General features: G+C 39.2%; 23 protein-coding genes and 3 long non-coding RNA genes across 50 annotated transcripts in view; 10 read left to right on the forward strand and 16 right to left on the reverse strand.

Annotated features, from left to right (window-relative positions):
- Positions 1-814: 814 nt before the first annotated feature.
- LOC101158301 (homeobox protein Hox-A13b) lies at positions 815-4708 on the forward strand. The gene is made up of 2 exons (XM_004077827.4): positions 815-2104; positions 2206-4708. The coding sequence occupies exons 1-2, from the start codon at positions 1471-1473 to the stop codon at positions 2439-2441; spliced, it is 870 nt and encodes a 289-aa protein (XP_004077875.1). The 5' UTR covers positions 815-1470; the 3' UTR covers positions 2442-4708.
- A 1455-nt stretch (positions 4709-6163) lies between these two features.
- LOC101158794 (homeobox protein Hox-A11b) lies at positions 6164-14253 on the forward strand. Of its 3 annotated transcripts, XM_023964363.1 has the most exons (4): positions 6164-6986; positions 7705-9450; positions 12218-12307; positions 13628-13738. In XM_023964363.1, the coding sequence occupies exons 1-2, from the start codon at positions 6416-6418 to the stop codon at positions 7932-7934; spliced, it is 801 nt and encodes a 266-aa protein (XP_023820131.1). In that variant the 5' UTR covers positions 6164-6415; the 3' UTR covers positions 7935-9450; positions 12218-12307; positions 13628-13738. The 3 variants fall into 3 exon arrangements, with proteins under 3 accessions (XP_023820131.1, XP_004077876.1, XP_004077877.1); XM_004077828.4 differs by lacking the exon at positions 12218-12307 and having other exon boundaries at positions 13628-13715; XM_004077829.3 differs by lacking the exons at positions 6164-6986; positions 7705-9450; positions 12218-12307 and adding an exon at positions 12316-13086 and having other exon boundaries at positions 13628-14253.
- Positions 14254-15491: 1238 nt separating this feature from the next.
- hoxa9b (protein) lies at positions 15492-16885 on the forward strand. Its single transcript, NM_001104665.1, is given in 2 exon segments — positions 15492-16115; positions 16319-16885. Coding segments are annotated over 2 exon segments (744 nt in total). The 5' UTR covers positions 15492-15622; the 3' UTR covers positions 16570-16885.
- A 1816-nt stretch (positions 16886-18701) lies between these two features.
- Positions 18702-19975, reverse strand: LOC105355921. Its single transcript, XR_910235.3, has 2 exons — positions 19677-19975; positions 18702-19283 (listed from the first exon to the last, which is right to left on the reverse strand). It is a non-coding gene; the product is annotated as an uncharacterized LOC105355921 (long non-coding RNA).
- A 636-nt stretch (positions 19976-20611) lies between these two features.
- Positions 20612-22423, forward strand: LOC101159040 (homeobox protein Hox-A2b). Its single transcript, XM_004077830.3, is given in 3 exon segments — positions 20612-20998; positions 21001-21090; positions 21538-22423. Coding segments are annotated over 3 exon segments (1032 nt in total). The 5' UTR covers positions 20612-20724; the 3' UTR covers positions 22206-22423.
- Positions 22424-26688: 4265 nt separating this feature from the next.
- skap2 (src kinase associated phosphoprotein 2) lies at positions 26689-34777 on the forward strand. Its single transcript, XM_004077831.3, has 12 exons — positions 26689-27326; positions 27578-27683; positions 27767-27792; positions 27965-28063; positions 28724-28804; positions 29053-29136; positions 29239-29363; positions 29555-29618; positions 29757-29873; positions 29961-30038; positions 30880-30992; positions 34413-34777. The coding sequence occupies exons 1-12, from the start codon at positions 27287-27289 to the stop codon at positions 34503-34505; spliced, it is 1026 nt and encodes a 341-aa protein (XP_004077879.1). The 5' UTR covers positions 26689-27286; the 3' UTR covers positions 34506-34777.
- A 6991-nt stretch (positions 34778-41768) lies between these two features.
- snx10 (sorting nexin 10) lies at positions 41769-43620 on the reverse strand. Of its 2 annotated transcripts, XM_004077833.3 has the most exons (6): positions 43495-43618; positions 43122-43208; positions 42939-43039; positions 42766-42867; positions 42386-42595; positions 41769-42260 (listed from the first exon to the last, which is right to left on the reverse strand). In XM_004077833.3, the coding sequence occupies exons 1-6, from the start codon at positions 43525-43527 to the stop codon at positions 42131-42133; spliced, it is 663 nt and encodes a 220-aa protein (XP_004077881.1). In that variant the 5' UTR covers positions 43528-43618; the 3' UTR covers positions 41769-42130. The 2 variants fall into 2 exon arrangements, with proteins under 2 accessions (XP_004077881.1, XP_020565787.1); XM_020710128.1 differs by lacking the exon at positions 42766-42867 and having other exon boundaries at positions 43495-43620.
- A 173-nt stretch (positions 43621-43793) lies between these two features.
- Positions 43794-50693, reverse strand: LOC101159942 (chromobox protein homolog 3). Of its 2 annotated transcripts, XM_023964275.1 has the most exons (5): positions 50480-50693; positions 50033-50176; positions 49794-49953; positions 45538-45695; positions 43794-44765 (listed from the first exon to the last, which is right to left on the reverse strand). In XM_023964275.1, exons 2-5 carry the CDS (start codon positions 50173-50175, stop codon positions 44645-44647), a joined length of 582 nt encoding a protein of 193 aa, XP_023820043.1. In that variant the 5' UTR covers position 50176; positions 50480-50693; the 3' UTR covers positions 43794-44644. The 2 variants fall into 2 exon arrangements, with proteins under 2 accessions (XP_023820043.1, XP_023820044.1); XM_023964276.1 differs by lacking the exon at positions 50480-50693 and having other exon boundaries at positions 50033-50469.
- Positions 50694-58428: 7735 nt separating this feature from the next.
- Positions 58429-74454, reverse strand: LOC101159849 (dual 3',5'-cyclic-AMP and -GMP phosphodiesterase 11A-like). The gene is made up of 20 exons (XM_020710130.2): positions 73479-74454; positions 72882-73040; positions 71901-71990; positions 71569-71709; positions 71391-71455; positions 71078-71198; positions 70863-70938; positions 70726-70793; positions 70550-70642; positions 69882-69932; positions 69595-69741; positions 69406-69513; positions 68847-68956; positions 68681-68771; positions 66010-66110; positions 65758-65835; positions 65604-65667; positions 64667-64741; positions 63739-63822; positions 58429-63636 (listed from the first exon to the last, which is right to left on the reverse strand). Exons 1-20 carry the CDS (start codon positions 74253-74255, stop codon positions 63310-63312), a joined length of 2826 nt encoding a protein of 941 aa, XP_020565789.1. The 5' UTR covers positions 74256-74454; the 3' UTR covers positions 58429-63309.
- A 1983-nt stretch (positions 74455-76437) lies between these two features.
- c16h7orf31 (chromosome 16 C7orf31 homolog) lies at positions 76438-80937 on the forward strand. The gene is made up of 8 exons (XM_023964538.1): positions 76438-77414; positions 77491-77562; positions 77651-77680; positions 77785-77975; positions 78450-78529; positions 78617-78785; positions 78897-78985; positions 79079-80937. The coding sequence occupies exons 2-8, from the start codon at positions 77495-77497 to the stop codon at positions 79829-79831; spliced, it is 1380 nt and encodes a 459-aa protein (XP_023820306.1). The 5' UTR covers positions 76438-77414; positions 77491-77494; the 3' UTR covers positions 79832-80937.
- A 1092-nt stretch (positions 80938-82029) lies between these two features.
- On the forward strand, positions 82030-110528 carry osbpl3 (oxysterol binding protein like 3). The gene is made up of 24 exons (XM_011485174.2): positions 82030-82155; positions 82423-82473; positions 91941-92107; positions 95843-95959; positions 96562-96615; positions 96862-96975; positions 97179-97340; positions 97486-97609; positions 99112-99215; positions 99384-99476; positions 99552-99711; positions 101821-101951; positions 102502-102603; positions 103555-103686; positions 103960-104053; positions 104123-104364; positions 105808-105945; positions 106080-106143; positions 106217-106295; positions 106622-106766; positions 107610-107754; positions 107832-107958; positions 108729-108851; positions 109700-110528. Exons 3-24 carry the CDS (start codon positions 92012-92014, stop codon positions 109794-109796), a joined length of 2643 nt encoding a protein of 880 aa, XP_011483476.1. The 5' UTR covers positions 82030-82155; positions 82423-82473; positions 91941-92011; the 3' UTR covers positions 109797-110528.
- A 2043-nt stretch (positions 110529-112571) lies between these two features.
- Positions 112572-116988, forward strand: gsdme (gasdermin E). Of its 2 annotated transcripts, none has more exons than XM_004078087.4 (10): positions 112572-112739; positions 113922-114129; positions 114221-114416; positions 114666-114840; positions 115029-115149; positions 115263-115343; positions 115727-115854; positions 115930-116089; positions 116173-116246; positions 116331-116988. In XM_004078087.4, exons 1-10 carry the CDS (start codon positions 112611-112613, stop codon positions 116556-116558), a joined length of 1500 nt encoding a protein of 499 aa, XP_004078135.2. In that variant the 5' UTR covers positions 112572-112610; the 3' UTR covers positions 116559-116988. The 2 variants fall into 2 exon arrangements, with proteins under 2 accessions (XP_004078135.2, XP_020565794.1); XM_020710135.2 differs by having other exon boundaries at positions 112699-112762.
- A 53-nt stretch (positions 116989-117041) lies between these two features.
- LOC101160191 (MAGUK p55 subfamily member 6) lies at positions 117042-126216 on the reverse strand. Of its 7 annotated transcripts, none has more exons than XM_020710132.2 (14): positions 125976-126172; positions 124772-124845; positions 124257-124373; positions 123944-124062; positions 123296-123448; positions 122889-123038; positions 122471-122698; positions 119630-119761; positions 119454-119556; positions 119295-119366; positions 119040-119201; positions 118772-118974; positions 118573-118701; positions 117042-117985 (listed from the first exon to the last, which is right to left on the reverse strand). In XM_020710132.2, exons 3-14 carry the CDS (start codon positions 124285-124287, stop codon positions 117809-117811), a joined length of 1659 nt encoding a protein of 552 aa, XP_020565791.1. In that variant the 5' UTR covers positions 124288-124373; positions 124772-124845; positions 125976-126172; the 3' UTR covers positions 117042-117808. The 7 variants fall into 7 exon arrangements, with proteins under 7 accessions (XP_020565791.1, XP_020565792.1, XP_020565793.1 ...); XM_020710133.2 differs by having other exon boundaries at positions 125972-126172; XM_020710134.2 differs by lacking the exon at positions 124772-124845.
- A 2268-nt stretch (positions 126217-128484) lies between these two features.
- LOC101160582 (peptide YY-like) lies at positions 128485-129958 on the reverse strand. The gene is made up of 4 exons (XM_020710138.2): positions 129892-129958; positions 129562-129744; positions 129383-129472; positions 128485-128612 (listed from the first exon to the last, which is right to left on the reverse strand). The coding sequence occupies exons 2-4, from the start codon at positions 129723-129725 to the stop codon at positions 128588-128590; spliced, it is 279 nt and encodes a 92-aa protein (XP_020565797.1). The 5' UTR covers positions 129726-129744; positions 129892-129958; the 3' UTR covers positions 128485-128587.
- Positions 129959-134588: 4630 nt separating this feature from the next.
- Positions 134589-139143, reverse strand: malsu1 (mitochondrial assembly of ribosomal large subunit 1). The gene is made up of 4 exons (XM_020710137.1): positions 138787-139143; positions 135307-135482; positions 135140-135221; positions 134589-135042 (listed from the first exon to the last, which is right to left on the reverse strand). The coding sequence occupies exons 1-4, from the start codon at positions 139049-139051 to the stop codon at positions 134888-134890; spliced, it is 678 nt and encodes a 225-aa protein (XP_020565796.1). The 5' UTR covers positions 139052-139143; the 3' UTR covers positions 134589-134887.
- Positions 139144-139268: 125 nt separating this feature from the next.
- Positions 139269-143396, reverse strand: LOC101160838 (sphingomyelin phosphodiesterase 5). The gene is made up of 8 exons (XM_020710136.2): positions 143197-143396; positions 141016-142150; positions 140709-140784; positions 140466-140606; positions 140274-140363; positions 140120-140183; positions 139887-140046; positions 139269-139803 (listed from the first exon to the last, which is right to left on the reverse strand). Exons 2-8 carry the CDS (start codon positions 142102-142104, stop codon positions 139696-139698), a joined length of 1728 nt encoding a protein of 575 aa, XP_020565795.1. The 5' UTR covers positions 142105-142150; positions 143197-143396; the 3' UTR covers positions 139269-139695.
- Positions 143397-144233: 837 nt separating this feature from the next.
- On the reverse strand, positions 144234-146142 carry LOC110016650 (speriolin-like protein). Its single transcript, XM_020710139.2, has 4 exons — positions 145922-146142; positions 144992-145198; positions 144783-144907; positions 144234-144635 (listed from the first exon to the last, which is right to left on the reverse strand). Exons 1-4 carry the CDS (start codon positions 146076-146078, stop codon positions 144312-144314), a joined length of 813 nt encoding a protein of 270 aa, XP_020565798.1. The 5' UTR covers positions 146079-146142; the 3' UTR covers positions 144234-144311.
- Positions 146143-146536: 394 nt separating this feature from the next.
- On the reverse strand, positions 146537-150565 carry LOC101161330 (protein lifeguard 1). Its single transcript, XM_004077840.4, has 7 exons — positions 150405-150565; positions 148700-148990; positions 148516-148619; positions 147940-148140; positions 147646-147774; positions 147417-147560; positions 146537-147083 (listed from the first exon to the last, which is right to left on the reverse strand). Exons 2-7 carry the CDS (start codon positions 148986-148988, stop codon positions 146931-146933), a joined length of 1020 nt encoding a protein of 339 aa, XP_004077888.3. The 5' UTR covers positions 148989-148990; positions 150405-150565; the 3' UTR covers positions 146537-146930.
- A 5755-nt stretch (positions 150566-156320) lies between these two features.
- On the reverse strand, positions 156321-161303 carry LOC101161576 (RNA-binding protein 24). 3 transcript variants are annotated; one of them, XM_023964239.1, is made up of 6 exons: positions 161169-161303; positions 160864-161071; positions 160489-160612; positions 160325-160379; positions 160185-160208; positions 156321-157778 (listed from the first exon to the last, which is right to left on the reverse strand). In XM_023964239.1, the coding sequence occupies exons 2-6, from the start codon at positions 161032-161034 to the stop codon at positions 157415-157417; spliced, it is 738 nt and encodes a 245-aa protein (XP_023820007.1). In that variant the 5' UTR covers positions 161035-161071; positions 161169-161303; the 3' UTR covers positions 156321-157414. The 3 variants fall into 3 exon arrangements, with proteins under 3 accessions (XP_023820007.1, XP_023820008.1, XP_023820009.1); XM_023964240.1 differs by lacking the exon at positions 160185-160208 and having other exon boundaries at positions 161169-161298; XM_023964241.1 differs by lacking the exons at positions 160185-160208; positions 161169-161303 and having other exon boundaries at positions 160864-161162.
- A 2093-nt stretch (positions 161304-163396) lies between these two features.
- On the reverse strand, positions 163397-200632 carry kif13a (kinesin family member 13A). 7 transcript variants are annotated; one of them, XM_020710143.2, is made up of 40 exons: positions 200004-200632; positions 199724-199817; positions 187959-187971; positions 186243-186303; positions 185549-185641; positions 184080-184260; positions 182402-182489; positions 181736-181870; positions 181539-181651; positions 181336-181447; positions 181034-181246; positions 180854-180964; positions 180640-180774; positions 179585-179715; positions 179283-179369; positions 179030-179205; positions 178715-178940; positions 178401-178563; positions 178134-178277; positions 177914-178063; positions 175708-175872; positions 175450-175623; positions 175216-175367; positions 175015-175147; positions 174783-174929; positions 174505-174537; positions 173240-173339; positions 173035-173161; positions 172908-172963; positions 172709-172833; positions 170134-170310; positions 169934-170026; positions 169701-169853; positions 169081-169158; positions 168941-168991; positions 168612-168699; positions 168383-168534; positions 167223-167363; positions 164953-166066; positions 163397-164762 (listed from the first exon to the last, which is right to left on the reverse strand). In XM_020710143.2, exons 1-40 carry the CDS (start codon positions 200056-200058, stop codon positions 164629-164631), a joined length of 5874 nt encoding a protein of 1957 aa, XP_020565802.1. In that variant the 5' UTR covers positions 200059-200632; the 3' UTR covers positions 163397-164628. The 7 variants fall into 7 exon arrangements, with proteins under 7 accessions (XP_020565802.1, XP_011483484.1, XP_011483486.1 ...); XM_011485182.3 differs by having other exon boundaries at positions 167223-167366; XM_011485184.3 differs by having other exon boundaries at positions 167223-167366; positions 169090-169158; positions 200004-200631.
- On the forward strand, positions 173063-173821 carry LOC110016651. Of its 2 annotated transcripts, XR_002291966.1 has the most exons (3): positions 173063-173174; positions 173277-173367; positions 173529-173821. It is a non-coding gene; the product is annotated as an uncharacterized LOC110016651 (long non-coding RNA). The 2 variants fall into 2 exon arrangements; XR_002875012.1 differs by having other exon boundaries at positions 173277-173821.
- On the forward strand, positions 186310-187957 carry LOC110016652. The gene is made up of 2 exons (XR_002291967.2): positions 186310-187183; positions 187682-187957. It is a non-coding gene; the product is annotated as an uncharacterized LOC110016652 (long non-coding RNA).
- Positions 200633-201686: 1054 nt separating the features above from the next.
- Positions 201687-203542, reverse strand: nhlrc1 (NHL repeat containing E3 ubiquitin protein ligase 1). Its single transcript, XM_004078090.4, has one exon. It carries the CDS (start codon positions 203348-203350, stop codon positions 202142-202144), a length of 1209 nt encoding a protein of 402 aa, XP_004078138.1. The 5' UTR covers positions 203351-203542; the 3' UTR covers positions 201687-202141.
- Positions 203543-204029: 487 nt separating this feature from the next.
- On the reverse strand, positions 204030-212168 carry LOC101161577 (phosphatidylserine synthase 1). Its single transcript, XM_023964655.1, has 13 exons — positions 211771-212168; positions 211229-211320; positions 210694-210738; positions 210479-210603; positions 210231-210389; positions 209978-210129; positions 209504-209645; positions 208131-208243; positions 207962-208027; positions 207768-207867; positions 207512-207580; positions 205509-205575; positions 204030-205441 (listed from the first exon to the last, which is right to left on the reverse strand). Exons 1-13 carry the CDS (start codon positions 211950-211952, stop codon positions 205347-205349), a joined length of 1407 nt encoding a protein of 468 aa, XP_023820423.1. The 5' UTR covers positions 211953-212168; the 3' UTR covers positions 204030-205346.
- Positions 212169-226481: 14313 nt separating this feature from the next.
- Positions 226482-259076, reverse strand: LOC101162067 (pleckstrin homology domain-containing family G member 4B). Of its 4 annotated transcripts, none has more exons than XM_011485190.3 (24): positions 258728-259076; positions 244994-245191; positions 242460-243693; positions 239163-239354; positions 238950-239073; positions 238571-238664; positions 238032-238118; positions 237027-237143; positions 236680-236778; positions 236327-236469; positions 236112-236250; positions 235918-236040; positions 235670-235834; positions 233971-234845; positions 233644-233893; positions 233169-233258; positions 232830-233054; positions 232467-232637; positions 232186-232363; positions 230087-230203; positions 229682-229963; positions 229150-229379; positions 228226-228287; positions 226482-226776 (listed from the first exon to the last, which is right to left on the reverse strand). In XM_011485190.3, the coding sequence occupies exons 3-23, from the start codon at positions 243475-243477 to the stop codon at positions 228243-228245; spliced, it is 4764 nt and encodes a 1587-aa protein (XP_011483492.1). In that variant the 5' UTR covers positions 243478-243693; positions 244994-245191; positions 258728-259076; the 3' UTR covers positions 226482-226776; positions 228226-228242. The 4 variants fall into 4 exon arrangements, with proteins under 4 accessions (XP_011483492.1, XP_011483490.1, XP_011483491.1 ...); XM_011485188.3 differs by lacking the exon at positions 258728-259076 and adding an exon at positions 248388-249986; XM_011485189.3 differs by lacking the exons at positions 228226-228287; positions 258728-259076 and adding an exon at positions 248388-249984.
- A 2545-nt stretch (positions 259077-261621) lies between these two features.
- The window catches only part of nkd2 (naked cuticle homolog 2), a 27554-nt gene continuing 8603 nt past the window's right edge, over positions 261622-280572 (reverse strand). The window contains exons 4-10 of one of the 2 annotated variants that reach the window (XM_011485194.2): positions 268125-268185; positions 267736-267863; positions 266790-266885; positions 266487-266628; positions 264326-264383; positions 263126-263250; positions 261622-262938 (exon numbers count right to left, since the gene is read on the reverse strand). In XM_011485194.2, coding sequence (XP_011483496.1) covers positions 262313-262938; positions 263126-263250; positions 264326-264383; positions 266487-266628; positions 266790-266885; positions 267736-267863; positions 268125-268185 — 1236 coding nt within the window. In that variant the 3' untranslated portion in view covers positions 261622-262312. Of the gene's footprint in view, positions 262939-263125; positions 263254-264325; positions 264384-266486; positions 266629-266789; positions 266886-267735; positions 267864-268124; positions 268186-280572 lie in introns of both variants that reach the window. The other variant, XM_011485193.2, reaches the window with a different exon arrangement.

Raw genomic sequence — 280572 nt, forward strand, 5'->3', positions numbered from 1 at the left:
ACACTCTCAAATAATTGTACTTCCTGATCGATTATTTTGTGAGATTGGTTCAAAAGCCTTATGCACCTACACTGACTCAGATCATTTCTGTGTGTTCTTTTTAAATTTTAAAATCAAGAAAAAACATATTTTCGGCCATTAATCCCAAAGCAGCGATTAAAAACAGACGTTGAGCGAATTTACTTAAAGGAAAAATGTTTTTTTGTGCTCCAGGCTTCTGTACATTCTTCAGCGCGAGCTCTGAACTTCAGCCATAAACATTTACGGCCTCAAAAAGTGGGAAAATTCTTAGCTATTAAAACGGTTATTAATTTATTTATTTTCAAATCTTCATATTTATTGGCGCACATTTCTCATCTGTGTCAATTTAAAGCTGGGATTTGATGCGCAAAAACGAGTTTTAAATATAAGATGTGTCGGTGTTTGACTATTTATTGAAATCCTGGTTTGTGTGCGTTCCCCACACCTCAGGCCTGGTACCATGTCCGCTGTGTTAACTGTAGAGAAAAAAAAATCATTTCATTTTAATGCTTGTGGTCTCCTGCACTGTAAAATCTGCGGCTTTGAGCTCCACTACAACCTCTTGATTTTTTTTTCTGAGAAAAACATGTAACTTCAGGGCATCATTGTGCTTTTCTGGAGTTGTTCTTTTTATGTCATTTATTGACTTCTGATCAGAGAAGAACAAAATCACAACTTTACGCATAAACCGACAAAAAGCAGCACATCTTGTGCTTGTAACCTCATCTAACGCTGCTTTCTTGATGCCTTTTTTTCTTTTTTTTTGGGGGGGGGGGGGGGTGACGGCAACTTTCAACTTGACCTTGGCCTCCAGCCGCGTCTCCAACCAGCCGAGGAAGAGATGTTTGGTGCTCACATCGATTTCTTCTTCTCATTTAGCTTGTTATAAAGTCAGTTGTGTAGAGCATCTTACCTGCAAACCCATAACAATTTGACTGTCTAAAAACTGGGTTTTGTAGCTAAAAGTTATGATAAAAAATGTAGAAATTATTTGGAAATAGAAATAATGTGTCAAAATGTTCCAAATAATTTCACATATGACATTCCGTTTTTAAACATTAAGATGAAAGAGTCTGCGCCCTCAATATTAGGTCTGAACGACTGATGAAAAAATATTAATTCTTTACACATTTAAATTTTTTTTCCTTCATAAAATTTCCCATTAACAAAATTTTGATTTCTTCCACAATTCTACATACTTTCACACCTAAAGGGCACAATAATGAATTCTAAGGAGTGTGCGGTGTCCTGTCTTCTCCAACATTTTGCCTCATCTGCATTATCCTCTAGACGTGTAAGGTCTTCTTTGCATATCACGTGTTTGCTCTTGTCCAATAAACTCGCGTTCCTCGTGCACCCAGGCGAGCTGCTATCGGTACTCTGCCTGAGTCCCTGTCTCCGCTCAGTTGATGGGATTTTGAAAGGGTTGGTCGTCTCAATGGGCATGCTATGACCGCCTCATTGCTCCTCCACTCGCGCTGGATTGACCCGGTGATGTTCCTCTACGACAGCGCTTTGGATGAGAGAAACAAGAACATGGAGGGGTTCACTGGAGGCAACTTTTCTGCGAATCAGTGCAGGAATCTGTTAGCGCACCCAACCTCCCTGGCTCCCAGCACCACCTACACGGCGAATGAGGTGCCAGTCTCTGGCATGGCGGAGCCTGGCAAACAATGCAGCCCCTGTTCTGCCACTCAGAGTTCATCCAATGCGTCCTTGCCATATGGATATTTTGGCAGCAGTTATTATCCGTGCAGGATGTCCCACGGCGGCGTCAAAGCGTGCGCGCAGCCCTCTGGTTTCGGGGATAAATACGTGGACTCATCCGTCTCTGGTGAGGAGTTCTCGGCTCGAGCGAAGGAATTTGCCTTCTACCAGGGTTATTCCTCGGGTCCATACCAGCCCAGCTACCTGGATGTGCCAGTGGTCCCTGCTCTGACTGCCCCCTCTGAGCCGAGACACGAGTCCCTGCTGCCCATGGAGCCCTACCAGTCGTGGGCCATCACCAACGGCTGGAATGGGCAAGTTTACTGCGCCAAGGAGCAACAGCAGTCAAATCCTTTGTGGAAATCCTCTTTACAAGGTATTTTATTGATCCTTTTTTTAATCAATAAGAAAATAAAAATATGTGTTTGATTAATTCATCTGCTTTAAATGTAATGTTGGATGCTTTTTCCCCCACAGACACTTTAAGTGGCGAAAGCGCAGTGCGCCGCGGGAGAAAGAAACGTGTGCCATACACCAAGGTGCAGCTGAAAGAACTTGAAAGAGAATATGCCTCCAATAAGTTCATCACCAAGGACAAAAGGAGGAGGATATCCGCGCAGACAAACCTCACGGAGCGACAAGTGACAATCTGGTTTCAGAATCGGCGCGTAAAGGAGAAAAAAATCGTCAATAAATTCAAGAGTTCCAGTTAGCTCTGGATACACTAACAAGAAGTGAAAGGCGGACATGGATGTACTTTCATCCAAAAACTATGGTATAATTTATTACATTATGGACAGCTTTCATGTCGCCTGAGTGGCTCTGTTTGAACTAAACATTTCCCATCTCACGTTTTAATTGGAACCAGTCGATGCGGGCTGTTGACAGAAGATCGGAAATGGCCAGGAATTTAAGGTGGTTCCACAGGCCGGGGATGCTTTGATACTAGGAGAAGACTGCTTCTCAAAGCGGGACACTCATTTCAGCTTTGGTTTTTCCCCCCTCCTTTAAATCCAATTTAAAATGTAAAGTGTATAATAATTTATTCCACACTTTCTTGGCTTAAGGCGCGCGCCATGAACCAAAAGCTACGGTCTTTTGACACAAAATGAAGACATCAGACCATGAAATGTTTAATGAATTAAACTTTTAATTCAAAGGAAAAAAGAAAATATTTATTTAGGCTGTATTTCACATCAAAATAAATACACTTCAACCGTAAAATGGGAGTTTACGCAAAGACTGAGCTTTAAAAGTTCAACTATCACAAAAAAAGCACTTACTTACTGCTCTTAGATAAATAATAATAACTCGCATGTCAACTGACTGTTAACTAATAGGAAAATAATGGAATATTTTAAAAGCATTTATTCATGTACATACTAATACTGAAGCCATCTATCCTCTGTTATGATAATATAAGCCAACGTTTTGACAATAAATGATTGAGATATGCAGTGTGTTTTTGTCAAATTTATTTATTAATTTGTTCACCTCAAATTGGTTTATTATAAGGTATAAAAATAAACGAATAAAAATAATGATGTGATACTTATATTTCATTTTATTGTTCTGTATGATGTGATAACGTGTGTGGGCCTACGGGGCCCTTACACAGGAGAACGATCTGGTCACTTTCTAAGTTCTGTCGCCATCTAGTGGTATAGCTGCGTAAGCACAGGATATGACAAAGATGAAAAAGAAAAATAATTTAGAAAGAATTTTATTTTATCGTTGTATTGCGTGTTTTAAATACATATTTTTATTACCAAATTTTTTAAAACTACTTTTACTATTGTTTTTTCTTTGTTATTGTTTACATGCCAGTATACACTGGCTGATTGATACACTGGGGGGGGGGGTGTTCTGGAATATGAAATATAGGATATAAAATTCTTAGATTGATATTAAGTGGTTTTGAAATATATGTAATACTTAAATGTTTTGGATGCTATCTTTTTGTTAAATTTGTCTAGGTTTGAAACTAAAGGGTCACTTTTTCTGAAAGAAAAAAACACTTTTTTTTTCCTTTTGAGAATAACAAATGTTAGCGTAATTATAATTTTTCCCATTGGCATTTATTAAATAAACTTGGTTTGCAATGGTCATTTTACAAACCAAATGATAAGTGTTATTTTCTTGATGTTATGGTTAGGCCTTCCTCTCAAAAAGCATTAAAAACTGAAGATTCAGATTGGAGTAACCCTTTCTCGGCATCTCAGCATCTCAGCATCAAAGCAGTCACACTGTGTGTGCGAGGGGGTTGTGTATTATCCCAAAACGAAGAAAAATAAACAAATAGTAATAAAAAAATAAATGAAAAACAATTTGCTATAACGAGCAAAACCAGCAAATTGGATCGACAACTGACTAAAATACCAAAACTAGAGGTGGGCTATACTGTTGATGATTACTGACTGAAAAACAAAGTTTAGTGATTTAGAATGCAGACTTCCATGGAGGTTAAAATTTTCTTTGAGTTCTTCATTGAACCATCTCTTTTTTTCTGTGTCATTACGCCCCCTACAGTCACACATGCTGAACAGATATTCAAACATTATTATGGAAATAAAATAAAATGCGCGCATAAAAAGGAGGGATTTTGAATAACAGTGTCTTATGATAATAAAAAAACACAAATAATAATATTAACACATTGTTTGCATTTGCAATACATATAAAATAAAAGACAGTAAAAATAAAGTTCTCATTTGTTGCAAAAACCAACACTCATTTACTCAAATATTCAGAAAAATGAATAGTATTAATATTATCTAAAATATAAGACTTGTTTATTTTTGTTTTGTTACAGTTTAAAAATCTTTTTGCCTGGCATTTCACTTACTTTCAATTAAATAAATCAACCATCGCAACAGTTTTTGTTCTTCTTTTTTTCTCATAATCACTTTAAATCCAAATAAATGTTGCTCTGCAGTGCAGGTGGTTCGGGCTCATTTGGATTTTTACCGTTTGGGCAAAACAAAAAAAAAGTCAAATGTGAGTTCAGTTCAATTTAGAACAAAGATCAAAATATCCCACAACATCAGAAATGTCCTAGTTAAATTATTAGAAAAGCTCTCTTTGCAAAAAATCTTCTGGACGACAAGAGGCCTGCGTGCTGGAAACCAGGGCACTTTCTTAATGATTGAACTCATCCTCCTCATTTTGGGGCCTGAGGGGGAGAAACATTCCGGTTTACCGCCAGCAAACAATTTCATATTTTACTTTTATGAGTTTACTCTAAAAAGTCTCCATGGAATGAAATAATATGATAATATGGTGCAAATATTTGCAAGAGGTAGTCCCTCTTTCTTTTTATAACATTACCTAAAATGTATTTGCAGGTTTGAAATAAGTTAAACACTTATTATTATTTGGGGGTTCAGGGATTTTTGTGTGGAACCTCATCAATGTGTAGTTTAATTAGGTGTTAAACGACAACACGTGTCAGTCGTTTGTGTCTGTAAACAGAAAAAGCATCAACAAAGCGTTTTTAGATTAAATGTTTAAAGTTTTTCATGCTTTCAGTTAGTCTTGCTTTTTAAAAACCCGTAAAATTATTTTTAAAATGTGAGTAAATTTGATTATGTTTCTTAATCATCGATATAAATCCCACTTTTAGCCGTGCTGTGGTGTACTGGAGGATGCGCTCCTCTTCTCGTTAACGCAGCTAAACTGGATCTGATGCATCGTTTGAGCTCAGACTTCATGTTCTTTTTATATTTCGTGACATAAATATTACTCAACAAAGGAAAACTATAAGAAGAGTCTACAGGCTTATACAAGAGATAAGAAAAAACAGTCTGGGGCCCCTTTTCCAATTTATTTATAGCTCATGAACGTCTCCTCTGCTCTATTCTGCCCAAGTAAATGTCAGCTGATTGTCTTAATGTTTGCGCTCTTTTCCCTTTTTATAAAACGGAAGGGCATGAATTAAACGCTAATTAGCTTTGTTAATATGGTCAAAGTGGAGCTTCCTGGTCCAAAGGACAACAAAGCCCTCTTGTTCATTGTCTTTTTCTTCATGAACACTTAGCCACATGTGACCTTTCACCAACTCACACCAACAAACCCACGAGTCCCATATCTGGGTCAGTGAAACGGAAAGATTTCACTGCTCCGCTGGTGTTTACGCGCGCGCTTTTCTCCAGATTCCAGATTCAAAAGCTTCTCTGACGCACATTTATAAGTCTAACCCCATTTTTATAGTGTGGTTAAAAAGCAAACTCCTGCTTTAATTGTATTTGGAATTATGTAAGGTTAAAGTTAAGGAGGAAGTTTGCAAACAAATGAAAAAACAGTGGCAGTATTTGGGTAAAATTAGATTACTTTAGTAGTTTTCCTTTTTAATTCACATCAACTTTAAATCTAATAATAGAAAGCATATAAAAATAGACAAGAAGTCCCCTTTAAGTACCACATGTGAACTTGTTTTTCCTTTTTTAAGTGTAACAAAATAGCATATAGGTCGATTCTCTAAAAGTCTCGCAGCGTCTTCACGTGGAGACGTAGGCTATCTGTCATAATGTGCCAGTGGTCACATGGCTTTGGCCCTCAGCGATGGATTCCCACGTCACCTTGTACGTCTAAGGATTTCTGCTCCAGCAGTCAGCGTCAAAGTGGCTGAAGCGCAGCGGTGCGCAGGAACAATGCGCGGATTATCCTAGGACGTTTCCGAGCGCAGAGTATGGATTTGGATGACCGGATTTCGGGCTCCAGTATGTATTTACCGAGCTGCACTTACTACGTGTCCGGAGCAGACTTCCCGGGTCTCCCTCATTACTTAAGCCAGAGCCAGTCCTCTCACCCCGTCACTTACTCGTACCAGTCTTCTGCGCTCCCTCAGATCCCGTCCGTGAGAGATGTCGCTTTCAGAGATTATGGCATTGATGCTTCGAGTAAATGGCACCACAGCAGGGGGAGTCTGTCACATTGCTACGCTGAGGACATGCACAGGGACAGCTGGGCGTGCACACGGGGAGGAGAGGTCCCGGTGAAGGGCGGCTCGGGGCACTCCAGCTCCTCCAGCGCCACTTCTGCTCTCGGCGGGGGCAGCGTTGGGCGGAACGGGGTCCTGCCTCAAGCCTTCGACCAGTTCTTCGACCCGGCCTACGGGAGCGCGGAGGGAAGCGTCCCAGAGGCGGACAGACACTCAAGAACGAGCCCCGCTCCGGCTCACGCAGGCTCGGACTCCGCGGAGAGCTGCAGCCCCAAGTCTTCCTCCGGGAACAGCGAGGAGAAACAGACCAGCAGCGGCAGTGAGTGCTATGACGCGAGGAGGAAACAAATAACGCGCTCCTCTTAAAAGCCTTTTATATGCACTTTTATAAGCACATCAGCTTTATAGAGGGCCTGCAGATTTACCCCGCAGAAAAGAAACTCCAAGATCACGTGCTTGGGGTTGAAATTGGTAGTGAAGTCTAGTGCTTGCTATCAAGTTTTTAAAGTATTTTCCCCAAAAAGATTTAACGTGAAGAGTTGAAGAATTGCACTGTGAACAAGTGTAGGACTATTTGTTAATATATATACATATATGGTGTTTGTTTGTTTTTTACTTACATGAACTCTCAGAAAAGTTTTAAATTAAGGCACTGTTTAGAATTTGTTAAACTCATTCCATATCCACAGCTAGAAGGCGTTATTCGTGACAAAGAAACCAGAAACAGCTTTAAATGTTAGGTCAAAACCACCGCCTTACTGTGTCATTTCTGTCAGTGTGTGAAATTTTCACTGATTTTCGTGCGCTTTTCGGAACTTCTTTCAATAACTCTTGAAGCCAAACGCACCATGAGTCTCAATCTTTGTTTACAAGTTTTGCTCCTGCAGGCCCAAGATGAGGCAGACATTTGAACTCTAAACAGCCATGCAGTGTGACCAAAGCCTCCGAGCAGGAACTGACTGAGGATTTGGTTTCTCAAGACGCACGGTGCCAACACCCGCGTGAACTTTGCCTTTCTACTTTTTGTTCTCCTCCAGGTGTTCCGAGGACTCGCAAGAAGAGGTGTCCGTACTCCAAGTATCAGATCAGGGAGCTGGAGAGGGAGTTCTTCTTCAGTGTCTACATCAACAAGGAAAAGCGCATGCAGCTATCCAGGATGCTCAATCTGACAGACCGCCAGGTCAAAATTTGGTTCCAAAATAGGAGGATGAAGGAGAAGAAACTGAACAGAGATCGTATACAATACTACACAAACCCTCTGCTATAAAAACTGGACACAGACTGCTGCTGCACCCCCACTACCCCAACCCCCATACAGACAGACTAAACATCTGTGTCATAAAGTGGACCATATTTTTTGTCTTTTGAAAATATTTTTCTTCTCGTCTCTATTATTATTATTATTATTATTATTATTATTATTATTATTATTGTGATTTTTGTTTAAGTGATTACACTTAAAAATACATCAAATTTGGATTCTTTTAACCTGAATACAAACACTTCTTATTAATTTTTTTTTAAATAATTAAACTTTATCTTCTACTGTTCTCCAACCGCGCAGGTTCTGTTTTGCATTTCTAAATCTTCGCACTGAACCTCAATTCACACACGCTTGCACTTCCTTTACTGACCAGGAAATCCTGAAATTTAGCATCTTTACGCGCTTTTCTTCTTTTTGGTTTTATTGGTTAATGCAGTTACATATAACTCAAAATGGCTTGGTGAGAATAGCATTTATCCTCGAACACTGTCTGCGCATTAAAATTTTAAATTGAAGATTATATGTTACAAAAACGCATTTTAAGGAGGACAAAACATCACCCAAATGAATCAAAAGATTGGGCTCAAATAAAATAGAAAGAAAAACTCAAAAATGTATATAGTAACGTGTGTCGTATTTCATGATGCATGGATTCCGTATTTTTGAGCTTTTTGGCCCCCTTTGTGTGGAAATCAGACCTGCAGCAGTTAATATTTGATATCCATGACAAAAGGCCCCCTTCATTTGTTGGGGGCAGAAAGTGGCAAGGCTGATTTTGATCTGAAATGTTGGTTTATAAACCAGAAAGGATCTCTTTCTTGATTCGCATGAAAAATCCAAACACTTGCATTTGTGCGTATAAGAAAAGTAATCATACATTAAAATTTTGGATTGTTGAAGTAAAATTATTTAATTTAGTCAAAATGGAGTTTGAATTATGACTTCTCTTATTTGAGTATTTCTTAAAGCGAAAGTACTTTTGTTAATGGCACTATATAACTTTCTCACCACCCGTATAACCTCAAACGCTTTATGTTTCCTAGAGGCTTTACACTGACCACCAGACCCCCGAAAACAGCCTGAATGGCCTGTCATAAGATAATAAGGGTCCTGGTGTCTTCCTTACACGGAGCATCCTGCCAGGCTCCCAGGAATTCCACTTTGATTGCTGCACATCCTCCCAGTTGCTTCAGTGACTTGGCCATAAAAGGCGGATTCGTCTGGAGCATTTGCAGTGCGGTGCAATAAAGCGTCTGAGACCAAGGTTATTAACTGTGACTCGGGGGGGGGGGGATGAAAACAACGGCTGGGAGCAGTGAAACGCGCGGACACGGACTTCTCCGTGCTCACTTGTTTCTGCGTCCTGCAGAAGTGGGAAGATCTGGGTTGTGTTGCCATGCTGGGCCGCAGTGTTCGTCCACTGGATGGCGCTCCTTAGATCAATGTCATTGCCGTGAATTGTGATATAAAAGAAGTTTGATGCGAGAATCAAACTTTCAGGAAAGAGGATTTCTTTAAGGTAGGAAGAAACAGAGATGTCATCTGTGAATTGTGTTTGCGTTACCCTAAAGAGTGCTGAAATGCATCCGATGGCCAGAAGCCCTTCTTAAAGAAAAACATGTTTGATTTGGGAAGACCCTCAGAAAAAATATTAACTAGAGCACATATGGAGTTTCGGGGGGGGACATGACTTAAAAGAATTATTCGTTTAGTTTTCAAAAAAAATGTGTGTGCAAAATAAATCCAAGGTATAGGTCGATTTACCCTGGGGGGGGTTATAATTTATATTTATTTCATCTCTGTCTGTTTTCTTGAATTGGATGTTATGTGAGCTATAAAAAGAGGGGGAAGAAACAACGAAAACAAGAAGTGTTTTACATTTTTCACATTTTCACACTCTTAAACAAATACTCAATAATTTCGTCTTAACATGAGGATATATGTTGAATTTATTTTCTAAGGTTTCATTAAAAAAAATAATCCAGTGAAAACGTCACAGTTTGTGTGAAATTTAAGGCTTGTATGATAGAAGGACAGAGGGGCTCTGCACTCAAACAGATCCTCTGCGCGCATGGCGACTGCGCATAATCTGTGGCTCTGATTTCCAGACTTTATGGGTCCAGACTTTGAGGGATATAAACGTGACTGATCTTGGATTTCAGTTTGAACCCTCTCAGGGGTCTTTTTGGTTGCCCTAAATCTAGTTCTGAGGCATCAACCTCAGCCATGGATTGTTTTGAGTGTGAATTAAAGGCAGAAACAATATTTCCTGAAGTCTTTAAAGGGAGCTTAGCATTATTGTCTATGAAAACGACAATAATGTTTGTTATTACTTTAAGGTTTAGACATCCATTTAAGTAACAGAAGGGGTGGCTACAGATTTTTATTTTCTAAAATAAATTGTTGGATAGCGTTTTATTTATTTATTTGTTTACGGATAACATAATTGTTGATTTGTTTTGAATTAAAAACTCAGCAAAAATGACAAAACATTAATGGTAACAATGGTACAAAACGGTTAATTCTCCCACAGGAGGGCCATAAAAAAAATAATCCTAATTTTGTATACTCCAAACGAAAAAAAACATCTTATCTTTTTTTGTAATACAGAAAAAGCTGTTTCATATTATTTCCAATAAAATGTGGATAAAGTAAATATTAATTATTAAATGCAGCTAATTTTCTTAGTTTTTTTTTTCTGACCTTTTAAATAAAGCCTTTGTATGGAACACAATAATGATCGCTATATAAGATTAATAAATGCATACATTAATTTACAACTGATAATGAAAAAGGAACAGTGAAAAAGTGAATCTTGAACGGAATTTTGATAAATTCATTGATGATAATTTGTTCTTATTTTAGTGGGAAATTATTTTAGCTTCTAAAAATAATTTTCTAGCCCCTCTTACAGAACATTTTTGTACCTGCAGAGGCTGCTTATGTGACAGTCCTGACAAATGCACGATGAATGCGTTCAGCTATTCAGTAACTCTTCTGCAACAAGTATTTCGAGATTTCAAGGTTTCTTCGGAGTGACGAATTTTTTATGACGCACTCTGTCGTTTGATGTCAATGTTGTCACTGTGGAAGGTATGGGTTGTTGTTGTTTTTTGTCCACTGGGAGTGAAAGCAGCAACACTGAGTGAGAGTTGCTGAAGCCAATTTTACAGAGAAGAGACAAGTTTCGAATCATCACTGTGATTCTGAAGTGTGGTGAAGTCTATTTGTGAGAATGCAGTTAAAAAGTTAACATTTTGGAAAGAATCATGGGCAGATGTTTTACTAGTTTAGTGGAAACGGAACAGTTTTGGTACGAATTTATGGATCCAACCAAAAACACTTGGCTTACTTAAAGAAACAAAGACAAACAAGTGGATGTAAAGAGAACAGTAATTTTTGCTTGTGCCACAAAAGAAATGGTTTGCGACATTTTTTACGAGGAGATCACTGGGGGTTTAATTTTCACTGTGGTTAATTCTGATTATGGGGTCCTGTGACAATAAAAAAAATATCAAACATGAGCTTGATCTCAAGAGGATATATAAGTCAACATCATGGTCAGTATTGGGTATGACACTCACAGAGCTTTGGCCTCTATTTTCTGTAAAGTAAAAACAAAACTATACATATATAGGCATCAGGAAACTGAGAAGATATTGTTCGACAGAACAAGTTAAGAAGAAAATAAAAGAAAACTAACAAGATATTAAATAATTGGTTGATTCTAGAAAATAAAAACCAAATGATTTATTGTTTTTAGTATTATATTTTAAGCTTGAAGTCATGATCCAAACGGCTTTCCATACTTTTGTTTAAAATAAAAACATATTTCATGGCATTGTGAATGCCACCTTTGCACCCACAACATGTGCGCCATGCTCAGTCAAGCTCCACACTAACTTTACATGACTTACAAGTTGAAGCAGGGTTCACACAGTTATGGGACAAATGATGAAGAAGAAGGAGCTCAGTAAGCAAAGGCTATAAAGATCAGCTGGGCAACACAGGAAAGCTTAAAACTCTTCCCACACCCCTCCAAGCAAGAAAAAAGTGAACTCGGTGGATATTCCCTGCATCCTCTGGTTTTACAGAGCTGTAAAACTGACTGGTAAAGAAGTGTATTGAGTAAAAAAATTTCAGCTATGGCATTTGTCAAGCATGCTTTTGCGGTGACATCCACTGCTCCGGGCTGACAGGCTCCTAGTTTGAACATCTTGGGATGTTTTTTTCTTTTCTTTTCTAAAACTCCTCTTTCTCATCGAGCTTTTCTCTTTGCTGTGAAGCAAAATGTGTGACACTGTGGAGCTGGCTGTTCGGACGGGGAGGAGTCAGTCTCCTGCTGTTTTAATTGGCTGCAGACTTCAGTGAGAAGCGTGAGTATCAGTAATTATCCGGCAATGTTTTGCTCAAGAAATGTCAGCCAGATAGGGAAATTTTCATCCGCAGGCAAATTATAGCAGGACGATGTCATGTTCCAGCAACCAGGCAGGAAATTCTTTTTTCGTGGACTCTTTAATCAATTTGAGAGGCGACAGCGGTTCGTGTTACCAAAGTAACAGCCTCTACTTGCCGGACTACTCTTACGGACTTCCCGGAGGCTCTTGTTTCCCGGTCATCGATAAGCGTAACGAGCCGACGAGCCAGAGCATGGTCCCGTGTTCTCCTCCTTACGCGCAGGGGGTGGAACCGTGGCTGGAAACGCCGAGAGCCTGCCGGGTGGAGCAGCCCAGCGCGCAGCATTTATGTTCATTCTCTCAGAACATAAAAGAAGAGAGCGCGTGCTGCCTCAACGAGTCGGAAAAATGTCCAAAAGGAGCGACTTTGGACGACATTTCTTATTCCGGCGGATCATGCCATGTCGGCGGCAGCACCGTGCCAGTTCCCGGCTACTTCCGTTTGTCTCAGACATACATGTCATCGAGGCTCTACCACGAAAACATGAACCACTTCACGGTGCAGCGACCTGCCCCCATTGACTGCCAACAGCCGCAGGCTGTGTGCGCGGAACCAGAGCGCAGGGAAAGCCACGAGGAGGCGCCGGCGTCGTGCGCCCCAGCCAGGGAGGAGGACAGCCGCCTCTCCTCGGAAAGGTCATCCTCCCCAGAACCTACCGAGACGTGTAACGCAGAGAGTCCAGACAAGCAAGAAAAAGGTGACGAGCCTTGCAGCCAAAATCACCAGCCTTGAAGGACCAATCCGTCTGGGTGGCAAAAATGGCCTACTGTAAAACAAACAACAAGGGAGCATATACTCCTAGTTAAAAAATACCCATAATTTAAGCAATCAGAGCTCAAAATCAGTGTGTGTTTTGTCAATTAGTGTCTCTTTAAAAAGAAGCCACACATAACTAGGCAAAGCGAGTGTTGTTAATTTGACCTTTTGGACATTTCATTTGTTTCAACCCTCATCAAAGGCTCCAGGCCTCGCTTTAATTTCTTTGGACTTTACTTGAGGCTATTGTGAAATGATCAAATGAGTGTAAATAAGACTGCATTAAAGAAAAAAATAAAAAATAAATAGCTGTCAGACAAAGATTTAAACATTTGGGGGGGACTTGTCATTTGCTGGAAAATGTGTCTAATTTGGAAACGACCTAGATTTCTAACAAAATAATAAGAAAAATATGGTGTTCATATGTGCTATGAAGATGTGCGCATTGTCCTCCTTCAATAACCTGGTCTGTGTCCTTCCAGGAGGTGGAAGAACTGAAGTCGCTGCCAACTGGCTCACAGCAAAGAGCGGCAGAAAGAAGCGCTGCCCTTACACCAAGCACCAGACTCTGGAGCTGGAGAAGGAGTTTCTCTTCAACATGTACTTGACAAGGGAGCGCCGTTTGGAGATCAGCCGCAGCGTGCACCTCACTGACAGGCAAGTCAAAATCTGGTTCCAAAACAGGAGGATGAAGCTGAAAAAAATGAGCCGGGAGAACAGGATCCGAGAGCTCTCCAACGACTTTAGTTTCTCGTGAGACTCATGCGCACGGGAGAACAGGTTTTCCGTTCGCAGCCATGTGCAGAACCCCCACCCATGTGAGAAGATATGGAACGTTTCCTGCTAACTTATTGATTGTTCTCATTCTGACTTTTTGTTTTCGTGTCTGATGTTTATTTACCCTCTCACCAACGCGATCTATTTCAAAAGACGCAGTGACTGTCTGAGAGCTCCTGTGTATCTTCAGTCTGAGTGAATCTGTAGAAATTGCATGCTGGATGCCTTACGGGGATACCTGTGCTTAAATGTGGTGCTTCATGTAAGAAGTCATGGTGAATTTTTGCACATTTTGCTGGTCAAATGAATAAAAACCACCCCTATAAAACCACAAACGTCTCATGTGGCTCACAAAGACGCACGCTGGCGGCGCTTCAATCTCAGACCTGGCGCGGCTCCAGACGGAAATACCTTTGTACTTTGTGTGCAGTAAATATTACTGCAGCTGTTTTTTGGTTTTCTACCTCTTGATAAGTTGAGTGAAATGAAACTTAGTCTCTGTTCTATGCAGTTAACGTATTATTCTAAACATTGGGTGAAAGCTTGTGGATTTTTCCATTTTATTTGTTAGTTTTGTATAAATTTGTGCTTTTATGATGGGAGTGACCGCTCTTACACTTTTTTAAATTTCAATTTATAAATTTAGCCACTTATGTATTTATTTATGTATTTTTGTTTTCTTTGTCTGGTTTCTGTTTGTTTTTTTTAAATGTATTTTTCTGGTCAAATTGAAGCAATTTTTTAGTTTTGTGCAATTACGCATTTCTGCAACAGAGCCTATAACAGTGTAAAATATTAGATTAAAGTTAGAATAGGAGGAGATGACAGACAAGGCCTCGGTTATGATCATTGCAGTGCGCCATGTAGTTGCCTCGAAAATTCCAAGTTAGTCTGTCCGCGGCAGAAAAGAAACAAAAGGGGATGCAAGGGCTTAACTTTATTGGGTATATTTAGCTTAGACAGCTCTAGGTTGTAACCTTAAGAAAAACTCCCCAATTGCCCGTGATAAAAGGCGAGCGTTATAAAGCAGCCAAACAACTCCACCGCTCTTTCCGCTTCAGATTGCAGACACGCCAAAGCTGAGCGCATCTTTGAAAGTGTCCCCTAGGTGTTACAAAATAAACTGACCATTTAATCACATGTTAACGCCTTTTGATTAAAGGTTGTTTCAGCTTTTAAAAAACACAACTTTTCCCCCAAGACAGATTTTTTTTTAATGATCAAGCTTTTGTTTACTGCAAATCATTTTTCTAGTTTGGACGCGTTTTCGCATTAGAAATCACTGATAATTTTGCAATTGCACGACTTAACGTATTACCGTTACTCTGTTGGCCTAAAATAAAATAAAAGCACCTGCCAGAAATCATGTTTATTGCTTATAAAAGAAGATATTTGCCAATAAAAGCGCAGGGATTTGCTATTAAAATATGGTGAGGAAAATGGTGGCCATTTAGCTGAGCAGCAAAGGCTGATTTATTATTTATTGTTCAGTCCCACGGTCACGTGTTTGGGGCGCCCTATCCAGCATTGGACAAGGTTCAGCTTTCTGGGCGCATGAGCATGTAGGGTGCACAAAAAGCGACACCTTACCATGCAATGAATCCGTTTTTGCGCAAAAGTGCAAAGCTGTAAAACGCATTTTTGGACGTTTGCATTTGCAATTATTTTATACTCAAATATTATTTTGACCTTTTTTTGCAATGTCGACGATGGGGAGAAGCTATTATGTAGATGCACGGATTCTTCCTGAGCAGGAAGACATGGCACCGATGTTCTCCTCAGCTTCAGGGGTGGAGCAAACGGCGGTCACTGAATATGGCGGACAGGAGTCGTGTCTTTTGCAAGCAAAATCCTCTATTTTTGGCGGATCTTGGAGCGCCATTTCAGCCCACCCTGGAAGCGCAATCACTCCGACCTATTATGCAAGTGGTGACAGTGATGGCATGTTTACGCGTTCGTGGGCTCTGGATCCAGTCTCTGCGTCTCTGTGTTTGACGGGATTACCCTCGACAGCCGTGCATTATGAGATCAAACCTGAGCCCGTTGCAGGCAGTGCAGAATGCATGACTTTGGAGACGCACACTCCTCTTCTGGTTGACATTGAAAACGGAGCGTCTTTTGTGGATATCGAGTCCTCCACCTCCTCTAAAGTTCCAGAAGAAAACCAGACAGAAGGAGAAAACAAGAAGACAAGTAAGAAATGTTGCTGTAAAAAATATAATGCCTTGTTTAATAATTAAAAAAATCATTTTTTTCCAAATAAATTTGATTTTCCTAAGGATTTTTAAACAAAATTGTTTTTTGCAGGATCCCTTACTAAGAAAATCTATACTAGGAAATGTTTTGCTGGTGTTTTGTAGTCTCATGTCTTGGTGCATAAACTGTCTCGTTCTCAGGCCATTTCCCAGATAACCCGTCGTCCAGTTGGCTGCAAGCGAAGCCCACCAGGAAAAAACGATGTCCATACACAAAGCATCAAATCCTGGAACTGGAAAAGGAGTTTCTGTTCAACATGTACCTCCCGCGTGACCGCAGATATGAAGTAGCCAGACTTCTGAATTTGACTGAGAGGCAGGTGAAGATATGGTTCCAAAACCGCAGAATGAAGATGAAGAAGGAAAACAAGGACCGTCGGAGAGACAGTTAGCGCTCATAGCCGGGTGGGTGGGTGGTGTTGGTTGGGATGGGGGGTACAGCTTGTTCCTTGTGTTGTTATTGTTGTGCTTTAAATAAATGCTGGAGGATTTATTCCCTTTGTTTAATGTTTGTGAGATCACGACTTTAACTGTACTTGTTGCACATGATTAAATCTGTTTGCATGTAATGTTCTCCTTGAATGTTCTGTGGCTACCTATGTTTTCATGGTTTACGTTAATATTTTAGCAGAATTTAGAGTTTTCTAACTAAATTGATGTGTTCTGTGTAAAACACGTCTACATACCTCATACCTCGCCAGCTCTCTGAAACCTTTACGCACGTTCCGCAGTGAGAGTTTTCCATAATTTGGAGAGAGAAACATAAGTAAAAGATTCCAACATGTTTAAAAAAATGTGTGTTTCCCATCATTTAAATGATGCCAATGGTTTATAATTCTAAATCTTTATTTTTATTTCAATTTTAGTATGGTGAAGTAAAATAATTGAGATAATGCAAAGTAAATCATTTGATGCATTTCATTTTGTTTGAGCTGACTGCTGCCAACGATTTGTTTTATTTAGCTTGCTGTAATAAATATTTTAATACAAAATATGTAAGCAATTTATGACGACAGTTGTTATTGACAGAGTGATGAAAATGTCTGTCTGAAATTAATGAGATTTTGTTCATACAATTCCTGACCCGTCTGAAACAGACAGATTTGTCAAGTTGTTTCCAATAAATTAAGATAGTTTGTGAGGATTTTTTTTAAAAATACGTTTTAGTTGGGTTAGGTTTAAAATGTAGTGATGTATTGAAGATAAACTCAGAACAAATAAGAAAGAAACATCAGATTTTACATACATTTTTGGTCATTTTGATTTAGTTTCTGTTTTTGCATCACAGACTGTTCATCATGACCAAAACTGTTTAGAACGTGTAAAAGATGGCACAGCTTTGTGGAGGCTGCAGGGGCAGCATTTCTGATTGGGCTGCGTGAACAGACAGATGCGTGATGCAGCAACAGCGAAGAAGCGCACGCATGCGCACGCGAGCACGTATAAGGGTGCAGGACACAGCAGGGGTCAACAATAGGTCTGCCTCTAAAGATTTAATTACTTTACGAACGTCTAACAACAATCAGACAGCAGAAACATCCATTTATTTTATTTGCAGCAGATTTCCACTAAATGTTTCAGGAATTCATTAAATGAACTTTGACCTAGAAATATTATATTTATTTAGAAACAAACAAATAAAATGGCTTAACAAAACACTGAGAACTACATAAGCTAAAGATAAAGTTTAATTCTTAATAAGACAGAGAAGCAGTTTTTTAAATGAAGTTGCTGTTGCACCTGACGGCCAGCAGGAGGAGCCAGCGGCTTACATGATGGTGGGTGGTGCGTCAAAACACCAAAACCACTCCCACAAACACCTTTGGTTGTAGTTTGCTTGTCATGTGATTTTTAACTAAATTTATAAATTTAAAAAGAGCTATAAATAAAATTTATTGAAATCGTCAAAGAGGCCAAACTAACGGAGGTAAATCCACGGTAAAAGGTTATCTTTTAATAACAAAAAATAATTCGATTTATTTATTCCTTTTTTCTAAAATAGCTATTGTAATTTGTAAAAAAGTAAAACGAAAAAACTACTCTCTTATTTGTGACTTAATTTGGGATCTTCTCTGCACCATAGATATACAAGGAAAATCTTAAAGGAAACAGAGAACTGAAAGTTGTTTCGAGACCCTTTATGACCCCAATGCATCACAGTGCGTGACATTAGAAGTGAGGGGGAACTCCCCCCCCCCTCCCTCAACACACACACACACCTTCATGCTGGAGAAGTTCATGGAAGGAAAGTCGAAAGTCATTTTGTCTGTACACGGCCAAAGCGAACAACTACACTGTTCTTTTGGAAGTCGCGCTCTCAAATCCAGTTTTCTTTCAACTGGCATTACATGAAACACTAGATGTCTTTAGGCTATCGTAAATTCAGTCTGGTAATATTTGCTGCCTGATTTTGCACTCCATTTGCTATTGAAAAATTTTTTGTTCACTAAACAAAAAATAAAACGTTACAATAGTTAAATAATCAAAAATGTTTGTTCAAATAAAGAATGAACGTTAGACTTCCTTGTGGTGTAATTACATTGTTTTATTTCAAAAAGACATAATGGCATACTAGCAGTTTTATTGAAAGAAAAGATGCGTAAAAAAGTACAGAAAATGTTCATTGTTCCAGAATTTTCAATTATATCCAGAAAACCTCACAAACGTGAAGACATACACATATTTTGGGATCCCTGACTTTTATTTTAGATTTTTAGTCACCAGATTTGTGCATCCCACATAGAAAAACAATAACATAACAAACAAAAAATACAGAAAGCATCAAATAAATACAAACGTGTGATACTTTATAATGGTTAAAAATATTCAAAAATTAAAAAAAATGGATCTAGCACAGATTGGCACATTTTAGTGACATGTAATAGAAACGAATGGTGCATTTTTCCCTTTAATGTTTAAAAAAACTTACAAACACACCAAATAAATGGTATGCTGATGCATTGCAACTTAAATAAACATCCTTATATTTTTGAGAAACACTTGGCCTGGCCTCGCATTTTGGCCCACTTGTCTCCCAGACGTCTCCCTTCGTTTGGGAACAGACGAAGAACGCGCCCGACCCCGTCCTCCTGTCAGCATTCACATCCTAAGGAAGACCATAAGGCCGTGAGGAGCAGAAGATCAGCATTCGAGAGCAGCAAAAGTCTCAGTTTACAAAAAATATTTCAGAAAAAGGCTTTCCTTCTATAATACATAATTTACATTTTTAATATAATTAAAAAAAACTGGAATCAGAATTTTGGAGAACATTTAAAACAGACTTGTCATTGTAGAAACAACAAAATCTCACAATTAATTTTGAATTTATTTGCAGATGTAGAACGCAAAAGACTAGTCTCAGAATGCATCCTTTCAATTTATAAATAAGCAAATATTTTTTTTCTTCAAACATAAACCTAAGCTATTTTGAAAGAAACAATACTTCGGTGTGAAATAAAAGACAGCGAAATATTAAATAGATGTGCCAACACCCACTCACCCCAGCAAATAATTGATCCCACGGAAAATCTGTTTGTTCTTTTGTGCACCAACAAAGTCCAGCTCCTTCATTCCATTCACTCCTGTTTGCACCAGGATAAAATCTCCTCTCAAGCTTTGAATCTAAATGATAAATGTTTGTGTTAAAGGCGTTAAAGGCTGAGAGAAATCCTGAGGTTTTCTTCGCTCCGCACCGAGGGCATCCTCTTCCTGCACATATGATCTAAGCAAGTGTATGTGGTTTAAATGTTCTCTAAGGGCAAAGAGCTGTCAGAGCTCTTGGCTGGAAAGATTGATCACACAGAATACCAGGAATCTTTTGTTCAGAGCCCGGGCAATAAACAGCTCTCAGATCCCCTCCTTTTCCTGCAGCTTTTTGCAGGAACGGCGAATGATTTTACGCACGGTGGCCCGCAGGTATCTCGTGGAGGAAAGCAGATTACATGCAGAGGGAGATATAGAGTGTAAATTGATGTAAATGCAGTTAAGATTATTAACTCTACGAGAATAAGAGACGGATGGACTTCTTTTATAATCTAAGGCTTTATATGGGCACAAAACGTGTAATGAAGTGGACCTGAGTGTTTCTGTTGGAGGAGGTGTGGACAGGTGTGATCTCTCCTTTCCTTAGCAAACAGTCAGGATAAACATGAGCGCTGCTGTGGCTGCATTAGGTCACAATGGAATAAAAAAAAAATCAATCCACGTGTTCTGCGTCAAGAGCGCCAGCTCCTTGGATGCATAAGAGGAAAATATGAAACTAAAGCAAATCATGTTTTGATGCCCCCGACTCCTGTTTCAAAAATAACTAACATCTGCCCCAGACAGAGGCAAGAACACCTCCCCCTTCCCCAGATCTTCTCCATCAATCAGGACATTCATTGGGCAGATATCATGTGACGAGCAGCAGGGTCTAATTCCAACCATGCCCCCGTGAAAGCAAAAGTATATGGCTTATATGTCTTTACACAACTGTAGCCGGTGACATAGTTTGCACATAATCTAAAATTGGTTTTAGGAGCTTCTAACTAGTGGTTCTCCAGGAGGAGATGGATTACGAATTTGGCCGAGAAAGTGGTTTTATCAACAGCCAGCCGTCGCTCGCTGAGTGCCTGACATCTTTGACCAATCCCGCTGGTGATGCTTTTCAAAGTTCGTCAATCAAGAGTTCGCCGCGCTCGTTGCCGACACTGCAGACGGTCTCCGGCTTGGACACGAGTGTCCCCCCGCGCCAAGACCGCTCTACGCCGGCTCTGAGAGGCTGCAGCCCGCTGCAGACTGCGTCTATACTCGCAGAGTACCCGTGGATGAATGAGAAGAAAAGCACCAGAGGGGCCGGGCTGCTGCTGCTCCTGCTTCCCCTGTTGATGCTGCGCCGACGACTGACTCCCCGCCACACTACTTTCCCCCCCAAGGCAAGACATGATTAATAACCTCCATGCAAAGAGCTGCGGGATGTTGGAGAATTGCTCTCCACAAAGAGCCGCATCTGTGCTACGAGGGCGTTCCAACAGGCTGCTGCAGGATGTTTGATTTAAGCTTGCTTAATCTCATCAAGTAACGCGCCGGCGTGTGATGCAGTGTTAGAGTGTTAGTATTTGACAGTAATAGAGAGTGATAGATTTTCTTACACAGGCCAACAGCTGGCACGTTCATTAATCTTCCCCTCCGTTCTGTCCTGTCCGCGCGCACACCCATCATATCCAGGCTGGGGCCCGTAAATCTCTCCAGTCTTTGCGCTTGTTTGTCACAAGTTTCAACCCATGCAATTTGTTTTGGCACTCATCCATCTATTTTGTGTTTTTTTCATCACCCTTTTAAGATTGTAAAAAAATCCCCAAAGCCTTTTTTTATGTGTTCAGGTTCTCCGGAGGAGCCAGAGAGCACTGACGACGGCGCGTCCAAGAGACTGAGGACAGCGTACACCAACAACCAACTTCTCGAGCTGGAGAAGGAATTTCATTTCAACAAGTATCTTTGCAGACCCAGGCGAGTGGAGATTGCGGCGCTTTTGGATTTATCAGAGAAGCAGGTGAAGGTGTGGTTCCAGAACAGGCGAATGAAGCACAAAAGGCAGAGTCACTGCAAGGAGAACTGGGACGGTGAGAGGAAATACGCGTGCGTAAAGGACGCGCCGGGGATCGACTTCCAGCAGGCTGCGGACAGCAGCATGGCGGCCCAGAGGGAGAGGTGTTCCGACCAACACACACCGACTTCACCCCACAACAACAACGCAAATAGAAGGGGGAACCAAGCTGCCTCCCTGATGAGCAGCAATGAGAAACATCTGAAACATTTTCCAAACCCAACACCCACTGCTCCCGCCTGCGCATCAACAATGGGCCCAGACAATGATGACTCCTCCAGCCTGGACGGGTCCTTGCAGACATTCCAACCTATCTCCTCGTCTTCCTCTTTCTCACCGAGTTTGTCGGAGTCAGCCCAGAGTCCCCTTCATTTGCCCTCCGAGAGTTTCAACTTTTTCACGGAAACATTCACAGCAATGGACCAGCAAAACCTGATTTACTGAAAGACACTTCTCAGTTTGCTGTTGCGTTTTTGCGTGCTCGGTTTTTAGAGTTATGTTTGCAGAAAAATAATCACATTTCACGAGGTAAGTTTAAGTTAAATAAGCTTTCACTGAAGCATCATTGGTTCTTGTAGGTCTTAAAACGTCCTCACATTTGTATTTTTTTTAGAAAACAAAGCAAAATAATTCTATTGAAATAAAGCTTTACGACAAGTGAATAAGCTGGTTTCATTTGTGTTTATCATGCTAAAGAGCTTTTGCTAAATTCTGAACAATGACTCGGCTTTGGACTTAATTCCTAAATCTTCCATATCTCCAGGATAAATATAGAGTCCAAAATGTCATTAATAAAACAATTAAGGATCCATTTAACCCTCACAAGTATTCTCAATATCTTGACTTTTCCTTTCTGTTATAAAGACGTATTGTAATGAAGAGCAAACAAAGACACTTTTGTCTGATTGACAACCAAAATCACAATGTTGGGTTGACTTTCCTTATATTTTACCATGGAATTTCAACAACAGCAACAACAAAAAACCAAAACATTTAGATAATAAATGTCCTTTTGGGTTCGAAACATAAAATTAAACAATAGTTTTTATTTGAAATTCACTGTCATGTATGGTGGATGTATGCAATAGGATTTAAAAATGTAAGGAATATAATACAGAATTTCCCTTAAAACTCATTCTTTTATCCTGTAAGAATATCAACAACTCAATACAGCATAGTCCAATAATGATAACAGCTAAATGACCAAAATCCTAATGTTAAAACTATGAAATGATTCCAAGGCTGCCTTCCTTAAACACACATTTCTTTCAGAAAAAGGGACATTTTATTCTGTCTGTTTTTGCATCAACAGCATCTAAGAAAACATCACAAACTTAAACCTATAGACATTACAAAGTACATTTTCACCTTTGTTTGTTTTAAAGTTAGAAGGAAGGTAAGTTTAATGGATATAAATATAGAGGCTCAGTACCCCTCAAGAATGGCTTGTGCCCTTCACTATTTTAAAAACTCCCATACTGAGGAAGTAAAGACAAAAACACTGGAAGGGAAGCAAATTCATAACTTTAGGAAGTTTATTTCCTGTTTGTCTACAGTAATGCGAGTGTTCTCTGTCTGCACGAAGATCCAGTCAATTTGCATTTTAAAAAAAAAATTCCAGAGCTGTCTGCTCTGGCCCCACGCAGAAATCCGGACTTCAGTTGGCTTTTACATTATGCCTTTGCCTACAAAACTAAAACGATAAACGGTGCTTGTTCACAATTTCTCTGCCTTTAATTGTGCATGTTCAGAAGAATCTATAATACTGCATTGGTACTATGGAGCTTGATGGAATATTTCCAAAATATTTTTTATACCAATTTAGCATGATAAAATGATGGATATTCAGCAGATATCACCTTTGAAATGTATTTGTATTAAATATGGTCCTGATTATGAATTTCCTGAATTTTTATTCTGGTGTACCCTCTTTTTAATTTTTTAACCAACTGATTGAATCAACTTTTAGTTTAACTGTTTTTTTTTTGTTACTACTAAGGATTTTTTTTTAATTGAACCAGCTCTTCATGACTTGTTGCTTGGTCCCCGCCTGGGATGCTGCATTTGGCTGGCTATGCAGCTATTCTCAGAGAGCGAGGTTCCAATTATTATTAGCGTTTCCAACAATAAACATTTTGTTTTCGTGCTCTGCCTATTTCCTATTTCTCATCGTCTTCACCCATCAGTTGGGGGTGGGAGGTGTGAAAGGGGTGGGGGGTTGTGTGGGGATGGGGCTCTTTTAATTTTCGTGGTTGTTATTTTGATTTTATGTTCTTCTTTTTATATTATTTATTTTCTTTTGTGTTAATGTAAATCACTTTGTATTGTGCTTTCATAGGAAAAGTGCCATATAAATTAAGTTTGATTTGATTTGACTTAGAACTGACACAAAATAGGTAGTTTTGCTTTCAATAATTTAATCAGAGTTACAAAATATAGCATATAAATAAAAAATAATAATCCAGTTTATTCCATATGAATCATCAAACAACGTCTCCAGACTGAAATGGTCTGCAGGCTCAGTACTGCTCATTATTGCATGTCCTGCAGGAACTCTTTTCTGCCTGCAAACTAAAGTAGCTCCCCAGAAACATGAGAAACAGCAAAAAGTCACTGTGATTACTGCAGCAGGATGGTGGCACAATGCTTAAGCAATAAAACCAACTGTGAATGAGGTGATGAATTACTCCTTCAACAGAAAGCGGTTCAAAGTGATGCTAATTGTACATTAGCCTAATTGAAAACAAAGCTAGAGCAGTAGAAGCCTTGTAGAAGAAGCAGGAACTTGTTGGAATCACTCAATACTCTATATATTAGGAACACGCTGTCAGAAATAAAAAAGTGTTTACAAGATTAACAGATCAGTAACTTTGCTTTAGGCTGCTGGGCATTTGTTTTGTCCACAGTTTTCCACACAGATGATTGTTCCCATGCATTAATTAGACATTTCTGTGTGCAGTTAAGTGGATTGAAACCCTGCAATGATTTGAGAGAGGGGAAGAAACCAATCAAATTCAGTTTTATGACAGGCAGATATATGAAGCTTTATGTGGAAGCAGATCTCCCTTTCAATGTGCTGAGAGGGGTCAGAGGTCAAGCTGGCTCTCCTCTTTTCTTAAAACACCAGGACCAGGTCATGGGAGGTTGGGGTTGAAATAACCGCATGGATCATAAAAGAGTGACTCTGCAAAGACACTACTTCCAGTAAAATGACTGAGCAGAATATCAGTCAAGGAGAACACGAGAGAGATCTTGTTCTTTAAAGTCCCACTCCGATCATCTTTTGTGAAAGCGTTCCAATAGTCTTTTAATTGTGGTTATCCCATTTTAAGTCAAAATCGAAAAACTTGTGTTGCTCTCAGACATAATTTCTGCAGAGCAGCAGTGATTCATTGGAAATTTGGCTCTGAGATGTGGGCGGAACTTTTGGCCTGGAGTAAGCCTACCTCCATTTCCCATCATCCATTTGTTTACACTATCTCCCAAAAAAAATAGCAAGCAATACTGGAGCTATCCATCCGTATAGTTTTGAGCCAGATACCAGCTCAGACGAGGAAAACAAAGATGTACATGATCTAGTCGTACAAGTGCACATCTGTCAAACTCAGGTAATTATAATTGGCCCATGAGATCATATCAAATGTGATTTAGAGATGGCCGTAATACTCCAAATTCCCACAATGCATTGCTAGTATGTTGGCACGCAGTCGAAACCGGTAAGCGCTCCTTTTTTCTGTTAACAGTCATTGACAGCCATGCTCCAGTCACATCGGACAAATTACTTTCAACCTCCACAAAAATAGCCAAACAAAAGTTGGACAACAGGAGCTTTTAAGACAGAGGGGAGGCAGATTATCGGTTCACGAATATGAATGACAGACCTGTTTATCTTGTGTGTGGAGCTAACGTGGCTGTAACGAAAGAATATAACGCAAGAAGACACTGTGTGAAAAGGTTGAACATTACGTATCAGTTGCAGTTTATTTTTCAAGGAATATTGAGTTTGGCCCATGACTTTACTTCACTGCTTAATTTTAGCCCACTGTGAATTGGAGGGACCTTGTGACTTATAAGTCCTAGGTTACATCTACAATCCCTTTCCAACTGCATTTTTTATCTGCAATTTTGGTTTGCAATAATTTGACTAAAGAAATACTCATTCATCATTTAAGCCGTTTTTTCCCTTCCGGGGTCACAGGGCTGCTGGAGCTTATCCCGACCACTTGCGGGTGAAGGCAGGGTACACCCTGGACATGTTGCCAGTCTGTCGCAAGGCTACAATCACACACCCATACACACTCACAGGCACACCTAGGGACCATTTAGAGCAACCAATTGACCAATGAAGCATGTTTTTGGACAGTAGGAGGAAGCCGGTGACCCCAGAGAAGACCCACACATGCACAGGGAGAACATGCAAGCTCCACACAGAAAGTTCCTCCATTGATGTTCTGTTTCAGGTCCCCCAGCTGGGGGCCTTCTGGCTGTGCGGCAAGAACGCTAACCATTGCGCACCATGCAGCCCAGAAATACTCAGAATTGCAATTTTAAGCTTAATTATCTTCACACATGTGCTCCATTTTGATAAAAATGCCACAAGATGTTAAAAACACACAAAAAAACATTTTTAATAAAGTGGGTCTTGAAATATTTATTGTCTTCAGAGGTTTGTGAAGCATCTCAGATGTTGTGTCTTGTCTTTCTTGGAGTGAATATTTCTGTGGAAAGCCTTTGACTGCAGGACCATGAAGCACCTACAGCTAAACTAAACCCGATACACCTCACCTAATTCATTTCAAAAACAGACAGAGCAGATCAAAGGCTCCTTTTTATTTTTTTACCTGGATTGGATACCCCTTGTCAGATGGTGGCTAATGACTGCCTGACATATTTATAAATAATGTGTCAAAAGACTGATTCCCATCAAATGCACCAGATTTTAGGCACATTTAAACGTTGTTTGTCTGACATGATCAGTCATAATTGATGTGCAGCAAAGCTCCTTCTAGCTCGAAATGTGTTTTAACAGTGATAGAGCTGGTTCGGAGTGACCATGTGACTCTTTTGAAATAATATTTTAATGATCCTCATCAGATTTATAACGTTGACACACTCATAAAGCTCAGAGAGAGCATGCATCATTGCTAAAGCAGAGAAGAGATTTTAAAGAACACTGTAATGTACGTTAAACAGCGCGCGTCAAGAAATATCGTCTGGAATTAATCAAAAGTATGATCATCGCTTTAAAATTGGACACTATTATGCCGTTAGGGCTCGGTTAAAGTCAGATCCCTGTCGTCGGTGCCTTTCACGGAAAGATAACGAGCAAATAAACGTCAGGATTCTGAGTGGCCGCCAGCGTGGGAAGTATTTTGGTTCCGCAGAGGAACTGTGGTCACTGACAAACAAGCAGCCGCGCTGACTTCCGCGTCCTCGAGCCCGAGCTGCTTCCGTGAAAGGCTTTTTTTGTTCTCTTCCTGACGGTCCATCCATCGCCTCGGGCCCTGAACTCCTTTACTCTGAAGATGAGGACGATCCCTGAGGAGCTGGCAGCGCTCATTTCTGGTAACGCATCCATTACGCGCAACTGTCTTTTGCGCCCTTCTGTGTTCTGTTGCTCTTGAATCGATCTGTAAGCTACAGTTTTTGTTTTTAATTTTAAAAGAGGAAGTTTGTTTACCATGGCGTCGCTTTGCATGCGATCCATACATGTTGCTCACACCTGCTGGTCGTCATTCAATAAGAAACGTGGCGTCTATTAGACAGAAATCTGCTGCTTTGGCGCAACTGTTAATGTTTAACCTCTTTTTGCTTAGATTTGGAACATTTCCTCTGCAAAGGCTTAAAAGGAGAACTTCTGAGCAGGAAGACCAAAGAAAAGAGGGAGGCCTTCATAAAAAGAATCAAAGAGGTCAAACAAGGGTATGGTGCACCAAACATTTCCTGATTTTATTGTAAAAAGAATTTCCCAAATATTCATTTAACCCCCATTTGCTGTCTTAAAGCTTCCCACAAGATTTCAAGGACAAGGGTGAGTGTTGGCCTCTCCTTTTTCCCCTTATGGTATTATTTATTATGATCTCAAGTGAAGAAATAGGTCATGTTTATGTATAAGTAACATAAAAAGGCTTAGTATCCTCTTTCTTTTCTATAGTTCCTTATTTTACAGTTTAAAATAATCATTTTGCACTTTTTTTGAGCAGGTTCGGCTGACACAGATGAGGATGAGGAAGCAGACAGCAACAACGATGGAGGATCGCTGCAGTCTGAGCGCACAGACAAGGAAGAGGAGCCTTACGATGGTACCACACCTTCACCCCTCCCTCTCCTCCTCACAAGTGCTGGATTGAAATTAGGAAAGGTCTTTGAGTAAACGCACCAGTCTGTGTGCACTTCCAGGAGAAAGTGACTTTGAGTGGCACAATGAGGGAGACATTCCAACTGTAACTTGGCAACATACTTGGGAACCAATTTAGAGGGGTGCAACTGTTACCCCTGGACCTCCTCCACCCCTCCCCCTAGACAGTTCGAGCACAATTTATTGCTCTCAGCCGAAAGTCTGAGGAAAGAAAAGCGCAGCTAAAGCTGGAAAATGTTGTCATACACCACTTTAAGCCAATCTAATGTGTGATTCTGTATTTACTTTTTGAATTAAGGTAAGAGAGAAATCCTCATGAAAGGGTGATTAGGAGAGCAGAGTTTATGAGCTGTGAGCAGCTGCTAGTTTCACAGCTGCTCTTCGACTCGGCGTTTGCACATTTGCATTAAAGTTGCAGGCTTCCATGAAAACCTCGACTTTTGAGAGGTAAAAAAAATAATAGTAGTGCTTCTGTATCCTCTGTAATCACCACAAATGTCAATTTGGATTTTGAAACGAATAATATTCAAAATATATTTAAATTTTTCCAAAAACCATAGATTATTGATTCCATATGATTAGAATTTTTGTACTTTCTTTGCAGGAGTTCAGCAGTCTCCACCTGTGGCAGTCCAGGACCTGAAATCTGTTTTCAAGCAAGGGTGTCTTGAGAAACGGAGGAAAGGTTAGTCTCTGGTTACATCTTGAAAGGGCTTTGTGAGGTCTTGTGTTGTTGAATTTCCGGTTGTTGTTCCCTTTTTCAGCTAATAAATGACACGCCAAAAATACAACCACTAATTCAAAATCTTTCTGAATTGTTTACATTATATTTTTCAAAAACATATTCATATTTTATTTCATATGTTCGTTTTTTTTTCTTAAACTTCCCATTTCATATGAAACTTGTTCTCAAAAATGTTTTTTCTTCTTCAGATCACAGTTTTTTTGGCCCCGAGTGGCAGAAGAGATGGTGTGCTCTAAGCCAAAACATTTTCTACTATTATGGCAGCGAGAAAGGTTTACTTTTGTTTCATAATTCCTCATTCCGCAAGCTTTGACTCTTGTTTCTATAGATGCAGAATCTGAAGCATTCCTGATGACATTATTTTCTATGAGCAGACAAGCAGCAGAAGGGCGAGTTCAACATCGAAGGGTATTCTGTCCAATTGAACAATACTTTACGGAAGGACTCAAAGAAGGACTGCTGCTTTGAGATTTCTGCTCCAGACAAGCGAGTTTATCAGGTAAACTCCTTTTTTGTGTGTCTTTTTTTAGCTACAGTGAGAAGTTTATTACCAGAAAATATTTACACCTTTTACTTGTCAATTTTTTTACTTTAATTTCTATATGCGGAAATGTAATATAGATAATGTTCATGATTATATGAAAAAAAAAATCAAATGACTGCACTTTTTATTTTTCTGTTTCCTTGCAGTTTTGTGCATCGTCTGTGCAGGAGGCAAAGGAATGGGTGAAAAAGATCAACTTCGTTTTGAGAAGTAGGAACCATTTCCATTTGTTTGAATTGAAACTTTGAAGTTTTCCAAACTGTTCAACTATGATGTGACGGTGAAAAAGGATTGTATGTTTTCTTTATGCTCAGATTAAAATTATATCTATATTTTTCCTTTTTCCAGGCATGACCGGTGAAATCCCAGAGGAAGAGGAGGAAGATGAAGAAGAGTCAAATGAATATTATGATGATGTTGGGGTTGATGCAGCTATTGATGAAGATCTCTATGAAGAACTCCCAGGTTTGGCCGCCCTGCTTCCATCCATATATACTGTACCTAACTATTTATAGGCTACTTATTTGCATTCATGTTGTTGTGTGTCCTCAGAGGAAAAGATAACCCCTCTGCCAAAGCCTCCTCCTAAGGTGGAGGTGTCAAACAAAGCCCCTCGTCCTCCTGCTCCAGGTACACAGTGCTTCTGCTTAAAGCCCAAGTGACATTTGTTATGTCGATAGATGATTATGTTGAATACCATAAAGATAACGGGAAGAAAACCTTCTTGACATTTTGAGTCACTTTTAATAACATTATTTGAAAAAAAAAACAAGCAATAATCCTTCATGACAAGTGTAGATTATTTCACATAAAATACTAAAAAAAGCCTCCATAGAGGACAGTTTTTATTTTGGATTTAAAGTATGTGGCGACAGAATAGCTAATGAGACAAACAGGAAGAACAGCAGAATGAATTGAAGGTCTGAATGCACGAGCAGCTGTGTTGATGTTCATGAGATCAGAAAGGTAAGTTGGAGCAAGGCTGGGAGTGATGGCAGTCGGAGGAGGTCGTGGACAGTGGGAATAATGGAACAGGTGGAGACTTTTCTGAGCAAAATGAATCATTTAAGGCCACATTAAGAAGAGGTATCCTGTAGAGGGAAATGCCGTTTGACTACTGAAATAACCCCAGCTGTTCAACTTCCTTTTACTGCAAGTATATGTCACAATCTGGTGGCTATTTCTGTCTATGTGGTTAGTATGCTACCAGTCTAGGTTTAGATGATGAAGAAGCTAGAATGTTTTTTTTTTCCCTTGAAATGTCTTCTCAACTTATTAGTGTTTCCTGCTTCTAAATTATGCAGTGAGAAAACATGTGAAGAACATGTTGCTTTTATAATGAAACTGTGGTGAAGCCACTGCTCAATACACAACCTCCTGCTGCACACACTACTCTGACTGACAGCAGGACTCTCACCTTAAAAGTTTCTGTGGAACCGTGATTCCCTGTGCTGCTTTTCTCCACCCATAGTTGATAAGAGCACCAACTACCAGAACTACTACCAAGGGTTGTGGGACTGTGACGGAGACCAGGCGGACGAGCTGTCCTTCAAGCGTGGAGAAACCATCTACATCTTGAGCAAGGTAAGTTCAGGAGAATCCTGGTTTTCATAAGAAAATATTCTTCTTCTCCATGGTCACAGTTTTATTTTCCAATCCTTGAGATCTGGTGGCCTTTTTTCGAAATCAAGAGTAAAAGTCCGATTCCAGAGACGTTTAGTACATTGATAATGAAAGGTTAAAGTAAAGACAAATTTAAGTATCTGTACATTGTTTTTGTTATTCAGAGTTGAACCAGAATGAGTACAAACATGATTAATGCAAAAGCCTGACAAAATCTGCAGATCTGCAGGTATGGACCACCTGAACTGAGGGTCTCTTAGGACCTGTCTGTTTAGATGTGTTATTGGCTGCAGCTGGCCCGCTGCCTAAAGTTGACAGCTGATGCCTAAAAGGAAACTGGGCTGGGTTTGTTCTCTGGCATTCTGAGGGGAATTAGCTGTGTCACAACGGAAACTGTTTTAGTGCTGTTGGCAGGGTCGGCTTAGCTGGCACACAGCACCATTCCATCACTTCCATCTGGAGTGTTTCAGCACTCATCGCCGCTGCCATGCCAGGCGCTGAGCAGCCCCTAGCCCTAGTCTTTTTCACCTTGCCAAATAGGAAAGTGTGTTCTTGGGAAATCCAAAGTTGGCACGCAGAGAAGGTGAGGACACGTGGAGAGACGCACATTTTCTGAGGGATGTCAACTGAGAAAGCCAGCGAATCAGTGGGGATGCTCTGCATCTCGGCTATGATCAAACAGAACTCCTTTTGTTTTTATCCGGGTCATGGGAGCACCAAATTCACTTTTTTGCTGTGCCACATTTTACAACTATTGGCTCCTAAAATAAGTGGAATTACATACCTTTACAGATGCGTGTCAAAACCTGTGGTTTTGTCTCGGCAAAAAGGTGAGAAATGCATTCCATTTGGACACGCTGGATTTACTGCCTGCTTCAGTTTCTATGGAGCATTCAGTCATCTGACACTGTTTACTGCACACTTTCCTTTTAAAACTCAAGCCTGCCATCTAGCGGCAGCAGATGGTATAGGGATTTCTTTGTTCACAAATTTTCTGCAGGCCACAATTAAATCTTGTTTCCCCTGTTTAAGAGCACTATAAGTAGGTATTGTCGGTTAATCATTAGAAAGACGTCAGCTTTTTCAAGATTTTTTTTGCATCACTTTCCAAGTTTAAAAAATAATCTAGTTTAAAGGCTGTTATTTGTTTCAGGTTTCCCTATTGTTGATATTGTTTTATTTTTCCAGTCTCAATCCCTTGATGCCTGAATTTATTTCCAGCTATGAAAAATATGTTTTTCCCTCCAAGTACATGCTAAATTAAGGTAATTTTGGAGCATATTTGTATCAATAGGTTAATGGTCTTTCTACACTTGTGGGTATAAATGCATGCAGGCCTATCAACACACTCAACAAATGCCTGTTTATTGCTCCTTGTTGCATGGAAAAGGACCAAGAATCAAGTTGCCCTTTCACTCAGACTGGGGCTGCCATTAGCTTAAACCTTGGTGTTGGGGGTTGTGGCCTGCTGGGAGGGCAATGACCATAAAACCTGTCTGGACTCCTGCAGCCATCTGCAGCTGAAGGCATAACCTTCCCTCCTCCACTGTTCTCCTTTCCGCCTCCTCCTCATTCCCTCCCCCATTCCAAAGCCCAGAGAAAAGGTGTGGTGTTACAGCTGTAAGACCCCCCACTAAGACCAGGGTTCTGCTTATGAGGCTTGACCGAGTGGAGGGGAGGAGGGGGGGCATGTGTTCAGGACATGCTGTACAGACCATCGACCCCTCCGACACACGAGTCCAACCCACATTTTTTAAGCAGGAAGTTAGTCAACATTTGAGAGGTTAAAGATACAAGATGAAGGACTGCAGCGGCGTTTTATCTGTAGGTTGATGGTAATCTGCAACGTTGGCGGGTGCGTCCATGCGGGTGCATAGCACTCAGACAATGGATTGTGGTTTTGAAAGTCTCCAGAGAGATTTTGCACATATGCATGCAGGGTAATGTCAGTTATATGAAAAACCAGCTGCAAAATTTACCTGTTATGCAATAAAATTGATGCTGTGATTGTTGTTTTAACTTAATGTAATGATCGTAGTCTGTAATTTTTAAAGAATTCAGTGTGGTGGTTTGATCTTTCTGACAGAGCAGTTATATCTTTACAAGACACACAAACCTCTTTATCTGTCATGTCATCAATTGCCTGTCATTGCAAGCTTGTGTTTCTCCAGAGTTGAGTCATGAACAAACCCTGCTGTGAAGCTGGACTCTTGTCCAGAAAGAAACAGGGAGTGAAAGCAGTTACTTGTCTCAGATTTTTTTTCACCTTGTCCATTTCCAGTTTTGGCATCCTATTTGGAGGGATTAAGTGTCAAACAGCAGATTTTTGTTTTGCATGGTTTGCACATTGATGGTTTTTTCATGCTGAGTTTTTTTTAAACTGTTATGAGATGATAATGAACTTAAAACTGACAGAATGTTTGAAAAAAAAAATGAAGCTACTAAAACTATACAAGTACATTTTCTGGTGCAGCACAACCACAGATTACAATGCAAGTTGTTAACAATAAAACCTCCTAAATGGCATGTGAAGACATCAATTCTTTGCCAGTATTTGCTTTCAAAATTGCTGTCTTTAGTTGCGAAACACATTTTTGCACTAGCAGCCTTTGCAAACCTGGAAAGTATTGGGCCTTTTTAAACCATTTCAGCTTTCAGTTGCGTTCTCCCGGGTCTCTGTCTCTGCTTTGTGACACATTTAATGTGTGGCGCAATAAAAGCAGAATGTAGATTTATGCAAGAAGAGAATGTTTGTTTCTACATGTGGTTTGGGAAGTTCAACGTTCAGTGGTGTGTTCAGTTTCTATTCACAAAAATTCCTCTTTGGTCGAGGAGCTGACCAGACCATTATACTATCCCAATAAAATTACTTATATATTATAATTTGTGATTTAAGAATATAAATGAAGAGAAGGAAATTCTACTGATTATAAACAATTTGTGGAAAAATACTGCAGAGAACATTGAACATCTCAATCTAGTGCGCTCAAACAAAAGATTAATGCTGTTTTAGCAGAAAGGGCATAAAAAAGGGAAAAATGGAGATATAAAATGAATGCAATGATTTAAAAACCATCTTAAGTAACTGGAAAGTATTATGGTCTAAAGTAATTGATCAAGACCAAAATATGAAAACAAAACAAAAGATTCTGATATAATCAAGTGACCCAAAGTTGATGGAGTTTTGAGAAAAGTATACATATTTATTATTAATAGACCAAAGACAGCAGCAAAGCCAAGAAAGAATGTAGCTGAAAGTTTGATTTTTATTTTGCTTTTTTGTCCCAAGAGTCCCACTATTCTTTTCCTTGTTGTTCACATTCTTGTTGAAAAGTTTTTGCAGTGGAAAGCCCAGACTGATTATTCTTTGTGTGTTTCCAGGAGTACAGCAACTTTGGCTGGTGGGTCGGAGAGAAAAATGGAGCAATAGGGATTGTTCCCAAAGACTACCTGTTGGAGCTGTATGTCCTGTAATAACAGCTGTTTGAGCAATCGCTTTATTCCACTAACTTTGTGAACTTAAAGTAGTTTAAGTTGCTACTGAAATTATTTTCTTTTTATTCTGCTTTCTGATCTACTTTATAAGAACACATTAGAGGTTAGATTAAAAACCTTTTCCATTGTCTATTCAGAACAGTTTCCTTCTTGTATTTAAGTTTCTACTTAATACTTTGTAGATGTTTTTTGCAATAATTTCATGTTCTGCATTTGGCAAAATAAATAAATAAAAAATGTACACAAACGGGCCTCAGAGCATTTATTATTTTAATTACAGTTCGTGCCACAAGATGGCAATAGATCCCCTAAAACGCCATTCCTCACTTCTTGCTTGAAGACCAAAATCAACATAGCAACTGACAGGAAAAAATAAAACCCCTGTGCACTAATGTTTCCAGTATGTAAAACATGTCTGTGAAATTTAAAAATGTCTTGTTTGTTTTTTTAACTGAAAGCTGAGTTTATTTCCTCTATTCTGCACTTTTGTTCCAGACTTCAAAAGGAAGATGATCCTTAAGAGACTCTGCTGGGCAGAGAATCAAAGCATGGCAGATGGAAGCTTGTGTTTGCAGGCCCGACTGCAATGACCGAGGTGCACTAATAAGACAGCCACCCACACACATGGAAGTGGTGCTTATCACCCTCTGAGGGGCAGTTTGACAGCAGGCGTGGTGGCATTAGCCGAGCATGTCCCCTCAGAGGTTATATACATACTGTACATGATGTTTTCTTCTGTCTTTGACATCCAGAAGTTGGAGGACAGCTTTTCATTTCTGTGTTTGCCCAAATCTGACACAAAACCCGAAACCACTGTCAAAGCTTATCAAGGTCGGGGGAGAGATTTTACTTTAAAGAAATGTATCAACAATTTTTTTGTTCTCACTCCTGTCTTGGCGCTTTGTTCCTGGTGAGTGATGTGTTGTATCCTCTGTCCTTTGGGTGACATTCAAAGCCATCATAAATCCCAGTCTTTATGGCGAGGTGATAAAGCTTCCTTACTAATTGGAGGTGTAATGAATTACTATAATTACTTATTGAATATACTACATCGGGCACATAGAGGAATTGTTTGAGGGGATCAGCTCTTAATGTGAAATTTTGTCACAGTAATGACAAATGACATCAAGACAATGTTTGCAGTCAGATCATCCGGAATATGAACCATGGGCTGTGGATTTTAATAGATAAACACTAATATTTCTTTACTGCTGACAAGGTGCTCCTCCCCCCCAAGAACTGTCCATTTTATATTGGCAAAAGGGTCAAGTTGTCTAAGACAAGCAAGGCTAAATGCTGCCTCTTATTTTTATGTGCCAATAAAGGATTTCCTTAATGGATGTTAACTTCACCCACCCCCCCTCCCCCATCTCCTGTTAGACTTGGACAGCCATATCTCCTGACTATACAGGTGCTTTTATTGCAATTTAACATCAAGATATAATGTTTTGAAGATAAATGCCACGCTGTTGTGAATCTTGTGAGCACTAAATTCTGGTAATGATCCCAAAATAGCACAAATTAATACTTTGAATCGTAAAGACACACTTTGGCCTGCCAAATACTTATAAATTGAGCTGCTAGGCAGCAATAAATTAATCTGGATTTGCTGAGGAAGTTGATGGAAATGTAAAACGGTGTTTCCCTGCAGGAAGAGTGACTTTTGGAACAATGAGCTTGAAGTGGACGTAAATCATTTCCACTTCCAATTGTTTAAAAAGAGGTGCTTTTACAAACTTTCCAACTGCCAATCTTGACTTTTAGTCACGTTGACTCTTGTCATGGTCACTTTTTTGAACTCTAAATGCTTTTAATGCTAACCATCAGCTTGTTCTCCTGCCCTTTAACAGGTCTCTTAGTGGTGGGTCAGAGAACAGCTTCATACACAGTTTTTGTCAGAGATATATCTGCCTTATTAATGTGATATCTCAGGGCATTTTGCAGCAAATGTATTACTCTTTGACAGGCACTATGTCAGAATTCCATTAGACAACTCCCCCTCCTCCTTCTTCGGTATAAATCTTCAAATCTGAAATGGACACTTCTTAAATGTGAGCCACTTTTAATTGAGGTCAGTTCCTTTTAACATAACTCACACCATTCGAGGTATTAAGATTTCTGCTTCAGGGTTATGACGCGAGTTGAGAGCAGATATTTTGTCTGTGAAATGAGAGTTATCGCTTCACCACATGTTTTGTGACTGTGCTTTTCTGCCATTTGATGTGGAGAAATTAATGCTAATAAAGTTGTTTTCTTGTGTTTGTGCAAATATCAATTTTTGGTGTTTCGTCAGTAGGTGCAGCTATGGGGTGACAGATGTAAACCTGTGGGCATAACTTTGGTGTCGGAAATTCCGTTTTTGCTGCCCAAAAGAGAGATCAACACAGATAAAGCTTTTGTTTCTACAAATAGGGTTTTGCCCCCCCCCAATATGTGTCACGGTTGCAAACAGGATTCATATTTCTGGGCGTGAGAGTGACAGTTCAGACTGTCAGTGTAGAGCTATGTGCTGAGATGTCACTCAATATAAATCAAGCTTATCAAAGTGACAGGTGTTTGTCCACCTGCTATGAACTTCTCCCGTGCTTCACTCTTGCCCCATTCCTTCCGATTATTTACAAGGTTGCAGACTTGGTAATCTGCCTGTTTACTCAATGTGGTGGCTCGAACATCAGGTCTGTGATCCACAGCTGATTTACACTACTGGTTAGTGAGGAGAGTCACGACCCTGCATGGCTTGAGGGGGGAAAGCTTGCACTCTGCAGCAGTCAAAGGTGCATGCTAAGATCTAGCTGTAACGATAGACCCCCTTAACCTTCACACCCAAGTATACTGCAGCTGCCTGCCAATCCTGTGTAAATTCCCCTCTCTGCCTCTCTTCTCCTCCGTGTTGGACGGTCCCGGCTCCAAAGAGCCCAAGTTGAGGTTCAGGTCCCATCTCAATGTCACCTTCTTTAAATAGTGACACAGCCCCCCGACAGAGGCTTGACTTACAAGAGCTTTCTGAACTTGCCAAGTCACTGGCTAACAGATTGTTGCCATCACTCCCATTTAGTGTCAGCTCTGGTGTGTGTCCAAGAAGTGGCCCTGCCAAGTTAGTCGTTTAATTTAGTGTCCACATGGAGTTGCTCTTTTGTACACACTGATTAAATCCTAGCATGTTGCAGAGGACACAGTGAAAGGAGTATCTGGATATTGGCGCAGAGTATTACTATTTTAAGTGTACAAAAAATATAAACGTTTTTCTAAAAGGTAAACACAAATAAATCACACTTTGTAGGTCTTTGCTGAAAAGTTGCCACATGGAAGCATTTTTAAGACGAGCACAAGACTTTATTGAAGTGATAATACAGCATAATTATTTCTAACAATAGTTTATTTTTAGAAAAGTGAAGCACAGGAAGAACAACCAGAGGAACAACCATCTATTTTATATATACAATACTCTGGAAAACAGCAACAGAGATAGAGAACCTGAGGCCTATGTGCATCAAAACCTAAAAGATTCAAAGCCTAGAAGCAGATGGAAACAATTTTAACTGTTTGACAGTTTGGGTGGGGGTAAACATCATAACCTCACAAAAACAAACATTTATTTTAATGAATGCTGGGGGAGTGGTTTAGTGTGGATCTTCAAAAAGTTTTTGTTTTTTTATGAAAAAGTCAATTATTTTCTGGGAGGTATAGTCGCTTTATACTCTGATCTATCTAGATCACTTATATCCCTACAATTGGAACATGCATTAAGTATTGCAAATTTTGAATATCTAACTAGTAAGATGAAGAAGTTTTTATTATGTTGTTAATTAACATGTAAAATTAAGCTAATTTTTGCAGTTGGATGATTAACGCCATCCATGGCTCTACGCAGATAATGAGATGATGGCATGTGTCCCGAAAAGACAAACCGAGCCAGTCAACGAATCTACTGCACAATAAGGAGAATTTAGGCTCATCATAAAAGATTTCTCCTTCGCTCTTATTTCACTTGGACACTTTTATGTTTTTTTTATTTTCTACCTCATTGCAGCCGTGAGCTGCCTGTTGATTTACACACACTGGCAGTGAAGCTCAGAGGCCTCTGGAGATGTTGCCCTCTACCTCTTCATCTTTCCCCTCTCTTTATTTCTTAGCCCTCCCTTTTCTTCTCTGTGCCACCACTGGTAGCATCTCCATTCTGCGTCTGACCATAGAGCTCCCCTTTTACTCGTTCTTTATCCATAACAAGACGTTAGTCAGAGGGGACTTGAACCTGTGACACATAGATAGAACAATGTTCTCCTCTGCTGGGACCCATATTCATTTAATGCTGAGAATATATACATGTAACTATACATGGTTTAAGATATGTTTACATTGAGTATTAACACAGTTAAAAGAATGTTTAATGCAGTGTGAGATCCAACACAAACATCTCGCTGACTGCAGTTATTTGTAAATGCAGAGATTCAAGTCCTTAGCTTTTTTAAGACTGTTGAGGGAAATTCAAATTATACTGGGATTTCTATCAATATTTTCTGCTTATTTTTGGTGGAACATGCCAGAGGATTCATTACACTTAACATCATGTCATGCTGAAGAAGTGATCTCAGCTTCAGTTTCCCCCCCTCCGGCTTTCAGAGCAGTGAAGTGACGGCGATCAGCGCTGGAGGATTTGCTACTGTGATCATGCCAGTTCCCTGTAATCGCTATTACTGCACACCAAAAGGGCTTGAGAACAGAATGTACAGTTCAGCATAGCTGGAGACAGGTTAGGCTGCTGGGTTTGATGAATGACTGAAAGTCTCTATTTCCGCTCATTTGCATTTGTGACATTTTAAAGACAAAGAAAAATGTTTCAGCCTTGAGGATAATTAAGAGAAAGGCCCCCCTTCTCACCATTAAAAAAAAAAAGATTACTTGGATGTCTTACAGCAGCTTTGGTTTTTTAGACAGAAGGGCTAAGGTTTGTGCAGTTTTTATGGCTCAAGTGAAATCACCAGTGTTGAAATGAATTACAAGAAATCGGAAACATTTTTAATTAACACTCATTTGAGTCTCACAGTCCATCTCCTTCAGTGAATAGGGCAGTTTCTTATTATTTCAGACAGAGAAACAGTGTCACCACTGTTGTGCAACAGTAAATCTCTGCTGTTGCTGTGCAATTCTGGCATTTTCTCCTTTAGGTCCATCGAATGCTGCAACAGAGAGGTTTTTCTGATATCGACTCATTCTGGCTTATCTGAGCTGCAGCTACAACGATTCAATATCTCAGATGGTGCTGAGCTGCTTCTGCTACTAATGGATTCTGTATAATGTGGCACTTAAAATGCATAAGCAGTGCCTGATTTATCTGTAATTTGCCTACACTGAAGCATATCTCACTCAATCCTTGCATTTGTTTCATTCTTGTTTTTGGCTCAGGCTCCTCAAAAGGAATCTTAATTGGGATTTTATGAAACAAGTTTGAAATTCTCACTGTAAATGACAATAAAACTAACTTTTGTTTTCTGTATTTAAGAAATAAATTAAAAAATGATCATGAGGATGATAATGAATCTAATAACGAATTTAATTGAGATTTTATTCTTTATTTTCTAAAAGAGAATATTAGCTCTTATTTTATGTGTTTAACAACAGCTATGACTAATCTTTTGTCATATTGAAGTCAAACATTTTTAAACTGTCATTTTACTTTTTACTTTTCCCTTTTTCGTGACCTTTTTCCAACAACTGACAAAAGAAAACCTGTATAAATCAAAATGGCTAAAACCTCAGTGCTGGCAATGCACCGCAGCTATTAAACCAGGTTTACAGATTAAAGAAGTTTTTCAAGGAACTGATTAAAACATTAAAGGTCTAAACGCTTTCATTCAATCAAAAGAAAAACTTACACAAATTTCTTGGGAAACTCTTCAACACTCCCCTTACTAATCCTTAAATCATTTCCAGCTGTAGTCTTTCTGTTTTTTTTTAATATGGTAATCCTTAGTTAGTAAAAGCGTCCTGGTGATTAGTGGTGGACATGGTGTCAGTGATTGTTGTGGTTTTTCTGTGAAGAGGCCATAATTGTGTCTCTGTGTGTGTATTTGCTGCATCATGAACAGTAAAAAAAAAAAAAAAAGGAAGTATAGCATTGTTCTTTTTGGTGATCACTACAGTTCTGTTACATTTACAAGAATAAACTGGAAAAAAAATCCCTTCTGAGTTGCAGTGGCCACCTATATGAATCCCGTGTACCAAACTTTTAATCAATGCCTGATGTTCCGTGAAAAGGGACTCTGATCGTTGCTGAAATGTTCCATCGAAGCACATAGCTGATGAGTCAGAATGACTTGCATGACAGCCTTTATGGAAAGTGGAACCAAGTGTCAGCAAAAAAAAAAGCCCCAGTTTAGATAAGCCTTGGACTGTAAAAAACTGTAGATTTAAAGGCACTTACTGAAAATTTTCCCTCAAAATGATGAAAATAATTATTTAATTTTCTGTAAAAACAAATTGATCTAAACACCTGAAAGATAAGCCTGCATGAGCGAGATTTTTTAACTAAGAAGATATAACTCATCTTTTATGTGCATAGACTTTTAGAGCTGTATTGAATGTTTTCTGAATAAAATGTGCCGCAGACGGCATAGCATCATTGCAGGCGTTGGGGAAAGCATTACAAGGGGGTGACATAAACATGGTCAGGCTATCATTTGCATATGTAAATGAACATGTACACCCACACATTTCAGGAAATATGGGCCACCTCCACTTTAGGTTTGCAGGCTTTCTACTTCCCAGCTGCTCCCCCTCAGATCTGATGCAGCATCACACCTCTGCTCAGTGTAACATAAATCCTTTGTCTTCTCCTGTCCTGAATTTCTAATGAGCCTCTCAGCTGCTGCAGAGAGAAAAGGCGAATCTAATTAGCTGTGCAGATGTGTTAGCCTTCCCTCATTCTGTTTAGTGGTTATTAATTTTGTGCGAACACTGAGGTGGCATTTATATCGCCTTCAAATAGAGAAAATACTGGAAGGAACAACTGTAAGCGAGGGAGATGGATGAAAAGGAGAGTTTGTCAGCACTGATGGCAGATTGGGGAGTAATGGAGCTGGTCTGTCAGACAGAAGCGAGTCCGTTGGGAATCTACAGGATCTTAGCACCCACACACCTGAAAGGGTGGGAGGGCTAAAGAGATCCTATTGTGCGTCTAAGCACTGCAGCAGATGACTGACCTGCACTTTATTTAGAAGAAGAACAACAAAAAAAGGATCATTCATCGCTTGAGATCTTATATTTGTATTTAGAAGTATCACAACATGAACAGAAACGTTTCAATATTTCTTTAAGGTTTTTGGTAATGAAGAAATTACAGAGAGGTGGAGTTTCAGAAAGGGCATGTTTGTGTGAAATTGTGGCAATACTGCCACCTTCAGGCAAATATATCCAGACAAACCGTCTGCACAGCAGTCACACAAACATTTAAATTATACCACATCCTGAATTTACAAGTAATCACAATTTAAGCCAAAAAATGTAGAATAGCTGTTTTTAAAACACAAACCCAGAAACTGGACAGAATAAAAAGTGGAAAGGCTCCTCTTGCATTTAAGTAGTTTCATGAAAACAACAACACTTTTTTAAAGGTAAGCATCGGAGTGCCTTGTCCTTGTCCTATAGCTGGAGTCCAGGAGATCAAGTGAACCCGTGCTTCTTACTTTGTTTACTGCCAGATCCCTTATCTTTTCCTCTGAATCTCTGCTCTCTGAGCTGAAAGAAAACAGTTTGTACAAAAAAAGATTGAATATTTGAACACGAAACTCTTTTGTCAATAAAAAAAAATGTTGTCACCAAAAAAGAAAATCCCTTTATACTTAAAATCCCAGCTTTCTTACCTATCTGAGTCTGACTCACAGGACCTGCTGATCTCTTTGGGCAGGTCGTCTTCTGAGTGGAATCTCCTCAGGCCACTGCGCTGGACGGCCTGTGCCACAGAGAAGTTGGTCCTTCCTGCTGCACAGGCTTCTATCATGGACACGCTGAGGTCTGACTGCAGGAAAAGGTGCAGGCAGCTGTCAGACAGCAGCAGGCGGCTCTGAAGGACCCTGAGGAATAAGAGACAAAAATGGGTCTCAGTTGGCACAAAATGGAAGCAGAAATAGTACCGTACTTGTGGAATGTGGAACATCCAAATCCTTGTACATAGATAGTAGTTGGGTTGTTGTGTGGTACTTTAAAGTTAAGAAATGCATTGATCTGTGAGCTTTTTTCTTACTGTTCCAAAAACGTTTGGAGTCCTTTCATTCGCTCAGTGATCTGCTGGGCGCTATTTAGACTGAAAAAAGGATTTTTGGGAGGTAGCTCTGGTAACTTGACCCTTAAAGGGGGGGAAAAAGGTTTTAATAAAGGTTTAAGGTTATCACACAAAGTTACGGTTAAGGTACTTACATCAGGAGAGCATTTTCCTGAAGTTTTTGTCTCAGCCACACAAACTCACTGTACCTCCTTCTCACTCTTGAGGTTTTCTTGGTGAGGAACACACTGTCAGTCTAAAATACAGAAGTTAACTCACACATGACGGAAAAAAATCAGAGATGTTGATACAATCTGTCACTCTCTCGGCATACTTACATGTAAACAAATTTCATAGTCTATGTAGGCATGCCAGAAATCATTCTTTTGTATCCGCGGGTCTCGCACCCAGACACTGATGGCCTGCTGCATGGAGAAGGCAGGAACACACAAAACTGAAAGAACTGGTTTGGTAGAAAGGGGAAGGATTTTATTTGTCAGGAGAGGAACTGTGACGGAACAAAAAGGGATGGGAAAATCCACCAGAATAGCTGTTATTACTCAAGTCCCAAATTTTCCTGCATGTGCCACCTCCTAAAGAATTGTCTGAAGGACACAAGCAAAACACCAAACCCCACCAAAAAAAAAATCTGTATTAAAAACATTCAGATCAATCCAGTTTTATTTACATAACACAGTTGTCTTGACATACCTGATTCACAGTGCTGCCAGATCCTCTTCTCATAATCCACAACTTTTACAGACTGTATGTCAAACAAATGCTGCACTCAGCACTGTGCAAACGCCTTTTCAATATCACATTTACTAACTGGGGACAAAGGTTTCAAAATAAAGTCACAAGACTGCGACAAGGTTCCTCCCTCACAGCTATCCAAATAACCTAGAAAACATGTAGTGCATACATTTTAAAATAAATCCACATCTTTTTTAAGTTTTACTGTTTTTTGTGTGATCAAAATAAAAATAATAAAAAAAAAGACAGGAAAAAAATAGTCACAAAAGGTTTCCTTTATTCAGACTTCACAGAGCCATGGTCAACAATAACAGTAGTTCAGTTGCAGGTGTGTTCAAGGTTTAAGGTTGGTGGGAAATGTCAACGTCAGGACAGTGTCATCAGGATGAAAGCATCAAGTAAGTGGAGCTGCATAAATACAGTTTGAGTTCATTCCCTGTAGTCTCAGAGCTAAAGTGCTAAAAGAAAAGATTCAGTTTTAAAGCATTTAAATCTAAACATGTCTTTAAAAGTGAAAATAAATTTGACTTCCTTCTGGGCTAACACCCACAATTCTGAATCATGTTTTTGATCCAATTTTGTTTTTTAATACAAGAAAAAATAAACATGTTGTAGTTTGCTGGTGAAAATTATGTAACGTTTCTCCTGGGTCATCTTTTCACAAACGCTGCACCACCAACAATCTAAAATCTAAATAAAAACCTCACCGATAACAGGTACAGACTGGAAAGGGCTCACAACACAACTAGGACAGTAGAGCAGCCCTCTCACATACAGGTTTTCTTTCTAAGATAGGTAAAAATTACAACATTGTCAAAACAAAAACACATCCACAGTGATCAAGTCTGCTACATAACATACAGGGAAAGCTGCGACAGGTTAGTTTGCCTTCGGATGTGAAGCTCTGCACCTAAGTTAGCTCCAGTCTCCGTCAACGTCCTCAAAGGCAACATCACCAGGATGAAGGCGCTTCGCGTCCCTTCCTGTGGACAATCTCACAACCGCCACAGTCTGAAAGGATGAGAATTGACGCCTCTGATGCTCGGCGAGCAGAGGACACTTGATGGAGGCGGAATTGGGCTTTGGGGATCTGCTCTCCTCCGTGCTTTCACTGCTCCTCGTCTCCACAGTGCCACGTCAGCTTCTGCTCGTAGAAGTCGATGACAACCTGGGGACATCTGGTGCTGGCCTCACGGGCCGGCAGCAGGGCAACATCCTCTGAGTTCTTCCTGTGAGGAGAAATCCCAGCAGAAGACCAAGAAATTAAACAGAGTGCTGAAATAACTATTTTAAAAAAACGTAACTTCAGTTACACAAATTTGTCAATATTCTGTCATAAAGACTAGATCAATAGATCTATCAATTATACGAATGATTAGAACTTACTAGGTGGTTTAGTCTCATAATAAAAATTATTTTTCCTTTTCTTGTTTAAATTACAGTCTAGTTCTTCAACAGCTTTTAATAGTATGGTTTCACACAGTGAAACTCTGAATGCACACATGCTGAAGGTTATCCTGTCTTAAAGTCCAAATATACTTTGCATTACTATAAATAAACACTGTGTCTAAAAGGAGCTCTGGGAATCAGTCATTGTGACATTCTTTACTTTAAAAAGAACATAAAAACAAAGATATTTTTTCTAAAAACTCAAAAAAAAAAGTATTTTGGAAAAGTACAGCAGATAAATCAACTTTCTTTTAACAACATGAAGTCTGGTTCTGGACCATCAGGGGGCCAAAAATGTCCTCCATTTTTATTAAAAACCACTTTGCTGAAAGTCAAAATGATCTTTTTCAAAGTTTAGATAGACCAAACCCACAATTTCCCAGTCTTTATCTGAAATACAGAACATCATTTTTTAAAGAAATGAGAAAAAGAAAGAAAGTGCAGTTCTCTGCAGTGTCTGAAAGCAAAACTGCAGATGTTTGTGACACTGAGACCACAAACATTTAGCTGTGGTATTTTGTGGGCAGCAGTAAGAGGAAGCAGAGCAGTTACCATTTGACTAGAAACATGAGCTCCCCCTTTCTGTCTGTGGAGCCGATGATGCATTCGGGCTCGAGGTAATTGCTGAGGTCGGTGGGAGCGTCTGACTGTTCATCATCTGACTGCAGGACATAGCCGTCACCATGAGAGGCTGAAGCGAGCTCACTGAACTGGAGTAAGAAAAAAAAAGAAAACATTGTTTTAGTTGACTGTGCTTAAACAGTAAACACTAATTTCACTTTAGGAGCATCACAAAACCAACCAAATACACAACATCTGTACTACCAAGTCAAATGATCGAAGCTCTTAACCTTTCTTCAACAGAACCTACCATGCATAAAAACAAATTAAAGCGTTTTATGCAATTACAGTCAGGTTTTTGTGTCCGTATTCATTGTGTGTGGGGTCATGGGGTGTATGTGTGTGTGTGTGTTGGGGGGGGAGTTTAATTCGGTTTGCTGCCTTCATTTTTTATTTTATTTATTTCTGGCTGCTCGTGGCACGAAAAGCACTTTTTTTTAATAAATAAAGTTTGATTTGATGTAGAAACTGAATACACAATAATTATTTAATCAACAAACAGAAAAAAGAATCAAAATAGAACAAAAACTGAACCGCTGTGATGCACTTGGCTGTTTTTACATTATAGTAAAATAAACCCACAGGGGTGCCCAAAACCAGGGGCCTGTTGCACAAAAGTAGAATTAAGACATCCGGGATAAATGACTGAGCTGAGCTCAATGAATCCAAAACATGTGCGTCCAGGCTTAATTGGTTGCACAAAGACCAAGCCAGGATGAGCAGACACGGATTCATCAAGCCAGGTGTAACCAATCCTGGATAGGTGCGCGCTCACGGCTCACTCAAACAGACCCCGCCACAGATCACAGATAAACTGATTTACCATGGCAACTAGAGCCGTGTACTTTTCCCTGCCGGAAGCACAAATCCTCATGGAGGCATACGAGGAGGTTAAAGATATAATTAAGAAGCAGTGATGAAAGTCAGGCAAGGAAAAAATCCCTGAACTTTTCTTTGAGCGATATGGCGGGCACAGAGCGAAATTTTGGAAAAATACGTGGTCTTAGATGCATTCTGGCAGCTAGTTATTCACTTCTTTATCAAGAAACTAAGACTAATTGGAGCATCATGATTTGTCATTCAAACCCCTAGTTTGACTCTCCATTAAGGACTTGCTGGTCCTAAAAAAGAATTTGGAAAATTGCTCAAAGTAACACAATCCTACAATCTACGCTTTTCCTTAAAGCTGCAAAACATACAATTGCTAAAATATAGTAACATCAAAGCCCCAAATGGCAAAAAGAACACCAGTAACTATGATATTCTATGAAAATACCTCAGTTATTTATACATTATTTCTGCTTTAGAAATGACTGATGTACAACATCCACTTGCACTGTTTTCTCAAACTATAATTACATCAAAATATGGGATCTGCTTTAAACTATAATTCTATAACATAATACATCAATTCTTTAACACCAATACTAAGTAATCTGGGAAATATCAAAACAAACATACAAACTAAACTAAACATTGTAAACATTATTTTTTAAGGGAGTGCGGGTCCAAACCATCAAATACTTATAATTAATGTTAACTATACTGAACTAAATCATGGTAATTAGGAAATACAAATAAATTAGATAGAGAAATGTATTCAAAATAAAAACTGAAACTCAAAACTAAAATTGAAATTATTTCAAAATGTGGTTTTGAGATTATTTTACACAAAAAAGTATTTGACCTACACTACCTTAAAATCTTTTTTTTTTTTCCAGCCAAGACCACTTCAATTTGTTTTTTATCGTCTTCTCACAACTGAGGTCGTGACCACGCTCAATAATGACGATGCCTGCCATTATTTTAACACAAATTTGATCGCAAACTCTTCAGATGTGTTTGTGAAAGTTTAGCGTGGGTCCGCCAGTTTTGGTCTCTAGGGAAGCAAGTCACGCTGACCACGTGGTGCAGACAGAGCCAATCAGACCCGTCGACGCATCCGAAAGCAACTAAAACGTCCCGTCATTGGTCAATTAGGCCGGGAAGACGAGAAATGGCCACGACCATAGAGGAAGCGATCTGCGGAGAAATATAGAAAATAAAGCTAAAATTAGCTGATTTCAGACCATTTTCTAATCCGGAAAGCGATTTGTCCGTAGAGATCAGGTCTTTATTTCCCGGAAAGTACGTTCGGTTTGCTCAAAAACCCGGATTTCCGGGAATTCCCGGAAGACTTTCATCACTGAAGAAGAAAGGCAACACCGCCACAGTGATAAAGCACACTCAAAAAGAATTTGAATTAAATTTCCAGCCAATTAAGTTTACGAAAATGTAACTTGTCATTTCAACCAGAAAATTTTATGTTTGTAAATCTTAAGTGAATGAATCATGTCGATCGTACATAAAAATAATCCATTTAAAAGTTACTAATTTCAATCATGTTGATCCAATATGATACCGTTAAATTGGATACATTAGTTATCGCAAAGAATTGTGGGATTCCATTTTCTTTGTCTATCTGGGCAGATTGGGGTCTAAGTGTGAGTTTTTGTCCATGGGATTTATTGTCTAGCTGTTTTACTCTGTTTTAACTAGTGATTTAAACTGTTATGGTTATTTTTTTTCTGCACCATGAGTTAGAGTGTGGGAGAGGATGATGACCAAACCCCTTGTGCGGTAAACTGTTCATGTAACTTAAAACAGAATTTGCATTATTTGAACTCCTGTCCTGTGATGTGGGACATTACTGTGTATTTCATGTCTTTGATGTGAAAATTAAAAGACCCATTGGAAAACATTATCAATGTCAGATGTATAAATAACATTAAAGCAAAAAATTAAGTTATATCATCATAAATTGTGTTAGGAAGTCATACAAATTTAATTTGAATACATTTAATTTAATGAGGTGTGACCAATTGAAGTGATTCAATTTAGTTGGATCAACTTTTATCTTTTTAGAGTGAGCAACAATATTAATTTAAAGTTGGGTCCAACTGCAGTATTTAGATTGAATCAACTTAAATTTATTAGTTTGAACCTAAGTACATTGAGTAGGACCAATATGATTCATTTTTGTTCAAGTAACCCTGTCTAATCATGTGGAAATCCTTTCCATAATTTTCTTATGTTCATTCAAAGTGAACCTGTTTTGAGTGTAGTTTACCTGCTTTAATTTGTCCTTATTCAATAAAGGAACATAATGTTACACATTGTGTTTTAAATGGAATGTGTTTTATTCTATATGACAGAGTACTAGGGCCCCACTAAGGAAAAAAGGATAAAGTCATAAATTTATGAGGCTGGTTCTTTCTGCAGAAAAGCAACATATTCTTTTTACAGTTTTGATAGTGATGAAAATGTGATACTTCATATTCTGGCACATCAGCATGTCTTCGTTTATGAAACCATACTGAGGTACAATTTCACGAAATGCCCCACATCTGTCATTTTAACAACTGTCCTCCTTTAAAACAACTGGTTACAATATTGTGACTTGTCTTTTTTTCCCTTTGTGGCCCTAATATTCTATTATTTTACATATAGCCTTATAGTCTATGGGAAACTGTAAATTATCTAATGATAGCAACATCATCTAAAACTCATTATTTATCCAAAATGATTGAAATTAATGATCACAAACGTTTAAATAATGACAGCGGGTCTAGTTATATGTGATAACAATGTATAGTGAGCAATGAAATAACTATTGGTTTCCATTTGTGGCGACTGCTGACTGACATTAGGGATGAGATTAAATAGATCCTGGAATTTAGCCTGGTCTGGAGCAGGCTAGCTCCACAGAATAAATCTCCATGGTAATTTATACCATAACATATCCTCCTGCCCCCTATCCAGCTTTAGTGCAACCGGATTGGGGATCAATTGAGCCAGGATCACCAAGATATCCTGGCTTAATCCCTTATCCTACTTTTGTGCAACAGGCCCCAGGCCTTGTGGGCCGGTGTCCTACATGTTTTCTAACCAACCTGCCATTAAAGCTCCTAATTGGCTAAACACACCTGATCCAGGTAATCACCAGCCTATAAGGCAGGATTTCTGGAAAACTAGCAGGAGGCCGGCCCTCCAGGCCTGGAAATGGGCACCCATGAAGGTAGATTCCATTAACAACAAATTATTTATATTATGGAATTCGTCCTGGTGTGGTATCAAGTGGTACACTTATGCATTATTTTAAACTTAAAAGCCTAAGCCATTCCACCAGCACATTTGTCTCCACTCACAATCTCCGTCTCCTGCTCGGTCATTTCTTCTTTAGGAACCAGCGTCTGTTCACTCTGCTCCTCTTCGTTCTCCTCTGGGAAAGCCGGAGCGTTCCTCAGGAACTCCTCGATGAGTTCAGGACAGTCCAGGTTGTCTTCAGGCTCCCACGTGTTTTCAGCACTGTGATCACATAAAAAAAAAAAACATTAGGCCACATTAAAGTTGCGGGACTATTGGGATTGGGAAAGATCTCACTCACTCGGTGAAACCCTTCCACTTCAGGAAGTACTCTACTCTCCCGTTAAAGACTCTACGGCGGATTATCTTCTCAACCACGAACTCTTGAACAACTGCGGTAGTCTCCTCCGTCTTCCTCTGTTTGGCCGTCTGCTTCTTTCTCATTCTATCGATATACAATATGTTTTTTTTAAGAATAAAGAAAAATATGACCGGTATCGAGAGAAAGTTAACTTTTCTGGGATCCCTTTGGGACCTAAAGACACAGACAGGCTTTCATTCGGCAGCTCTGTTTGTCCTCGTGCTCCAACTACTGTCTCATTCAAAACAGCTTTGATTTGGTTCAGCTCGGGAATATAACATGTACATATATGTGTTAAGTTTAGAAGGTACAATGAAGGACTCCAGTAACTAAGCTGAAAACACGAAGCGAAGAAGAACACGACAATTTTGAGCAATGTGAACGTACGCTGTCGGTGTTGACTAAATGTCGGCGGCAGTCTGTCGCGAGGCGGCTCTGCGTTGGTCCGCAGACTACACGCACACAGCGCCGACGACGCTGCTTGGTGCGCAAATGTGCCGCTCGGCGTGTTTAAATGAGCAAAACAACTTTTCATGAATGACTTCAAAACAAAGATGGCCGTTTGGTGCTCGGAGGAAGTGGTTGCCAAGGGAAAAGGTCACGACAGAAAAACCGGGAGGAGAAATGGGGGACGACAACTCAAGCGACCAATCAGAGAGAAGCACGCGCGGTCCTGACCAATTACGGAGGTCCGGGGATGCACAACTAACCCGCCCCACTTTACATGTATTTACATTACTTATTATTTATTTAAAAATCAAGAGAGAAGTCTCTCTTTTCTAAACAGAAAATTAAAAAAAGTGTTAAATTATTATCCTATAAGTTTTGTTATTTGAAGTCTCTTAGTCATTATTCATGTTAGGGGAAATTGGGATATCCCTAAGGATTTGTTGTTTTTTATATGACAGCATTGACATAAAAACTAATAAACGTTAATATAGTCTGTTATAATAATACTATTCTAAAATAAATTAACTGAAGTGCTGTTAATAAGTCACACGACTTGGCTGTGTGGATTGTCAATCCCATTTTTACTTTTGAAAAAGTGGGAACACAAAAAGCAAAATTTGGTCAGTGTAGGGCAGGCCATGCTATAAAAATATATAGAGATTTTACTTTGGGGGGAGGGGGTACAGATAAAAAAGCAGAAACCCAAGACCTGTGGTTAAAAAAATAACTAAACAAAAAAATCCTAATAAATGCAAATATAATACAGTGTTTGGTCTATGGCATGTCACAGCAGACTTATTTCAGTTATTAAAAATCAAATTGATTAATTTAACATAAAGTAATGAAGTGAGTGACCTGAAGGAAAAGAAAACATATTTGTCTTTCATTTTAATGCTAAAATGCATTATAATACAATATTTGATTAATAACATTTTATGTGGTTGGTCTGTTATACACACATTACTATACATGTAATTAGCAAATAATAATACATTAACAAACACTACTTTGTTAGAGCAAAAAGTAATATCCTATCTGTTTTAGCACTGCGTTGTGTTAATTTGTTATCCTTCCTGTAGCCACTCAGGGCATCACTGTCAAGATCACAGCATAAAAAGCATTTTTGTGGTTTGGCAGTTTGATTAAGACATAAAGTATTCTCAAAGCATCTGACGGGTAAAACAGCCGCCATTTGACAGAATCATCACTTGGGGGCGCTGTCTACTCAGACCAAAAAGGCCAATACTGCTGCTGCTGCTCCTCCAACACATGAGAGTTTATGCTGGATAGCTTCCAGCAAAAGGCAGTAAAACAAAAGCTTTTACCATGAAGTAGACTTGCACAAAACTGGCTCTGATGCACAAATGATAATGTTTTCCCTTGAAGGCTGAGTACTTGTGCAACGGCTAAACCTGCAGAGGAGCAAAACAGGGCCTTCATCCTTCAGTTTGTCAAAAAAAAAAAAAAAATCACCAATAGCAATGATGATGATCAATGTCTCTGAGGGAAGTAGGTTCTATGTATTTTGCAAATCAAATCCATATAAAATTAAATTTGTGCTTGGAATCTTTCCCATTGACTTTTATATTTGTATCATTGGACACATTTGAAGCTGCTTCTTCTGTTTTCTGGCCTTTAATCTGTAGTTTCTCTCACCAAAGTTAACTTTTAGTGAACAATATTTGCTGCTCCTTAAAAAAAGACCTAATGAACGTGAACTTCATTCATGTGTATAAACATATTTGTTTTTTAATGATGCTGTTGTTGTTAAACAGTTTAATATAAGTTGTTACTTGCTAACATAATTCTTCTTTGGACATTCTACTTTCTGAATTCTTTACAATTCTTGGTCCCCGTGTGTATTTTTGGGGGGGGTTGTATGCTTGTGACCTGTCCCAAAAACCTTTTTGCCCCTCCCTCTGAACGGCTTTATATTATCAGTTGCCATAGTAACCAAACAGTAATCATTGGGTAGTTAAGTATATTTTAGAAATTCCGGTATTCAGTGTTGGAAAAAGCCTGAGTAAATGAAAAATTGCTATTAGCTTATGTTGCTAAAATTTTCCAACAGGTCAGACAGCGGAGGTCAAATTCACGTGTCACCTTGATTGACAGGTGAGTGACATCAGGAACAAACAACTCCCATCCCTTAAGGGTTTGGTGCAGCATCAAACAGGAGAAAGACTGCCTTTGAATTTCACAGGCTACACATTCATCTTTCACCTTGTGTTTTTCTTCCAACCTGTCTGTTCCTCTTACTTTGTTTTATTTCAAGGGAGCTTTGTTGAGCTGATGTGAGTTAAAGGGTGACTAAGCATGTAGACTATGAAAAAGAATGATCAATGGCTGTAAACATTTCCATGGAAACACATTGAGAACTTGAAGAAATGAATAGAAAAATACAGTATATCACGTTGTCAAAAGAAACTTTGGTAAAAAAAAACACAGATCTTTTTAGATTATCTTAAAGTTGAAAAGTTCACTGATTCCTGTTTGTTTCACAAGAAAATAACCTTAAATTTCTCATCATGTGATTCTGTTTGGATTTGTTTCAATGACATTCATCCCTTTTGCCGTCAGTCCTTTGCACTGTCTCGAGTTTTGTAGTTCAATTGTCCATCAGGGAACTTGGACCTTCCTTTCCAGGCAAATAAAATATCTGATTTAAATAAGAATTGAAAAGTTTTATAAATCCAACATATTTGGACTTCGAATGTAAAACTAAAAAACTAAAACAAAGGCCAGATTGCCACGAGTGCAGCTGAGCCTGATCTGATTCCTGGGTGGTAGATCTATCAGTAGACATTTCCCCTCTCATTTCTATTATGCAGCTGTTGAGTGTCTGTTTTCATCAAGAGCTGCCACACTAACCCAGGAATTCAGGTTGTTGACCTTTAACTCCATCTAGGCTTTAAAGCTGTTTTTTTTAACTTATGGTTCCTCCATCCCCTTTCTGTCAGGAGAAAAGTTGACTGTCTCTAATCAGGCTTCACTGATCTTGATGCAAATGAAGTCCATGTATATTATTTGCTCTTTGGGTTCTGCATGATTCATGGATTCCTGAAAAATGCTGACCTGTCAACTATGTGCCGATTACACAGGATATTTCAGTGGCTGATGGAATTTGTTTCAACTCAATTTTTGCTGAAGAAGGTTTTAGAAAGATAGAAGAAAATGTAAAAATGTTTGTCAGAAATAAAAGTTTTTTCTTTTTTTCTTTTTACTTTAGTTGTGAGCAAACAAAATAAAATAGAGATGAGGACATAGATGTTTAGTGGAGGTATTCACACTGACTTCTTCGCAGCTGTCACAGCCTGTTTTCTGAGATCAGTTGACAAGTTTTCGCTTTTGTTACTTTTAAACAAAAGCTATAAAGGTTACATAACCTGCTGAATAGAGAAAAAAGGCTTAAATCTATAGGGTAATCTCATTGAAAGTGCATGTTGTGTCAGTTTTGTCCACATGGCAGATTTTTTTGCTGAAGCTCTCACCAGTCGGGAAGTCAAGCAGGGAGCAGAGGACAGCTTGGATTTTCTGCCCTGCTCTCACATGGGGCTTGTTAGGGCCAAACATCAGGGCTCCAGCTTTTATCCACAGAGCTGACAGCAAAAAAACAAAAGTTGCCTCATTTCAAGATGTTGAGAGCGTGCAGTGATTGAGTGGTATGGCGTCAATGTGAGCTTCTCAGTTTCGCCTATATCTTTAGGGCTGGGTTTAGTCACTGAATGTAATGTAAAAAGTAAATATTCATGCAAACAGGATATTCAAATTTTCCAAAATAAACTTCGTCGATCAAACTTAAAGAAAAGTTAAAAGCCTTTCTGGAATAAACTAGCTTTCTCTACTCACCTCTACCTAAATAGGAATCTAACTCTGACACAAGTCTGCCAGGAAAAGTAATTGATGCTCCCTTGAATGACAAATGTAAGGATCACAATAACCCAGCAGAGCCATGTTTCCAAGAGACCTCAACCATAAAGGCAGAGGCTGCACCAGAGTTTTTTACCCGCACATCTCACCTTGACCTGCAGAAATGAGCAAATCCCCACAGAAAATAGAAACATTTTTTGCAAGTTCAGGCTAAATATAAATTCTTGGAGTCTAAATATTACATCTTCGACAAAGGCAATACGAGAAAAGTCAAACACTTAAGTTTCTGAATAGAAAATATTTGACTATGCTAAACATAAAATCTCTTTCTAGTTAGAACAACTTTGCTATAGCAACTTTGCAATTAAAATATTAATTTTGTCTGGGTAGCTGAGGTGAAAGGCTACCACGCAGGAATCCAGGGTTCGATTCCCGGAGGGGAATGAACAATGGTACTGGGCACAATTCCCATATTAATGGCGAGCAATTAACATCACCCAGTGAGGGTCCTTGGGCAAGACTCTTAACGCTGCTGCCTCCGGAGCGCGGTTCGGCTGCAGCTCACCGCTCCCCCAGGGGATGGGTCGAATGCTTTTTGTTTTCATGTCTTAGTTTGAATAATGAATAGTCTTTTTAATAGATAGAAATGAAATAGACAGATTTTGATTTTTTAAAAAAAGAAAGCTTTAAGTTAGTATCCCATCTGAGACAAATGGAAATGACGCCATGATGGTAAACTAGTAAAACTGACAAAATAATTTTCTCAGGCCATCAGGTCCGTCAAATTTTAGCTCAGGATAGATTTCATTGACTCAAGCAGAAGATGAAGGTAAAATAAATACAGTTAACACTTCTTGTTTTTTAAAGTCTGTAAATCTGACAACTCATTTTTCTGCAGTCCTAAACTTCACCACTTGGTGTCGCTGTCTTCATATCAGATTCCTCCATCCATGGTAACGGCCGCAGAGAAAAAAAAACCGGGCCATTCAATTAGGGGTAGCCTACGTTTCACGTCAAGCAAAAGCTCAAAATATCAATATTATTTATTTATTCAAATACAACAACTAAATGTTTTTATAGTATACACATTTAATGTGCTAAATTAATTAATTGGCAAGCTTAAGCTCAAACAAATTTTAAAAATGTTTTAATGATTGAGAACAATTTCTCAGTTACAACGATGACCTGAGTTTGTTGGTGTTGTAGAAAATGGCGGTGATGAGAACCCTTCCAGTCGACAAATCAACAGGATCACACGGAAAGAGCATTGAAGCAACATCAAGCAAGTTCGTCACCATCCCAAAGCTCTTAGATCAAAGATTTTTATATTCTTTTTGGCAAATTCAAGACTGTGGATTTTTATCACCTTTGCATCACATTTTTAAATTAATGCAACGCAGTCTGAAATGCAGTGTTGGATCTAACTGAGAGCATGAGACACAAATCTTTAAACCTTTTTAATTAGTTTAGTTTGACGTGTAACTCAAGTTCCCCAACCGGGACTTCCACTTACTTTGTCCAGTTGCTGAGAGCTCTGGCCTCTGTTTTCTGCCTAAAAGACAATGATAACTTAAAAATAAGTTAATACCCCTGGTTAATCATTGTTTGTACTATTCAGACTCAGAAAAAATGACACAAAAACTAGTTACAAAGGTTCTCATGTAGTTACACACTTGCTTTATCCACAAAAAAGTTTTTTTATATTCAATGTGTTTCAATATTAGCACTTCTCTGGCGCTTGCTCAGCATTGACAAATTCTTTGTGGGTGTGTGATTTTATAATCAAGTTCTATATTGATCCCGTGTTTTAGATAAAAGCCTACGTCTACAAATATAGTTGATCATAAAAGTGTGAAAAAATAAAGTTGTTTAAAAATGTGAAGGATTCAGCTTCTACTGATCATTTGTAACATTGATTTACTATTGCACTCTTCCACCTCATCTTGAAGCTGTTTTGCATCTGCTTGAAGAGAAGCTAGAAGCTGACTGGCAGAGGTCCGGCTCAGGCGGAGTTTTGGACTCAATGGAAGGGAGCTAGTTTTGATCCTGAGTGAAGCAGCCGTCCATCCATCACCCCATCAGAGCTGACAGCCATTCAGCAAAACCGGTGAAACTCCTGCCAACAATCAAAGGGCCTTTCACTGACAGAATGCAGCTCTGGTCTGTCACTAGAGAAGGGCGTTCCCATGTGTCAGCAGGACAGGTTGCCACCTCCGACTTTTTCTTCTTTTGGCTTTCACTTTGTATTTGATCAAATTCACATGACTGAGGAAGACCACGTGATTTAGCTTTCCTTGCATTCAATATATTTTACTTGAAAGTAGCTTAATAAATAGGTTTATTTGAAATAAATTCAGGCTTGATTTACATAATCAATGGAGCTTCTGTTTTAGTAAACTGTAGCAATGCAGTGTTGGAAACATTGAGATACTTTGGAATTTTTAAACAACATTTCTGCCCCATCTATCAGCATTCAGGAGAGCCAAACAAATAAAAAGTACATGCTCTGAAAATAATTCAATAAAATTAAAGTGTTACTTGAGTCAGTTTTTAATCATATAGTTGATCGAATTTCCTCGGTGTCTAAAATCACTATTTTCATCCTGCTCAGCTTCTTTCTGTTGCTTTTTTTAGAAAAATTGGATGACTTGACAGGAAAAAATTCTAATAAATACTTTCAATCTGGACAAATTCTCAGTAAACAATTTAGTGAAGGAGTCTATAAAAAATGTAATTTAATTGTCTATTTTCATGAAGAAGCTTGTAAAGTTAGAAAGATATGAAACAGATAAATCAGCAGTTTGTTGCTGACAAAATGTCTCCCTGATTGACAGAATAGTGTTTTTTTGTGCTTACATAGAAATGAATTTGATTGTGTTTTTCATTGCACATTTAATGCATGATTTACAAATATGTATCAGAATTATAAATAACTATGTAAAAAAAAACAAATTGTACCCATAAATAAAATAGTCAAGAAATATTAAAAAAAATTATGTCAAGTTTTGTTTATAGATTTGAATGGAATAACCAGAAAATAGCTTGTTGTGTTTGTCTATTTTTTTTCTTTGCAAATTCACACACCCTCCTGCAAATTGTGATCAATAAATAAACTCACACACATTTTTTCTCTTCACTTCCAGCACGTTCTGGTCCGGCTGAATCTTTTAACAACTTGTAATACACAGAACAGCTATTGAGATGCCTGCATGAATCAATTATTCATTTCAGTTTCATAGCACTGAGGATGCTTTGATTGTGAACGGCAAAGAAAGACGCCTGTGTGCTTCATGGCAAGCAGAACGAGTGGACATGTATCCACTGAATCTGTAACTGCTTTGAAATAAAATACTTTCTTTTTTGGACTCGATCCAAAACTGCCTCTCAAAAGGAAATATCTGACTTTTTTTTGTCCGCAATGTAGTTCTATTTTGAGCTGGGTAGTTGAGAGCAGACAACAAAATATATTTTAAAAAATTTGGATCGCAGTATGTTTCTTTTTCTTTTTTTCTTTTTTAACAACAGCCTTTAGTCAAGAGCTGCTCAGTGAATATTTGGCTGGTTTGAAAGTTAAACACCAAAGTTCATCTTGATGGCTCATCTCAACAGTCAGCCATTTGCATCTGTTCAAAATCAGAGCACAAAAAAAAAATCCTCAAAGGCTTCAAGGTGGCCATGACTGCTCTTCACATGTCCACAGTAAAACATGCGGAAAAAATCTGTCTCTCATTTTTAGTACATTTTCTGCTAAATCTTGGCTCCACCTGTGACCCTGTGATGGTTGATTCCCCCATCACTGAAGCTATGATTAAAACCCTCTGCTGCTCTGGTTTCTTTGTACGACTTCCATGCTTTAATCTCCTAAAGTATGCGCAGTAGTCCAAAGAACAGACATTTTGATCCACAGTGAACACTCGTCTGGCCAATCTTCAGCTCATCAGGCCACATTGAAGGGATAAAGTCTGCAATACTCAATGACAGTTGGTCAGAACACGATCAAAGGCAGACAGTGCTCATAATTTTCAAAAGCTTGACGCCAGGATTTTGTATTTTATTACTGACCAAAAGCACAAAATGTTACAGTACATGAAGGGTTTCAGCGTGGAGTTATAGGCCACTGAATACATCAATCTTTGAACTTTAAAGATTCAGAGAGACTGTGGAAACTCAAAAAAATGAAGAAAAAACATTTGCAGATTTTTTCAGCTTCATGCTTGATTTAAATTATTTTTCAAAGCCCACATGTTGTGACAAAAGATCATAAATGACAGCAAAAATAAGCTATTGAAATAAAACCAGATGGCTTAATATTTGAAAGTAAATCAATATTTTTGCATTGGGCAATAATATATCTGATAGAAGAGACTTTTCATGCCTGTAAAATCACTTGTTATGATATGAGAAAAAAACCAAAATGCTGTAAAAAATGAAAAAAAGGAAACAGAAAGGTGTTTGTGCAAAATGTTCTGTTGGCCTCTTTCAAACTTTACTAAAGTGTCCCTGAATGCATCATTGTTGGAGCTGTCAGGCTTTTATGTTAGTGTAATTGGTTTTAAAGCTCAGAATAGCGCTCCCGTGGTGCATTATGAAAAATAAACCTTTCAAGACACGAACAAAGCTGTTTGTTGAACATTAGCATCCTGACTGATTAGGGCATAAATATTTATAGTGAATGGAACGATATTACAATCGCAGAACAATCTCGTTTCTAAAAATGGAAGCAGGACATTTCATCCACAGTCACAAAGGGGCAGCAAAGAGCAATCTCATTACGGTAAATGTGTTTACCCGTTCTGCTTTTAAACTTTTCCTAGTATGTCATTCTGAGAGGTCATTACAGGTTGTTTCCATTTTCAGCCTGAGAAAAAATACTAATATCTGGGTTGTTGAATATTAGGAAACATCTCTTCAGATTGCTTTATCACACATTCTCTGCAGGTTTTATGAGGGTACACATAAAGTACAGTATGTAAAAAGGAACAGGAATGAAAGGTACTGGGGTTTTTTTTGTATGGAGGAAGATTTTTTTTTTTTAAACTAGGAAAAACAACAGAGAAGGGGTAAAGAGAAGGCGAGAGAGAGATCAAAGACTGCAGCAGAGCCAGGCCCCATTTCAGAAATAAAGTTGGAAGGCTCTCCCTCCTCTCTCCATCCGGTTCTCCCCCTGATCATCGACCCAGAGGAGAATATACTCAGTCCGTGTTGAATTATAGATTAAGGCCCGGTTCTGACTATGGCTTGGCAGCAGAGTGTGCATCAAGCTGTTCTGAGTTTCTCACATTTCTGCTGCTACTATTGCCTCACCTCGTTGCCTTGTTAAAATCAACATCAAACGCTCTCCACAGATGAATAAAAGGTTATAAAAGAGACTGCATGAATATGTAAAGAATCTCCCATGAATATGTTCTCTGTCAGACAGGATCTGTGTAACGCTGCTTCACAAGGGGTTAACCTGCAGCTCAACTTGACAGGTTTAAACATGAAAATTCAAAGGTGTCTACAAATAGCAACTGAGTGTTTTCAACAATAAAAATGTAATTGTGACATGGAGTATTAACTTTAATAACAATGCAAGTAATCAATTCAGAGAGATGTAAATTAAACAAAGCAATCTAAATAAGTAACAAATTTAAATATGGATGTATTTTTATATCAGGTACTTTTACTTAATAATTGAAAATGCCTTTTTTTAACAGAAAAAAAAACTTGTTTTTAAGAAGTGGAATTTATCAGGATGGTTTACCACCAGCCAAACCAAGTAATTTCAGAAACTGGGCCAAACACACCTCATAGCTGATGGAAAACCCTGGGCAAGGCCATTCAAAGGTTGAAGGTTCAGCAGCAATTTGTTCAGCAAAACAGCAGGAATACTATTTTAGATCAAATCTAAACTAATTGAGGTTTTTGTTGTGACACTTTTATTGGATTTAAAAGAAACTGATTTACTGGTGCAATCGACCATCCAGGAGTTACCTGGTAAAATGGCCTGGTTCTAGTTTAGTTTTCAATTCACACATAGATCAAGCAGCTGCTCTCCGGGTTTCACATATTCATGAGGTAATAAGGTTTAAATGTGAGCATTCAAAGACATTTCCATTGCATGTCAATCTGGTCCTGTAACCAAAATAATACATGTCAAGTTTTCAGTCTGTGTTCCTTTTTTTTAAATTCCAAATTGTTATAAGAAGCAAATTTAAAAATATTAAACATATTTTAAAACATATATCTGTTATTTCAAAAACCTCTAGTCTCCATAGAGAATCAAATATATATACATTCTGATTCGTGAAAAACATTTTAAAGGCTTGAGTTTCAAGTCTTTTTCACATTTTTTTCACACCCATCCTTAGTTATTTTGGCTAGTCACTATTTGCAGAATGCAGGAAAGCACATAGTTGTGAGTTGTAGCATGAGCATGAACAAAAGGCAGAGATGTGGTAGTAATTTCTGCATGAACCAAAACATTTAAGCTCTCCTTTTCCCATCAAAGCACTAAAGACTCTGTTCAATTAAGCACAGTGAACTTAGCCCACTTAGTAATAAAAATGCAAAGAATAAAAACTAGCAACGTAACAAAATTTACATCTACTTTAAAAAATACATCTAGAAATAATGCTGGATAATAGAACAAACAATAAAGGTACAAGTTAACACATTAATACGAGAACATTTCTTGCTTTCTACAGAAATAACTTCCATCATAAATAAATAAAAATGAAAATAAAATGCCAGGAAGTGAAGTGGAAATAAACTTTCTCCCCTCCCCATCCTTGGAGTTTGTTATTTACTGTAATATCTAATTATTATTGGTATGATTATTAGTTAAAGGATGACTTTTGCACTATTTAAAAACAGGCCAAATTTTTTTAAATCCGGCACCTAGTGGCTACCAAAAATTCAGAGGTCATTTTGTGCTCTTTTTATGTTTATTATCACATTATGCTTTAACATTGGGTTTAATTTTTGTGATAGTTATATGTGACCAATAACAGATGCTGTGTCAGTTGATGTCCCTCCCTCTTTTAGATCCATGGTGTTGTTGTGCATGGTCTAAATTGGTGGTTAAATGTTTTACAGCTATCACAAAATCACACTCACAAAAATGTGAATTTGAAAGTTAAGTCGCTGCATTTTACAGATTAGAAACTCACGCAAGTATTTACATTGATCCCACTGTAAGGATGTTTCCGATACAACTATTTCCAAGGGGGGGAGCGTACCAACCATTTTGGATGGTAAATCTTCTAAGAAATATCCTCATAGGAATGCTTCTTGGGCATTTTGAGCTTTGAATCAAACTCTTATCCCAACAACCAGAGAGAATTTTACTCACTGAATGCTGGAAAAAACCAAGCCCTGCTATGAACAGCTATACTGCCCCTTTACCCTTATTGGCTAATTCCAGTCTAGGTGTGACATCAGTGGTTCTACAATCTCCCGGGTCTGACTCTATCGATCAGATCTGGGGGGTTCTGTGGTAGTGTACTCCATGAACTTGGGTGGTGGGTTGTCGGCACTGTTTGTCTTGTCATCTTGTTTTTAAATTTTATTGTATTTTATGCACAGCACTTTGAGTGACATATGTTGTTGTAAAAGTGCTATATAAATAAAGGTTGATTTGATTTACAAATCTTCCAATGAACACAGGAAAAATCACAATTTCAACCTGTAACCCAAATAACCGGTTGAAAAAAAAGATGCAACGTTCTTCTAAAAATAAAGGGTGAATTGTTTTTTTTTTTACAATAAACCCTAAATTTCATGTTAAATACCATTCTGGCAAGAATTTAACTGACAAATATGACAAAAGGTCTCCTGTAAGGCACACAGTCTGGTCTCTTTTAGAAGTCCACTAGATGGGGAACGTCTTAACATTTAAGAATCTTAACATTACCTTTTTCATACAAAAAATCACAAAACTGGTAGAGGCAGTTTCCTAGGTTTATGGAAAATAATGAATTTGTAGTCCTGCTAAAGTCTCTCAATGAAAACATTCATTCTGACTGTCTGGACAACATTTCAATAACAAATTCAAACACAAAAACAATCAAATAAGCATTCCTGTTGCTGCATGCAAATCAAATCTCCTAGGGCACTTAAAGGCATCAAGGTCGCTAGAGTCAACAACAATCTTCAACAATCGACATGCAGTTCCAACACAGCCAGCGTGCAACAACAGACATGGAAACCTATACAACATCTGCGTACAACAAAGAACAGCCTATGAAGACACAGTCATATTACTAGCTTATACACTGTGGCTTAAACGGCTGTGTGCACTTCAAAGACATACTGAGCGACAAAATAAATTCCTTTTCTCCTTTCAGGAGTTGCCTAGCAATAACCTCAGCAGATGTATGTGGGACATTGGCAAAAGAGCATCTGAGACTGAAGTGAACACTACAGGCACGCTAGCTTCAAAAGTTTGGGTAAAATGGCTTTTACAAAATCTATTAAATATTACACTGTATTTTTAAATACTTTTTTCTGCAAAACTGACTTAGGTACATCACTGATAATAAGGCAAATTGTACATGCATTACAAAGAACCAATTACGCAACAGTAAATCATCAAAACCTGGGGGGGCATGCAGCTTAAATAAATCTGAGAACACAGATTACCTGTTACATTCAAGAACCCAATCTACATTCATTGAGGCAGCTGATGAGATGTCACAGTGAGTCTTTTGTGCTTTGCAAAGGCATTCCAATGGACAAACTAGACTAACACCCGTCTCTCTTTGGTTTGAACAGTTTTTTATGTCAAGGATGAATCGTTTTTTGGTTATATTCAAACAGAGACACCGCACCTCAAAAATAGACGAGTGGAAAAATACCTTCAGAAGCAGTAAGCTCAGCAGATGAAGCCAAGCTTCATATTTCATGTAAAGAATGATTTACTTTTTTCCTTGTGATGCTTTGCTGCGAACTACTTTATCATCAGATGACTCTTTGTTTGCTCTGCACCCTCGATCATCAGTGCAGTCAAACTTTGAACCCATTATGTTGTTTTTCACCGGCCTATCTTTTTCTGGGCGCTCCAGACTTTCACTGGTCTTAGCATCATCACTGGGCTCAGTATTCTGGCCTGGTTCGGGAAACAGACTGGACACTGAGGCTCTGTGGGTCCGCTCACGGGACAAACAGAGTTCCTGCCACTTCTCTCGGTTTGCCTCTATCCCATCCAACATTGGCTGTAGCTTCCTGTTGAGCTTTAGCAGTGCCTGGGGGAACCACATGAGAGTACAGACTGATTCCGCATTCCCAAAGGATGCTTTTTTAATCATGCTATTTTCTGAAATTTGTTATGATCATGAGGTATCTACCTGGTAAAGGGGTTTACAGATCCCATCAATCCATTCCAGCTGTAAGGCAGGCAGTTCATCCTTGCGATTACGGTCAAAGATGGCCTAGAGAAAAAAAAATCTTCAGTCATTCAATCCATCTGATGTACATAGCACACATGATAGAACAATTTAATACTGACTATGTTCAAGTTACTTATATAATTCCGTTTTAATTAAAAAAATGTCAAAACCTTACTTTAAGGACCTCTCTGATCGTCTTTTGGTCTCTTGTAAAAGTGTTCCCAGTGTTTTTTTTAATATGATTATGCTGTTTTTAGCCAAAATCAAAACACCTGTGTCGTTTACTAAGACAGAGTTTCTGCAGAGCGGCCGTAGCTCATGTAGAACAACCCCCCCCCCCCCTCCCCGTTACAGAGAGCTCTCTGTTTGCATGCTTTTCTGCTAACTTGCAGCCTTTGACACCCCCAACCCGGTGCAACAAAAACGGCGAGCAATAGTGGTGCTATCCAGCAGTACAGTTTTGAATCGGACAAGAAAAACCAAGACGTCCATGAATTTAGTTGTCTACAAGCCCGCGCATTGTGAAGACGCAGAGGAGGGAGCTTGTGGCCAGCTGAGCGTATTTTCTGTCACAAATACAATCTTTTTGAAACTGGTGGTTTTTCTGCGCCTGCATTTACACCAATTTGAATAAAAAAATATTCTGAAATGCAACTTTAAGCTTAATTTTCTTAATACATGACTTCCATCATGAGAAAAATTGCCATAAGAACATGTTAAAAACACAATTCTTATCTGAGTGGGTTTTTAAATGAAACCCTATGTGTACAATAGTAATCCAAACAAGAAATCTCAACAACCAAAAAGTGGTTTAGGATCATATATTTTGTCCAGGAACACCTTTAGATTAAAATATTCCAGAAAAAATGTGACGCGTTTTACTTACTGCTGGTGTTAATTTAAGCTCAGACCTCTCTCTGTCTCCTTGCTCAAAGAATTCACTTGTCACCAGCTCTGCAACCTGGGCACATCACATCCATGGAAAAAAAATGAACTTTTTAAAGTAAAAACCAGCAACCATGTTGCTCAAAGGGCTTTTCTAAATTTGGTCACTTTGTGTCGAATTTTTGTTTTTAGAACAGCAAGATATATAATCAGAAAGTGCTAAAAGAAAGAGGGGACACAAGATAAAATGACATTTCAATAAAAGAAAACTGAGAATCTTTACAGATAAACTTTTGTCCATTTTTTATGCCACAACACAATTCTCCGTGCAGCACAGACAGGGTTCATTTTTTTATGTTTGTACTGTTCCTTTTCTTCTGATTTGTAAAATGTTTACACCATTCCAACTAGTGTTTTCGTCTTTCTTGTGTGGTGGTGGTGGTGTTTTGTCAGTGTTAACAAGGCAGCACAAAGTGGGGCAGTAAGCTTCTTTAAGCTTTGCAAATAAATCCAACACGTCTCTGACTAAGAATAAGTAGATTGGAAAACTAAGTGGATTAGAAAACTAGCTGGGATTTACACAGTGACTTCCCAAACAACTGCCTTAATTGAGGTTTATTTAGAAAGCTTCAGGGGGATTACATCCTGAGCTTGCATAGGGGGACTTTAAAGCATTAATTAAGAAAAGCTTTTTTTCCTAAATTGGCTCCAAAGGTTTGGTTAAACTTCCTCTAATTAGCAGCTGTAATGTTTCAAAGAAACCACAAGTGTGTTTTTGCTGCTTAATTACATTTTTATCAGATGTTTGAATTAACATATTTTCATTCCTTTATCGCAAAATGACACTTTCCTAAATAAAACATTATGTTTCATGTGACCATTTACAGAAACGTGTGCAGATCTCGGCAGGTAGAAATCTTAGTGAGGATGACTCAAACCTGTTTGGAAATCTTCCAAGGTCGAGTGACAGCACCCAGATCACACGCTGTCATCAGCATGGACCTGTTGATGACAATGGAGCCTTTTTCTGTTCCTGTTGTGCATTTTAGAGTTAAACGGATTTTTATCTAGTTTTAGAACAAATGTAGAAACCTGAGTGCTTCTCTGTGTCCTTCATCTGTCCAACTGAATTCTCCAGACAAGACATACTCAAAGAACTTGGCCCGGCGCCTTTCAGTTCAAATAAAAAGTTTAAAAAGCACAAGATGGCACATAATACATTTTAATTATTTATATAGAGATTTGAATATTTAATTTTGATTTCTGATACATTTTCAGGTTTGTCTAAATATCTGTATAAGATTAAACACTTAACAAGTCATTAATTTCCAAAAGTCCACTTACTCAAAGTGCAAAGTGAGGTCAGTGGAGAGAATGGCCTGCTTCAATAGTTGCATCATGTTGCTGTACTCCTTCGAGCTGAGGTTTGCAAAGATGTTGTGACCCTGCATGCGAAAACACAATTAATTATAAACAGCAAAAGTTCGTACACAAAGGAAGGCATCGACATGAAAGGCAACCTCTTAAAAAACCTGGCTTGTGTAAAGACGTCGCACTCTGTAAGATGAAGCTCCCATTGGTCATTTTCTGCATCTTCCATTAGTGGAAATCAATACACAAACAAAATCCATGATCAAACTGACCCACACTATAGAGACAATACACCTCCTCCCAGTGAAACCAACACTAACTGCTTTTACAGCAGTTTTTGCAAACTGCTGTCCCACTTATGAAAATGCACTACAGCAGATCTATGCTACTCCAGTCTTAATTCCACCCTAGAAATATTTTATAAGTTCAATCATGCAAGAGCAGATTTTTTCCTTTGCGCGGTCAGTTTTCCCATTTTTCAGTTAATTTGTTTTTAATGCTTATTTAGACAGCTTAAAAGTGCAATTATGCGTCCAAACTGTCCAGCAGAGGGAGTCCCAGTGATCCTATATTAAAATGTATTTTAGTATAAAAAAGCTGCAGATTTTCACAATGCAATGTTAATGCAGGCAAACCATAGACTCAGAAAACCTTGAGCCAAATCTTATGCCTCAAGAAATGCTTCTTTACTTCTCAGTTAAAAAAGAGCACTCTCCAATAGATCGTGTTCCAAATCTTACCATTCTCAGTTTACAAGTGCTTCCTTAAGAACACTCATGAGATATAACAATGTAATAAATACAATAATGAATACAATACAATACAATAATGAATGTATTTAAAAATTAAAATAAACTCAAGATGGTCTGAACTGATTGGTAATAGGAGACAAATTCATTTATGTAGATAGCAGCAACTATAAAGTTGGTTAATTACAGTTCACTCATAACTTGGAGTTGGACTATAAAAATGAGATGATGGTGGGTGGAGCCCTTAAGCTTATCCATGAAAGAAAATCAAACAGTCAAATGTGTCTGAAATAAGATAAGGATGATATAAAAAAACAGATGTAAATGATACTATTTTTGAAGAGATTTTAAATCTCACTGTGACTAAAGACATGTTTTGTGTTTCTTTTGTTTAAATTTTTGCATATCAGAAACCAAGTTTGGGACTAGTTCACAATTTGTTCAGAAGTTGAATAAAACATCTCAATTAGCAAGAAAAAATCTGGTTTCGCATATGTATTCACATGAGTGATTTGCTAAATATAATTTATAGGTTTTATGATTGGTTATACGGTAATTTTGAAACCTGACGTCTGGGTCAAAGTTGGAACTTGAAGTTCACAGTATATCATTCTAGAGTTACATTTTGACTTCAAGCCTTATTGTATAAGAGAAAAATTATTATAGATGAATTTAACAAAAGAATTCTCTGTAATTTTTGAGGAGATCAGAAACCTAGTAACACATTTCATTCTTCCAGTTCTGTGCTGGCTAGAAGGGATTGAAACCTAAAATTACAAAATAAAAGTCATAAACTTTCCTCACTTTCACCTTCATCTTAAAGGAACAAAATGAAAAATTGGATATAAGTGTTTTAGTCCTGCATTCGTAACCCTTGTACTATCCTAGGCACTTTAACATTGGGACTTGGGTCATCTAGACCCACTAGACAGTGCTCTGAACCTTTTTTCTTCAATGATTTGTGATCTTCACTGGTGTCCATGGATTACATGAAATCTTTCCACCTTTATCCACCTTTGTCATGGTAGGGAGAACACGTCAATGTAAGGGTGGGGTCATCTAAAATAGCACAAGGGTTAAAACGCATTTGTTTTTTGTTTTTTTGCAGGAGAGATCAGTTTAGAATGAACTTTCTTTAATAAAGAAAAGCTGTTTACGTTCACACATCTTCCCATCCATTCCCCAGAGTTTCCCAGTATACCACATATTAACCACTGATTATCTCCACTGGAACCATTAACCCTAGGGCTATCTTAGATGACCCCACCCTTAAATTGACGTGTTCTCCCTACTATGACAAAGGTGGATAAAGGGAAAGAGGATTTCATGTTGTCCATGGACACCAGTGAGGTTCACAAATCATATAAGAAAAAAGGTTCAGCGCACTGTCTAGTGGGTCTAGATGACCCAAGTCCCAATGTTAAAGTGCCTAGGATAGCATAAGGGTTAAGATCGGGAGCTTAGAACTCAAAGGTCACCACAGAGAGAGTGGAGCAAATACTCTGGACGTCTATCTCACTTAAGTTTAACCCAAAAGTTTCAGAATCCATCTAGAGGTTTGGCCCAGTATTTGCCCACGTTGCTTCTGCTTGTCTTGATCAAATATGTGTTTAATTGGCTTTTGGCTTTTTAGATAAATGCTCATATGTTTTCATGCCTTCCTAAAGATATATATATAATGTTCTTGAGTTCTTTAATTTAAATTTGAGTTCTTTAATTGAGTTCTGTCTTTTTCTGTGATGATTTAGCAACAACAATTCACAGTCAAACATAGCAAAATGAATGTTGACAAACCACTGAAAACTTAGTCTTTGACATTATATTTGTCTTTTTATTTTTTTTGTTTTTAGTGCTTAAAGTCAGACAAAAGGGAATATTAATAGTTTTAGTCTGACCTCACTCTGCAAAATCATGACAGCGTGGTTGAAGTGATGATGCTCCAGGGTGGCTGAGGTCCCATAGAGCAGAGCGAGCGCAGAGCCAGTCCTGCAGACATAACACAGCAGTGAGTGGTACTGGCACAAGGGCGGTGTTGTTCCTACTGAAGTCCCTGAGATTTACTTGGCTTGAAACGCATTGTTGGTGCCTCGGTGGTCCAAGTCATGGCACAAACAGCCCACCATCAGAGCCAGGATCTCTGTGTCTGCAAGAACATCCTGGAAGTTGGGTGTCTGCAGAAATGAAAGACAAATGTCATTCTGTGCTGTGCTGTTTTTCTTTAATCAACATTGTTGTCTACTGGTATGGCATGGCAACGCTGAATGTTGTGCTTTTTTGTTTTTCATTTTTTAGAGCAATGTTCAATTGGCTGCAACAGACTGACAACCTGTTCAGGGTCTATCCTGCCTTCAGCCAACAGGTGCTGGGTTGGCTCCAGCAGCCCCATAAACCCGAAAGGGATTTAGCAGGTAGTAAAAATGGATGGATGAATGGATGGAAATCCAAATAAAAAGTAACGTTTTAGTCAGTTTAACTATCTAACTTCCTCTTTTGGGGTTCCCTCACGTCTATGTACCTTTTAGAGCGTTTGCATAGCATCCCTTAATGATTTTTTTGTTACCACTCCGACCTTAACCTTAAACTAAACAAATAAATATGACGTTTACTGTCTTAAGCTTACCTTTATCATGGTGAACATGCACTGCGACACATTGAAAGCATGTCTCCAGTTATGATAGGCAACAGTTCGATAGTTCTTCCTCACAGTCAGAAGCCAGCGACATAAAACCTACAAGCAAATGGTTAGATGACAAACTCATAACTTTGCTTTACCCACAAGGCAAATGCAGTACCAGCTCCAGATGCTCACCTCATAGTCAATTTTAAACTTCTGCACAACTCCCAGGTCCTGAAACATTCGGAGAGATGCAGTGATCATGGCATCATTGTCCAAGGAGAAGTCATTGAAATGAAACTCATCAATGCCCAGCTCGTTGCTCAGGGGGATCTTAGCAGCCTTGAGGGAAGAAGACCAAGCTGTCAATGAGCCAGTGCCACAGAGGGGTGGTGTACACAGCACACATGCTTTCCCAATTCATTTTTTTCATTAACGTTTTATTCCAGCTGATCTCTGTGGCTTCAGGCTGTGTGGTTTACCTTGAGTCGGTCAACTTCTACTTTGGAGCAGGTAGCATGGTAAGACAGCATCTGAAAAACCACAAGCCACACAGAACTGTGAAACTTCTGAGATACTGAGACCAAGATCTTGTCAAACTAAACAAAATCAAAGTTTCTCAGTGTTTGTTTTTTTTGTTTTTTTGTTTTTTTTGCTCATTTTGCCCCTTTAACACCCAAAGTTAATTTTTGCCTCACTATCTCATTCCAAGGGATAATGATTTTTGTGTGTGTGTGTGTTTTAAATGACATCTTATTTAAAAATAGCACAGCCGATGATGGGAGTATTGCTTTGATGGGAGCTGATCACACTAGAACATCCATTTATCATGAATTATTGAAATATTGAAATATTTATTGTAGAGAAGCAGAACTATGTTTTCTGAGGATAATGTGACTGCACACGTTAGGTAGCAGGTACTCGAACACAATGCAGCCGGAGACATTGTGGGGGGAAATTCTTTTGGGATTAGCATTAATTAGTCACACCAAACTCTGCACTTATGCATATTTTAAGATGATATGTACAAGTCTATCAGAAAACAGTTTTTCACAGTCCAATACAAATATGTGATCAATGTCAACGTTGTTTTTTATATGTAAAAAGCTTGGACATAAGGAAACAAAAATTATACCAAAAAAATGCTTACATCCAGAGCAACTGACTGTTTGGCCCAGGTCTTCTTCACCTGGTTGTACATCATTGTATTGTTGATGCCAAGTCCACAAAATATCACAAATGCCTGTGCATAGAAGACAAGAGATTTTTTTTCTCTCTAATGATTTAAAAAGGTTTGGGAGTCAGGCTGTAATGGTACCAGCTGACCTCAAATAGCCTCTGATCTGCATCATTAAATGTCTTCCTGTCCAACCGATTCAGAATTTGTGCAACTCCTGAAAGAAACAATATTTCAATTGAATATAAAAACGTACCTTTTTGTTCAGTGTTTTTAATTAACGTACCAATTATCTGATGAGTTCGATTCCAAATAGGGACACATAAGACAGATCTGATGTGAAACCCCGAAGCTTGATCTGCCTGTAAACATAAAGGTTGATTTTATATGGATTGTTTGGGCAAAATGTGTAATTGCAAAGACCTAAAATTCAGAACTTGTTGACTTGGGAGAAAAGATGAATGAATCTGCTAAAGATCTGGCAAACAAAAATGTCCACACCTCAGCATCAAAGCGTGGGTCCTGACAGACATCGCTAATGTTAACTGGCAGTCCAGTGGAGGCCACCAGCTCAGCAATGCTGTTATTGATTAGCCAGTCCGAGCAGGACAACTTTTCCATGCTGATTTAGGCAACAGACACAATAGAGACAAGTCAGCCAACGCTACAGGAATTAATTGGTAAGTTGCTTTATTTAGAGTGTAACTAGTTTTGTTGTGAAGGAATTTATCACTGAGTTTTAGTGTTACCCTCTTTATTTCTTTGTTTTATTTTAGTGTGATGATTGCATAGAAACCTTAAAAGTCTCTTCTACCTGATATCCCGGTCTATGTTGCACAAGGGAGACATGAGCTCAAACGTCTTAGAGAATTTCACAACCTGTGACATGATCACAAAAATATGAATAAACAACTCGTTTGATTGGGTGGCTTTCATTAAACACAACTGAGGATGAAAATGTGAAAAAAGAACTATTGAAAAAAAGATCTCACCGGTGAATCGATGTCCTCCAGGAGAAGTACAGAGCAGCGCTCACACTGCAGAAGTGTCAGCGCTCTCTGCATGATCTTCCTGACAATCTTCTCCAAGTCGGTCTGCTCTTCAAACAAGTCATTCACCACCTCTAACAAAGACTGTAGCAAAAGCAAAAATTGTTGTTATCAGCTGTGCTTATGATCCCCTCATTATTATATATATTGGATAGTGTCATTCAGATTCTTTTGGTGTGTTAGATATTGTTGCTGTCTGTGTATGCAGTCTTTTAGAATTTATAAACCTGCTTGTCGAACAGTAGACATTATTTTTAAATTACACAAGTTCTTACCCTACTTCTCTCATACTCTTTGCGAGACTCTGAAAACAACTTGGCATTGGAAATCGATATTCCACAGAATGGTAGATACATCTGCAGCACCTGAGCACAAGGCAAAAGAAAAAAAAACGTTTTGCTATAAAACTGTGTAATAACTGTTTAAAAGAACAAAAGGTCCAAAATTGTTTCATGATTATGGGAAAGCAAAAATGGAACCTCCACCAGATCATTCTTCTTTCCAAAGAATTAATATGGAGAAAAAGTCTTAGTCGGACATCAAAGTCCCTGAAATATCTGGAAAAGCGTTTCTTTTTCTTATTTTTTATGTATTTCTTGCTCAAATCCAATTTGTATTTAATTTACTTTAGCATTAATTAGCATTCATTTTTTGCTTCTGTGTCTTTGAAGTTCTAAAAGAAATACATTCTGTAAATCACAAGAAACGTGATTGCTTAACATCGAAAGAGAGCAGTTTCACAAAGAAATAATTTTCTCTAATTTTGTTCTGCCACCTTGTGGATAAACATTTACTAACATAGCTGAACTAAAAATATTTGTGAACACAACATTTTTTTTCAATGGCTTTTCCCCCTTTTTAATTAAAAAAACATGAACATGCAAATGAACATATATCTTTTGCTTTACTTTATTTTGCATGCATACGGTCTAACATTTTGTTATTAATTAACTGGGAGAAGTCCACTGCATTTATATGGAGCCACAGAATTAATGTGTGCACTTTGTGTAAAACATATTTTATGGAAGAGGATCAGGAAACCAATATTGATCTCTATTTTTATCTATTTTTGAGGCAAGAATTTAAAGATTTTAGCTGACTAACTCAGGTTCTGTGTGATTTCAGATAGTGCACACAATGCAATCCAATTTCAACCTCTTTCAAAAAGCCCTTTATGGTACACACCTGACTATAATGACACAAAATAGCTCAATTTTGCGGTTGTGGCTATATGGTTCAGTGCCAGAGCCTTGTACCTTCTCATCGTCTTCATTGAAAGGGATTCCCATGGGGTTTTTGTTGATTGCTTGAACAACGCCAATGACTTCTCCATCGCTGTTGCAGATGGCCATGCAGAGGATGGTCTGAGTCTTGTAGCCAGTTAACTTGTCAATCTCATCACTGAAACGGTGGTCCTGAAAACAAACAGACACTTGTTAGATGTTAATGTATTGCCACATATTGCAGATGGGGCATCATCATTTAGATTGTGAGCACCTTTTCATGGGTAGTTGTGCAAAAAACAGTTTTTATTATAGAAAAGAAAGCATGATGGGTTGCTTCTTGCTGGCCTATTTCTATTGGCCTTCTGAAATATGTTGCCTAAGTCAGCCCACTTGCCCAGGGCCAGGAGATAATGATGTTGTGCCCAGAGACACTTATGGGAAAGTCATTAATTTCCCCTAAAACTGAGTTTTTCCATTTGACCGAAGGATTCTGTTCTAAAGGGTCAAATAGAGTTTTGCGCCAAAGGAATAACAGCTTTCTTTTTTTCTTCTTCCTTTTTCCAAAACGCAAACATCTGCGCAGCAGCTTTTTGTTTGATCACCCAAACTAAAAAAAACACGTTTTACCTCATATGCATTAGAGATGTTTACAGTCTCTCCATGCTCTGCTACATATCCAATGATGCCTTTCCCCCACGGCACTTGCACTTCATTAGAGTCAACAGTGCTGGATGATGGTCTTACTGTAGTGCCGGAGTGCACATCAAAGAATTTGGACACTAAGGTCCTCTTGTGAGCGGGTCCCTCAACGAGGAAAAGCGAGCACCTGTCAGCATCCACTAGGATGCACACGTTAATCAGGATTTTATAACTCAGGTTGGTCAGGTCCAGTTCGTTTGATATATCTTTTACCAACTCCAAGAAAAACTCCCTTTCGTTGGTTTCTTTCAGTCTGTATTTGTAGTCAATAGCGCTGGAGGCGTACTGAGGCACGTTGACCCTTGATTCCAGCAGTGCGCTCAAGATGTGCGCGGTGGTTGGAGGCAGGGAGCTGGCTTTACGCAGGAGCGCGCGGCGCCTCATGCTCGACTGGGACTCGTGTTCGCTCAGGCTCACGTGCTCGTCGTATGTGCGGTGCGCAGTGGTGGCTTTGGAGCGCGCAAAGTTCCGTCGCAGCTCCATGTGGGAAGATCTGCGCCGGAGTCCGTCGGTGTTGTTGGTGGGCCAAAGTGGGTCTAGAGCGGCGCCTCTCTTCTCCTCCGCCGTGGACACTTTGGACGGTTGGTGATCCTTCAACCACCTGCTCACCTGATCGCATTTCGCTCTTCGCACCAGGTATTCCTCAAACAGATCCGGATGGCAGTCCAAGAATGCCTCCACATCCGAGAAATCAAACGCTGTCATGGTGATATCTTCAAAACACGAGTTACTGGAGGACAGAGTGATGAGCCTATGTTCTCACAGGGCAGAAGACAAGTCCCTATAGCACTCTTCCATTTTATCCATCTCTTCGATCAAATACTGGAAAGAAAATCTTAGTGGAACTCAACTGAGATGAGCATGTGCAAGACGTGGATTTCTGTGGAACACTATGCAGAAGTGTGGAAAAATGCGGCGCTTTTATATTCATCCTGGAAACTGAAAAAAAAAACACGGTCTCTCTCTCTTATACACGCGCGCGCGCACGCACACATACACACTAAAGTACAGGGCAGGTCTTTATTGCCTTTCTTTTCAATGGAAAAATGTTGTTGATGTTTCATTAAGCCTAAGCCCCACTTCTAAATCCGGCAGATAAATAAAATTTCACCTGCAGAAACACATTGAATAAAAAACTAAACAAAATGCTATAGACACACATACTGATGGTTCTCTGCTGCTTTATGAAAAGCTCTGAATAACTCAAGGGCGCTTGCCTCCCTGCAAGCAGAATGTGACTGAACAGACAAAGAAGCAACATCAAAACACTAAAAGGGAAAGTTTTCACCAAAATGTATCAGGAGAAAAAAAAATTCTTCGAGGAATGTGATTTACCTCAACATGTTACCCAAAAAAATAGATTTTTTGAAGAACATGTGTGCCCTTGGAGTGACACGTGCAGACAGTTTTCATGCCAGCACACAACAGTGTAGCTTCTCTTAGAAATTTGCGTGGGTTTTTTTGTGTAAATCATTCAATTAATTAATTATTCTCAAAAGCCTTGAGCCAAGAGTGAGTTCACAGATTTGGCTTTCGTTCTTTCACTCTCAGCACGTGAAAAAAAACAGTTAGATGTCTTCATAAAGGCTTTCAAGATGCTTGTTGCCCACCAGAGTAGTTGGATCACCCAACTGGGTCGTGCTGGCAGGTTATTCCCTGACCAACAACAACAGGAAAACAAAAGAAAGACATTTTGTGTTATTTTTTAAATGCACATATTTAAAAAACGTACTTTTAGATGCCTTTGAGCTTTTAACCATCTGCTTTTTAGTGAGGATGTGTGTGTTAAACTCCGAAGTTTCTTAGAGCTCCCAGGCCCGATATGTTCATCTACAAAGTTGCACACGGCAAACTGAAGGGTTGCATTTTTTTTCTCTCACAGAGAAGCATGAATCACATTTCAGGAGATAACTGGAGCTTGATGGAACACTCAGCAAGCACAGACAGTTGAATCCCCGCTGATGTGTGAAATGCTGTGGAGGTAAATCATCTGCATCTGTGCTGAAACTGATTATAAGGGATATTGCTACGGGCTGCAGCACATTTGTAATGCAGCAGCAGAAAAGTAATCCATTCAGCTGCGTCCCTGATGGGGCCGAGCAGTGTAATTGGTTACTGGACTTAGCTTAGGCCACTTGATAGAACTTCGCTGTTTTTGCTGATACTTCGGACAAAGCCTCTTGAGGATCCCAATTAAAAAGCCGAATACAAAATATGGGTCTTGTGGGTTAGCAAACACAGCGAGCTTTGCTGCTTGGAAACCAGTCTGTGTCATGTTGAGGGGGAATAGTTTGCATTCATTATATGTGCTGGTGTGGTCCTTTCATTTTTAAAGATTTAAAGGAGCACATCAGGTTTGTTTATCTGTTTCAAATTCTCCAAATTATATCAACCTACCTGTTTCATTGCTGCTAAAGCTTTCTGAGCCTCTAAAGAACTCCTAAATCCCTTTGTGATGCCTGATTTGAGCTGTCAAGGGTTTTAATGTCAACCCAGCCCCACAAATAAAATGTGTTTTCCCAAAACAGATAGGATATATCTGTATTTTTACTGGAAAATACAACAATTAGCTTTGATAGAATTAATGTCAAAGTATAAATTTGGTGATGTTGTTTGTGAAATGTTTTCACGGATCTGTAATGTTGCCAGATTTTGATTCAATTTGCTGCTGGGTGCAAGGATTTGCTTAAATCAGTTTTTATTTTTATTATTTTGTATTTCTTGTACTTATCTTAGATTGTTTGGTTAGTAAACTAAGCAAGTTTAGATTTTTTTCTTTGATAACCTCATCTCAGAAATTCTTTCAGGACCAATAAAATAAATACAATTCTAAATCAAAAGTCATGTTATTTAAATATAAAATACCATAGATTAATCTGACACAGTTTTTTTAATGTTTCAAATTTATTTTATATCTCCACTTCCACAAATCAAATGACAGATGAGAAGAAAAAAGTTGTGAGAATGGCAGCACCATGGACAGCTCCTATCTGTGAAAGCATCTACTAAACAGGAGAAGAAGATGTTCCACAAAATGAGCACAAGCTTTGCTCCTTATTACGATGACAGGATGATTGTTGGAGAGAGAGAAAAAAGTTATTCCTTTGACTTTTATACTCAAACAAAGTTTTCAGCATCTATGGGCACACAGCCAGTGACTCTGTAATATATTGCTTGGAAGTAGGGACAATGAAATAGGACTCCTGTAGCCAAGTACCAGCCACACACAGCTTGTATCTAGTGTCAGTGTGTGCTGGTCAGAGCAAGCTAGATTGTCATTTCACTTCATGGTTGGTTGAATGACTGCAATAAGCTGCGAACGTGTTATATCATCAGATCCACATATGATGACAGGATGAGGCAGTCCGGAGCAGTGATTACAAAATCTAATGTAGTAGAAAAAACCTTATACGCTCATGCAGATTAAAATGAAAATGCTTACACTTGGTGGGATCCTCCTTTAGTGAACGATGAGTAAGGAGTCTGTTTCCTCCTTTCAAAGATACAAAAGCATTCTGCTGACACGGTGTGCTGCAGGTGGGATAGGGTGTCAGGCACACGATCCGGTTACTTGTCTTAACAAGGCCATTTCAGTTGTTCCTTCTATGTAAGTCTCAAACTGCTCAGAGATGAGGAAGTCCTCATCAGGCAAAAACAGCCTCAAATTCAACAATCAGAGCTTCTGAAACAGGACAGCAAAAGAGAACAATTCAGATTTTTTTCTTTCATTAGAGTTTTTCTTTCATATTTTGTATACTTTGTGTTTTTAAGCACTCTATGACTCATGTGACTTGTTCTGCTTTTGTTTGTCTACGTGGAGCTGACAACCTCCCAACCTGGATTTTCAGCTCATTCTTGCTTGGAGTAAGGAGTTCCCACTCATTATCACATAAATAAAAAGGTAAAGAAGTAGAATTATGTTCTTGTTTTACCTTTACAGCCAAATGGACCACCAACAACATCACGACTGGCCCAGCAGAAAAAAAAGCACTGATCGCCTCAATGACCAACTGTAGGTTCATTTATTTTGTTTCTGTTAAAATTCTCAAAATGTTATTGGGTGAAAACAAACTAATTACTTCTTTTTTTTTTTTTACAAGCATACCAAAACCGACTGAAGTCAATGTAGCGTGAGTTTATTTGTTGTAAATATGTAAACATAAACTGTGCTCTGCTCTTGTGCTTTTCTGTTTTTGTTCTGTATAAATTTATACCCACTGACTGCTTTTTTCAGAGATAAAATGAGGAGATCTGTCACTCTAAAGGAGCACCCCTATTCATCGCACATGTCTCGGTTTGCCGTCTTTCCATCTTTCCTTTCCTCTGAGGACCCAGATTCACGGTTTAGATCAACTTCTCAAGCCATTCTTGATTCCTGTGTCCCAAACAGAGTTGAGAATGTGATTCTGCTCAGCAAGACTAAAGGTAAGACAGTTAAAGAAATGAGGATATGGTTTTTGTGGGTCAAAAGATGTGTGTGTGTTTTTCTTTAGATAATTTACACACTCTTCTTAATTTTTTGGAAAATTTTAATCTGTGTCCCCCCTTTTTGTTAATATCGGGTCTTATTTTTGCTTTTTTATATGTGTGGATTGTATTTTCCTTGTCATGCTTTTGTCATTTTTAAGAGTCAATGTGTAGTTTTACAATTCTGGAACAGCTTCTTTCACTTTTGAGTTTACTCTGGATGTCTTTGTTGAGATGTAGTCTTTTTTAGGGGTTCTTTTAGTTCAGACTGAAGCAGGTGTCACAGTTGTTACACATTTGATGTGTCTTTAGCAGAATTTCAGACATATTTGTCTCATTTTGTTTTTGTCTTACATTTTTCGTGGATACATTTTGTAGGTGGTTAAGGATATCAACTGGTGTTTTCACACAATACACTATTCATGCTTTCAGGTAATCCCTACAGACACGAGATCATGGAAGCACCAGTAAAGACCAAAAAGTTGTCGAAAAGAGAAAATGACTCATTGGATGTAAGTAAGCAATGACCAAAAAGGCATAAAACCTTCTTAAGGTCAAGAGAAATTAAACATAAATTTTGGTTTATAATGCTCCTCCAGTATACAAAACTCAAAAAAGGGGAAAGTCAAGTTTTCTTCTCCAGTTCCACAAAGCCAGTCTTCCCCAGCCCTAAACAGCATGACTGGTATTTGTCAAAGACTACAAAGAACATGCTTCAAAGCTTGCAGAACAAACTTTGGTGCACATCCTATCAAGTGGACTATACAGGTAAAGGAAACAGAAAAAAAAAAAACATGAACTCTAACTAATCATATCTTACATTTTTATTTTTAAAAATAATTTTCTGCTAATTTCTTTATTTTAATTATTTTATTTTAGGTAAACTGCCAGCAAATCATGGGAAACTGGTACATTTCAATGAAAATACAAGCAACATCAATGGAATCAATCCATTCTCTACTTCATTGGTAAGTGTTTTTTTTTAGTTACAACAGGAAAGAGCAAGAAGTAAAAGAAAAATAATTATTTCCTCATAATAATTTTTCATTTAAATGTTCCAGGTAAAAAGCTCATTTCCCATGTCTCCTCCCTCAAACGCAAAACCAAGGAACATCTCGAACATCAGTCCCACCAAATCTGGACCGAGAGACATTTCTCCAACTCCAAATCAAAACACCAGTGTAATGAGCCAGCATGGCTCACAAGAGATCACATCTATCCATGATGATGTGCCATTTCCAAACCAAATAGGTCACAGACAAGTACAGCGCAGAACTTGCTGCACAGAGGAACAGCACTCTGAGCTTTTCCCGGAGATCCCACACAAACACCGAGCTCAGAACAAAAGCCCTGCCCATGAGGGCAGGCATAAAGAAGACCGGTTTGATGAAAATCTCATACAAGAATCCAAGTCACAGAGAAGCCAAGAGGGTCATGCTGCTCAGAGCACAGACGCAGAGTGGTGCTGTCAGCCAGTTTCATCCAAAAACAGAAGCTCTCATGTTGACTTTTTATCTGGATGGTCTTCAGAGGAGGAGATGACTGAGCGCAGAGAACTGCGACACAGTGTTTCCAGTCCATGCAGCTTTCCTTCTGTCCTGCAAAGAACTGGCTCAGGGAATAAACCCAGGCCTTTGGCCGGCGCTAGTTCAACTGTGAGCCTTCTGGAGCTTCAGAATTCATTCAGCAAGTCTGAAGCGCATCGAAATTTCAACAGCTCTGTCACTCGTACTGTCATGAACCTCAGAGACAATGTGACCAGTGGAAAGAAACACAACTTCTATGGGATCAACTGTAATTTAATACATGGATAATACTCTAAGTCAGGATTTTCATTTTTTCTCTAATGTTCTGAAGCTGATCGGAGATGTCATTGTGTTTGCATCCCTCTGTGTTGACTGCTGTCACAGCTACTGCTGGACTGAAATCCAGGTAGTAGAAGCGCTAAGGTTTGAAATATCTGGAGCAGGTTTTTTGCAAGAAACTTGTTCTTAACGCTGTCTTTCAACAAAAGTAGCTTCTTGGTGACCTTCATCAAGATGGCTCGGTTTGGCTGGACATTCATTCTCTGCTTTTGAAAGATGTGAAAAGCTGTACTTTCTTTCAATACCAGAACTTTACCTCAAAATAATGCTGTCTGACAAATGCAAGGACAAGAGTCTGAACCTCATTTCTTGTTTTCTATGACCAAATAAAGATACAGATGTCTGGACATCCCAAAAAGTCAAACTTAATATATGCCACAAATACAAATAACTGGATTTATAGACTCAGTCAAATATCAATGCCCTAAGTTTCTATATCTAAGTGTGCTCATTAAGGCCTGTAGAGGCTGTTCTGCAGCTTTTTTTACTTTACAATGCAGTGTTTTGTTTGTCTGTAAAAAGTAAATGAATTACTTTAAAAATAAATAAATTAAAACACCTCCAAGACTGCACCAAAATGGGTTTAAATCTTATATAAAGTATCTGCAAACATAAATATAAAACCTCTTAAGGCCTGATGACCTGACATATTTTCATCTCTAAAATCCTATTTTTTGGGTTTGTAAACATCTAAACTTAGACAGAAAACTTAGGTGGATGCCCAGTTTCTTTTATAGCTTTTACATTTTGAAGTTTTTATTTGAATGATTGAACAGAGTATAACATGGCACATTGTGTTTCATTGGTGCACCAGGTTTTAAAGCCTTTTGAAGGATATAAAAAGATCACTAATTAACTGTGTATGTATCAGCAAAGAACCAAAGAGAACCTCTCTTCTCGCATCTGTAAGAACAAGAAAGAAGCGGCCTACAATGCTTCCAGACATTTCAGTACACAAACATAAGACACACATAAGAATACTTGTCGGATTTGTAATAGTGTGCAATTCATTTTGATCAAAGCGATAGATTTACTGGGGAATAAAAACCTGCTTTTTTTTTGTTACTAAATGGTACAGAGTGTTCCTCAGAGGATTGCTTTCACTGCCTGTTTTTTGGAATCCAAACCTTTGTTTTACACGTAACCTTCTAGCTTTCAGTTATGGGGGGGGGGGGGGGGGGGGGGGGGGATATGTTATTTTTTGGTTATTGCTGTTTGGATGAAAAGCTTCACCTGTTCCAAATTCCAGACTCTAAATCCTTCACCGGCAAGTAAAGAATTAAAGAAAAGAATACTGTATTTCTTTTAGAAAAAAAAGTAGTTTTGGTCATGTTTTTATTTAATTGCAAAAAAAAACAACACATTATGAATCTCAAGCCATTTTTAAGCAGTTTTTTTACATTTTATTTTGCTTCTCTACAAGAGACCTAATCTATGCAAACTATTAATCTACACATATGATTGCATTATTTTTAAATAAAACCCCACACATCAGTTTTGTTTTAGCCTTGTGATTTCCACTTAACCCGTGTGCTATCCTAGGCACTTTAACATTGGGAGTTGGGTCATCTAGACCCACTAGACAGTGCACTGAACCTTTTTTCTTCAATGATTTGTGATCTTCACTGGTTTCCATGGATTACATGAAATCTTTCCACCTTTATCCACCTTTGTCATGGTAGGGTGAACACATCAGTGTAAGGGTGGGGTCATAGGTTGGCACAAGGGTTAAACTTCACTAATTTTTCTGGCCCCAGCTGGAAACAGAGAGTAAACACATTATCCAGCAGGTGGCAGTATAGTGTCACATTCTGTAATTTATGAGGCTGACTTCTTTTTGGTTCGAGTTAACCTATTTAATATACACTGCAGCCCTCCGTCTATTTCTTTAAAAATATAAAAATCACGGTTATCAGTTTTATAATCATGTCACTTTTAAATAATAGGCGCCATTGCATTTATTTAATTCAATGTTAGATTTAAAACGAATACATATTCCTGTTTTGTTGTGCTTTTCCGTCAGTGTTTTACCTGGTTGCGTAAGTCCCGCCTCTTTTAGCAAAACCAAATAGAAAGCTGCATTCTGATTGGACACGCCTTTGAATCGGTCACGTGGTGCCCCCTCCCCTATCAGCCGCATAGAAGAATTGATGCTGCATACATCTGCGTGTCACGCGCAAGAAAGGACCTGTTTCTGTTTATCACTTTCACTTAGGCATTTCATTTTTAGCAGACAAATCATCATCCGGCTACTCTGAGATTCGTAACTTAAGGTAAGTTGTTAGCTTTACTCTGATAAAAGTACGTTTTTAATCAATTGGGAAACTTATTCTGCTGTTTTTATTTGTCTAGTTTGCACTTCAAAGTAAAAGCAGGAAAATATTTAGGTCTTACATTACATCTTTTAAAATTGAACAAATTAAAAGTAGAGTAAGTTTAGTTCTTTCTTATTCTTAGCTCTTTTACATTTACAAATACAAACACAACACCAAACTAGATCATTTTGGTCTCCATAGTAACTTTACTTTTCCTCCAAACAGATGAAGCCAGAGACTGGATAGACCAGTTTTTCTATCTTAACTGGGTTTACAGTAAGTGTGATGCCTTCTCTGGTTTTTGGGCTAAAACTCAGTGAAGATCTTGTTTGGCTCCCTCAGAGCAGATGTACACGAGTGGGAACGTGAATCCAGATTTTATCAGCATCTGAATTCAGTCTCTGAATGCAGAAACAGGGTTATGGTTTTTAATATCAATATCACTTTAATAGAGTATTTTATTTGACATTAGAAAACCTGGAGATCTCTTGTAGCTTGTGGGTATGTGTCAACGGTACAGCAGAAGCAGCTTGTGTTTGTTCAAACATGTTGGACGTTCATTTCATGTTTCTAAGAATTTCCATGAAGTGATGTCTAAGGAGGGTGGAGTGCATGCTTAGATTGGTATGCAAGCAATGAAAAAGACTGAATTATATCAACCAATGCATGTCCTTAAAGTTGGATTTGTCAAACACAGAAGTAGGAGTGTTGTGTGTTGAACACTTGTGCTTGAAGTTGTGAGATTGAGTTGAGCTCACAGCTGCTTTCTCTGGTGGATTATTTGCCACCCTGGAGGTTTCTCTGTTCCCATTTCAGGTGTGTCCCCATCGAGCACAGAGGGACTGAATCTGTAGAATGTAGCAGCAGCAGGACAGGAAAAAACACTTTTTGGTGGGTGCATTTGTGAAAACATCAATGCAATGGATTGCATGACCTGCGCTGTTGGTGTTGACATGCCCTGCCTGGAATCTATTGGGAGTTCACAACAATTTTGGAGCCATCTCAAAAATTGCAGGGACAGCATCTGCAGCTTTTTGTTATAAAACACATCTGCTGTGTATGGCATTGATCCTGTAATATCACATTTCAGATTATTGCTTAGTCTATTCAGCGCAATGATATCTCAAACTCAATGATCTGCATGCATCTCTAAATACAGATGAGATAGAAGATGACATAGTCAATGATCTCTGATACTCTTCATACAGTTTACACTTAAAAGTACATAAAAACACTTGTTGTGGCATGTTTGATCTTCATCTGATCAGAAAGAGCTTATATGAAGAAGAGAGACTATTTAAAGATCATTTTTGCAAGTCACGTCAAACGCCTGGAAAAGCCTTTGGAGTAACATCTAAACTGTGATTACATTTAATTAATAAGATCAACACCACCTGCTTTGTCTCTAATTGTTGTCTAGATTGATGGAAGTGGGAAATTTAAAAGGCATCCTGCTGTCTCCGTCTGCTTCCACCAGGCGTCACAGACACTGATTTCATAACTCTCACTGATTGCCAGATATTTTCATGAAATTTTAACAAGGGTGGGGTTGGCACAATTTGCCTTAAAGAAATGGGAGGAGGAAGCATAATGTAATGTTTTTCCATAACTCTTCTTGCAGTCATTTGCTCAATATGTTGACGAGAATTTTTAAAAATTCTTCCTACACATTAATATCAATAATTTATTATTATAAATATGATTAATTATTCTATACAAGTTTTTGCTTATTGCCTTTATCTTTTCATCTTCTACTTGCTTACTGTTCGTTTTTTTATTTGTTATGCTAATAAAATACTTTTTTTTTCTTTTTATAAGCATTGTTTTTATCAGGCATTAACTAAAATGGTAAGAAATGTAAAATAAGTGATTGATAAATGCTATTTTATTTAAAGAAAACATGTCATTTACAGCACTCACACACAAAAAATAAAATGATAAAACCACTAAATAAATAAATAAATAAAGATGGCTTATTTGCTTCCATCTCTCACACAGTTTTCAAAGAGATTCATGGAATGGATGTACTTTTCCTGTTAGAAGTCAAAAACAAAACTTTGGTGTGGAAAGCCATAATTATCCTAAAGTTTTCTACAGAATTTTTTGTTTTCATTTTGTTTGTTTTTTTGTTTGCTTGGCCCTGGTACAGTAAAAGCATGCCTGTGCAGTGCAGTCATTCTTTTCAAGGGTACTGCTGTTCTTCCTAGTATCATGTTGCTTCAGACATTGAGATATTCTTGCTTGAAAACAACACATGTAAAACATATGGACATGTCTGTGACTATATGTCTGGACTTGTGCGTGTTGTATCAAATTTTAAAAATACAGTTATTTTCATTGTCTTACTTCTAATTACCAGTAATAGGAGATTATAATATGAAAAACATGTCAGAAAAATTCAAGTCATGGTGGTTCATTGCATAAACATAAATAAATCTTCAACAGGTAATGGCTGAGCAGATGCTACTTACACAGCAGCATCTGAACTGTGACAAAGAAGTGAACTAATTAATGCTTCTTTTCTGTTCTTGATTACTGAAAACCTTTCTAGAAGACAGCTGCTTCACAATCTGCTAATCACATTAATAAACAAAACACTGTTCACCTCAAATGTCCACAGACCAGTGGAATATGTTCAGGAAGCTTCTTCAGCTCCCCTGCAACAAGGACAGAAGGTCATTCCTGCACACTGCAGTTGGTTTATGTAATAACAGGCTGTGTCCTTCAAAAGAGAATGCACCATATTTTACTTTGAGGCTTCTAATCAAACTCAGACATCACATCGAGACATTTTTTTATTCTCAAATTTTTCTGTGCCCACAAGGCAAGATGATTAAAAAACACAGTGTCATTCAGCCGTGGTGTTGATTTCTAACCAATCAATTAATGTTAGTGTACTAACAGAGTAAATGGAGGACTTTCTGCACATCAGCATGTTGGCGTTGTCACAGTACACTTTCACTGCTATACTCTGACAGATTTCACTATTTGTAACTGTTGCATAAAAAATAAGGGAATGCTGAAGCATTCAAAGCCATATTTTTGCCTTTTAGTTTGATTCCCATGCCGTTTTTAGATTACCACATATCATTTAGCTAAAGCAGATAGCTAACCATATGGTGAGTATTTGATTTGAGGATTAAGCCGTTTAGTTACTCTTAAGCATATTAGATCACAGTTCAAAACTGGGGCAAAAGAGGTCCTAGCAAATAATTACAAATTCATTTGATAAGCTGTATGGGTGGGACAGGATCACATGGAAAAATCCATAGAAAACACGTGATCATAACACGTCAGAGATTCAATTTCATTTTGTTTTCATTTCTGCTCCTCCATACAAGAGCAGGAAACACTTCATCAATTAAATCTAAATGTAAATCTCCTAAAATGTGCTCTTTCCTGTCAGAAATTTCATCTTTTCTGCCCAACAATGAAAGGAGATGGAAGAGCATCTAAATATATCAGCAAGTACACAGAAATGGCTTGCAGCGTTGCTGATGTGCTTTTTGTTTTTTTAGGAATTTTATTTTTCTACTAGTGGCCAATTTTTTCGCCCCCATGTGTTTCCACAAGAGACTACAGAGAACCTTTGCCCTTTTTAAAGAAAAATCATATTTTGAAGACTGTTGTTGAATACTGTCAGAGCTCAGTGTTAACCATTACAGTCTTTAATGAGCAACAGTTGCATTGTCAGGCTGCTGGACATGACAACGACACACTTTGAAGAGCAGTTGTCCTTTTTTTTCCTCTTTGCTCCTCTGCGTCCTAATGAGCTGCTGTTGAGTTATGAACTGTCAGGCTCCCCCACAAAGTGTGTGTAATAAAGGAAAGGACCTCTGCTACACTCAGAGCTGACAGCACATAGAGACCGAGGGATGGGGGGCGGGGGTAGTCGCAGGGTGTGTGGTGTAGCATGTTGAGGAAGTGGTTTTTCTACAGGATGCAGTGTGGTGTGAGAACCTGTGATAAAACACCTCTCTGTTTTCCTGACGGCTTCAGTACATTAATTAAAAAAATGCTGCTTTGTCGTAATGAAACCAAAACAAACCATCTGCGTTTCATCCACACAAACTAACCTCTTCAACCTTTTCTCTTTGCTGCGACCGGTAGGAAGTGTTTTGAAATTAAAGCTGTAGAAAACGGCAGATTAGAAAAGTGCCTGGGATAGCTGTCCTCACTGAGAGCTCAGCTCCATGAGCCTGTTCTTTTGGAGAAGGTTCCCTTCCAGCAATGGCATGCTTCATGAAGCCTCAAGCAGATCTGAAGTGGACAATACCATCTGTGCAGCTGGTGTGACACATGCTCTTTTCAGAAGGGACTATGGTGTGGAAAACATACTCTTAATTTGGTTAGTAGAAGGTATGACTGAAAATGTCTTTACTCTGTGTTTTTACATGTACCTATGGCATTTCTCTCATGATGGAGGACTTATATAAAGTTGCAAGATGAGGTTGAATGTCAAACTGGTTACATGTTCTTTTTTTGGGGGGCCAAAACCAAAAACCCAATAAAAAAAATGAAAAGTGAGAAAAAAGGTAACTAGAAAATAAGAAATTTTCAAGATATGATCTTATACATGAGTCCTCAAGATCTACCACCCTGCTTATTACAAAGCCAGCCATGCCCTACTTTTCTGCATCAGCTAATTCTAGGTTCTGATTGATTGACACTTGATCCAGGAAGAAGGGCAGAGATAGCTGGAAAGCAAACGTGGTGTTGGATAGATTGGTTGGATCGTCCTGATGAAGTTTAAAGGTTAACAGAACCCAGTGGTGCCTGTGGCGGAGCAACCTTTCTGGGTAACGTGTGATTAGAAATGGATGATCTGTCAGAAAATAGCTGCTGGATCTGACTGTTAGGGTGATTAGCTGTGTGCCATGAGTAGAAGTCATTTGTTTGTAACCTGTAGGCACATTGTTCTACAGTACAAAGACCTGAGTGGGGCTTAGAGCAATATTTGACTTCTGGGGTGATATTCAATCAACATTGACTCTCTTCCATTAAGGTAACTGTGTTACATTAGATTAGTCAACAAAACAGGGGAAATGTATTTTCCAAGTGCAAAATGTAAATGCTATGCTTACTTATTTACGTTATCCTTTTTGGGGAACAATAAAGTTGGCTATTTCTAAATTGAACTGAAGGGTTTTGTGTTTAGTTTCACTGAATGATTTAAATTTATGAACATTAATACATTTTAAATTTTATGAAAATCAACATACAGTAAAGGCAAACTTTTATTTTTATTTTTTATCCTGCAACTTTTTTCTTTTCATGGGTTCTGGGAAACAAAACACCAATCTCCACCCAACTTTCCCGAATTACTGTCATGCAGCAGCAGCAGCTAATAGTCGCTGAAGTACTGTAATTTTTGCAAGTTATGACTATTTCTGAAGAAAGCTGCACTGTGGGGGTTCAACTGGGAGAGGTTTTTTTTTTCTTTTTTCTGGTGAGTCACATCCTAATGATGCCTGAAAGCTCGCTATGACTGTGAGCTTCTGTAGCAAAACGGGAGAATCCCAGAAACACAAGCTGAAGATAAGATTTAAAAGAGGCTTTCAGCTTCTTTTCAATTTAGTTAACATAGTTTAAATGCACATTAAATCATCTGGTTTCAGCTCAGCTCAAAAGTTGTTCAAAGACTGGCAATACAGCATTACATACAGTATTACATACAGCAGCACAATGTCTGTTAAACACACATTTGTTTTTTTACAAAGCTGCTCACCTTTGAGCAAAAATGCTCAAGGATGCAACTTGAGAAACTGAAATTACTTTAACAATTTCAGAGTACTTCAAGAGAATGTTAGAAAAATAAGACTAAAAAAAATCTCTTACTTGTGTCCGATGTTTGCTTAAATCCCTCAACACAAACCAGTTGTTGTTGGTAATTACCAGAGGAAAATAAGACTTTCATTTTCATGCCTGACAAAATGTGTGCACTGGATAAATTGGATTAGTACATCCTGTGACATTTTGTCTTTGTTCCATGAATATGAAGGATCCTATTGAAAGCACATTCAGGCTTTTAAAACTTTTTTTGAAAACATTTTATGGCTTCTATGATATGATAACAATATGAAAATCCAACACAAGTAACTAACACATTTAGGAAAATGAAAAAATACACAAATTGAAAGCTAGCTGCCTCTGATAAATGAAATAAAAAAAGAAAGAGCTAGCATTTTATTTTTATCCTCTCTTGTGAGCATAGAATACGTCAGTTTAGTTGTTAAACGAGGTATTTAACGAATCAAATGAATCAATTTATGCATTTGACCAATCGGATGGACCCCTTGATGTTGTTGACCAATCAGTCGGAACCCTTTTATGTTATATGCTCGCCTCCAATGTAGACTAGTTTCATTTGAAGTAAAATTTAAGGTATGTTGAATCTTATTTAAATTAAACTGCAGTGAAATGGAAATTATTTTTTGGTTATTTTGCCATTTGTTCATATATCGCAAGTTACATCGTTATCGCAATGTTGATCGCTAATATCCCGAGTTTTTTGTCATATCGTGCAGCCCTAACTTCAGGCTACTTATCCGCTGTGACCTTTGATTCAATCCTTAGAGTTTAAACAAAACAAACCAGATGTTGGTGTGAAATTATTACATTGTCGTCCCACCATCAAACTGAGTTCAAGTAACGATCCAAATCTGACAGTAACTTCAAATGAAACCAAGGAAACAGAGCTAAAACATGGCGGGTCAGGGTGAGGGTGTGAAAAAACTAGTATGGCGAGTAAAGCAGGACGATTGTTTTCTCTGCAGTACCTCTGGGTTTTGATGGCAAATTATGTTAGAAATTTGTTAGAAGTGCTTTCAAGATGGTTTTGGCTTCTCTGTATTTGTCGGCCTGAATCCTCCAGATAACTGAGGTAATAATGCAAATGTTGGCAGCCTAGCAGTCATTTATCAGCCCTTTTCCAAAGAGTGTACCTGTCTTCTGCTATAAGTTGGATGATGGAGCAGCCTGGGTACCAGCAAAGCCTCTAAGGTTGTGGAGATGCTGCTTGAAAACTGTATCGGTTTTTAATAGAAGCCATCCAAATCACTTAGTGGAGAGCAAGTCCATCAAAAAACTTATGTGCAACCTCAACAAATTTTGTTTTCAATGAAGTGATTCAAAAATAGGGCTGCACAGCGAGAAAGCCCCGGTTCAAATCCCAGCTAGGACCTTTCTGTGTGGGGTTTGCATGTTCTCCCTGTGCATACGTGGGTTTTCTCCAGGCATTCCAGCTTCCTCCCACAGTCCAAAAACATGCTTTATAGGTTGACTGGTTACTCTAAATTGTTTATTGAAAACCAAATAATTTTAGGCATACAAACTTGGAACACTTGCTCACTATCAGAGCACTGTGGTGTTAGACTTTCACTCTAAAAACAACTTTTGACATGATTCTTTCTGAAAAATGAGGTATGCCTCTTAAAAAAAACAAGTATGCACACTTGAAAGAAAAGCTGAGTAACAAATTGAAAGCAGTTTTGTACAAACGGGTTTCTTTAGACATAAAAGACTTCATGAAATAGGTTCTACTGTAAAGCATGTTGCATGACTGGATTTGCATGGGCAGAAAGACATTCTTTGAAACCAACAAAGTCAGTTCCTCAACTCTAAGAGGAAGACTTTAAATGCAAATGAGGCGGCAAGATTTATATTTATGAAGCATCATTTTTGAGGCTAAGTCTCCTAATTGCTTTCTGTGCACCAAGGCAATAGACCGAACTCCCACTGTCAACAAAGGAGAAAGTTTCTTGCAGATAGACTTCTTTCTCTAGCAATGTGGCTTTTGTTCTCTGCAGACGCAGCCTACACTTACAAGGAGGAGAGAGAAGGGATTGCCTTAAGCCTGCAATTCAAGACCGAACCAAACGAAATGAGAGATCCTTTAAAGCATGTTGTACAACCAGATCTATCAACAAAAAAAACAACTTTCTAAATGATTTTGTCTAGTCACTAACCTGTTCGACTGGAAACAAAAAAACATTAGCAAAGTTATTTATTAGTTTGGAAGCCACACACTGGATTTGGAGAGCTCATTAGCATCGTGAAAACTTTTGAGTCCTTTGAAACTATGATCTTACCAACTTTACGTCAACAAAGTGCTTTATGAAGTTGGTAAAACTGCTGCTGTGAGTCTAAATATATATTTTTTCCTATTGTAGCAGTACAGAAACCTTTAGAAAAGTAAACACAACATGCTTGAAGATAGAAATAGTAATTTGGCGGTGTGGATTACGGGACATGTACGAATGCATGGTTTTTCAAGTTGGGTTTATTGAAATGATGGGAACTAGTCCAATTTAAAACAGCACTCATTATGTTTAAAGCCAGAAATAGCTTACTTCCAGTAAATATACAACAAATATTCAAGGAATCCAAGCTGAACTTCAAAAAGCAGTGCATTCGTACTACTACTACGGTACTTAATTCAACAGTATTGATATTGGGAAGATGGTGAGGGTACCACTGAAAGATTAGCCTCTCATGTACTCATGTATTCTCTTTTATCTTACATTTTTTTATTAAAAACAAAAATACATTCACTCACAGGAAATTGATCAAAAACATGAGATTGTCTATGAAAATAAATTAGATGAGTATCGACAAAGTGAGCAAATCCTCAGTTAGGCCGAACTAAAAACCAGTCTTACAGCTGAGTTACAGCATAAACACTTGCATACCATGATAAAAAAGCCCCAAAAATCTGCTTAGTTTGATTTAACATTCCTAAACTGTAGTAATGTTTTTACACTCTCTGGTAAGAAAAAAGTGTAATCTTTATTTTCTTGAATTTGTTATATCTTGCTCAATTCTTTACTATGCTGCATACAGTGTATTTTTAATAGATCAAATGATTGTTTTGAATATTAGGCATTAAAAATACATATAAATGTTTGCATTTTACACTGACTTTATCACTTTCATTAGTAATATCTGCTGTCTATAAAAATTTTGTTGACTTAATTATCATCATCATCATTCATTTATTCATTTTCTTAACCGCTTTTCCCTCCTGGGGTCACGGGGCTGCTGGAGCCTATCCCGGCCACTTGTGGGCGAGGGCAGGGGACACCCTGGACAGGTTGCCAGTCTATTGCAGGGTAGAATGTCTGCAAACACACACCCATTCACACCTAGGGACAATTTAGTTTTTTGTTTTTGGACAGTGGGAAGAAGCCAGATACCCCGGAGAGAACCCACGCATGCACGGGGAGAACATGCAAACTCCACACAGAAAGGCCCCCCGTTGATGTAGTTTTTCACATCCCCCAGCTGGGACTTGAACCGGAGGCCTTCTTGCTGTGAGGCAAGAGCGCTAACCACTACGCGACCGTGCAGCCGACTTAATAATCACTTCTTAAAATTTTACCACTGTATATTTAAAAAAGTACAAGTATTAACCCTTAAAGATTATATAAAGTCTCTCTGTCTATGCTGCTGTTTGACTGCATCTCAGGCAGTTGTTTAGATTTATAAAACTCCTAAATGTGGACAATCCCTCTTATTAACGGCTAAGTTATGACTTATTTAAATATTTGGTCTGTGTAGTTTGTCATCCAGTCCTGTCTGTCAATTTGCCGTCAAACGATGAGAGCACAGCTTATTTTCTGCTACACGAGTGCAGAAAAACAAATCATTCTAAATAACTTAATGTATTTTTCAGTAAGCACTAAAAGGCTTTTAGAGGACTTGCCAATTCAAAGCGTCTTTCCTGCCATCCTCTCTCTCTTCAGCCTTTCCTTTTGGAGTGGAGAAATGTGCCTGGTTCTGCAGCTCTAGTCCCATCTGGCCTGTTCACACCAAGATGAACCCAGAGGACAGCAGCACGGCCTTACCACAGAAGATTTCCTCCATGTCATCCAGCAACAGCAGCTCCTCCTCTAAGCATGACAGCAGACAGGTAGCTCTCAGAATATTTTCTTGGATTTAGGACAAGAAGATTTCACTTTTTATTTTCAAACTACGACACTGTTCTCGCAATCAGAATCAACCAGCCACAGCCATATATAACTTTAAACTGGTTTAAGCAACCATTTTCTCAAACATTTATACTTGTGTAAACCAACCTTTCTTAGTTTGCTGGCTTGTTTCCTCTGAGCATTTTTCTACTTACTAGTCTAGAGATACTTGGCTTTTATTGTGTTAGGGTTTGCTTTTCCTTTTGGATATTAAAGAGTTTACAATGACTGAAACATCTCACGCTCATACTCTTTCTTTAATCATTAAAAAAAGCAGAAATCTGATGGCTGAAATAAAGTTCTTCCTCCAACACCTTAAGCAAAACAATTCTCCACTGTAAGCGGGATACCAGAATATGATGTCAAACTGTTGTGTTTAAGTATTGGACAAGAGCTAATGTAACTGAGCAATCAGTCCACTGTTATGAGAGCCAAGCTCAGAGCAGAGTTGGGAAGGACTTCTCTTGTTCAAAATCCTTCTTAAATTTGTATGGACAGCCTTGTACTGTACTTCATGTGAATGTTCATCTATCATCTGGTTCGCATCTGGAGCTCAGCTATGTGGTTACTAAATGCATTTTTCAAAACTTGCAGAGGAATCCCAGAGATTTCTTTGCTGAGGTGCTCATAACTATTTTAGGGAGACATATGTTGTATTTGTACTTCCTATGCTCTTCTATCTTATTGTCAAATCTTTTTTTATTTATTTTTTTGTGGTTTCCATTTCTTTGGATTTTTTTTTCCTGTCTAGATTTTCTACATTCTAAAGTCTCTTGCAGCATGGTTGCTTTGCCACACTCCATCTTCATCACCATGGTTACTTCTAAATGCAGCTCCAGCAAAGTAATCATTCCTGGTTAATATAAAAAATGACTCACTCTCAGTGCACTGGCGCAGAATAGAAACCTTTGGTTTACACGCTAGAATATAAGGATGATATGTTTAATTGCCATCATGCCAAATCTATTGGCAGGAGCAGCTGCACTACTGCTTCCATTCTCTGTTTAAAGTAATGACGTGGGGGGTTTTTCAAGGAAAAAAATCTACTGGTTTTTATTTTTATGTTAAGCTACTATTACTTTGTACATGTTTAAAACCTGTTTGTCAAAATAGTAACAAAATTAACCTAAAGGCACTCTAAAGATGGCAATTCTTTTAAAAACACTAAATTCTGAAGCATTTAGCTGTTGACTGACTTTCTTCACACACACAGGGATCAACGTGTCTTGATACAAAGCAGCATTGTGTTGTTTCCAGGTGTATCCCTGTACTGCTATTTTGAAGGCACATGTAGTGGCTTTTTACAAATTGATTCAGTAAAATCAAATATGTCTTAATTTAGAAAATTTGCCACTGATTCAACTAGTCTTATAATAGACATTTCTTCATTTCTTGTGTGTTTTTTAGGAACCAAAAAACCGTTCAGTTATTTTTTATTTTAAGAATCCATAGTAATCCAAAGTTATCTTGACGTAAATTCTTCCTTTGTTCAATTTAATTCACTAGTTAAATGCAATCTGTTTTTCTTACCCAAACAAAAATGGTTTTGAAAGAAACGTTTATTAAAAATAACAACCATTCAGCTTTTAAAAGTAATACTTGTGAAGAATAAATATTTTCTTATATATTTAAAAGAAAGAAAATGTATTGAACCCTAAAATTCTGAGATCTGCAGTTTAGGTATAAGACAAAATAAGGTAGTGTCTACTGGGCTTTGAAAGGAGAAAGTACATTTGCTGTAATCAAAAGCAAAAAAAAAATCTTTTAATATTTCATTTGGTAAATGCCAGACTTAAATTACTGAGCCTCCTCATTTTAAGGATAACATTTATCCCCCTGAGCCAATGATTTTGACAAGAGGCATCATTCAGCAGGAGGTCCAGAGCTTTATGTAGACATTTGTTCTCATTTCCAACAATCTTTTGGCAACATTTCCCTGCTTCCGCTCAAAAACCCATCTTGATCTTGTCCTGATCGTTTTTAATAAGAACTCACAACTTTGTGCCAGAAGAGAAAGCCATGAGGAGCACTGGAATTAACAGAATCAACCGTAAGCCTTGTCCTTGTCTTTTCCACATCCTGCTTTTTTTAGATGACCTTAACTGTGCGGAACGTTGGAGTTAGTTGCTGTTAAACATGCTGAGACAACAAACTGTGAAGCACCTTAAAGCTCTGCCAGACCCAAAGTCTTTCAGGACAGGTGGATGCAAACTAGAGAGGACATTTGAGATTAAGCACTGCGGTATCACTGTGATTTGTTTACATAAACAGGATCCTATTTGACGGATTGATTACAAAGAATCAAGAGATTATTGTGCTGTAAAATAGAGATTAGTTTCTTTGAGCTGATTTATGAAGTTTAAGTGGAAAATGAAAAACATTTACCACCAAATGTGTTCACATCAAGTGTTTGCAGAGCTTTCCTGGAAATCTCCCCACTGCACAACAAACACCTTAGCTCCTGATGAAAACTCATAATCTTTATAAATCCTTTGAAAGATTTGCACCAGATATTCTTAATCCCATTTTCAAAATAATAGTTGACTCTGTAAAGCAGACTATGAGGTGAATGTGTAAATCCCTGAACTCGCTGCAGTTAAAACCCTCTAATCACTTAGCTTCCCTTTGACCAAAACCTTTAGCAGAGATGAACTTGTTTACTCAAACCTAAATTATTTATTACTCCAGGTCAGTATTTACTGGGAACTTGGTTTATTCCGCACTTTAGTCCATAGGGCTGTATGTATTATGTATGTTTACTGCATGAGTGTTTTAGGTATTTTTTGTGCCTTTAGTCTTTTCCCTTTTTAAAATGCCTCTTTTGTGGAAGTTAAATAGAAAAAATGTCCTTCTCAAAACAAGCGAAAAAATATGGAATAGAAGATATTTTTCTCTTGTTAAAAGTAAGTGAATAAATCTGCTTATGGAACTAGTAGAATTTTTCCTGGTAAAATTTCTTAAACTTGGTTGTGATATCCTATCCTTTTAAATTAAAATTAAGTATTGAAAATAGTGACAAAAGCACTAATATTTAGGCATTTTGCTATAGAATTGAAAAATAAGTGTTTTGGGTCAAGAAAAGCTATAGATCTTTAAAGTAGGTATTTTTATGCACTTTTGCCCCAAATATATTCTATTTTAGGAGCCATAATGGTCTACATATTTTCTAGATCATAATCTTAAAGATGAAAGATACGCATTTAGGATGAATTTCTCTTAAAAATGGTTTATATGTTTACTTTTGACTTTCAGCACTGCTGTTGTTAATGCATTTTTACTGTCATCGCCAAAAAAAAGCTTCCACTTTCCTTAAATCAAGCAAGTCTGTTTTTTAAAAAAGACAACCCACCATTCACAAATTTAAGTTTTAATAAAATGGTTTCGTTACAGATATCGCTCACAATAGAATATTTTTAAGATCAAATGACTCAACAAGACACAAAAAATCTATTGTCTTAAAACAAGTAACAGTAACATCTCACTGAAAAGTTACTAGTAAGTATTGTTTTGTCTTAAAATAGATGTTATAAAATGTTTAAACTAGAATCTAAACAATAATACTTGGTGAGATTTGGTGTTTTTGCAATGGTTTTGATTTTGATGAAATCACTGAACTGTTCTCACTCTGCTGTTAATGAGTGTTTATCTGAGGGCTCATAAATCTGACGTATCTGCAGGACAGCTGGGAAATGGTGGAGGGCCTGAGTGGAATCTTAAGCAACGCCATGGAGCCCCAGAAACAAGAAGGCTACATGCTGAAGAAGAGAAAGTGGCCTATGAAAGGCTGGCACAAGGTATAATAAATTGCTTCTTTTAGACGTCATAACAATTTTTTTTATTAACCTATGACAGCCTCAATTCACCTCAACACTTTTCAGCTTCTGTTTATAAACCTGCTGACATGAAGCGTTTGGGTAATTGAATAATGAGCGGGTGATTTTTGCTGCACAGGAGTCACACGTGACCCTGTGTCAGTGCCTGTTTCCAGATGCTCTGAAAGCTTTCCTGGGATGATAATGCTGAGGCTTCTAGGTGTTCCACTCAGATGCATTAGCTGATGGCGTCTTTGTTACTGGAGCTGTACGAATTTAGTATTGACTTCTAGTCAGAGGTGTCTGCTTTCAACTGCCTGATTCTCTGCATGTACACTAAGAGCCTCAAGAATTACATTTAGAAATGTAGCAGAGGGAGAGTATTACATCAGAGTAAAAGTTAAACTAATAAATGCAAAGAAGATGAGAGTCTGGGAAGACAAACCTCTATTTAGCTTGATAGTTAATTACATAAACTATCAAGATGTTGCCATGTGAGGATCACAGGCTCAACATACGTCAGGCTGGTTGTCAGGATTATGGCACGTTTTTAATTTACTCGCCGTCTTTCTCCCTCTTCACAGAGATACTTCTTCCTTGACAAGGGTACCCTCAAGTATGGCAAAAGCAGATCTGATGTGAGTACAAAAAACACCAAAGCTTTATAATCATCTTCCAAATACTGATGAAAGTGATTGTCTATAAAAGTCTTAATTTCCTTCATTATTGAGAAGCTAATATTTGCTTTGCTTCTGTCGTGTAGAAGGTCACATTGCCCTGGTCAACTCGACCCATAACAGGATTGTTCTCTCGTGTTTAAATTTTGGAGAATTTGTACTATGTTGAGTTGATTTACCTTTGCAAGATTGTGTGATGCGCTGCAGATCGAGAAAGGAAAGCTGCACGGTTGTATCGACGTTGGATTCTCTGTCATGGCCATCAAGAAGAAAGCCAAGTGTATTGATCTGGACGCCGAGGAAAACATCTATCATCTGAAGGTAAACCGCACAGCCAACCAATCAACGGCATTCCCACAAGCTCAGAGGAAGTGAAAAATTAAAAAGAGTGATCGTTACGTTTTTTTTTTCATCTGACCAAAAGACATACGACAATTTAATGTGGGACATGCTGTTCAGACGTCCTATGGGTTGTTCTTGTTTATCCCACCTCCCCCTTCTAACATGTGGGATCTTCTCTAAAGGTTAAAACCGAGGAGATGTTTGATGAGTGGGTCTCCAATCTGCGTCACCATCGCCTTTATCGGCAAAATGTTTCCACGATTCCTAACGAGAAGTCCTTCTGCTTCCCGCACTACCCCTCCCCTAACTCCCCCACTTTGGCTGATGCTGCTTTAATCAGAAGGGTACGCTCGACCTCAATCACACACAGTGATGCAAAATAAAAGAAATCAATTCTGTGTTCTGCTATGTATTAATCCCTTGATGAGAATGTTTGCAAAGAAAACGAATTGTTGTGGGATTTACCTTTGAGAGTGTTTGCTTCTGCAGCGCATGTCAGTACGAAGGCAGTCCACAGTGCATCCTGCAGGAGCCTTCCCTCTGGGCTCCAACAGCCAGGCCAAAGTCGTCGCCTGGCTCCAGTCCTCTGAGGAAATGGACAAATGTTCCAAAGGTGAGACAGGAATATCCTCAAGTCTGTTTTAACCATTGACTGTATAAGAGAAGAAAAAAAAGAGAATTTTACTGAGTGACCCCTCCCCCTTGCATTTCAAAGTACTCACTGGTCCCAAAAAGCCAAAATCCCACAGACTTCTATTGAGAAAGAAATAGCCTTTCATGATATTTTTGCTGTAGGGCAAGTAATTTCAATTATAAACTGACCAATCAGATGCCTCAGTAAAAGGTCTTGTATAGAACGTTCAAAGTGTTTGATTGACAGAAAAAGTTTTGGAAAGGTATTATAGATAAAAAGTATATTTTCGTTGCACTGCATCACTAAAGAATGATGAATTATTCAATTTTTATTGCATAAAAGGAAAACAATAAATATAGCACTATCCTGATGGTGAATTTGGCCGTGTTTGTAATGGATCAGGAGAGTTTTTTTGAACAGACAAGCTATGCAAATTTATCTGCACCTCTGTTCAGCTGTCCCCCCACACACACACACATTCAACAAAATGTTTCTGTTTTTGAAGCTTGCTGTGTAAAAAATTGTTTGATTTGCTGCGTCAGACACATTCTGGCAGACAGATACTGGCATGAGCATTAGAATCCACTTGTATACAAGTTAAAAGCAGAAAGGTCTGGCTTTGGTTTATCAAAGGCTAATAAACAAACACATTTTGCACAAACAAACACGCATCTAATAAATAAAAAAACAATGTATAAGCTTAAAGTAGTAGAAAGGATTGATGCTGTAACCTCACAATCAATTAACATGAAATATAAAAGAGTATTGATACCGGGAAGTGTCTTTGTGAGCTTGTGCATGGTGGTTTTCCATGCTAGAATGCATGACTTTGCAGCTGAGTCGTGAAAAAGCAGGTAAATGTTGTCTGCCCAACTAGAAATCCAAATAATAATAAGTGGAACAATAAGAAATATACCAGATTATGTGAGTTAGCAAGGATGATGGTCTCTCAACATTTATTACCAAGCTTAATAATGAACTTAAAAATGTCAAAGAACAATATATGAACATAGATTTTTCCCTCTAGCACAGCAGCTATGAAACAATATGCAAAAAAACATTTTGGAGAAAATGGTAAAAAGCCTATTTACACTGGCCTTGTCCTTATGAAGGTTTGTCTCTAAACTCGCTGATAAAACTTACTTTTATTTGACTATAAATGTCAACTTCTAGTACTCACAATGTCCAAGTGCTACAACAACTCTTCAACGGTCCTTCCTCCTCTGTACTCAGTAAATAAACATGAACAGACACCCGTCCATAACTTCAGACCTTTTAGCAGAACTAATTTGAGTTTAAAAGATTCAGTTTAACTAAAGCCAGCATAAGCCTGGTGTTTGGTTCACTCAGGGACATACTGATACCACCAGTGTGCACTCTTTGCTACCTGTGCAGAGAAAGCTTGTTAAATCTGTCTTTAATGGCCAAACTTGTTGAAGTTTTTATGTTTTCCGAGGGCTAAGAATTCCTCTGCCCTACAGACCTATCAGTGTGTGAGTCCTACCTGCTGGAGCTGAACCACATGCTTAAGAACATGGAAGTCCTTCACCGCACATACTCTGCTCCATCGATCCAGGCACTACAGGTCAGCAATGTTTCATTTGATTTTTGCATTTCTCAGAATTCTGTCCATAAAAGGTTTTTGTAATTTATTTTATTCCTTTATCCACTAAGTGATATGAAACCAACAGAACTTTGTGATTTACAGCAGTTACCTCTCTGTTCTGACCATCTGGATCTTTGTGTTTAAAAGAACTCCACATTTAACAGCCCCAAGAAAGAAAAGAGGCTTCAGAGAAAATGGCGCGCTAAAACCTACAGTAAAGATGTCAAAACAACATTGCAGGTGGAGAACGTGGCAATGCAACATGATCCCACTTATTCCTTAGTGCCATGACTTTCAGCTTTGATCTCATTGCAGGTACCTGGGAACATTTCTTCTGGCTCCACCCGTCTCCACGCCTCTAACCCCAACCTGTCCACAGCTGCACTCCTCAATGGAAAAGCTGACCCAGAACCCCTAGATTCTCCCTTTGATGTTGCAAAGCTGCAGGAAGACTTTTACAGCGTTGCTGCCAACTGTGAGTGAAAATTGTTGCCATAAATACTACTTGGTTGAACAACTTTAAAAGGAATGTCCAAGACTTTCAATTAATGCAATCTTTGGCTTTCTGCTGTCAAAGGTACTGGAGCTGAAACTACTTCCAACACCTGTGTCAAATCTCTTTTACATGTGTTCCCCTCTTTTACTTTGTGAAAGCTGCACAGTTTCTTGTGTTTATTTTTAGCTTATCTCAACAAAGAAGGTCGTTTTTTTTAAGTCTTCCTTGTGAGCTTTTAAGAGAAAGGCTTTGTGTGAAGCATCAAGGAGATTATTAGAATATAGACTCTGCGTCAGTGTCGCTTTGAAACCTTCAGTTCATTGGACACATTGCGAGAGACCGGCGGACGACCCAAATTCCTGTAGATCTACAGTTTTTTTTAGCTCAAAAGAAAAACATTGAGTCTGCCTGATTACTGTTTTTTTTTTTTGTTGTTGTTTCTAAGAAATGATCTTTACTTATTAAAATGCCCTGGAAGTACGCAAATGTCTCCCTTGAATTCTCGCAAGCGGTCTGGTCCCTTTTCTTCTTTACTATTTCCTTTTGCAGAATAAAGGACTAAAATATCCTTTCTGAAAATAGATATATGAATCAATTACCCCAATTCTTTGCTGTCTCAACGCTAAAAGCATGAAGATGATCGATTTGTGGTTTACGATAACCATCAAAGAAGCATAGATTGCCTTCATGCTACAAATGTATGTTTTTTTTAACCCACCAGTATTTGGCAGCTGTTATATTTTAATTGTTAAAATGCATTAATGCTACTTTAGAATGTAGATTTTGTTGTTTTTTATTTATTTGTAGCCCAGAAGTTTATATGCTTTGCATGATGCAGCTGTTGGTGCACTTTTCTGAGTCCATCTTGGAACATTTGTAGTTTTTGTAGTCTAGTAAAGCTGGGCCAAAGTCTTCTTTTTTTTTTTTCCTTTTAAACGTCTTGTTCCTTCTTCTTTGACCTTCAACGTTTGCCAATAGGGACACGGAAAATCTAAATAGGAAAAGGACATATGAGGGACTTTTTTAGGAAGATTTTAGGTGTGCTATAGTTTGATTAACACTTTTTGACAAAGAAGTTAAAGTAAAAGTCTAATTTGAGTTGACCCGTGACCCCGGTCCAAATAAGCTAGAACAGATGGAGAGATAGATAGTTCAAGTTTTAGGAAAAAAAGTGATAATTTACAAAAAATTATTACAATTTTATGTTTATAAATAAATAATCTCAAACAGGTTGTTTAAATTTTGACTAACGTATAACGGTTAAAATATCCTAGTAAATTGATTGACATACAACACACTTTACTGTAGTCGATTATTTTAATTGGGCGGTTATGATGAAGAGTGTGGTGGAAATGTAAAATAACTAGTTAAAGGGCCAATACCATGCTAATCTTAAGCATTTTTTTAGTAAACAATATTCATGTATATGATAAAATTGGCACACAAAAGAACATTTTTTTTTATGAGAGATGAGTTATTTTCACAGCCCTTTTTCCTACCCGGAAGTAGGCACCTCTGAGACACCGGCTTTCACTCCTTGTGGGTGCCGCCCATTTCATGACATCAACCTAGAGCCGGCCTGTCCGTGTCTCTGCGTCTCGCCCACAAAATTAAACAACATCCAAACTTTTGTGAAGATGGATGTGCACATTGTGCATATATAAAAGGAAAGAGTTTTTGCCAAACACCGTTAGCTCCACAAAGAAAGTGGGTGTGTGTGTTAGCCTGGGGGTGGTGCTGGCAGCGCAGACTCTTCCTGGAAGGGGCTGTCCTCACCGGTCTACTTCATCTCGTGAGAATCCGCTCGTTTTTGTGGATTGGGGGGGGGGCTGGTGCTCAGACTGCAGATTTTTAGAGGAATACCCAAAAAAGCGTGAACGGATCAAATACCGCTTTGGGGCTTCTTTTCGTGAAGAATGAGCATTATAATGCACTTAAAAACTAAAAAATTGATTTTGGATGGTATAGGCCTTGAAATAAAAAATGTACTCAGTGCATTTTGACACTTGTTTGTGTGTTTCATTGCTCTAAAATGAAATCAAACTGGTTTGCGAACATTGTTTTTCTCTTGTTCTTTTGTTGCTTCAGTCCACGCCTCCATGAAGTCCATAATGAGTTCACTAACATCTGAAAGGGAGAGACTAAGACAATGTCTGGATCATGAAACGTTTCTTCCCACCTCGCCTCAAGTTGTCAATTTGAAGAACACGCTCGCTGCGGTATGTGAAGGAACACGAAAAGGGCAAAGCTTTCAGTCAGCAGGAACAGGTTAGGTACTCCACCTTCTCTTCAGCCATGCTCTCAGATGCCATGTCCTCCCACAGCTCTTGTCAGGCGTAACCCACTGATGAGACATTTAGAAGGATCACACGCTCATTGTTTGATGACTGCCTACCTGAATCAGCAGCCGTGTGTCCAATGGTTGCTTCCTCCTACAGAAAGGCTTTTTCTGTTTTCTGTCTCTGCTGACACACATTCATCGTCATGTCAGCTCGGAAATGTGTTGGCGTTGAAAGCAGACGTTCTTTTTGACATAAAAGTAAATTCTCCTGCATTGGGAAGTTAGTGTCCTGTATGCCAAAACACATATTTCTCTTTCAAAAACACGTTTGGCTTTTCCACATAGTTTGTCTGTTTTTAGTCAACCTCACACTGAAATGATGATGTTTTGGTTCTAAGAGTAATCCACTACTACAGCTCTGGTAATTGAATACATTTTTGGTGGGGTTTGTATTATAAGTAATGTCCATGTTGGTTATTTTCTTTTAGGCTTTAGCCCAGAACTCAGAGCTGAGAGAGCGACTGAGCAAGATTCACTCCGAGTCCCACATCGTAGAGCCCACACAAAAAAATCTGTCTGCCCCTGTGCAGGTGGGTGCAGGAAGTTGGCGTCAAGATGATGCTTACTATCTGTCATCATTTTCTTTCCACACCATCAGAACTTACCACGGAATGACTGAGCCAAATATTATTGCCCCCATACTCCACATTTATGAATGTGCCACATAATCTTTTCCCTAAATGACCCTCCTCCTTTTTTGATCAGATTAGCTGTCAGGGTTTGGTAAAACAATTCACTCATTTGAAGATTTGTTAAACATTGTACAAAATTGGTGCACTTCCTGGAAAGGTGGACTGACTCATTAGACTCAACTGGAGAGTCACTGTACCTGCGGCTCCAAACTGAGCTGCCTATGTGAAACAAAGCAGGAACATGCTTTTTTTAAATAAAGCTGAGCTATTCAGGATAATTAGAAAAAAATGTAGTTAGATAGAAACTGAAATACTTATTTAATGCAATTGGAATATGACAAGCTTTATTTGGATTAATATACCGTAACAACAACAACAGCAGCATGAATCTCTTTTGCGCTATTTGCATTAATCATGTAAACTGACCATTCAGCATTTAGGGAAAGAGATCTGCAGCGTGACTTTAAACTGAAGCTTTAAAAAAAGGAACTAATATAGGTTCAAACAAGAGGGGGAAAATATTATAAGGAAAATAATTAACAGTATATAATACAATAAATAACCAACTAACTATATAAATCCTGATTAGCATGAAATGTATAGTAAAGTAATACATTCCAATATAATATCTAGTAACTGTTTTATTAGAAAACCAAGAATATAACATTAAGAAAGTTTTTACAAATAATGTTAACATAAAGAAATGAGTACATTTGTTTGGGATGGCAGAAGTGTAATAATGAAAAGAAGGACAATGAATGAAAGTGTGACTGTCAATCCCTCAGTGTGTGGAGCTAAGGTGTTGCCCTTTCCTTCTTCTCATTTGGTCTTTGTTTCTGTCACACACAGGACTGCATGGATAACTCCCATACCCTTGTCCATCAAGCATCCAATGAGAGCCGAGCCTCAGTTGCAGACTCGATTTCAGAATTCTTCGATGCGCAGGAGGTCCTGCTATCTGCCAGTTCCTCAGAAAACGAGGTAACGTCTGTGATCTGACATTTTATTCAAAATCTTCTTACAGGTGGACATTTTTTTAACCAAAAAAAAAAACAATATGTCACACCAAATGACAGCTGGACAAGAATTGCTTTAATCTAAAAATACAGAAAGCCACGAGCTTTCAGATCCAACTTTTTCAATTTATGACATGCTTTTCTTTCCCAACAGAAAGTTGAAAGTACAGCTTATTCAGAGGATATAAAAATAAATCTACTCCCGACTATGTGAAAGCTCATTTTTTTTCTGTTTCAGATATCAGAGGATGACTCATACATTAGTGATATTAGCGACACCATTTCTGTGGATAACTTAAGTAATGATTTGGAAACTGATAGATCAAACTCAGGTAAGCTGAAGAATTTTTATTAGTCAAACATGTTACTTCTGTTTCCTTTAACGGTTTGTCTTCTGCCAGGTTCAGGGGATGGGATGGTCGTTTGTCGGCGCAGATCCTGTTTACCTGCATTCACGCCAAATGGCGGCTCCATCAGCATGTGGAACATCCTGAGGAACAACATAGGCAAAGATCTATCCAAGGTGGCCATGCCAGTGGCTCTGAACGAGCCGCTGAACATGCTGCAGAGACTCTGTGAGGAGCTGGAGTACAGCGAGCTCTTAGATAGGGCTGCCAACACACACGACCCCTATGAACGCATGGTGAGATACTACATTACCTTGCACATCCTAATCACTCTTTGTGCCAAACATCACTGAGATCCAGCTCTAAAACTATATCAGCTATGATATATTTTTGCTCATGGTTGCAGAGTTTAGCAGTATATGTCCTCAAAGTTCCACTACCTTCTTCCAAAGTTCTAGCATGATGCGTTGTTAAATAAATATGAATATTTAGTCTTTTTTTATTTACTTCACAACTTCCCCACAATTAAGAGACGCTGACAGAATAGTTTCTTGTCTCATAAGAAAGTACAAAACCCAACTTCTAGGACTTTGTATCAAAATAACAGAAAGAAGAAAGAAATAATCCAGTTTAAGAACACTACAGTATGTAAAACCCAAATGCAATACGTTTTATGAAACCATAAAAAAAGGGAGCCACAACAACAGAAATTTAATAACAAACATTATTTTTAAGGCACCCACAAACGTCCTTTTTTATGCAGTTAATGATAGAAATAATTTTAATTTCTTGGATGTACAGAATGCATAACATTCTGTTTTTTTTTTCCTTTTTATCTGCCAAAAAAGATTATTTAAACAGCAACTCATGGGAACAGCTTGTACAGATCAGTGAAAGTTTTTTTTTAGCATAAAAACAAGGAACAATGGGCGGAAAAAAAGACTTCAGCTCTGCAAACATTCTAAAAAAATGTCAAAAGTATGTTTAAGTTTTTAAATTATTCTTCAAAAGAACCAGTGTACAAGCCCCCTGAAGTATTTAGTAATTTCTACTCTAGTCTAGCTATTTTTACAGAGCTACCACCTAAAAAGCAGACGAGAACTTTAAGAACTACAACGAGAATGGTCATGTGTTAAATAAATGAACAGTTGCTGTTTTCCCTTTAACTCTCTAACAGTCTGAGGACACGACTACAGTTTGTGCAGCACATCCTACTTATGCTGCTTTCTGCCTATTTCCAAGGTTAATCTTTTTTTTTAATAACTAATTTTAACACTATAACCCTGCCCTAAATTCACTCTCCCTTATGTGACATCAGTACAGCCATAACCCCTTTATGTAACAAATGTTACTGAGTGCTGGATGATTAGAAAATGTGGCAACAATCACCTGAATCTGCAAGGAGAAGGTTGTGTCACATCCCGCTGCAAAGGAAAAGATAATTGATGTGTGAGTACTGTGTTTAAAACAAAAGGTTGTGTGTGGGACGAGAAAATGACCTCAAAGACATTCTATGTAGTGAGTCAATAAAAAGCATTAAAAAGATTAAAAACAACAATGTTCACAAACTTTGATTTGAAACTGTTTGTGAGCTTTAATTAAAAGTTAAAGCAAAAACAGACGACTGCCTTTGAAACAAAGAGTATTCAGTCAGAGCAAAGAAGGTGATTGGGATTATTTATGAACCAATAATCTGAGGCAAATAAAAAAAGACAGATGAAACTGTTCTCTTTTGGTAGATGTTCATAGCTACGTTTGTGGTGTCAGGCTACGCATCCAGCTACTACAGAACTGGAGGAAAACCTTTCAACCCTGTTCTGGGAGAGACGTTTGAATGTAACCGGCCCGACAAAGGCTTTCGATTTGTTGCAGAGCAGGTATACACCATTTTTTTTCACATTTTTTTAGAGGGTGTCCAACTTGACTCATAATAACGGACTAAATTGTGCTCAAAAATAATAGACAACACAATAGTATTTCAAGATGTGTAAGACTTTTTTTCAAATTGCAGGTCAGCCATCATCCTCCTATCTCAGCCTGCCATGCTGAGTCCAAAAACTTTGTTTTCTGGCAAGGTACTTGGATGTTCATACATTTATTGATAAGATATTGTTGCTGTTGTTTACATTTGGACATCTACTTTTGTAGATGTGAGATGTAAGAACAAATTCTGGGGAAAGTCACTAGAGATCGTTCCTGTGGGCACCACTCATGTAACTCTGCCGGGGTGAGTATATTCAGCTTAGTTTGGCGTCCTTGTGCAGACTGTGCAGCATGTCTGACCCAGAACTTTTCCAACAAGCAGCTGTCCCATTTCCACCTGGAGCGGGAACAGCTGCAGAGCTTCTATTTTGTATCCTGTGTTTTCTATATTACAGACTGTTTTGTTTCCAGCTAAAAAAAAAGTGCTGAGTTTTAAATTTAAGAATATTGTTGTATTTTTGTATAATCTCAATACACAAGCAGTATAATTAATATTTACACACAGCTAAATCTGTTTAACTGCAGCAGTTAAGAACTGATAAATATAAGTTTTGGTTCTGTTTCTGTCAGATTTGGTGACCATTATGAGTGGAACAAGGTGACCTCCTGCATCCACAACATCCTGAGCGGGCAGCGCCGCATAGAGCACTATGGGGAAATATCCATCAAGAACACTAACAGTGACATTTGCCAGTGCAAAATCACTTTTATCAAGGTGAAGCCCAAAAAAGAAAGGAAATAAATGTGATCTTTCCTCATTCTAATACCTCATTAATAATGGATTAGATTTTATCTGCGGTTTTCCAGACGCTCAAAGCGCTTACAATGTGTCCATTATTCATTCACTCCTCATTTATACTTGGTGATGGTAAGACACTGATGAAGCCACAGCTGCCCTGGGGCAGACTGACAGAGGCGTGGCTGCCAATTCGCAACCACGGCCCCTCTGACCATCACCGGGACATTTAAATGCATTCACACACCAGTGGAGCCACACTCGAGCCAGAAGGCAGTGAAGTGTCTTGCCCAAGGAGACAATGACAGTTGACCTGGGGGGAGCGGGGATCGAACCACTGACCCTTTGATCATCAAGCTTTTATCAGCTAGTTTCCTGGTACTTCATAAACATGTTTTTCTCTGTTTAAGTTTCTGTAATGTAAACCCCAAAGGGAAATATATATTTTTTCATGATAAATCCTGTTTCTCCTTCATTCTCCAGCACACCAGCTTCACAGATGAAGATTTTCACCTTCATACTAGCAAGCATCTCTGCATGTTTTTCATTTTAATGTATGGACACTGCTGGGAGGAAGAGTTTAATTGCTTTTGAGAGTACTTCTAAAAATGTATCTCCCAAAGCTTTGCTGGTTAGCAAGTCAAGACATGCCAGGCCTAATTATGCACCATCATCTCTCATGGCTCGTGCCGGCTCCTAAGAGCATGATCCAGAGCAGAAACTGTTTGTGCAACAGCAGCATCTGCTGACGGGAAGATGCCATTGTCGTCATTCCTGATCGTCAGTGATAGACTCTAGTTTTTATCTGTTATTATTCAACAGACGAGTTATTGGAGTTCACGTGTAAACGAAGTGGAGGGCACCATCACAGATAACAAAGGAAAAGTCATCCACCGAATCTTTGGAAAGTGGCATGAAGCGGTCTTCTGTGGAGACCCGCCATCAGCTAAATGCATCTGGAGAGCAAGTACTTAACCTTTATTTCTTCTACCATGCATGTTCAATTAGTTGGGTCTGATGCACTTGATGTTGTTTCTCTCACAGATGCAATGCCAGTCAACCATGAACAATATTATGGTTTCACAAAGTTTGCAATTGAGCTGAATGAGTTGGACCCATCCCTGACACCGCTGCTACCACCTACAGATACCCGACGGCGAGTGGACCAAAGGTAAGAAGTCTATTAAATCCTCTCACTTTTTGTTTATGCACGTAAAAAGTTTTCATTGTAAGTTTTTTCTGGCGAAAAAAATATATAATAATGTGCAAAGTACATGTACTACGATAAAAATGTCGGATTAAGCTGAGAAACACATTTTTGAAGTTGTCATTGTGCTCCAGGCAATAAATAAAACCATTCGCTTTAAAGTAGAACAGAAATAGTTCTCTTTTAAAAAGAAAATAGAAATGGTTCAGACACTTTCCATTTCACAAAGCTATTTTCAGCTCACCTTTGAAAGGTTTACACATCTTCAAAGTTAGCACTTCTGCCCCGAGGCAGAACAAAGAGAAAAGTGAGACTCTAGACTTTTTCATCTGCCGTTTCTTATCCTCAGTTTGTTGGTTTTGCCAACAATCAGTGGGAGCACTGCAAAAACTAAATCTTAGGAAAGTATAATCTTTTTAAGAAAAATTTTCTTATTTTCTGTCTTGCAAGAAAAATAATCTTTTCTCAATTGCAAAATAATTTTAGTTTAAGAAAACGTGTCTAAGTGACTAGAATTGTTTTCTTAAAATACGAACTCTTAATAAGAACATTTTTCAAACCCCATTGGCAGATTTTTTAATTTAATTTTATTTATTTTTTTGCTATTTAAAGACGTACAGTATTTTGTAATTTTAAGAATTTTTGACTTACTTCTAGGGGTCTGTTTTTGTAGTGAATCTGACGACTGAACATAAATGTTTAACGCTTTTATGATGAATATGTCTTGTTGGCAGATTGCTTGAGGAGGGGAATTTGGAGGCTGCAGAGGAACAGAAGCAGAGGATTGAACAGCTGCAGAGAGACAGACGGAAAGTCCTGGAGGACAACAAGGAAGTGCACCAGCCGAAATTCTTCAGGTACTCTACATACACATTTCACTTTGGGGGTTTATTGATTTAAAAGTAAAGTGCACTTAGTCTTAATGACCAATCACACAATTATATAAATTCCGCAAACCTATTTTATTTTCACACTTTTTAGGGCAGCACAATTTGAACTCACAAAAAAGGTTTTTGTTGGTGGTATAAAGGGTTAAGATGAACAAATACTGTTACCATCGGTAGACATCGAGCAAGCAAAAATGGGCTCCATAAATAGAAGATAGCTTTAACTTTTCAATTTTTAAAGTAGGACAACCTTTGAGAGGAATGAGCTTTAAGACAACGTTGCATCTGATAGGCTTTATGATAAAACAGGCTTTTTGATGATTAAATAAAAGTAAGATGGGAAGTTACAGGCAGTCAAACAAATTATTATTTATAATCCAACAGTTTGATGGCAATTTTACATAAAAATTATTTGTATGAGTGATCCAGCTCATAAAGAGGAAATAAACTTAAGATCTATCTCCAAATTAGTTCAAGTGGTTGCAAACCTTTCAATTTCTTTTTGCAGTCGAGATTTTAATGCCTGACATTTATATATTTGGTCTGTTAGTAAAAGATGGAGTCGGAATAAGCAAAAAGGAAACTCGTAAGTTTACTTTAGAATTTCTTTTAGTTAGAAACAAGGATCCTCTTCTATTTAAAGCCAAAACTCACAACTTTATCCTAAAATATTTGACAATTTGTTTTTAATTGTACCTTTTTCAAAACACATTTGATATAATAAATGATTACAAATTTACAGGGATCTTTGTTACAGTAAAAAACAAATTGCACAGTTTTGCTGTCTGATTATTCTTTTTTATTGCTTTTCCCCACAGTAAGTCGAAGGATGACACATGGGTGAGCAACTACACATACTGGGAGCTGAGAGAGGACCCTGGATTTGTCCACATAGACTTTCCGACACTGTGGTGACCCCTGAGCTGCAGATAACACAACTCCAACCTCCTATGATCCAGGCTGATTTTGATGCTGTCCATAACCCTGTCAGCAGCAGTCAACACTCAGTTTCTGCATTACACTCCATCAAAGTAATTGCCTTAAGAGATGTTCTGCGCTGAGTACACATCTATTCAAGAGCATTTGTTCGGATTCTCCTCTGTTTTTGAAAGATTTGCCCTTTCTTCCACATTTACGCTGTTTTGAGAACTGGTTGAATGATAAAACAATTTCATAGTGAATCCACACTAGTTTGAAATGTACGGAACAACTCTTCACTTCAGCTGTTGTCTGTTCTTGAACATTTTCTACCTCTGAGACAAATTGGCCTCGTTCTGTTACTTAATAAGTGTAATCATACAATATTTATTCCGCATCGCCTGATGCCTTACTACTTTTAAGGACGTTATTTTATTTATTTTGTTGCACTGCATTAAAGTCTGTGTTTTGTGAGGATGGGCAGAAACTGTTTAAAAACTCTGTACTATGTGCTGAGCTTATTCTTTCTTTTCCCAGTGGAGTTTTACTGCTATTTTGTTTGAACTGGGTGAATGGTGGTACAAATATATAAGCAGAAGTAGCAAATACTAATTATAGAGAAACAAGCATACCCTTTATTTGCGCCCCCAAGGGCACAATAGGCTCTGGAACTGTCCAAAAATATGCTCCAAGAGATCAAATAAAAAAAACTGGCTTTGTTTCACTTTTTCGGTTGTCTGTCATATTTATCTGGGAATTTTATTTCTGTTTAATGGTAATCTATTTCTGACTAATTCTGTTATAAATATATTTATATACAACTCACAACAAAAGTTGTATTTTTTTGTTGTTCTTTTAAGTTTCAGTTGATTTGACCAGCAACTGAATTTAGTCTCATTCAGATCAAATATTCACAGATATTTATCAGATAGTTATCTGAGATTGCAATATTTGGTGAAGACTTTGTGTTATTGCTTCCTGGTTATCCAAGATCAGAGCCCAGAAAAGTCAGTGCTAGCGCTATATGGGTAGTAAATATAGAGATCTCTCCTTGCCATTATTTTAACATAAATGTAAAAAAAAAGTACAGACAGTGTATCACTTACTTTATATTTTAGATGGTACAATTGTTTAAGTGTACTCTGTTAATTGTGTTATTACCTGTTGGCTTATGAGACCTGGACTGCACAACTGACCTCTAGAGCTAAATTTTTTTTGTTTTTTTTTTACAAGTTGACAAGACATATCATGCACTGATTTGGGTTTATAGATGGTTTTTTCAAAGATATTTGGTTACAAATAAAACTGTTAATGTAACACTTTTTAAAAAATCTACATGTGTCTACAAAACAAATATGACGACATGATGTCTTGAGGAAATCAAGGAAATAATCAAAGCTTGTTTTATATTTCCATATTTTTCTTGACTTACTTCGTTTTTGTTTTTTTTTGGAATTTGAGGTTAAAACCTTTAGACCTTTAGTGAAGGCGTTGTTGTCTTTATAAAGTGTCTGACACAAACACAGACCAAAATATCACAGACTTAGCTTGCATTTAAAAATCTTTCTGTACTTTGTCTTTAAAAGCCTATTTAACGACTGTTGTATGTTAATCAAGTTTTATTCAAAACGTTTGAGTGAATAGTCTATAATATGCATGGAAAATGAGGGGTTGAAAAGTAGTGCTTTTGGATATATGGATATTTTTTAAATCAATACTTCAGATTGAAAACCTTTATTGGAAGTGAAATACTTTTAGTTTTACTATAAAGTAAAAAAAAATAATCCCACTTTGTTCCACTTGGTGGCAATATTTAATAAATAAAACTGAACAACCAAAATAAATGATAAAAACCAAGGTCCTCATCACATAATATCTGTTTTGGACAAGTCTGTTTGACAAGAATCTAAATTCTGTCTTGGTCTGTTAAAAGAAGACACTTGATTTTGAAATATATGTTTTGCTTTAGGGCCTTAATTTGTTTTTGAGCTCACTTTAACAAGCAATTGTGATGCTTAATATTTTTCTAATTATTTATGAGGAGTTTCAGCTCAACTTTAGGGCGTAAAAGTACAAAAAACTCACAGATTACCGTAATATTATTGATGAGGTTCTTGTTTGCTTGAAGAAGGTCCCAAGTTCAAATTCAATAGATTTATGCAAAAATGACCAATTTGAAACAAAGAATTGACTTAAAATTCTTAGACGGAATAAAAAATAATCTGTTTTAAACAGTTTTTTTCCTCAATTACTGGACCGTACTTATGTATTGTTTTATTTTTTAAACTATTAAGTTATTTATCATTCCAATTTTTTTTTTTTACTTTAACCCATTTATTTTTTCTGCAAATAAAACAGGCATAAAATTGACTTTTATGTGCTTGTTTGAAATTCAAAAGTTTTTTTTGTAAAACAAAGTTGTATACAAAGAAAACGTGACAGGTAGACCAAAAACAATTTAAAAAGGAAATTATTGGAAAAGGGTTTTGAAAACCCAGTATTTGATAGATTAGATCGATTGTTTTTAAATAATAAATTTGAACGACTAACAAAATCTCTGTAGCCCTTGTGCTATCCTAGGCACTTTACCATTGGGAGTTGGGTCATCTAGACCCACTAGACAGTGCACTGAACCTTTTTTCTTCAATGATTTGTGATCTTCACTCGTGTCCATGGATTACATGAAATCTTTCCACCTTTATCCACCTTTGTCATGGTAGGAAGAACACGTCAATGTAAGGGTGGGGTCAGCTAAGATAGCACAAGGGTTTAAAGATTATTTTTTTGGTTTTGTTGTTTTGTATCTGAAAGATGTGTAAGGGGCGGGGCGTCCGTGACGCCGCCTCCTGTATGCAGAACACTCAAGGCGGAAGTGTCATTAGCGCAAAATCAAAACACGAACGACACGGGCCCTTTGTGCGCGAGGAACGTCGGTTGGAGGTAAAACTCAAATAAAAAATGCGGTAACACACTTTTTTCTTTTTTTTAGTTGGTGTCCTCATGTTTTAATACTTTATAATATCAAACCCGGTGTTTTGTTTAAAACTATTTAGCTTTAAAGTGAGGAGAGCTCATTTTAAAGTCCTTGTGTTTGTTGAATAACGGAAGTAGCGAAAGTTGTTAGCTAGTTTTACTACTGCAGTCAAATAGTAGCGCCTGGGAGTTCAAGACATTCAAAAGGACAATTTTTAAAAGTGCAACTCGTGGAATTCAATTAGAGCCAAAGTTATTGCAAACTGTAAAAACAATAGAAGGTTTTATGTGACTTTATTATGCTTAAGGGAAAAGAATTACTGTATAAATTTTGTCATTTTACTCCTTTTTAACATCAAAAAGTTGACTATGAACATTAATTTCTCCAAATATGTAAAGTACATTTTGCTGGATTTAATACTGTGAACAGTCAATTTTATTGTGATCATCCATGAAAAAAAGGTTTAATGTTAACTTATTTTATGGGAGAAATATATAGTCAAAAAAGAGTAAAGTTACAGTAATTCTGCTCTCGTCATTACAGAGCAACAAGGACTGGATTCTGTTTTTCTAAACTAAACCTAAAGGTTCATCAGGAGTTATTTTGTCCGCTTATGCGAGTAGTTTTATTTTTTTAGGATCTGAGCAGCAAAACATCTTCTAAATGACTGTTTAAAGTCCAGCTGTCCTAAAGAACAGAGAGATAACGTCAACCTGCAGAACAGCTGGTCTGGAAGACGATTTTAGATTTTAATGCAACCTACGAATTTGCTGGCTGTCATTCCATTTACCATATATATCACTTTAAACACCAGTGAGCAGAAATGTTTCTTGTTTGGGAGAATTTCATGATAAAATTATGATCAAGAACAGTTGATTATCTCTACAACTGTAAAATTAAACTTTCTAGTTTTTTTTAATGTCTTCCAGGTCTTATTATTCAACATCAGTGAGCAAAAAGTTGAATAACATTCATAAAGCATTATTGTTTTCGAGCGTTCACCTACTGACATTAGCGTATAGTTTATTTCAAATGAGCATCAAAGGTTTCACCATACGGACTGACAACAGGTTTGACCTGTTTGCCTGACAAAATACAGTTTAGTGTGTTTTACAAAATACATTTGTTCTGTTTCCTCCTTCCCTTAGAAAATGTTTGCCCTAGCGACCAAAAACTTTGTGGATGAAGTGGATAAAAAGGGTTTGTTAATCCCAGTTTCCAGTCGGAATGACGACATTCACCTCCTGACCGTGGTGGTGAAGCACAACCGATTCTGGTTCTGGAAGAAGCCCAATTACGTTCCAACTGATTTTACACTCAACGATGTGCTGACAGGAGACAATCCAATAAAAGCAGGTGTGCAGTGATGGCTTTTGCCATGATTTTACTTCATTAACTTTTGATCAATCAAAAAATAAAAACAATGCAAACATTTCCTGGATTGCAGAAGTGACGGAGACAGACTTCCTCAACTACAGCGGAACATTTTCTGACTTGACTCAAGCATCCGTCAATGCCGAGTTGAGTAATGCCGGGGGCCGCAGTGTCACAGGAAAAGGATCCTCCACACTGAAGTCCAGCTTTGGGGATTTGAAGAAAGAGGAGGTGGAGTTACAGAAACTGCTGCATGACTTAAAAGACAGGTTAGTTTTTACTGTCGGGATTCCAAATACAGTGGAGATGAGATCTCCAAACAGCAGACGTGATCTTTGTCCAACCATAAAGCTTCAGACAGAGCTGGAGCATCAATTGAATACTAACTCCACAAGCAAATAAACATGTTGGATTAGTTTGTTTTGCATTGTTGTTTTGAATCAATAATGACTATAATAAAAAATCCAGTTATTATTCTGTAAAAAATGTTGTTGTTTTTTTGTCATTCACTGGCATAGGGCTCTGGATATGTCACATGTTCTGATCCGTCAGACCATGAAGAAGCACAAAACGGTTCTTGGGATTGTGAAGGAGCGCATTCTGACCACTACGTTGAGCTCAGTGGTAGAAGAGGAGGAGCGGAGCGGACAGTGTGCAGGGAGCCTGAGCTTCTTTGGCTCCCTGAGCAAGAAGGTGTGAGACCCTGACTGACAAATGGCTCAAATCACTAACATGTTTAATTTAAACTCAACAATTTTCTGTTTTTGTAAGAAGAAAATTACAATCAAATAAAAAAAAAATGTAGATTTTTAGATGTTTCAGATTAGATTTTTGTGGAAACTGCTTTTTTTTCTTCACGATGGCTGTCACCATTTTCCCAGGTTTCACTAAAGGACAATACCAACTTGACCAAAGACAGTAATGTCACCATTGAAATTCCCATCTCCACCACATTAGCTTACGGCGTGTCAGAGCTAGTGATCCACCAGGACGGGCGTTTTGGTGAGTGGTTTTTCCTCATCTACATTTTTAAGCTTCATTGAGTATATGATATTCGTATGTCGGAACGTGTCTTGAGATTTTTGAGTCCAAATGAAAACGTGTGCGTTTTGCAGATCTGTGTGTAACGTCTGACACAGATGGAGGATATGAAACGGACTCTGTAGTTGGCTCAGAATCATTGGACCTCCAGAAAGGTGAGGAACTGGGTTCTCAGACTCCGTTACTCTTTTGGGACAAACAGGTAATGGACTAAAAACAAACACTTTTATTTATATAACTTCCCAAAGAGCCACTGAAGAGGGATTTTAGTTGTATCTGTGACTTGAACTTGACCTACCTTAGATGGTGCATGTTTAGGTAGAAACCATAAAACCCACACAGCCGCTTCCTGTTCATTTCTGCTTTTTTATCAGTGAAGCCTTGTTTAGTTTAACACTGAACCTCAGGAGGCAGTTTTTTGTTGAAAATGCACGAGAGAGTCTTGATTAAACAAAGCAGGTCACATTCATGCATCAGTTTGGATATTCGTTCCAGAGAAATTGCATTTAAAGTCCATGTTGCATCTGTTAAACGTCAGAGCTGGACTCCCTGGAGGATCATTTCCACCTGCTGACAGCTCTCCCTGCCTCCAGGAAGTCATTCCTGCTCCAGGAAATCTCAGAGCTCATGCAGAGCCCGTTAGCCATCAGCACACTTCAAAATGCGGTAAGAGGGAAAAACAGAAATGTAAACTACTATAGAAAGATGTTGGCCTGTAAACGTGCCAGTTATGTGCGCCAGCTGGATCAAATGCATGTGGATCAGAAGCCGGACCTGAGCGAATCCGGACTGGCGGAGTCTCATCAAAAGAACATCAAAGCGGTCCTCGACCTGCTGGGGAAATGTGATGAAGCAGTCTCTGTCCTCTCAGCCTTCCATCTCATCACCAGCGCTTTGGAGGGTGAGAAATGTTCTGCAGCTTGTTTGTTTTTTTAGGTCTGGAGGGTAAACATGTGAAGATCTTTATCTCTGTCTGCTTCTCAGAGATGCCCAGTGATTGTCTCACCATTTTAAGAACATCCATCAACCTAAAAGTGCTGCAAACCTTGGAATTACTGGTCAGTGATGACTGTTTGTCCTAAAATAAATACGACATAATCAATCTATAATAATCTTATTACACTTTCATTCATGTGCTGCAGGTGCAGTGTGTGTCAGGAAGCAGGAAAAAGCCCCTGAGCAGTTTGGAGCTGGAGGCAAACATCTATAAAGAGACCAAACATCTGTTTGAGTCCATGAATGTGTCCCTGACTAATAAGGATGATGTGTTGTGCACTAAAGTGACGCCTCATTCAGGAAACCTGCCCCTGATCCTTTGCATCAGCATCAGAGGTCTCGCCTCATTGGACACTGAAGCAAAGTCAAACTGAGGGTCAAAACCTTCAACATATATTTTAGACCAATAACTGGTGCTTATCCATGAATATCTTCTGCTGTACAATTGATTTGACATTTTGTGAACTTTTAAATATTTAATGGAATATTTCACACAAATCCCAAAATGAAAAGGATCTGATAAATATTTCTCCAGTACTAATGAAAACTTGAATAATTGTACTTTAATTTTTTTAAATTAAGAAAAAAGCTTTAATAGATTCACATGATTTTATCTTTTTACTGTAAATTTTACTTTCAATTTGATATCTTTTTGTAAAAAAAAATTTGTAATTTTTAGGAATTCTGTGCCAAAAATCTGTTTCCGTTCCATATAAACATTTAACTTCTTGTGACTATTCGCTGACATTTGTTGTTACGGACATGTTTTTTCCCAGTGATACTAAAGAGTACTTTGTTAACCAAGACTTGTATTGTTTTTATTCTGTTTTAGAATTTAAAGAAAAAAAGCATCATCGTTAGAAAACAAGTTTTTTTTTATTTGACATTTGAAAATACTTTCCTATTTGAAACACTGTAAAATAAATGTGGATTTTTTAATTTAAACAGTTGGGTTTTTGTAACGTCACATCAAAAGGGATGGCTCACAGAGATGCAGTACCCTGTTCAAGAATCCTTGAAAAATAAGTGTTTGTGCACAAAAACACCAGATGTTGCCAGTCCAACACTTCCATCCAACAACACCAGCACGGTTAAAAGGTTTGAGGGGAAAAAAGAGACTAACTTGGTAAACATGATAATATTGCTTTTCTTCTTCTGAGTGCAACACTAGACAGTGACAGGCCAAGTGTCTTATTCACTGACACTGAGTGGAAGAACAAGAATAAAAGGTCCAAAGTTCTGTTTTGTAATGACACGACGAGATGAAGCGATGTAAACTGTTAACACTGAGGTATTATTCACTTTAGAAACCTAGCCCTCACTTTACAGAATAAATACATTTCTCACAAAGATGTAAAAAGAGTGAATTGGCAAAACCCTTTAGATTGTTATCAAAACAACTTAACACACAGGTCAGTGTTTCTTTAATCCCTTTGGAAAGCAAATATTAAAAAAGAAAACTGCCAATAAATAAGTACACTTCATGTGTGTCCAAAGTTGCATAGTGTGCTAGAGATACATCTGGCAATTTAGATTAAGGTGACTGATGCAAATGTTTGTGACGGCCGATCGGTCAGGCAGCTCAACCGCGTCTTCTTTCCCAGAGGGGGGCGGGGTCGGAGCATCAATAAACCCAGCTGACCGGAACCCACTGAGGTTCGATGAACAGTCGCTCGGCTGCATCCAGCAGCTGCTCAAAGGCCTTGTCCAGGTTGTCGTTGACGATGGTCAGGTCGAAGTAGTGGCTGTACGCGCGGCGGATCCTGGCACTTTCATCCACGGTCTTTTTTAAATCGTTCTCCTGTTGGAGAAGCAACACAACTTCAAAGTCTCACTCTAATCATCTTTTGATCTTTTCTATTAGTGTTTTCAAGGGGTCTTTCAATTATATTGGGCGGCTTTACCCAAAAATCAAGAGTTGTTTTCCAGGACATAGTTTCTGCAGAGCAGCAGTGGTGATTAGAAATTCAGCTGAGTTGAAGTGGAGCTCTCCATTTGCGCAGTCTCCTGCTAGCTTATCCCTCACACCCCAAATCTAACATTACATAACATAAAAGGCGAGCAATGTTTAAGCAGACGACTCAGACGAGGTAAACGTGGATCTACCGGTAGTCTTAAGTGGATCCGTCAGAATGGAGCAGAGCAGGAAGCAGTGTATTTTTAAGTACAATCTTTTTCCAACTTCCTTAATTTTTCTGCTCCTGATTCACAATGATTTGAATAAAGAAATACTCAGAAATGCAATCTGAAGCTTCATTTTCTTTATATATGTCCTCCATCATGAGAAAAACGCCACATGTTAAAAACACCATGTTCATTAGAGTGATTCTTTAAGAGAAACAACAACAGACTCATTGTCACTATTGGTAAGCATTTGAATTGTGTTACCGTGAGGAGTTTGGTTGTAAGGCCGGCATTGACGACCGCTGTGTGCATGTCTCGTAGCGTGTCCAGTTCAGGAGCGGCAATGAACACCACGAAGGGCACAAACTCAGCCGTCTTCAACACTTTCAGGGCCTGGACGGAAAACCGTGTCACCAGCAGAGCTTTGAGAACAGCAAGTCTTCACACGGCATCTTGGACTGACCTGAGGGTTCACATCCAGGATGCAGGTACGCCCTGCAGCCACCACCTCGTGGATGGAGTCTATTTTTGTACCGTAGAGGTTGCCATCGTACTCGCCGTGCTCCAGGTACCGGCTCTCTTTGATGTCTTTCTCCATCTCTTCGCGCGTCACAAAACAGTAGTTCTGCCCGTCTTTCTCCTCTTCTCTGGGACGCCGTGATGTAACTGGAAGAAAACAGAAATCAGACACCCAAAGCAGACGACTCTCTCTGTGTCCTTCCCACACTTACATGGCACAGTGGTTCCGTATCTCAGAGGGTTCATCACGATAAGTCTGTTCTTCAAGCTCCGTCTACCAACTCCCTGGGCGCCAATCAGAACCAGCGTTTTTCTCTGGAAAGGGGGCATCTTGGCTACTTCCTCATAGATCTGCAGCTCATAACGATCAAACTCTGCTCAAGGCAATGCAAAATCAGAATGAGAATTGCACCTGAGGAACACCAAGAAATACTTGCTGTAACATATGTCGGAATACTAGTACGAACCTGCATTCCTAGAAGTGATGTACATCATTTTTTTCTTCTTTTTCTTGGAAGTTAGGCTCCCACAGAGCATCCCTGACATGGAAAACAAATGCAGAGGCAAAATAAATGACAACTCAAACACACCAAAATGGACAGCACCACAACAAAACAGGGGCTGACCTGTGCCTTTGGTGTCCCAGTCTCTTCTCACAAAAGCTTTCCTCTTCTCCTCCAGAAACTGACTAGGTATGAGGCCAGACGCTCCTCCAACAACTTTACATGCCTTTCAGGGAATTAGATGAATTAGGAAATCCATACCCAACACCTGAATTGTAGTACCATTTTATTTTACTCACCTGCCACCAGTTGGGGTCCTCCTTGTTGACCACATGAAGAATTTCTCCTTTAGAAAAGGGAAGGCCCGCCTCTTTGCAGGGAATTAGGTTGTCCGTGGCTGGATTATAGTTGAAGAAAGGCTTCAGAAAAACCTGCAATGTAGGAATTAAACAGTTAGGAGCCAAGTAAGCTGCACACAAGAAAGCAGAGTAAACAAATGATCTAAAAAAAAACTACCAAAAAGCCTTCTACTACACATGTAAATATGATCTCGAAGAAATACTGCAAAAACAAAGGCTGTAGGAGATATTTCAAACAAGTTCAAAACTAATATATTTTCTGAGGAAGAAAATTGTAAAAGATGTTTCAAAGATGGATGACCAATTCTATTTCATTAATAAAGTCGAAGCACATTTTTTCCATCAGCACTGGAGTGGAGGGAGCATTAATAAATCATTGCGCTCCTACAGAGAGCGTTTACTACACAGGACGTAACCGGCTGTGAGTCATCTCGCCCACCACACAGATCTGGTGTCAAAGCCTGCCATTGTGCCAAGCAAGCGCAAACGTGTAATGCAATATTAAAGTCCTACAGGCGACCATGCACCAAACATGACATCTGCTTTAAAGAAAACAATAAAGACGGCAGCAGAGTCAGTGATCGGGGAGCTCAGTGACATGAGTAAAACTGTCAGGATTTCCAACTTAACACAATTCTGTTATTGTCTTTTTTTTTATTCTCATCCTAAACCACATTGTGTTGGGTTAAGAAAATCTATTTTCACATTAATAATCCAAACACAGGTGGAATGTTCCATAGTAAATTTTATTTAAGATATTACAAATATTTATATAAAATAAGAGAAATAGCTTTAATGGCTTTGATGAATTAAAATAGCAAATTAAACCCTAGTTTTCAAAAAGAAGATTCAATGTTCCATTGCTTTTAATGCATTGTATTGCATGTTTTTTTCTACCATTGTATTGTGTTCTGTATTGTGTTTTACATCCTGATTCGTCGTAGACTATTGCCAATCACTTTCCTCCGTGCAGTGTCTCCTGTACAACAGATCATTTGTTATATTCTATAATACTGATTTGATTTTTCTGTAAACTTTGTAAGTTAAAGGACCCACTCCGATGAAAGTTGTGTTTTTTTGTGTATATAACATATTCTTCTGGCATTTTCTCATGATGGACATTAAAGAGGGAAATTAAACTTAACATGGAATGTCTGAGTATTTTTTTATTCAAATCATTGTGAATCAGGAGCAGACGAAAAAAATGCAGTTTGAAAAACAGCGTATTTGTGGCATAGAAATTACGCAAGGCGGGCCACAAGATCCGTGCTCTGCTCAATTCTGATGCTTCACTTGTAGACGACCAGATCAGATAATGTCTTTGTTTTCATCTGAGTTGGTTTCTGGCTCAAAACTGTACGGCTGGATAGCTTCGATTTGCTTGCCATTTTTTTTGCCCCACTAATGTTAGGTTGGGGGTGTGAGGAGCTGTAAGCTTTCGGGATTGAGTAAACAAAGGGATCATGGGAAATGAGGGTAGGCTTACTCCACGCCAACAGTCTAAGCCACAACTCAGAGGTGAATTTCTAACGAACTACTGCCGCTCTGCCAAAACCATGTCCTAGAAAACAACAAAAGTTTTTTTTGTGTGGCTAAAATCAGCACAACCATAATTAAAAGACCACTGGGAACGATTTTAAAATAGATCAAATGATGATCAGAGAGGGACTTTAAACAAGAGAGAAATGTGTATAAAGTGTGTAGTGAGGAGTTTTACAGCCTAAAAACATATATAATAAATGTTAAAGTTGACTACTTTGCAGATTTGATCTATATTTTAGAAAGTAATTTCCACAATAAATGAGGGATAACTGTATTAGGAAGAAAATGCTCCATTTAGAAATAAATTAACATTTTTGCTCAAGTCTCTTTTATTCATTCATTCATTTTCTGTACCGTTTTTCCCTTTCAGGGTCACAGGGTTGCCGGAGCCTATCCCGGCCACTTGTGGGCGAAGGCAAGGGATACCCTGAACAGGTCGCCAGTCTGTCGCAGGGTAGAATGTCCACAAACACACATCCATTCACTCTCACAGTCATACCTATGGTTAATTTAGAGTTGCCAATCAACCTATGAAGCATGTTTTTGGATGGTGGGAGGAAGCCGGAGACCCCGGAGAGAACCCACGCATGCACGGGGAGAACATGCAAACTCCACACAGAAAGGTCCCCCGTTGATGTAGTTTTTCATGTCCCCCAGCCGGGACTTGAACCAGGGGCCTTCTTGCTGTGAGGCAAGAGCGCTAACCACTGCACCACCGTGCAGCCGTTTCTTTTATTCTTTTGTTAATTTTAAAGGTTGTTTAGTTTATGTTTAAACATGAACAAAAATGCTGGTTTGAAACTTTGAGAGATAAGAAAATCCTAATGGCTCACCACACCTAGACAGCAAAAAACAGACAATAAAGGCATGCAAAAGTAGGATCCAGATTAGGATTCAGTGCCACTCAGCACAGAGGTTAAAGTGTGACATAATTCCCACAGTCCACTCCGGTGTCAGCTTCAGGCATGGCTGTTACAGTACGGACAGCAGAGAGAACGCTAAAGTGAACAAAGTGCTGTATGTCCTAGTTAGCGTGTGAAGTGTTATTAATAGATCCTCGTGGATTCAGTTTTCGAAAGCCTGGCGTCCTGTCAGTAGCCGGGGTCAGGCGGCTCTCGCCCAATCCACAACAGATTCACAACGAATTAGGTTGGATTAAAGGAAATCCCAATGAACTCGCAACCTTGATTCACATCAAAATGATTAATTTTGTGGGAAGAAAATCCAGCCTTTCCTCACCTGCGGTGGTGCTGGCGTGTCTTTGTAGCTGGGCTGGACTTTCAGTGTGATGCTCCCGCTGCAGTCTCTCAGGAGCTTCTGGAGTTCCTGAGGATCGCTTCCAACCTCTCGACCGTTGAGCTCGCAGATGACGTCCCCCGTATGCAGCATTCCCTGCCTGTCGATCGAGCTGCCATGCATGATTCGTGCAACAACCAACTCTCCTCGCACGACGCGGAACGTGACCCCCTGGAGGAGTAGCAGTCAGTCAGCGACCCACGTCCTCAGTTCATAAATATCAGTGAGGGGATATCTAGTGTTGGGCTTCTCAGAAGGAACCTGCATTTGTTCAATGGTTGTTTGAAAACCAAGTCCCTGCTTGGTGAATAAACCTGACAGAATAAAGAATTTTAAAGGTTTTCTCTGCTGCTGAACTTACCAGCGGTTCCCCCGCTTTCTTCTGGATGCCGATGACTCTGACAGCGTCTGCTGGCATGAAAGAACTGGGCAACAGGCAGTTGCTGTTAGCTGAGACATGTGGCGTTTCGTAGCACTTCGCAGCCACTTTGTCATGAGCTTCCATCAAAGACTAAGACAAAAGAGAGAACCAAAACACAGAAAGTCTTTAAATGTGAAAACAGCCGTGTTTCTATTCTTCTGATCACATAACTAAAGTCATTTAGTAATTCTTTTCTTTTAAGCTGAGTAGTCAATATAAGTTGAAACATGCTAAAAAGAACCAACATAGCCAGCTATCAAACAGAAAAAAAATAACTTCATGTTGATGAAGAGCACAGAAAAGCCACCTCCAACCACATAACTGAACGGTCTAAGGGGGCATCATACCTTAAAATGAGGCTCCTGAAGGATTCTGGCGAGCTCGGCAGCAGCAATGTCTTTTTCTGGCATGTTCCCGATGGAGTCCAGAATCTCTGAGACCAGCTGAACATTATCGTCACCCACGGCTTGTAACTTGACTTCCTCAAGACGCTCGTGAGCCTAAAGCCAAACACCAAAACAGGGCTGGACGTATGAGTGCAAGCATGACCAAGAACCAGTTGGGAGATTTCAAAAGAAAAAGCAAAAAAACAATCCAAGAAAAATATTAGACACGTAAAAAAAATATTTTAGTGAATCTTTGCATTCAACTTGTTTTTTGGAACAAAAGACATACATCTACCCAACAAAATGCTGAATTTCCAGATGTTGTTGACATGTGAGAACATATCTAGACATCATACCTCTATTGTACATGTCTGACATGTGAGAAAACGCCATCTGGCACGTCACGGGAAACCTTAGCATTTTATAATGATTGCTACTACACCTGTAAACTGCCTGCTTCTCTACCTGGCTGGCTTAAACTGTAGAAGCGCATGTTGTACAACAGAGCTAAAGTGGTCCCATGTGGAGCCAGAAAGCTAGTTAAGGAGATTACAGTTCTAAAAGCACTTCAAGAATCCACAGAAGTGGCGTCCTCAGTGTGCGGTGTACCTTCGCCAGGGACGTGACGATGGGGCTCTCCATGACGCCTCTGAGGAAGATCAGGTCAATGTCTTTGGCTTCTGTGCCTGATGGCAGCTCTTTCAGGTTGTCCAGTACCTGCTGCATAGCTGAAGGACAAAAACATTTTTGACAAACCCTCAGCTCATAAAAACCTGTTACTGCAGAAAACTACAGAGTAGATAAAAAGCATAGAGTTGCAGGAAGGATCCATTAGTGCGCTGTAAGTCAAATTTAGCGCGGAACAATGTTACTGCTTCTGCATCAAAGAGGGCCTGTCATAGCGCTGCTGCTGAGGGCTTACCTGAGCCAGACTTTGCATTGGCCACCGTCATGTTTGACTATCCCTCGGCTCAGGATGGGGAAACTTTATAAACAGGGTCAAAAGCCAACCACCGGCCACTTATAGAACCCAGAGAAACTGGAGAACCGGAGAATGGATAAGTGAATAGAGCGTGTGATCTTCACACATAGCATGGTGTGAACCAGCTTTTCTAAGTATTTTTATTTGATAAATAAAGGGGGAAAAAATGGCACAGAACATGTTTTTTTATGCATAGACACAGAAATGGCGTAAATAACGAGCCATGAGTCCTGTTCTTTGGGGTAAAGGTTTGACAATTTCTGTGCAAACATGTTCTGTTTACAATCAAAAACAGCTCCACTAGAGCTGGAAGAAGTTCACTAAAGCATCATCACCTAAAGTAAGGCACTACACCATCTGAACATCTTGAAGAAAATACTGTGTAATTTCCATTAAAAGGTAAAGATTGGGAGGTTCGGAACAAATTAAGCCAAAGGTAAACATTAAAAACTCACCAGAAAACAGTTTAAATCCTCACAGCAGCATGTCAGCACTAAGTTTGTTTTTTTATAGAAAACAATCATCGGTCCTAAACAGACAAGGGGAGGGGAGAAAAAAATGTGATAAAAAAACTAACTCAATTTAAGCTAGTAGAGAAAATACATTATTAATGTTAAATTCACTGACTTCTAAATGAATTATTAGTACAATAAAAATAAAGAGAATGAACACCATTTTAACCTATAGAAGTAGTGTTCATTCCACAACAACATCATAATCATAAATAAAAGACCACTGGGAACACTTTTAAAATAGATAAAAAGCTGATTAGAACTTTAAAAAAAATCAATGTGTCGGTCCAGAGTTCAGCAAATTTTACAAAAATATATTTTTTATTTTTAAAAAAAGCAAATATTTTTTAATAAACGCGATGGCATACTTGAATAGTGAAGTGCCATGGAAGACAATTTAATTGAAGAACTGAGAATCTTGAATGTGCAAAACATTTATCACAAAAATCTTTTAAAAATGCAATCAGTTTTCGAAATAGCTCAGAAAAAACAACTACTAGTAGTGCCAACTTTCAGAAACCAAAAAGTGTGCTGACATTTACTGACACACCCTGTTTTAAGTTTTAACTGGGGTTATTCCCACGACGTGTCCTAACAGAGACGTAAACACCAACTTCAAAAAGGCAGGTGAAGTCCTGACAGTATAACGAGCTGTGATTTGAGACTGGCATGAGATCATGCACGTGTACATCTGTGAATGCCGCTACTAAGCGCCAATAACTGCCTTAAACGTACATTTTATGATCTATATAAAACGTACGATAAGCAATTAGAGTCACGTTCATTCAAACTGTGTAGTGTCATGTTTTATTTAACATTTTTACTGCATATTTTTCGGCTCGTACTAGCTTACGGACGATGTACGTAGCGATGCTAATTGGTAGCAACTAATCGCCAGTGCTACAAATAACTTTAATTCTTACAATTATACTAGTTTTATTGTTGTTATTCAAGAAAGGTTGATATATCGAACACGATATCTTTGACAGCTGCTTTATCTGCATTGCAGCGGCTTCCAGAGTGAGTCAAAGTTAGCTAACTATTGAGGGGGAAGCTAGCTAGTTATGTAGCTACCATGCTGCTGTGGGGTTCGTGAAAGCACTGCTACTTTTTAAACGCAAAACAAAAAAATGTGTATTTTACCTACTGTTTGTATGCAGCGTCCATTTATTTCGTCATGGTTCCGGTTTGTAAAAGCTCCACAATCACTGATGTTTAGTGTGTGGTTAGTAAAAGCCCTCTAGCGTGCTGCCGTTCCCTCGTCTCTGTCTGTGCTCCCCGTCCAGACCAGTCAGTCAGCAGCAGGACTGGTGTCATCCAGTACCCGCCGGTGTTCCGACTGTCGTACCGTCAACCTCTTCACACGACGTCTGAGGCTGATTTACCAGCACCAAATATAACATAAAATAATAGAAATAAATACATAAAATAATTTTTAAAAAATGGTTTTCTGTTTGCCCACAACTCAATTCTGGCTGGTAATTGTTTAAACTACAGAGTAAAATAAAATAAAGTGAAATGGAATTAAATGAAATAAAATTAGAATAAAAAAATAAAAATTGTAAAACTTTAATAATATAATTAACAAATATAGTTGTTTACAGAAATTGTTTTCAAAATGAAAGAATCCCAGAATTGCAGTGGATTAATTTTGTTTACACACATAAATCAACCTTTAAATTTGATGTTTTTTATTATTAGATGTATTAATGCATACGTTTAGTATTTAATACATATTAAATATTATTATAGTATTTTTAGAGTGATGTACGTTTACATTTTACTTTACTTTAGTGAAACTGGAATGGAGCAGCATTTCTATATGAAGATAAAACCATACTTGATGTGCATTTTGCATTGCAAATATTGGTTAACAGGGCTGCATCTTCTTTCTCTTTCGGCTTTTCCCATCAGGGGTCGCCACAGCGAATCATCCTTTTCCACCTCACTCTATCATGAACATCTTTTACCCTAACGTTAGCCAACTTCATGTCCTCTGTTAAGACATCCATATATCTCCTCTTTGGCCGTCCTCTTGCCCTCCGGCCAGGCAGCTCCATCTCCAACATCCTTCTACCAATATATCCACTATCCCTCCTCTGAACATGTCCAAACCATCTCAGTCTGGCTTCTCTGACTTTGTCACTAACACAGGCAACATGAGCCGTCCCTCTGATGTACTCGTTCCTTATCCTGTCTAACCTGGTCACTCCTAAGGAGAACCTCAACATCTTCATCTCCGCTACCTCCATCTCAGCCTCTTGTCTCTGTCTCACTGCTACCGTCTCTAACCCATAGAGCAGAGCTGGTCTCACCACTGTCTTGTACACCTTTCCTTTGAGTCTTGGTGACACTCTTCTGTCACACAACACTCCTGACACTTTCCTCCACCCGCTCCAACCTGCCTGCACTCGCCTCTTCACCTCTTTTCCACACTTAACAGGGCTGCATGATATATGGAAATCTCGCAATTTGCGATATTAGTGATCAATATTGCGATGACGATATAACTTGAGATACATGAACAAATAGCAAAATAACCAAAAACACCATTTCCATTTTTTGCAACAGTTTAATTGAAATAAGAGTCAATATAACTTACACTTCAAATGAGCACCTGACATTAAAGGGCTCCATCCGATTGGTCAGTGATGATGTAAAGAAGTCCATCTGATTAAAAATATTAAAATTAAAAATTAAAAATATCTGGATTTATTTGTTAAACACTTCAAGCTTCCATAAGATTGTCTTAGCACATTTAAGGCTACCATTTATCACAATTCTCGCCGACTTTTGCGATATGTAGTCCACAGCTTGTTTGATAACGATAAATTTGCGATTTATTGTGCAGGCCTGTTTAACCCTCTTGCTATCTCAGAAGACCCCACCCTTACATTGATGTGTTCTCCCTACCATGACAAAAGTGGATAAAGGTGTAAATATTTCATGTAATCCATGGACACCAGTGAGGTTCACAAATCATTGAAGAAAAAAGGTTCAGAGCACTGTCTAGTGGGTCTAGATGACCCAACTCCCAATGTTAAAGTGCCTAGGATAGCACAAGGGTTACACACTGCTGCAATTGTAATGCAAAACTATAATTAAATTTCAACCCACTAACTACTGGTTATTATTGAGAAGCAGCAGTGCATTTGAGTACAAAAGGGGTCACATAAGTTGTTGTAGATGAGTTCAGGTCACTTGATAGGATTAATGTGTTAATCTGATTTCTGTCAGCCAGCAACAGGAACTCTCTAAAATCAGTTTAACGTGTGGAGCAGTTATGAAGCACACAGCTGTTTTTTATTTTATTTATTTTTTTACATTTTCTTTAGAATAAATGCAAGAAAGATCCTAACAAAAAGCTAAGATATGGTTCATTAGTGTGTTGGGATGATGTCCACCAGTAGAGGGAACTGTTGAGTCATTTTCTTGTACTCAGAATGGCTTGAAGCTCTTTAATGCTACTTAAAGTAAGTTTTTCAGAGCAGAAAAATATTTCTACATCGGAATTTTATGCCTCGTGGTAACAGTTATTAATTTATTTCCAATTGGTATTTAACAAAGAGCTACAATGAGCAAGAAGTTTTATACAGATCAACACAATGTGAACTACAGTGTGTGACAAATTGCAAAGAAGTGACAGCACATGCAGGTAGTGTTCTTAATCCAGTCTTTATTCCATGCAAATACAGGGTAATGTAAAATCACTGGCAGACATGAGAGCAGTTTTCAAAACAGCCCAATGGCACAGCTCCATCACCACACAGGCAGACCCTCATACCTGGGTAGATAAATTAAATGCAATAAAAAGAAAGAAAGTCCAATCGTTTCAGTACTTTATCAAAAAACTAATTTTTACAGTTTAAAACTCTTCATAAGTTTATAATGCGTGCGTAACAAAATGTATTACACCACACTTGTGCAAATTTTTTCATTAGGGGTGTAATGAACATGCTACTCAATTCAAATCAACTTGACTGATGAATCTGTTTTTATTCCTGCGATACAATTAACCTATACCATTATAAAATCGATTCAAAATTAAATAGATTGATTGTATTGATTTTGGAAAACACCATTTGGATTGAGGCACAGTAGGATTGCCTTTCTACAACATTTTTTGACCAGGTACCATCACACCGGACAACACACATGTGATGGCAGCAAAAACGGATCAGTCCATCATTCCAGTCCAATGTGTGGAAACACTTTGAATTTAGCAAAGACATGTGACCATACAGTGTGATACAATGTTCTAATAGTGTTCCGTCTGGATTATTTTGATGTGGAAAAACAACAGTGGACTGAACCTCATGAAACTAAAATGTGAATGGATTTGCCATTAATTCTTGTTTACTTGTTTGTTCACAAATGTTATTTATACTTGATTATCTTGAAGAAACACAAGGAATCTGGAAAACTTTATCTGCACTGTTAAGTACATAGATATTTATCTCTAAATCATACAGGTTGGATTTGTTACACCCCCACTTGTGTTTGTCCACTCATAAAGTAACTGCAAAGTCTGCTGCCTCAAATGAAAGAAATTACCTGATATAGTTGGAGCCCGGGACGCTCTCGGTGCTTTCCCTCACTAATAAATCTGAAAACACAGTGTCTGGGTTGTCTCTCTTTCCATACCTGTGCAGAAATGCCAACACATCATTCCCCTTTTTTTTCAAATCATTATTTACACCACATTTCATAGTCCTATGAAGTCAAAGACCAACCTTTGTCTTGTAATGAGATTGATATAGTGTCGCAGTGCAGAATAATATTTGGCAAGCTCCTCAGGTGGCGCTCCTTCCCGGGGACCAGGAGGCTTGGCTGGATATGCGTTTGTGCCGGAGAAAAAACAGAGGAGCAGGCAGAGAGCCAGAAAGTTTGGAGACATCCCAGCGATGGACAGTTTCCTGGATCAAAGAGAAATCAAGTAAAAAAAAAGGAATGCAGTAAAGTTATTAGGCAATAGATGTAAAGCAAAGATCAGACTGTTTATGATCTTGGACTGTAGCAGATCTACTAAGTCAACAAATTAACTCAAACGAGGAATTCCTTACTTTTAAAAATCCTGCAGAAGTGGGTTTTCTCACTGATCAAGGCTCGTCTGTCAGATTCCCAACCCTGGCCATCTTTATATAGAGTGTCCTGAGTGTGGATGGGAGTGGGGGGGGGGGGGCCTCTTGTCTTTAAAGCTACTTCTGAGAAATATCTGCTGCCTCCTTCATTAAACATGTAATGGCTTAGCAGGGATGCAAATAAAGACGTAAAGTTACATTGACAAAAGCGTCATGCTGTTTTACTTGTAGTGTTTATTTAAAATAAATGTAATTGTAATTTTGTAATTTTTCATTATTACATGCTTTCAAAATACTGGATTTCTGCATTTAATTTTAGTTTTGTAAAGTAAAGTGTATACATACCTACAAATAAAAATTCATTGTTTTATTTATTTATTGTTTTGAGTCTGTTGTTCATTCAGATATTTAAATTGCTAATTTTGAATATATGCAAACTAAAAAAAGATAGACATTTAAGCAGAATCTAAGATCTTCATTGAAATGAAATTGCTCATCACACCCTGCATGACAAACTCTAATGAAGCTTCTGAAGTGAGACTCCAAACGGCAACATGTTGAGCCGAAAAAGTTCATTCACCCCGTGTTTCAGCTGATGATGATACAGCCGGGAGAGCACTGCAGAGCGGATCCAAGGAAGCAAGCCTAATAATTGAAAATAAAAGGCCCTATCATTATCCCTTGGAATATAAAAATCTTAAAATGAAATATGACATTTTTAGTGTTTTTTAAGTCTAAACTGTTTTGTGTCTACAGGAACACACAACGTGTAAAATGTAGACACCTGTAACAGATGTGCAGTTGTTTTAAGTCCGAAAATTGGTCCCGCTAAAGAGAAAAGGTCCAAATTATACCAAATGACACATGAAGGGGCGCTGATCCCAAAAACCCTCAATTTCAGCTGATAGATGGCAAAAAAAAAAAAAAAAAACAGTTTTAGCTCCTAAATGCTAAAACAACTTTAATGGCAACTATTTTCTTTGAAGAGGACTCGGCAGAGATTTGACAGCAGATTGGGGCTGTTGTTTCCTATGACAGTGGTTTGAGTGGTCCTGTGCAGCTTCTGCAGGGAGGCAGGTGAGGTCAAAACCTTTCTAACTTCACAAAATTTTAAACAACATGTACAAGTGGCTGCCCTCATCTGCAGTTTTTACAGTTTCTGAAAAAGCAAAATTATATTTTACAGTCACTATTTTGATGGTGAGTAAAAGGATTTTAACATCCTTTTTAAGATTTAGCAGATCAAAATGATAAACTATCATAATCTGACCGTACAGTATTGCACACCAATAACAGTGAGGGTTGTTAAAATAGAATAAAAGAATATGAACATTTTAATAAGCATTCAAGGTTGGCTTTTTGTACTTCTAATGTAAATACTACAATATGTTATTTTTTTACAAATATGATTTTTTTGCCAGACTTTTAAATGTTTTTGTCCCCGCATGAAAAAACCCCCACTTAATTAACCACTTGTGTCATTTAAACCTTCGAATTTTAAGTGCATAAATGAAGATAAGGTGGACAAAGCACAATGTCCAAAAGTAAGTTCAATAAAGTGGACGGGCTCCAGTAAAACTTCTAGCAAACACAATAATCTGCAGAAAACCAGAGACCGTGACCACCTCCAGCCCACCTGAATGACTGAAGCTGATGCTATATTTAAATGAAACAATCTGATCTGAAATCATTTTATGAGTACATCCTGTAAAACTACAAAGCACAGAGGGTGGCTGAGCGTTTCTCACAAACCTTTTTGGTTACGTTATAATTAAATAACCTAATCAAATAAAATCATGAATGTGAAATATGTGAAATATGTAAAGTTCACACACACAAGTGGAAAAAAATGCATGAATAAAAATTAAACATAACAACAGTTCTGTAAATAGGCAGATTAAGGTAACATGGTTTAGTAAGGTTTAAATAAACTTTTTAGGGCCTTTTAACTTTAACCCTAAAACACTTTCACTATAAAAACGTATACCATCAATTTTGCCGGGTCATTTTTACCTGAGATAATATACCCAACAAAAGGTATTTGTCATGAAAAATAGATCAAAACATGATAAACTTCAGTTGGTTTTATTTTATTTCAAAATGTAGTATGTTTAACAAAATCAAAAAGAAAAACATAGGAAGTTCCTCAAAACGTGCTTAAAAATGACTGAAAAATTAGGAATGTGAGAAGAAATAAAAAATAAAAAATAAAAGAATGATACTAGAAACTTGGTCTTTGGTCCACCCATTCCTGGGACACATGAGACTTCCCTGGTGAAAGCACAGACTCCATGACCCCCGACATTTTGAAATTCATGTAAATAGTTTTGCTCGGGTGAAACTCACCCGGCGATAGTGCTCTGGGGGGGATGATAAAAAAATAATTTAGCTTTTATAGTCTTGAGCAGAATATATTTTTTCCAGCGTGTTGGTCTGTCTGGTGGGTTGAGATGTGGGCTTCTCTGTTGTCTCATGGACTTTTTATTTTTATTGTTTATTTTATCCACCAAAGAAAAGAAAAACAAGAGAGAACAACTGTAAATGATCTAACGCCTTGGCTGCTAATTACACTCCAACACCACAACAATTATCCAAACATCCTTCTGGAATTTAGAACATTTTAGCAATAAGCAATTCACAAAACAAACCTGGACAAAGTTGCAGTTGCCCCCAAACAGCTCATAAAAACAGAAATTAAGAACATATCGCTGCGGAAAACTCACAAAATTAAAAAAGTTAAAAAAGAACATCAGTGGATGAACAAAAAGGTAAGCATCATCCATGAAGGCATATGTGAAAAACAAGTGATAAGAAAAAAATCAACAAAAAAAAAAGATCCAGACTAACCACTAAGTATCAAAACCATTATTTTTTTTAATTTATCATCAAACCTTTGCCTAATGGTTTACAAACCCTCTGAATTTTCCACTTTTAGGGGAACTGAATCTGGGATCTGGACCCCGTCTCTTTGATCTGTCAGTTGTGAAGAATATCCTGACTATTGTTGTAAATATTGGGCTAAAAATTGAATTAACACGCTCTGAAGACGGAAGTCCTCCTGACGCTCATGAAAACGACCATCACCTCGTGTGAATGGATTACCATTCCTCTTCATTAAGGAGCACAGGACTCCTAATGGCCACACAGCAGTGTTTGAAATGGTCGAGCAGATAAAACATTAGCCGGAGCACCAACATTTGTGACATTTGGTTCTCATTTTCTTTTAAATAACTCACAATAAAATATAACAGATAAATATTATCTTTTAAACGTGTAAAAAAAAAACTAAATGGTTTTGTTTATTTCCATCTTTTATTCCTTTTATTTAGTTTTGCCAAAAAACCTCATTAATTAGGGTTTTATTTGTTCTTTTTTTTTCTTTTTCTTTTCTCACTGTAGATGATGGACGTCCAACTTTTAGAAAATTGCTTCATAACCTTCATCGGTCAGAGCTTTTCTGCTGTCACTGCTCGTGCTCTTCCTTTTGAAATTGTTAACACACCTGATTGTTGGAGACCAGCAAGATGACAAAATTTGACCATTACAAAAGTAGTGCACTGACCTCAATCACTTCATCGTGAACTTTTGCTCAATGTTTTAATAAAGTCGCAACACAAATGTACCATGTTGTTGTGTTAAAGTACATTTTAAATGTACAAAACTAAGAACTGAAACTTTTTCTTTCATGTGTTTCGTTTTCAATCAAAACTTACGTCAATGACTTCTCTTTTTCTTTTTGAGTTTGTCGATTAGTGAGTAATATTTTGACGCAGAAAGCCCACTCAAACACCAGGTCACTGCACTGGCTCTTTCTTCTTCATTGCATCTTCACATTTAGCTAATGTTCCGACAAAACAAGTCCATGAACGGTAATGGTCACTTGCCAAGAGCATACGCGGGTATTGTTTGCATGAGTTTGCATGCTGTCATTGTGATGATTCTTTGAGCTTATTTTGGTTCCATGCGAACGGATCATCCACTGAAAAACAAAAATTAGCTGCAAGAGTCTCTCATACTTCAGATTTATCACTTATGTGAGAAAATGTCTACTTTCAGTTGTTTTAAGGATCACCAATAATTTTCGTATAAATATAAATCCTGTTTAAATCTGATAAATGCATCAACTAAAATGGTTTTCTTTTTTAATAACGAACATCCTTTGCTCTTTAACCACTCGAACCACCATGCCCAGTTGTAACATTAACACGGCACTTAACAATGCATTCTTTTATAAAATAATGCACAAGTGAAGAGTTTTTCTTCAGTTTTTTTAAGCTGGTTCATGAGCAAGGCACTTCTTTTTTTGCACAGCTGCCTGCGTGACAACATTTTTGTCTTGTAAATCCAAATAAAAAGCTCCCAAAAAATATCCCCTGATGCAATTTTTGGTTCCATCCAACTCTGAACACTACTGTATTGCATTTTCAGTGAGTTTGGCTACTGTGGTAGAGGGTTGTGGCATGGATGCAAGAGAAGGGTTAAACCTTATCGTCTAACCTCAATCTGATTCAAATAAACTGCAGTTGTCACTGTCGGCCATTTACTTAACACAGATCACCTGCAACACAGGGACCAGGACTTGACAGTTTTGGACCATTGTTGATGTTCCTGCTCTAGTTAAAATGGTTTTATTAGTGGTGAGTCAGTAATATTTTGTGCATCAAAAACCTTCAAAAGGGCACTTTTTTCCTTCTTTTTTATTATTTTAAATAGAACTTCACTCCAGCTTTCCACAAAACTAGCCATTATTTAAATATCCACATGCTGTTGTTACTCATTTATCTTCAAAATGCAGTCCCACATGTCATTACTTTAACCAATACTCTTCTGTCATTAACTCTGGCTCCACAATCCAACACACAGAAAGAAAATCTTCCCACCCAGTTGATGAATAAAACAGACTTTGGAGTTGCATCCATATTATTAGTAAAATATTCAAAGTTCCATAGACTTGTTTTCTTGGGAGAGCGTTTATTTGTTACTTTGTGATTTCCATATCATACATAAAGTCTTCTGGTAGAACTTCTGGAGGGATGCGCATCAGCTGCTCATCGTAGGCACGGAGAATCCAGAGTTTTTCCAGCTCGTATACTTCTCTGGTCTCAGGCAACATGAAGTGGACCACAATTTTACCTTAAAAAGGGAGACAGAAAGTGATTCCATGGATTTTAATGACATTCTGATCCACACAGTACAAAGTGTGCTGATGGGGTTTTGAAGATGTCCATACCAAAGTCGATACACATCCAATCCTCTGCATCTTTTCCTTCAATCTTGACATTTGGATCTCCATCTTTTCTCAAAAACTTGTACTGCAGCAAAAACAAAGCACAGGCTTTAAAAAACAAGCACAGAGAGAATAAAACATGGCGTAAAGGTGAAATAAAAGTGAATTACCACTTTGATTGCATACAGCGCCATTGCACGCAGGTGTCTTGGAGAAATGCCACTAACAACAATGAAATACTCTGCATATTTGATGTTCTCGGGGACTTTGATCACACAGAGATCCACAGCGTTTTCCTGACGCAGAAGTGACACCAGAACATCCAGGTTAAAGGTTTCAGAGTCTCCTAGGTAAAAAGAAAAAATATGCTTTCAGTTAAAATTCACAAGATACTTGGTGCATCCATGCAGGATTAGGACTTTTCTTTGATAAACATACTTCACTGTGTTTTTATGGAAAATGAATAATGACTTTTCTGATTTTTTTTTTCTACTATTTATAATCCTCCAAACGTTTTGGTCTGTAATCTGAGGGTCCGCAGCCACATGTAGCTACTTTATTCCTCCATTGAGGCTCTTTGGCTTCAAAGAAAAATACTAAAAAAAATTGGGGGGAAATATTAACAAACTAAGTTTGTAGTTGTGTTTGAATTTTATGTTTTCTTTTTTTTTTTACATGTCAGATAACTGAGTTAAATGATGGTAACAGGTTAGATCTACAGTCAGAGTGGTTTATCATTAGAATAATCTTAAAGAAAATATTCTGATTTTCTGCTCCACAACAGTGTCTAGTTGCTTTGCAGAAGCAAAGTTCTCTTTTACATGAATAGAATTAAAAAAGAAATTAGATTCTACCCCAGGGTTAACATTGTTATACTCAATAGTAAAAGGTGAAAAAAGGATGACAGTGTATCAAAGTCATAATGATAGAAAATGCTGCATTTAATCTGGCTGTTTTGCAGTGTTAATGCTAGTAAATCTGCTTCAGCAGGAGAATATTATTGGACACAGGGCATATTTTATTTTGACAGGAAGGTGTATGTGCTACTGTCAATAGTAAAAGGAGTTAAAGTTGTTATATAGAAAAAAAATTACACAGTTATAATTAAATAAATGTAAACACTGGAAAAATAAATGGCTCAATGGCCACAAAAACATCCATGAGGTGTATTTTTAGAAACAGTTAAGTGGAACTTTGCAGCTCTGGTTGGGTTTTGGTCAGAAAAGAAACTAGATCAAATTGCTTTTTTATTGTTAAAGTTTAAAAGACAGGTGAGCTTTGAATTTTAGCCCTAAATTATTGGAATAGATATGAACATAATATATACATTTGATAACAAGTTATTTGAGAATTCTTAGGGGTAATAATTGATAATAAACTAAGTTGGAAGCTGCCCATCAGACACATACAAACTAAAGTATCAAAAAGTATTTCAATCATAAATAAATCTAAACAAAACGGTAGATTGTATTTATAGTATTGCTCCTTAATATTCCCATATTTCCCCAACTGTATAGAAATTTGGCGGAATAATTATAAGTTCACTACATCTTCTCTTTCTACTTCAAAAACGAGCCGTCAGAATTGGCTATCTTGATCATACAAACAATTTCTTTGATCAATCTAGACTTTTAAAACGGTATGACATTGTTGATTTTTACACCGCATAACTGCTAGACAGAGCCAAGAGGAAATCATTACCATTAAAAATCCAAAAACAGTTCTTAGAAAACGAAGGAGGCTACAAAATGAAGTGATGTAGGAACTTCAAGATCAAACTGATAAGAACCACAAAGATAAGTTTCTGTATGTCGGTGTGTGGCACTAAACTTTGGAACGGGTTAAGCAGTGAACTCAAACAATGTTCAAATATCCAAATATTCAAGAAAAGGTATAAATATAAATAACCTAATTCACTAAATGAGGACAAGCGGAGTTAAAGGTGAACAGGTGTATGAATAAATTCAGATACGTAGATGTGTGAACTTGAATGTTGAATGTGAAACAATGAATGCCCTTAATTACAACCACACATTGTGTAATGTGCAATTATGATTACTGAAATATTTTATTTACAATCAGTAAGCTATTGGTTTTCTCTACTTGATATGCAATGTGTAGCAACGATCACTGGGTTAATGTCATGATGTGTTCAAATAATAATCAATGATTATTACATATCGGTTACTTAAAGTGTGAATCATTTATGTTTACTTAACCCTTGTACTATCCTAGGCACTTTAACATTGGGAATTGGGTCATCTAGACCAGTGGTCCCCAACCCCCGGGCCGCGGACCGATATCGGTATTGCATTACTTCCGTTTTATTTATTTCGGAACCTGAAAGATGTTTTATTTTGAAAAATTGCCCGATTCTCTGGTACATCAGTCTATGTCATTTCTGACGCATTCCAAGTTGCTCTTCTCAGTCAAATGATAAGTTACTGTTAAAATAAAACCCAGGAGCTAGTAAAATGAGTAAAAAACAAACGTCTTTGGAAAGTTTCTTTGCCAAGGGGAAAAGGCCCAGCAAGGAGACAGAATCGGAGCCTTCAACTTCTAAAAGAAGAAAGCTACATTTAATAGACAGTACTTTTTGCACCATGAGAGTGTGGGAAAGGGAGAGGATGATGAGACCTGTGCAATGTCAACTGTTAAGCGTGTCAAAATAAAAGCACAGGGTTCGTCTCGTCACGTATTTGATCCTCCATCATCCTAGTATTGCTACAATAATCATTCGCCTATATTTTAAATACCAGTCCGTGAAAGTTTGTGTGACGTCATACCGGTCTGTGGCATGAAAAAGGTTGGGGACCACTGATCTAGACTCACTAGACAGTGCGCTAAACCCTTTTTATTCAATGATTTGTGATCTTCACTGGTGTCCATGGATTACATGAAATCCTCTACACCTTTATCCACCTTTGTCCTGGTAGGGAGAACACAATGTAAGGATCGGGTCATCCAGACCCCTTAGGATAGCACAAGGGTTAAAAGATGTAAGAATTCTTTCTGAGGCTAATCAATAACTTGATCTGCAATGTGTAAGGGTGATTTCTATTTCTTTCTTTGGTAATAAGCATTACATATCTGTTACATGATGTGTGATTTACGTTTTTGTTTACTGAAATCATGACTAAATCTGAGGATAATCAACAATCAACGAGGACTTGATTTTGTTACTTGACAAAAAATCTGCACTTGATCTGATCAGAACCAGATTATGAAAAATATGCAAAACTATAAAATATAACTCAATATAGGTGGAATAATAGTAGTTTGCTTCTTCTTGACCTTACTTAATAATATCTTTTTTTAATTGATCAAAACTGACTATTCAAATAAACACGCTAACAGGTAGGAGTTTATGAAAAACAAATGAGGATCCAAACCTGGAAAGAAACACCGAGTGTCCTCATTTTTTTAATTTGAGTATGCATCAATAAAAGCAGTAAGTGTATTTCAAATTAATTGTATGTAATTTCGATTTCATTTTTAGAGAAATATTCAAAAGTATTTAGTTTCTGACAGCGATTTCTTACATTTCTTTAAAAAGTTTCCGATAAGCAAGAGAACACACATTCTTCTCGAGGTGCTCGGTTCTTCTTCGTAAACAACTGTGAAACTGTAGTAATTCTTTAGTAATTTACCGTGACCTGACGAGATGGTTTGGCTGTTTTTATGGTCCGTTTCAAGCGACAGCTCCTGAGAAGATGTGCTCCCCAACAGTCTGCTGTCAGTGTCACCGCTGCACCATCTTTGTGTGTCAAATCGACTCCTAAGAGGCGTTGCGTGGTGGCATTGTTGGTTTAGACCGGACGAACGTGCGGCTCTAAACACACACTTTTGTTCCAATAAACCACAACTTCTGCACAACAACGATACAACCTTTCTGGAGCGACCAACAACATTCATAATTCCAACTCGTTCAGCTCCAGTAAAAATACCAGACACTAAACAGGAAGTAGGGTTACTGTCCTTGCTTTCTGATTGGTTGCTAAAACTTACTCTCTGGTTTATTGTTTTGGCGTCGTTAAAACACGACTGCCCCCCTTCGACAAAAGTTAGTATTGACCTTCTAAATGGAAACCTGGACACGAGTGGAGCTGTCATTCAATTTCACGAGGCAGAATTGTGAACACACGATTATTCTATTATTTTATTGATTATTCTACAATTTCTTTGGCATTTTATTTTGTATTTTCCTCCTGCTGTATTCAAGGACAACTCAACACTTAGTGGAAGATTAAAATAGTTTTTGTTTTTAAATTTTATTTCCATAGGAAAAATTGCAGGTGTGCAAAATCCTAAAAATATATAAAATATAGTAAACCATCAACATTATTTTTGAAAATATGTTAAACACATGTCCTTTTTTTGTTTAGATATCTATATGTCTAGATATACATGTTTTGTACAATTTTTTCTTAGCTAGGGTTAAAGGAACTTTAAATCATCCATAAAAAGGTTCGATCACCAAACATACAAAATTTAAGCATGCAAAACATTTCACACCTGAGAACATTTTAGAATTTGTTGTAAACATTGCTTGATTGTCATCATTCTTCTACACAGTCAGAGTCCATAATAATATTCAGTCTCAAGCCCACAGGAATATGGTCCGTAAGTCCAGCCAGATGTGTTATAAAAGTTACCTCTTCAATTTCCTGGAAAGAAGAAAACAAGAGTTTTATGGGGAAAAAAAGAAATGATCAGAGTATTCATCAAGGAGAAGAAAAAGGACACATACTGTTCTGCAGTGCTTTGAGATGGAGCGTTCACGGTAAAGAATGTAGTCCAGCCTTCGGCCGATCCATGGTTGACCGGTCTCTGGATAAACCAGTGGAGAACCAGCAGCCGGAACAGGAGGAGAAATGTACTGTTTCCTCTGCTCATCTATTTCCAGCGTTCTGCAAAATGTCACTGTGAGTTTTTGCCACAATATTGCTTGAAATCCCGCAAGAGACCCAAAACTATAGCTACCTTTGTAGATTTTCCGGGGTGTTCACATCCTCATCATACAAAGTGGGCTGCCCCAGAAGAGTACCTTCAACACCAAACCAGTTATACACTGGTCAACATAGTATGCAACTCAAATCTTAACTTTAGTTATTTACTCGTCATTTTTGCTACCCACCAATAACCCAGGGCTTCTCCTTTCCAGGTCCTGCTCTGCATGGGTCTCTGTACTCCTCAAACAGATGGTGATTCTGTTCCAGATGATCGTCTAGTTTAATCAAAACCCATTTATGTGGACAAACAGATAAGAAGGAAAAAGCTTGTTCAACATCCTCTGAGAATAAAATAAACTGTAAAAACCTGTTCTCACCAGGCGAACAGTTGTCGAAATTGAAATCCCCGCATAGAACATCAAAAACAACCTCTTCATCTGGCTGTTTGTTTTCTTCCCGAAAGTCTCCAATCCACTTGGTGACCATGTCCAACTGCAGGCAGCGAATCTCCCCCTCACCTAGTTTAAGACAGTAGATAACAAAAGCAGGTTAGTGTTTCACACAAAGACACAAATTGTTAAATTCACTTGAGGACGACCAAAAATAAAACTGTGACTTGCCTTCTGGAGCATGAAGATGCGTGCAGTTAAAGTAACCGACCACCTTATTCTGCTTTTGGTTCTTCCCAATTAGTACCTGAGAGAATCAGAAAGCAAGCATCACATGATGGGTTCTCTGCATTTGACGCATTTGAACCTATTTTATCATATTTCCGTAGCAAAAGACAACAGCTCCCAATGCACAATATAGAAATGAATTTCCAGAAATGCTTATTTTTTATCTTTAATACGAATAAAATACAAAAACTAAAATAAAGTACAGTTAATGCTCAAGCATTAACTAAAAGTAAAAAAAAAGAAAAAAAACCTTAGTAGAGAGGAGGCCTTTGGCAGCCAGAGCATCTTCTCCTCTGCTGTTGGGGAACCAATGATACTGGGCCTTAAGTATCGGGAACCTGCTTGCAAGGAACAGGCCACTGTTGAAGAACTTAAAAGAAGTGCACCTACATGGGGGTTGGCAGGCATACACACCAATGTCATACAGTATGTGTCCAAAAACAGGTTTCAGGATATTGGTGAGCTTCTGGGCCGCCCTCTTATCAAACACTTCCTCCAAGCACAAAATATCGATATTCGGCGGAAACAACGACGAGACCTCCCACGGGACGTCGTCTTTCTGATGCAGACCCTGGGAGAGGAAGGCGCGGGGGGCACTCCTGCAGCGTGTCTTATCCTGCTGGTTCGAGTTCTGATTGGAATTGGGCGTTTCACTCAGCAGAACTTCTGTTTCATCGCAGGCTTCAGGAACCACACGGACCGGTCTTTCTGTTGAGTCGCCGTGGCGACTGGCCGGTGGCTGTGACTGCCTACCTGCAGAAGCCTCTCTTTTGGAGTTGGGTGCAGGGAGGGTGCTGTTTGAGGGGCTGAGCGTACCACAGCTACTGGGCGAGTCCACGTAGATCTTGATATGGGGCCGACACACGCCCTGTACAATGCGCTGACCGATGGCAGAAGCTCTTCGATGAGTGTTTCCCAGGTTGTTGAAACGAGCCAGACCTTCTGGCAGAAGACACAAATTTGCTGTGGCAAAACCGAACGAAGCCCTGCCCTCTAGCTCAAAGCCTTTATGCGACTCCCTCTCTGGTGAAGACGGGGCCTCTCTGTGGTAGTAAAACGGCCGTCGGCAGCCCTGAAGAGGCGCCCAGAGCAAGAAGCCCAGAAAGGCCAAAGGGACCGTGATGACAAAAAGAATCAGGAAGAAAATGAAGCCAAAAAAGACTTTGAGAGGGTGAAGGTAGCACTCCTGCTCCGCCCTTTGAGCTTGCTCCTGGGTAGTGGATTTGCACACAGCAATGATGTGGCTAAGGCTCCAGAAACAAGGCAGGACTAACGCCCACCCGACTGCATGGAAGCCTGCGACAAGCCTGTTAGGAAAGGGGGACGCCTGCAAGGCCATTCCTCGTCACCGTCTTTAAACAGCAGCAGGACCAATCTGGACATTCCTGACAGCAGAACAACGAAAGGGAGTCAAACTCTAAACAAGCAATTCAAACAAATGGAAAAATAATGTCTTTCAAAGATGAAAACAGTCTCCTGTCATTATTGCACAGTTTCCAGCCGAGTTACCTTTCTGCTCGTTGCGCTAACATGTTTGGACTTCATGTCAGAACATGCAGCATAAAGCACAAAGCAACAAACATGACTAATATGCTAGGGGAGGAGGTTAGAAACACCCTTATCTTTACTTTTTAGATTTAAAATGGTCTAAAATGGGATGAAAGTTAACTGTCAGTTCACGTTCCTACGTTGTTCACCTTTGGGCATATTCTTTCACGCGTCGCCACAGCAAATCAGATTTAACTGATTCACACAGGTGGTTTGGCAGAGTTTTCCGGATGCCCTTCCTGACACAACCCTGTCTCTTTTCTGGGCTGGGGACCGGCACAGGGAACTGAAGTTGAACTTTTTTGTCTGTGTTGTTCACATTTATATAGGCAGTTTTCCACTCCAACTGGTGAATTACACCACTCGCCTCTGTATTACACAATTACTAACCGTTATCAGTAGATAAACTGACGTATACAGTTTTGTTTTGCAAATGTGATATTTTTATTGCAGACCCGGTCTTGAACACTACAGTGGTGAGTTCAAGGTTCTGCTCGACCTGCAAAAACCAGTTTAGAAATCTCCGAGCAGCTTTCTGCTCACAAACACTGACAGTTTTGAAGAAAACAAGCACTTGTGTGGGGCTACACATTTTGAATTTCGTGTATCGTGGTGGACTGTGGCAGAGTTTCTGTCCTGAAAAAGGGCTCACAGGTGGATGAAGGCAATTGGTGAATTCAGGAACGCTCTCTTATTCATTGACTCACAACCACAAAACGGTTCAAAACCTGGCTGAAAGGGTGTAACGTTAGCTCCCTGAGCTATTACATAAAGTATTTATAAATTCCAATCACTACAACTTGAAAGAATCCACCTGCCTCACCGCGCAGCTAGCTAAAACAGACTTACTAGCCGACGTGGATCTGAGAAGCAGGTCTCTTACCTCAGCACGAATGGTGGAGCCTTCTTTCTATTGTCAATCTGTTAATGCACTTTTTTATTTCCTAGATTACATTTAATTTCTGGAATGTAACGCAATCAGTCCAAATCAGTTCGCTTTAGGCTGAAAACCACATTAACTAATGTAGACGTAAGGAAGATCAACCCTTCTCGCTGGGCTGCTAGAGGCATTATTAAGCCACGCCCCTACGTGCCGTTGCTATGGTGCCAGACTTGTCTGATATCTCATTGAAGGAGAATCTAGCAGCAACTGTCTTAGTTTTTACCTAACTGTAGTCTACTTAGTTTTGTTATAATTTTAGGTGGGATCAAGAATCTAGCACAGAGGAAAAACAGATACTAGGAAGTGTAACTGAAACCACCCAGTCTGCTCCACCCTTCAAAACAAATACTGAGCTGATAGAACAGTTAAAACTGTGAAAAACAATCTAATTTACTGCAGGAATGTCATGAGAAGGCAAAATATATTTGAAAACACTAATGAATATTTACTTTTACCACACTGTCAGCAGAGGGGGGTAATAACGATTACATACTATGTTACATCAACCTATAAATTACTTTTGATTAGAAAAGATGTATCCCTCATAGTATTGATTCTGTACAATACTTTTTACTTTTACTCATACTTGTACTTTTTAACTTTTTCGCTAAAAACAACAAAAGAACCAATTGTTACTTAGTACTTAAGTATGTTTTTCTCACACTCAATTAACCTAAAATAATTTTTTTAAAGTACCTCTTATAATGTTTTTTCTGCACAATACTTTTAACTGTTACTCATATATTACTTGTACCTTTTCCTTTTTCACTTAAAACCACATAAGTTCCACTATAACTTAGTACTTAAGTATTTTTTTACTCTTACTCAAGTAATTTTTTGAATGAATACTTTTTACTTTTAAAAAGTTTTTTTTTTAAACAATACTTCTTGCTTAAGCACAATTTTTATTCTACTTGCCTTTGATGTTGTTGGGTTTGTCAGAGTTAGTAAATACATGTATAAAAATGGAAGGGAAAGACTTTCTTCATCTTTTCAGATTACTTCACTTTCTTTATTGTGACTCTTTTAGTTCACTGCCCTGAAAACAGTGGTGGTTAGCAGAAGAATAGAGGCTTTCTGTCCTCCTCTGCCATGTAACACAGGCAGCTGAGCAGAAGCAGCAGGTCCTTCTGGAGCTTCTTTGGTGCAGCAGTGAGTATCACCTTCTTCAGGGCGTAAGGACTGATCAAATGGAGACTGTTTTCATTCGGTCTCTCTTTCAGGTTACCGTAGGTGTTGACGACAAATTCAGAGAAAAGTGGATGAAGAGCTGATTTGTACCCAAGTTGGTTCAGTCTGTTCATGAGGGTATTGTACCTCTGTGTGAGGTACAGCTGATAGCCTTTATCCACATTTCCTGTCACAGGGTGTGTGCTAACCTGACAAAAGAGTTTAGAAGAGATGTTAAAAGAGAAGGAATCAAAATTAAAATTAAAAGTGATTATAATTTACAGTAGTTTGTTATGCACTGTCAATTATCCACAAATGTGCTAAAGTTTTATGATCATCTCTGTCTTTGACTTTACCTCTGTGATCTTTTCCCTAATATTGAGGAGTGTGAAACCGTAGAGCCTTTTTTGTGCCTGGAAGATATGCATCAAAATCCTCTTGTCCAGCTGAAAGGCAATCTCTCCAAGAAGCCTTGATGGACCTGTGGCCCAATAACCAGAATGAATGACAAGACAGAAACAGATACAGTGCTTTTGCTGCTCTTCACTTGTTCTGACTGCGATACCTGATGGATCTAAGGAAGTATTCAGGAAGTCTGGAACGACCTCCGACCCATCTGTGTCTCTAAATGCAGAGGTTTGGAGGAAAGACCGGAAGTTGGTGGGAGAAGATGTCCGTTGCTCTTGTCTGGATGTGGACTGTCCCAAGTCTCTCCTGAATTGTCCTTCATCTAATTGGCTATGCAAGTGACATTTTGGTTTTGCTCCTTGAGCTGAAGAAAGAAAATAAGCTATAATCAGCTATCATTATCAAGGTTTGCTTTTAAAAAAAAACAGTGACTGTTCTGTCCACATCTAAGCTTTAACCAAGGAAACAAAGCCTCCTAATTTGATTAGTCCATTTTCTAGATATATGTGATGATATCAGTTTGATTGATTCAAGTTTAAGAACTCCACCTTAAGATGATGACAATGGCCTGAATCCTACTCTCTTTATTCTTCCTTAATAATCTGTACACCAGGGCAAAAAAGTATTTGGTGTTAGTGGCTGACTAAATACTTTTTTCCCCACTCTATGTGTGTATGAATGTATGTCCTCAAAAGATTCAACCCCTAAGACCTGAAAGTTAGTAAGTCATTAAGTGTTAGTGGATTTTCCTCTTGAAATTTCTATAAGCTTGATTTCATCTGAGATTAAATAAACTGTTTTTATGCACACAGTACGCAGGGGATTTAAAAAATAATCTCTTTTGAATTACTCAACTATCAAGCTGTGCCAAACTGTTGGCCACAATGTTGATTTAGAACTGTGTTGCTAGGAAACAGCTCGAGGCTTGTATACAGACATTAAAGTTACATGATCCCATAAAATTAAAATTGAATCACGTTACTGGTTTTTTTTTTTAATAAACAAGTGCTGAGATTCTTCTATCACAGACTTTGAAGGTTTTTATCAAACTGAAGCTGCCACCCAGTGGTTAGGAGAGAAACAGTACCTGTGCTTTGATCCACGCTGCCACTGTTGCAGGCCTGCGTCCTGCTGGCTCCCAGCTCTGTGTTTTCCTTCAGCAGGCTGAACACGGATTTCAGATGATCAACTTCCTCTGTGAGCCGTTCATTTTTGGCTTGCAAATCTCTAACGGTTTGGTCCATTTTGGACAGCACACCACAAACACAACCTTCCAGACACTAATGATCGAGAACTGGAGATTGAATCAAAACAAAATGAACTTCTCTAAAGTGTTTGTATTTGTTTTTTTAATTACATACAAAGAACAGAAAGTTATAAAAAGACAAAAAGAATCATTTTCAAGGATTTTTTTACAGCAGATTTAGTCTAAGAAAACGGGTATAAAACTTCATAAATTTCATATAACCTCATTTATGAATGATTTAGTTGCCTTGAAGACTAAGATGTGATTTAAGATCATAGTGATATTTTGAGCCCTTCATATTATTCCCTTTTCTTGTAACCAAAGTTTCTCACTGACCCTTCATACTGGGATTTTACAGGACAACACCAACAATCATTTCTAAGCTTTTTTTTTTTACAAAATTCAGCCATAAATACAATTTAAAGTAAAATTATACAGGTCAGACCTGATAATACATTTCTGTTTTTTAAATAATCTTTTAATGTTTTGGGCAATGAAACCTGTGAACCAGAACAAACCTGGGAAAAATCTGGCAGCATGAATTTAAGAGTTTGTCAGATTTTAACACTTTAATTAATTCTGAGTAGCATAGAATACACACTTAATACCCACTGCAGGTTATATTTATATAGATTTCAGAGACACAACCAAACAATAATCAAAGTACATGTTTAGAGCACACCCTGAAGAGGATTTCTGGAAAAAGTACTTCAGATGGGGTTACATAAAAGTTATCTGTAACTATGTAATCATAACATGTAGAACAAAAGCAGAAAAGGTTGTTAGCATGACAACAGCATCTGTGAACCAAGGATTTCTGTTTCAATATATTTCGGTTCCTGCTTTCTGCTCAGCTGTTGCTTGCTCTTCCAACGATGGCCAGAATGTAGAGGAAGATGTTGATGATGTCTAGGTAAAGGTTCAGAGCGGCAAAGACATATTCCTCTGGGCTCAGGGACAGCTCCTTGTTGCCAAGCAGCAGCTGAGTGTCCACAGCCAGGAACTGCAATACACATGCAAGAAAAAACATGGTCTATGAATCTTGCTGAGTACCAGGGTTCATATCTATAAACTTAATTTAAATGTACATGCTATATAACTCTGCTTTACACAACATTTAAAAATGTATTTCTGGAGACACAATTTTAAAGATTCAGACCTGGTGCAAAAAAATTGACGAGACTTTAACCTTAGAAAATGAAAAATAAACTTTTAAAATCTATTTGGAGCTGTTTTACCTCCAAGACTGTTTTAAATTGTTTAGTGAAAGCTAATTAATCATACCACAATACCAAATAATATATGAAATCCAAAGTAGGAAGGTGCAAAAGCTTACGCAGGTGAAGAGTAATGCTCCGAGTCCCGCATACACGATTTCCAAGATTTTGTTTTGGATGAAGATGCAGAGGAAGCCAAAGATGATCAGAACAATCAGGCAGACAAAAAGCACTCCGTAGCAGGAAGTGAAGTCGTATTTGGTCTGTGGGAATACATACACCGTTGGTTTTCATGTCACATTTCATGCCAGACTGTAATCTAGAAGCAAAGAAGTCACAGATACAAACCTGCAGGGAGAAGATGACCACTGTGAAGCACACAACTGCTGTGATGCCAACTGCCATGATCACCGAATCAGTGTCATGGAAACTTGCTATCATTCCCACCATGTAGGACATGCTTAGTGTCAGGATGGACTGAAATAATCATTTAAAAAAAAGATGCATTCAGGTGAGCTGCACTAAATCTCAAATGTATTTTTGAGTTTTAGCACAAAAGAGCAATTACAACAGAGGATATGGTCTCTTAGCTTCCCTCAGATGTGCAATAAACACATCCTGTTTAGTAAGAAGCTGTATTACCAAAGCGACCAAGTTCCAAGGGTGTTTCCGGCGAAGATTCCCACAGCAGCTGATGGCTAAAAGCGCGACGATGAAGATGACGTACGACACGATGTAAGTCCAAATGTTCACCTTGACAAATGCCTTGACTTCTTTCACAAAAGTGAAAATAGCCACAAAAGCAAATGTCACCATCAGCTGCGCCGTTAACACCAGGAACACCTGAAATAAAGGCATCAGACGCAGAGGTTTGAGCTTTTTTGTAACAGTTAAAGCTGTGTAAAAACTAGGTTATCTGCATTAACTGTATTTAAAAATAGTTGACCAATGGGCTGGTAAAGTTCAGGAGAATTTGAGAAGCAAAATGAATGCAGTTAATAGAAAATAACATTAGAACAAAACAAAGAAAAATTCCAACATGTTGGATGAAAAAAGCTTTATGAAATCCTGATAAAAACAAACACTACTTTAAAATTCAAATATACCTTATGACCAAAAGAGGATATTGAGAATAGTTATTGCTATTTGAAAGTGGCTCTTTTTTATATTAGACCAACTCTTCAGGTAGAATAAAGCGGAAGTCTAATTGCATTTTACCTTTCTAACGAAAGCCCTTCTGATGCTCTTGTTGTCTAATCCGATCATAAAGTCTTGATTGTCATGGAAAGGCGGTGGGGCTTCCTCGCCATGGTAGGCATCACCTGAGGGGATCATATTAAACAGATGTATTGACATTGGAAATATAAATTAGTCCTTAGCTGAACATACTTGAAGCACTAACCTCCGTAAGTATTGGAAAAGACTGGGTCAGGTGAGGAATATGGTTCAGAACACGGGTTGTCATATCCTCTGGATATCATTCCATAGGATGGTGGAGGGAAGGTTGCATCAGGTGTGCTGGACATCATTCCATAGGGTGGTGGAGGGAAGGCAGCACCAGGTGCGGCGGGTCCTCTGGGCATTTGTTGGACAGGCGCGCTCATGTCATTCGGTATTGGAAACGTTAGATAGGCGGTAGAAGCATGTGGTCCCGTCTGCGAGGGGGTGTACAGGGTCTTCTCAGTGCTCATGTCTGGTTTAGATGGAGAGATTCAGGAAATGAAAGAGAGAGAGAGAGAGAGAGAGAGAGAGAGAGAGAGAGAGAGAGAGAGAGAGAGAGAGAGAGAGAGAGAGAGAGAGAGAGAGAGAGAGAGAGAGAGAGAGAGAGAGAGAGAGAGAGAGAGAGAGAGAGAGAGAGAGAGAGAGAATATATATTCACATATATACATATACATATATACATATACATATATATATATACACACACACACTCTCTCTCCATCTTTATCTCTCTCTCAATCTTCATCTTCCTTCAGTGTAAGAAGGAGCGCTACCGCAGGTCATTCCTCCCCACAGCCATCAGACTGTACAACACCGTGTCAAAGTGACACTCCACGGTCCCAGGGGTGTTTTTCTGTTTAGTCATTGATTCATTTACTTTTTTTGTAGTTGTTGTTTTTCAATTTTAAATTGTTTTTTTGTTCCTGAACAGTTGTTTGTTTTTGGTATGAACTTCATTAGTTTTTTCGGTATTTTGAAAAAATTTGTAATGTTTTTTTACAGTTTACATGTTTTGCTGACCGCATGTTTTTTACACTTTTGCAGCTGTATTTATTTAATATTTATTTCTTTATTTAATAAGAATCTCATTTTTGATAATAATTTTTCATAATAATTTTAGTAATATTTTTAATTATCTAATATAAATGTAATTTGTGATGTCTTTTATTGATGTTATATTATATAGATTATTTCTGAATGTGGTGTTGCTGCCACAGAAATGAAATTTCCCCATTGTGGGATTAATAAAGTCATCTCTTTCTTTCTCTCTCTCTCTCTCTCTCTCTCTCTCTCTCTCTCTCTCTCTCTCTCTCTCTCTCTCTCTCTCTCTCTCTCTCTCTCTCTCTCTCTCTCTCTCTCTCTCTCTCTCTCTCTCTCTCTCTCTCTCTATGTTTTTTTTAAAACACAGAACAGACAGTGGAAGTAAAATCTGCTAACTGGAGGGTGGGTTGATCACGTGACTTTGCTAACTTCCGGTTTGCATCAAACCATAATAAAACCTATGCAGATAACAACAGAAAAATTGTAATTTTCGCGATGGAAGGAGAGATTAACGTCAGATAACCTTATATGTACACTTTTAGCCAATACTGTTAAAATACCAACGAGTAGCATTTATATTACCACGAATCTGACAAAAACTCGCGAGATTACGAAATGTAGGCCACATATTTCTTACTTTCACTCCCAAAATGAAATCTCAAGAAACGACATTCAATCCTGCATAATTATTATTAATAAATATTTGAATTAAATAGTTTATTATCTACACTTAGCAACTTAGTTCAGTTAACCATAAGTTAAGGTGGCGTATAACGCTCACAGGCTCCATGATGATGATCATCTGATCAACCATGTTAGAATTGTTGGAAAAAGGAAACACATACCTGAAGTAAGCTTGTAACTCCAAGTTGGCTTTTTCACAGTGTGTGTGTGTCGCTCCTTCTCCGTTGTTGAAAGAAATGAAGCTGCCCAAAAGTACACATCCACCGTGAGAACGAAACTATCGTCTCTATGTATCACGGAAGTGGTTGCGTTCACGAGGACAAGGACTGTGTGGAAATTTTGGACATCGACAACTTATGTATGAGACAAAGTTCCTCTTCCTACAGACGTTAGATTTGTTCAAGAGTGTTAATCAATATTCCTTGTTGATACAGTATTTAGAAATATACAAATGTCAACACAACAGCAGTTCAGTATATTTTTTAACCAAAACAACGTTCTTCCTTGCAGTGCGATGTGCTGTTGGCTTATACTTTTTTTGACCGAAAAGAAATCTGCTTACATTTGTGGTCGTACTTGTTGGCGTTTTTAATTAAAGAATTCCTTTTAAAACGACATTAAATTGTCACGGTAGGATAAATTCCGGGAGACTTGAAGGCATCCCTAAACACCTATTGTTTGTGAAATAAATGAGTTTGTACCATGATGAGCTTCTGCTTGAAATCGAAAGAAATGTGTTGCCTCGAAAGAACCTTAGTCTTGTAAAATTCAAGGCGATCAACTATATTTTGCTCATAGAAAACAGGATTATTGTTTCTCCCAAATACGGGTAGTAACCTTAGTTCTCCTGTGGCATACGGAATTTATTTATGCATGCCATGAGTAACTGAGTTCTAGTTAAAAACCATCACTACTGTATTTTATTGCAACACAAAAAATTTGTAAACGAAAAAAATAATTTGTACAGGTTCCAGTTAACTTTCAAGAGCTGCAAATACACATGCCAAATAGTCAAACAATTTGACTATTGATTTTAAATTGTCCCTTAGGTGTGAATTTTGTGGCTGTCCAACAGTTATGGTAATGGATAAGCTAAACACATGTGGGAATTATAATTAAAAGTATATTAATGTTTTATATGTGAGTCAAGCAAACATGAGACATTTGTATGATAACTTGTGACTTCAAGTGAAGGGTGACAAAGGTTAGAAAGTGAACCTGGAGGCTGTGCAGGATGTGGTTAAGAGAGCTTTAGACAAATATCAAAACAGGAAATAAAGGGCAACAAAGGTCAAAAGAGAAAGGTGAGTTAACCTGGAGGCTTTGTGAAAAAATAACAATACATTATGTGTGGATCAATAAAAAGAGCCGTTCGACAAGGGGCAGGCAGAGTTTTAGCACAGTCTGTGTGAGGAGCAGATTCTCCCTTTGCAAAGGCGAACCAAAGTTTCAGGGTTTGAAGTCTTATTATTATAACCTTCAACTATGGGATCCTTCTGACTCAGAATCAGAACCCAAGGAAGTCATTTGGACTTCAACACAGACTAAACTAAACTGGGTATCCCTGCCCTTAGACCCTCCTTCTTGCATGAACCGCACGCTTTGTATCCTCCTGGGTCACCATTTTGTAAGACAGTGGCAGGAGAGAGTCAGCATCAGGCGCGGTGGGTCCTCTGGACCTTTCTTGGTCAGGCGCGTTCATGTCATACGGTAAAGGAAACGTTGGATACTCTGAGGGTGGAGGAGTAAGGGGTTCCATCTGCTCTAGGGTGCATCTGGTCCTATTGGTGCCCATCTTTGATTTAAAAGGTGATATTAAAAATAAATGTTAAACACCATAATTACTCCTAAAAGAATCATCTAAAAAAATCACAAAAGGATAAAACGTATTGTGACCATGATAACTCAAGTTTGCTGGAGTTTGTACAATCCCATTCTCAACCAACAAATCATAAAGCATGATATTCCAGCTTCTCACAGATTGTTTAAGTCCAAAAACCTTTTTCTCTTCCTTTCGGCTTTTCCCTTTGCAGCGAATCAGCTTTCTCCATCTAATCCTGTCTTCTGCATCCTCTACTCTAACACCAGCTACCTTCATGTCTTTATTCACTGCATCCATAAACCTCTTTGGTCTTCCTCTAGATCTCTTGTCTGGCAGCTCAAGACTCAGCATCCTTATACCAATATATTCACTGTCTCTCCTCTGTACATGTCTGAACCATCTCAGTCTGGCCTCTCTGACTTTACCTCCAAAACCCTTCAACATGCGCTGTCCCTCTGATGCATTCGTGCCTAATCCTATCCATCCTGGTCACTCCCAAACAGAACAAATACATTGTGCCTGAATTGTCTTTTTACCACGTTCTACTACATTCATAGAGATTGCAACTCAGCAATCATGGACATTGCAAATATTCATACTCAAAGTATCGGTAGCAGGTCATGTTCTGATAGTCCTAAAACCCCTAGCATTCAGAGCCAAACGTTCTCATTTTGGACAGATGTGGTCTTTTACTGGTGTAGGAGCCATATTGAATCTTAACATAGTGACCTGTTGGTGTTGCTATTTTGTATGGAAAGAAGTTGATGAGCTGACCACAGACAAGTGTGCTTCAAGTGCATGAGGCCAGCAGTTGTGGTAAGAAGTGGACTCAGAGACCATGCTGTAAAAAAAACCCATCATACTTGACACGTATTGCAAAGACTTTCATTTATTCTCATCAAACTGTAAAGAAAAACAGTTTCGACCATGTAGTGTGCCAGTTAGGACACTCTGGGGTTACTACAGCTCCAGTAACTGGTAGAAAGAAAATATGGAGTCTTCCATGTTCTTTTACGATAACATGTGTTTCTTCTCACTTCAGCCATCCTGTCTTCATAGGACCACAACCTTTTAGGCAGGCCTTTTTTAATCAACATGCAGCTGAGCATTTCAAACAGCATACACTAATCCCTCCCCACTGTACCATTTGGATGGGGAGTGGGGGGGGGGTCCTCTCATGCCTGATTACAATATCTCTGAGAAGTGACTAGTTCTCCTCAGAAATACATTCTGTTCCATTGTTTGATGTGAGACATTTCACTCAGCCATAGGGCACTGTGTCTGCAAGAAATTGTTTGAACTGCTTCGATTTTGCTTTTCAGAAAGTACACATAAATGGTGCCTGAAAGGTCATGCGTGAAAATGATGGCACATTTGTACTCTTCAAAGAACTCTGGGGACATAGAACCTCCCATGTAGGTGTCTGCACCAGTTCTAAGAGAGCATTGGCTCCTACATCTACTTCCCTGATTTATGTTTATGCCATTTTGCTTTGCACAGATACCACACAGACCTTGTCTCTAATTTTCCTACCATTTACTTAAGTTTGAGTACATTACCATACTTACAGTGCCCCTTTATTTCATACCTGCTTTTTAGATCAAAACATGCATCACAGGCAGCATTACAAGTTTCCGTTTGTTTAGTTGCAGAGTCCAGATAAATGAGTCTACCTTCATGTAGCTCGTTATACCATCAGGAAGAATCATCATGTTGTTTTTAAGATGAATTTTTGCCCCAAAAGCTCTGTGGATATTCTGGGACCCTCAAGGCACTAGAAAATGCAAGGGTGCCACATTATCTTTGCTGTTTATCAGCTTGATTAGGGCGTCACCATTCCTCAGCATGCTACTTGTTTTTCTAAATCCATGATTGGTTCCAAGGATGGAAGTTCTAATCATATGCTAAAAAAGCACTGTCATCAGTCACAATGTCAGCTGAAGGATCACTGTAGACAAGAAGACCCTTGTTGTGGAAACCGGGGCCGGTATTCATTCACCTTTAGAATGAAGGTGTCTCTTGTATCAGTTGTTCTTGTTTGGTTTTCACCCTCGTACAGATGTGTTGTATCTCTAAGCCAGATGTGTTGTATCTCTAAGCCGAACCCCACCTTGGTTCCGCCATGCCACATGGGTTTTCTTTGTAAAGTCCTGCTGTGTCTTCTCCTGGTTTCTAAAGTTTTGTGCTCTCTCTGGCCCTCCTTTCTACAAAGCATTATCCAATGGAGTTTTTTCTTTTTTAGTTACATACACATCTGGGTGGAATGCTTTATTGTGTTTCGCCGTTAACCACACATATACAGTTTTATATACGAGTAGCACATGCATTCCCTCAAGTCTTACAAAGACTCAAAGGACTTTTGAAATCTTGCCGGAGCTATATACATATCTGAGCATCCCTCCCTCAGTTTTCCACAATGGTATGATCCAATATCCTCACAATCTGATTGGCCACGATGCCATTGCTGACCAATCAAAACAAAGTTCTGTCTCGACCAAAAACTCTATAGGAAACCACGGACATGCCATAGTCAACATGGAACAGGTTAATTGTCCCACCCAATCAGTTATATCGCTAGAGGAGACACAAAAATATATGCAATAAAATAAAGATGGACTTTCTCATAAAAAAAATTTATTGTAGCATTAATATGCTGACAGGACTTCATTACCAGTTCATATAAATGTAGACTTGTATTCGCTTTTAAAAAGATTATTGATTTTTATAGAAAGTGTTTCACAGAGGTTGCACTTTGTTGACGGTCCATTGGCAGCTGGCTCGCTGCATTTACACCTTGAAGAGAACAATTCTTATCAAAAGGCAAAAAAAGAAAACGATCTTTTTTCTTTTGAAATGCATTTTTTGTTCACTCTGTCTTCATACAAAATGATCGAGATACTTGCTGACACATTTGGACGTTTATCGGAAGAGTTATTGAGGCCGGAAGTCCGAATCTGTGAATATCTTTTTAATTTTACCGAACTGTTCAATCCTACGTAATTGTTTTATTGATAACTTTTCATAATCGAACGATGTTACATAGTTAACTATAGGTCAAATGGTTTATTTAAGGCTTACAGAACTTTAACCCATTTCTTATAATGTTAGAAATATTTAAAAAAATAATCATAATAAATACCTGCAAAAGCGTGTAGCTCCTGTTTGACCTTCCTGAAGTAGGCGATGGATGTGCTTCTTCCTTGTTTTCATATTTTAAAATTGATTTTAAAGAAAAAAGAATGGCAAAACTGCGCAAAATTCAGTTAGGAATTATCCCGTGTTTCTGCGTTTTACGCTCTGGAAACAGTTGCGTTCAGGCAAAACAAAGGCTAATAGGGTTAATAGAAACATTGGCATTGATGACAGCAGTATGAGACGAAGACCCTCCCTCTACATGACTGGGATTTGTTCATTGTTTTTTATTTTAAAAAGAATAGTTAAATATACAGTAATTAGCTAAATCCAAAGGCCAAAATAGTAGCAGTGTTGGGGTATATGATCTTTTCAACAAAACAAAGAAAGTTCTTCTTTGCAGTACGGGCCTTTTCCTTTTTTAAATACTTATTTTTGTTTGAAAAACAAATCAAATTTCAACTTCATTACCATGTCAAACCTTTCGACGTTTTCTCAAAAATAATAATAAAAAAAAACGAAAACAAAAATAAACAAATAATTAGGACGGGTCAATTCCAGGAGACTTGAACGTATCACAAAAAATTAACAGGTTGACTCAAAACAACCTTAGTCTTCTTAGTTACAAAGCAATCAACTATGTTTTAGTAATAGAGAACAGGATGAATCATTTTCCCCACACATATTAAAGCAGAAAGTAACCTTTGAACTCTTGTGCCTGACAAGAACATATTGAGTAGATGTTAGAGACCCCCGTCCCCCCATTTTAAATGTAAATGTAAAACCACCAGTGCCACATTATTACGGCACAAATAAATGTCTTCTTCCACTTTCGGCTTCTCCCATCAGGGGTCGCCACAGCGAACGAGTCGCATGGTAAATTTGGCAATGTTTTACGCCGGATGCCCTTCCTGACGCAACCTTCTCAAACCGGGCTTGGAACCGGCAGAGGTAGAGAAGGGAACAGGGAGCAGCCCGGAGTCGAACCCGGGTTTCACGGACGGAAGGCGCCGCAAACCAGCACGAGCTAAACTGGCTCCTACGGCACAAATAAATGTGTATAATTTATTTTGACCAATCAAGCCATGACCAACACAGGCTTCAGAAATACTGCCAACCAAAGTTAAATATTCATTTCAATTTATTTCCCAAATCACATTATTTGGAATCATGCATAACAAGGCAAAACAGGTGGTGCCTTTGCATTAGAAAACATGAATGTCAAAAGACGTGGAACATGAGAAATTCTAAAAGTTAGCAGCTCACATTAGCCCTGTCTTTTAACAAACTGGTCAAGTATAAAATAAAAAAAAACTACATTTAAGCTACATTTAAGAGTTCTGAATCTTAGATACGACAACAAAACTACAAAATTATTTTGCTACTTGTCTACTTTTTTGTTCTCTATAAAGACGGCAACGCTCTGTGAAACTATTAACACTCGAGAGAAATCCAGCAGCACATGTGGTGCAACAGGTTCCATACTTACATGTGAAAACAAACGTGTTCATTGCTGTGATGTTCCAGAATAAATATATAAATAGCATCATTTAAAAAGGCACACTGTGAAAAGTTTTACCAAGACGAGAGGTTCACATTCAGCAGCAGTTCTTCTCTTTTGTTCAGTTTTCTTGGAGGAAAAAAAAGGAATACTATTACCAACTTTAGCTACATGACTAAAACATGTTTTGATGTGTGATATTCCTCATGTAACTAAATACCCTATCAAATAGGCCAAACATAAAAACACTCCAAATGTTTGAATACTGAATCTGGAAGGTAACAGTAGCCATTTTTCTCAACCACAAGTAGTGCTGGTTTTAGGATGTAACGGAAGAACGCCAATCGTGGGACACCAACGAACTTGAGATTTTCCAAATTCCACTCAGCTGTGTATGTAAAATCCTGCAGTTGTTCATGTGACATCCACTTCAGTGAGCATGACATGTTTAATATTGAATAAATATTAAATATTCTATCCATTACTGATCTCGCTTGAATAAAATATACAGGAAAAAAAATTCTCCAAATCTCCACATTTTTTCTTCAGCCTCTTTGGTGGAAGTTCTGTGGAAATAAAAACTTTGAGGTGAAAAATTTTCTGTCTCTCCCTGCTAGCTTCCTTTTCCTCCCCCCTCTTCAATTGAAGGGGGGGGGGGGGGGGGGGATTGACCCTCTTTGTTTTCCTGCATTAAAGGGAGTCTCCTTCTTTTTCATTTACTGCATGCGATCTGTTTGGAGTTGCTGGGGCTGGTACTGGCTGAATGCCGCTGCCGCTGCAGCAGCTCCTGGGGTGGCAGCGGTCGCAAGCGGCTGCTGGACAGTGTATCCATACCCTGCTGTTGTCATGTAGCTGGTCGGCGCTGGTGAGGCTGCGTAAGGATACTGCTCATAAGCGGCGGCAGCGGCGGCAGCAGTGGCAGCGGCTGAATACTGCGCATAAGCCGCTCCGGTATAATCAAGGTATGGAGAGGTTGCAGCAGCAGCGGCAGCTGTTGCAGTAGCAGCAGAAGGCTGCACATGAGGGATCACCACACTGGGTTGGACAAAAGCTTGAGGGTAGACATAGTGAGCAGGGATCCTGCAGGACACAAAGACACACAAGTTCAGAGAAGAGCCACAAAAATGGACCATCTTACCAAAAACGGAAACACCGTGGAAAAACTGGAAGAAAAAAAAAGCAGGTGCCAAGTATGTCAATCTAGTCCTCAGAGCACAGCAAATCCATTCATTACCAACTTAAAGCCCTACCTAGAAATAAAACCGTTAAAAAAGCAGCAAAACCCACAAAAGAAACACAAGTGCAGCTTTTAATTGGAAGAAACAAAGTGCCTCAATCTGAAACACAATGAGGAGCAATCCAAGGAAGACATAGCCAAGCTCTGCACCACCGTGAATGACTGAAAAGTCCAGGTTTGGCACAATGCGAGCTTATCACAAAAACACCACAACATATCAATCAAAGTGGGCATTTCTCTGTCCACAACAGCACACATACACGCATGCTCACACATGTTAATGGGTCTTTGAAAACAAACAAAAAAAAGGCCAAAACCGTAGGCTATCTGCATCTTCAGAGAAATGACAACGCTTTCAAAATCCTGTCACAGCGTTGGAAAGTAAGGCGATAGATTTTTTTTGAGTTGTGAAGAGTGTACATTTATCTTAGGAAGGGGATCAATTTGATAAATGAAAAAGGTTTTATTTATCGTTCGAGGAGCAATAACAGAAGCACATGAGGGAGTAAACGGACACATTTAAACCTGTGTATCTGGGTAAACGTATCAAATTCAAACTGGTGCTGAAGTCACCCTCAGTAAAAATACTTCAGAGCAGGTGTGAAATATATCTGACAAGCCCCCCCCCCTTATAGACATACACCCCCCACACAAAAACACACACTCTGGTTTGACTGACAAGAGAGGCTGGAAGAGGGCTATTTTTGCTCCCCTTGTCATCTCCAAAGGACAAGTTGATCTCGTTGGGCAGCAACACACGGTCTGGTGCTCCTCGGCTGCCTTCACTGCATTACGGTTTCACTGACTTTCCTGAATTTTTAATCATCCCATCCCGGTTGGAACAAGCTGGACGGAGTCAGCCACACGTGGGCTCCAAAAGAACTTCCAGCGCTTGTTTCCCCCCCTCCAATCATCTACAGGATGCATGTCAAGCAGGAAATCGACAACTCATGAGAGGACAAGGCCTCAAAAAAGTCCAAAAAGTGGAATCTATATTAGAAAAGTGAATCAAAAGCAAGTAGTGGCTATTTTTTTGTCTTGCAGCTTGTGGTCTAAATAAAGGCGCTTTGTAAATCACCGGGACACATGGGTAATCCACCCCCTCCAAAGAACATAACTGAGAGGCTTCGCGGGCGCCTGTCCTGGCCCACCTGTTGTCCGAAGCTGAGCAGGCCTGTGTGGTGCCATACATTATTAACGGCGTGGCTGAGCGACTCCTATTTTCCATCTGAAACTGAGAGGCTGGCTGGATAACTGTATCCAGCAGCTGCTCAGGTCTACGGCTGAAGTTAGAGTCTTAAAAAACATAAAGAAATTGAGGGTTGGCAATCATTTAAAACTAGACGTGAAGGTTTGGTCCTATTTAACTGTAATTTGACATCGTTTTTGCAAATCTTGTGAAAGTTTGAGTCTTTTGCTGTTGATATTTGGAGAGAGAAAAAATGTTCGAGTGACAAAAAAATGAACAAAGCATCAAATAAACGTGGTTTAGCAGAAAGAAAAAGGTACTCTGTGCTTGTATATTAAGGCTGCAAATGAAAAAGCATTAAGAAAATAATGTCATGAGTAGGGAAACTGAAAAAAATAACTCTGCATGCAAGCCAATGTTTATTTTTTGTTTTGTTGCAGGGGATTGGGATTTAAATGAACGCACTTAAGAGCGATTGCCCCCCCCCCCATTTGACAACAAAACCCTGATGGTTAACTAGAAACTGGAAAAACAAAAAGTGAACCACAGACTGAAGCAGAATCATTAAAGGGGAAAAGAGTCAACACTCCATTGCAGAGTTATACATCTTTATGTATCAAAACTCATAACGTTCTGTACAATCAAATGAAAAAAAGCCCCTCCTGCACGCCCCATGTCCCCCACTGCAAATAGAAATAGGCACACAGTTAAGCTGAACACCACATCAATACCGAAAACAAGGCAAACACACCAATCTATGAACTAAAGAAAACTGAAAACAACAACAAAAGACTTCCATGCATCTAATCACCATTTCGGCCCGTTTGTGTATGTCAGTGAATACAGGTAACACTTTAGTGCTCTGCCCAATGCAGACTCAGCTATTCCTCAAACCATCATGTCCCCCTCATCTGCTATTTTAACCGTTACCGACCCTGTCAGATCAGAGAGAGACAGACAGCGTGAGGTCAACTCCTGTGTGAGCCGGGGGACAAACACGCACTTCCTTCACAGGCAGCCCCCCCCACTCCCCCAGAGAGGAGCACACACGTACACTCACATGTCCTCATTCAGGAGGAGAGGGCTGAGGCCACAATAAATGAAAACATTTACAATGTGAACACAAAAATGACAGTTTTGAAAATTATTTTACACACATTTTTTTAATAAGAGATGAGGATGTTATATTAGTTTACATACCCATAAGGCCTTTGGATGAATGCAGGATGGATTTGAGGTACGCCAAAGGCAAACCCTAGAATTGAGAGCAACAAACATTACAAAGAAGCCCAAACATGACACCTCTTTGTGGTCATAATCCCAATCTTTTAATTCCAGCGTGTTTGCCTAAATTACTTCTTTACCTGGCTGAATGACCCTGGGTTTGGCCCCAAGATAGGCCAGGTTTACGTTGGCTTTCCTTCCATCTATTATGGGGTTGGGGTCCTTACAGGCTCTGTCTGCTGAGGCCCGGTCTGCCATGGTCACCTACACAAACATCCAAATCACCATATTATGTCACCAAATGTCACTAAAACTGAGATAAATTCATATCGCATCTAAATCCATTTTCACAGATTAAATTATATATAGATAAACTTCACAGAATATCAGCATTAGAGTAAAAAATGGGGTAATCTAGCAGGTTAGAGGAGGGCAGAAGTTCCCTGTGGTTTGAAGTGGCACTCTAGTGCGCATGTGCAAACTTTCCAAATCCACTTTTGCAGGCTGATACTCACGAATCCATAACCTCTGGATTTGCCGGTCTGCCGGTCAGTGATCACCACAGCCTCCTCGATGTCGCCGAACACCTCGAAGTACTTCCTCAGACTGGAGTCCGTCGTGTGATAAGGAAGGCCTCCCACGAAGATCTTGGTGAAGGTGGTGTCTTTCTGCGCCGAGTGCATCATGCGTGGAAATGTACTTCGTCGGGAGCTTTTAAGGTCACTTTCACGCGAAGAAGAAGAGAAGTTTCAGGAAGTTTTTCTTTGTGTGCTTCTGTATGTGTGCGAAATCGCAGCCCCCCACGAGCGGCGTGACTTACTGTGGGTCTGACGGAGGAGGAGGAAGAGGAGTACACCTGTTAGTTTGTTGTGAAGGTTTGCCAGTTGTCAGCGCGTGTGACACAGAAACTTAACTCCACCCAGATCAGGACCTCCTCGTGCAGCAGGCGCTCCGACTGTCGCACAGCTGCTCCGACCGAGCACCACGTGCTCCTCCATGTTTGGTGTCGTAAAAAAGTATTAACAAATAATAAAAGTGCAAAGATTCTCTGAGAAGCGAATCTTTGAATGTTTTAACGTAAAGGCCATTGGACTGGAATTAAATATCCATAAAAGAACCAAGGGTCCCACACAAATTAAATTTAAATATATATAAATATTAGTGTTCCAACTTTAATTGGCTACTTCAATTAAATTAAAATAAAAAAGGAAAGAAGCGCATTTTATTTTATAGTAGCAATGCTTCTTAGATTTTAAAGTCCCACTCTGAGCACCTTTGGAACTATTTTCAAAGTGTTCCCAGTGGTGTTTTGATTATGATCATGCACATTTTTGGCCAAAAAACAAACAAACAAACAAAACCTGCATTGTCTTCTGGAAGAAAGTTTCTGCAAAGCAGCTGTATTTCATTTGAAAATTGCCTCTTAACTGTTGGAGGGACGGTGTGGAGTAAGCCTTCCCTCACTTCCCATCATCCTTTTATTTACACTCTCTCCCCTAGCTTACAGCCCCTCACACATCCAACCTAACATTACAAAAATGGTACAACAAAAATGGCGAGAAAATGTTTGAGCTATCCAGCCATACAGTTTTACACCAGATGCCAGCTCAGACGAGGAGAACGAAGACGTCCACGGATCTAATCCTCTGCAAGTGGCTGCATCAGAATGGAGCTGAGCAGGGAGCTTGTGGCCCACCGACTGTAGCACCTACATCACTGCTGCAGGCTTGTACCCAACTGCATTGTTTTGTCTTTTCCCAATTCACAATTTGAATACAAAAATACTCAGAAATGCTGTTTTAAGCTTAAATTTCTTTATATATGTCCTCCATCATGAGAAAAATGTCACATTAACATGTTAAAAACACAATTTTTATTGGAGTTGGTCTTTATGATGGCCCCTCCACAAAAGCATGCTCCTTAAATGTGATTCCATTTCAAAGACTTTCTTTGGCTGCCAAGCACAGCTGTTTTAGTATTCATTGCTTTTCGTTTGAAATAACCTGCTTAAACTCTGTTTATAGCATTTTTTTACTGTCACAAAGTAGAAGTTTTGTAAAAATGAAAAATCCATCACTTTGTTAGATGCTGTATAATTTTAATTCGAATAAACATTTAGGCAGAAAACCTGTTCCCAAGGGTCAAAAAACTATCTGAAAGAGAAGAAAACTAACAAAGAATTTGCTGACACCAGTGTAACAGAAAAAAAAAAAACATTAGAGAAGTGTCCTTTGGTCCACTTGGTCTGTGGTATATCCCACATAATTATGGTCTGGGTTCTGAAAGGTTAAAAATCCCCAAAAAGGTAATTGGGGGGGGGGACATTACAAAATGATAGAAATTTAACAAATGTTTCTGGTTGATTCTAAAGCGGTCAACCTCTGATCGGAAAATCCCAGATGCTGTTCCCACCTTACCCATCCATGTGTCAAAATATCCTTGGTACCAGTGTTCGGCTGCGGAGCCGCCATCAGTGTGTGTGAGAATGGGCGAATGGGACTGTGACTATGAAACACTTTGGTCCTTCCAGTAAAGGGCTATATCAGTATACACCATTTACCAATCGTCATATTCTAGTTTCCTGCCAATATCAGAAGGTTGTCATCTTACAGAAAAAAAAATGTTTACTTCAAATAATTAAGAATCCATCTGAAATAATAATATTGATTTTAGGAGTTAAACATTTTATTGTTTTGTGACAGTTATGTTTAATTTTTACATTTTATTATAGCCATTGGGGTGTAAGCATAAAGCTTGTTTGACTGACTCCAAGTCAGATATGAATATTACTTTTCCAGGATGCTTTAAATGTAGGTGATATCTTACCAGGGGATTCAAATATTTAGATATTCCAGTTTAGGAAACCTTTTTTTGGGATGTAAAATAGTATTTCTCTATTTTTTTTATGTAAAAATCCTATTTTATAATGTATCATTTTTTTTCTTGTCAGGTAAAAATTCTCATAGATAAATCAAAGTTATCACATTTTAAATCTAAAGAAACTAACTAAAAAGCACAAGTTGAGTTGAATGAAGGCTCAGCACACACTTTGATTGTAAATGTTCTATTCTAGAACATTTAATACCCATTAAAACAGGTAGATCATAAATACAATACTGTACATAAAAAGTGTAAATACTATGTTCAAATACATTTCTATTTACAGCTCCTTGTGAGGAGAGCAGCTTAGTTTTCTTCTATAAAGTAAGGTCTCAGGGTTTCTTTCTTTTTACTTGAGATTTTAGCTCAAATATTTAACTATGTCTAGTCAGCTCCACAGTTCATCACTTCCATAAAAAGAAAGCTCATAGGACAAATCGTTCTCTCATTACAAGTAGTTTGCAGCAACATTCTGATACTATTAGATGTTTTTTCAGTCCTGCAGCTGAAAATAACCTACAACCTTTTTAACACTCAGTTAAAAAAAGGGATTCAGTTCTTCAGTCAACAACGCAGAAGGATTCTGAACACAGGTCCAAACAGTTTGTGACTCAGTGGCGTCGTCACCGAGCGGTCTGGGTTTTATGTGCCTTGATGAGCAAACCTGACGTTAAGGCATCCATTTCTCCAACGCTTTGCCTTTCTATACTTGATTGGAGAGGCCACACACAAGTCTTCATTTACTCGTTTTTTTCACCCGTCCGAGAGACGGTCTGAACGCTCCAGGAGTCCCTTCCAGTGCAAGCTTCCCAACAGTCTGCTGCTCGACGGGGATCACTACAGTACGGATCATTGGAAGCTGCTTTCGCAGATTCCATGTCACCATAGCGGCGCAAATCCTAGAAATATGGCACTAAGCTTCATCATGAATGCATGTTATAAAAAAAAAAATAGCACATCACATGTAACAGCAGATATGGAACCGTAGTTCTTTGGTTAGCCCTGACATATATTGATGTAAATATCAATGTATAATAACAGTAGTACATTCCTGATCTTTAAATCCCACATTGCTTCGTTAGAAGAATATAAAATATATAAATATGTTTGCTGCTTAAAGAAATGCAGGTGGATGATAGAGTTCAAACCTGTGTCGTTTATAAAAATATGACCACATATGAAACTCAGATCTGTGCATAGTGATTTCTTTAGTGAACTACAAAACCCCCTGGTTAAATGCACAGCTACGATATGATCCTCGTTAAATGCACAGCTACGATATGATCCAGCAAAGCCTCCAGGCCAGCAGAACATGTCAGCTCTTTAATGAGTTGGGGTCAGAGCAGAGATCTGGGTAACATTTTGGGGAGCCCTGCTGCTCCGCAGTCCTTCTTTGGGTCCTATCTGATCAGAGTCTGGGTGTCCGTCTCCATTGAGGGCGGCCCTTTGGTGAGTCGAGATGGTTTCACAAACACACCGTGACCCGCAGGGCAGCGGAAGTACACTCTCCCCTGCACAGTGCCGTTGTGTTTACCTAAAAGAGGGTCAGAAAGGTTCAACGTTTAGCCAGTTTCAGACACAAAAGGCTGGACTGTATTATTTTATCAGTGTTGACTGAGTGGTTTCTTGGGAAAAAATATGCCTGATAACATTTTGAACAAATAAAAATGCGAGTTTTAGCTGGAATCACTGCTGCACTAACAGGGTGACTGAAGCAGCCTTACCTACTGCCAGGTCCAGCTTTACGCCGATCCAAATTCCCTTCGCGAACTCCACCCCTCCAACATAGTGGACTGTTCCCCTCCTCTTCCCCACCCAAACCTGTTCCCCTGGTGCCATCCAGTCAGGAAGCTGGGCTACAGGGGTGCCCTCCTCGCCGCTGGAGTCCCCAGAAGGTTCAGCACTGCTGGGGTTTGGGCTGGGGCAGGGACTCCCGTGGGGTAGGTCTCCTTGGGCTGGCTCTTGGATGGGAGGTTCTCCGCCTGCTCTTGGAGCTCTGGCAGAGGATGGTGCTGATGCTGAAAGTGCTGATGAAGCAGGACCTAAAAGCGGGGCGCTTGGGCTGGGGGCTTTGACTGAGGAGTCTGGGCTGAGCACAGACACACTTGCATTGTCCTCAGGGGAGGAACGTTTGCACATTACTTTATCCTTAACAGAAGTCTCATTAGCGACGTCAGAGCAGGGCTGAATGTCAGTGTGACATAATTCCATGTCAGTTCTTTCCTGGTGTTTTTCAGAAAACTGAGATCCCTTTTTTTGCCATTCTTGAGTGAAATGTGATAATTCCCCCTCCCCGAAACCATCATCAGCTCCTTTAAAGTCAGTGAACTCCTGGCTGGTGCTGAGGACACAGTTCTGAGGCAGTGGATCTGTGCAGTTAGGAATATTCACTGGTTCAGAGGGAGACGGCCCGAGCTGGGGAGCTGAGGGGGGCAGCTGTTGGGCTTCACTGCCTCCTGAAAGACTTCTGGCTTGGAGGTAGCTTCTGCCTGGCGGGCAGCTGGGAGGGTCGTGGGACTCTCTGGAGGTGCAGCTTAGGCGGTCAGAGCTCTCACTGGCACTGAAAGGCACATCCGACAGAGTAGCATTGGAGGCACTGTGTGAGAAGTAGCCACTGGTGCAGCTGCTGGTTGTGGGGCTTCGGGATACTTCTCCACCTCCGCATTGGCTACCCTTCGGGTCAGAGCCAGCACTTTCCTGGTTGTCCAGGGTGGCATTGTAGTTTTCAAAATTTGCAAATTCCTCTGGGATGTAAGGCTGGAAGTTGCTTCGGTCCTGCGAGCCTGGATTTAGATTCCGAGTCACCTCCATGTTGGGTTCTTCCTCATCGGAGTCCTGCTGATCCAAACAGGAGCGGTGAGAAAAGCAACTCCAAAGATGACATTTTAACAAAAGAGTTAAAAAAAATGTTTTTGAGAACTTTAAATACAAGATAAAATGATGAAAATGGTAAAAAAAAAAAGTGATAATGACAAATGAACAAATGGATGAGCTGGACTGTGCAAGTGTGTTTTTGTTGCTTTAAAACTTCATTTGAACCTTCCAATTCTAATTTATGAAGATTACATCCCAGATAGGATGTTACATAAACACCATCCAATCCAAATAAAATCACATTTAACGGGAGATTCTGAAGACAGATTTTCAGATATTTCACCATGTAAATATCTTATTTGGAACTTGTTTGGGGGAGAAAAAACCCCTGGAGGACACAGTACTACTAACATAGTTGTATAATTCTCGTCAGCCGACAGTTTTATAAATAAAAGACTTTTATTTTTTCTGGAGTCCACATTCGTTACAGGGATTTAACCCTTCAACACCGAAGGTGTCACCGGCAACATCTACATTACACATGGTCTTGGACGTACCATAACTCTTCTTCAACCAACGCATTAACAAAATTAAAGTAACTCTAAAACATTCTGAAACTGACAAAAGCAGCTTTGAGCAATTAACATTTTACGCTAGTAAAGTGTTGCATATCAGCCCAAAGCTGCTTTTCTCCGTTGGAATTATGTTAATTGTGTAAATGGTTCAGGGTTTACAGTAATTCATAGAACTTGGCGCTGCAACTCCGGTGTTTAAGGGGTTAACTGAAATTCCCAATTTTCTTCCAAACGTTGCTGCCTAGATTTGGCACAATGGAGAAAAAAAGCTGTATTAGAGGCTGTGAGTTCATGCAAGCTCTGCAGAGAAGGTTGAGAAGAAAGCATTTGTCTGCATAGTTTTCTGATTTGCATTCCATTTGTTAAAGACAAAAGTTACTTTTATTATTCTGGCTAAATTCTTCCAAACATGCTTCTTAATTACGTTTGGAAGGGCTTATTTACTCACTTTAATGTTTTTTTTTGTACTTACTCAAGTCCGGAGATCAAAACTGTATTCAAATTGTTAGAATGTTTCACTTTTGATCGGGAAGCCTTGATTTTTTTGTTTTTTCTCCATGCTGAGTACTAGCCAACCAGTGTTTGCGTGCATGTGTAGCACTTACTGCAGTGTGTGGCAGTGTGAGGCTGAGCTGCCTGCTGGTGGGGGTGGAAGGCTTGCAGTGGCCCTCGCTGCCTGCCCTGGGTCGATGCCAGGGGCAGGGAGAGGGGAGCAGTGCAGGGCTGTCCACACATGAGCGCATGCTCTGCTGACGGGTCAGAACAACACACACTTCACAGTCACACACAACATGCATGGAGCTCAGTTCCACAGTTAGTGACATGCAGCTGGATGCATCACAAGGCACCAGGGCCTGAGGAGTCCTAAACGTTAAGAACTTTTTATCTCGTGGGAGTGCCTTAAAGACTGCAGTTAAACTCTCGTCTGATCTCTTAACATTTTATAGCTCTGCAAATTTGGCCCAAACGAGCAACAACAAATGAATGTTTATTGAAGAAAAATGCAGAGCGTCAACCATAGCCACTTCTAGAAAAGTAAAGGTTTTTGTTCTGTGAGTGAGAGCTGGAACACAGCTCATGTGCAACAGGATACACGGTGGTGAGATGATGACAATCTGTAAACCATAAGAAAGCGTTTTAGAGAAATGTGTAGTCCTGTCTGATAACTGAAGTTTATCTCACCACCTAAAAATGAGAACAATACAATCATCAAAGGTTAACCCAGTTCCTGCCAAACTTAAACTGCCAGGTAGTCTTTTACAGACTGTTTCTGCAATCTGCTTTAGCTTCTATCCAGTAAATAAGAGTGAATGTAATGGGTCAACTATTGCTCTGCATTTGTGGGATTTGAGATTTTGACAGGATTTTACCTCATAAGCGAAAGCTGGCACACCTTTTTTTATTTTTCCATGGCTTTGATGGCTATGTCTGAACAGTTTTTTCTTTGCTGTCACTTTAAGTCCTTGCACCACCTTCTATTAGCAAAACAGTTAATAAAAAAAATGGACAGAGCCACAATCTATCTGGAAAATATCTGTTATCGCACAAAATAAAGCTTCAGTGTTAACTTCTGACAAGTTCTGTGATGCAAAGGTCATTTGAGGTTTGAAATGGAGGATGTAATGAGTTCGTTAAAGTCAATAAAGTTTGGATGTTAAAAAAAAGTGCTTTAAAGCAAAAGCAAAAATAAACTTGGATTGACGCTGAATAGACAAAAAACTGTTGAGATGTGTTTGAAAGAAAAAAAAAAGTGATCCCTCTTTACCTCTTGTCCCAGCAGCGGCCGGACCTCCTGCGCCTTCTTTGTCTTGTTCTCCTCTTTGACAGGAAGTAAAGACTTGAGGAATTTCGGCGGCTGGGGCGAAAGGACTTTGAAGGGGCTCACACTGAAAATAGTAGGACTTTCTGGAGGCACGCCTGCACGGATAGCTTGGTAAGTTTTCCTGCATGGAGGCCCAGCATTTCATAGGGCTGCTACAAAGTGTCTGCTTTACCTCCATTCTCCTTGTTTTTGACAGGTGTGGTGCAAAGGGCGCCCTCCTGAGGGTGACAGCAGGTGTTGTCCACATGCTCGTAGTGATTCTGTAGAAAAACATGCAGATTTAATCAAGAATATAATTTGCCAAATGATCCAAAGCCGGGTAAAAAAAAATCAAGAACAGATTTCTTTTCATTTAAGAGTAGATGTACTGACATGACTTTCAGTGTGTACATAATGAAAACACACACAATAAAGTGTTTTCTAAACCCAAGTTTAAATGAAAGAGAAAGAAATCTGTGCAAAAAATGAGTCTAAAATTGTGCCAAAGGATGTTTAACGTGCCTTGCAGTCTTCATCCTCACAGCCAGTCAGGTCGGTTTTGCTACACGATGCCTAAAAAGAGCAACAAGAGGTCATCTGTTTCATAAGGTCAAACGCTTGTTGTCCACATGGATACAGCGCAGTAAGGGTTGTGCTTTTACATGCTGTACATTTGGGGTGCTGATGCTTCTTCTCAAATGTCTCCCTCTAGCAGCGAGGGCTTCCTTCACCGTCACGGCCTGCGAACAACACATTTTTGTCGGTTTCTGCAGTTTGTTGATTATTTTTAAACGTAAAGCATGAGGGCTGAAAGAAAAAAACATCTATTTTTATACATACAGAGTCTTGTACTTTTTCTTTTTCCAGAGTTGGAACTGGAAAAAGAAAAAGTACAAGCAAAGAGATTTTGGCAGTGGTCTGAGATTGCACTTCCTTGCGATAAACATAGTAATGTGGTTTTGGGAAAACACTGTCAAAGACACAGGGGCTTACCAACTTAGAACGAGAAAACCTGACATTTAGGAGTTAATCTGGGCTTCTTATATTGCAGAAAAAGTGAAGACCCTAAGGTCACCCCATCCTTAATTTTTACTGAAGTGGTGAAATGTATGAAGTATCAGAATATGCAATCCTATCATTTGCTGGGAAATTTACTCCCCCTTTTCTTAATTAAGCCTAAAGCAGCTTCAGGAGCACATCTGAGGCCATCAGTTTGTTTGACTCATCAGGTTCTGACTTTCTGACTGTCTGACCTACATTTAGCCAAACCATCATCTTCTACCTGTCTTAGCCTCTCCAGACTCAGGATGTTCTCCACCTCCAGAACCCCCCGGGTGTACTTTTCAATGTAGGTTTCTCCATCCTGAGTTTCTTCACTGTCTGCACGTGCAGCCATGAGAGCCAAGGTTTCCCTCTCCTCTGGCTCCTCGGAGGCCTTTTGGATGAAACAGAGCCAGGGGATGAGGAACAGCATGCTACACATTTAGATAAAGTCCAGTTTGAGAAGAGTTGTACCTTTGGTATATTGGAAACGATTTCATAAGTCACCCCGCAGGAGTACAGCATGTTCCTCAGGGCCATTCTTCTCTTGAGGCTCTGAGTAAAACTCTACATGAAAGGGAATCACAACCACGTTGATCAATGAAGAACATCCCATCAGCCGCTGATGCCTCCTCTACTGAAGGAAGACTGTCTTCAACCCTTCCAGTATGAACCTGCTTGTTGTAGATGTTCACTGCAATCCTCTTGCGAAGCACCAGCTCCATGGAGGCGGGGTGGCTGAGCTGCACCGTGGCTTTAATGATCAGGTAGATGCGCTCATTTGGTGAGGTGACCCGGTTCAGGTGAACAGAATCATGGATGGAGGAATCCCAGGAGCAAACCGCCAGCACCTGGTGGATGAGACAAGTATTGTCATTAAGACTTTCTTTTTCAATGCTTCATTTTACTATTACAATAACCAAAAAATGTTAGTTTTCTCTAAACCACTAAGAAGATAAACATGAAAGTTCTTAGAGGATAGTTTTGACTGGGAAGATTTTATTTCTTCATTAAAAGTGACAAAAATGTTCACCTAAACCATAAAAGTAAAATTAAAACATAATCTATTTATATTTTTTACCAAAATAATACATTTGAATGCTAACTCCCAAAATGTCTAAATACTTTTAATATCATAATGCTCCCTCCACCATGTTTCACAGAGGCGATAGTACAGAGCTTTATGTTGTGGTGTCTTAAAGGTGCTGCAGCAGCCTTAAACTTAAACCTTTTGAGGACTGAAGAACACATCAGTATTTTAAATTTAGTTTGCAGCATTGTTCAGCTTTTACTGATCAAAAAGACTGTTATGTGGCAACAAAAGAACATTTTTAATAGAAAGTTAAGACTGAAGATACCTTAATCATATGCACAGGTATCATTCACAACTGTGTTTTTTGGGAGACTGGATGGAAAAATTGGCTAAACTTTTAAATTATCTATTTCCATCCATCCATTTTCTAAACCCGTTTTGTCCCCTTTCAGTTTCACATCCATACACATTTGCCGACAATTTAGAGTAACCAATTAACCTATGGAGCATGTTTTTGGATGGTGGGAGGAAGCCGGAGTCTCTGGAGAGAACCCACGCATGCACAGGGAGAACATGCAAACTCCACACAGAAAGGTCCCTCATTGATGTTCTGGTTCAGGTCCCCTGCTGTGAGGCAAGAGCGCTAACCACTGCTCCACCGCGCAGCCCCAAATAATTCTGATGATAAACTTAAAATTTGAAGCAAAACTAAAAAGCTAAAATGTGGCTTCACTAAATCCCCCCCTTCCTGAAGAGGTGACGTGGTAGCACCTGTCCACAAACTTGCACACACCAAAACAAAAAAAGATTTATAGTAATCAAAATGTGGTATGACTGTAATTTGTAGGAGGAAAATAATTCAAGTGTCTGACAAAAAATGGAAAAAGAAAAGAAAAAACGGACATTTACTGTTGAGAAAAACATGACGTGAGCTTTTCCTGGATGGTACGACAGGTAATAAAGCCACTATAAAAATAAAATACGTTTATGAGCATAAAAGTCGTAAAATGAGGAAAAAAATACTCGTAATCTTACAAGGAAATAGCCATGCTGGTTATGTAAGCCTCCATCCACTTTACTAAATCCATCAATGCACCCATTTCTGGTGCTGCCATAAGGCTTTAGTTTATCATAGGAATCCATGTGTCATCATGTGTCTGGAACTGTACTGCAGACGTAAACGGTGCACCTGCTGGAAATCCACTTCTTGTGGCTAAAGAATCTTCTTCTGAAAATGCTCCTTGCCTGAACATTCTTTTGAATGTCCTATACTTGTGATAAGTCAATGTTGACTCACAAAAAGACTTTGTGCAGCCACCGCTGAAGGAACCGCTTACAATGTGCTCTATGTCCTTCATACTGAAGCTCAAGATTGGTTCTTTTTTTGTTTTTTATATTTCTCTTTGTAAACAGACTTTTGCCTCATAAATGTATGACTGCAATCTAGTAAATTCTCAATTCATAAATTTAAAATAATAAAACTTTGTTATCACAGAATATTGACCCTAATTTTTTTATGCGAGATTACGACTATTTTCGTAAATTTTTTAACCTTTTTTTCCACAATATAACAACTTTATTCTCGTAAAATTATTACTTTTTTCTCATAATTTGACGACTTTACTCTCATAAATGGATTTTTCTGGTAGTCGTAATACTCTGTCGTAGGACGATGGTATGCGTTGTTGGTTCTTCGTTTCTTCCTTCACTGGTGTCTGTCACATTTATTTACAATAAACCTTTTTCACTGGGCAGATTTGTGACGGACCTGTCTAGATTTGTGAAAGTGAGAGAATTGTGACACGAGAGCAGGGCTCAAAAACCCAGATTTCTAGGCAGAATTTTTCAAGTCATTTGCAACTTGAGAGACATAAGAAATAGTTTAAGAGCAATAAAGTTTAACTTTTGGTTGAAGATGTTAACCTGTAAAGGATGGAGAGGTAGTACCATTCTGCACAACAATACAGTGTCCTACATTTAGGTAATTCTTTATTTTCTCTTCTTATTTCCAAACTGCCTCGTGCGGTTTCTGTGCTTTTTTGTGGCTCAATAATTTACTGAAAATTGAACCTTCCAGAGGAAATTATCCTAAAGGCTCAACCAACTGAATTCTTAATTTCAACCTTCAACTTCAAACAGCATTTTTGGTGCATTTTTTTTTTTTTTAAACAATGTTCTCTTTTTGGCCACATAAGGGCAGTAAAGTTCTGGCTCACCTCCTCGTCACTGTGCCTGATGATGGGCAGATAGAAGAACTGACTGCCGTGCTCTTTGGGCAGGATGGAGTTAACGCCGGCGGCGTGTGGCCCGGTCAGCTGCTCGTTCACGGTCAGATTATCCGCTGGGGGCACAAAGGTGTTTTTTTTAAGTGCTTGCATAGCAGAACCCTCGAATGAAAGCATCCATGTAACTCACCATTTAAATCCAGGAAGAGGACGGGAATGTGGGCTTCCATCCCTGCAGCCGGGTTCCTTTATGCAGATGAAGAAAGTTAGATTGGAGCAAACAAAGGACTATGAAAAAAGTATTTTTTTTTCCTTACCAGTCTGCAGGAGCTCCAGGGATGCCACTTCCAGGTGTGGGTACCAGCACTGCATTCCTCTCCTCAGTCAGCCCAACCCACTGCTCCACCAGCCGAGCTTCCCGCTCCATGTCCTCCTCAGACTTTTCTGGGTGCGAGCGGTGAGGGAACGGAACGTTTTGATCTCAAACGCTGATCATGTTCTTTCAACTGTCAACACACTTACCATGTTTGTTAATGATTTTCTTGATTTGCTCATCAAGATACTCGCGGCGTTTGATAAGGGCGTCTGACCAGCGCTCTCTAATGCAGTTGAGATCCTCCTCCTGGAAGCAGACAGACGCTGGAATCAAGGTCAGCCGGATGAGTGAGAAAGATGGTGGTGCAGAGAAGTGCTCGCAGGGAGGTTTGAGTGTTTATGAAGCTCAATATCCTAACTAAATCCCACTCTTTTGGTGTATTGTTTATTGTATCTCTCTTTCTATCGCTTATCTGTTTATGTGGTCTCCCGCTAGCTTACAGCCCCTCACACCCCCAACCTAACATCACCGGAAGCAACAAAAATGGCGAGCAATGTTTGAGCTATCCAGCCATACAGTTTTAAGCCAGATGCCAGCTCAGACGAGGAAAACAAAGGCGTACGTGGATTTAGTCGTCTTCGAGTGGCTGCATCAGAACAGAGCGGAGCAGGGAGCTTTTGGCCCGCCAATTGTAGCTTCTATGTAATGACTATAAGCTTTTTTCAACGCCATTGTTTTCGTCTGCTCCTGATTCACAACAACTCAAATAAAAAATGTTCACAAATGCAGTTTTGAGCTTAATTTTCGTAGATATATCCATCATCAGAGAAAAACACAAAAATCACTTTTTAATCGAAGTGAGTCTTTAATAACATAGAGCAGGTTATCTTCTCCACAACCAAACTTGGTAAAAAAGGATAATAATCAAAGCTTCAACTGACCGGGCAGTAAAGTGACCAATCCTGGAAACATACAAGAGCAAAAAGTCTCAACCCTTAATAACACACACTCACACAGTCACACACTCAGATACAACTGTAGCTTCCCAAGTTCTTACCTGAGAGAACCACAGACAGCAGATACCCCCCCCACACACACACACACACCCCACTGCACTCAACAGGCCCTAAATCCAACCGCACAATGCTTTTGAAAGCTGCAAAGGGTTCACCATGCAGAGTGCTGGGAAATCATGCAGCCATGCAGTGGCGTTGAAATGATGTCAGCTGTGATGAGCAAACGGCAGCATGAATAAGAAAGCCGGGCAGACGTGCTGCGCCGACTGGGGGGGACTGCCACAGCAGGGCTGGGGTGGTTGAGAACTACAAGTGTGCATCGGTTTCAATAAAAACACTTTCTTTAGTCAGCAGACTTTTTGCCACGAATACAAGGTGTTGTGAAAAAACACAGTCAGTGGGTTTCCTTCATGCTGCAAGGGGGGGGGGGCAACAGCAGGAGACTTAGAGGGTACCTGATAACTATCCATATCGTCTTCCACCTCTCTCTGGTAGGAGAGAAGACACTTGGTCAAATGTGAAGAAACCAGTTCAAAAGAGGCAAGACCCTTCGACTGATCCAAAGAAATCTTTAATGTATTTTAGTTCAGAAAAGTCACCTAAGATGAAACCCAAGAGCTGCTAAACATTAGTTGGCTGAAACAACTTAGTGCTGCGAAAAATAAATATTGCTCATCTCATTGAAATGTCTTTGGGTAATGTGTAAAGGCTGCACAGGGTGCATGTTACAGACCTGGTAGCTGTCGAGGGGCCTCTGTAGTTTGGTGCAGCGAGCAGAAACACAGCCAATAGAAACAGACAGCACAGCCTCCACCAGCAGAGGCAGAGTGCCCGAGTTCTGGACTGGCTTCACACACACCTGTAGCCTCCTGGAGTGACCCTGCTCTCAAAAACAGCATTTCATTGCCAGCGGTTAGTGTAGGCTGGCAGGTTTGAGCAGAACAGTGTCTGGGTTTTTCTCTGACCTGTCGGAGCTGAAACACTCCTCCCGTGCTGATGTCTTTAGCAGGTTGCAGCTCCACAGAGGTGTATTCGCCCTGCTCATTCAGCTCCTGAATGGAGGCCCACAGTTCGATTCTGCGGGACACTTCACTCCACCTTAAACATGAAAACACTCGGGTTAATGAAGTCACAGAGCAAGTACAGAGGTGTGAACAAATGCAGACCTGTCTCTGAGGGTCCGGGTTTTAGCCTCCAGTGCATCCAGCTCCCACAGTGGGCGTCCTTTCCCCGCACAGCGGTGGCCCCACACCTCTATAGCCAGCGCTCCATCTGATATAAACTCTAAGAACTCATCTGTTACGGGCACTACGTAATCCTGGATTAAAAGTCGATAAAAAGACGAAATGGGTTTGAAGGAAGGAGTTCAAGTCAAGCGAATACCGCCTCCCGTTTGTTACCTTGCAGTGATCAAACTGGACCGTGAACTGAGCATCCGGACTAAGAGGGGAGGGTCTGTCAGGGCTAACCATGGGAGGAACCACAATGGGCTCGCCATAATCCCAGAAAGTGTACTGACAGAAGACAAAATTGGAAAGGTTGAGCGGCAGCCCTGTGGCCTCCCTGATCCGCACCTACAGCAGCGACACAAGCACAGACGGGTTAAGGTTTCATCTCTTTCTGAAGTTTTTGACGCCAGGAGAAGAAGAAGTTCTCACCCTGCAGGTGAGCCTCTTGGCCATGACCACGATCTCTCCATTGGTGTCCATAACCTCATAGCAGCTGCTCTCACTGGAGTTCTCAGATGAGTCATCTCCTCCAGAGAGGCGCTCAGGGACGGCTCCACTAACTCGCATCAGCTCAGCGTGCAACCTGCCAGCTACCTGTTCACACAGCAGTCAAACACAGCCAGAATTTATTTACTTTATCAATTTGTGTAGAAGTTGGATATCTTCATAAACACCAAGGGTTTGATTAACCCTCCTGTTATGTTCTAGGTCAAATTGACCCATTTTGAAATTTAAAAATAAAACAAAAAATACTTCAAGCTATATTTCCACTTAGAAATTCCTCCTGCTTGGCTTATTTAGTATAATCAACATATTAAAATAAAAATACTTTAGCGACTTTATTTGTATTTCAAATCGAAACAAACATCAATTCTGGAGGGTTATGGTGAGGCGATACAGATAAAACATAAATGTCATATGCAATATATGCAACAATAAATGCAGCATTGATTTCTCTAAATGTATTGTCTATATTTAGCAATTCTTGAATTGAGGAAGTTTGAAAAAATAACTTTTGTATACTGTTATAATTAATTATAATACTTGTGTAGTTTTCCAGGCCAATTTTCTGTTAACTATTCAAAGTTTCTGTCCAGTCTCCAGTTTCTTGCATTTCTTTCTCCACAACTTCAAACTTTAGGGACTTTAGATTATAGGAACAAAATTTGAGTTGGTAAATAACCTCCTAACAGCCAGTGAATCATTAAGCTTTGAAAATATATTTGAAGAATTTCCACATCTATGGCTACGTTAACACTGCAGGGCTTAATGCTCAATTCCGATTTTTTGAAAGAATCCCATTTTTTTTCAAGGCCGTTTACAGTTCCAATTAAATGCGAACTTTTGTGATCTCCTGTGTGACCGTGAAATGACCCAGAAGTGACCCACATGCGCAGAAGAGTACTCAACGGTGAACGACGTCACTCGTTTGCGGAAGTAGCTAACATTAACAATGGATATCAACAACAGTGTTGTCAACAGCAGAGCTCTTTTTGCATTATTAAATTTATTTTTACAAAGGAGCAGCACAGTAACAATTTTCTCATTTTAAGAAGGGATTGGAGCCAGGATCGTCTGTACCCACTGTTGTGGAATGGGGATGTGTATGTGCTGGGGGCTGCGTTCGTGTGTGTGTGTGTGTAAGAGAGAGGAGAGAGCGCATGCAGCGCAGAGCAGGGAATGAGCTGGGCAGTGGGGGCACGCATTTATGTTCTGTGTTTAAGAGGTAGGAGAACAATAATAAAAAAAGGCTTCCCCCAGAATAAATGATATTGACTCTTGATTAACCTGCTCTGGAGAATCTGAGGGTCCGAACAGGGAAGAGAACCCAGGAGGAAAATCCGCCCTGGGTCCCCCGCGCTTCTGACCACTATTGGAAAGGGGGAAAAGTCTTTGCGGGAAAGGTTCAACACCACGCTCGGACATTCTTTTAAAAATCGCCCCGTTGCGATAAGAGCCCTGGAGTTTGGCCTGAATAGAGCTGTCACCCCAAATATTAATCAAATCGGGGACCTTGCTTCCCTTCCACTGACTGGTCTCTCAGCAGCATTGTCCACCATGATTGATGTTTATTTTCTCGTTCCCGCCTACTTCAACGCAGAATGATGACTTTTGTAGCATATCGATGACGTACAGGTCGGATTCATGTGGCCTGGCCGTTCAGACGGAGGTCGCATTTCAAAAGATCTGATACGCATCGGATTCAGGACCACATACCCAAGTGGCCTGGGTCGCATTTGAAAAGATCGGATCTGTGTCGTTCAGACTGTCATGAAAAGATCTGATACAGGTCGCATAGGGGCAAAAAAACAAACAAACATCGGAATTGGGTCGTTTCAGCCTGCAGTGTGAACATAACATAGTTTCCACATGAGTTTTACAGGGTAATAACTTCTACTTTTAAGGTAATTCTCTTTTTTGTTGATGTTCATTCATTCAGAAAGAACCGATAAGCAGCAGCTGGAATCTAATAATGTACTTCCCTGTGTAAAAAAGAAAAGTGGGATTTTTTTTTTTTTTGTGTACAATTTTTTACAACTTCTCGCTTGACGCAGACTCGTAAAAAATTATTTGATTTTGGAAACGAACATGAGAGCTGAGAACACCAGGTTGTGACAGAGTGGTGAGCCCTCACCTCTCCCTGTTGGCTGATGATGGGGACAGCATACTGAAGCTTCACATCATGGAAAAGGCACTCGAGAAAAATGTTGGCCACTCCGATCAGGTTGTGGTTCTCGTGCGCCTCATAGAACGGATCCGGCTGTTTACCATTTCCTTTGTAATGCTGGAGAAAAAAATTGGTAATTTTTATTTGGTGTTCCTTTATTTTCTTTCAAAGGTCTTCAGTGTCTAACCCTTTCTTCTGTGCCTTCTTTCCAGTCTCTGTAGTGGTCTCTCATGTCTATCAGCTTGTTCTCTAGTTTCTCAATGGTCCAGACCTGGGTCCCCTTCCCTTTCCTCCGCACCTGAATGGCTGGCTCGCTCACCATAGCTCCACGCTGAAAAGAAATCAAGTTTTTAAATATTTTTATTTGTAGTTCAGTGGCTTCCGCATTTAAAAAAAAAAAGAAAAAGAAAGGTTTAGATTTTATTTGTCATTTAATAAATGTGAGCAAGCCTACCTTGCGGTTGGCACTGAGGTTGGCAGCAGGAATCTGAAGAGTGACCTGATAGTCTGTGAGTTTGTTCATCTCCTCAGCCAAAAAGTTGGCTTCTCGCACCAAAGTGTTGGCTTTGACGACCTGCTCTCTGAGCCGAGACAGACTCTGACGAAAAAGCTCATCCCTGGTTCCCACACATGCAGGCAAACGGACACAGTCATGCATTACAAGGCAGGCATTCACTGAGGAGGATGAATACCTCTTTCATTGAATGTACATTCAATGAGGACTTGAAGATAGACTCATGGCGTGCATTAATAGTGTTTTCCTCTGACCTCTCCTCGGTCCACACCGGCATCTTGCCATGCGGTGTGTGTGTTGGGAAGGTCAGTCGCTCACTGCTGCTGCGATGATGCTGATGCTGCGGCATCTTTTCAGGAGAGAGCTGTTGCCGTAGCGACTCCAGCTCTCGCTCATACATGAGTCTTTGCTCCTCTAAAGCCATCCTCTTCTCCTCCAGGTACTGCTTCTCCAACACTTGGGCCACATTCTGCATGGGGTCTGCATAGGAGGGCACAGAGACATCTGCTATATTATATTACCAAGCGAACAAAAACGTGGCAACCCCCTGTCTGCTCACCACCACGTACCATTGTGTCCAAGAGTCTTCATCATGACCTCCATCTGGGCAAACTCGTAGCTGTAGTCTTGCTCAGAGGAGGCCTCGCTGGCTGTCTCCACATCTGCCTCAACAAAGCTCTCCCTGGGAGATGCTCTCTCCAACTCCTTCAAACGGTCCCGCCGCTTTCGTCTGGGCAGATTTATCCTACAGATCAGAGCGATATCTAGTCAGCACTTTCATGAAGTTTCAGCGACTGGCAGCAAAAATAAGAGGAGTTGTACCTGAAAAAGTGATTGTTTCCCCACAAAATACGGTCTCCGTGCCACAGGTGCACCGAGGAATCAATTATGGCACCATTCACACAAGTCCTGTGGAAAATACAGACAGATCTAATCTAATCTTCAGCTTTAAAAGAGGAAAACCGTCTGACTGAACATGAATTCTATTTTGGCAGACGGAAATAAACATAGTTTTGACATAGAAATCTATGAACCTAGATCAAAAGATTCCTCAGGAATGAGCTCATGGTGAGCTTTCAGAAGAAGTCGTCCATTGAGGACAGGCAGAAGAACAGACACCTCACCTGGCATTCCCAATGGATGTGAGAGTGACATCACCATCTGGGCAGAGATCCAGGATGCAATGCTCCGGCTGAATCCCGATCCCAAAGAGCTGGATGTCCTGAGACGTGTCTGCACCCACACGCGTGTGCTCCTGCAGAACAGCATGATAAAACATTTCAGACACATAAACATTTAAGCCTTTTCAGTCAGAAAATGTGGCACAAAACAGCCATCAACCTGTGAATATAACTATTCCCCATCTACAGGTGAGCCGAATCAAATGTAAAACTGAGCCACCGTGGACTGCTGAAAGTGCAGAGGAGGATTTTCTACCTTCAAGAGAATGTCCAGACTTTCATATTAGCACTCACTCCTCACGGTCCCTACAGAGCCCAGAGATTAGGCCTGTTGTTCTGCAGGATGCGTGGACTACTTCCTCACATGCCTCTGCTCTCACAGCACCTCCAAGGAGCTGTTCCAGGTGTGCACCCTCTGCTCTCCCACCACCATCTGAGTCACTGCAGCATGTGCTCACGTGCTGCAGGGCCTCAGTCAACGGTCAACACCGGTCATGAAAAGAAATATACTCCAGCAGAAAAAAAACGAATGGAGCAACTGGCAACCTTCCGTAAAGTTTGTGAGGAATGCACCAACCGGAGGAAACTAAGAAGTGTTCTAGATTCATCATCATCGGGGGTGAACATTTTCTCCCTATTTGTCCACTTCTTGTCTTTGTCCAAATAGAAATTTTAAAGAAAAAGTGTCATAAGACGTGTTGGAAAAATACATTTTCAAAATGTCAAATAACGAAGTTAGATTGCTTAATATACATAAACATTATGAGACAAATAAGGAGGTCACCACATTAACTTTCATAGTTGCTCCAAATATATAGAAATCAAAGTTAATTTATATTTTACATCCAGATAAATAAATAAAAATTATAAATAAACAAAAGGAAAAACCTTTAAAAATAAAATAAACTACATGAATAACCAAACTGTGTAACATGCTTTCCTGAACTGGAAAAACAAGCAGAGTAGAAACACTAGTTTAAAAACTTTAACGGTGTTACCTTCAGGTAGTAAACCAGTAGCTCATTCAGGGCAGGATCAGCATTCAGATTCACAAGGAAACACTTGTCTTCCCCCACTTTAATTCCAGAGGTTTCCAAGGAGATGCCCATGCTCTCCAGCTGCTTCTGCCGCTCCTGTTAAAGCAGGTTGTGACAGTAACTGCAAATAAAAGCCGCTCGGTAAGACTACAGCTTGTATGGGTCGTGCACGTACGGTGGCAATCTCCTCTGTTTTCCTCAGCTTCTCCTCCCATGTCACCGTCATCTCCTGAATGAGTTTCTCAGACTCTTCTAGTCTGTCCTTCAGCTCTGGAGCCTTCATAGACTGAGGGAGAAAATCGGTGTGAGAACTTGGGAGCTTTGTCAATCTGCGATGGTCCATCTGTCGTCTCACCTCGGCCTGGGAGAGCTGGACTCTGAGTTTCTCCACCTCCTCCCTGAGCTCTCTGATGATCCGAGCGTTGGGATCTTCATTCACAACTGCATGGTTGACAATTCTCTTGGCTCTGTCGGCGTAACGCAGCGTCGATAGCGTCTCCTCATAGTTATCAGCAGCTGGACTCACTGTGGCTATCATTGCTGTCTTACTGTTTCCTCCAAGGTTGTCCTATAAACACAAATAAAAAACATTAGCTAGTAACAACTATTATGATAACAAAAAGACAAATTTTAAAAATGTGGAATTTGAGGACAAACCTTCAAAAGCCACGTGAGAACTGAGTCTCTGTAAGGAACAAACTTGGGCTTCCCCTTTCCTGAAGACTGGTCAGCCAGAGCGGAGATCACACAGCCTAATGTGGTGAGAGACCTGGATCCATACAGAAGCCCCCCAAGGTGACCCAAAACACGTCACACGGTCAGGCTTCACCAGCAAACTTGACAACAAATCCAACACTTACTTGTTTATATTGCTGCCTTCTTTGAGCCGCTCTCCAGCAGCTCCCGTTTTGGAAACGCGTTCGCTTCCTGCCAGGTCAACCAAACTCATCTTACTCACTTTCTCCCCTGAATTCTGATCATCACAGACACAAGCAATTAATTACAGAAAAAGTGAAAATATCTTTCAAGAGAAAAAAAGAAACAAAAAAAGACTAACTCCAGACTGTAGATCAAAGAGCGTTTGTGTGACGATGATGCTGAAGACGGCGTGCGATCGGCTGCTTTCCTCGTTCATGTTGGTGGCTGCGACTGTGCGAGATTTGTTCCCCTCGGACATTAGCACCTCGATGTCCTGAAAGAATAAAGCAAAGCATAAAGAAAGAGGCCTTATGTTATTACGCGCTCTTACTTTTTAGGTTTTTATTAGCCTGAAACCACATAAATATAATCTGCTTAGTGTGTAGTTTTCTGAATACTGCACATGTGGGAGGTATCCACATGTGGCTGTGATTCATTTCATTTAAATAGGTCTCAGCAGGTTGTGGGAAATCCACTGGACTAAAATCAAGCGGAGCAGAGGAACAGGGTGGAGATGTTTTGCTTCAGCGAGGAAGGATCTGCCAAGGGTTGGTACATAAACTCCATGCAGCTCCATGACTGCAGCCGAACCGGGGAGGGGTCATGAAAGCTGTTGCACGAGGAACAACTTAACCTAAATATTCACTGTGACTTAAATCTGAGGGTTGACAGGGAGAGAAGCTGCTGTGTAAAGGGCCCTAACGGCTGTATGTTTTTAATTATTCCTGTGAGACACTTCAGTGTGAGGGAAAAGTGAGGCCGGCGTCATCCTTCCAGCTTAATGACAGACGAGTGACGGACACACCTCAAAGTTAGTCACAGCTAGCTGGGACAGACCATCCACATACGGACCCAGGACTTTGTGCTCACGGACTTTCAAAGACTGGCGGCTCCTTAAAACACAAAAGAAGGTGAAAGAAAGTTTTACAGTTTCTAACAAAATAACATATAATGTCTGACGTAATTACTAGCATGCAAGTATAGTGTGCTAACAATAGAGTTTGTCTTTTTTAAACTACTGCTACTCTCAAAAATTGTATTTTTAAAGAACAATACATGTTTTTTTCCCTTTTGAATACGAAAATATACATCAAAAGTCAAGAAAAAAACTTTAAGATTTGACATCATTGTTTTACACCACGATGCTAAAAACTTTTAAGGTCATTTGAAACCTGTATTTGCAAGAAAAGAACCACATTTCTGTATTCATATTAATCATTTTCTGTACTTTCTTTTTCATTTATGAGAAGAAAACAAAAGTGTCAAAAAATGTAATGTCAATGTGAACATGTTACTAAAGTGGCAATGCAGAGACTCCTTCAGGTTTATAAAAACTATGAGATAAATTACTATTTAATAGTCGTTGCACAAATTATTTTTTGTGCATTTCACTAAAAAGATTCCCAAAATGAATTAGGTGTTAGATAGACTATTCAGTTTAAGAATTCCAATAATGGAGTCATGATTCACTGAATCATTTTCCCAAAGGTTTCCAATCACTTTAGTACAAATAAATTGTTGTTTATATATTTCTGTTGTCTCATTATTTCTTTTATTTCAACAACGTTCCCTAAAAACCCTTTATTTAATAACATCCCAAGAAAATGTTTTTTTCTTTTTCTAAAAATATCTAGGACTTTTATTTTGGATTGTATTCTTTTTTTCTTTGTTGGTTACATTCTATCTCAAAAGGTTTCTCTGACGCTTTGTCTCTCCATAAATGTTATCAGTATAAAACGTGCTGTATAAATAAAGATGCTTTAAACTGGTTGAAAACCTCAACTGACAGGAACTTGATGAAAAAGAAATGAAGACCTGCAGAGCAGCTTAAACCACAGTTCTTTGCTGCTGACAGCTGAAACACCAATAAATCAGTTGATCTCTAGATGATGTAAAGAAGTTCACTTCAGACAGGAAGATTGTTCAGAGGAGAGAAGGTTTGCTGTGTCTGCAGCCACGGCAGAACTTCAGTCATACTAAGAACCCACCAAATTCAAAGCATTGCTGATGCTTAGTAACCCAGGCAGGAACACAAGAGCAAGAATCTCTCAGGGAAGAAAGAGTGGTTGTTCTCCAAAGTGAAGGTAGCGGCATCTGCAGCACACAGAGGCCTGCAGTGTATCCTCTCTCTTGGACCGTGCTTGCAGGCGGCCGCGACTGCTCTCCTGCTCCCAGCCTCACTAGCAGATGTCCCTGAAACATGCCCATACCCACTCTGTCCGCCAAACCCACATCAGACCACAGAGGCGAAGAATGCAACAGTGTCGGAGGATGATGCTGGCTGCCGCCGCTGCTGCAGGAAATGACTGGGTAGCGCTTCCTACTCAGACTATTCAAGCTACTACACCCAATCCTGACTGCAGTGAAGCACAAAGAGCCGACAGGTCACCGATTCTGTTCAACTGAGTGACTGAATGATCCTGAATGTGTCAGAGAATCCTACCAGCATGTCAAGAGCACCAAACCGCCCGCACACGACTCACCCTTTGGGATCCAGCAGGTCCCGGACTTTTTCATTGTAGATCTCCATGTAGGACACCTCTACCTTGAAAGTGTGGGACTCGTTTGCCTCTTTGTGGACCCTCTCAAACAAACAGCAGCACAGTCGGGGGATCAAACCTGGATGCTCTCCATTACCCATCATGGAAAAGGACTTGCCTGAACCTGGACGCAAAAACAGAGTTGACATGAGCAGAACTACTCTAACAAAATACTCAGGACCGCCTCAACTCAGACTAAACCTAGTCCTCTAATTAGATTAATAATGTATTCCCAACCCCATGGATCTTCTTGCATCAAGATGTCTGCAGGATGGAGAAGTTACAGACCTGCCAGTAGGTTTCTGGAAAACAAGCACTTGTCTGCTAGTTTCTAAGTACGATCAGAATAGATGATTACTTTTATTTACAGTTTATAGTTACAAGTTAGAAATCAAAATAAGTCTATTAATTCATAATAAATCGATCTTGACTTAGAAAATCAATATAGAATTCTATAAATTAATTGATTTAAAATGTGAGAATTCATCATGTCATTAATGAAAGTATCCACCTTTCTTTTGGCTTATATCTATAGACATGATCAAGTGTTTTTAAATAACTAAAAAACATACATTTTAAGAGTGGTTTGAGCATAAATCAACATATAATCCAATAGAATCAGAAACTGAATTAAACCATGGACTTCAAATCCGGTTTGGCAGAGAAAGCCAGCTCTAAAAACAAGACTAATGAACTCACATGTACCGTAGCTTGAAAGTGTTAGAGTTATGGCTTTTTGGTTTATTTGTGCTGATAGAAAGAACAAAATGATGGAAACAACTTTCAGGTCTGAAACTAAATCCAAAGCCTGAATTCTGAGCCCTAAACTTAGATTTTTTTTCTTGCGCAGCTTGCAGCAAAGGGGGTTGAACAGTTTTTATGTTAAACATTGAAGGAGATAAAACTGGGGCTATGTATAAGAACCAAACTACTTCTCTGTAAAATAATAAATGCTAACATTAAAAACTCAAATCAAAGCAGTTCTTTGCCAGACAAAACAGAAATTTGCCTTAAAAATTCAGTTCATAAATTCAATGAATCGATGTTTCATTTCTGTTCATTTTGATTTATTGATTAAAAACAAAAAAATCTTCCATCTAAATAAATAGATGGAAAAAATAGAACTGAATGTTCTACTTTGTCATTTATCTGGTCACATTTAGCATAAATTCATAGGAAGGAGATACACACCCTTTATTACACGTTGTTATGTGTGTGTTCGGCATGTAAAGAATATTTGCAAATTCAAGGTCTCTACGGTCAGCATGAAGATTTCATGTGAGAAAGTTTTCTTTTTTCCAAACGAGTAATCCACCAATGCTGTGAAACATTATACTGTAAAAGCTGAGTAATAGCTGTGTTGTTGTTTTTTTACAATATTATATTATTTTTTTGTTTATGTCATTGATTACCTGTCTGTCCATAGGCAAAAATGCAGGCATTATATCCCTGGAATGCATTTTCAAGTATTCCCTCTCCAAGGCACTTGTACACCACCTCTTGACCTGTCAGAGGAGGAGTTTGTCAAGAGGAGATGGAGGTAAACAGAGGAACAGCTGAGAGGAGTATCTGCTGTGGTTTGATGTCTCTGGTGCAGAGTCGGTGCATTGAAAGGCTTCAGAAAGAAGGTGTGTGATTCACAAAAAGTGTCGGATTCCTGTGTGCTCATGTGGAAACTGTAATGCTGCGCAGAGAAATGTCTTGTGTGAATGGGACAGCTGTTAAATGGGCTAAATAAAGCCCTGGCTCAAAGGCTGGAGGCGGCCTGCCACTAAACAGGCTCATCAATTCAGTACATTGCAGATATTAGCAAAATCCAGGACTGACATTATAGTTGCTCTGCAAAGGATGATTACAAAGTGTATCTTCTCCACAACACAGTAAGTAAACTCGATATAGTCAATGAGATGAATGAAGAAAACGTTTTTAATTTCATTTTGTAGTTAGAGCTCATACTGAGCATGTCCAGAACACACTGTGCTGTGCTGCCAAAAAAAAGCTTCCAGTATGCCCCTTCGGTGGTAATACAAATCTCCCCGTGCCTCTCTGTGCATATGATCGCACATCTGACATGGTGAGGGGTACGCTTCCTCCTTAACCACTCACCGGCATATTTGGGAATGTTGGATTCATCCATGGACCAGAAGCAGTGATCAAAAGCAAACACCTGCAATCAGACAGCATAAAGTGTGTGAGCACGCATCCTCACATTTGTCCGTGCCCGTAACCTGGGCTTTTTTTAGTAGCAGTTGTAATCTGAAGAACACACAGGACAACGGTGCTGTACAGTAAACTTGGCTGAACTTGTCTGAGCATGAGCCTTTTGCGAACCATTGTCCCGCACTTAGCCCATTTCATAAATCTGGGCTCTCCAGAAGAAAAATTCCAGCACCTGTTGGTCCTCATCTCCAAGGAAACTGTAGCTGCTCCCCTTTGTGGACTCCATGGTGTGTCTCATCACACAAAGTGTAACAGCAGAACTCCTTCACAAGCAGGTTAAGCAGCATCTTTGAATGTATTCTTTCAGCAAACGTTCATCTTAAACAGCAAAACTTTATTATATGCACAGCATTCTGTTAAAAACCAGAAAATAATTTTTAAAAAACTGGTTTCTGACAAAAAATTAAGGTTTATTTTATTCTGTTTCTCTCTTCTTTTTTTTTTCTTTAACAGTTTTCCACTTATTTTCATCAATTTGAGGAGACAACTTAGGACTGTTAGGAATGGCCAAATGAAAAGCAAATGCATTTATTTCCAAGGTTTGTCTTACACCTAGAGTATTGAATCTTGACAAGAAGACAGAAAAAACGGTTTTAAAGTGTTCATTTTTTCTGTTTATAGACTGCATAGGAGTTGCACCCTCACCCTCATGCTGTAGAACATGCTGCTGCAGCTGTACTGAAGCATTTCCCTGACACGAATACCAGAACTCCCTTTAAATCAGAACAGATCCAACAGGCCATTGGGCCAGAGGCTGCACCATCAGCATGAGAAGAGCCGCCATCGGGGAGCGCTATGAAAGCAAGACCTCTTGTGACTTCAGACCAGTGAGTGGGTGCTATTCAAAGAAACAAAAGTGCCATCATTCTCAATTAGGAGCAGCTTGGTAACTGGGGCTTCACTGTCCTTTGACCTGTCTTGGTCCAGCCAGGGGGTGTGACAGCACAATGCAGTGCAGCTGATTGGACAAATATTACAAACCAGCAATCAAAATAACAAGCTATATATATATATATATATATATATATATATATATATATATGCCTGACCGCAGACAAAAGTTGCAGACAGCAACGTGTTCGTCTGGCTGGAGGGCTGGAATGGGGCCGCTCAGGTTCACATGCCCCAGAGACCGTGTCCAGCCCAGACGGGAGCGCCCCAGGTCCAGTCAGGAGGCCACACAAAGCCCGTCCCCAGTGTGTGAAGCATCTCCGAGCTAGTCACCAGAGTGTTGTCAAGGGGGGGGGGTGCACTCCAACAATGCAGCTTTGAATGAGCGCACACACACAGCCCTAATGTCCACGCTCATCCCTCTCTCTTTGTAGAGCCTTTGTGAGAGTTCAGGGGATCTGAGATGGCTGACACATTCACACGGACATCCATCCGGCTCCTGCTGACCAACCAAACCACCAAAACGCTCTCAATCATGTCCCTGGAGACAACGTCACAAATGTGAGACAGTGGATCTGTGCAGACGCCTCAGCCACAAGACATACAGGGACATCTATCAAGAGTTTATCATCCGAGACCTTTCAAACGTCATGATGATGAGCAGTGGTTCCTGTAAAAATGAAAAAAATTAAATAGATATGAAATACGCACCTTAGACTGTTTCCTGATGAAGCCGAGTGTACATCCCCAGCAGAAAAACCCGCAGATCCACCGGAAACAGGAAACAACACAATTAGCATCAACTGACACTTAGAGGAACTTCTTCCCACAACAAAAATATCGTTTAATCCCGTAAACCGTTAAGATTCTTCATCACTCCTGCATTTATTCATCCCACAACCCATGGCAGGTCCTGGTGGTAGCTGCTGCTGTGATTGGGTTCATAATTGGTCCAGTGGAGCGTGAGGAAGAGGAAGAGATTTAAGATTCAATGTCCCACTGACTCTGTTGAACAAATAGCTCTTATTCCTGTGGACTTAACACAGAGGCCAGTTTGGGGAGGTTTCACTCGCCGTTGCTGGCTGCCGGAAATAAGAACAAAAGGGCTGTACATGAGCCGGAGTTATGCAAAGATGTTCTCCCAAATGACAATGGTCTTTAAACTATGCTGCTCCTTAACAAAACACAAAGTTTATTCTGCATGCGGCCAAAAACAGAAGAAAAAATAAAAAAAGAGTCCAACAGATCCATGACCAGCATGGTCCCTGAATATCTGCATGATTCATTGAACTGTCAGCAGATTCCTGCTGTAGACGCCTGCTGGCACTGAGACAGAGGAGGGCATCACCTTCATGAGGCATCTAATATTGTGCCGACTTCTTCAGAACAAATGAAACCCTGCACCAGAGTCTTTACGCAAATCTGACCCCAGTCCCCACACAGCTGCCGGGTTAATTACTCCTTCCAGATTCATTGTCTTCATGCAAAACACTCTCAAAATAAGGGAGTCCTCTCAGTTGCTTTTATTTAGGCCATTAGCTGTTGAAAATTCACTATAAAGAAAAGATGGGAATAAAGTAAGTAGGTAGACGAGGGTTGTGTGATTTCAGTCTCTATGAATGTGAATATATGACAGTGGCAGCATGGTGGCAGAGTGCTAAGACTGCTGCAGAGACGTCCTCTGGTTTGTCCTTCCATGACACGAGACATCCAGGAAATATTATACACAGATGAGAAAGCAGAGCTTCGTAGTGGTGATGTTTAGGCAGTTTTCCTTTATAAGACTTCATGGAGCACAAAGGACAGGAAGTAGCAGAAGTTGTCCTTCCAACAGAAAGCAGTCAGTCAGCTGCTGGTGTCACCTAGTGTTTCTGTCTTATTGTTAATCTTATTGTATGTTCAGTTAATACGGCCCATTTAGCGATGCAAAGAATGCTGGAAATGACAATGGGAGGAACTGTTAGCAACTTGCTATATTTAGGATGAATATGCAATAACTTCTTGATGCACTAAGGGTGGGAACCACAGGATAAGTCACGGTAGAAACTCAAATGTGCTAAATTTCCAATGAGATAACGATAGAAAAAAATCTGCATTAATTAATAGATCAATGGTTTAGAGGAAAACATGAATTTAAGCTGTTGGTACATATCCTAATTTGATCATTTGAGAACACTTCCTTAAAACCCATTTCACACTGCTCTGCATCAGATTTCATCATCTCAGATAGTCCACTTCGTTTGAAGGCTCAATGAAATATTTCATCATATGTGAAAGTGTCCCCACTTTTCACAAACTTCTGTCATTACACGTTCAGAACTTTCCTAATTTTACTGGTTTTACAAAAAAGAGGGGTGTACTTCAATGCTTTTCCAAGACTTTTTTCACAAGATTTTTGGGGGATTCTGTTTTTAAACCTGTGTCTTTATAACACAACATGTCTGGCCACACAGATTTGGATGTAATCTCTCTAATCACTTTAACAATGTGTGTCACTCCTAGCTTTTAGGTGTTCAGATTGAGAAAAACATGCTTAATCATGTCAGTATATTTGACTATTTTAACAAAGATCAACACACCAAGCATAGCACCTAGCTAAAAAATAAACTCCTAACTCATAATTTTTGTGTTTATTTATTGCAAAACAGTAAACTAAACAAGTACAGTAAAAATGCAAACTTTTTAGAGAACATAAGGAAAAAACGGAGCACATTTTCATTTGTTTTGTTCTATTCAAGAAATCCTTCCAGCAGCGGTGTAGATGAAAGAATGAAGCCCACAGGCGACTATCAGCATGCATGTCTAATCACATTCTGACCACTTATTAAAAGGCGCAGCCGCTGCACGGCCCAAAAACGGGACCCACATGTGTGACACCCAAGTGCCAGACCGCATCATGTTCTGACTTTCTGGCTGCAGCAGATGCACTCGGCTGCTGCAGCCTCAGTGTAGCAGGACTATGAATCATGAAACTCCTTTTGGGGCCTGGCTTTGGAGCATCAAAGCTCAGGCTAAACTGATGCCGTAGCAAACCAGACGTGTCCGCTACTTATCAGAGGAATCCCGTGAGTGTGGATGGAGAACACAAACATGACATCTTTTGCCGTTTTCCATAGGATTTGTCCTTACTTGGAAAAAATAAAAAGAAATAGAAGCTGGAATAGCCCTAGTGGAATCCCCCCTGCTGTCATGGAGCTGGATTAAGGCCACTGTGTTATTATGCCACCAAAAGACTCTCCAGATTAATCTTTTGTGTTTTCCAACATTAAAAGCATTTTTCTACTCTTACAAATGACAATGCATTTAGTCAAACTCAAGCAGATTAGACTGGCTCCGCAAAATATTTTCTTTTTCAGCCTTAAAATAGAAGTTTGAAGCTAATATAGCCTTCAATAAAACAAGAATAAACAAATGTCATAGCCACACGCTTGGCAGGAATCAATATTTCCATAACTTTGATGGCATGTTCTTTTCTAAAATAGAAGCTCATGTGGAAACTGTTCTAGATGTCACAACACAGCTCTGTGCGCACTCATAAACATTGCAGAAATTCTATTAGCACTTTCAAAGATACCTCTTGATCTATTGCAGAGGCCACGCCTCCTCCAACCCTTTAGCCTCCTTGACCTACATCTTCCTGACTTCCTCATGTTAAGCTGCCAACATACTGGAAAGTCCCACTCCAATCATGTTTTTGACTGTTAAAGTATTCCTAGTGTTCTTTTTATTGGGATTTTAGCTAAATAAAAATTAAAAAACGATCATTTTCTAGGACAGTTTCTGCAGAGCGGCAGTAGTTCATTAGTAATTTGCAGCTGAGTTGTAGGCATAGAGCAACCCCGCCCCCTTTCCCCTCCCCGCTGCTGAGAGCTCTGAGCGGGGAGATTGTGGCTTGCCCAGTGTATTTTCTCTCACAAATAAGTTTTTTTTCTGCTCCTGATTTACAGTGATTTGAATAAAGAAATACTCAGAAGTGCATTTCACACTTAATTTTCTTTATTCAAGTCCACCATTGTCACAAAAATGCCGCAATAACATTTTAAAAAGACCAAAAACATATTTTTCATGAGAGTGGGTCTTTAAGAAAATGACAATCTATTATACTAACCTGCTAAACACCATACTGAAGAGTCTGTGTGTGTTTAAGTGTTGGGTGCCAGAGCATTCTGCTCTCACAGGCTGCTCACTTCAAAAAGCCTACCGGTATGTTTAGCACAGAATCCTACAGTCCCCACCCACTGGAAGCAGAGGTCATCCTGCTGCACAAACATCTCCTGCGTTCCTACAACTGACTGAAGTTAGGACGATTCCAAGAAAGTATAGGGCCTGATGCAAAACTGACCTGCCCGACATCTATAAAGAATGACAAGTCCACAAGGAAAGAAAAAAAAACATGTTGGAGGTGTATATGGAGGACATCTGAAGGAATTTCTGACTTGAAACTGAAGGAAGTCAGCTGCCTGATGACAAAAACAGACTGATCCAAGTTACTGAGACCGCTAACTCCAGCCGCACAAACAATGTCTGGAACTTCTTACACGATTCTCACATGGGAAGCCACTCCTGCTTCAAGGCGCCTTTAGCTTCATTACATAATCAACATTATGGTCCTATTTTTGCCGACACCACAAAAAAAAAAAAGTTACAAGTAAAAACCTCACGTTTAAATCCTTAATAAAAACATCTTGTTTTCAGCTTATTCACCAAATATTTACAAGGTATTTAAATCTGTAGCAAATGAGGCTGAACTTCATTTGTCCTTTTGCAGTTTGCACATTTAGTGCCGTTGTTCCCACACTCCTTAAATGAGGATAAATCCTTGGGGATCACAAAGAAAATAGAGAGATTAGGTTTACTTGATGACAAACTATGCATACCCCTATGAAAGTGCATTAACATTTGAAAAGGGAAGCATTTCATCCATTTTTTTTTGCTACTCTAAGACTTTATTCTTGCCAAAGCAGCTTCTTCTGACAGTGTTTCAATGTGAAATCCAAATTCCAAAAAACAGCCTCAATCCAACAGCCTCGCCACCGGCAAGACACATGATGCTCATGCCGCCTTCAGCATGGGGCCTCCGCGTTTCCATAACAAACATTAGCAACATGGCATATGATGCAGGAAGGGTCTAATTTAATCCTCTCTGGCATTTCTAACGACACAATGAGAAGTCGTTTCAGCAGGCTGTGGAGAAGGGAGCTCAACCCAAAACATTGGGTAAACCCTGAGCACATGTGTCTGCATAGTGTTGCTGCGAGTGAGCGTGCTCAGGAAGTTCAAAACATTTTAGCAGAAAGAAGGAGAGGTAAATGTTCAGTTCTGTGTCTAAATGAGCAGAATATTCTACACAGGCTCAGGAAGGGGATTTGTCAACTTCCACCACATGAGAAACAAAACTAAAAACAAAACCCATGTGACAGTAATTTAGTAAAAATAAATACATAAAACAAAAGGGAAACTCTAAAGAAAGCTGTAACAGAAGTAAGAAAGTGCATGTAGATGTGTTGCCCCCCCAGTATGAAAGCCACATCTGAGATTAATAAGGCACAGGCTTGACAAAGGAGGAGGGCGCCGTTTCATTTTTCTTTTCAGTTCCGGATCAAGACGTAAACAATGTCCCACCCTCTAAACAAATACAGTGAACGGTCCCCAAGGGACGCCAATTGTTTCTGTGATCGCGGTCCTATAGCACTTTCTCAAACTAGCATGAAAACAACTTAACCGAGAAAATGTGGGCTAACGTGGGGAATAATGGCCCAGCTGACTGAGAACAAGATGACACTGACTGGAAAGGTTGATTATTGGCACATAACGCAAAACGGGAAGACAAAGAGAACATTCCAGAGGGCAGCCACCGCACAAGGCAGCATTGTCATTTGGGGTTGTTATGGAAAGGCCGATTACATTCAGCAACCTCAGACAAAAAATAATAATAATGATTCCGACTTCAAAAACCTTAAAACACTACCAGTTGTATTTAACGCAAATGTCTGAGCTGCATTATAGCCACAGATAATAACAATAAAAGGCAGGGCAGAGAAATGCAGAGTTCATGGGAATTTTCCATCACAAAAACTCAGCCTGAAAAATCTGTAGAGGAGAAATGGTTTGTTAGTGTGTCGCCCCATACTGCCACAGGTGGATGACAGATGGTGTGAGGCACGGTGGCTCATATATGTAGCTTCATGTCTATAGCAATGCATTGACTGGTTCAAATCATGCGCACTGCCTGGTTGAAAGTTGTACTCTTTCAGTCGTGTGTATTGCTTATAGGAGGGTGAAAACCAACTGCGCCAATAAAACCAAGACCTCGAGGTCAACAGTCAAATCATCACAACTAATTGATAGGTAAATGGTAAAATGGCGTATACTTATATAGCGCCTTTCTTCCTACAAGGACAAAGCGCTTTACAGTCACAGACCCATTCACCCAGTCACACACACATTCACACACACAGTCACACACTGATGGTCGCTCCGCTGCCAAACACAGGTGCCCGCCTACCACCAGAGGCAAGGTGGGGTTCAGTGTCTTGCCCAAGGACACTTCGACTCATGGGCGTGCAAGGCGGGAATTGAACCTGCAACCTTACGATCATGGGATGACCGCCCTACCGCTGCACCACGGCCGCCCCTAGATAGGCCAGTTAACTGCCACATTATATGTCCCTGTACATGCATAACTTGCAACAGCTTGGAGAAACTGAATAAATAACTGTGATATTTTTTAAAAACCAGTTATTTTTTGCTGCATTCAATGGAAGTATAGACTTCTTGTTTTTATCATCTTAAAAATATTGCAAAGCTGAGTTCAATTGTGTCGCGTTCTGAGTTGGAGATGCTCATCCATGCTTTTATATCATCTCGCCTTGATTACTGCAACTCCATCTTCACATGTTTACCGGTAAGCAAAAAATCTTTAGAACGGCTCCAGGTTGTCCAGAACGCTGCTGCAAGGCTTTTTACTACATCATTTAAGTTTTCCCCACGTCACCCCGTCGTTTATCCAGCTGCACTGGCTCCCCATCCGCTACCGAATGCATTTTAAAATCCTGGTTTTAACATACACAGCTCTTAATACCCAAGCGCCAGTCTACATAAAAGACCTTTTGCAGCCGTACACTCCCAGCAGATCCCTGAGATCTTGTGACCAGGGTCTGCTGGTTGTTAAAAGAACATGTTTAAAGACTAGAGGTGACAGAGCCTTTACAGCAGTGGCTCCATCCCTCTGGAACTCCCTTCCTCTCAGCCTCAGATCTGCAGACTCAGTGTTTTCTTTTAAAAAAACAGCTAAAAACCTATCTTTTTAAAATAGCATTTTCTTAATAATTTATTATTTTCTGTGTTTTACTATGTTTTATTGTGTTTTATCGTGTTTTATTGTGAAGCATTTTGTGATTTTTATCTTGATAGGTGCTATACAAATAAAGTTTATTATTATTATTTATTGTGACTCATTGTGTCAATGCATCTTGAACAGATGTGATAGATGGTAAAACGAAGCCTCCAGAGTTAGTGTTTGAAACATGAGTAACTATTAACTTTTTAACATCGCAGATGTTGCCGGCAACACCTAAATAACACGCTCTTTGACATACTGTAACTTTTTAACCGCGTATGCAGGAAAACTTCTAATTCTTGGAGGGGAACTGTCAGAAGTAGCTGGTTTACGTTGGTTGCATAAGCAGTTCACTACACAGTGTTGCAAATCAGCGCAATGCTACTTCAAAATCCACTGGAATTACATAAATGGTTGAGTTACAGTTGTCAAAAGAGCATCAATACTGGAGCTAAAGCTTCAGCGTTTAAGAGTGGAAACAATGGAGTCTAAGTGTTGGAATGAATTAGCTGAATTCTGACAGAAAAACAAGAACAGACATTTTCCTGGAGTTTATAACTCAGCTATCCAAAGAGGTTCAAGATCATCAAAAGATAAAGAAGGAGGAGCATCCTGACACTCAAAGTCCTAATTAGGGTTTTTTTCTCCGCATCAACCACACCATGATGTCTAAGCAAGATAACAGCAGCTGGTGCAGATAACCTCAAATGAGCTCTTGTAACCATCAGAGATATGAACAGATTAGAGGGGAAATTACAAGCTTGGGTAGAGACATTATCAGATAAAGACACGTTTTCACTGGTCCTCCTGAAAATCCAGAACTGCAGTGCGACAGAAAAAAACAGGATGTACGATGAAATTAACGTGAATTTGTGACTCAAATGTGGTCGCTTTTAGCCTCTTGCTACAGCTCTTTGTCTCCTGACATAAATACACAGAGAGGAGATTTACATGCATAAAGAAGAGCCTTCTACACTTAATGGCCCCGTATTAAGTTGTTTCCCATCCACAGGCATGCTGGGGCTTGACAGAAGATATGGCCCCGTCGTGTGAGTCTTTGACTCCTTTCTTTTAGTGGAGCTTCAGGCCTCTCCAGTTCAGATAGCAGCCTCAGGTATTTCCAAGCCTTTTCACCTCCCACCTCGACTGAACGCCTACGAGGAGCAGTCTGGAGGATGAAAGTAAAAACGGCCTTTCCCAGACTCCTGTTTCAAATATGCCATTCGTCATAAGATACAGATGAAAGGTGAAGCTTTGGAAATGCTACAGCTCGGTCGCAATCTAAGTTTCATTTGCCCTTGGGTGTTCGTGTCTGAGGCAAAGCAGGGGAGGGTGTGGGTCGTGAGTGTAGCCATAATACCACAAAGAACTAGGCTCAATCATCAAAGGTAATCCCTCATAACTTTGCAACAATCCTTACGCGACTCCAATTTTTGAAGTTTCTATGAAGACGGATCCACTCGGTTGAACACATTCTGTCACAAAAATATTTGATCAACAAACCAACCCTCACCCAAGACGTCTTCTTGGAATTCTACCATTATTAATTGGAAATCCTGAAAACAACACAGCAGCCCCTCTGAGTTTGTAAACTACAGTTTAATCATGAGTTTTAAGAAAAGCAAGCAACTGTAGCATCATAATAAATGTTTTATAAAAAGTCTCTCATCAGAGCATCCCCTTGAGACGCACAGTGTTCCCATGGTCTCGGCCCTGCAATCATTTTTGGCGTGCAAATACCGGATAAATCCAACACATCTCCAAAGCCCATGAACAGGTGCCTTCAAGACATGGCAAAGTCTCAGCAATCAGGGTTGAGGCTCCCATGAGCAGCAAAGAGAAAAATTATATGGTTTGAGAAAGCCAAGGTAGTCTAAACACACTGACCCAAAACACACACACTGAAATGCTAACAAAAAATTATATGCCCAGACTTCACCGTGGCCTAGATATGAAGAAGCTGTAGAAAACTGCACCGCTCCTACTTATAAAAGTGGTAAAAATCAAAACAATATTGAATTATGATAAAATCTAAGCAGTAACTGTTGGGATGTGAAACTAAGACATAGATGTTTCCATTTAAGGTGACGGGAAATGTTCATTTCCCCTTCTTCAACAGGTAAGAATCATTGACTGTACACGAGAACTCGACCGAGTGAGTGAGACGTCACACATAGAAAATTACTTGCTTCCGGTTCAATCAAAGTGAATTCAATTCAGTCGCCATTTTTTTGCATTGTGGCCATGTTGGAACCAGAGATCCACAGTAAGCAGTGATTGGTCAGAGTCATTCTGAGTCTACATTTCTATGGCAACCACTCTCTTCAATCAATAATAAGCAAGTAAGAAGACCACACCCCTTCCACTGAAAGCAGACTCAATCAGTCAAATGTTTTGAACGCTCAACATGAGACCACATACTTTTATTGAGGCATCTGATTAGCCAATTTATAACTTGAACAACCTGCACAACAACAAAAATATGAAGAAAAAAATTAGATAAACGAGAACGTGTTAAAAAGAAGGTAGCAGAGCAAAAATGGTTATTCTGACAAATTTAATGACTGACTAATTGCTGTTTATTTATCAATGGTTTTTTGGGACCGACTGGTACTTCCTATTTGGAAACGCCAGCGGGGAGGGGATACTCAGTCTAGTTGTCTTATACAGTCAATGGTAAGAACAGAGAGACGTGGTGTCAAGATTCAAACTGTAGTTACAGAATGAGCAGCGCTTATGCAGACACTGGAGCTCAAGAGTTGCATTCACACCTCCAAAGTCTCATGCCGGGCAACTTTTTGTTCCGCCTGGTTCCACATATGCAAGTGTTGAATGCGATTTGTTTAATTGCTGGGAGCGCAGCCACCTCGTGGCAATTACTGCTCTGATAATTGCCTTAAATGCAGGTTGGTGTGAGGAGATCCTGGCAGAGCAAGCTCATTTCCATCAGTCGTATTTGCATAGGGAAGCAGGAAAAAAGGTGTTACAGTTTAACACGGTGACTCATGAGAAAACCTTGACTGTGTATTTGCCTCTCATGACCTCACTGCTAGTAACCATGAGGGGAATTTATTTTTCTACAGCCCAAGGATCTGTTTGCTCATTTAAAACTTAAAAACCAAAAGGACTTTTGCTTTCCTATAATGACCATTCTCTTAGATTGTCTGCGTGCCTGTGGATATCAGGTCAGGTGTGCAATCATGTGTAAAAATAACAAAAAGGGGGCTAAATTACATTGCAGCTTTTGGCGGCAAAAAAAACCCCATCTCTGACTGATGCTAACAGGCAGAACATTTACAAGCATTCAGTCGTCACTAAAATACATGCTGTGCAATCACCCCATTACAATAGGAAAGAATGTTTGCAGAAAAAGACGTCCAGTGAGCTCCAGTGTGGTATTTGTTTCAGTAAAGATTTTCCCATCACTGTCAGCAATGTCGGCTGTAAAGAAAACAAATTGATCGCTTGATGGTACATAGAATGTAACACTACTATAATATGATATAATATTGTAAACACAGGACATTTACACAATTACAGAAAGGATGGAGATGAAGCAGAAAGCAGAAAAGATGTCCACATTGGCAGTGACTGTCAATTATGTGTCGGGTTTAAGGACCCGTTTCTAATTTGATTCAAAAACAAAACATTGTATTTGTAATACAGTGGTCCATAGCTGTATCGTTGTTCACCCTATGCGGTCTTGCTGATTTATTTTCAATACAATTTTGCATGCTTTTATTTTTGAACAGCACACTTTGTTCTGCGTCCTGATTGGTTGTAGACCTTATCAACTAACCTCCTCCATGCCATGTGTCAAGACTATTAAGTTTATATATACAGTCAATGCCAAAGTTTAGTTTCCCAAATCTATAAATCTTCAATCGCGAGCAGATCTTTTTTTTCATTATATAACAGCATATTGGACTTATTTTTCTAAAAACGTTTAAATCTTCTATAAAATCTTCATGTCTGTCTGAGAAAAGAGAGTAGTTAACGTTTTTTACAGCAACAAAACATTTGCAATTCTATTTCATCCATTCACCTATCGCAGATTATTTTTAGAACATAAACGCTTCAATAAACGAGGGACCCCTGTATTGACTTAAAGTGCCTCCAGACTAAATCAGTATTAACCTACAACATTCATTAGGCATTTAAACACTGCCTATGAGGGCAAACCATCAAACAATGTTTAATTCAAACCTTGTACCAATCTACAGACTTCCTATTTGTATTAAATAGAGAACTTCCAATAAAAAAAGCTTTATTTCATAATAATGAGCTCTGTCATTCTGACTCCATTAACTTGGAAGGCTACGTTCAGCAGATGTGACAATGCAATCGCCATATCAGCAGTGATGGCACTGCTTTTGTCTAAAAAAAAAAAAAAAGCTTCTTCATCGATCTTCTTTGTTCTCTGTTCTTAAATTTCTTGTTTCCAACCATATCTACCGGAGAGAAAAGCTGCTTTCCCTTTTAAACTTCTGCTAAAAAGTTCATATCTGTTCATCTACACACCAACCCCTTCCAGTAGATCTATGGAAAGATCTCTCCACTTCATAGTTTGGATTTCACTCTGACATTTCGAGACCTTTGGCAGACAGGTATGTGCTTTTCCTATATAGGACAAAAGTCATGAGTGGGGTCAGTGGTGGGTTTGTGGAGACTCCTAAAAAAAATATTGATCTGAAAAGGAACCAGAGCCCTGCACAGACACACTCAAAGGTAGAGCACACATAGCAGAGAAGTTATGGCTCATTATCATTACAGCAATTGGTATTGGAAAATTTGTATAAATTATAGCTTGGTGCCATGTGCAAAATGCAGTGCAATAGAATATTCCTGCTGGACCATATTCTGTGACTGTCAAGAAGGAGACGTCCACCCTCCAGAGAAAACCACCTACAGACAATTGAGTTTGATTGGTGGTGATTTGCTCATCTGGAGTGCTACAGTTGCTGTACGACAGATTACCTTTCATTAGAGAACTAACCCTGTGTTTTTCCTGCCCTTCCACTGACATTTATACCCAAGTGTCAAGATGAACTCGCGCTGACTCAACATTTCTCGCCTCACGTGTGTGACTGTGAGCCTAACTGGATTTGACGAATACAGTGGAGTCGGCCTCGGTTACCTGCTGTTCTCTCCTTTCGCGTTGGAGGGTGGAGGGTGCAGGACGGTTTGGTTGTCCTCCATATCCACGACACATTTAGTGTTCAATTCAATCTCTGCAGAGATAAGATTATTATTATTATTATTATTATTTATTAAGGGGGGAGGGGTGTTTGAGGGATTATTTTGTGAAAACCGCGCACGAGCGACACTTCCATCGTTTCAAAACTCAAAGCAACAATGACGAAGAAAGGGGAAAAAAGTTGAAGTGTAAATGTGAGCGCGCGAGGAGATATACTTACCCCTGCGGTTCATGGGCCGAACTCTCACCGCAACTTTTACCTTTGTATCCGACATTTTCGTCCACTTTTTTTTTTTTTACTCCCACCCGTCTGTCTGAGAGCTCAGAGTGCAGTCTGTGAATCCCCGACAAGAAGAACAAGCCCGGGCTTCTGCCGGCGAAAGGGGCAGCAGACGCGAGTCAAAAATGTCCCGAAATGCTCCAGACTTCTTCGAGGCGAAGACATGGAAATAAGTTCCGTTCCCCGCTCTCCTCTAAATCCATCCGAGTTGGCCTCTTGTGCCTCTGAAGCCCTCCGCTCCAGCGCCAGACAGCATCTCCACCGCCATCTTCCGCTGGGAGCAACGACTGCTCTCCTCTGGCACACGGGGGAGGCTGCGGCTCTCAGGGGGGAGAGAGGGTGGACGGGCCGCGCCGCTCATCAGGAGGAAAACATCAACGAGCGTTAATGTTGGTCTGTGACAGACTGCTCCACATCCAGCAGCAATGAATGTGGCGGACGAATCCAATGCTGAGGCGAACTTCAGTGACTGAGTCAAGAAGCTTTCTGGTGCTAAAACTTTTTTAGGGTTTCATCACGAGATCCACAGTGGAGAGTGACTAAACTAAACACCCTCTGGAAATTTTTTGGACATGGCACCTTTAAGCCTGGAAACGTAAAAAAAAAAAGACTAAAATTTGAATTTAACTCTTTACTTTCTTATGGAAATCTGCATGATCCAGTCGTTTGTTCTCCAATAAGCAATCTCATAAATCCATATAAACACAGTATTTGTTTTTTTTAACTTAATATCAAAAATAATAAGACAAAATTTACAATACTACATTTTTTTCCAAGCTGCAAGTTTTCAACAATTATTATACTTTTTTTTTTTTTTTTTTAGAAATAAAGTTATTTAACCACTTTTTTCTACATTTTAAAGACCAACACCAATAACAATTATGTTTATGGTGTTTTTAACATGTTCTCTTGTGGCATTTTTTTCATGATGCCGGACATACATAGACATATTTAAAGAAAATTAGGCTTTTCTTAGTATTTCTTTAATCAAATCATTGAAGCTGGATGGTTCAGTTGTAGGACTGGTGCATGGGAAATCATTGTGTAGCCACAGGAGCAGTCCCCAACCCAGATGAAATACAGTCAGGAAGGGCTTCCGGCATTAAAAATCTCTGCCAAACCACTTGTGGGAATTAGTGAAAGCTGATTTACTGTGGCAACCTCTGAAAGGATTTGCCTAAGGGTGAACAACAACAACTTTATTCAAATTGTTGTGAATCAGAAGCAGACAAAAAAATGCAGTTGGAAAACGGCATGTTGTCATGATGTAGGTGCTACAAATGGTAGGTCACAAGCCCCATTCTCCGCACCATTGGGATGTATCCACTTGCAGACAAATAGATCTATGACTATCTTCCTTTTCCTTCATGGCATCTGGCTCAAAACGGTTTGGCTGGATAGCTGCAAAATTGCTCACCATTTTTGCAGCACCAGTAATGTTAGATTGGGGGATGTTGCTGGGATGTAAGCTAACATGAGAAAGTGTAAACAGAAGGATGTCTGTTTAATTAGAGGCAAATTCTAAGGATCTACCATCGCTCTATGTCCTAGAAAATGACCGTTTTTTTTTTTTCATTTTGCCTAAAAACTCAATAATTGTAAATAAAAGACTACTTGGAAAGCTTTTACAATAGATCTAAAGAGGATTGGAGTGGGAATAATTTTTATTTCTGCATACATTTTATAACGGTTTAGAATTCAAAAAACTGCATACATTCCTAGCTAACTACATCCACACACCCAACACTGTCATGTTTGGCATATAATACTGATGACTCCCTTTAATGCCTTACAAATATTACTTATTTCCCAGTGGTGGAGGTCTTTTTAAGCTTAAAGTTATAACAAATGCACGAACTACAAAGATACTGGACAAATCTCATCCGGGAAAAATCTATCCAAATTTTGACAAATCATCAATTTAACTAATAAGAACCAATGGCGACATGTGTAAGAGAAAGACATCAGAAATGTGTTCTGAGATCCACTTGGTCAGTGGTACAGTAGATCCCGCATAGTATTGCTCTAATGAAAAATGGGTCTGGGTTCAGATCTAACATGTTTTGTAAGCATATGCTTTATTCAGGTTTATTAGAGAAAATCTTGACTGTGTGGTCACCACCATCCAGAGTGATGAGCATGTCATTTAGTAACACCAAACTAACAGGTCTGATAAGATGATTACCAACAATAGGAGTTAGAACTGGGCCATTTTCAAGCTTCCCTAAACTCCAAATAAACCCCTGATAAGGATCTGTCACTATTACAGCTCCATCTCTATCAAAGCTCAAAGCTGACATGTTCAGCTGTACTGTTGACTGCAGAGTCAGGCTGAAACTGTCCGTCTGGTAAATGAGGTGGAAGTCTTTTGTAAATACTCTCAGCCGTCTGTATGGGCGTCCCTCTGCGGGATGTGGGACGTCAGTTGGGTGCTCCATCACCGCCGTGTTTCCAGTCAGCCGACAACATGCCACCGCTCTGGGACACTGAAGATCTGAGATGGCTTTATGACACTCTACAATGACACGTTGACTGTAGTCCACTTTCATCCTGGTCAGTACTCCAGCCTGAGCGTCTGAGACTAGGAGGTGCCCAGAGATGTGTATGTCTACACCCCAGGGCAACTGGAAGGAGTCCTTGATTGTTATTAAATGATCCCCCCTGGAGGTGAAAACCTTGACAGCTCTGTCTCCTGGATCTGTCACTACAACGCAGCCAGCAGGAGTCACCGCCACATCCATTGGGAAACAGATTTCTCCCACGGCTTTTCCTCTTTTCCCAAAACTGTGCAGTTTCCTTCCCAGTGTGCTGAAAACCACCACCCTTTTCTCTCCATCGTGGACAATAACTAATGTCCCAGAAGACCCCAAAGCAGCAATTCCAGTGGGGTTGATCAGAGTCCCCCATCCCCCAAAAGAAGTTTGCAGCTGCAGAGCTGCGCGAGTCAGACTAGAGGTTCTGTGAGGACGATCGGGGGAAGAAGGCCTCCATGGCAATACAAGCTCTTGCAAGTCATTAAGAGCCTGGCATGGAGATGTGCTGTCAACACTGCACAGCTGTCGACAGAATGGGCACTCCAGCTTCCCTAGAAGAGGGTGGGACAAAGCCGTGATGCATTCCAGGCAGAGAACATGGCCACAGCAAAGGTTTTGCGGTCTTCTTCCTCTCTGCTCAGAATTAAATGGCTCAAAGCAGACTTTGCACTCCAGCAAGTTGATCCGGATCTCTCCGAGCGTCCTCTCTGGATTCAGGTAGCTACATCCTGGGAGACCAGGACTCTTGTCCATGGTGAATGATACGCTCCTATGGATTCTTTAATTATTTAGTTAGCTCACACAGACTGACAACCAAAAGCTCAGTGAGATGCATGGTGAGAGCACAGGGCCTCCATGGTACTGTGTAAACACGTGCCTCCTGCTTTGAGGCCTACTTGGTCACGTGGTATCTTAAATTCAACAAAGGTTCTCTGCTGCCCTCCACTGGAAATCAGTTTGCACATTTTAAAGTCATTTTGTGACCAATGTTCCTTCAAATCTTGAGGAAAATATTTAAAAAAATCAAAAGCACAGTGGAAAACAGCAAAACTGATTCACTTAATATCATAATTTACATAATAATCATGCTCAACTCCAGTTCCTCTCAGATACTACTTTTTTTGTTGCACAATAAAATGCTTTACTGGAGCTGAATTCAAAACAAGAAAATCTAACCATCCTGTGTAGGTCAACTTGAAACAGCTATTTCAGTCTGAGCTTCACAGTGTGCAGACTGAGGGAAATCTGAGCCCGGTTGGACAGTGCTCCAGTCAGCCAATCCAGAAGTTCTTTGCAGCACAATGCCCTTCTGGATTCCAGGAAGAACATTTCAAAGTTACTCTTGGTAAAAAAAAATAAAAGAATAGAGACTAAAGTCAAATAACATATGGTTTCAATCTAATTCCTGAGCCAGAAATTATACACAATTCACTTGAGGAAATGTAAAACTTTTTAATGGGCTGCCATAATTCACAGTTCACAACAGCGATAATCTTTTTCTGAATTTTTTTTTTTTTGGCTCCACAAACAATCCAACTCCACAAACAGTGTACCCTTTCCAATGCCTGCAGTCAAACACGAGCCCGGTTCTTCAGTCACTGACTGGATTGTCAAGAATCGTGAGGGCCGTGTCAGTTCAGAGATGATACTGATCGTTTTAAAGACCATCGACTTTCAACAAAGCACACACAAATGATAACACACACACACACACAAACAAATTTCTACGCAATAACAGGCACAAGGGGTGAAATAAAATAAAAAAACATGACGACAAAAGGCAAGCGATGTGCGGCTCTAGAACAAGTTTGGACCAAACCGTTTGATTGGAAGCAGTCGTGCAGTTGTATATTAAAAATGCCATTAACACACCAACAGGAAAAAAGTCGACGACACATGCAATAATGAGAATAATTGCCCTCTTTTGTCACTCCAGTAAAATGTACAAATAAAAATGATAGCAGCCACAAAAGGGAGGGGGGGGGCACGGGGAAGTCACTCAAAATCACAATGACCCACAAAAATACTGAACCATTACAAATCAATACAGTCTTACCGGAAACATTCTGCAAAGTGCTTCAACTGTGCTTTGCATCATTACATCATGTCTTAAAAAAAAAAAAAAAAAAAAACCTCCGCTGATGATCCTGACAGCTAGGCCTTGAATTGAAAACCTTCCCATATTTCAGTTAAAAACAGGAACAACTGTTATATAGATAATCAGAGACAAATGTTTGTAAATAAAATGCAAAAGGACTTCTGTCTTATAAACATAATGGTTCTAACTCAAAGTGAATAATTCACAATCATGGCTTTTTAACAGTGAAATGTGCTGAACCGTAGCTAAAGCTGGTGTCAACCAGTCCGATGTACAGTTTTTATTTTTTAACAATTACTATATTGAAAGTGTAATACCAGCCACAAAGAGCATGCAGTCACATCTAGAATAGGCAGTTTTTATTCCTTTACTCCTACACGGTTGCTGTCAATCAAAGAAACCTGGGATTAGCCGTTAGAGGACCTTGTTGGCGTTGGGGCAAACACCAGTACGCATCTGCATTAACCTAAGCCTCTATGCAGTCCTGATAACACTACATGGATCAGCTCATTCACTTGTTCTCTGCTGGTGCCACTCTTCTCTGGCGTGGGGTCGTTTTTTTGGGATTCCTGTTCCACCTATGTAATCTTTACCCCCCCTTTCCAAAGCTTGGCTCTCCAGTCAATTGACAGTTGTCTTTGTCCTCAATCACTATTGGCTGTCAAAGCCATTGATGGATTTGGACTTCTCCGAGCCTGTTCCTCTTCTTCTCAGTGCAGGACTGTCACCATCCACATCTACTTTGCCTGAAAAATGGATATGAAAGAAATCAATTCTATTACACAGTACTGACCAAAAGTGATGTATGTGTACCTTTAAATTCTTCTGACACGTGCTCAGGAGACTCTGTGTAATTACTGTCCTCACATTCAGAGTAGCTCTGTGAGGGGACAAGAGTTAACGGTCAAACAACAGGCAGAGAGTTCATGTAACAGTTAGCTGTTCTTGTTTACTGATGGATCTGAGAAAAACTCGGTGACTTTTTCATGGCTTGACTAACTTTATTTTTCAAAGTCCTAGATGTTCAACCTAACTTTTGATCAATGTGGCAAATCAATGTATTAGCTAGGCTATGTTTATGTAGGGAGAAAATAAGAAATGTTCAAGTCAAACTGCTTTAAACTTGTTCTGCCACAATATTTCAACTAAATGTAACAGGAGAGGTTTAGATCTTATTTATTATATAAAGTCAGAAGACAATATTTATTGAAATAAACAAACAGTCATTCTTTCAGCAAAAACTTTAAAAACTGTAGTGGAACTAAATAAAGATCAAACTGAAAACCTTTCAAACAATTATTCAAGCAAGCTAATATCTATACATGCAATCAAGCACAAAAAAAAATAGTTGAATGTAATTATTAACTTACATTTGTTAAAAATGTAAAGATTAGGAGAAAATACATTTAGTTTTAAAACATAGCAGTATATCCACACAAAAAAATCCAATTAAGAATCACAATAGGGAAAGAAAAGGCAAAATATTTTCATGGCTATAGAGAGTCTATTTTAGCTGGAGTTGGACCGCATCTTTTGAGGCTCCTGTCATCTTCATCCATAGAAAACCTAAATGAGCTTTTTGTGGGTTTGCAGCTGACTGTTAACCCTTTAACAGCTGAGCTTTGGCTCCAGTATTTTTTCCACTTTGTTACTCTTTAGCTGTTTACACATTTAACGTAATTTCAGCGGATTCTGAAGCGGAGAAAGCAGCCTCGCGCTGATATGCAACACTTTACAGTGAAGTTCTGTAAAGAATGGATGTAAATTAGGTGATTCTGTATCGGAGGAAAGCGGCAACACTGTAAGTTTGTAATGTGTTGCATATCGCTGCAAGGCTGATATGAAAAGCTTCTTTTCTCCACATCAGGAATGATAGAGATATCACGGTATGTCAAAGAGTGTGTTATTTGAATGTAGCTGGTGACATCTCTGATAATAAAGTCCCACTCTAACTATACTTGAATCTTTTGTAAAATTGTTCCACGTGTTTTTTTAAAATAATGATTATGCCTTTTTTAGCCAAAATAAAAATAAAACTGTCCTTTTTTAAGTTCAACAGAAGTTTGCCTCTGACTTGTGAGCGGGATCCTCTGCTGATATCCCATCATCCCTTTGTTTACACTCTCTCCTGCTAGCTTACAACCCCAACTTAACCTTACCAGTGCAACAAAATTGGCGAAGCAACATTGGAGCTGTCCAGCCGTACAGTTCTGAGCCATATGCCAAATCAGACGAAAAAAATGAAGACGTACATGGATCTATTTGTCCGCAACTGGATGCATCAGAATGGAACGGAGCAGGGAGAAATTGGCCGCCACAACTGGGAGCTTTTTCACACGGCGAGTTTTTACCTGCGCCTGATCCATTGCAATTTGAATAAAGCAACTCAGAAATGCAGTTTTAATCTTCAAGTCTCTTACATAAGTCCTCCATCATGAGGAAAATGCTTAAGAACATGTTAACCAGAAAAAACAAGATTTTCATTGGAGCAGGTCTCTAAAGAGTAAAGCAGTGCACCTCTACCTTTACAGCCACAACACTGAAAACTGGTTTGACCTGACCTGTTTAGGGATAAATCTTGCCTCATGTAAGGAAGTTTTAAATATGTTGGGGTTTTTTTTAGTTACAAGTTTGAAACAAAGGACTCAGAGCTTCTTCAAACCATTCAATAAACCCATTCGGTAAAAATGACTAAAGTGTAAAATCACAAAATCCTTTAATAAAACGTTGTATTTCTCAATAAGTTCAAATTTCTGACTCTTATTAAATGACCTAGATTGCATAAGATGCATGAAAATAAATGTTATGAAACGTACCTTTTCTCTCGGGCCATATGTCTCCGCGTACCACACCATTCCATACAGACACAGGAATGTGATGAAGGCCTGAAAAAAGATCAGGAATATCAAAGCCAAATCAACCGCTGAGAATCAGGAACTTAAACCAGAATTGGGATGTTGAAAAAGAAAAAGAAAGATGGATGTGAAGCAAGGACCCTCATTGATGGTTTAAGAATAAAAAATCTCATATTTTGAACAAACATTCCTGACTATGACACTGAATGAGGCTTACCAAACACAACAGCCAAAGGACCACATACAGGATCTGGGTTTTGGAGAACAAGTCCTGTCCAAACTTGATGCATGCCAACGCCTCCAGAAAAGCTATGGCCCTGTGCAGTGCAGTAGGAGGGAAAAACAAAAACAACAAACATTAGGACTCCAATAAGAGATGAAACAAGCATAAACTACCACACCATCACTTACCCAAAGACCCAGCATTGTGTCCCAACCCTCTTACACTGTGTGTCTGTGAGGTATGCATAATACTGCCTGAAAGAAAAAACACACAAGCTTTCAAAAAGTTCACTTGCTTTGTTTTTTTCGGTGAAAAAGTAAATACATTAGTCAAATAAAGAATAAAGCATGAGTGTACCTCACTGTTGGAGCTGTGATGATGCCAACGAAAAGGATTCGACACCAGCTAAGAGCGTGACTTGCAGGAAAAACGAAGATGTGTTTGAGGAAAAACGTGTTCAGCTCCGTTAGCTGACGGGAGACAAATCAGTAGAGAATAAGGTTCATCACACAGAGTAGAGTACTAATGTATAAATGCAGATATAAAAGTTAAACAAATAAGCTTTTAGAGTTAATGGTAGCAGGGAATAGTAGTTGTATCTAAAAAAAGAGAAGAGGTCTGACTAAGTCCATGAATGTTTGATGGCAGATGACAAGACGCTTCAAGAAAACAATATGTCCAATGTCTTAACTTCAAAACAATGTTGGAATTTATTACTTATGGAAGTAATACATTCATAAAAAATAAGAATTCTACACTATTTGGGCATTGAGGTAATATTGGATTGTGGAGTGGAGATGAACAAGACTGCATAATATAATCAGTGGTTTTAAAGATATCTTTTGAGGTTTTCAGTAACAATCAATGAAAGAATGCATGCTCACACAAATTTATTTTGCACCTTGGATACTTTAAATCCTTTTTCTTTTAACTGCAATGTTAATAAATAAATAAAATCTGTGAAGCTGCGATTACATGCTGTCTCATAACCAAAGCTATTCTGTCAATGTTATCATATGGTCTCCTTTCGGATATAATGGGATTATCTTTCAAAGGAAACTGTTTTAAAAAATGCTTTTTGTACAGTTTATTTTTGGATATCAGCAATTTACTGATTGCTGAAAAAGACAAAAAACATTATTTTTTTACACGTTTGTTAACAGAAACATTTTAAAACAACTTAGAAATTAATTTAGTTTTTGAATTGAACCGAGTCTACAAATAAACGGGAAAACGCTTTTATTAAGTTGGAAAAGGGCTTTCTACTGCTGCTGAGCTCCATTTCAAAAGAGTCTGCCTGTTGGGCTGAGGGACAGGTTTTGTGATACCTTCCTGTTGTCTTATGGGTTCCATTTATATATAAAATGTATTTATGACATCACTATAACAACATGATCTGGCTTTTTGTTTATATTGGAACCCTCCTGATATACCCGACAACAGATATTTGACTTGGAGGAAATGAATGAAGTTTGGCATCTATAGGTCTCTTAGTACAGGAAGTGGCTCTGAGGTAATCTACCTAGTCTAACTATAAGGGATGATTTGCTAATACGGCAGCAGCAGGACACTCTTGAATTACAGGGATCAATACGGCTTTACTTCTTAGCAAGAGAAGATCCGATTAGATTAATTGAGTCTTGAGAAACAAAACACAGCAGATCATCCTTAGACAGCAACACTCTCTGTCTCTATTAGGGAAAGGGAGACGAGGCCTCAATCAGACTCACCTGCCAGATGATCATGAATAAATAGACGCCCATCACTCGCTGCAGGGAAGACTTTGGATCAAGCCAGCGTACGTAGGTCCAGCTTGCAGGCGTAAACTGCAGCACTGCACGCTTGATTTTCCCTGTGGTGGTGTGGATGTCTCTGGGTGGACAGCAGAGCAGAATGATAAAATTCTTGCTAATGGATTTAAAAAAAAAATAGCCTAAACAGTAAACAAATACAAATTAAATCAACACCACAGATGACTATTTATTGAATACATAGGGTTATGTATCATTATATACATAAGGTAAACGTATCTATGAAAAACCCTTCAAAATAAAGGATTAGTATTACATTTGAAAATAATCACCACCAAGCTATTTTTTATAAATATGTAAAAGGGAAGATAAGGTGAATAACCACAAACAGAAATAAAAAAAACAGGCTACTTTTGTGTTAGTCCTCCTAATTTCCAAAACATAAATTCATACTTGATACTGCCCCAGTGGTACGTCCTCATCTCCAAAAAGCGGCACACTGTCATACCAAGCCAGATCCCCCCTCCATTACACAGCAGGATATCCAAAATGACTTGGTCCCACCAGCATTCAGCAAAGTTTGGCAGAAGGTGCATGAAGAACAGCTTTTAAGACAGACAAACACAAGAGGATTGCCATTTAAACCAAAGCTACAAACACTCATATTTCAGAGTCTATGTCTAACTAAATTGGAAGGGTTATATACCTCTGTGAGCTCCCAGGTAATACTGATGGTCCAGCACAGGCCGTAGCTACGAATAAGAAGGGCTTTCATACCCCAGCCCCAAAAATGACTGAATGCAAAAATGTCAAAATGGCTGAGGATTCTCTCCCAGGTGATGACATGACAGTTCACTGCATATTCCTGCAGGTGGTAGGACACAAAAAAAGCTTTAAAAGGATGAAGTAAATCAATGGGAAAGTCCATTTTAACAGAGAACGTTCATCACCCACCATGATATCTGCTTCTCTCTTGGCATATCGCAGGTTTGGATCTAACCAGTACATGAGCTGTTTCACTTGCTGCCAATTGAGGAAGATGATGAAAACCAAGAACAGGAAGTACAACACACTCAGACCTTGGACGCAAAAGAAAAGAGGCATTAAGAAGGGAAAAGGTCAACAACTCAAATCCGTTTTGCTCCTGGATCCCTTTAGCAAATGCTCACCAAACACAATCCTCCAAATCGCTGGATGAGGTCGAGTAAATGGACCTACGCACGAATTAAGACAACATATTAAAATATTAAACATAGAGGGCAGAGATAATGCCTCTGAATATCTAATCTTTTATTTGTATTGCTTTGGTTTTGAGGGTCATGACATCAAAAAGTTATCAGTGGTTACAATAGATTCCAAAAAAAAATCTAATGACAATGCACTTTTCTAAATCAGCAATATAATTTAAAATCTGTATTGTTGAACTTTAACTTCTGGAAATTTTCAACCTAAATTCTTCCAGATGAGGTTTCTTTATCCAGTCTGAAGGAAAATTTGTTTTTGTTTTTAAATCAGCTGTAGCTATGTTGTTTTGCTGTGTGAATGTCATATATTTAGCCATTTATTTCCCCCAAAATTATTTGAGATAGAAAATACCATTATTGTTTTTCCAAACTCTGTGTTGTCACACTACTTTAAGTTTCTATTTTATTTTTCCATGTGATGTTGCAGTCATGTCATGCAGCTGCTGTGTGGTCAGCTCACCATTAGGAAATGCCAAAACACTGATGACAAGAAAGAACGAGATGACCAGAATCAGCCCCACCCAGACATTACTGTCAGCATTTCCATCGTCTCTGCAGACAGAATGAAGAAGAAAAAAGAAAAAGGATGAACCAGTTTACGACACTAAACTGCGTTTTACGGCTCAGACCAATAAATACATATAATACTACACATTCTTATAACATATTTGAAGAGATGCCAATGCACCTCAAAGACTTTTAATATATGTCATAAATGGGTTGATGAGTTATCAGATAAATACCTCAACTAACTGGTTTAGCTAATGTCAACATAAATAGGGCTGGATTAAACGTATTAAAACGAGCTGTACTGCTGCAAACCTAAGTTAAGCCTTTAATGGCAATAAGGATTAAGGAATGTTATCCGTGTAAAAGCCAAAGCAAAGCTAATAAATCGCTTTAAAGCGTACTGGCTAACCTTCCTGTGTACCTGCCACAGCATCACCGCTCCCGTTAGCCTAGCTAAGCTAACCTAGCTAACATTAGCACGAAGAGACTCACCTTGTAAACGCGAAGTACATCAAACTGACCACCGTGCATGTTAGCAGCGTTATCGTGTGCGGTTTGTAGAAAAACTCTATCGTGATGTCTTCGACCTGCTGTTCGTTTATCATTCGGAAATGCATTCGATAGTTCACATCATCCTTGCTCAAGGTGTGGGATCCGCTATACACGGACGCCATAGTCGCCGGGCGGGACGCAGAGACGCCGCTCCTCAAAGAAGCGCGCGGCGGTCCATCAGCGACAAGCAGACGTGAAACAGCAAGAATTGATTTTTAAAGTTACATAACTGACTACCCGAGTACCCAGCGAGAAGATGAGAGTTAAAAGAGAGGAAGACTCTCCGTTTGATTTTGATTGGTTTCCTCACTGGGAGTGTCACAAAGCGGAAGAGTTTAAACATCATCATCATGTGCGGATTGTTCCACTCACAATGCAGGCGATTGTGTTGGATTGTGAAGGACCTCAGTGGACGCTCATCACGACAATCCGTGTTTATTATTATGGAGGGATCTCATATACAGTCAATGATCCAGACACTTTATAATGGGGCAGGTTGGGATGGTTTATCCCTTTGGGCACTTCTTAGGTCTACAGAAATTTCATTTGGTTTTGTTATACATTAATATTCATCATAGAATATAATTTCAATAGTATCTTTATTTTTAGTTGTGTCTTTTTTTTAAAATGTAATTTATACCAAGGCTTTGAGTTTTTTTACTTGCTTTTAATTAAAAACATTAACATCAACATTTTGTAAATTTGGCATAGACAGAGTTTTATCTTTCCTAAATAAAAGGAATAAAAAATGTTTTTCGCTGCCAATGTAAGTTTATGTTGTGTTACTGTACTTTAAAACTTGTGGATTTGCACTGTGAATGAAATGTACCTTACAATTTGGATTTGATTAACCACATGTTGATATGCTGCATTATGCTCCTTATGTAATAATTATACACAAGTTACACGTTTTTAATGTCTGCCAAAAATTACTAGGCTTTTTTTACGATTTTTAACTGTTAAAAAAGGCTAGCTTGATGCCGATTTGGAGGCTTCTGGGTAACAAGATTCTCAATGTCATGTGACACTTTGAAAACGAATTTGTCGCCCTCTTGTGGCCATTTGTTGTTTTAGAAGTGAACCCAAATGAGTTAACGTAAGCAAAGGCAAGTAAAAACACTTAAGTCAGAAAATATTATTTTGTAATTTTATTTTTGTTTTAAACTTTTTTGAAATAACATTGTAGCTTATGAAAAAATCTTTCAAAAACCTATTGTATTCCAAGATAATATCAGGTGTTTGCTTTAAAAAAAGCTGGCTTAGGTCTAATTAGGGCATGCATATTACATATTATTCATTCATCCATTCATCTTCTTCCATTTTGTCCCTGTCGGGGTCACAGGGCCTATCCCAGCCACTTGTGGGCAGAGGCAGGGGACACACTGGACAGGTCGCCAGTCTGTTGCAGGGATACAATCACACACCTATTCACACAATTTAGAGTAACCAACTAACCAATGAAGCATGTTTTTGGACAGCAGGAGGAAGCCGGAGTCCCCGGAGAAAACCTACGCATGCACGGGGAGAACATGCAAACTCCAGAGAGAAAGGTCCCCAATTTATGTTCTGTTTCAGGCCCCCCTTGAACCAGGGGCCTTCTTGCTGCAAGAGCGCTAACCACTGCGCCACCGTGCAACCCTATTGCATCTCTATTGCAACAAAATATTTTAAATAAATATTACATCACTATTTAAAATATTAAATACCATTTGAATAAAATCACATTTGTTGCCTTTATTGTTTTTAACATTTAGATATTAAAAATAAGAATTAAATGTTATAACTTGCAAACATTTTACAAACGCTGATGATGAGTGCCAAGTAAATATTTAATGAATTTGCAACAAATTCCACGTAAAAAAAAATCTATACATTTTCTGTTATGCTGAGAATCAATTCAAAGTTTTGTAGAGACATTTTTTTTGAGAAAACAAGCACATTTTTACACTTAGGCATTTGAGAAGCTTACATCATGTTTACAAAAATCACCTTAATGCCTTAATATGTCAAAATCTTTCAAAAGATTAGGTCCAGAGTTTTTTTAGAACTTAATTGTACATCTTGTTCCAATCATGACATGATTCTGCACATGCTTAAAACAGGGAGGATCAAAATGAAGTGGAAAAAAATGCTGTTTTAAACCAATTAAGTAAAAGTTTTGCAGTGAGGTAAAAACAACATTCTACTCATATGTAAAAAAGTGTGCTTTAAAAAACACATTTTACCTCTGTGGGCATTTTACAATTTTATCTGAAATGAAAACGATTGGCGATTTTTACAAGCTAAGTACAACATGCATGTTGGCTGATTCTTGATTCTCTCCAGTCTTCAAATGTCAGTTTCCTCGTTTCAGAATGATTGTCGGCTGCAGAGTAAAGAACGAGAATCAAAACTACTATTGTTCTTTGCATGAGTGACACTAAAGCATAGAAAGAATGACCTACCAGTGTATTAAAGTGTTGTCTGCAAATGACTTTACTCAACCAGTAGATCAGGTAAAGGCAGATGAAAAATTCGATAACCAGCAGACTCGTTATCAGTGATGTGATCCCTTTCTCTTCCTCTCTCTGTGAGATAGAATAAAGTTACATCCAAACCCAGAGAAATGTTCATGGTGTGAACTGTTTTGTGACATACCAGCATGGGTGAGTGGAGCAGCAGGAGATTGACAATAAAAGCTGAAAGTGACCAAAACAAACTTATGATGTTCAGGGAAAATGACACCTTTGCCTGAGAAAAGAAAATATAGGAAAAAAAGGTTTAGTAAAAGTCTAACAAAAACAGAAATATAAGTGCTTCTTTTGGGATCATCTTGTACTCAAATATTAACAATTTTTCATGCACTTTCTGAAAAAAATGTTTAAAAAAATGATTTCCAATAAACAAGACCACTCACCACAGACATGTTTGGACACTTCCCGGCAGCAAAGGACAGCACACCACAGATCACATACTAACAAGGAGAAAGCATTTATTTTAGTTTACAAACACAAATAATCAGATTTTTACAAATTTCTACATTCTGTGAAATAACTCACCATAATGCATGGTATTGTAAATATCCTGACCAACGGCTCATGGACAACCGGTGTGAGAGCACAAAGAAGCAAACCAAAGATAGCTTGGGCTGCCTAATTTTAATTTAACAAATAAAAAATAAAATGCAAGTATTGGTTAAATGTTTCCATATTAAGACAGAAAAAAACCTCATTTGTGAGTCTTTGGTACAATTTCCTCTATCGATACAGTTGAACTTACCCCGAGAGGTTGAGCTTTCCCTTTGAGGACAAGGACCTTGAAGTGATCTTTAAACACGCAGTAAAAGTGTTCTGGCATCAGCTGACCGTCCTGAAGATCCTGGATGCTCCCAATAGGAATGGTGATGATCATTGATTCATCGCAGACAAAGGTGTTCTTCATCGTCCTGTGAACCAGACCAATCGCATTAAAGCAGCCTGTGTCTCTTGTTGTCAAGCTTCACTGCAACACCATTGACTCTTAAAACATGTGCAACACCAGTAATTTTTGTGTGTCTGCTTGATTCAGAGCTGAGAAACAACACTTTTTCAGAGAAACTCATGAAGGAAATGACTTAACATGCAAGTGTGTAGTCTGTCTGTGACTCTCCCTCACACCTCCACCCTGCCCACCCTCACAAAACCATTCACATATAAAAAAAATTTTTTTCAACCAAATGACCTTTAGGTAATCTTTTAAAATGATCAGTTCTCTCATACAAATGGGGTATAATGCAAGCTAAAACAAAGTTGCTGCAGGAGAAAAAGACACTTAGAACGGGTCCCATAAAATTTAGCAGTGTGTTTTAGGATGAGGAAGTTGACATTTGTGAAGTCACATTAAGAGGAAGTGGCAACACTATCTTAAAGAACAGGAGTTCTACAACAGGAGATCTACAACATTTTTCAAGCATCTTTAATAATGCATGCACATTTTTAAGAAAGTCTGTTGAAATGCTAGAAATTTTTAATCATCAAGTACAATCTCTCTTTTTTTTTTGCACTTCACTGGAAGTCACAGTGAAGTGAGCCAAGTCAGTGTCAGAAGTGAAAAGTTTTAGGTGTCAAAAGTGAAGTTTCTTGTTTTATCAAACAAAATAAAAAAAAGAGAGAAAACAAACAAGGCTTCCTCCGGCCAATGTAGCTGATCGATCTTTAGGAACCACACTCTCTGGTTGTTTGAGCAGAACTGGTCCTCTTTGGCACTTTAAGCTAAAGTATATTCTGCTACGAAGAAAATTCTGGCACACCACAGGGCTCTGTGCTTGATCCACTTTTATACACATGTATATACTGTACATGTTGTTCTTTTGCTCACTTGTAAACTGTAACGCTGCATTGTAGAAATGATGAGTAATGAAGAATTACATTTTTTTCCACACAAATTGAGTTTTTAGAACTACCTTCTTTTATGCCTGCAGTTTTTTAAAATGTTTTTTAATTTAAAAAGCATCCTCCCACAAAGCGATGCAAGTAAACAAGTTCAAATATTTGTTACTAATTAAGTCGCCTAAATCAAGACAGGAACTTTAACTGGCCAAACACAAAAAAGTGGTGCTTCCTAAATTCAATGGCTTTAATAGTTTTGTTGAGTGGCATACACAAAGCTGATTCTATTATAATTAATTCTGCACTCAGTATTTTGGGGGGATAAACAAGTTCATTTGTTTGAATTCGAATCTTACAAAGCAGTTTGTTTTTTTCAGTCAACTTTTTTTTTAAAACGTAGCTTGTAAATCCAAAAATTCCTTCTTAAATCAGTCTGATATATTTAATCCTACATGGATGATTATGAAGGGATTTACAAAAAATAAATTTGTATTTTATTAAAAACCTTTGGATAATTTTTTATATTATTTACATATAAGATTGTAAATTTACAAACTCCACATGATTTCAGAAACGCTGTAGTTCAATAAGCAAAACACCCTATTTCATGTCTGCAGGACTGATCGTTGTTAACCCCCCCCATCTAGATAATTATAATTAATAACTTTATTAATTTACAAGTTCATAACTCAGATTAAATCCACGTTTAATGCAGACATAAGCAGCATAGCAAGACCGACTTCTGCACATAGGTTCCTGTTTTTTGTCATTTTTTGTAATTGACATGAAAAGTCTTGCAATGTTGTTGGCAAAAAGAGGGCAAATTAGCACATTTAGTTTAAATATTTTATATGTTATAATAACATTTCGTTAGGGGAGAAAATAAGGTTTGGCTAAAAAAATGCAGCATCACAGAGATTCATTAAACAAAAACGTAATTTATTTTGCATCAAAATTTTTTTACAGGTATTTTCCTATAAATTAATAATAATAAATGATGATGACTTCATTTAACCCACAATGGGGAAATTCACTTATCTAATGAAGGCGGATCAATACCACAAATACCAGAAAACTTTGAAAGTCATGGGGTTTCGTGGATTGTTGGATCTGTAAATAAATTATTCAAACATTTGCTGACAATATTAGAATAAAGTCTGTGAGCCATTTTGTTCTGCAGCTTTATTAAACAGATGAGATTTACACACAGCTACACACACACAGAGAGAGTAATGCACTTTATTTTTATGTCTCAGACATGCGATTGATTCTTGACTCTCCTCACTCTCCAATGTTCAGTTTCACTGCCTGTTACATTAGTGTGGTTGCTATAGGGTGAAAGAATCAGCCCAGTGTAAATGCATTTTTGTTCATTTGGGAAAATGCAAAGTGTATTGAGTTTTACCCAACCCATTGTGTTAAAACAGTTGTGTGCACTCAACCAGTAGATCGGGAAAGAGGTGACAAAACCTTCAACAAACTCATTATATATGCCATGATTACACCCCTAAACTGTAAAACAGATGAATTCAAGTAAGACGGAAGACTTTTCCCCCCAAAAATTAAAAAGATTATTAGGCAGTAAGTGTGATTGACAAATGCAAAGTTTCAAAAAACAAACGTTTCACTTTTTAATCAATGTTGCCATCTAAAAAACTGACTAGTATAAAAAAAATTCCATCACAATCTTAGCTGGGGATGGTAGTTGGGTATAACACAAAATACACAAATTACAAAATAAATCTAAATAAATGGTAATTAAATTACTGAACTGACTCACTGGCATTATCAACACATGCTTTATTTTAAAATTCAGTATTTAATTTAAGTGGAATTACTTTTATATCAGAATGCCTCTACATTTTTAAGTCTATTTTTGCATGTGTATCTATTGAGTATATAAGATGACCTGTCATAATTCCGTGTAGTAAAACCACAGACTATAGACATGAAACTTGGCATGTCCCTTATTTCACATGCATATGTAATAATTTTTCAAAACTCTATAACAATCTAGTTATAGGTTATTATTTACCACCAATTTACCACGATGAATTCTATTGCAAACACTTTGTTGATTTTCCCATCAAGTCAAATAGCACAAGGCTGTCTAATAATAATGAGGAAAAACAGAATTAGAGAAAACTTGCAGCTTTTGATGACCAATGGATTCATAAAAATTTGCTGAGAGCAAGGCTGCTTGCTAGCTCAACCCAGAGGTACGAAGCTGTTTTGAAAGATGTTGACCAGTTTCTATTGAATTGCAGAGACATCTCCATTGGATCACAAAGCTCACTTTGCCGACATGCAAACCAGAGTGGACTCACTGTGGAATAAAAAGGACTTCTTTTTAGTCATTGGATATAACGGGGTAATATGAAAACCAAAAATGAATAAACATGTTTAAAAAAAAAAGTAACATTTTTTGAACACAATAACAGTGTTAAGGAAATTCTTAAATAATAGTACATTTTTAATCAATTTGGTATGGGAATACACATTGAATCTTCTATTGTCTATCAGCAGCTTTAATTGTCAGAATCAAAAGGGGATTAGAGACAGAGCAATACAGTTTCTATTACGGTCAATGATTCTACACTGTCTTCATCCTGTTTTTACCAGTAAGTGCATTGTATACTCAGAAATTCCTGGCGTAGTATTAAAATGTTGTCTGCACATGGCTTTACTCAACCAGTATATCAGAGGAAGGCTGATGAAACATCCCACGACTCGCAGACTCAATTTAAATACTTTGATTCCACCTATAAACTAAAAATGAAAATAAAATAGGAATATAATACAAACTGTGCTGAGTACGACCCCTGACAGAGAGCACCATAATGCTGTTGTGACAATACATTTCAAGTCCTCTAGTCCCATCTCTTATATAACTTGACATGATAGCTGTACCTCTAAACTAATCAATGCAAGTGACTGAAGGACGCTGATCCTTTTTAAAAAGATTGAGAGGTTCACCCCCCAAAAAAATATAATGCAGAAAATGACAGAAATGAGAATTTTACATAGGTTTGCTTTCTAAATGCAAAGTGGCAATAAATTAATACGTTAGTTTTTAGCAAAAGTGTTCATGCTTTTGCAGAGTGCAGAGAAACCAAACAACAACCTTAAATATAAGATAATATTCAAAATATATGGGAAACAAAAAACAAAACGAACTGACTCCTTACCATGTTCATCAAGACAGCTTTCAATTCAAAAGTTAGTTTGGATTGAAGAATCAGATGAATTAAAGGTTTAAATGGCAGAAATGTCAGACATCAGTTGACCCAGCCCCTGGGGGAACAGTGAGCTGCAGACACAGCCAGACTTGGGAACCATTTGGGGCTTCAGCTCCCAATCCAACCTCTTATTTCTGAGTGTCAAGAAGGGAGGCATTGGGTCCCATGTTTAGAGTCTTTGGTATGATGGATTTGAACTCTGGGTCTTTCCATCTTAGGGCAAACACTCTACCATAAGCCCACTGAGTTTACTACCCTTTGTGTCTTTACAATAGATCAAATGACCTGCTACAGTTATATTTGGATAGCAGGAAAGGGCAGCACAATACATATCACAAACTATTGATATGAAAATAAACCGTGTCACTCATTTTACGTGCTATGTAATCATTTACACACATACACAATATAAAACAACGTTAAGAAAATCAGTTGTGTAAAAAAAACACCATACCACCATTTATTATTTTATGAAGATCTTGATGGACAACAAGACAAAGAGCAAAAAAGAAACAGGTCAACAACAACTTTGGCTGAATGACTCAGGGAAAGAAAGTACTAATTTATATGATTTTTGTAATTAAACATACCCCATGAAGTTCTGTGTTCCCCTTTGATGACAAGAACCTTGAACGGATCATTGAACACGCTGTAGAAGTGTCCTGGCATCAGCTGACATCAGGCATCAGCTCCTAAAGATGCTGGATGCTACCCAGTGGAATGCTGATGATCATAGATTCATCACAGACAAAGGTGTTCTTTATCGTCCTGCGAGTGAGATCAATCACATTCAATTTTTCTGTGGTGGGGGCCCCATGCGTCCAGCTTTACTGCAACAACAGCAATGCTCCTTTTTAGTGTATTTGCGTGATTCAGAGCAAAAAAACCCAACATTTTCAGAGGAACTCATGGAGGAAATGACCTGACATGCAGGTGGTAATCTGTGTGTGGCTCTCCTCCACAACCCCATCCTGCCCCCACCTCGTTCGCACATGAACATATATACCCACAAGCACATTAAAAAAGTGTAAGATAGTAGGGTTTAGTTACATTTTTAAAACTGGATCTGTTGCACAAATGGGGTTATAACTGCTAACCAAAAAAAGTTGTTACAGCAAAAAAAAGAAACTTAGTGAAATGTAGCACACTTACATTTTAACCCAATTTAAAACAACATTACACTTGCTTTGTTCAGAAATATACAACTCATTCACAAAACATGGTAGTAAAGGAGTTAAAAAATGAATTTAAGAAAAAAACGTTAAATTTGAAAGATTGACAGAAAGCTGTACAGACCAATCTCTTCGGGGAGAGGAAGTCAAGGCGTGTGATGGCCTTGGCCTTTAAAGGGAAGTGGAAATCATTGGTAATGAGCAAGAGCCTTGTTTTAGTGTCATGTACTCTGAAAAAGACACAGTTCAAGCGAAGTGTGGTGAGAACATTGATCGAATGTGTTTCCTTTTCTAAAATAATATTTATTTTAATCGTATTTTTATGATGTAAATGTTATTTACTCTTTTTTTTCTGGCTTAACTTAAAAATATTTTTGTTGCTTTGTATTTATGCATGTGTTTTATACAATAGCTCTTTCCTTTTTTACATCAAGGAAACTAAAAAGCCATTTTATTTCAACTTAAATTATATATATATAAATTTCTTTTAGAGTTCTTCCTCTGGATCATAGGAGCACCATGGCTTGTGCTGATGTTGACATGGACATCCAGGCTGACCAGGAGCCTTCAACAGTGGGACGAAGAGATGCTCCTTCTCCCCCCACTTTGACCCAGTATTATCAAGCAACAGCGATGGTTAAAAATGAAGAACGACATAAGAAGGTGATGAAACAACAGCCTGCTGTTTATGGGGTAAGATACTTGAAATAATAAAAAGGAAAGCAGAATTATCAAACTGACTTATTGGATTTTTTCTGAGGAGCTTTGTCCATTTATAACAACAAGAATTGAATTCTTTGCATCAAGGGTAGATTAGAGGTCTTGTTTGATTATCACACGCAAATGTAATGAAAAACTCAACAAAATTCAGAATGTTAACGTTTCATTTCTCTTTTTTGTCTATCACAAAATACTTGATGTCACAGACAGATCAGACGGGGGAGTGCGTTAAAATAACACGTATGCACATGACTGTAAATTTCTCTGCAGTAACAGGAAGGACCTGGGTGGACACCCCCCCCCTCCCCACACACACACACACACACGCACACACACACACACACACACACACCCTGGCAGAAATGTGTGATCCAAAAACCTGCTCTGTTTTTCTAACCTGTATGGTCTTTCATGAAGTTATAACTGTCATCCATAAATTACATTAAAACGTGAATAGAAAAATGAACTTGTGTTTACAGCTGCTGAATATTTGTTGCAGAAAATTCGAAATTAACTAAGTAAAAAATTATTACTTTCTTTATTTTTAAACGGTGATAAGGTCCACTCTGTGAATGGGATGCAATACCATCTTGCATTTTATTTATTATGTATTTGTGAAATTTTCACTTTAAAAACAAACAAACTTGTTGCTAAATTTAAACTCGATTGCCTTTTTCTAATATTCCGCCAGACTACCTGCACCAAACCATGCATTTCATCTTTCCAGCCACAAAAAAAGGCAATACAATTACAAATAGTAATAAAAGTTATACTTTTTTTTGCTTGGGTTTACCTTTTTCCAAATGTGATCAATTTTAGGGTGAATTATGATTGGATAAATCTGACTTGTAAATTACTAAGAACTTTGTACCTTATATGGTAAACCATAATATTCTAATAAACATGTCTCCTAAAATAAAAAGGTGTTGTTACCCAGTTTGAACTTCTGTGCAGCACAGTTTCACCACTTCAATATGATTATTTTTGAAATGTTTATTTTACTCTTAGTGAAAACTAAAATCCCCTTTAAAAAAAAACAGAATGTAGTTATATGTGTGCATATGGGTATCTGAAACAGAATATGTACTTATTAGAGAGAGAATAGGACTATCTCTCTGGCAAATGCGGTAATTTTAAAATGGGTGTAATGTGTTCCCGCTCACTGATCTTCCCCAGGACGAGTGTGGGTAAATTCTGCAATAGCTGAAGGTTTGATATCCTCCTTTTTGGAAGACTAGAGAGCAAGGCACTACAATAATCTAATCTACTGGAAATATAGCATGCATTAGCACCTCTGTGCTTGCAAAAGAGGAAGTATCTTATTTATAATTCACCCTAAAATTCATCAAAGGTGAAAAAAGATGAACAAGGCACTTGAGTTTACATTCAGCAACAAATTAAAAAAAAGTGAAAATTCCACATTGCATTGTTTGGGGCAGACCTCAATTCTCCAAGATGGCATCAGACATACAAAGATTGGAATTGATCAAAGGCTTGTCCCAATCTTCTTAACCATTTGAAAACAGAGAAAGTAATAATTTTTAACTTAGATAATTTAGCATTTTTGCAACAAATGTTCAGCAGATGTACACAAGTGCATTTCTCTTTTCTAGCTGTCATATCTGATATGATTTTACAGTGTGAGCCCTCGCTGACCCTTTGGTTCTCTGATAGAGGCCTCTTAGTTCTTCCTAAAGTTAGAACCAAAACAAATGGTGAGATTCTTTTTTAATGCAAGTATCGTCCTCAGGGGGACGCTCCACACATTGACCAACCTGTCTCATGGAACGGGATCGTTGCAGTGGGATATTCCCGGTCTGGCTGCTTGCCTTGATCGGGCGGTATCACACGGTGACGTCCTCTGTGTTGGTCTCTGGCGTGGACTGTTGCCCGAAATTTCACTTCTTCACATCAGCATCAAGCCAAGTTTCCACTTTGGTTTCTATTTCTATTTACACTTAGAGTTTTATTCACGTGCCATTTTATGCCCCTTTTTGTCAGGCGTCAGGGCGTCCGGAGGGTTGAGTGGATTCTCTGTGTTTTAGAATTTTATTTTAAATTGTTTTAAACCTGTTAAGCACCTTGTGTTGCTGCAGCTTATTAAGTGCTTGATAAATAAAGTTTGAATTTGACTAATGGAAAGTGGGTGCACTGGGTGTAGTAATAAATTAGGTCTAGGGCATGGGGTTTAGAATTTATAAGGTTTTAACTTCTTCTCACTCCCTTTCAGATATTCCTTGTATTTTTTAACCTTGTCTTATTACTATGTTTCCATATAAGATGTATACTATCATCATCATCAATCTGCTTTCTTTTTTTTCATGACATAATAATCTGTTTGCCCGTTTTCAAATAAATGACAAAATAAATTTGCTATGATGTCTAATCATTTTTAAAATGTATAAAGAATACATTATATACCCATTTATGGTACTGATAGTTTGTCTTATTCTTTGTTTCTCTGTCAGTCGATGCAGATGGCGACCGGCCTCTTCAGCATTGGAGTGGGGATTCTTAGTGCACTAACCCAAGAGATAACCTATTCCTATATGACCATGTTTAGACTCTCTCAGTTGACTGGAGTACTGGTAAGTTTCTGCTTGAAAAAAATATAAATCATTAGGCATCAAATGTGAACAGATCATAACCTTTTTTTTATTCTTCTACCTGCAGTTCCTCTTTGTTGGACTTGTTTCCATTTTTTTGTTGAGATATCCAGCATTGACGAGCGTAAGTTTGACTCAGTTGAAGTCAGAATTATAGACAATTTTAATACAATCATAACCGGACGGTTTTATTTATTTATTTTGGGGGGGGGGGGGGGGGGGGGGGGGTTGGTTATTATCTTTTATACAGATTGTCCACAAGGCAAACTTGGGGAGCATTGCTATAGCTGTCCTTGCAGTTTGCCTGATAAGTGTTGACCTGGCTCACTGGTCTACAGATGGCGATCAGTATATGAAGGTAAGACCTCATTTTGACAGGTATAAACTACTATAAACTACAACTAAATCAGAGTAATGTATAGGTCTAAACTATACAGGAGTAAATATGCAAAAAGAAACTAAATCTAAAAACTTAAATAAAAAGAACAGTAATGAATTTTAGTGTGGAGCACATTCAAAGGTTTACTTTTATGTGCAATAACTGTTTAACCCTAGAACACGTTCGTTAATAAAAGGTGCACCATCCCTTTTCTTTGGGTAATTTTTACTCGATACAATATACCCAACAAAAAATACTTGTCATAAAAAACAGATCAAAACATGACACAACATGATAAATTAGAGTGGTTGTCTTATTTTCAAATGCTGTATGTGTAAAAAAAAGAAAAAGAAAAACATAGGGAGTTCCAAAAAAATAATAAATGATACGGGAAACTTGGTCTTTGGTCCACCCATTCCTGGGACATGTGAGACTTCCCTGGTGAAAGCACAGACTCTTTGACACCCGACATTTTGAAATTCATGTAAATAGTTTTGCTCAGGTGAAAATCACCCGATGATTGATCTAGGATTAACATAAAAATGTTAAAAAGATGCATTTATAGCTTCACTGATGATCAATCCGGCTTTTGACTAAAAACCTGCCAGAATCCATCATTTGAGGTTCAAACAGCTTCTGCATTTTAGCTAGGGGTGTAGAAATCAACTGACTTGATCAATGAATCGATTTAATTTTCTTCAATCCAGTCAGACAGATCTGTTTAAGGCACGTTGTTAATCGGATCGACCTATTCCATTGTACAATTTTTTCCAAATGTAAATAAATTGATAATGGAAAATACCATTTGGATTGACGTACTGCAGGTTTATTTTACTATAACGTAAAAACGACCAAGCGGCGTCACACGGGACAACACACGTGATGACAGCAGAAATCTGATCAGTCCATCATTAAAGTCCAATGTGTGGAAGCACTTTGAATTTAGCAAAGACGTGACCATACAGTGTGGTACACTGTTCTAATAATGTTCCCTTTGGATTATTTGGATGTGGAAAAACAACAGTGGGTTGAACTTTATCAAACTAAAATGTGAATGGATTTGCTTTTAATTTGTGTTTAGTTGTTTGTTTGTACGCATATTGAATTTACACTTGATTATTTTGCATGAAATAAAAGGAATCTGGGAAACTTCACCTGCTCTGTTCAGTCTCCAGATATTTTTCTCTGAGTCACACTGGTTGAATGTTTGGTTAAAGAAGTCTTGGATCAATTTTAGGTCAGTGAGTCGGATCGTTTAAAATCAACTATGAATCATTTCGTCAACCCCGAATAATGATATGAATCAAATTGTTGTTCAATTGAATCATTACACCCATAAAGCTGATTTATTGTAAGGTGTGAAGCAAGTTTTTTTTTTTTAATTTAACACTTTTTAGCTAAACCTGAGTAATGATTTGCAACAGGGTCTGAACCTCTTAAACTAATGTAAATGTACGTGCTGCTGTTTCTTACAGGTGGAGGTGCTAGAACTGCTGGTGTTGTGTTTCGAAGTTTTCCTATCTGCAGCCCTGTGTTTCTACTTCTCTAGACAGAAACGTGCCAAATCCCCATGAAACTGTCAAAAACACCTTCAAAGCATCCTTTAATTCTACTTCACCAAGAAACCTGAAGTAAAGGCGTCTTTTGCAAGAGTTTATGTGTAAATGTGTATGAAAGCTATGCCAAAAGAGAACATGAGCTGTAAAAGAAAATATAAAATGTAAAGTTAACAGGTTAAGCAATGGAAGCGCCTCAAGTTAAGCGTGGCTTTTTGTTTCGTCTGTGCTGCATGCAAATGTTGGCCCTAAAACCCTAGCTGTGCGCCCTGGGCTGTGGTTTGAGGTGCAATGTTCAACTCGGGACTGCAAACACAGGATCTGTGGTCAAGAAATGTCAGCTCCTCTCATGTGAAGGCAAAACCGCGCTGCTTTCTCACATACCTCCAATCGTCTTCATGTAACGGTGATCGTTTTTGTGTGAGCCTGCAGGGCTGCTTTTCTGTTGTGGGGGGTGGGGGAGGGGGGTCCTGTACATGTGGTTGTACTTTCTTCGTTAATCAGTGGAAATATCGCCTCTCATAATCGGCAGAAATCTGACTCGGAGAAAGCTCGTCTAAGCCAGAAGCAAGCTTCTTTGAAGATGCTCAGTAAAGAAATATTGTTTTTTTTGTTTGAAGAATAATTACAATATTGTGTTTAGAAGATTTTATTTACAGATTTGTCAGCACAGACCAAAGACACAAGAAACAACATGGATCTGATTCTTGTTTGGTCAGTTGTATAAAATACATCTACAATATAAACACATAACTATTTTGTTAAAACAAGTTTACAGATTTGCCCGACGTACCGTCACGACAGCATAAAACCACATGTCCGTTTGTTTGAAATGCCATTTGATGGTTGAGGTTCATTAATAAAAATCTTAGTGCTGCAAAAATCGACTCCTCTTGGTTTCCATCTCTTTTTCTTTTAGACTTCACAGCTAGCAAAAACACAGAAAAAAAGATATTAGAAAAAAATGAACACGTTTCAAAACTTGTGCACAAATACAAAACTCACACACAAGTAGACATGCAACTTTATTTTAATGATGCACTTAGAGCAAATGCCATTCCCCAACCATGAAATTGTAGATTTCTTCAAGAATATTTTTTTTACAATGTTATATATTTTTTGTCCTCCTTTAACAGTGATTGTCTCAATATTTTGTTTTTTATTACAAATAGTTTGGCTTCTCATAAGTAGTAGGAGCCAAAAAAAAAGGAAAATAAAAGAATGTCTATACCTAAACTATATAAAATATATGTTCACTTTAAGATTTAAAAAATTTCCATAGCATGTGTCACATTTCTGTGATCAACTATGAATCCCATGAAATGCACTAAAATACCACTAAACGGCTATTTAAGAGGCAGTCATATGAAGTAAAATAACATTTCCCAACAAAACCAAAGCTAAACTTTATATTTAATTCAAAAACTTTTTTTTTACCCCCAAAGCAATATTTGAAGTCGATTCTATTACAAATTTGTATAAAGAATTAATTTTTAACTTTGTTTTAGTAGAATTGAACTCTTAATTCATCCTCTGTGGTATTTTTTCTTCCTGTTTTGGTTATCAGAGGGCAGATCTGCAGTCAACTCACATGAGCATATATCAGTTAAACTGGCAGAAAACTGAAAGGCTGACCCAGAATGGTCATGACGTATTTTTCTTGTTTAAAATTAAAAACAAGAAGAAAATGTGAGCAAAATGCGTTTATTGTAAAGAGCTGACCTCAAAACTAAAAGGACAGAAATAGAAGGGCATACAGAGAAATGTATTTATTGACATGATTTAGGACTAAAACATAATATTTTTATATTAAAGTTAAAGAAAAAAGTATGTATTTTTTATAAATAAAAGTGTTTCTTTTTAAAGTCCTTTACAATTTTGGTTTTTACTCCTAAATTACCATTTCTTTCTAAAATAAGTTATTTGATTTTTTAAAGCATGAAATACCTTATATAGAATGCATACATGGTACTTTAATGGTAAGCAATATTTCATTAATGGCTATTTTTTGTTGTTTGGTATAAGACACCAAAAGCATGAATAGAAATAGTAATTTCATCCTAAAACATGGACCTCAAAAACACTGCAAGTCCCAAAAAACAAAACTGGAACACAGCATGCATGTTTGGTTGCAGGACTGCTTCTGTTTTGCCAAGCGGATGCACAGAGAAAATTCAAATCACAAAAGAACCAAGAAACAATCAAAAGAAAAAAAGATCAGCAGCCACAGCCCCTAAACTACTCAAGACAGATCGCCATGCAGCACAGGGCCCAAAACACATGGACACACAAATGAAGTGTTTCCTCTCACATTTCAACAAAGTTACATTAAAGAACAGCACCAACACCGCTGTTATGACCGTGGTTACTTACTGACCTAAAAACCCATGAGAGTCAGACCACTGTGGAGAGGCCGACTGCTAATTGAGTGCTTGTGCTCTGGCAAAAACAAAACAGCAAAGAGTCGGTGAAAATGTTTGAAGCTGTTTAGTCTGGAATGCGAATTGAACAAACATTTAATCAGAACAAAAAACCTATAATTATTTCATATTGTAATGCAAACTCAGATGTGATTAGCTTATGCTAACATGAGTAGTGTTTAGGTGGGCAGAAAATATCCCTGGATGTTACAGAACAAACTTTTGTAAAATGTTTTAAAAGTAAAAGTATCAGGAAATCTAAAACGTGGCTCCTGTTTTTGCTAGAAATTGACGACTAAAAAACAAAAATGAAATTATACAAATATTTGCTTAAAGAAAAGGAACTTGTGCTCCTTATAGCCTGAATTTATTTCCAGCCATAGGAAAAAAACTATTATTTTTGCCTTCAAGTAGATGCTAAAACAGTCATTTTGGAGTCAAAGTGGTTTGATGCATATGTGCAAAGGTAAGGGTCAACATTGGATCGTTGCACTGAAAAAACTTTCAATATCCTTTGGGATTTAAAAAAATCATTTAAAAAAACTGTTATCCATTTAAAATTACACCAAGGGGTTTATTTCAAGAGAAAATCCAAGTAGAATGAAGAAAATCTTTAATCCTATTTTTTTTTCATACCAGATATTACAATAAAAAAGGATTTCTTTAACAATTTATTCTTCATATCTAACAAAATTAATTAGTCGCACACTTTAAACAAAATGTTGATAAAAATACTAATTGTTGAAGCATCAACCTATAGTAATTACAAATCAATAAAAATAGCATAGTTATTATGAAGGACAATAAATAAAGCAAATAAAGTTGATTCTCCTCTAGCTACAGATCCCCCCCCCCCCCAAAAAAAAAAAAATAGTACTCACTGCTGTGATGAACTTGGTTCCCTGGGGTTGAAGCTCTTCATCTTTTGGGAATATTGGGGAGGTGGAGATGGAGGAGGATGAAGGTGTGGAGGAGGAGAGGAAAGGGGAGGGCTCGTTGCTATTGAAGGAGTCCATGGCGAGGCTGGGGCTCTCAGGGATGGTGAGGGTGCTCAGTCCCGTCACACTGTCACTGGAGTTGCACTGGGAGGACGTCTCTGAGCTTTCTGTAACTGGAAACCACAACAAGCACACTTTGAAAGTAAAATACTGAAAAACTGAATTGTTCTGTTGATGTGAGAAGAAAAACTGCAGAGGTTTGCATAGAAGTTTCATCATATGTATGATTTTGGTGGCATCTAGTGGTTTCAATCAAAACTGTTTATTTACAAAATGCAATTTTTTGCATTTTGAAATAATTTTTAGGTGATCCAAACAAAAATTAAATGAAAATATATGAATTCTGCATGGACTTTGTATCTTTTGGCACCGGATTCTTGAAGTTTGGGGCCCAAATTTGAAATAGTTCACTCACTCATGGAGGGCTGGCTGCATCCAGAGTCCTGCTCCAGCTCATCTTCCTCTATGCAGTCGTAGGGCCACTGAACAAAGGAAGTCATGCTGCCCATAGGGTACAGGTGCACATGTGGGTGAGAGGGCGAGGAGTACAGATGCAGGTTGAGGGAGCCCAACAGGGATGAAGAGGACTGGCTGCTGGAGGAAGAGGTGCTGCTGTTGGAGATGGTGGAGTGGGGCCGCTTAAATGAGGTGCAGTGTTCAAATGAGGACACGGCGATGGACGCTCTGGATCGTGATTCTGTTCAAAGAGTCAAACACAGGGAGGATTTTTAAGATTAGAATTTTCTGTTTTGCAACTTTCAGTTGAATACATTTAGAGAAACACAAAAAAGGAAAAGTCGGGGAGAAAGAAAAATCTCACCTGACCCCTTCATGATATAATCAATGGCTCTGTCACTAATGGCTGCATCGCTTGGCTTGATGTCCATGAAGGGTTTGCTTCCGATCCCCATGGAGACCATCTCCTGCATGCGCAACTCTGGAAACCAATAAATATAAACCTCAGAAACTTTTATTTACATTTAAAGACCCAATAAAAATTGTGTTTGTAATGTTTTTAACTTATGGCATTTTTCTCATGATGGAGGAATAACAAAAAGAAAATGAATCTTAAAATTTCAATCCTGAATATTTCTTTATTTGAATAATTGTGAATCAGGAGCAGACACACAAATGCAGGGGGAAAAAGCTGGTAAGTGTGACGTAGAAGTTACTACAGCAAGATAGAAGCTCCCTGCGCCGCTCCACTTGTAGACGACTAGATCCGTAGACTAGATTGTTTTCCTCAACCAAGCTGGCGTAATCATAATTAAAAGACCACCGGAAATGCTTTTAAAAAAGATCAAAACGTGATTGGAGTTGGACTTTTCTGAACCATTTCTTTTTTAAATCTATGATCCAACACTTCACTTTCTCACTTCCAGCTAAAGTTTCTGTTGAGTTCTGCTTTCTGCTTTTGTGGTTTCTGCTGAATGCCTTCCTTTGTTTCTTTTTTTAGGTTCAGCTCCTCTTAATATCTACGACTCGTGTTTTTTTGTATTTGGCAGGTTCTTTTCATTGATTATTTTCATGTCCGTACCTGTTCCTTGAGTTGAGTTTTTTGGGATTTCCTGACATGCAGCACATCTTTTCGTTTGTTCTGGCTTTAATGAAACAAAAAACAAAAATATTTTTTTTCTGTCTTTTTGTGGCTGCCTTTTTAAAAAAAACTTTTTTTTCATTTTGGCACACCATATAAAGGTAGAATATTTGGTAAGATTTATGTGCACAAGAGATGTCAGAGCATGCGTGTGCATATTTTCTCGCACTATTGCTAAAAAGGTGAGATAAAGTATGGAATAATTTGTTTATAAAAAACAAATTAATTTACTTTAGAATAATATTTTATTTAAATTAATGTCATCCCTTCATGTGTTTAAATCACTGGTCATGTGAAAAGTATTTTCCTTAACCAAAAAAAAAAAGAATATATGAAAATTTGACAAATAACTCAAAATGTGATCGAATAAAATCATTAACTTGTGAATTTAAATCAATTTTTTTCTGCTTCTGGACTTATTCCCCAGCCCTAGTACCTACATTATACATTGGAGTAAATAAGAAATGACCTATATAACCCTAATGGCTCCAGTAAATGTTGCTTTTAAAGTTTCAATCAGGAAGTCAAATAGTTTCATCCTGCTCGCTTAATTCCTGCTGAGATTTTTTATGCCTGGCTTCCCTGTGTCAACTGCACAACCCCAGCTGAGCTTAACGTGTTGTTTTTAACCTCTGCTTAACCTTCATGTTGTCGTGAGAGGTAGTAAAATATAAAAGAGTTTGGTTAGTGGATTCTGCAATGCTGTGTAAACTCTAAGCATGCACCGGCGCAGCACTTAATGGACCAAACTGGATTTGTGTGGATTCTTTGCCTTTACAGGGATGGTTCAACAGAGTTTACATTTATGGTTGAATGAAATGCATCGCTGAAACATCTGGCGTATCAAATATTTTGCGTCTGTAGTGACACAAAAAGATAAAACCTTCTCAAAACCGGTTAGGGAATTTCTCCAAACATCTCAGTGGAGAAGATATGACAACACTTTATTCTACTCAAGTGAGTAGAATAAACGAAAACAAAGAAAAATCTGAAATTTATGGAAAGAATGTGGAATATTTTGCTATTTTACTTTAATTTGCGAGCCACCAACCATCTACCAGTTGTGTAATCTCTACACACTAAATAAAAAAAAGAAAGGTTCAGAATGAAAATGAGCATGATTATGGAATCAGGTGTGTATTTGGTCGCAATTTTGGTGAGAAAGAGACTTAAAAGTACATAAAGTAGAAAGAAAGATTTTCTATATAAATATGACATAAAAGAAACAAAAACGAGAAATGTGATAGCCGCTCCTCTATTGCATTGTAGATTTGAGTGGAATCTGGTGGGAAATGTTGATACAATTTATCAAAGGAACACACCTCTGTTTCTAAGGGCCTGCCTCCAGAGGATTTTGCCAATAATAGCCGTCCAAACTGCCTTGACCTCTGCAGAGCTGGCTTGCAGTATGAACGTGTCCTGTGACTTCCTCCGGCGGAACCAGATCTCAAAACGCAGGCCGCTGTCACCCACGTTTTCTGTCATGCCTATCTCTGCCGTCTGCACAGACGAAAACATCCCAAAATGTGATTTTTTTTAAAAAAATTTTTTTGCAAGTGAGCAAAAATAAATTTAAAATACAACATAAACAGTGAATTCTTACTTTAAAAGACTGTTTGTAGATGTAAATGTCGTAGCCTCCCTCGATTTTCTTTGTTTTGCTGAAGAGGATGAGGTCTTCAAACAAGAAGACGTGACGCAGGTATTTCCTGCGTCCGCACCATACTATGAACTCATCCTGGCAGCGAAGCTGACCTTGCTCTTTTAGGTTCACCTAAAGAGGAAACATGGCAGTTCACATGCGTCACAGAGAACAATGCAACTCCTGATGGCAGGCTGACCTCACTGTAAACACAAGATGACTTTATTTTCAAAAATAGCTGCAATGACCTCTGTGCTGCCTTTAGTCAGGATCGCCCAACAGCACAGTGGCTTTAAAGCTTTGTTTTCGGGAGTTCCCACTTACATCACAGCCTCGAATGGCATCCATAGCCAGCAGGTCGTTGCCATGCCGCAGCTGGAACTTGACCATCTCCTCTGCTGTGCGGAGGTCACTAAGCTCCTGCTCCTGGGTCTGGCTACATTCTTTGATCAGATCTTTGAGCAAAAGTGCATATTTGCTCATCCTTTGAATGGGTTTCAGCAAATATGAAGCCAAATCCATCTTGTCGCCGAGTTCCAGTTGCTTATTCTGGAGGGGAAAAAAACAAAACAGAAAACTTTTTGTTTTTGTTTTTCCAAAGTATCTCGACCTTGGAGACAGTCATGGTGAGGAATGTAACCAGAGCGGAGTTTCTGGACGCACCTTAAAGAATTCGTTGCCATGGCTGCTGAGCAGGGCATCAGACTGTGGCTTGTTCTTGCTGTACAGGGCATACATTCCAAACTGATCCTCCTGCACACAACAAGTTACAACACTGACGACGAGAAATATGCTGACATTTTGCTTTGATTGCCTCAAAACAAAGATTGATTGAGCTCCTAATAGGCCATGCATACGAACACACAGGTTGAGCTCCACATTGAAGCTGGTAGACGCTTTAAAGGAAATGATAATATGACCTTAGTACAATGACACCTACTCTTGTTTTTATAATCTGGATCCATAGTTTTGGGCAGCCTGACTCTTATGAAACTTTTGAAATCATTGAGCCAATAAACACATAAATGAATGTAACTATGAATGTAAAATAAGCAAGAATTGAAAAGGTAACACATTTATCATGTTTTTTTAAGAAAAAAATGTAAAAAGTCCCCAACAGGTGACGGTCTAGACTCACATGTCTGAGAAAACAGCTGCTGATGGACAGCGGTGAGTGTGCGGATGCCTCTAGCTCCTTTGAGAAGTACTGGCTGTGAAAGTCCCACAGTTTCTCCACGTTCCCAAAAATGATGCTGCGCTTTCCGCGGAGATCCTGTGGCAAGTCAAGGCGCTCCATCTCAGGAAAGTAGTGCTCGATGATGTAGCTAAGAGAGCGGACGTACTCCCTCTCAGTGGAAATCATTTCATCCATGATGTGCTGCACTTTGCTGTTTGAGATAGAGAAGCCGGGGTGTTAGTGCAAAGACGTTTAAGGCTGCGCTTGGGCACTGCTTTGCAGCCTCACCTGCTCTGCTTCTTTCCTTCTCCATCACTGCTGCGCCTGTTATGGCTTCTGCAGGGCGTGGACATGCTGCGGCTGCGTCCCAACACAGGACTCGTCACGTCTGGTCTCTGCAGCTTCTTCTCTGCTGAAACATTATTGGTCACCTCCAAGCCCTTAATGTACACGCCCGTGTATCCGTGAATGTGGCTGACGTCTGAGGGAACATTGTCTCTCTGGGTCAGCTCATAGCTCATGGTCTTCTTCATGATCTTCTTCATGGGATGTTTGCGGAGCCGTGTGACCTTGGAGTTGACAGGCTCAGAGTGGCAGGAGATGGTCGAGTCGATGGTGCAGTCACTGTCCGTGTCATCCATGGTGGACGAGCTCTGCTTCAGTTTGTTTTCACAGTCGGGGGGATAAAGGAAGTGACACGAAGACGACATCAAGCTGGAGGAGCTCTTAGAAAAAGGCCCAGCAGAGTGACACTTGTTCTCCCCAATAGTCCATGATGGGATGGTCCTGGATAAATGCAAGCAGTCTTGAACCTTTTGATGATCTGGCATGAAAAGTTGGCTTTCTGCAGTCTTCAAAGACTCCTCTGTGTCCTCGGTGGTGGAGCTCTGATCTGACTTAACAGCTTGAGCCAAAGTCTCCTCTAGCTGTTGTTTGGTCTTCTGACATCTGTGCCACACGGAGCTCCACAGCTGCAGCTGCTGAGGACTCTCCAGTGAGAGCACCATGGTGTTGAGTGCACTGAAGTTGTCCTCAGAGAACTTAGATGCCTCCTTGCAGTAATCCCGCAAAATCTGCACCACAGATGAGGAAACTCTCCCATCAGAGGTATCCAGACTCAGCTGACGGAAAAAATCCTGGCAGTGATCCATCCATTGGTTCGCCTAAGATGTAAGGGAGTAAGTAAATATTTGTGAATGGAAGAGATTATGTGCATCAAGTTGACATTGAGCCATAATTCCAAGTAACTTGTTTTTAGACATTCAACATATTTTACCAGGTTTGAAGTTGTTTTAACTCATCTTTGCTCTACACCTTTCTAAGCTTAGCACAAATAAAAAAAATGTCTTTGTCCCATTAAGAGCTAAGATCTAAAAAATAAGTAAATTATGATTAAAATGAGTCAAAATCCTTTTGCTTTGTACTCTTGACATAAATAAACTTAATTAGGACTCTAAAAAACGGAAATTTTGGTTAATGTTTGGTTAAATACTATATTAAAGTTCAACATATGTTATGTTAAGTTAGACTTGCTGCATTAATCTTTTTTTGAAAGCAAAAACTAAATGTTCAAAGAACAACTGCTAGATTTAGATTTTACAAGGATTTTTTAAGAGGGGCCATCTTGTACTAAGATGGGATTCTCATTTTCGTCTAAAATGTGCCATTTTCACCTATTACACTAGCTTTTGGACAGTGTAATAAAAATGAACTGCAGTTAGGTACATTATAGCTCAAAAGATACAAAAATTGTGCTTAGAACTAGCAAAATTTTTTATATAACATTAAACTTTAAGTAATTCTGTTTAATAGGTAGCTTTTTTAACTTATTTTTCTCTTTTGAAACCCATCTAATTATCAAATTTCGTGTTAAGTAAAAATGACTAGCTGCATGGACAGATAATATTACTACTTTCTAGTGATTTTCTTACGGTTATGGATCTTTTTTTCCTTTTTTTTAGGCTACCTCTGTTTGCAGCGTGCTTACCGAGTCGTAGAACTCGTACAGGTTTGTTAGGATTTCCAGTATAGCTTTCCGTTGCTCCGCTCTGCTCAATATGGAACCCAGGTGTTGTTTGAAGTTGATCAGAACCGAGTCTGGAAGGGATTCCGGTGAATTCTTCACCAACTGCAAGCCATGCCTCTGCTGATGCTGTCCAAAAAACAAGACACTTTTGTTTTAAGGCCTGGCTCCTTCAACCTAAATAATAAATGTGTGCAGCAACTCATTTTTACCACGGACTCCTCCAGAAAGTGGTCCAGCTTCTCCCTCATCTCTTTAATTTTGCTCAAAGAAATATTTGTCCACTCCAGAGGACTAAGCAGCTTCTCTCCTGCTAAACTAAACCAGTGTTTAATCTGCAAACAGATGTTGGTTTTCTGAGTAAATTATTTGTTCAGAAGAGTTAAATCAGTACATTTAAGCTCACCTGCTGTGTTTGCTCCTCAAAGTTGCGCACCTCCAGCAGGCTCCCCAACTCTTTCTGCGACTTGTTGGACAGAATCACAAGCTTGTGAACTTCCTCATCCACTTGGTTATAGAGTGCGTTCAACACGTCGACAGTGTCCCTGAAAAACAGAAGACACTGCTTTAATTAAGGAAGCAAGCGGTGACGTTTTAATCCTCACAGTCTCCATCCTGTACCTGTAGCACTCATTCTCACAGGCCTCTTCCTTCCTGATGCGGGCAAGCACGGTTCCTCCTTCCAGGCGCAGCCTGTTCAGACGAGTGTCGTCCAGCACACAGTTCATGAGCTGCCTCTGCTGCTCCAACACCTCTGACACGTCCTGGCAAGATACAAATTGTGCCAAAATGAATTTAAAAAAAAAAACAACAAACAAGGCTGCAGATCCTTCTGGTTCCCCAAGTGGAATTGTTTCGAACTTTTTTGTCCACACTTTCCCTCCAATTTCAATCAAAATGCCCCAATCTGTTGTGACTATTCACAAGCCAAGATGAGACAACTGCACGTGGAGACAAAACTCTTCAGCTCTAACCTTCGAGGTCTTGAGGCTGCTCGTGGCATGCAGCAGGCTAATGGACTCCTGTAGGGAGGAGATGGCTGCACAGCAGCTGCTGGCAAACCGTTCAATTTTCTGCAATAAAAGAGAAAAGGGGAGGAAAGAGATGTGTGAGGGTTATCAGCACAGACCTCGTCAAAACAAAACCGTTGCCATATGAGATAATGAACATGTTTCAACTGGCTGAGAGACTCCTTGTCCTTCAACTCTGCACCACTTTGGCCAAACTGCAGTTTCACGAAAATTCCCTTTTTGTGTTCAACAAAACAACATTTAGGCTGATCTTTTTTTTCTTTTTCTAAAGATATTGATGATGTTACCACCTGTCTGAAGTTGATCCAGTGGTGGTGCTCGTAGTGGAAAGTGCCCTCCAGGTCTCGGGTGAGCTGGGTCGGGTCGATGTGCTTGTGCAGGGCCTTCAGCGAGGAAACTGTCTCAGTCTGGGCCGAGGGGAAAAAAATAATTTTTGTCACTACCAGACTAAGTATTAACTGTTGTTGTTCATCAAAGCAGCAGCAACTCAAAGTCCCACTCTGATCATCTTTTGATCTAATTTCAAAGCGTTCCCAGTGGTCTTTTAATTAAGATAATGCCATTTTTAGCCAAAATCGAAAATGTAATTTTGTAGAACATCCTGCAGAGCGGCAGGAGTTAGAAATTTGCCTCTGAGTTGGAACTTTTGTTGCAAAATCAACCCCATTTCCCATCATCCATCTGGTTACCCACTCTCCTGCCGCTTACAACCCAAACCTAATATTACCAGTGTAACAAAAAATGGCGTGGAATATTGGAGCAATCTAGCCGTTTGGTTTAGAGCCAGATACCAGGTCGGATGAAGAAAACAAAGATGTACATGGATTTCTTTGTTTGCAAGTGGATGCATCAGAATTGAGCTGAGCAAGGGGCTTGTGGCCCGCCGATTGTGGCTTTTATGTTACACCTACAAACATAAAAGCTTTTTCCAATGACTTTTTTTATCTGTTCCTGATTCACATCGATTTGAGTAAAGAAATACTCCGAAATGTAAACCTAATTTTCTTTGTATATGTCCTCAATCATGAACAAATGCTGGAACAAGTTAAAAACACCAGAAACACGAGTGGGTCTATAAACCACCTTCACACCAATCCCAGCTAGTCTAAAAGATCTGACAGCAAGGAGTTAGGAGATTATAAAATGCATAACGAAACTTGAATCCATTTACAATTATATTTACATTTATTTTTGTGTAAATACACAATCCAAATTCTTTAGAGCTCACACCTGTTTGGATATCTCACACCAATAAGTTTCAGAACATGCCATCTTTTTCACGTTCATGTGTTTACCTGTACACCGATGTCTCGATCAAGTTTGATTGATGCCTCCTTGTCCACCAGGAACACAACAGAATAAAGTGCATTTGGTACTAAAACCTGAGAAAAAAGCACAATTTAAAAAAACAGGCCTAAATTACTGACTGTCACACAAGAACATATTCAAGACATTTGCAAACCTCATGTCCTTACAGTACTTAGAGGCTTATATCTTGCGAGTTGGCTGAAGCAAACTAATTCCCAGCAAGAGGTCAAAAACAGACAAGTAAGGACAGGTTCTCCACAAAAGCCCCGAGGACAAGCTTTTTCAAAAAAATGCTCTCAAAGAGCAGCTGGTAAAATTTTCAGGTGTGACTTTTTAGGAGGAAAGGCAGCTCCGTATCACAGAGCAAAAAGCAGAGTAATAGAAAAGATTAAAAAAATGAATACAAAGAATCATCTGATAAGGAGAAGAGGCATTTCAGTCAAGAAAACAGCAGGATTTTCTGTGGGGATTAAAAAGGCTTAGGGTGTGTTAGAGGGTAATTACATATTTTCCACTGTGGGCTTACCTGAAATTCAGACAGGGATGACAACAGAGTGGGAACAGGCTGCTGCCGTCTGCTGTCTATTACAGCAGTTAGACCTTTATCACGCTTCTCTTTCCTGAAACCAGAGTCTCATAGTTAGTTCACTATCTTGCGGTAATCGGCTTATCTCACTTTTGAATCTGCAAATATAGAAACAGCCGATTTTTCTCAATAACACTAAAATAATATGAACATTTTACACAACTTTTTTTGTTAATGCAGATAATCTAAAGATGCAGCAAAACTCTAAAAGTGCTAAAAATGTCAATAGTTAAGTTGACTTCAGCAGTAAATTAACACATGCCATTTATTTGACTATTTTGACAAACTGTGATAAAGCTGAGGATGTTGGGAGACTCACTGCAGAGTTGAGTGGTAGTATCCTATTAAACAGGTTAGTTCCTTGACTGTGCACGCCTCTCCTGTCCAGACCTGAGACCTTGTGCACACCTGCAGCACAGCTCTGCCGCTGCGATCCCTGTTTCCTGGATGAGAGAAGGCAGGTGATCTTAAAGATACACTCAGGCTCAGCAAAACACGTAACTAAATATAAAAGCTTTATAAATAGAAGTACCAGGCAGGGTCACAGCTCCAGATGTAAGCAGCTCTTGGTTGATCTCTGACACCAGTTTGGGAAAAGCTGAGTTATAGTCACAGGAAGAGCTCTGCTCAGTGTTTAACCCATTGGCAGCTTTGGGATCGTCCAATTCCTCCATTGTGGTTTTGCTCTGGTTGTGTTCACTGGTGTCATCCCGCTGTCCTGCAGCTATAAATATAATCAGTCAGTTTGCCTTGAACGGTCAGTTATTGTTCTAACAAAACAATCAATTACAATCATTTTAATTTCAGCAGGCAGTCCTTTCTTACTTAATAAAGTTCAGCATAACAAACCGTTATTAGTGGTTAGACAGATTCTTCATTAGTGAGTTCACCCTGTTTCATCATGGAGCTCAGGTGTTTAGTCAGCCTGACTCACAGGTAACTCCAGTAATTAAGACTTTCTTATCCTCATCTCCTCCCATTCCTCCCACCATACCCGGAGGCTCCGTTTACAGGAACGATGCACCTCGCATTCCTAAGTGTTTCCACAGTTTACAGCCACAATGCCTTTTAGCAAGACGGCAAAAGAATGCATCGTCTTCACAGCCTGCTGGATGATTTATTGCAGCCAAGAAAGACCCCAACAGCAGGTGAAATGGACAACCCCTGTATGCCCTCAGAGCTCATCTGCATCTTTTTTGTAGTAAACTTAAATAGCCCTTTAACACATCATGTTTTTTTATTTACTAAAAACACAAATGATAAAGCCATTATTGTGACAGCTGCTATTCACAAATGCAGTATGAGACACAGCAAAAAGCCATACCAGAAAGGCATTGCAAACCAAAATTACTTTTTTTTTAAGATTCTCTAAGATTTTTTGTAGTTTTTATAGTCCTCTTTAGATTGTACTCTGTTTGTGATTAATAGAATTTTTACTATGCAAAAAAAAGCTGTAAATTTAACGATTAAGAGTAACTCAGATAACTCTGAAATGAGTACTATTAAATAAATACCAACATTCATAAAAACATGTGATCTTGTCAGCGATTAAAAGAAAAAAAAGTAGCCTCTGTAATCACCGTTATAACTCAAATTAGGTTACACTTGTACTCCTAATATCTCTCTATATAGATATATCTCTTAAATTATAATGAACTTTAGTAGATGGTAAAAAACACAGGTATTTATATTTAGGGAAATGTTATTTTATGTCTGTAAAAAAAATTTCTTCTTACTATTGATAAATACAATTTAAAATAAATGAAAAAAATGCAACTTTACACAGTCTAGTTCATGTAAAAATCTAAGAGATAATTGCCATTTCTCCATTAGCACTTTTATAAGTTAATAGAAACAATTTTAAGCAATAAGTTAAGAACAAATTCACCCTAATTTTACCCTTAAACCCCTAGCCGGCCTGCACCTTTGTTGTGTCTGTTGTGTGTTGTCTTTTTATCAGTCCGAGGCCTCTATAGTGTTGCTTTGTGACAGTAAGCCCCCCCCCCAAGCACACCCTCTATTGTCTTCAAACAGTTAATGCGTTTCCTGTGCGACTATGACCAGGCCGCTGTTTGCTGCATATTTCCTAAAATGCTTTGTTTGGGAGGAAGTGGCAAAGTATTGTCCGGTGTGGCATTTCTGACCCATCAAAGAGGACAAATCTGCACACTTTGCTGTAGATTTAACACATCCAACCACATCTGCCACACAGTTCGGATACTGCACATTGTTGCTGGCAGAAGTTGATTTATTCCATTTTTTAATTGACTAGGATTAACTAGTGCAGGTAGGGTTTTATGTTTCTGGACTTTCCACAGACAGCAACTCAGCTTGAACATTTTTCTTTTCCCTGTGGATCCGCAGTGGTTGATTGGCTCACAAAGTAAACTTTTGTGGGGATCTGTGCATCCCCCAGCCCAATCACAGAGTCAGCCTAATCACTGCAGGGCCACTTCATTGTGAGACGCTGGGGTCCCTGTGGCTGGTTTACACGACCCTTTGTGTTCTTTGAATCAGTTGTGGGAAACCTACTCTGTAGACGCTGAAATACGATCCTCTGTTAGGTAATCTCACCCATGTACCAGTGATGTGGTTTAACTATAGTATTTATACTACCACTACTTGGTCTTTGGTCTGAATTCAAAGGCCAAACTCACTCCTCGCCTCACATCTCAAGTCGCAGATGCGGCAGAGGGGTTTAAAAGCAGACAGAATTCCTGGCTGGCACTCAGCAATTGCTGCTTTGCTGAGCTACCCCGCAGAAACCGAAACGGAACAAAACCCAGCTGGCAGACAGACAGCAGAAAAGAAAACAGTTGTGGTTCATGCGCCGTTTCCATGGGCAGGGCCGTACCTGTGCGCCGAACGTGCCAAGTAACACAAACCGTTGGTTTCAAAAGGCAAACTGTCACTAATAGAAGCACGAATGCTTTAAAGACATCAATCTGAGTTCGTTTGAGGATGAACTGTCATAACCATTGCTGCTCCAGGGCATTTCTGCACAACCACGCCGGGAACAACCAACTACATTTCACTGTTAGGGCAATTGCACAACCTAAGGTTAAATTCTTTTGGCCTGATATGTGATGGGTCATGGTCTGTCACCACGACTGAATTTCAGTGGAAGAGATCACAAGCTAAAAAGCAAGCTTCAATTGCATACTTTCATTTTTGAAAGAGTAAGTAATGATTTTTAAGATAAAATCTAATCTAATAATTTTTACTTTAGTTCTATTAAAGTAAATTGTTTAATCTGATTATTGTTGTGGACAACTACAAGTATTTAGGACAGATGCTTTTAACTTCATTATCCTGACATTTTTGACATTTGAAAAACACTTTTGTCAGAATTACACTTTTATGACTCAATCATGTATTTTTTTTAGTGCAGCTTTATGGGAGTATTTTTTAAATTAATTACATCTTTATTACCATTTGCTAACACTGTGCCAATTTTTTTATCAATATGTTACATTTAGATGTCATTTTATCCTTTTTGCAAACATTTTAGATCAGTATCTCTCATATTCACTGTCTTATTCTCATGAATTGATTTTGTTTTGTCTGTGGCTCAAAGAGAAACAGAATGTCAGCATTTATCTTAGCACCTGCTGAAGTGTCCTAGGGGCAAAACATTAAAGCTTTGTTTAAACCATGATTCTACGGTGTGTCAAAATAAAATAAATTTTGCAGAGAAATACAGGTAAAACAGTTGAAACATGTCGCATCAGAGCACATATCTATTTTTAACTTAAACAGTTTTAATCAGTAACGTCTCCATCAAGATTATTACCATGGCTCATTGACAGGATAGTTATCATAGAAATACCTGAGTATTCTTTGCTGCTTCTCCTGTCGTTTCCTGGAAACACGGCTTCCACATCCAGCTTGCCGAATCGAAGGGCGTAGCCATTCATCAGCTTTTTGGGGGAGATGCTGGTTGAGCCTCCGGAGGAGGATCGTTCTCTATGACCTTTGCTCTGGCCCGCTTTGTTAGTCCTCTCCAGCGACTTGGAGCGCCTCTCCGCCCGCCTCTCAGCACTCCTCAGGCCCCTCTGCAGGTAAAAGAGAGGTGTGCTTGGCCTGGAATCATCTCCGCCGAGCCAGCTCCGGCTGCCAAACTTCCTGGAAAGGTGTTCTCTGGGAGAAGTGCGGGTGTCAGGGCTGCTTCCTAGTGTAACTGTTCTCTCTCTTAGGCCTGTGTTGGGCTCTGAACTTTCTTCCAGGATGGACTCAGAGCTGGAACCAAGGGTCATGGGGTTTTGCAAAGCTTCCATGTAGGATTTCCTGAAAAGTCGCCTGCTCTCGAAGGTCACAGAGTCCCTCGGCATGCGGCGTCGAGGGCCTGGGTTACTAAGGTCTGTGCTGAAAGAATGCATCTTGGATCCTTGCTCTTTTTCCTTGTCATCCTCATCCCCCAGTCCTTCAGCACAATCCTCAACAGAACTTGCGATTTTGTTAATGGTTGTGGCAGGATCATCTCTGCTGACGTCCTGGATCTCAGCGCTGGAGTCCTTGTGGTCTCTGTTTGGTGAACTGGGTTCAGAGAAGATGGAGTCAGCTCCCTGAGAGATCAGGGACTCTCTGGAGCTGCGATGGCTGTCCAGAGTCCCAGTGGATCCGCTGGTGCTGCAGGTGCTGAGATGGCCATGAAAGCCGTCTCTGCTGCAGCGGGCTTGCATGATGGCGTCTGCCGTGCTGCTGACAAACAGCGGATTCACCACGTTTGTCCAAGCTGTCCTGTACACAGCCGTACCAGTAGTGAGCAGACAGTTCTGTAGTGGGTGCAGGTTGCGGTCGCGTGTTACATTCTGCAGAAACTCAGCCGTGAAAACACTTCCGTACATGCCCTCCAAAATGGGGATCTCTGCAACGGCCTGCCCACTGGCCGACAGACATTTTATCACAAGCTTTGCAGCCTTGCGGCCTAGAGGAACTATCTGCAAATAGAAATCTCCTTGCTTTAGTCGGACTTTGTGCAGAGGGGCGAGCTGCAGGATGACTTTCTCGTGAAGGCAGAGTGGCCACCCCTCATCATAGAGCAGCAGGCCTCTGAACTTCAGCTGGGGAGGAAGAGAGAAGTCAGTCATTATCACCTCTCGGGAAATATGCATCATCTCATCATCAGCTTACCAAACACATCTGAGCCTGAACACTCAAAAAGGAGGGACTAATGTTCCTGTACAACACAAACTAGATTCGTCAATCAGGAGAGACTTTAAAAGAAAACTGTCAGTTCAGGCACAACACAAATCTTTGCCGTGACAGCAGAGAAAAAAAACAGAAGAAGAAAAAGAAAACAAGTGCAAAGAGACAGCGCTTAAGGGTTAGCTTTTTTTTCATCTCTTATGAAAACCAAGGCAAAGACAGAGGATGTAAGCTCTCTCAGAAGCCTCTCATATTGCCTGCAATACAAAGACTCTCATGCACAGCGAGCCATTCTCAGGGGCTAGGCTTAGATGAAGCTGTTGCTCTATGGCTGTCGTCAAAGCAGACATGAATACAGCGGAATAAAGTTTCACTGATTCCCTGTTCAACCCAAAAGCAATCAGAGCTGCTGAGAGGCGATATTGACTTTCACAATTTCACATCCAAAGAAAGATATGGTTCCAGTAAAAAAAAAAAAATGAATGGTACCTTTTAGGGCTGCAGGATATGAGGAAAAAGGTGCAAAACTAGCCATCAATATTGTGATGCTAATATGACTTGCGCCACATGAACAAACAGCAAATAAATGGGAAATGGCGTATACCTATATTGTGCTTTTCTACCTTCCTTGAAGGCCCAAAGCGCGTAGCAGTCACAGTCCCATTCACCCATGCACACACACATTCGCCGAACACTGGCGCCAACCTGTAACCACTCGGAGCAATGCGGGGTTCAGTGTTCTCCCCAAGGACACGTTGATATATGGGGGGGAGGGCAGGAACCAAACCTCTGCACCACAGCCACCCAACAAAAACAATTAATATACCATTTACATTTCACTGCAACAGTTTTGTCCACTTAAACTTAACTCCAAATGACCCACGCCTACAAGGGAGGCGGGCATTTAACATAAAAGAGCTCGATTCGATTGGTCAAAATTGTGAAAAGCTCCATCTGATTGGTCAAATGCTTTAAGGGCTCTATTTGATTTGTTAAAAACGTTTAGCTTCCATGAGATTGTTTTAAGCATGGGTTAAACATCTAAGGTAACATTTATAAGTTTACATTGTCTTTTCCAATGGGGGTATCGCACAGACTGATCCTGTGATGTAAATAAATTTGTGATTTATGGTGTAGGCCTAGAAAATTTGTACCAAATAAGAAGAAACTGCAGGGGTCCTCTTATTTTCCCATTTTTCAGTGACCAAGACTCACACAGGTCTCTCTGTGGATGATCTGCAAGATCCTCTTAGCAGGGAGCAAGAAGTCGATGAAGCAGCGGAGGCCGTCCCCACGGTACTGCCTCTCCACCACGCTGAAGAGCTGCCAGAGGACGGTGGACGCAGTGACACTGAAGGGGCGGTAAAGGGAGGACAAGGTGCCCTGGATACACTTGTCCAACGTCTCAGCGTCCTTTAAAAAACAAGAGGAAAGTGAATTTTGTGTGTGATGGCTGATAAAAACACAAAATACATCCCAAAGAAATCTGGACTCTTGGCACTCAGATCTTAAATATAAGCACAAGTAAAACCACAGAATAATAATAATGATTAAAAAATACTTACCGGTGCCGGTAAGTATTTTTTATTGATGTTTTTTGGGTACTACAGGAAAAGCACACAGCGTGTGGAAAGAAATAGTTTTGAGGGGTGCTAATGTTTTTGTTAGGATCACATTTAAGCTCCATTTAAAGACTATAGTATAATTATAAATGGATCAACCGCTGCTCGTGGGCAGCAAATAATCCCATTAAGCTGAGAAGTCAGGAAGTTTGACTATCCCAATGACGGGAAACACCTGGTCGTAGCAACGTCACAGTCCGAACAAAAACAACCAAAATGGAAAGTCCAGGCTGGGCTCAAGCTGTGACCTGGAGGGTGGAAAAATTAGCATCAACCATGTCATCTGTCCCATACGTGACCTGGAACACGGTCAACCCTCCCCGGCAGAGCAGATGACATTTCCAACACTGATACTGGATAGGCGAACAGCACCTTTGGGATCACCACAGTCATGGATGAGGTTGACCTGCTGAGGTGGTTGTGTTAGTGGTTCCGGCTACAACCTTCCTGTGATTAGTCAGAGCCGAGCCCAAACATCTCTCCATTATCTGTCCTTCCTGAGTGGAACACACAACCGTGGAGTAGAACCCATCTGCCTCACATGATAAGCCAACAAAAACGGCAAAGCTACGGCAACCACACAAGCTCGCACTAAAACTCTATGAAACTGTGATTTTGTCTAAAAAGTCTACTTAGAATTTACATGACAACAGTAGTCCATCAAGAGGTGTCCTGTTGAGTTTTGTTCATGCCAAAGTCCATATTTCATCCTTTGTGGGTTCTGTCCTGCTCATCCGAGCAGCTCAGCACCATCAATTAGAGGAGAGTGAGTACAGTTCAGCTCATTCGCACACATGCCACGACTCTACTACAAGGCCTTCATTGTGCACTCCGCCTCTCTAAGTGGCATGTGCTGTACAGTGCTGGTGCCCGGGAACAAAACACCCACTTCCATTAGCAGTCAGCTTTCTTTTTACTGAGACATACAGTTTTCTCTGGACATTAGTCACTATTGCGCCCAACAGGAGAGGAGTGACATGGTGTTTTATCAGAGGAGAGCTAACAATAGGAGGAAAGCACTTACTAGGAACGGTTTGTTTTCGGGTTTCCAAGGCAGAGGTGAGGCTTTGAAGAACAATTAGTTGACACAGCAGAGGTTTGAGCTCAACTACAACTTAAAATCCAGGACAAATTTTTGTTTGTCTGCAACAAAATAGCTGGAAAGTGCTCTGTTTACATCAAAGATGCTGAAAAACAGCATGCCTACAAACATCTCATATGAGGTGAAACATCTCCTTTATTGTCATGAAGCTTTACAGATTTTCCACCAAGTGTCACCTGCACGCTCCAAAACATATCTGCAAATCCCAGCAGAATGGCTGAAGCACCAAAGCTGAGCTTCCCATCCGCTTTGAGCCACAGAGGAATGTAGTGTGTATAGTTCTGTATGTCTAGGTTCAGAGCTTTTAGCCAGAATGAGAGCAGAGAGGGAAGTCCAACCCCTTTTTCTTTTTTAGATGCCAGGTCTTTGTGAGTTTGGTTGCTTTACGGAGGGCCGGAGTGGTAATTATTGGTTTTACACTCCAGGTGGAACATTTTTGTCTGCGCTGTTGGTAAAACCAGCTGTTCAACAGTTAAACAGAGAGAAAAGAAAGCTGAATATGTGAAGCTGTTGAGATGAACTTTGAAGTTCAAAAAACCCAAATAAAACATAAATTGGTGAATTACTTTGTTCTAAAAAAAAGCATCACTCTTGGACCTTGGTGTCAAAGATGGAGCAGAAAAATATAATTTTTTAAAAGATTAGAAGAACAAAAAAGGTGCATCAAAAAGACAGAAAAATACCCACAGACACGGGGAGTCATACAGAGTGGACGGAGAGTGGTCACTGACACATTTAGTGGGTCAGGGACACAAAAGACACTGCCTGCCAGGCCTCCAGTGGAGCATGAAGCCACCAAGGGAGTGTAACAGGAGAGCCCCGGCGCCCCCATATAGGCCGCTGGCTAACCAACCTGCAAGTGGCTGCAGAGGCAGGAGGACAAAGCCTCGTGGTTGCTCAGACCTGCCCTGCTGCCAGGTGCCAGGATGCCAACAAAGAAGGCTGATGAGGGACCCCCCACCCCCACCCACCCAACCAACCACCACCTTATCTTAGTCATTCTGCACTAGTGAATAGTTTGATTCAGCTTTTGATCTGCACCCACAATAATCCAACTTCATAGGGGGGCAGAGAAGATCTAACTGAGAAGGAATCTGCCTTCTTAGTATCCTCGACTGTGACATCTTTCACTTTTGATGTAGTTTTAAGAGCATCTTTAAGAAAACTTTCCTGCCTGATTAGAAGAGAAGCTTTTCACAAAAAGTGGCCAACCACTGACTTTTCCGAACAGGATGTGAACCACTAAACTGACAGGATATTGTCTTTTAACAGCATTGGGTCTTTTTTTCCACAAATGAATGCTTTAATGCCTGAACCACTGAAATTTACATTATTGATCAAGCCTGTGCATAAAGGACAGGCTAACAAAGGAGACAAAAAGTGAATGAAGGTCCTTCAGCCAATGAGAGCTTTGAAGAGGGCTGACAACGGAGACAAAAGAAACCAACAAAGACTGCTGATACCTAAGCAGGGTAAATATGGAATGAGGGCATTCCAAAACAAGAAGGAGACTGATAGCAACAGGATGCAACTCTGTGTCTAAACAAAAAGTAAATACAAGACATGGAGTACACAGTCTATTTTGTGTTTAGAGACAAACACTGGATGAAAATGAAGTAGAAAGTGTCTCAGTGTACTTTTATGTTGTAAAACCTTGTCCAGATTGTATGAAAATGTAATGGCTGGGAATGTTTTGGCTGTAGACCAAGCAGTCATAATATTAGTTAGGAGTCAGGAGTGTTGTTCTTTTAAAAACACCCATGTCTGGAACATGTGCATTAAGACACAACACCAACTTTGGAGATAAACCTTTTCAAAGTTTAAGCACATATCCAGTCAGAGATAAAGTAAAGAAGGAAGTCATAAAGAAACTTCAATTTCCTACCTTGATACTCAGGTAGTTGTCAAAACTGCGAGACTTTGCCCTGGGGTGCATTTTGACCCGTGACAGAGGAAATCCAAAGCTTCAACAAATAATGAGTCATCCACTCTATTGAAGATCTGACAATCCGTATTTTGAGAGATGCGAGTCATCGCTGTGACAACAGGTCCAGCACCATGTCTCACCCCTGGTGAACCCCTCTGGGTGCTGTAGTGTCGGCAGCTGGGGCAGACTAAACTCCAGAGCGTGAGAGAGGCAGAGCGCTGGATTCCCCGGCTCTCGCCCTCCCTTCTTCCTGCATAACTTCCCCCGCCCTGCTGCTGCTGCTCCCGCTGCTCTGGATAAATGCACGCTGCTGCAACTCCGGGCTGTCACAAAACACAGTCACTGCTAAACCTGCACCCCCACCCATGCAGTGCTGCTCTGAGCCCCAAAAACCTGCAAACTCTGACCAGATCCTCTCTGAAACCCCCTCCTGACCCTTACAACCCCTACCTCCACCGGCAGCTCTCCTCTGCCCCTCCTGCCACAATGGTCCCCTTTTGTCCCTGTAGTACAAATGGACTAGGGTTTCAGCTTATTCTGCTGCTTTGCAGGGAAAAAAAGAAAGGAAGACATCAGCACTGGACTGGAGGCTCAGGTCACAATGATATTCCCCTGAAAGGCTTCCCAACTCTTTGAACAAGAACACATGCAGAGTGACCTCCTAGTACAGAAGATCTGATTGAGTTAAAACCATCACTTATGACAGGATTCAGCATTTCTTTCTCAACACAAGAAGCCCTTGTTTGTGAGAGGGGAAAAAAAAGCTCACAGTGTGTGTGAAAATCAAGATTTGTGTTTAACTCGCTGGTTTCACAGAGACAGTAGTGAGGAAAGGTAATTAGGTTGTTTTTTTTTTTTTTAGAGATGTCATTAGAACCAGACATCAAAATGACCCAAGCGAGACAAGAGGTTCCACTGTCACTTCCCTGCAGTCACACTGGACTCACGGGCTCATCCAAACACACCAATTACTCCCATGCTAACAATCCTGTTAACTTATGACCTAGTAACAGAAGGAAAAGGTACAAATAAAAACATTAGATACAAACTTTTTATTGGCAGATGGTGTCTGATACTGGATTTACATTACATCTACTTTAGTCTTTGCTTTAGTTCTACTCTATAATCTGCTATATAAACACGAGTACACATACCACACATATAGACCATTCAAGTACACCCTTGTCTCTACAACTCGTGTACTGTTTAGGCCACAGTTGAACCTATAATTTGGACTGCCTCAGACTTTTGGGAGAGCAGCTTTACCTCTGTCTCTGACTTTTCATGTCTATCTTTTTTGAATCTCACTGTTCAAGTCTTGTAACAGCGTAAAAATGTAAGGTTTGCGTTTATGCTTTTGATATCAAGTCGAAAGTTAGTTAAACCTTTCATCTTGAGCTATGGTGGGCAAGGTTAATTTGGTAAAATGTAAAAAAAACCCATTTTTTTCTCAACCTAATTAAAATTAATTTACAATACAAGCAGTTTTAATCCAGTATTCCAAAAATGTTTAAGTTACTACTTAAAATTGAACCCTGATTAATTTAACATTTTTAGACGTAATTAGATTTGTCCTAAAGTATTTAAATCATATTATTCAGGGAGGAAAATTATTCACAAGTCAAAAACATTCAAGGCAGCGAACTTTCTTCCCAGGATCAGACATCCCAGTAGTTTCACCCCAAGGTCAAACGGTCCCTCCTCTACGGGCCTCAACTGGCATGTTAGATGTCAAAGTTCATGGGAGTGCAACTAGGTAGAGACTGCACAAGCATGGCTTGTTTGGAAGGGTTAAAAAAGTAGAATGTTTCTTCTTTTTTAAAAAGAACAAAGTAGAAATGTAACACCCAAATTTAAGAAGAATGTAGAAGAATGTCATTTAGACAGCTAACATCAGAGTAGAGATGCAGGAGATTTTCTCAAACACCCTATTGACTGTAAGGCACACAGATGGAGGGATAATGATAGTGGTCAACACTTAAGCCACAAGATCTGTAGCTTTTTATCTTTTTTCTCATTCAAAACCCTTTTTTTAAACATGTCTAACAGCAAGAGCTTTCGAAAATTTGGTGAAGCAGCAGAAAACTTAGGAAAGACCAGAATAAATCAGCGAAAATAAAAAAATTAAGAAGGGAGATTCAGCATGTCTCAGCTTTAAAGTAGAAGCTATGTTTATTTTTTCGGTCAAAGAAATATGATCAATTGACAGGGTGAGTTTGAGAATCTAAAACTAAAATCCATCTACATCCATCCGTCCTGCTGTATCAACAGATTTTCTCTGAACGTCTGCTCTGCCGTCAGAGCATGAGAGCACGGCATTTGACCCCCGTGTTCCAAACAAAGAAGGAGGAGATGGCAATCACACCTGCTGTCTGTGATAGGTGGCAGGTCACGCTGCAGAGCTACAACATCCCCGAACAACAAAAAATATTATAAAATATCTGAAGACAGAAAACCAGCTTTACTTTTTTCTGCCAATCAAATCTCTTTACAAGAAATAATATACATATTCGGTTGGCTGAAATATTTAAAGAGCAGTTTTGGCTTTGTCCAAAAACCTGATCATGGTGTCTTTACACTTCTAGTGACTTGTTAATGTGAACAGCAAACTGTTTTTAGAGGCAAGGCTTCAGATCTGTTCCACAGCGGTGATGTTCCTGAATGCAGGACAAACATAAAAAACACTGCACGGGTTCATACTATAACAGAATGTTATGATTTCAGTCTAGATGTCAGCGAGGAGTTCTTGACAGCACAACGTAATTTACGCCACTATGCTCACAGGAGTCAAACTTTTTCCTGTTGTTTTTCCACGGGCCATCATACGCTTCAAAATAGACTCATTTACGCAAGCTTCTGGTAAACAATATTTATGCGATCTGAGAGAGCAGATAGTGAAACCTCAGGGGCGGCACATGATCAGATAGAGGCATCATGGGGATGAGGGGGTCAGATGACGAGAGCAGCAGTCTCGTCATTTTTGCTGTTGTTTTAATAATAAAATCTCTCTGAAGCACGTTTTGATAAAGGTTTACATTTTTTAAATTACTTTTGTGTGATCTTTTTATTTATTTTAATTAGTACTAGTAATCATGATAAAAAAGTCACGCAAGAAGGCCCTGATTTGAATCCTGGCTGGGATGGAGTTTGCATGTTCTCTCCGTGTATGTGTGTGTTTTCTGCTGGCACTCCAGTTTCCTCCCACAGTCCAAAAACATGCATCATAGGTTAACTGGTTACGCTGAGCAAAAAACACCAAACCAAGATTATTATATTTGGTATTATCCAGGTCACTCCAAATCATTCCTATAAAGTCAGATTTATATAGAATATGTTTGAAAGGTGTAATCCCTAAACTGAAGGAGGGAAAGGCGACAATAGACAGCTTTATGTCAATTAATTATATTATTATTATAACTATTTTGGCAGCAATTTATGAATAAAGGATTAGTTTGTACTTCGTAATTTACTCTAGGAAACTATTAGTCCTTTTTGTAACAAGAAAGCTGGTGCAAAAACTCTGCATGTACAAGGAGAAATTTGTTTATTCAGACTTTAGTCTACTGAGAAATTGTAAAAGACACAATTGTGTAGGAGAGAAAAAACAACTCTGCTGTAGATAGTTGGGTGGTCACTTACGCAAATACACACCTCACCGTGGAATGTGACACCTTCATCCTACCTCACTTCATACCAACATCACACTTTATCACATAGGGAGACCAATTTTGCCTGTTACTCTCCTAAACGTGACAAACCATCTTAAGAATAAGGGTTCAAACTTTATATGTTTTGCCTCAAAGTACAATTTCTTAAAAAGCAACTTTAACCTGAAAATAAACCGCACCTTTTATCACTTTTATTCAAAACTTTTCAAATCCTCTATCAAAAGAAAAGTTGAGTCATAATCTCCCATGAGGAAACTGATTCTTTCATAATTCTAGTTTTAATCTCAGAGAATTGATCTCTTGTTGGCCAATTCTTTAGATCTCACAACTGGAATATCAAGTTAACAAAGCCATGTTTCAGACTTACGGCTGGAGTTCGGACAGTGCAGTTCAGAAGTTTGGCAAACACAGATGGTCAAGTGAAAGAGGCATCCCTCTCCCTTCATCCGTCTCACATAGCCTTGAGAACTCACATCACATCAACATCCAGACTCACACAGCCTGCCCCCCACCCACCCCTGACCCTTCCCGACCTGTCCCGCTTGACCGCCTCAAACAGTCACTGGGAACCCTGAAATAAAGTGTTCCTCTCAGCTGGGGCTGCTGTTTCTTTCAGATTGATTGCTTCAGCACACAGCTCACAGCTACTTAAACAGAGGGACCCTCGCTGAACCCCAACCTACGGCTTCCCACAACCGAGCCAAGCTCGCGCCCGAATCTGTTCTGCCCAAAAACAAAAGCAATTTTCAAACCTTCTCTGCTTCTTCTGAAGTCTGTGCCAGGAATAGTACCCTCCAGCTTTTACCTTTTACCCTCAGCCATGTGGTACAGCTGCTCCACTAACAGCTCAATCCTCATCCCGCTTTTTTTCTGCAGGGGAAACATGGGCAGAGTGTGCCACCTGTCACACTCGCCCCTCATTCTGCCCCTCATATACTTCAGCCCCCTGATGTGTGGATGTCTCACTCTGACACAAAGGCTGTCAGTGTTTTCTCAGAGTGCGCAAGCACAGGTGGCTTCGGGAGGCGAGGTCGAGTTACAGTAACGGCGGCCCATGCAGTCGAAAAATTCATAAACGGCACTAAAAAAAATCCTCCTCATGATGGAGTCATACAGATAATAAATGAGAAAAGAAATCTTTCATTTTGTTCCTGTTTGAATTGGATTTTAGGCAAAAAAGCATAAAGTTTGTTCTTTCCTTAATGAATGGAACAATGAAACATTATAATTTTATGGTCTGTTTGGGTTTGAAATGCTTCTAAATGTGTTTATACATAAAATAAATAAGTAACTTTATATGTGATAAAACTTTAAAATTACACCGTATTTTTTGCAAAGCCAAGTCAAATATATGCTTTCCTGTCAGAGTAACTCAATTTAACCATCACATTCCTTTATTTCTGAAGCTAAACTAAAGAAATCTTACACCAGGAAATAACTATCTCAAGTAAACTTAAGTGAACAACCAAAAACTGACTTCTGATCCCGCAGATATGTCTTCTGTTGTGATATAAGTCGGCACTCACCTCAATTTCTTTTCTTGCTTTGAAGTCTGCAGCATCACATGGAGGACTTTGGGGCTCTCTGAGCACCGAGGGGCTGACAGCTGTCTAAGCAGACCACAGGTCCGGCCCACAAGTCCTGAAGCAACCTGACATGTTCCATCAAACACGTCGTGTTGTTGACTGAGAAGAATCACAAAATTAAGGCTACCCAGACAGAAAGCGTTCCAGCCGCCCCAAGGCATCCCAATTCCTCAGCGGGGCGTAACCTTACCGTTTTATCTGCGCCCATCTCCGTCCTCTGTGTACTTTGTGAGGGGAGACCGCGAGCAGAACGACTCAACTGGCCAGCCATGTCAACAAAAGAGCCTAGACTATTGCACTTTACCTGAGCTCTTTGGATTGTTCAAAGGCAAACATTTGGGGGATTGTTATCTGCGAATCAGTGACAGGCTTTTTTTTTTTACTGTTTTCTGCTAAAATAATTCAGCCGACATGTCATTCCTCTGATGTGCAGCATTAAAATTAAAAGATCAACAGGCTTGATGATCCAAAGAAACCAAGTCGTACAAAGCAAACAGCCTTGAGGACTTTTGATGGCACCACATATCAGCACATATTGTTATATGGATTACTTCAGCAATTCAGCAAATACCTCCAGGTGTGCATTCCACACCAGGAAGAGGAAAGGTGGGAGCAGCTCCTCTGGATCAATACAAGACTCTGTATACTCTGGCATAAAAAAAAGGCATGTTCAGAGGTATTCTGACGTTTGCAGCTGAACGTTAGACTGATGGGTGGCTAGTCTTTAGTTTGAGCTGTACACCTGGTCTCTGCTGAGTCTTTAATCTTTGGAGGAAGAAGCTGAAATTATAGACCAGTACATCTCTCACACTGGACTAAACTACCAAGGCGCATAAACACTACTGAAAATGAATTGCAGAACTCAAGGGCTAAAGAGGCACAGCTCCTTGTAACTCATCAAGTAGTTAAACATCTGAAACACATCATGGTTAGTCAGTTAAAACACCTACAAAGCTCTGTATGCTGTTTTTCTAAAGCGATCGATTGATATGTTTTTACTGTCAATCGATCACTGATGCATCCACTGCAAGCAATTATTGAAGTTTATGCGTCGACCGAGACTTTTTTTCCCCAAAGATCAACACTCAGTTGGCAGCGTCTGAACCACTTACAGACAGAAGCAAAAAATAAACAGCAATATCAGCATCTTCTTCCAGTAAACCAAAGGATGTAGGACACATAGATAACCATCAGCAGGCTCATTATTGCTGTACTCAACATCATGCACCTGATAATGAGTAAATGCACATCTAAGGGAAAGGGGGGGTACGGGGCAGACAGAGGGAGGAGAAAACGATAGACAGGGTGAGGTGTTTCCTGTTTCCATAGCTCTAATTATATCTATCTCTGGAGAGTGGGAATTATCAGGGAGAAGAATTTTGCCATTGGGGAACCCCTCAATAACAAAGGTTTTAGCTCAAGTTAAAGACAGAAAGAGTTTGAGACACAAGGACATTTCATCCATGCAATTATATGTTCATTTAATGGATTTTTCAAAACGTATTTTTTTTGGTCATTTTTGTGTTTAATACATAGCAGTATACATTTTCAAGCAAACAAATAAAAATCTTTAAAACCACTGGTGTTTTTTCCTTGTTGTTCCAAATGAGTTTTACATTTTAAATAAACTAAAGGCTCGCTCCATCCATTTGTTGGATCTGGTCAGAGTAATGATTGCTTCCTGTTTAGAGATGCAGAGGTGATAGGGCTCTTGAAATGTGGTGGCTTTGGGGATAAACAGCATGTTGTTCCGTGGAGACGTTTTCACAGCCACAACCTCGTGGACTTAAGAAAATAGACAAGTGGCAAAAGCTACAAGTCCTTAACTGATCACTTAGGGGGAAATCTGAAATTAGTTGGGGTTAAAAAAAAAAGCAGATGCCTTCAGCTTTACAATATAAAAACTATTTTGTTTACTATTAGCCTTCTGTATTTTTTCTTCTCATGATAGAAGAACAGTCTCCGTGTATCCAACAGTTAAAAACTTCTGTTAAAAACTTTCCACTTTTACAACTAACACATAAAAACTACATTTTACATTGGTCCTCTGCTCTCCTCTAGTGGACAATCCAGATTCTAAACACACACCAATACCAAGCTGGTAAACTGCTGAGACTCTTGTTCAAAACACAAAACAAAGTTTCTACAAACCTCCTCAAACATGCAATACTGATAATCAGCTTTCCAATCCAGTCCGTGATGAGCCACTTTTAATCTATTAACATGTAAATGGAGTCATAAGCTAGCAGCAAAAAGAGAAAATGGGGCTACCGGAATGAAACAAAAAGAAGAGAAAAGCCCGCAGGAGGGAAGAAACCATTGCCCTTGCAGCTCCTATTGCCAGGCAACCTCACAACCAGATAGAGAATGTGTACAGTGGCCTGCAGGCTGCCTCTGCTTAGCCTTACCAAGAGCTGTGATTGCTTGCAAGAAAAAAGAATGAAGGATTTTTTGAGAAATGTATGTAAATAAAGCAATGCTCAATTTGTGATAGACCTATGCAGACTTTTTCAGACACATAAACAACTCTCATTACTCAAAACTAGTGTTCACCTTTTTTAAAATAGCTGTAAAACTACTTGATAAAGATTTGCATTGATTTATACTCTCATGTTTTTTTCCCCTTCATGTTTCAAAAAACAACTGTTGTACTAGTAATCGGGTAATTCTTGGGTTTTGCATAATTTAAATATATCTGGTAAACAACTATCTTTCTGAAGAAGAAGGGGATTCAAAGCGGGTTAAAACTTTACCAACATATCCAGCCTGACCCCCCAAAAATGAGCACGAAAGGTAGTTTTTCCCCTTTTTTTCTATGCTGAGCTTTTGAGTCATGACTAGCAAACCCTTTTCCCTCCAGATTCAACTCTGCTCAGCTTAAAGCTTAATCAAGTGGAAATGTGGAATAGGGGTTGGTGGGGGTGGTCGGTGTTGGGGTGCAGGATAGAATGAAGCAATTGTTCGGATCAAGGCCTCATGTTGGGTCAGCTTTGATGTGTCTCTGGGGGATGTGCTAGAACTTTACAGTAGCATTTCATTCCACTGCTTTCTGCTTTCCACCAGTGGGGAAAAAAATAAGACGTAAAAGTTTCTTTGACTCAAGGGCTTTGACTCTAAAGTGCCAATGGAAAACACAGCCAGAAGAGATGAATTACGTATCAATTGTTCAGTCAAATGCTGTCTAATTCACAGTTATAAAAAGCAACAGCTTTAAAAGTTAATATTTGTTTAATATGTAAAATTATATTAAATGAAAAAGTTTTAACTAAATAAAAATGCAACATTAAAAAGACAATGAATACTGAAATATCAACACATTTCATGAAAGAGAGACAGCTTTAAGTTTATCCAAGCTTTTACAGGATTTTTTATTTATTTGAGAGGTTAGTCCAGTGGTGAAATGAGGGGGGGGGGGGGGGTCCATATATGAGGAGATGGCAACGGGACATGCCAAAGTAATTACAGACTCCAGATCATCTCGGTCTTTACCTTGAGAAGCCAATTTCATGCTTGTTTGTCGCCTTGGAAAATGGTATTCAGGTCACACGTTTGGCTCGGTCTGCCTCCAACTCCTCTCATTAATAACACAAACAACAGAGCTTTTTCAGACATCTTTGTTCTGAACGCTTTTCATCTTTTCAAAATCTTTACACACTAAATTACATGAATAAAACCCGACAGTTTGAGGGCAGAAATATGCTGAAACTTTTAGCATATGTTCAATTCTTATGTTGTTAAGATAAAGTAGCAAAGAAATTTAAAAAAGATAAATAATCTTCTTTTGATTGTTTTATCTGGCAAAAGTAATATTAATACTTGTTGAAACCATAAATACTATAACCATAGGAAAATTGTTTAGAAAAGTAAATACTTTTGTGATTTTTATCAATGTAAAGCACTTCAATTAATGTTTTATCTGATAAAAATCCAAAAGAGAATGTTTTGGCTGTAAATATAGAAAATTGTCCTAGTTAAATGTATTAATTCAGGTGAACTTCTTGTATTTTAATTTCTACGGTTTTCCAACACAACTCAATAATTCATATTTTTATAAAGCTGTGAAAAAATTCTAAAAGTATGAAAAATATATATATAAGAATTTCCAGGATTGATCGCAGCTGAAGGTTCCTGACTAGGACAGTTACTATGGGTCAAATTCCAACAGTGATGTCACTCATGTGCCTAAAAATACAGATTTATAGTTTGTCTGTAAACTGTAGACTGTCAAAATCCCCACAATTGCTTACAAGGCTGATCATACAGACACCCTTAGCAAAAAGTAGTCTACTTAAGTGTAGTACAATCATACTTAGTCTATACTAAAAGTGAGGCAGTATACTGGTACTTGAAATGTACTTAAATATACCATCTATTTAGTGTAAACTTACAATGTTCCAATTTAGTATGAAGATGTATTCAGTTAGTATACATTCTACACTACATGTATAGTTAACTTGCTATACTTATACTTGATGAAATAAACTTCAAGTGTGGTATTTCTTGCTCAGGGCAGGGATCACTTCTAGTCAATTTTGCTAAATCCACATATTATTATTATTATTATATATTGCCTTTTTTTCTACTGGAAAATGACATGGAAGTAAATGCTTAAGTGTGTGTGTACATGTGTGTATTGGACCCCTGGGTGCTGACAGGACCCCTCCCCATGTCTAAACAAGCAAACAGGCTCCCACTGATCTTTTATGCTCCACAGTTTTTCTCATGCATGTCTTCAATAAAAGCAGAGTCTGAGGACCATCATCTGACCCAAAGCTTCCTTTGCACAGAAAAGATGCTCCAAAAAACGAAATTAATGTCAAATAACGTAAAATAAAAGTTAAAGAAAATGCACCCACTTAACACAGATCATAAGTATGTAAAACTGCTGAAATGTGGAGGTCAAACCATTAGGAGGACACCCAAGTCAAGATGAATGCTCTTCAGTGGAAAACAATTTGTTATTTGAACAAACAAAAAATGGCATGTTTGGGACTCCATGCTTTCAAGCTCAGTCCCAGTTTAGAGGCTCCAAATCATAACTTACCTCGTGTTTTTAGTTTGTTTTAACTTTGAAAGTTGTCCTTCAGCAGGTGCATTTGGCCCTCTTCACAGGCGTCTCGGGTGGGTTGTCTCCACACAAAGCCTTCCCTCCGTCAGTTGAGGAGCAATCTCAAGTTTCTCACTCGTTGCTGACTCGACGGAGCCTCCGCGCAGGCCAGGGGCTGTGCGTAAAACAACTCCCAAAAATGCGTCGAAACTCTCACATTTGGATGGAAATCTCTTGTCAAAGCAGGTTCTTGGAGGGGCACGGTGGATATTTGCATTAGAGCGACCCACCCCTCCCCTTTCACAGTTGCTTTTGTTTGTCTCTGTCGGTGCTCGGATTCAGTCCTTCACTAAACCCCCGATGAAGGCTGCAGCAGAGCTTTTCCTCAACCAAGCAGTTACCAAGCGTCACAAAGAAGGCATCACAGGCTTCCAGATGTTGTTTCTCTACTCTTTCAAAACTTATTATGAATAAAAAGTGCAATTAATTACACTTACAGAGATGAATACTAATACAAAGTAATATTAGGAACTTCTTTAAAAAAAAGGTTATTCTTGAAAGCATTTGGTTAATTGAAAAAGGCTAAATGGATAATAAATAAGAGGGCTGAAGATTTGTGTTCATCGTCAGCTGATGTCTGCAATGGTTTAGTATTTCATTTGAAAATACCATTTCCAGTTTTCAAGACAACAAACTTTATTAATCCCAGGAGAAAAAGGAAGTTGTCCTCTCTAAGATTCTTCTGAGAGTACGTGTGAGCAGGAGGGACCCCTTCCATAGGGATCTGGAGACACTGATTGTTGATTTTTTTGTGTTATAAGGTGAATCTTAATGTTTTCCAAAAAAGGGTTTTTACCTTACAAAACATCCATCAGCTTGCTCGACCTCTTCTAAGTCACCCGCTCTGACACACATGGAAGAAATGGAGTATCTTAATGCAAACTTGAAGGACTTAAGCTTCCTCAAGACGTGCTTTGTCCCTTCTTGAAAACAACATCAGGAAAATTCACTGTCAGATTGTTGGAAGAGAAGCAGGGAGGGTTCGACATTCATATTTGTACTTTTATGGTTTAAAATAAACATATTCAATTATCTTTAATTTAGAGTGTTTGTTGTTTAGTTTACACTGAGATATTTTGTTTAAACCCCAGCTGTTTTTTTTCTGTGCAGTTGCACATTTTCCTGCATGTGTGAATGGTCACTTCCGCATCCTCCTACAGCCAAAAAATATCTGTCATTGCTTTTTTGATAATTACATTGCAACTTAAAAAGTGAGTCTCTGTCAGTGTTCAGCACTTTGCCTTTGTGATAACTAGAGATGGTTCTAGTTGACTCCATTACATATTTTAGGATGATGCCAATAAAGCTAATGCGTGTAAAGATTTTCTTTTAACATTTTAACACAACAAAACCAAGAAGAAGTTGGACACCTGTTACATTTGGTTCTTCACAAGTGCTGCAAAAGAGACTCCTAATAATACAGAGATACCTATAGGTCACTGTATTGAATATTGTTGCCAGATAAATTTCAATCCAAATTCAAATCTTTTCAAGCCATTCTGGTCAAGTTCATTAGTGTCCAAACAAGGATTTATTTTCTTAAGCATGCTTATCTCTTTTTAACATGTCAAGAATATCTTTCTGTAAAAGAAATAGGGGGTACTGTTCTTCAAGTCTTGTCAGTCTGATGCAATAAGACTGCAGAAGCTTTCTTTTCCCCTCAACACATTATACTGTACTGAAGCATAGTATACACAGGTATGAGTATTTATTGTTATGACTTTGTTTTAAACATTTCAGTAAAGTAGGCTAAAGGTCATGGAATATGAGTCAAGCACCGGTCAGTCCATCTTATAAAAATGGCGTGCTCCTGTGTTTTTGCTGGAGGAAAGTGTTTACATGCAGTTCCAACACTGTGTCCTTGTTTATTCACAAGACAGAGATGTTCTTTTTGAATGTAAATTGTCATTATCCTGTTTATACTCATTTTATTATTTCCTCTGACTTTATCATGAGAAACATTACAAGCCAGAAAATGACAAACAGCAAACACATAATTTGACAAAGAAGCTCAATTCAAGCTACCGTCATTTTTAAACATCCTCCAAGACCACCAGCGATGCAAATTTGTCCTCTATTGAAGACATTTCTAAACCTGAATATCTCCCAACCACCGCATGAACTGAATTAACTCCTTTTTGGCATCTATAATACTTTTCGATAATACCAAATGTGAAGGTATGGGGCTCTGTGAGTTGTAGTTTTTGACTAGACAAAACATTTTTTCTCTGCTAGTCATAAGGATATGTAGTTTTTTTTGTTTGTGTTGCCTAAGCAAGACCATTGACAGTTTGAAGTTGTCTTTATAGGTTACAATCTACTGCCACCTAGTGGAGGAAGTTAGATTAATCTAAGGGCAGCTTCTTGTCTTCATGTTTCTTAAGAAAAGGTATGTTTGTGGGCAACTTTACTTTTTTACTTTGGGAAAACTCCCAGATGGAAGTCACTAAAAAGCCATTTGAAGCTTTATTTTAAATATTCCTGGAGCCATTAAATTCCTAGACATTTTTCTAGATGGGTTACACCTAAGAATGTGAATGTCTTTATCTGATAAACTGAGCCACTCGGATAATTTACTTAGTCAGCTGTGTAGGATGAAGTCTAACCATTGTTTGAAGGACTTCATGTGTGTGCAAGTAATTGCCTGGATTAGGCTTGACATATAACAAGTCATCACTTTTCTAGCAAACCTTTTATTTGTGTTCTACTTTAATTTGTTCTTTATTCCAATCACTTATTTGTTGCAAATATGGTGCTCACATTCAAACCATCAAGCTTTATTTAAAACTAATTTACAAAGGGAGAAAAAAAAGGACATCTCTGCAACAATATTAATGAATTTCATAATGTTTATTAAAATATATAAAAGACACAATACAGATATGCATAATTATGTTTATGATGACATACGCACATAAAGTGGAGTTACACAGTAAAATGTGTTTTCATATATAGATTTTTTATAATACATATAGCAGGATATTTTTGCATTAAAAACTGGCAGTGGTGATTTCAAAACCCCCCATCCCACCCCAACCTCACCCCCCATCTGTGAAGAATGCCCCTCAGTTAACAGCAGGCGTCCATGTGAGAGGGGCCTCTGTCAAAAGCTTAGGAGAAGCAGCAACTTTACACCTGAGATCTGTTTTATTCTTTTGGAGAGGTTTCACAAAACGTCACTACTACTCTGATATATATTCTAGTCAGAGTTTCATCAACGGCTTCCGAAGAGAAAGAGCAATATATCCAAAGTAATCTTTCCTGCAAGGAATCTAAAAACACTGATACATTGCTCCACCTTGCTTTCCTTACAACAAAACATCTTTTTGGCCACTTTCCTCTTCCGTCATGGTCCACATTTCCTCTGTACACCCAGCACGTAGAAGTATAGCTTGAAGGAGGAGGTTACAACGACGTGGGCGGAGCTTAGCACATCCCCACGGGAGGATTTGAGTCCGTCACACTGGTGTGGCTTGCTGTGGTTGGTCCTGTACAGTTCCAGTCGCTGCACACAGAGGGCTGTCATGTCTGGTGGTAGTGGTGGTAGTGGTGGTGATGGTGGTGCTCGTGGTGGTGGTGATGCTCGTGACGCTGCACAACGGGAACCACAAAGCCTGGACTCCCCGGTGGACCGGACGCCTGCTCCCTCTCCAGACTTGGCAGTACAGAGGGCAGCGGAGGCTGTTGCTGCTGGGGGTGGGACTGTAGAGACAAAGGGGTTTTGGTTGGGGACAAGGCCTCTCGGGTTTTGGCCCTCAAGCGTTTACTGTGGCTGTATTGCAGAGGATGCTGGTGGTGGCTGGAGGATTGAGAATGGTGCGGCATGTGGTACACATCCTGACCTCCGTGGCCTGAAACATTGCCGCCATGTGACACGGTTTGCAGTGCCGGATGATAGCCGTGGCATTTGGTGGACTTTCCACCCCCACTGCCCCCATTATTTCCTCCGCCACCTTTGTAGGTTCCTTTAGGAGACTTGAGAAACTGAGTACTTTTTCCTCGAGCTTCTGCAGGATTGTAGCTGTCACTGATGACCTGTGAGCGGCGCTGATGGACAACCTGGGCTTCAGGCTCCTGAGAGCGTGAGCGGCTCTGGTTTTGTGAACTTCGGCCATGAGCTTCTGGAGGTGGAAAGACTGGAGTTGTTCCTGAGGGAGTGGAGAAAGTCGTTTTTAAATGACAGATTATTGTCTTGAGCTTAAATGGACTGGGTTCTACATGATGGAAATAAAAAGAATAAAAATACATTTAAAAATTGGCTTTTTATGTTGAGAAATAACCATTTTGCAAAGTGAGAACTTTAAATAAGATCCCAAAACAATAAGAAACACTCACCTTCAAATCTGGAGGTGTAGTTCTCGATGCCTGCCAAGTCCAGGTAGTGATTCCTCCTCTCTGTGTTCTCATCCACACAGTAATGCTGACCCTCAGTGGCTGGTGCTTCACTGGCCTGTGTTTTGCTGCTATAGACGAGTAATGAAACATTGAGAATACAATGCATTTGCTTCCTTTTACTGTCCATATAGAAAAAGTGGATCTAAAGCCCCTGTTATACTGTACATCACTGCATAACCAAAGGAGTGCATCCATCTGTTAAAACACTTTAACACATTTTTGCTCAATTGATAGAACTTGATAACCAGGTTGTCAGTGTGCTTACATGTGCCGGACTTCTCTGTTTCTCAGTGCAGACACACAAATCCTATATTAGATAAGGATATTTTTTTTGGTGATAAATGAAAACCTTAAATAGCTGAGTTGGCAGTACCTGTAAGGTGAGTGTAGAAAGTATTATTACATTTATTTTTATTATTTAAAATGTTATCTAAGATATTTAAAATGTAAATGAGTCACAAGATCTGAATACACGCTAAATAAATAATTTCAGTAATTTCTTCTGTAAAAAGCTCCTCTGCAGAAATTTAAACATCAAATCCAAAACAAAAAATTTAATTAGAATTTGGTCAATAACTGTAAAATAAAAAAAATAAAAACAGTTGAGCTCCCTAGCAGCATCCTCTTTAAATGGAGCAGTATTCGCTTTAACCTTCCCTGGTTCATTTGTTCTGCCTCAAGAGGGAGGGAGGGAATAAAATAACCGTGGACTGTTTTCCCAGCAGGCATCCCAAGATGTTTCCCAGCATGCACTGTAGAACCATCAGGTTCTTTGACAGCTTTCTCACACAGGCCTCTTAAGGGTCATTTTAGCTCCAAACTGACACACAAACTGACACAATCAGCACCGTCACAACCAAACCTGATGTCTGAATTGTTAGGCTGCAACTGCAGCATATTTACCTAGCTTATTACAATATACCCACTTTTCACTCTTTGCTTGACTTTTCTGTTTTTATGGAATATTTTTTATATATTATATGTGTATATATATTATAATAAATATTTTTTTGCATTATTGGCAATAACCTGTTGAAACTGCCAGGAACAATTCCTTGAAAAGTCGTTCTGGTGACACCTGCTGTAAAATTGAGATCAGGTTTCTGACAAGGACATAGCAAATAGAGAAATAAAACTGACCTGATGTGTGCAGACAGGCGCCTGTCAGATGAACGACCTTCTTCCTGGTGGCAACGCTCTGCAGAAAGAAAAGACCAACAATCTCAGTCTTTATCTGTGTTCACATGATCAATAAATGAGTTTTAAAGCTGCTTTAAGTCTGCACAACACTGGCACAGCTGGAACATTGCCCTTCAGATGGCATCTAACATTAAAACACACAGCTTTTTAAGCCTATTCCCATGTAGAAAATCAAATTGTCCCTTTAGAACTGTATTTAAAAAACTTCTACCCTGTCATGAAAAACCCACAGTCCTGACTGCAGTAGAGTGCACTCATAGCAGTTTTGTGATGAGTGTGAATGACTAAATATTACAGTAATGTTAAAAAAAGCATCCTCCACGACTAGACCCTTATCGTCAGTGTAAAGATGTCATCTGACATCACATATGTCTGCAAAATGATCAAACGTCCCAGTTTAGATTTGATTTATTCTCATGAACAAAAGATGGCATTCATGTATTTGGTTATTCATGTTTATTTACAAATGTTGTATGTTAATGAATCAATTATTTCTGAGAAGCTTTTTTCACATTTCCCAATTTTTCTTTCTGTAGTAATTCATAAACACAAAATGGACTTACTCTATGTTAATAGAGATATTTTTAAACATTTTAAAACAGCTCAGGTGTTCCCTAAATCATTACATGATATGTTAACAATTCCTTTGCTCACATAAATAAGATACAAACAATTTCTGTCACATTCTAGTATTAAGAAGAAATGATAACAAAAAACTAGTGATTTAAAAAAAAAGTTCAGTCTAAAAACTGTATTCTTTATAAAGGTTCTCTGCTTGCACACTAGGGACTGATTAAGGACATGTTTGTGCAAAAGTTTAACATCTTTCAACTTCAGAATAAAATGAGGACATAAATGATGCTATTTTTTGTTTACATCATGTTTTGTTGGAATTGCAAAACCTATTTTCAAATGTGGACATCATATCATGTAATCATGTAATAAAATGGTTATAGTATAACGGGGTGGGATTATATAAGTTCGCTTCCTTCCACTCCCTTTCAAGCAATATTTATTAATATGCCTAATTATCCTAAGTTTGATTAGTTACTGTATGAATGTATAACTGATGACTGTATTGCTTTGTATTTCTATTTCTATTTGATTGCTTTAAATAAACCATATCAAATCAAATCAAATCAAATATCACAATTTCAAAATACTTATGAGAAGGGAATCTTACTCCATACTATCAGTATAACACCATAAGAAAGAAGGTTAAATGCTTAGTCTGTTCGCCTGTTTGAGTCAAGGGGGTAGTCTATCCTTAAATTCCCACTCCCATCATCTTCTGATCTATTTTTAAAGCATTCCCAGCGGTTTTTCAATCATGATATTGCGATTTTTAGGCTAAATTTAAGACACCGCTGTTTTCTTGGACATAGTTTCTGCAGAGCGGCGGTAGTTCATCAGAAATTCACTGTTGGCGGGGAGTAAGCCTGCACTCATTTCCCACCATTCCTTTGTTTACACAATCTCCCACAAGCTTACAGCCCCTCACAACCCCAACCTAACACTGGCAGGCCAACAAAAATAGTGGGCAATATTGGAGCTATCCAGACAGTTTAGATCCAGATTCCAGCTCAGACGAGGAAAACTAAGATGTACGTGGATCTGTTTGTCTGCAAGTGGATGCATCAGAATAGAGCGGAGCACGGAGCTTGTGGCCCGCCGACTGGAGTTTGTGCGTAACAGCTACAAGCTTTTCCAACGGCATTTTTTCATCTGCTCCTGATTCACCATGATTTGAAAAAGAAATATTCAGACATCCATTGTTAATCTTAATTTTCTTTTTATATGTCCTCTATCATGAGAAAAATGCTACAAGACCATGTTAAAAACACCCAAAACACCTTTTTTTTATTGGAGTGGGTCTTTTACTGGGTTTAAACAAAAACAAGTGAAAGTCAATGCAAAACAGAGAGTGATTTCATCAGAAATGTTTTTTAACAACCTTTTAAAGAAGGGTTTGTAGCTCTTTAAGGTCGTAAATCCACTCTCAGCAAAGACAGAAATATTAATGTGGTTAAAAAAACATGGAAAACATGCATACTGTTTTAACGCTCAAAGGGATGTCAGAGAAAACTTCTATATATCTTACCTGTTCCTGCTTCTCTTCTGTGGCATCTGGGTTCAGGAGTGACGGTCAGTTTGACGCGCAGAGTCTTGCTTTTGTTATGGCAGGAGTGATTCACTGAGGCATCCACCACATCGTAAATCGTATGCATCAAACTCGACATGTCCTGTGTGGCAAGAAATGAAAATGTCACTGTCCCACATTTAGCATATGGAAAAAGAAAAAGAAAAAAGAAAAAATATTGAAATCTATTGGTAATATGAAGACAAATGTTAATTTGGCCAAAAGCATAGACAGCCGAAGACAAATGAGAAAACAGATGCTCACCTCCTTTGTAACTTTCCCACTGTTGTCAAAATCATAAAGCGTGAAGATCCACTCCTGACGGTTTCCGTCCTCTACAGAAACATCACACTCCAGGTCCTAAAAAGTAAATGGATTCTTTGAAACAAATGCTGTCAACTTTTAAATCTTTTGCTTAGCAAAGCAGCCAATCACCAGCAGGGGGCAGCAGAGGAGCATTACCTTTTCCTAAAAGTTCAATTTCTGCAGGATATATTAAAAAAGTGAACCATTAGGTAGATTTTTACACTAGCCAGTAACCATTAACTCCATTGTGAAAACCCCTAACTTTAAACAGAAACAAGTATTTATATAGTTCAGTTCCACTTCTATTGCTCTGTGGTTAAATTTAATATCTTAAGCAACTATAGTTGGGGTCTTTTATGCTACACATGACTGTTTCAAACAAAGATGTGTTTTTTTAGATTGACAGGTGTCAATCAAATCCTAAACTCTTCAAGGGTCTCACTGGCTGCCTTCCAACAATTTTTCTGTCCTGTTGTCATGTTTCAGAAAAACTCTCTTTGGAAAAAGATGTTCCTAACAAAAACAGTTCCTTAAATAAGCTAAATAAAACTCCACATGTCCTGTCGAGTTTTATATTTATTTTATTACAATGAACTGAAATCTGAAATTCTGGGTATTTTCTTTTTGCATTTGTTCTCAGCTGAAAAAAATTTCTTTTCTTATTCTATTGCATTTAGAACACTTTGTTAAAAGTCAGTCTTTGAGAAATGTATATATACCTTTTAAAATGTTAATTATTAAAGTGCTTGAAACTGGAATGGGGCCTCTTGCCCCCGAAACAGTCACTTTCACCACTTCTTTCTGGCTTTTGAATTGTGACCCTAATGCGATTACAGGACTATCTCTTAGCCATTTGCTGCAAAAGAAACATCAAAAGACTTTGCTTATGCAAGACTATATTCACATTGAGGCTAATGCGCTTCTTCCCGGGCGTTTTGGCAGACTCTCTGAGCGGCTCCTTCTCTCCGTCCTCTGCGTTGAGGTACTGCAGGTAACTCTCACAGCCCTCAGCCTTCTCTGGTGGGAGAACCACTGATGAAACAAAAAATTCACACTCCAGGTTAGACAGAACTTCCAAGAGGAAACTTTCATCCCAACGGATTTTTCTACTTTGAAAAATATGTTTATGAAAAAGACATTAATAGATTAGCAGTGTCTAAACCACAGAAGACACTTCACATTGAATGAGGTTTAACTTAAGTTGCCGGGCAACAATGTTTTACAGCATCACTCTACCCAGAAATGTTTCAAAACTACATTTTCAAAAAAAAAAAGAAGAAACTGTACACTTACCCTCTAGAGGACAATGTTGATCGGTTAAATGGCTCTCCTTCAGCTCCCTGTTTGGAAACTCCTGGGATAAGGAAAGAAAAAGGAAGGGAAGAAACACATTGGAGGGAAGGAAGGGGGAGAAGGAAGAGAGGGTCAGAGATGTAAGTGAATCTACAGTTCAGACCACAGACGCAGAGAAAACAAACAGCTTCAGCTGAAGCATTTCCCACTCAGATGAGCGGGAGAAGGCTCGAGGCTCCAGAAAAGCCAAACACTTTGAACATCTGCACGCTTATTGTGTTTCGGTGTCTGGAACACAGCGAGCGGGGGCCACCGCCAAGCTCTCAGATTCTTCTGAGCCCTTCGCACAGATCCCTCGCATCCGTCAGAAGGCACTTCAACGTTCGAGCAGCTCCCTCTCAGGCGACCTGTTTGTTCTCATCTCGCCTGGCATGAGAGATCCTCAGATAAGTGTCAGGGTGGGGGGTGGGGGTCCTGTTGTATTTCTTGCTCATGACTCGAATTTGACAAGTTTAGTTTATGCAGAATAAACTCCATAATGAGCAGCTTTTGTAGCCAACGGATCAATGCTCGATGGAAATTTTCCACACAGAAAAGATGGATCTGATTACACAATTTCCAGAGCTGCAAAATAATAGAACGAAGGGATGAAAAGAGTGGAAAAAAAGGGCCCTGCTGTCATTTTGGAATTAGCTATATCCTGCATGAGACAGAGCAGCAAAACAAAACATTCCATATATGTGCTAATGAAGAGGCACACAGAGGGAAGGGCAGTGTGGCCCCCATGCGCACACACACACACGCACACACACACAAACAGACACACACCAGCATGTTTTAATTAGAATTAGATTGTGGAAACAATGAAAATTAAGTGCAGCACAGGCCCCCAAAACCACAAGTATTTAAACAACAAATGATTCATCTTATTTACGTCATTCTCAGCCCTCTAAGCTCTTCAGCGCTCTTTGAAACCAAGCCTTAACAGACTGACTGGAGGAGGCCCACTCCAATGAAACAAATACAAAACAGATAGATGCTAGAACACAACAGAACTCTGTGTACCTTTGACGGAGCCCGGGCTCAAGCCGGATTTGGAACATCTGCATGCGTTTAGGTGAAGGAGCCCCCACCTCCCTCGCAGCGCCAGAGCCAGCGGTTCAATATAACAATCTCATAGACCGCGATTATTCTTCACTTCAGAGGATGATACCTCCGGCCTGTAATCTGGTCCTGACCTTCAGTCAAGAAAAGGAGGGGGAGCTCATTAAATTTCAGGGTCAAAAAAAAAGAAACAGACTATTAGAGGCATTTGGAAGGAGACAAACGAGGAGGAAGAGAAGAGATAGGGAAAAGATAAGAGAGGAAGATCTCTGTTGCCCTTTTCTGTCAGCCGGGAGATTGAAAGGAGGTTAGCGGCCCTGAAGGGCCCGTCGGTTTTGTTTTCCGGGGCCCCAAACAAGAAGCTGCCTCTAATCATTGTCGAAATGAGCATGAGGACGGGCATTTACACACAAATCCACTTACAGAATCCATCTTCTGTGGTTTCTGTAGCCAACTTGTTTTGCACTGGAAGCTTTTACCCCCCCCCCCCCCCCCCCCCCTCTTTGTACTGCAGTCTCTTAATGAAGGGCAGTATATAAGGGAAGGGGGAGTTCACAAAGACTTCTGCTGCTCAGAGGAACATCAAAGACATCCACTGATTCCTCCCATCTGCGTTCCCATGAGAGCTCAGAGGAAGGTGTCCATGAAAGACAACACTACAAATAATGAAATGAATCAATCAAACAGCCGCCAAAAAAACGGGGATCGTCTTTCTTATTAAACCACAGGTTTCAGGAGACATCTAGCTGAGGGCTGGTGCAGAACACATGCCACAGCCGACCCCCTCCCCATCCCACCGGCACCACCTCCGAGCTCATTACGCCCAACGGGGGATCTAATGAGAGAGCAGGCCTGGTCTGACCACAGTCTGCAGCTTCACATCCAAACATATGGCATCTGCGTTGCCCACAGTGTCGGGCTCAAATCTGCCCACCACATGTGCAATTAACTCCTTTCTCATTCTCTCACTATCAAAACTCCCCAAACTGCTCTACAGGCCACACATTTTTCTGAAAAAACTTTTTTTTTTTTTTTTATTAAACCACAGGGTTGACCTGAAACCGGTTATATATGCGTTTTGTGTGAAGAAGACATGAGGGGAGCAAAACAACAAGAAGATTGACAGGGAAATGATAAGGTATTAGATCTGCCTTGTCTTTAGAAAAAAAAATGCAATGGAAATATGCGCTGACAGCGTTCCGTGTAAACAGACCCTGTCTCTGTGACACCTCAACATAAGAAACAGAAAAGAAGAGTGTATGATGTTTGCTCCTGTTTAATGCAGGAGTTCTGCCAAGCTTCCCTAAAGCCTCGGCCTACTGTCAGGCTTTTATGTGGGGTAGAGTAACCAGGGGAAGCTTTCATAGCTCCCTACCAGGTGACATCAGACATCCCCTAGCAGTCTGTTTCTCCCTCTGCCTTCCCCCCATCCTCCCTCTGGAAAACACTGCACATCTTTGTTCTCTCATCTCCCCCCTCCAGCTCACACCCTAAAAATAAGAGTGCACACGTTTTCTTAAAAATCTAACTGATTTTAAAAGTCAGATTAAAAACAAAACCTGCAAAGTTAACATATTATTTACAGTTTCCTAAGACTTGGAGAATCATATATGACAAAACATAAGCAAAAATAAACTATTCGAAAACTGTAGGCTATCGAATTCTTTTTGTCTTATTTAGCTTCTTTCCATACATTTTTTGGCATAAATTCCAGTCTGAAAGGACTTTTACAAAGCGAGGCATCTCTGCTTTTAGCAGATCCATATCCAGACTTGGTCTACCATCCAAGTAATTTTGTTTTGCAAGTCATGAAACGGGAGATGAATACTGACTGGCTATTAGTGGGAGTTCTTGACACTTAAAAGGGCGCCACAGGAAAGGCTTCATAACCACCAGTCCGCCATCCAGCATTCCTGCTGTAACCCAACGTTAATTGGAGACGAGTGTGTGGTTCCTCAGTAATGAAAATGAGGATGGGATATTATTGATATATTAAAAAAAAAAAAGAAGCAATAATAGCTTGCGAGCAAAATGCAATTTTTGTAGGCATTCCTGAGAGTGAAACTGGAGAGGCCATGGGGCCATTGAGAAATGAAATCTCCCCATTCCAGAAAAAAAAGCCCAACCTGGCTTTGGCTCGAAACCAGATGTGAGTGGTTATCCTGAAGAGAGGCGCAGCAAATGGGACGGGACGGAGGGTGGAGAAAGCTGGGAGGGGGCTGAGGCTGAACTAGGTTACACAACATCCATTTTCATTGACTTCTGTCAGCTTCTGTCTTTTCTAGTAGAAGACAGTAACAGAACAATACCCCCCCCCCCATGCCAATGCCTTTAGCTTTTTAGCCTTATGTTAGCTCCTCTGAATCAGTAATTTATGCAGAGCATGGATAATGGAACAATATTGTCAGTATAGATAGCTTTTGCTGTATAAATGCCGTTTATCCTGATATTTTTCCCTTATTAATTAAAAAGTGGCAAGAAGTTTCCTAATCTGGTTTCCTTTGTCTACAAATATTTGTGGACCAGTGTGCCCTAACATGCTTGCCTATGAATGGAAGTCAGATCAGTGCAGAATGCCATCCTGTCATCTGGACCAACCCAATGCAGCTGGGATGGCTGTGAAGTGTTTAGGGTTGCAGGGCTCTTTCCGAGGGTCAAACAGGAGGCAAAACCTCTCCCTTGGCAGGACATGAATCAATGGGGCGAAGCCCGGGTCCTTGTTCAACAACAGCTGTGGTGAGAGATGAGCATGCCTTCCTGTCTATGTCAGAGCGGCATGCAGAAACCACAGAGTCATTCAAGTCGCTTCAATCAGAGGAAAATATGGCCCTTCTCACCTTATTGCTGATCTCTCTTTTACTTTGATTACAACCTGATGTAACCTGTAAACAAATAGTAGCATCACAGGTAGACCAACCAGTGCTGTCATCAGCTCGCCTTGAAGCAGGCTTTGAAAGGACTCTGATGTAATTGAGAGCCATTCCCACAGCTGTCTAGTGGGGAGCTTCTACAGTGACCAGGTAATGAGGCCCCACAATTTTCATTTAATTGGATCAAATTTAGATTTGTTATCTGCCTGAGTGTGTGATCAGTTTCATCAAAGATTAATAAAAGTCTTTCAAGGCTGAAAGAAATCTGGTTTAAAAGGCAAAGTTACTGAGAAGTGCAGTTCACTCTTTTACCACTAGAGTCTTTACACAAGCAAGTTTGTCCACATTCTTGCCTATGCTAAATGGCGCAACTTTATAACTAAAATAAACACCCTTTCAGTAAAGCTTCAAGAGATGTGACTAATTTAGCTTCATGAAACATAGGAAAAATCAAGTTCAGAAGTGCAACATCTAAACAGTTATTCAGATAATCATGAAGAACATGCTAACTAGTCAGCTAAACTCTTTAAATCACTTCAACGCAATAAATCTGTCGAGTTCTCCATCCTCTGTCTCGCTTTGAAACAATTTCACCAAACCCAGCGTAAGACTGAGTGTTGGTTTTTCTTCTGCAGTGCTGTGAACAGCAAATACTGATATTGTTGCTAGTTTGTTTTTTTTAACGATTCCACATAAGTTTCACCTGAGCATAAGTCACACCTGCAGCCAAACTATGCAAAAAGAACACACAAAAAACTGCTACTTACAGCAACTCCCAAAAAAATACATTTATATTGTCATTTTATTTTACCCAAAGTGGACACAAAAAAATGGAGGTAAAACAACTGTCTTGCCTATTTGTCATTTCCTGGATATTTTCGTGATGTCATATCCTGCCAAAATGACTACAACCATGCAACTCAAAAACAGATTTTAAATGGTTTAAGTCAAAACTTTGACATCTTTTTTTTAAGCCATGGTAAGTTTTTACTTGATGAGAAACAAAACAAACAAACAAAAAAAAGAGTATAAACTATAGAAATAAAATGTAGTGCCACTGACACCAATGATGAACCCAAAAAAAAAAAAAACTCATCTTCCTTTTATCCAACAGCCAATGCTGCTTTAAAAAACAAAAAAACATCACAGAAACTTTTATATGAACGCTTTCTTGTCAAACATTTATCCGTTCCATAATAGACCCATTCTGAGAAATAAAAAGTATCTTTAATTATGTTTTGGGATCTTTATAATTAGGGGCTGAAATTCTTTGCTTCAAATGAAGAGGGAGAAGCTCTGCAGTGGACGAGTCTGGGACTCAAGTCAGAGCTGTTTGCCAATTAAAAGAGTTCCTTTCTTAAGCTGGAAAGAACGCAAGCACACCTCATTTTCCAGAAACCCGCGGTAATAAAAATAAACAGATTTCCTAAATATTGAGCCTTGCTAGGGACCAAAAGAGTAAATATGAACATTGTGATCCGATACTGCACACCGCATCAACAGTCCTCGTGGGAAAAGAACTTCAATTTGGTGATTACTGAGCGTCAGTGATGAACTGCTTGAAACTTTTGAAAGGTAATGATGGACAGATATCTTACTTCTTTGTGTTTCCATTTTTAATATTGAGTATTTTAACTTCAGTTTATGTCAGTTTAATTTGTTTAATCTCAGATTTATCTCAGCTGGGATAATCATTTTAAACATAGCTACTTGACATTTAAGGAGGCAGAAAATACTCATTAGAACACACTCGATAAAGGGAAATCCATATCAAAACCAGTGGCCAACTCGGACAGGATATTGCTGTGTTTCAGGCCTACATGTGAAATTCTGTAAGCTCCCACACTGACTCCTGGCTCTTAAGCCCAGCCAAAGGGGAGTGAGTCCAGGCTGATAAAGCTGAGGGGATTTGTTCCACATTCCTCAAGCCCCTTAAACAACCACAGGATCTCCGCTCCCCAGGTTGTGGGTGAAGCTGCTTGGACTCCGACCTCTGGTGATCTAAAGGTAGCCGTGTATGCGTCTGAAACTGACCGACTCCGTTGATCCTATGTAGGCAGGCCCTCAGTAATCAACTCCTCAAGCTGCTTATCTGTCAGTTACGCTCTTTGTAAAAAAACAAACAAAAAAAAAACACTACTACGTGTCTCTGCCAGGTAAAACCCGTTTCAGCACAATTGCCCTCATCTGCACAAGTTCTGTCATTGGTGTCAGCTTTCCAGCTGTCTGTCTAGCTTTACCCTGTCATTAATAATTGTTCTCACCTGCGAGATAACCACCAACACCACTGTTTTCACTGCTCATTTTGCTTACCTGAAAGAGACTTTAGTCGGAGCTTTGAAGATCAGGTCTGACTGATCATAGGGGTTAGGCTCTGTGGTTGCAGGCTGCTGAAACATCAGGCGTTACAATGCTCCTGCGGGTGACTGAGAAATGTCAACAAACCGAGCTTGGGGAGGGACAGCTGCACATCAGTGTGGAAGAGCTGCGACATTATCCGAGCTCTGCAGACAGCGTGGTACTCAGTCTACAGTACATATGTATCTGCTACTTTGATGTTCCCATAGATCTGGACTTTTTAGATAGTAAAAGCCCAAAAAATTCAAAAGGTTTTCCTTTTTCTTAAAAAAAACAAACCCTCATTCATTTATCAATTTTTACAGTAACTCGATCTTTTTTTAATCCATAAGTACTAGTAGTTGTGTATTAGAGGAAACATCAACGTGTGGCTGTGAAGTTGCAGAGCAACCATTAAATGACTTAATCCGCCTTTACTTTATGTGGGAGATAACAAACAGTCTAAAGACGCAGAACAAACGAAACTATTTTTGAAGATTTAAAAGATTCTTTTTCAAAAGCAACAATTGTTAATCTAAGATCAAATCCTAACAAAAGACTCCTGGGAAACAAACGTTTAGATGCTCACTTCAGACCAATTAACTCTAATTTTATAACAGTTTTTAGAAAAAGTTCATGTTCCAAGATTTAAAGAATATAAATGGTAAAGGTAAAGGTATTAATGAAACGTTCATGTTGGTTAAAAAAAAACAAAATGGTCTTTTTGATAGATTTTCTACTTGCAAAAATTAAATAGGTGAACTTTCATAACTTTTGTGAAGTCACTGGTGAATTCCATCCACAGCTCTAGTATCCCCTTCCTGGGTGTGGAGATAGGCCTAGTTTCCCCTTTTTTTTCCATTTAAACAAACCAAACATTTTCTTCCAAACCTTTTACTGCATTGCTTATATGTCACCTCCATTTTTTAACAACCTTCAGTGCTCATTATAAGAATCAAGTGCAATACTTCATTGTTTTAATGTACTTCTTTTAACTCTAAAATAGATACTCTGTCTCAGGCGTCGACTCAAATAGGTAGTAAATATATAATATGCAAATGACGTTTGATATGTCATTTGGGTTCATGGTCCTTCCATAACTTTATTACTCCTACATTATGCTGCTTTTCCCCCCCCCAAATAAGGTTAAAAAAAAGTCCTGCTTGACAGGTGACATCTTTGTCTTTCTACTAATAGATATTGTCTTACAACCCAACTGGCTTGGGCTCCATATTCTCTCCACTGTGAACAGGACCGCAAGAGGCTTCTTTACATACTTTTGTGCAAAATTAACACTAAAATATGGGGGGAGGGAGTAGGATAAGGTTGAAAATAGTTGGGGGAAAATGTGGTCCTTTAGATTTCTATTTTGTAAATTTAAGTCTGTGAATAAGCATGCGATGCGTAAAAAAGATGGATCAGTAAATACAAGGATAAAAAGATAGAAAATTCCTAAGGTTGCAAAGAAGTTAAAAGTAGATTATTAAGCCAGTATAAATAAAGGATTTGAAACATGCTACCAATTGGCCGTGACACTTTATTGACAGTTGGTTGGGTATATAGGGTTTTTTTGGCAGCTCACTCGAACCTGTGGTACCCCTGTTGTTAAAAGACTTTTGTGTCAAGTTTCACGCCGGTACCCTTGACTTGTTTTCCAGCGGCGGAAGAACACGTTCAAGGTCAAAACCACAGCTCTGCAGCCCGTTAGTTACAGCTCCCAGTGGGTAACTAACAGAAAAGAACGCATCCACACAGGCAACCACAAAAAAAAAAGGAGTTTATGCAGCCGTGGCCAATCAGTAATGTAGCATGAAGCCCCAACACTGTAAGGAAATCTGGAAGGGATACTGACCCAACAGAGGCAAATAGCTGTTATAATTTAGTATCAATGAACTGAACCCTTGAAGGAACTCAGGCTTGATGGACCAAAAGATGCCAAAATACACAAATCAGGGCAGTACGATGCAACAAATAATGCAAGCAGGCAGGGACAGCCTGAAATAACTCTTTTGTTAAAGTCTGACTGTGTTCTATAAAATCTGCCGAACATCTGATTCCTTGACCATGTCCTTTTAAATCATTTCTATTGTTTTTACTGTGAAGAACGTGAATCTTGAATCCTCTTGTCTTGGGTAAACAGTTCTAATTCTAAACCTTTTTGGTACAGTTCTTGCACTAAATATCTAGAATCTGACATTGTTTTAGAAAATGCATTCTGCCATTTTTAAGGGATTTCTACCCCCTCCCTCCCTGCTGCAGCAGTTCTTTAACATTCCTGGACTGTGTGGTACCGCTGTCTGCTCCAGCCTGCACTGACTGCCAGTCCCAGAGACCACGAGAATTCTTGACACTACAAGAACAAGCTTTAGTCCAAGCTGTGAAGTTCCTCAGAAGGCCTGGAACTGGACATGGGGTCATCGCAAGGTCAACACCAAGTGTTTTCCTAAGGATTCCTAAAAATACACTCCTACTGCACGCAGGAAGCAAAGGAGACTCCACAGTCTTCAGATGACATGAAAGAAGCCTGGATGTGTGAAATGGGCTGTAGCCAGAAGGCCACTGACTGTAGTTTTGGCTATTGAGTCGCAAGTTCCCATGAAGAAAAGATGAAAACAGACGATGATCAGACAATGTGTGGTGGAAAAAAAATAAAAATAAAAAAAGTTACCTGAATGAAAGATTATGACATGGTTAATCGTTTCTGATGTCAGACTAGCACTAAAGCTCATTTTCTTTGGAAACAACAACAAAAAAGAGATTTTCCCATATGTTCTTTTTTGGATTTGGGTTCACATGCGAGTACTTCACTGACCTGACATACTAGCTGTTTGTTTGAAACACTGTTCCCCAGTGTGAAATTCTTAAACGTAATTCAACCATGGCCCGAGCGGAGATCAAAAGGCTGGCCATGGTGCGGAGGGCAGCTCAGCCCTGCACAGCCCTACTCCACCTCCGTATCGGTTCCTGCAACACACGCCTGGTGCTTTTGCGGAAAACCGCGTCCTAGAAGCTGCCAAAACGACTGCATATAAACCCAGAGCGCATTAGCGCTGCATTAACCTCCATCTACAACCTTATCATATCTCCAGCACAAAGCAACCAGCCTAGCTGGAGTGTTTTTCCTCTCCATCCTACAAGAGGAAGTCCACTTGAGCGCAGTGTGTGCCACTTGATGTCTGATAATAGTCTGCGCTTCAAAAAGCAAAGGGTGCTGATGTGCACGACACCTTAGAAGCTGGGAGATAATCAGGCACTACTAACAGAGAGCAGAGCATGTGACGGTCAGGGGGAAAAGTTCAATTATTATGATACACTGGCATTTCTAAAGTGATAGGATCTGTGAAGCCCCCATCAACACAATGAAGTAGGTGCCGGTTAGAAAACATATACTCTAGTAAAGATGGGAGTTTTGCAATAGGTTTATAAGGAAGTCTCCTGCCTGTCTAAAAGGTTTTTTTGCTACCTTCTATATGTGGGTTATTTATGTTTTGGGCTTTTTTAAAACACTGCAACAAAAGTCTAAGCTAAGACTTAAGTGAGAGCGTTTTCCTCACAGGAGGATCTCCTCCCAGCAGATGGTGTCTCCAAAAGGCTCAGTGAGGGGGAAGGAATCTCAAGCAGAACTGCTGTTTATTTGAAATGAGCCTTTAGGTAAACATGTTACATGGGCCAGGTCAGCTTTTGAAGTGGACGGGCGCAGGAAAGAAATGGGTGGGGGGCAGAGAGAGGGGGGAATAAAAGGGCTGCCTTTAGAGGAAATGAGAACAGAGGCCTCTTTCAACACAGTTTCATCCTTTCCCTCCCTTTCTGTCGCTTATAGAAAGAACACAAAAGGTGTCTAACCGCTGCAGATGGTGAGAACCACTTAGCTGTTATTTCCTCGAAGCACACAAAAGTAAATTCACCCCACGGTCATTTGTGTACCTGAAAGAAAAAAAACAAAAAAACATCCCACCTGTGTTAAATGTAACCACCTCTGGGTGTTTGATGACATTTACAGGTTTGTCTGACAACAGTTTCCACTTTTCCCCAAAGGAGGTTTTGTGCAGACAATCGGCCAAGTCTATGGCGTCTGCTGAACTCCAGTCCGGGCTTTGAAGCTGCTGGTGTGTTTCAAAAGCTAACCACTTTCAGATGGGACCGAGGCTTTTTATGAGCTGAGTAACAGCGATACCTACACATCTGCAGGACTGGGGTCCCGGATTGGGGAAAGCTGTGCTCGGAGTGGAGAGAAAAGCTCCTCAGGGGTCTGAGCTGGGCTGCGTTTGATATACAGTATCTCATGAAACGGCACTCTGCGTGTGAAAATGGAGAAGAATAACACGGATCTTGTGGAAAATGTGTTGACCTGCAATAGCAGTTCTGCAAGAAAGCCCACTTTTTTGGGTGGGGGTATGTTGAAAAGGAAATAATGAAAATTCTTTATAAACGACCATAAAGGGAAATCTAAACAGTTCAAAAATACATTAAAAAATATTGATGTGAGCAAATGACAAATAAATCTTAATCAACAAAATCTCAGGATCATATAGCAATGGTTTTTCTGAAATACGACTAGATTTTGTTGATCAAGATTCAGTTCTTGTTTGCTCACATATATACTTTTTAATGTATCGATGTATGATGGGGTTGCTGGAGCCAATCCTAGCCACTGTTGGGCAAAGGTGGGGTACACCCTGGGTAGTTTGCCATGTTTAACAAAAAATCATTTTAACAATTCAACGGGTTGGTTATTTTCCGTGTAAAACATAATTTTGGTAAAATTTTCATCAACAAATTTAAAGTGGTTTAGGAACATTGTCAAAAGGAAGACCCGCTGGTTCCAAGAAGCTGAAATCCCATCAATCTCTATTGAGAACTAAAGAGTTATTACTCAGTCATTATTTTTAAGATAAAATAAGATGAGACTATGTATCCCACAATGGGGAAATTATTTTTTCTTTATTCTTTCATTTGTCAGAATAACCATTCTTGCTCTGCTACCTTTTTTAATATTTTTTTGATCATCCTCATTTTTTTTCATGTTATTCCTTATGGCAAATTATTTAAGTTATAAACTGGTCAATCAGATGCCTAAATAAAAGGATGAGGTCTCACGTTTACGCGTTTGATTCTCCCAAGCCCGCTTTCCAGTAGTAGGGGTGTGGACTTCCAACAAGCTCACAACTGATTGACGAGAGTGGTTGCCATAGAAACACTGACTCAGACTGACTTGGCCCAACCACTGGACGATTTCTAGTTCCAACATAGCAACATCTGTATCGTAAAGCATTGGCGACTGAATTAACTTGATTTCACTGGAGCCAGAAGCAAGTCATTTTCTATGAGGGGTGTCACACTCATTCAGTCCAGTTCCCATATACAGTCAATGGTTTGGAATGGGAACATGAAAAAAATGAATCAGCATTGAATCAAAATTGTATTTAATCTCAATGATTTTTTTCTAATTAATTAAAAAAAAATCAATACAGGCGAGTGGCAGGAAAACCCCAAACAAAACATTTCATATTTGGAGATTTTGCTGACTACATACAGATGGTCCTGCCATTGTCTGGAAATTTGTAAAATACCATGTAGAATGGTAGCTTCATTCACAAGACTGAGAAACTACCTGTGCCCTCCTTGTAGCCTATCTTAGGCACATTTTTGCAACAATACTGTCATTGGGACTTTTTTTTAATACCAGAACACAATCACTGAATGAACTAGCATAACTGAAAATATGATCTCTTCTCCTGTCTGCGCTGAGGCCTGTGAGATGAAGTCCACTTGGAAAAAGAACTGGGGGGTTTATGTGGAAACATACCTTACACACTAAAATGTAATAACCTTTGAGTCTCCTGATATTTTCCTTGGCTGCGAGAGCAGGAGATCAAACGCAGACTTGAAGCCAGAAGCCTTTGCCAAAAATGTCAGCGCTAAGCGCTGGACTCCAGCTTCAGGTATTTTCTTTCCCCTGACAGAGTGAGAGTAAAGACACGGTCCAGTGTTAAACCTCCACGGGGCTGCTCTGAGCCGGCAGGACAAGGTGAGGTCCACCTGCTCTCATCGCTGACCACAAGCGTGTACCAGGTCACACCACGTGGTACCAGAACATGGACATTAAATCTAATCTGGAAGATGAGATATTCCCACAA

Source organism: Oryzias latipes, chromosome 16 (genome assembly GCF_002234675.1).
Source record: "Oryzias latipes chromosome 16, ASM223467v1".
NCBI lineage: Eukaryota > Metazoa > Chordata > Actinopteri > Beloniformes > Adrianichthyidae > Oryzias > Oryzias latipes.

Bases quoted from the DNA above. Each gene is read 5' to 3' on its own strand.
- LOC101160191 (XM_020710134.2), bottom strand. From the start codon at position 124,287: ATGACGGTGGCCAATGCAAAGTCTGGCTCAG. The intron at 123,039-123,295 runs GTATGATGCCCC...CTTTTGTCTTAG, and splicing joins TTCAGGAGCCTCATTTTAAG to TCTTTGATGGAAGCTCATGA. The intron at 119,762-122,470 runs GTGAGGAAAGGC...CCTACATTGCAG, and splicing joins ACACGCCAGCACCACCGCAG to GTTTTTCTGAAGCCTTTCTT.
- LOC101162067 (XM_011485188.3), bottom strand. From the start codon at position 248,438: ATGCACCCCAGGGCAAAGTCTCGCAGTTTTGACAACTACCTGAGTATC. The intron at 239,074-239,162 runs GTACTTCTATTT...TCTCTCATCCAG, and splicing joins TGGAGCTGTGACCCTGCCTG to GAAACAGGGATCGCAGCGGC. The intron at 230,204-232,185 runs GTGTGTTCCTTT...ATTGGTTTCCAG, and splicing joins GCAGGCCCTTAGAAACAGAG to AGTTGCGCATGCAGGAGATG.
- skap2 (XM_004077831.3), top strand. From the start codon at position 27,287: ATGAGGACGATCCCTGAGGAGCTGGCAGCGCTCATTTCTG. The intron at 29,364-29,554 runs GTAAACTCCTTT...GTTTCCTTGCAG, and splicing joins CAGACAAGCGAGTTTATCAG to TTTTGTGCATCGTCTGTGCA. The intron at 30,039-30,879 runs GTACACAGTGCT...CTCCACCCATAG, and splicing joins CCCTCGTCCTCCTGCTCCAG to TTGATAAGAGCACCAACTAC.
- LOC101159942 (XM_023964275.1), bottom strand. From the start codon at position 50,175: ATGAGAAAGAAGCAGACGGCCAAACAGAGGAAGACGGAGGAGACTACC. The intron at 49,954-50,032 runs GTGAGTGAGATC...ATGTGATCACAG, and splicing joins AAGTGGAAGGGTTTCACCGA to TGCTGAAAACACGTGGGAGC. The intron at 44,766-45,537 runs GTAACTGCTCTG...TTCTCCTCACAG, and splicing joins CTCATGTTTCTAGTCAAATG to GAAGAACTCAGAGGATGTTG.
- LOC101159849 (XM_020710130.2), bottom strand. From the start codon at position 74,255: ATGACAGCGTTTGATTTCTCGGATGTGGAGGCATTCTTGGACTGCCAT. The intron at 70,794-70,862 runs GTACGTTAATTA...TGTTTCTTTCAG, and splicing joins TCGAACTCATCAGATAATTG to GAGTTGCACAAATTCTGAAT. The intron at 69,742-69,881 runs GTAAACCACACA...TCTTCCCTCAAG, and splicing joins TAGAAGTTGACCGACTCAAG to GCTGCTAAGATCCCCCTGAG.
- gsdme (XM_004078087.4), top strand. From the start codon at position 112,611: ATGTGTAAGGGGCGGGGCGTCCGTGACGCCGCCTCCTGTATGCAGAAC. The intron at 112,740-113,921 runs GTAAAACTCAAA...TCCTTCCCTTAG, and splicing joins GCGAGGAACGTCGGTTGGAG to AAAATGTTTGCCCTAGCGAC. The intron at 115,855-115,929 runs GTAAGAGGGAAA...TATGTGCGCCAG, and splicing joins TCAGCACACTTCAAAATGCG to CTGGATCAAATGCATGTGGA.
- osbpl3 (XM_011485174.2), top strand. From the start codon at position 92,012: ATGAACCCAGAGGACAGCAGCACGGCCTTACCACAGAAGATTTCCTCC. The intron at 96,616-96,861 runs GTGAGTACAAAA...GATGCGCTGCAG, and splicing joins ATGGCAAAAGCAGATCTGAT to ATCGAGAAAGGAAAGCTGCA. The intron at 96,976-97,178 runs GTAAACCGCACA...TCTTCTCTAAAG, and splicing joins AAAACATCTATCATCTGAAG to GTTAAAACCGAGGAGATGTT.
- kif13a (XM_011485182.3), bottom strand. From the start codon at position 200,058: ATGTCGGATACAAAGGTAAAAGTTGCGGTGAGAGTTCGGCCCATGAAC. The intron at 184,261-185,548 runs GTAATCAATGAC...TTTTGCGTCCAG, and splicing joins TTTTGCCTATGGACAGACAG to GTTCAGGCAAGTCCTTTTCC. The intron at 178,278-178,400 runs GTAGGCTTGCTC...ATTTCTTTTCAG, and splicing joins ACCTCAGTGCCAACCGCAAG to CGTGGAGCTATGGTGAGCGA.
- LOC101158301 (XM_004077827.4), top strand. From the start codon at position 1,471: ATGACCGCCTCATTGCTCCTCCACTCGCGCTGGATTGACCCGGTGATG. The intron at 2,105-2,205 runs GTATTTTATTGA...TTTCCCCCACAG, and splicing joins GTGGAAATCCTCTTTACAAG to ACACTTTAAGTGGCGAAAGC.
- nhlrc1 (XM_004078090.4), bottom strand. From the start codon at position 203,350: ATGGACAAGAGTCCTGGTCTCCCAGGATGTAGCTACCTGAATCCAGAG.
- malsu1 (XM_020710137.1), bottom strand. From the start codon at position 139,051: ATGAATGTTGTTGGTCGCTCCAGAAAGGTTGTATCGTTGTTGTGCAGA. The intron at 135,483-138,786 runs GTAAATTACTAA...CTTTTTACCTAG, and splicing joins AACCATCTCGTCAGGTCACG to GAGACTCTGAAACCTTTAAC. The intron at 135,043-135,139 runs GTATGGACATCT...TCCCTTTTTAAG, and splicing joins TTGGATGTGTATCGACTTTG to GTAAAATTGTGGTCCACTTC.
- LOC101160582 (XM_020710138.2), bottom strand. From the start codon at position 129,725: ATGTCTCCAAACTTTCTGGCTCTCTGCCTGCTCCTCTGTTTTTTCTCC. The intron at 129,473-129,561 runs GTTGGTCTTTGA...ATTTCTGCACAG, and splicing joins AATCTCATTACAAGACAAAG to GTATGGAAAGAGAGACAACC. The intron at 128,613-129,382 runs GTAATTTCTTTC...TTATCTACCCAG, and splicing joins CCGGGCTCCAACTATATCAG to GTATGAGGGTCTGCCTGTGT.
- LOC101160838 (XM_020710136.2), bottom strand. From the start codon at position 142,104: ATGGCCTTGCAGGCGTCCCCCTTTCCTAACAGGCTTGTCGCAGGCTTC. The intron at 140,607-140,708 runs GCAAGTCACAGT...GTCTTAAACTAG, and splicing joins GCATCTTCATGCTCCAGAAG to GTGAGGGGGAGATTCGCTGC. The intron at 139,804-139,886 runs GTATGTGTCCTT...TCTTCTTTCCAG, and splicing joins TCTCAAAGCACTGCAGAACA to GAAATTGAAGAGGTAACTTT.
- snx10 (XM_004077833.3), bottom strand. From the start codon at position 43,527: ATGAGAAGAGGATCTGGCAGCACTGTGAATCAG. The intron at 43,209-43,494 runs GTATGTCAAGAC...TTCTCCATGCAG, and splicing joins CTGGCAGCACTGTGAATCAG to CAGGCCATCAGTGTCTGGGT. The intron at 42,868-42,938 runs GTAAGTACCTTA...CCCCCCTTTAAG, and splicing joins CAGGAAAATGCTCTCCTGAT to GGTCAAGTTACCAGAGCTAC.
- LOC101161577 (XM_023964655.1), bottom strand. From the start codon at position 211,952: ATGGCGTCCGTGTATAGCGGATCCCACACCTTGAGCAAGGATGATGTG. The intron at 209,646-209,977 runs GTATGAATTTAT...CTGTCCACCCAG, and splicing joins TACCACTGGGGCAGTATCAA to AGACATCCACACCACCACAG. The intron at 205,442-205,508 runs GTACACATACAT...TCCATTTTTCAG, and splicing joins CGTGTCAGAAGAATTTAAAG to GCAAAGTAGATGTGGATGGT.
- LOC110016650 (XM_020710139.2), bottom strand. From the start codon at position 146,078: ATGGACCAAACCGTTAGAGATTTGCAAGCCAAAAATGAACGGCTCACA. The intron at 145,199-145,921 runs GTACTGTTTCTC...TTCTTTCTTCAG, and splicing joins CAGCGTGGATCAAAGCACAG to CTCAAGGAGCAAAACCAAAA. The intron at 144,908-144,991 runs GTATCGCAGTCA...ATTGGGCCACAG, and splicing joins TACTTCCTTAGATCCATCAG to GTCCATCAAGGCTTCTTGGA.
- LOC101161576 (XM_023964239.1), bottom strand. From the start codon at position 161,034: ATGATGCACTCGGCGCAGAAAGACACCACCTTCACCAAGATCTTCGTG. The intron at 160,613-160,863 runs GTGAGTATCAGC...ATGTTTGTGTAG, and splicing joins AATCCAGAGGTTATGGATTC to GTGACCATGGCAGACCGGGC. The intron at 160,209-160,324 runs GTATGTAAACTA...TTGTGGCCTCAG, and splicing joins TTCATCCAAAGGCCTTATGG to CCCTCTCCTCCTGAATGAGG.
- c16h7orf31 (XM_023964538.1), top strand. From the start codon at position 77,495: ATGGACCACCAACAACATCACGACTGGCCCAGCAGAAAAAAAAGCACT. The intron at 78,530-78,616 runs GTAAGTAAGCAA...ATGCTCCTCCAG, and splicing joins GAGAAAATGACTCATTGGAT to TATACAAAACTCAAAAAAGG. The intron at 78,786-78,896 runs GTAAAGGAAACA...ATTTTATTTTAG, and splicing joins CTATCAAGTGGACTATACAG to GTAAACTGCCAGCAAATCAT.
- LOC101161330 (XM_004077840.4), bottom strand. From the start codon at position 148,988: ATGAGCACTGAGAAGACCCTGTACACCCCCTCGCAGACGGGACCACAT. The intron at 148,620-148,699 runs GTTAGTGCTTCA...TGATCCCCTCAG, and splicing joins CTTTTCCAATACTTACGGAG to GTGATGCCTACCATGGCGAG. The intron at 148,141-148,515 runs GTAAAATGCAAT...CCTTTATTTCAG, and splicing joins GAAGGGCTTTCGTTAGAAAG to GTGTTCCTGGTGTTAACGGC.
- LOC101158794 (XM_004077829.3), top strand. From the start codon at position 12,399: ATGTCATGTTCCAGCAACCAGGCAGGAAATTCTTTTTTCGTGGACTCT. The intron at 13,087-13,627 runs GTGACGAGCCTT...GTGTCCTTCCAG, and splicing joins TCCAGACAAGCAAGAAAAAG to GAGGTGGAAGAACTGAAGTC.